The 288,358-nt window shown below is 38.2% G+C and overlaps 2 protein-coding genes across 8 annotated transcripts; both read right to left on the reverse strand.

Annotated features, from left to right (window-relative positions):
• Positions 1-6,860: 6,860 nt before the first annotated feature.
• PTGER3 (prostaglandin E receptor 3) lies at positions 6,861-184,304 on the reverse strand. 5 transcript variants are annotated; one of them, XM_027614793.2, is made up of 4 exons: positions 183,067-184,304; positions 153,123-153,302; positions 111,895-111,986; positions 6,861-7,096 (listed from the first exon to the last, which is right to left on the reverse strand). In XM_027614793.2, the coding sequence occupies exons 1-4, from the start codon at positions 183,958-183,960 to the stop codon at positions 7,069-7,071; spliced, it is 1,194 nt and encodes a 397-aa protein (XP_027470594.1). In that variant the 5' UTR covers positions 183,961-184,304; the 3' UTR covers positions 6,861-7,068. The 5 variants fall into 5 exon arrangements, with proteins under 5 accessions (XP_027470594.1, XP_027470613.1, XP_035583101.1 ...); XM_035727208.1 differs by lacking the exons at positions 6,861-7,096; positions 111,895-111,986 and adding exons at positions 106,084-107,142; positions 111,553-111,567 and having other exon boundaries at positions 183,067-183,981; XM_027614803.2 differs by lacking the exon at positions 6,861-7,096 and adding an exon at positions 107,047-109,656 and having other exon boundaries at positions 183,067-184,295.
• A 15,679-nt stretch (positions 184,305-199,983) lies between these two features.
• ZRANB2 (zinc finger RANBP2-type containing 2) lies at positions 199,984-218,057 on the reverse strand. 3 transcript variants are annotated; one of them, XM_027606648.2, is made up of 11 exons: positions 217,487-218,053; positions 214,945-214,997; positions 214,744-214,852; positions 213,598-213,680; positions 209,370-209,446; positions 208,962-209,096; positions 207,635-207,804; positions 205,808-205,894; positions 203,484-203,642; positions 202,336-202,409; positions 199,984-201,786 (listed from the first exon to the last, which is right to left on the reverse strand). In XM_027606648.2, the coding sequence occupies exons 1-10, from the start codon at positions 217,540-217,542 to the stop codon at positions 202,376-202,378; spliced, it is 963 nt and encodes a 320-aa protein (XP_027462449.1). In that variant the 5' UTR covers positions 217,543-218,053; the 3' UTR covers positions 199,984-201,786; positions 202,336-202,375. The 3 variants fall into 3 exon arrangements, 2 of the variants coding, with proteins under 2 accessions (XP_027462449.1, XP_027462438.1); XR_003522264.2 differs by having other exon boundaries at positions 201,730-201,786; positions 202,336-202,405; positions 217,487-218,054; XM_027606637.2 differs by lacking the exon at positions 202,336-202,409 and having other exon boundaries at positions 217,487-218,057.
• Between the last annotated feature and the right edge of the window lie 70,301 nt (positions 218,058-288,358).

Genomic DNA, 288,358 nt, shown 5'->3' on the forward strand with positions numbered 1-288,358 from the left:
GGGAGAAAAAGGTCAGGTGATAATTCCAACTCTCTTGACAGAAACTTACTATGATTTCTATACACTTTCTTTGCTTGTATTTATAACATGCTTCTCTTTATCATCTGTCTTATGGTTTGCAATACTCCAAATAACTCAACTATAAATTATTCTTCATTTTAAATTTGACTATAGAAATCCTCTGAGCATGATGTCATCTCTTGAGAGTTAAGATGGTGATGTACTTTCTTAAGATTGTATTAGATAATGCCTTTTTAACACTATGTAGAGCAGAAAATTCCAATAACAAAAAATAGATTCTTAGAAGGGATTTAATCAGTTGTGTCTCTTCACTTGAGTGAGGGGGGATAAGATTACTCCATTAGAACAGATGCCAACATCCTGCTCAGCCAAGCTCAAAATGACATGGGTAGCAATGTAGGACTATCCACTGATGAGGTTATGTCTGAATTTCATCATATTGCTTTTTTATTACAAAAATGATGAATATTATTTGAGTGTTAAGTTAAATATCAGCAGGCAAATTTTAAATAACCCAGCATGAGCACAAATAATCATCGTGATTACACAAAGTTCTTGGGCTATTGTTAATACTCTCCACATTTTCTTGACCTTCTGGATGCATAGTATCATTCAAACAACAAACAAAAAAAAGAATCCTAAACCAGTATGTTAGGTTGTCAGGTTCAGAAAGAAGAGAATAATGATAATGGGTTTTGCCTGAGGTTGGGTAATTCCTAGCCCTCTTGGGAACTTGCATTGTACATGAACCAATTATTTTCATGCATTCCATTATACATTTCATACTTTCTACACTTTAGGCTCTGGGGATATGAAAGTGAGTAAGTTCTGTACTCTGATTTAGTCTGAAATGCCTGTGTGCATTCATTCAAAAAAATTTATTGTGCCCTAACTGTAGATACTAAGAAACAGGTACTTGGGATACATTAGTTAAATAAAGATTTTAGCCTTTATGGAGTGTACATTTTAGTAGGGAAAGACAGAGTATGAATGATAAACATAATGAAAAGTAAATTTTATCGAGTGCTAGAAGATAATTGTATTTAAAAAAGGAAAGAAACATGGTAAGGAGAATCAATAGTGTGCTAATGAGGAAGCAGGGAGGAAAGACTTGTAAGGGTTGCAATTTTAAATGAAGTTGTTGAGATAAGCCACAATGAGAAGGAGACATTTGATCAAAGAATTGAAGGAGGTGTAAGAATCAGCTCTGTGCCTAACTGGGAGAATGTTCATGGAGAGGGAACAGCCAGATCTATTGCCTTAGGGCAGGAGAATATTTGTGTGTTTGGGCAACAATGAGAAGGGTTAATGTGGATGGAGTGACTCCATCCCCCATGTGAATATGTGAGTGTCTTCTAAAGTCCAACCCAGTTTCTGTGGGTGGATGAGTTGGATACAATTAGCCTACAACATGTTGAAAAAGGAACCAATAAATACTGAGCACCTAGTATTTGTACCTTATGTTTTCTTACCTTGTCTTCACATTAATCTATTGAGAGTGTTATTGTAATCCCCATTTCACAAATTGGGGTAAAATGCATAGATATGTTCTAAAACCAAGGCAACAAAGTGATCAAGTAATGGGGTTGAGATTTGATCCCTCAAATCCTGAATTCTTTTGACTACACCATCCAACCTCACTAGTAGTCATTACTTTGAGGTTCAATTTCTAAACAAAGCAGCCACAGATACCTAAGGTTGACTAAAACTCAACTCCAAGCCTAGCAAGTGGTGTCCTACTGGTTCATGGGGCCAGAAGTGACTGTGACTCCCACTTGTTTTCTGTCACTCACCTATTTCCCAGCACTCCTTTCCCTGTTTACAAGAAGAGAAGTTGTTGAAGCTGACCTAGGTAGACATCACAGACATCAAGAGATGCAGACAACTATTTCAAACAACCCACCAAAGAGAGCCGTATGACCAGTCTGTGTTCCAATTAGTGTCCCCTTTAGGTCACATTCCTGAGCAGTCATCTGATAACATCTGCTTCTTCTGCCCAGCATGTAACTGCTGGAGTGTTCTGGAGCAGTCAGCTGGCACCCCCAATAACAAAACCCGTCAGCAGCCAGATCCCTCCATTCCAAAGATTAGAATCTACCTAAAATATAATGTATTTTAACTACAAATGGAGTTCTTAGCATGAAATGTGAATGTTTATGCTGCAAAATTTCATTTCTTTTTTTTTTTTTCCTTCTCTGAGGCCATAAGTTGTCTGTTCTCTGATAGACGTTTTTATTACTTGCACTTGACCTTCTCTCTTATTACACTGAAAAATACTAAAAATTTTAAGACAATAGTTTACCACACACACACCTACACACATTTAATCAGTCATGCTCTATCTTACTTCAGGTAGAATATGCAAAATGTCTGTGTAAAACGTAATGCAACAAGATGAAAATTGAATCCACTGACTGCTATGTTGAAGTTTGGAAAGGAAAGCAGTAGCAAATAGATCGATGGGAAAGAATAGAGAGAATTAAAACCAGTTTTTCGGAGGGCATGTTATAGGTAAGATCCTGGGCCCACACACTTAATTTCCCCTATGAATTTGTGCTACTGTGGGAAGAAAGTAGAAAAGCCTATAACCTGGAGAACTCCTTGAGGTCAGTTTTAGCACAGTGTTACAAACAAAAGAAACACAAATCCAAGTCTGACTGGGCTTTCAAAAAATAATGAAATCTTGACTTGCACATTTTCCTGTGTGAGGGACCAGAAACACTGAGTGCCCCTCCCCCCTGCAGTGCAACGAGCTTGCAGCTGAAGTATTGCAAACATACCTTCTAAATGTATTCCTAAGATGACAGTAAGAAAACTCCCCAATGGCAAAAGAAAAGGAAGAAAGAGGAAAAAAAGGAGAAGAAAAAGAAAGGGGAAGAGGAAGAATGAGTTGAAACTCGAATAATGAACCCTGAATGGTAAGCAAATGGGTTACCTGGGATTACCTGGCAGCTGAAGGTGGGATGAAGAGACCCAGCCGCAGAAATAGAACTTGAGACTTTCATTGTAAGTCCAGGCCCTCAAAGTGGGCTGAAGTGATCACAGGTCATTACCAACCCTGCCCCCAGGTAGAAGATAAAAATCATCTTGGGAGTAAAGCATTCCCATTTTGGCACCTGAAGACTACCGCACAGCAAATCCCCGCCCCCCCCACCCCTGCCCCCGAAACTGGTTGACATCTGGAAAGCACTATTTAAAAACCTCTGGCTCTTAATGAGTCATGATTAGGACTAATAGGAGGATCCATCTTGCAGGGGAAGAACTGAAACCTATCTGTTGTTGTTCCAGAGACATACCTGAACTCTTTGGACCTTGCACATAATAGTGATCAAGATTTGATGTCCAAAAGGATGAGGAAAGCTAAGTGAGCAGAATCTTTGCTAAAATTCTGTCACAACAGAATTACATTATTAACCACAACAACAGTAATATAGCAATAATAGCAAATATTTAAGAAATGCTTATTTTGTTCCAGGCACTGTCCTAAGGAAAAATGTACTGAATTATTTTAACAAACTCTGAAAAACCACATGTTGTCTTTATTTTATAGATAAGGAAACTGCAGTGCAGGGAGGTTACATTCTTGTCCCAGTTCACATGGATGGTAAGCACCAGAGCCTGACAATGTGGAACCATGCTAACCCTAGCATATAGGGGGAACTAAGTAAATAGTTATTTCAATTTCTTTTTTGTTTGCTGATCTATTGAACAGCCTTGGCTGAGCTGGAAGGAAACAGAGATCACCTTATTTTCTTCTCAAAATCTTCTAGCTCCTAGGCCCTTCTAGACCCTGGACCTACCCCTGTCCGCTGCCTCCTACCTATTGGTGGGGACTAGCCTTTGTTCTTGGCATTGCTGTATGTCCTAGTGTACTGCAATGTCGCAGATCATTCTCATTCAGGGACTTTGGAGGAGGCACTATTCTTTATCATTAAGAGTCCATAGGATTTTCACAGGATAAGTGATAATGTGTGAAGCACCACAAATATAAAAACTGCCACCTTTCATAGTTCTAAATAGTATGGTAATGTAAGAGACAAAAATGGCATTTGTTATGAATTGTAATCACCTCTTTAATTCAGGCTTCTTTAAGAGATAAATTATTGGAATTGTTATTGGGGAATATTCTAGGATAAAAACAGATACTCTAATTTTTTTTTAATTTAAGAAAGAAAGAATTAAAAACTTGAGTCATAGGTAAATCATTGCCTAGCATATACAAACACTTAATACAAAGATTTATGAACTAGCTCGATAAATAAATCACATTAAGCTTGTGGCTGCTAAATTAATAGCAAATAAGAATAGATTAAATTTACTTGTAAATAAGCCTTTTGGAAGAAGTTATGAAACAAGAAGCTAACCTGTCCTTTCTTATATTGGACATTTTTGAGAATGGTTTCAATTATTTAGTAAATCAGAGTAAGATTTTGTAGAAGGTACAACCTGAAGTTAATATAAATATTACATTTATCATTAAAACAAACAAAAAACTTCGAGGCAGATGAGGTAAAAAACCACCAAGATAATTAATTTCTTTTGAGTGTGATATAGGCTTAAAATGCAAAAATAAAAATAATGAATTTTTTTCAAATAAAATTATTAACCTTTTGTATTGTGCATTGCACAAAACCCTAATATAAGAGCACTGACTTTTTTGAGCTAAATTAAGAATCAGTTTCCTAAGCAAACTCCCCCAAAGTGCAGGTGTAAACTAATGAACAGTGGAGAGTTTATGAGCCTTCATCCAAGATAATTTGTTCTATTAAAATAACTGGGAGGCCTGGAACTCTGAAGAATGTTTTCATTTTTTAAATGAAATCACTCCTATTTTTGAACAATTTCAACATTCCATGCTACTATTTTTGTCTCCAAATCTGACTCATCAGTTAGAACCTAAATATTATTTTGAGGTTATAATTCTGTTTAGATTAAAAAATTATATTGGATACAAACTTGGACTAGATATATTATCCCAGGCCAGCTATTTCTTCCAGTTATACTTATTATAATTCGAACCCTTACTATTCCTTTTCTAATGCATTTTCCCATTAATAATCATTATTCTAGGTGATGAAATACCTACTTACACTTGGATGTTATCATCCTCTTTGGTCTATTATTATCAAATGTTAAAATATTACTTCCCTTTCAAGAACTTCAGTAAGAAGACAACAAAATTGGGGGCTTTTTTCAAGAAACCAAACAGATGCCTATGTTTAAAAATGAAATTAAAAATAATGGAAAGTTTAAATTGGAATCCAAATAAATAACTCTAAATATTTGCCTGTGCCTTTATTTCTCTAGTCTGTGCTAAGAGAAAACCCGTAGAGAAAGATAGAAGAGCAAAACATAATAAAGAAACCTTTAGTCCATATATTTCACTTTAAGAAGTTACATTAACTAGCTGTCAGTATTCAAATTAACATTGTTTTAGACTCACAAACTTCTATAATCTTCCAGAGGAATTTATTCATTAATACCAGTTTTGTGTGTGGTGACAATGTGATAATATAATCTGGTATGTTCTAGGAACTTTCCTTTTTTTCCAAACTCATTTTGACATCTACCCATTTAGATATATTGACATTATCATCTCAACTTTTATTTTGCCATAACATCAAATTCTCATATCAATGTATGGCTTATGTTTATAAAAGAATTTGAATTTACTTTTCTTTTTCCTATCATCCATGTCCACACCCACTGCACACCTAACTTTTGAATAATGACTTGCAAAATCCTGATAAAGACAGGGAATATAGGAGAGGTCCCAAATAAGGAAAAGGGTAAGTGACATGTGGGAAAAAGGGAAAACACCAGTTGAACTTAAACTAATATACAGATTATGATTATAACTGACAAATAGATTGTCCATAAAGGCAGAACTCTTCTACTCTTGCTATCTGTTTACATGAGTTTCAATGCTTCAGAAAGAAACGATGTGCCAGGAAGAAATATAAATGGTGGTCATGAGTTTGAGAAAAATTTGGGAAAATGAAAAGATTGGTATGTGGCCTGTTTCCCAAGATGTTTTCATGGACAAAGTCTGGGTTGTAGGAAGAGAAGATTATTGAGCTAGAGACAATGGTAGAGGCAGAGGTAGAAATAGAGCGAGAGAGAAGATTTACAGAAGGCATTCAAAAAACCCATTGTATTTATTAAATACCAGAAAAGGATTTTTATCCAGAGCATCTTTTTAAGACCCTTGCAAATCATTAATAAATCGACAGGGGAAATTCCCAGGGGAAATTGTCAATTTTATAAACAGGCCAGACACAGAAGAAAACCAAATCATCAATAAGAAAAATTCTCAACTCCACATTTCAATCAGGAAAATGTAAAATAAATTAACAATGAGATACCATTTCACACCCATGAGAACGTAAAAACCTAAAACATCACAAATGTTGTGATGTTTTATGTTTATAGATACACACGGAGGAAACTCTTACACATGTGAATATAAGATACATATGCTGTCTGACCCAGCACTTCCACTCCCAGGTATTTATCTTAGAGAAACTCATGCTGATGTGCACAAGCTAACATGTACACTGGTGATTTTTTTCCTTTCTTTCTTTTTCTTTTTTTGCAGTGCTGCTTATTATAGTGAAATAAAATAACTTTCTCTTGTCAGGGGACTGACAAATTATGTTTTCTTCAAACTATGGAATACTCTACAGCAGTTAAAATTAATGATGTAGAGTTTCATGTTTCAATATGGATAAATCTCAAGAGATACAATTTTGAGTGAAGAAAACCAAGTAGCAAATCATACATATTAATATGAAAACATGTATGTAAATATTTTAACTCATAAAACAAGAGGATACAAATTTAATGGATGCATATATATGTAGTAAAAGTATAAAACATGCATGGGAACAGGACATACCAACTTCTGGATGGGGTTACCTTTGGAGGTGAGCATAGGGGAGAAAATGAAAGGGTATGGGTTAGGAGGTGCGATTTTTCTGTGATATTTTCTTTTCTTAACAAAAAGAAAGTTGAGGAACTTCCAGTGATGTGATCTTGGCAGCAAGGTCAATTTTTAATCTCCAAAAAATTCCTCCTGAAAAATAAACAAAAAAATTAGGATAGCAAATGAAAAATCTATCGATAACATCTAAATAAAACTAGAAAGAAAAATATTTCCATAAACTTCAGATTATGAACACGAATGATAAATCACCTACAGCAGCAGAATAAGAAACACGATCAAAGCTGGGTGGTAGGAATAGTGAGAAATGAATGGGGATAACCTGTGTACTCCACGAACCAGGGTTTTGAAATATGCCAACAAATATCCACCTCTAAGAGAAGAAGACCCTACATATTCTGGGTGGAAACATAGGAAGACAAATCTGAGAATGACTAGTGAAACTTGGGAAAGTCCCCGGAGTCTGTGAATTAAGAAAACTGCACACAGGCATGAAAAAAAAAATTAAAGATCTGAGCTAATTTTAATTTATAGTTAAATGACCACACAGTTGAGCCACCGGTTAACTTCTATTTACAAGTTAAATGACAGAACAAGGAAGTAAACAGAGAAATCCAGAATGTAAAGCATTCTATAGGACAACTAAACCAGTTTCTACAAGTCAGTGTCTGAGGGGGAAAGGAGGACGAGAAAGACTTCTCTGAATTAAGAGATATTTGTAAGATGTAATCAACTGAAAGTGGGGATCTTGTTTGGATTCTGATTCAAACAAACCAATGGAGACATTTTCCAGACCATTCATAATTTGATTTTGGACTAGGTATGAGATGATAGCAAAGAAATATTGCCAATTTTATTAGGTGATAATAATACTTTTTAAAGGAAAATGTCCACAATTTTTAGAGATTTATATTGAATCATATAGGGGTAAAATTTTGCTGCCTGATATTTGCTGTAAAATGCATAAAGAAGGAAAAATGGGAAGAGCATTTTTTTAAAATAGGTTAAGTTATACAAAGCTACATTGATTAAAACAATGTGGTACTGGCATAAAAACAGACATATAGACCAATGGCATAGAATAGAGAGCCCAGAAATAAATCCTTTTGCATATGGTCAAATGATCTGCAGCAAAAGTGCCAATGGAGGAAAAAGCAGTCTCTTCAACAAAGGAATTGGGAAAATTGGATATTCACATGCAAAAAATGAACTTGAATCCTTACCTTAGATCATATGCCAAAAATTAAGTCAAAATGGATTAAAGACCTAAGTGTAAGACATAAAGCCATGAAACTACTAGAAGAAAACATAGGGGGAAAAGCTTCATGACACTGAATTTGGCAAGGTTTTTTGTTATGACACCAAAAGTACAGAAGCAAAAATAGACAAGTGAGACTATTTCAGATTTCAAAACCTCTGCACATCAAAGAAAATAGTCAACAGACTGAAAGGCAACCTTCAGATGGGAGAAAATATTTGTAAATTATGTATCTGGAGTTATATTCAGAATACATGAAGGGCTCCTACATCTCAACAGCAACAGCAACAACAAAAACAGCCCAATTTAAAAACGGGCAAAAAACTTGAATGGACACTTCTGCAAAATAAATATACAAATGGCCAACAAGTTTTTGAAGAAATGCTCATCTAAAGAATCATTAGAGAAATGAAAATTGAAATCCCAAAGTGAGATCACGTCACACACATTAAGATGGCCACTAACACAAAAAACAGAAAATAACTAGTGTTGGTGAGAATGTGAAGATATTAGAATTGATGGGAACATAAAATGGTGCAGCCATTGTGGAAGAACAGTATAGAGGATCCTCAAAACATTAAGAATACAATTGCCATACGATCCAGTTGTCCCACTTCTGCATATGTATCCAAAAGAATTGAGAAGAGAATCTCAAAGAGATATTTGCGCACTTATGTTCATTGAAGCAGTATTCACAATGACCAAGAAGTGGAAGTAACCCAAATGTCTATCAACAAATGATTGTATAAAGAAAGTGTGGGAAATACATACATTGTAATATTATGTAGTGTGAAAAAAGAAGGAAATCCTGCCATGTACTACAACATGGATGAAACTTGAAGACATTATGCTAAGTGAAATAAATCAGTCATAAAAAGACGATTACTACATGGTTCCACTTTTCTGAGGTATCTATAATAGTTAAATTCATAGCAGAAAGTTGAACTGTGGTTCAACTGGGGGCTGGGGAAATGGAGGGATGAGAAGTTATTCAAAGGGCATAGAGTTTCAGTTTTGCAAGATGAAAAAATTATAGCGATCCATTCCATAACAATATGAATATAGTTAGCACTACTGAATTACACACTTAAAAATGGTTAGGATGGGGGGCGCCTGGCTGGCTTGGTTGGTGGAGCTTTTGACTCTTGATCTTGGGGTTGTGAGTTCAAGCCCCACGTTGGGTGTAGAGATTACTTAAAAATAAAATCTTTTAAAAAATGGTTAAGGTGGTAAATATTATGTTATGTGTCTTTACTACAATTAAAAAATAAATAAAAAATAGATTGAATGAATATGACAAAAATTTGACAATTGTTTTATCTTGGTGGTTGGTATATCTTATACTAGCCTCTAACTTTGAATTTATATCAAAATGTTCATGACTTTTTTCAGAAAAAAAGAAATTTGAAATACGTATTGCAGTGTATTAACATCTGTTTATTTAGGGCAGGAAGACACTGGATGTTTTTGTATGCTTGGAACATTTCATGATTCAGAAGAAGTAATGACTATGGAAACTTGACATCATTGAACCTTAAGTTTATTCAGTTTGAGTCCATGGGTCCCAATTCCAAATTATTATAAGAAAGGAAATCCTGCACTAATCAACAGTGACCAGTGGAGAAGATCACATAGTTCAGACAGGACTGTATGAAGATGATGATCCAGAAAAAGTGATCTGGGCTTTGAAGAAACTGAAAATGTTTACTATAGGTTGGAAGGGCAGGAAGGATTTTCACTGTAGATTAAAAAACCAAACACAAATGGGTAATAAGGCCTGGATGCATTTGGCTATCACAGTTTGATGCCATTATCCACTCATGCCACTAATAAATCCTGAAACTCCTATGCTATTTTTTTCACTTTCTTGAAAGACAAAACAAACAAATAGAGACGCCTGGGTGGCTCAGATGGTTAAGTGTCTGCCTTCGGCTCAGGTCATGATCCTGGGGTCCTGGGATCAAACCCCGCGTCGGGCTCCCTGCTAGAGGGGAGCCTGCTTCTCCCTCTCCTTCTACTGCTCTCCCTGCTTGTGCTCTTTTGCTCTCTCTGTCAAAATAAATAAATAAAATCTTTAAAAAAATGCTCACAGTCTTCCAAGGTATCTATTGCTATGCCCTGGTAGCTAAAGATGATAAATGATCTTTTCTTTAGGAAATGCTAAAAACTTGTCAGTTATATTAATGATCCAGGCAAGATGACTCATGAGCTAATAACACAGTGTTATTATTGACTACATTAAAAGAAGAAATTGAATGATATTATATTAGTGATGTAACAGGACAGATGGTAGCTATACTTGTGGTTAACATAGAATAATGTATAGGGCGCCTGGGTGGCTCAGTCGTTAAGCATCTGCCTTTGGCTCAGGTAAGGGTCCTGGTATAGAGCCCCGCATCAGGCTCCCTGCTCAGCGGGAAGCCTGCTTCTACCTCTCCCACTCCCTCTGCTTGTGTTCCCTCTCTCCCTATGTCTCTCTCTGTCAAATAAATGAATAAAATCTTAAACAAAAACATAGAATAATGTATAAACTTGTCAAATCACTAAATTGCACATCCAAAACTAATAAAACATTGTGTGTCAACTATACTCACATTTTTAAAAAAAAGCAAAAATTGATAATAACATCAACATCAAAACAAAATTGCATTCCCTGAATCAAATAAGTCATAAATGACTATCAAAGCCTGCCCCAACCAATTACTGGGGAAATCTGCCATATAATTTTACACCAACTCTTTATTGCTGCTCTTCATATTTTTGCATGGTTAGGAGAAGTTTCTGAATATGACCTATAAAGGTCTTTTAAAAAGTTTATTATTTACTGTGTATTTTGAAATAATTATAGATTTACAAAAAGTTTCTATAATGTAAAGTCCTTGGGTACCCTCATCTACTTTGTCCCAATGGTTACATCATGCATTAACTACAGCACAATGTCAAAGGCAGGGAATTTATACTGGTACCATGTTGCATATAGTTCTGTGTCATTTTATCATTTGTATAGATTCCTGTAACCAGCACTGCAATGAAGATACAGAATTCTTCCATCACCACAAAGATCTACTACTGTCAGAATCAAACGGAGAAGGCTTTTTCTTTTCTTTTTTTCCTTTTATTTGCCAGTTTCAAAATGCCAAGTTATACTCTTCCATCTTCCGATATCAAATGTAGAAATCTTACTTGCCTTTAAGTTTCTTTACTTTTTTCACTTATAATTGTCTTGAATACTTCCTCTACATACATTGAGGTCCACATCAGAAAAATATTGTATTTTCCACTGACGCTGCATGAAGGAAACTGTTTTCCTGCTGGCTGGTAGTGACAGTCCCCCCAGTGACCTCTGGTATCACTTCTGTGGAGATGGGAGGGTGCCTTCTTACTGCCAGGCGGAGACGGAGTCCAGGTTCCCAGGGGACTTCCACTGACACTGTCAAAAGAGGCTTGCTACTGCTGGATGATGATGAGAGTCCCATCTCCCAATCTGGCTTCTCTCTCACCACACCTGGCAAGGGTAGAAGTCAAGGATCCCCACCCAGCTTTTGCTGACAGTGATGGGACTAGAGCTGCAGTTTGTTCCACGGGGCACTTCTGCAGTTATTATCTAAAAACTTCATCTTGCTAAGCTGCCCCTTTCCTTGTCCTTTGCTAGAAAGAACTGGATTTTATGAGGGCCCTAATTTGTCAGTTTCCATTGGTTTTTCCAGGTATGGCTTCTCCAACACCCAGTCCAGGATATAGGAGTCCAAAAGGTAACCCACGGAATTGGCCATCATGATCTTTCTTGGGTTCTCAGGTCTACAGTTGGTCAGCCTTCTTCTCCTTACCTCTCAGCCTTCTTAGGTTTATGTATCACATCCAGGACTTTTGTGTGCACTTAGGGAAAGGAATAGGGAGAAGTGCATCTACTCCATTGTGGATCAGAACCAGACACCTAGTGAGATTTTAGAACTTCATGAACTTTAATTTGTCCAAGCATTTTTTAATTTGATTAAGCATTAAGCAGCTGTGAGTAAACATTTCTTTGTCATCTAATTGAAGACAATAAGAGACACGACTTATGGTGGAGGTACCACCTCACACCAACTCTAAAAGCTAAACTAATAAATTCAGCATGTAGTGGCTAAGATCAGCCACCTGACAAGTCATCTTCAAAGAACAATGTGATTTCCTTTGGAAACCAGTAGCAACCAGTAGCAAGCAACCAGGGCTTGATTGTGGTCTAGATATGTACTAAAATAACTAAAGGAAGAAGTATATGAACTGATTATTAATGTGAAACCTCAGAAGGGGGAGTGCTTCAAACCCAATTTTAATACTTTCCATTTCAACATCATGAAGTGAGAAAATGCCCTGAACAGAGGATTGGATTTCCCAATACTGTATTCTTAGACACTCTATCCTTAGGCAGAAAAATGTATGTACTGGGCTAACATAATTTGACCAACTCATCACTTTTGTTCTGATTCCACAAAGTGAAATAACTTTGCACTTATCTATTGGACTCCTTGACAAGTTCTTAGAGAAAATAAGATGAGAAGAAGATTCAAACATCTGATACCTGCAGCAACTCTATTTCTCAGTATAATTCTTTAAATTGGCATTCTCACCAGTATCTCATGAGTTTTGATTAGTGTGAGCCAGTCCCTCATTTCCAGACCTTCAAAGCCGAGAAGTAGATAATGACAAGAGGTACCCAGACTAACTTACTGCCTCCTTGTGAGACTCAGATGACCTTCCTAAACACTATCTCTAAACTCCTTAAATTATTCCAATTAAGTTATATATATATATACTTCAGAAACAAGTGAAACTACATTGCTTTAACATGACCACAAATATTAATTTAACTACAGTGAGCCAGGAAGTATAAAGAAAAAATACCCTTAAAGATTAATATTTAAAAGAGTATATGTTTCCCAAGGTAAACAAACTGATAGCAATCATTCTTCCATTCAACAAATATTCATAGAGTGCCTTGTTCTGTCCCAGGTCTTGGGATAGATCAGGAAAGGCAGCAGACAAAACTCCTGTCTGTGGAACTTGCATTCTAGAGAGTGGAGACAAGACAGAAATAAGACATGTAAGTCCTAAGGATGTTAGAAAGGAGCACGTGCCATGGAAAAGAAAAAGGAAAGCAGGGTGAAGGAGACCAGGAGTGTGGAGGTTGGGTGGGGAATGGGCAGGATGGTCCAATTGAGAAGGTGAGATTTTGCGCAGATTTAAAGGAGATGAGGGATATAACAAGGACATCTTGAAACATGGACATGTAACAAGGACATCTGAGGGTAAAGCACTGAAAGAGAAAGTGGTAGAAGAGATGATATCAGAGAGGTAATGAAGGTACACAAGACAATGTGGACACTTTTTGGCCATTTTTGAAACTGAGCCTTAAACTGACTGACACAAGAAGCCATTGAAGATATTCTTTAACCTTTTGTTTTGGTATAATTTCAAACACAGCAAAGTGAAAAGTACAAGGAATACTTTTATTTACATTAACCAATTGTTTACATTTTTCTCCCAATTGCTTTTGTCATTTGCATTCTCTTGATAGATAGATATAGATTTTTTTCCTGAACTATTTGACAGTGAACTGGAGATATTTGTGACCCTTTACCACTAAATAGTTCCGTGAATATTTTATAAAAACAAAGGCATTCTCTCTTTCTCTCTCTTGCTCTCTGTAAAAATAAATAAATAAATCTTTAAAAAAAAAGGGGGGGTGGCACCTGGGTGGCTCAGTCAGTTGAGCATCTGACTCTTGGTTTCCACTCAGGTCATGATCTCCTGGGTTGTGGGATCAAGCCCTGCATCTTGCTTCATGCTCCGCGAGGAGTCTGCTTAAAAGATTCTCTCCCTCTGCCCCTCCCCACACATGCATGTGCTCTCTCTCTCTCAAAATAAATAAATAAATCTTTAAAAAAATAACAACAAAGACATTCTCTCACATAACTACAGTACTATTAACAAAACCAGGAAAATTGATATTGATAAAACACTTATCAAATTTATAGCCTATATTCAAATTTTATCAATTTTCTCAGTAATATTCTTTTTGGCTATATTTTTCTCTCTGACATAACCCTGGAATAATTTTTTTCTTTAAGAAGTCTAGGTTCCTTGATAAATAGAAATCAAGATCTAGGTATTAGGTGTGTTCAATGCTTTTAGATAATCTCTGTGAACATATCTAGTACATGTACATGTACACACACAGATGGCTATATCTATAATCACTTCTAAATTTATTTATCTAGATAAGTAAATATTAAAAATCATGAGTTTATAGTGATATTTTCCATTTCAATTCAATACCAATGTTTCTTCTCTTCATATTTATAACTTTCCCTTAAAATACTACTCCCATTGCTTTTAACATGTTTACACATTTGTTTAAACAATTTTAATATTGCTAACCCATATCATTGCAAAAAGCCAACCTATTGACTGAAGTTCAGTATTTGTTTAAAGTTTTTGGTAAAATTACATGTGATGAAATGCATAACTCTTGAGTGTACAATTTGATAATTTTTGGCAAATGCTTACACCTGTGTAACCTGCAACCCCTCTACTTCTGCTAAGCATGGAACAAAACCAGCCAGGGAAAAGTCAAGAACATATGCAAGGAGGTGATTATAATGATTGGTCAGAGAGTTTTATTTGTTTATTTTTTTAAGATTTTATTTTTAAGTCATCTCTACACCTAACGTGGGATTCAAACTCACAATAGACTTAGAATAGACTTGCTGAGGTTGAAATTTTAAGAAATTACTAGATATCAAACATACATAGTCAGAGAAGCAGTCTTTGTATCATTCTCCATTGCTTTTTTTTTTTTTTTTTTGCTTTTCTTAAAATTTTTAATTAGTTTCAGAGGTGGAATTAAGTGATTCATCAGTTGCATATAACACCCAGTGCTCATCACAATAAGTGCCCTCCTTAACGCCCTTCACCCACTTACTGCATCCCCCCTACCCACCTCCCCTCCAGTAACCCTGTTTGTTTCCTAGAGTTCAGTGTCTTATGGTTTGCCTCCCTCTGAGTTTTCATCTTTTTATTTTTCCCTCCCTTCCCCTATGTTCATCTGTTTTGTTTCTTAAATTCCATGTATGAGTGAAATCATATGGTATTTGTCTTTCTCTGACTCATTTCCTGTAGCATAATACACTCTAGTTCTATCCATGTCATTGCAAATGGCAAGATTTCATTCTTTTGATGGGTGGGTAATATTCCATTGTATATATATATATATATATATATATATATATATATATATATATATACCACATCTTATTTTCTTTCTCACATGGCTGATAAACAGCACCACCAGAGTTGACCTGATGTAGAGCTGAGACCAGGAATTTTTGGCTGCCTCTCATTGTCCCTGGCCTGCCCTATGACACCCGCTGTGTGAGATTCCCTATTCTCATGTTGAATGAAGAGGATGCTCTTGCTCATTGCCTCCATAAGTTACTTCTTAGAAAAAGCAAAGAAGAAACATTAACTTTGAGCATTAAGGAAAATGAGTCATGATGTTAAAAAAATAACATCTTTTTAAGACTTTCTGCAGCATGGTCATAAATATGGTCACTTTTTGTGGTAAATATTAGAGGGATTTATCTATTTATTCCCATATTCCATTCTGTACCTTTAAGAATCCCAGTCTGCTATATTTTTATTAGCTTTCTCTTCTTCAATTTGTCAATGGCTTTACATGTGTGTTTAGAAATTATGTGATTTTATTTTCATCTATTTCATGAAACTTTGCCTCTGTTGCAAGATTTGCAATTGTACTTGGCGCTTTAATTACTTGGCATTATATTACCATTATATTATCAGATGTTCTCAATATCTGGCAATCAGCAAGAAACAGATAAGACAGTACATAATGGGAGAAAATAGAAGCTAGTGATTAAGTCATCAGTGAACATGTATGTGTTATTAAGACTTCTGCATCCCTATACAGACTACAGCTGCAGAGAGTCAAGATATACAGAAGATTACCTATAACCTATGAAACAAGCACTAGTATTATTATGCTCATTTCACCAGGAAGAAAGTGAGGCTTAGCCATGTTCAAGTTGCAATATTATAAAGTTTTGTAAGTGACAGAGTCAAGGATTGAACCTACATCTGACTCTGACCTCTAAGGACATCATAGTAAACTATAAAGAACTTCAATTTGATTATTTGTTTTTAAGGAAAAGCAGAGAAACAAGGTCAAGGTGAAGGTCAATAAAAACTGTTAATTAAATACACAATTGTGTGATCAAGACCATTAATTTTGCATGAATTTAGAAAAGGATATTGGTTTATAAAATGAAAGAAGATGGGGATTGTAGGGATAATTTAGTAATATGCAAGGCAGGTAAACTGATTGTCCCAAACCACATAACCTTAGTGATACAGCTGGGTTTTAAAACTACAACTCCTTGCTTTTTCTAAGATAAGCTTGTGACAAAATAAAAAAATTATATCTTATTTGTGAGATTCAAACTTTTTAATAATGTACATCATGAAGTTAGCCCAAACTGGATAACATGAACTTGATACTATAGTGATGCAGAAGAGGTGGAGAAAAAATTAGAATGATTCAGCGATTAAACCTGTCTAGATGGAAGCTTTAATGTATATCAGACACTATTGGGTCCTGTGGATGCAGAATTAATGAGTAGCTCACAGTGTTAGGGAACAGAGAAACATTTACCAACAAGGATAATGTAATAAGTGCAATTTGAAAGGCAAATCACGAAATGCTGTGGGCACTCAGAGTGGGGAGGAAATAATTCAGCCTAAAAGATTTCTATTGATCCTGTTGTGGTGTTTCACAGAAGAGATGAGATTTGAGTTTAACAGTCATCTAAGGGGCTGAAGGCTATGCCAATCAGAAAGAACAGCAAAGGTATAAGGTCTCATACAGCAAAGTATGTTAAGGGAATAGCAGGAAATTCAACAAAACTCTAAATTTATGCAAGAGCCTCAGAAATATATTTTGAAGAATTCTTAGCCTGTAAAAATTGAAAACCATTCTGTTCAGAAAAGTCTTGCTAATTTCAAATTTTGCTTAAGTAAAAAATATCCTTTAGAATACATTTTCACTCTTCCAGTATCAGCATTAGCAGCCTCACCATTGACACTTACATTTTAATAATTGTCACAAGCTGTAAGTGTTGATCACCTGTGACTAACCACAAACTCTCATCGCATTGGATATATTTTGCCTCTATGTCTTTGAAGAAATGTCTAGGCTTTGTCAGACTATTTACATTTCAGTTATGAAATTCAATAAAATAAGAGGGTAACAAGCTCAAATAGCACTGACTAATGTGAACTGATGCAGTGAGACTCTTTCCAGTTCGATGAGCAAAAAAATCTTCCCCGTATGGTATCTGCTGTTTGCAGTATGTTCTTCTCTCAGAATAGTTACCACTCATAAAGCTTATTTTTTTCATACATAAAGCAAAACTTTCTCATTCCTTAACATTTGTTTATGCCCCAGTGGAATTCTTTTCCTAGGTTCAAGTTTGAGTGAGCCTGGAGGGCATCTATATTATAATACCTTACATGTCTTACATGTCTTCCTCCCAGCCCTGAATAAATTGGATCTTGAGGGAAGGGATGAAATCTCACCCATATAGTATTTCCAGTATCTGGCACTTAGTAAGTATTTTATCAATGAGAAATAGATGAATAAGAATAGGTGAATGAAACTGGAGAAAGCCCCACTGATCTGAGTATTGTGAATCTAGAAGAAGTATAATTTAGATGTTTAAGAAAAGAGATTACCTGAAATGTTGGGATTTTATGGAGTCAAAAATAACCTTCTCCTTTTTACCTACTCCTGAGTTTGTAAAGTAAGACACATAAAACAGATGGATATTTCTTTTTTTTAAAGTAAGTTATATTACTGATAAACAGTTTAAAGATAATGATTTAAATTTACAGTAAAAATAATTTTCCAAAACTTTGTCTCAGGATTGCATAGACCTATCTCCCAAGTTATCAGCATAGCTGGACACTACAGAACCCTCCCATAGGAGTCTCCTTACTAGTTGGCAAAGAGAAAATTAGATGTTATTTGTTCATTCTAGAAATACTAATCATACACCTATTGTGTTCTAAGCAATAGAGCTATGATGTTGAATAATTTCTGAGCTCACAATGTTGGACTGAAGTGAATAGGTGATTTCAATATAGCATAATGTAGGGCACTAAGGGAGAACAGGAAGAGCTCAAAGCCTGGACTTTAACTTCAGGAATGTTTCCTATGGGTTATCCAAGATGTGGCTTGAAGGAAGAGTAATAGCTCTCTAGTAAAAAGGAGTGTTCCAGACCAAAACAAAATATAAAGTAATGAAGCATAAAGAACCCTTTTTTTAAGTGATTGGAGGGTAGAATATGAATGGACAGAGAGATGGAGGGAAGGAAGAAAGAAGAGAAAAAAAGAGTATGAAAACAAGGCATAAAAAGTTGGTAGAGGACAGTTCAGGAAGGCTTTGCAAGCAATTTTAGGTACTTTCCACTGGACTCTCTCCTAAATGCAGTAATAGTTAGCTGAGTGGTTTCCAGCTGGAGAATGACATGTTATTTTGTCCACTTTATGAAATATGTTAGGAAAGATGGCAGGAGGATCATTTGGGAAACTTGAACATCAGTAGAAGCAGGAAGATTGGAGAGAAGTAGACAGACTTGAGAAGCACATAGGATGCACTGTCAAGAGGAACTGGTGGCAGGTTAGCTGAAGAAGGAGGAGTCAAGCCCAATGCCATTGTTTTCTGGCCTAAGTGGAGAGTTGATGTGCCATTCTCTAATCAAAGTAAGATGGGGGGTCGAAGAGGGTGATTTAGGCTTATGGTAATGAATTAATTTTTAGATTGATCAGTTTGGGAAGTCTGGGGATCATTATTGGCAGTAGGATATACAGAAAAATAAAACACAAATATAATCTGGGCTGGAGATAAAGATTTGAAGAACATTAACAAGATAAGTTGATCCAGGTATTGACATTGCAAAACCTAAAATGGAAGAAATACTGAAAAACTAAAATACTCCACTGAAAGTTAACCCAAGATATAAAAATGATTTTGAAAACAGATCCTTTGGAGAGTAGTTTTTACAAAAGATTCAAGTATTCCGCATGGGCAGTTTAAAGCAATCTATCTGCAAAGGTACATTTAGTATGTAATATGGGCTAATTGCCATGGATTTATTTGCTAATGGTGGTTTTGGTTTGTTTGTTTTTCTCAGTTACAACTGGAAGAAAATTTCTCCCATGTTCATCTTTGCTCAGTATATGATTTGGAACAACTCACTACAATTAGCAACTTCAGTTCAGAACATTGTCAGGATTGAAAAAGCAAATTGGAACATGTCCTACAAATTAAAATGCATTGCCAAGTATCTCCAGGGTGCCTTAGCTCTGTATGATTAGCTTCCCCATTCATCATATGTTCATGCAGAATTTTACCATTCTGTCTCCAGAGAATACAGGTGCCCAATAATCAAGATGTAACTGAGTTAGAGGATTCTACTGCTGGAAGAAAACTTAGAATCTGCAAAAGCCAAACCTCAGTCAAGAATTATATATCTTGGAAAAATCTTTAAGGCTGTTTGGGGCAGTTTGCAACTGTGGGTAAAGATCCATTAGTGAACTGTGAAATCACTTTGGTAGGTTACTACTTGCTTGTTTAAAAAACTGAAATAGAATAAAAATAGAGTAAAATAGACTAGAATAGAAAATACCGAAGCATGTCACACATGGAACAGGTAAATAGTTTTGTGGAAAAATAAGCATGGATAGGAAGAGAGAAAAAAAGCATTTTGGTGACAATAACAACCTGAGTAAATGTGGGAAAGTAAGAAAAAATAAGGAATGTGTAGGGAATATCAAATGGTTCACGATAGTTATTGTTGAATATAAATGCAGATGACTTATGAGAGATAAAACTGGACCATTACTGGAGCCCATATTGCATTGGGTCATGAAAAATATTAAAGAATTAATATGTCATTCAGTAGGCAACACAGAATCATGGAAGGTTTCCAATCAGGGAATCAATATGATAGAAAGTTTAATCCTAGAGCTTTATGGAAGGTCATCCTGTACAGAGATCAGGTAGCATTTGTAGCAATAATTCAGACATAACGAACTTAAAATCTGTATGTACCAAATTTCTTCCTGACTCAGGGCTTTCTATGGGATGTTTCCTTTGTCCGGATGCTCTCCACCATAGCTGCTACCACCACCTTATGTTTAAGTTATTTTCTTCTAGTCTTTCATATATCAGTGAAATTTTCTCTCTCAGAGAAATTTCCTGACCTTCAACACTAGGTTAGGATATATATCACACTTACAGTCAAATAACTAATGTACGATTATTTAGTTTCTGTATCATCTGGTAGAATGTAAGGTCCATAGCAGAGGGAATTTGTCTTGTTCAAATCAATAATCTCAGCAATTAGAGTGGTGCCTTTTACACTGTTGATTATTAATATTTTTTTTGTTGAAGAAATGAAGGAGTGTTGATAGTGACTACAGAAGGAAAATTAAGTGCAGAGGACATTGTAAAGGAAGACTCAGCAGGACACAGGGATTTATTAGGTATTGGAGCAAGGAAAATGAAAGAGCCAAAGACTCTCATTCCTTCTTTCAACAAGCATTTGTCCCATATACTGTCTATGTCAGGCACTGTGCTGGACCCTGGGAAAATGGAGATGAATAAGATATAACTTCATAGTCAAAAGTTAGAGCAAATTCTTTTTTTTTTTTTAGATTTTTATTTATTTATTGAGAGAGAGAGAGAGAATGGTAGAGAGAGAGCATGAGAGGGAGGAAGGTCAGAGGGAGAAGCAGACTCCCTGCTGAGCAGGGAGACCGATGCAGGACTTGATCCTGGGACTCTAGGATCATGACCTGAGCTGAAGGCAGTCGCTTAACCAACTGAGCCACCCAGGTGCCCTAGAGCAAATTCTTATGTAACATTTACTATATGCCAAGTACTGTTCAAAGCACTTGATATACAGTAACCTGATAACTTCACAAGGAAGGTACTATCATCATCCCCATTTTCCAGATGAGGAAACTAAGACAAAGAGAGACAAATAACCTGCCCAAATTCACTCTAAGTGGCAGAGTAGGGATTCGGTTCCATTTTCTTAATTACCCTGCTTTACTGCTGCTCCAGCCTGAAGCAAGGAACACAGACAGGTAAACAGATTGTCACAAAATGACATACTAATATACACATACACATGGTCCAGAAGTAGCCCAGAGAATAAAGTGGTTATCTATTAGAAAGGGAGGGTCAGAGAAGGCTCAATAGGGGAAAGGGACATGGAACTGAGTTTGGGGGATAAATTAGAGTTTGCCATGTGGGAAACATGATGGGGAGAGCACTCTAAGTGATACCTCTTCAAGATCAGAAAGTATGAAATAACATGATATTTAGGGGGACCTACAATACGTTTGGAATTTCTGGAAAATTCCTGGAAGCAGAGGACAACAAATGAGGCTAGAGAGGTTAGTGGGAGAGGTTTGTCTGCTATCCTAAGGAGCTGAGACCTGATTCTGAAAGCTCTATGGAACATAGAAGCATTATAAGCAGGAGGCGTGGGTAGCATAAATACAAGATCAGACGTGCTTATTAGGAATACTGCGAAGCTGATAGACTGAGAGGGTGAGCTAGAAGTAGAAAGACAGATTAGGAGGCCACTGGCATCAGCCAGGCAAGAGATTATGGGACTAATTTAAGGCAGTAATAGTGGACACAGAAAAAAAAAAAAGGGATCTATGTATGCTGCAGAACTTGGAGAGGCACTGGATGTTGGGAGAGAAAAGGAGAAAGTAAGATTTTTTCAAGTTTCTTGACTTCTAACATCAGACAACTAAAGAGTGGATGGGACAACCAACCAAGGAGAGGAGGATTTCAGAGATTAATGATGGTGGATTCCATTTGCATCATGTGTCATTAAGGATAGACTGACTTTCTGTGTAAAAAGTGTTATACGCAAACAATGGATCATCGAACATTACATCAAAAACTAATGATGTAATGTATGGTGATTAACATAACATAATAAAAAAAAGTGATATACTCAGTAATGTGAGGGTCTCCACTAAGTAAAATGTTTGAAGTTCATCATGGAAGTCATGAGTGTGAGTAAAGTCACTGAGAAGGAACAAAGCAAAGATTTGAGGGCTGAGCATAGAACCTTGGGGCATTGATCATAGCAGGGGTGGGAAGAAGAAGGCGAGCCAGGGAAGTAAAGTAAATGTGACCAGAGAGGCAGGAAGACATTCAGCCAATGCATCACACATCACAGAGGCAACCTCCCCATGACTGCCATCTGGCAAATTCCTGCATGTTTGTTTTTCCATGCTCACTACTTTGGAAAGGTTTCCTTGATTGCCCTTTTCAATGTAAATGCTTTTTTTTCTTTTTCTTTTTTTAATTTAATTTAGTTTTATTGTGTTAGTCACCATACATTACATCATTAGTTTTTGATGTAGTGATCCACGATCCATTGTTTTCGTATAACACCCAGTGCTCCATGCAGCACGTGTCCTCCTTAATACCCATCACCGGGCTAACCCATCCCCCACCCCCCTCCCCTCTAGAACCCTCAGTTTGTTTCCCAGAGTCCATAGTCTCTCATGCTTCGTCTCTCCTTCCGATTCCCCCCCCATTTTTCCCTTCCTTCTCCTAATGTCCTCCATGTTATTCCTATGTTCCACAAATAAGTGAAACCATGTGATAATTGACTTTCTCTGCTTGACTTATTTCACTTAGCACAATCTCCTCCAGTCCCATCCATGTGGATGTGAAAGTTGGGTATTCATCCTTTCTGATGGCTGAGTAATATCACTGTAAATCCTTCTTGTCCTTTGTTACCAACTGCTACTTGTGTATAACTTGCATTTTATAGAAATTTTCCCCTCACATTTCTGTTTGAACATCTGTCTTAATGTTTGACTGTAAGCATCTTGAGGACTAGAATAATAATCATATTTCCAATAGAAGATGCTTAATAAATGTATGTTGACTGGAACACTTTGGGAAACACTAGGTACCATTTAGACTCCCTCAGAAAGGGCCAGTACAAAATACATCTAATTCTGTTCCCACTTGATGTTCCTAGAGTATGGTTACTTGCAGTTCTCAAAATAACTCATGTTGATCTCTGGTCCTGGAAAACTCATTTCCTATTAATTGCCTAGTAAAGTCCTACTAATCTTTAAGAGGCCAATTACATCTTCCAGGAGGCCTTTGTCACTGCCAACCCAGACATCAAGCCACCATCAAAGCCCCCAGATGCAAAAGTTAATCATCCCTCTTTTGCACAAACTTTGTCTTATGCATATTTCTGATTGCAAATTTTTTTTGCTCTGACCACACACTGTGGTTCTGATGTGTTTATCTCTGTGTCTCACATCCTAAACTGTGAGCTTCTTGAGTGAAAAACAAATGTCTTGAACATCTGTGGCTCCAGCAGCTATCACAGAAGCCAGCACATGGTGGGTTCTTGGGAAATGGGTGAGGAATTGGATGGTTCACATCTTGTGGCCATTACGTGGACTACCACTAGAGGGCACTAGCAGCTCAATCAGACTGGAAGTGCTTGAGGTGTTCCACAGGCTGAGACTTGGGGACAAGGCTGTTTGTGAAAGTACCAGAACTTGATCAAGCCTGGACTTCTGTATTTCACCAGGGCAGCAGGACAGAAAGTGGTTGCTCTTACTTCTGCCTCAGCTTCTCTGCACTGAATACCTTATTGGATTTCTAATTACCTTCTCTGCCTCCATGCTGACATACAATGTGTTCCCCTTACCACATCAGGTGGGTCTAAGGAACAGCTTTATTGAAGTCTTCTTAGCATATTGTACAAGACCCTGGGCACTTGCCCAACCTGCCTTTGCAATTGTATGTCTGCCCCTGGTCCTGATCTTCCCCGGTACTACAAAGGCTCAAGAAACGTTTGTTAAACTGTGAAGTCATGATTTTTCCACCAGGGGCCATTAGGTAACAGACCTGAGACTAGTGATTAGTTCCAAATGATCTGGGCAAGATAGAGGAGGGCAAAAATGAGGCGATCCTGAGGTCAAGCTAAGATTTCTGAGGTAAATGCACACTTGATTACCTAGTAGCTGGAGCCTTATCTGACCTTAAACTGGTTTTACTGTTTAATCCCTGTGTGGAGTCATTCAATTTTTAAGGTGCTACTTTAGTTTATCAAAAATTAAATATGTTCTCACCTCCCAAATTCCAGTGGAGAAGTATATCTGTCATATTAAGATACTTTTATCAAGTTCAATAGCCTTCTTGTCAAAAGTTTGTTGCAGTTAGTCACTCAGAATTATAAATATCTTTAGTCTCAGATGTGGTTGTGTTGGAGGAAGGGAGGGTGAAAAATGAGGAGGAGAAGAGTGGCAGTTGACTTTTGAAAAACTGCCATGTTAAGTGTTTTGAGTTGCTTCTATTGTTCTTCCTCAGGGTTTAAGGTTTATTGGAAATACTGGTTTCCAATAATGGGTATGGCCCCATGTTGGTAAAGTTTTGGGGGATGGTTGGTGTTTTTCTTGGCCCTGTGTTCATATTGTTTTTCCTGCAAGGGATGGTGTTTCTCTTGAAGAACTATTAATATCTTATCTTCATCTTTAAACAGTATGCGTAACTGATGGTGTTTCCCTCTTTGCAGTGGTTGTGTTTGTGAAATGGCTGAAAGTTTTGTGTCTCACTTCTAGTAGACTCATTTTTCAAACTGAAAAAAATAGCAACCATTATTGAATACTTAATATGTTCCAGACACTGAACCTATGTGCACGTAATCCTCACTACTTATGGTAATTTATGAATTAAGTTCTACTTTTATCTCCATCCTACGGTTGGAAAAAACTGAGAGAGGAGAAATTGAGTCAAATGCCCAAGGGTTACTCAGTGCTAGTTCTTTGTGAAGCCAAAGTTTGGGTGGCAGTTATGACATTCAGACCACAAATACAGATAAATATAAATTATCTCATTTATTTATTTATATTATTTTTTTAAAGATTTGATTTATTTATTTGACAGAGAGCAAAAGAGCACACAAGCAGGGGGAGCAGGAGAGGGAGAAGCAGGCTCCCTGCTGAGCAGGAAGCCTGATGTGGGGTTCCATCCCAGGACCCTGGGATCATGACCTGAGCCAAAGGCAGACACTTAATCGACTGAGCCACACAGGTGTCCTTATTTATTTATTTTAGAGAGAGAGTGAGAAAGTGCAGAGGGGGAAGGAGAACGAGGGGAAATGAATCTCAAGGAGGCTCTGCACTCAGTGCAGAGCCTGATCTGGGGCCAATCCCAGGACCCTGAGTCCTCTACCAGAGCGGTAACCAGGAGTCTGACGCTCAATGGGCTGAGCCACCCAAGCACTCTTCATTTATTTATTTTTATAGAATTAACCAAAATTGTTCTCTAAGTTTGTTTTGCCAGGGTGGTAGAAAATTCAATCTGAATCACTACTGGAACTCACCATACCATGGAGCTGTGCTATGGTCCTAGAGTTAGTTGTAGGTAGTACCACATCATCTGAGAGGCAGTCATTGGTCTCCTTACTGAGTACCAGTGAGTTTCTCACTATTCTAGACTATAATTTGATCCTTCTGACCTGGCCACCCTCTTGTTCCATCTCACATTTGAGTCTTCAAAGGGGATCTTTAGAGTTTAGAAGTTTGGAACTCCAGTGCCCAGGGTGCCACTCTCATGGCACATCAAGGAGACATTCCCATCATGTGCCACCTCCCTGGGAGGCTGTTTTTGCTACTGAACGATGCGTGGTCCCTGACTTTGACCCTCTTCCTGAGTTTCTCAAAATTCCTCTCTACTCTCATCCTCAGGGTAATAGTAGCATAGTAGCTTCAACAAGCTCTCACTTCACACCACAGAGTCCTTCCTTTAAGCGTCTTTGGTTTTCCACTCTGCAAAAATCCCAGAGGCTAAGAAATAACAAAGGTCTATCTGTGAGATAAGAAAGTACAGGAAAAATAAAGGTAAGCTAATATTCCCATAAATTGTTCTGGCACATGCCTTTTTTTTAAGGTTTATCAGATGGGTTAATCTGAACTGATATGAATTGGCTAATGAGATATAATGAGTTTTGATGACTGTGTCTTTCTCTGAAAATCCGTTTTATAGAACCCATTGCCAGGAATAGTAGTGTTTCTCTTAAACCTCTGGTTTATTTTTATGTTATGGATACCCTGAATCATATGGCAGACATTTCCCTTTCTGTAGGTCTTTTGGAGACATTTTGATCAGCTAAGTGTGTATTCTGATATTCCTATGAAATACTTTCTAGGCTGAAATTTTTGAAATAAAGAGAGATTTGCTTTAAAAATACTCACATTATCATATATGTCAGGACATGGTGGGGAGGGAAGTCTAATGAAAGTGGTCTCTGATTCAATCTTTTAAAAAAGATTTTTAACATTTCTCTTTTTAAATATCTAGATTTTAGATTTTTATGTTTAACTAAGAAATATGGTATTAATACTGAGTAACACTCGTTTAGACCTGATATCACAAATATATATATATACAACCCAAGAACATAATAGTGCCTTCATCTTTGTTTCTTAAGTATTTGCTTTTCCTCCATGGAGTTGGGGGAAGGGAAAGTCAGCCCAGAAGGCACAGAATTGTTGGGCCAACCAGCTGGAAGCAAAGCACAGTATGGATTTGCATGTACTTACACCTCCTCTGCCCCAAGGCAGCTCCACAGACTTGAACCTCTCCACCCTTCAGAATAGGAGAGAATTGAATTTATTTCCACTTAAGTTCCTGGAAGTTGCCATGTTCCCCGTGGGCACTCAGTATTGACTAAATTGAATGTTCCCTGTGTTATCTTCCTTTCTCTCTTTTTCCTTCCCTGGTCCTCTGGCTATTTCTTGGAGTCTTGACAATTTATATATATATATATATATATATATATATATATATATATATATATATATATATATATATTATCAGTGTGAGGCCTCTCTATTTTAATATCACTTCTTCATGTTTGTTTGTTCTGTGTCTGGGTCTGCTCTCAGTTTCTCTTGGAATCTGCCCCTGTCTGTTTTCTTTCTCTGAAATTCTCTCTCTGTTCTTCCACTCCTCCCCTCCATCTCTCTGTCTCTCTCTCTTTATCATACGCACATGCACATACCTTTCTTTGTTTTTGCTCCCCTCCTAGAGTTATCATCTGAAGGCGTTCAGAATAAGCCTCCCCAAAATGTGCTACTTTGGCATGTGGATTCTTTGGGCTCAAGTCAGTCAAGGCCCAAAAGACTCAGGAAGAGCTTTTTACCATCCTCTTAACTATGTACAAGAATTTAGATAGAGGGCCGAGTGTAGGAAGAGAGCAATCACCAGATATAACCACAAGGAATATGGAGCAGGGTGGTAAACTGGGCCGGGGGGGGGGGGGGAGGAAGTGCAGGAGGGCCTGAAGACCAACTTTCTGTGTCCCATTATCTCTGCTTTGCATGGCAAACATTTGTTTACCACCCATTTGCTCTTCCCATTTTCCCATGAATTGTCTTTCTCCCCTTTGAGGTCTCAGACTCCTACCCCCTTCTCCTTAGTTCAGGACGACATATAAGCCTTAGTTGCCTGACTGGTTGGGGGTCTCATATTGTTGTGGGACTCTCATATGTATGCAATTAAATTTGTTTTCCTCCTGTTAATTTTTCATATGTCAATTTAATTAGTAGACCAGCCAAAAGAACCTAGAAGTGTAGAGGAAAATTTTTCCCCTACACATCAAAAATCATTGCCTTTTTTTCAAGAAATTCGACACATTTGAAGATCTTTTTTATAAATGCTCAGAATAATTAATTTTACACTTTTTCCCCTTAAAAAGCATTTTCAGTCCCTAAATATGGGAATGCAGGAAAAGTGAATTCGTTTATATTAACCACAATATGTTCTAAGTCATGTAGAGTGATTGTGTCAGCTCTCTTCTGAATTTTCTGTTTGCACTCTGCCCAGACAGCACTGCATTCCTCTGCTCTTTCTGACACAAATACAGCGACATTTCACCAGGCGACTGTTAGCCTAGAGGGAATATTAACTTCCCCCTTCCCCTAGAGTTTATATCCCATTCCAGTAATTTGGCCCCAGATACTGGCACAGAAACACTGGTTACATAAAGTCCTTGGAGCCTGATACTTACTTTTTGTCTTCTGTGCCTCCAGTTTTAAAGACTGAAATGGGACACTGGTTTGCTACAACTTTCCTACAGCCACTTTCTGGTGAAGATTTAAAGGGTGTGATCAACTTCCTCTGGGGTTTCACACAAGTTACTATACTGCCTTGGGAATTAAAATAAATCCTCCAAACATCACTGGTGCCTGGAAAGGTAACAAACTAATTGCTATCTAAGAGGGTATATGGAGGATTGAACTTTAAAGTGTCCCTGGTATCGATAGACTATAAGCAAAACCTCTGCCCTTATGTTTTGGAGAAAAATCATATTTTCTTTTCCCTTTAAGCTCTCATTATTGAGAGCCTAACATGTGCCAAGCACTTTATGCAAAATATCTCATTTACTCTTTAGAGCAACCCTGCAAGTTAATATGATGACCACCCCCACCCTCACACCCCACCCCCGCCAATTTGGCAGATGAGAAACTGAGGCTAAGTTAAATGACTTGACAAAAATCATAGTAGAGTTGAAACTTGTTATGTATGAGTATTTTTATGTTATTGAAGTCAATTTTTATGCCTAGAAAAGAGATACTCAAGATTATTTTGGTGCACAATTAATATTTAACTTATTTGAAATCCTTATTTTTCTTAAGCTTGTATGTTAGTTTAAAAATTTAATTAAGAACTCATAAATCTAGCAAGTCTTATCATTATTTTGAAAGAATACTTTACAACTTAAATTATTTGAATATTTAGCCACAGTTATCAATGTGATATATTTTTATTTCCTTAAGTACATTGTGTGACTTAACAATCTTCCCAATAACTTAAGTAATTCTTATAAATCTAATAAATTAAATTTATAGATATGGTGAACTGCAGGCTCTCTTAAATGTTCCAAGTGAAATTTCAATCTGAAATTATAAGTCTAAAGCAATGAATCAATTACTCATTTTTAACTTGAAATTCTAAGGTTAGCCTGTTTTTCTAATAGGCCTAATTTTCTTGACCAGTACAAATAATTAAACTTCAAAAATAAGCAGATTCCTAAATGCAGATATTTTAGGGCGAACTTTTATATTTTGGTTTTCTTATACATAACACTAAATTTTGCTATCATTAAAAGATAAGGACACAATATCTCCCCAATAATTTTGATGTTACTTTCCTAAAGTAATTTTAGGGGCTGCCTTCTCAATTTTCTGGGGTTTCTTAAAAACATGACTGGACTCTTACCTGCTTTATCTGTAATGCTGTTGGGACACATTGAGCCTTATTTACATAGGTCAATTCTCTCTATGGTAGACAGCGTTCTAAGAGGACCCCAAAGATTTCTGCCCCTTGGTGTACACAACCTGTATAACCATCTCCCCTTGAGCATGGGTAGAACTTGTGAATATGAATTATCACTCCTGCAATTGTTATGTTACATGGCAAAAGGAGTTTCCCAGATGTAATGAATTTCCATATGTAATGAATTTGAGTTCATCAAAGGGGAAAAAATTTCCTGGGTGGGCCTGATTTAATCAGGTTCAGGTGAGCCTTAAAATAAATGAGAAGTAGTGACAGCACTTTCCTGCTGGCCTTGGAAAGGGACTTTCAAGCCTCAAATGAGATCATAGCCCTGGGTGACACCTTGGTTTCAGTCTGATGAAACCCTGAGCAGAAGATCCGGCTAACCCACACCCAGAGTCCACCATAGGAATTGTGAGATAATAAATTTGTTTTGCTTTAACCTACTAAGTTTGTGGTGATTTGTTAGAAATGGATAAAAAACTAATACACTCTCTAACTGGGGTGCTCTCACCATCTGTGTGCTTCAAGGTCAAATTTTACATACCTCTATCTTCTGTTTACTAACAGAGATCTGAACCCACTCCCACCACCACCACCACCCCTAGGCTGTTGTCCCTTGATAGAATTTTGCATCATTTGCTACCTGAGGTATTTAAATATCTTCCTACCTACAAGAACTCTGTCAAATTTCTAAGTTCCTATAGATAGTAACTTGAGGGAACTCCTCTGTGTTTGTTATATTCTTCTTGTATTTGGGCCATAACTCTTCTAGACAGTACAATGACATCCCATTAAATTCTGTATATCTTTCGTCATTTTGTCTAACTATTCCAATGTCAGTTTCTGGGAAACACTAGATTCCAAATCTATCTGATTCTAGAGTCAGACTCCTTCTACTCTTCCCTTTAGTAAACAAGGATAAGCTAGGTTTTGATGAACAGTCATGAGTGCTGAAATGATATTGAGATTCCTCCCTCACCATCCTGAGAGCATTCTAAAATTTCTCTGACTTGTGCTTCTTGGGTTTTCTCTGGTTTCTCTAACAAGATAGTAATTATATTCTAACATCATCACTTACTTAGTCCCTCAAAAATGTATAATAAGCCTTCATCAAGCAATCCTTAAGTCCACTCGTGCGTTTATTCATTAAGCTTTTCTCTTAACAGCACAATGATAGCTGATCCATAATGCACAATACTCTGAGACATACCAAGCATAAGAGATACAATTCCTATTCCATAAGACTTTATGACCTAGCTGGAAACAAGGTATAGATATAAAAAATTCATAGTTTTGCAAACAAAATAATTTATGTTAAGTGATACATGTTAAGTGATATCACTGGTAAAAATAATAAGTGGAGGTATAGATGAGGGTAAGTTTAAAAACTTCATGGAGGAAGTAGAGTTTAAGTTCATTTATTCATTCAACAAACATATATTTAGAATTGCTGACGTGTCAGTCACTGTGTTAGGCTCTGAGGGTCCAAGAATAAGGCACAGTCACCCTCTTCATCAAGCTCATGTTGTGGTCAAGAAAACAAAAACATAAGAAAAGTATGAGGACACACACTATGATAAACACCATTACAATGGTGTATACACTATGTAATGCAAAGCAAGTGGAGAGAGAGATTGGGCTGGAGATGAGAATGGGTGGAATCTGTGGTGAGGGACCACTTCAAGAGGTGATATGTTTGCTGAACCTGATAGCCTGAATAACACTTGCCTTTTGTTAGCCATTTCCTGCACAACAAGAACTGCCCCCAAGCTCTTTACACTAATGTACCTCATATAATCCTCACAACAGCTTCATTTGATCAGGGACATGATGGCAGTGGGGAGTAATTCCTGAAGAGGACGCTAAAAGTCATCCTGTCACATCTTGTCTTCTCCTCCACCGTTGCTCCGATCAAAGGTATTTTCATCTCTCTCAATCTTTGGCTGAAGCTGCTCTCAACTGCTGCCATTGCCTTACACCTGGTCTCTTTGTGACCTTTTAAAAACACCAATCAGATAGTGTCAGTGCTCTGAACAAACTTTCCAATAGCTTCCCATCTCACTTGCTTTAAAACCCAAGGTTCTTAGCATGGCTTTCAAGATCCTACATGATTTTCAAGATCCTATAAGGTCCTCAACTCCTATGACATCATTTCCTACCACTCTCTCCTGACTCCATCACTCTACAGCCCCCTTTCCCCCTCTTTGCTGCTCCTCAAATGTGCCAAGAATGCTCCTTACTGATCCTCCTGCCTGGAACACTGTCTCCCAGATATTGGCACACCTCACTCCCTCCTCCATTCAGGTCTCTGATCAAATGTCATCTTCTCAGAAAAGCCTTCCTGACTAGCCTGTGGAAAACACTACCCACTCTCCTTTCCAGTCCCACATCACTCTGAATCCTTACCCTGCTTTCATCATGACATTTGTTGGATATTTTCTTTTTTTTTTTTTTAAAGATTTTATTTATTTATTTGAGAGAGAGAGAATGAGAGATAGAGAGCACGAGAGGGAAGAGGGTCAGAGGGAGAAGCAGACTCCCTGCCGAGCAGGGAGCCCGATATGGGACTCGATCCCGGGACTCCAGGATCATGACCTGAGCCGAAGGCAGTCGCTTAACCAACTGAGCCACCCAGGCACCCTTGTTGGATATTTTCTGTCTTCCTCAATGAGAATACAGGCCTTGAACTTTATACAGTTCTCTACTCTATCCCCAATGTGCAGCACAAAGTCTAGCACTAGAAGCTCAGTAAATATTGTTGCATTTGTGCATTCATGAATGAATGAAATGACTTGTCAACGGTCACACTCTGGGTGTTTGGCAGAGCCGGCCTTTGGATCCAGTCTTGTCTAATTCCAGACTCCAAGTTCTTAAATACTTCTCACTCCTGAGGAAGAAGAGGAAGAATAAGTTGACACCGGGGAAAGCTGGAGCATAGAAGATGTGAGAAAGACTTCACTTTCCTGAAGGTGAAACTAGGAAGATGGTTTGGGACAGACCAGGAAGGATCTGGAAGTCTTGAAAAGAAGCTTACAATTTCCCCTGTGGACATGGAGAGAAGGCTTGCAGCATGGTGTTAAGAGCCCCTCTAAATGCTAATGGTAGGAGCTTGAGACCATCTGAACTGCAGAAAAGGCATTTATATACACTCTAATGACACTCGGATCTTTTTTTCATCTCCATTAGATTTCTACAGAACACTGCAATAAAAATATTATTTTATTATTATTTTTGTATGTGTGTATGGTGGGGTAGGCAAGGGGAGAGGTGAGTCTCAGGTTTCTGAATCCATACGTCCTGATATTTCTTATGGCCAGGGAAATAATGGAAGATGGCTTCTTTTCAGTTCAATTCTAGGTTCTTTATATGATGGATTTTGTTTATTGCTCTTGATACTTATTTTCCAATGAAGTCCCTAAGTAATTTCTCTCTGTTTTTAAATTTCCAAAGTTTTGTTATCCTCTCTGGTGCATTAGAGAATATGAATGTGAGCTGCCTGATTTATGTCAGCTATTATTTTCTAGCTGGGTGGCTATGCTAGGTTTCATAATATGCCAAAGCTCATATTCAAATACAAACTATAGACCAGCATGTAAACAAGAGCAGAGAAATATTTTCTTTCTTCCACTGAGTAACTCAAAATAAGGGTGGGAAAAGGCAGCTTCATATGGGTTTAATCTTGGCTGGAAAGCAATGAAGCAACAACACTGTCTCTTTCGTTTTGGTGGTAATCAAAGCATGCAAAGCTGTGGGTGTTGACTCTTTGAAAATCAGCAGGACTGTACTATGTATGCTGGCAAGCAGCACCCTGGCCTTTTTCTAAGCTAAGTAGAGAACAGCCCCAACCAGCCCCCTTACTGAGCAGGAAAAGCAGCAGCACCGTTGTGTTGCAGGAGACGCCTAAGAGGGATGAAGGGCACCAGGGAGAGAGCTTTTTATGCTCTCAGGCAGAATCAAAGCTTCTGAAAAGCCACCATTCAAAGAATCAATACTAAAGGCCCAGAGACAACCACAGATATAGGTAGGGAAGTTCAGGAGTCGCAAAATATATGTTGACTCTCATTTTCCAGTCCGCCTCCCAGGCTTTTAAAATCACTGGAGATGCTGGGAAAGGGGCATGTACTCTTCTATAGTAAAAAACTAGGCCTTGATTTGTGTATTTGGGATTTTTTTTTTCCTTGTGATGGAGGGACATGGGATATGGCAGTGCTGTTGTTTGCCCATGCATTTGTGCAAATGAGAAAAAGACCCTTCTTCCTTAGAGATCCTTCCCCCACCTGCCTGGCACCCTCGTGTTGTGAACATCATGCATGTAATTTGCAGCCATCTGAGACAGAGTGAGCCGTAGTACACTGCAAGAGTATGGGAGCTTTCTTAGGAAAACAAAATGCTTGAGAGCTCCTGAATTTGTCTGGTGTTTGAGGAAGTTTTTCCCCCTTTTTTATACCACCTTCACTTAGATTTACATGCGGCTGATCTACTACTGTATCTAAATCTATGCTAAATCACCCTTTTGCACCATGCAAATTAACCCCCCAAAATCTAAATCCAGTGCATCAGGAGAATTTCCACTTAAGGTTGTGCTCCTCCATCTTGTTGGTTTATATTTTATCTATGTTCTGTTAATAATAAATGTAATTATTTTATTTCTCTGTTGGACAAGTTTAGTTTGAAGGTGCAAAGGCAATTATTTTAATTTTTTAATTTATATATAAAGATTAACAAAGCTTGCTTTCAGAAAAAATTAAATTACTAAAATAATAAAATAAAACAAGAATCACAATACAAGCCCAATAATATGTCTAATTAAGTGTTCAGATCAGGTTCCTATTCTAGGTGAGTATATAATTATTTGTATGAAGTTTATGCCCTATAGTGTTTTTTCTTGCACTGATAATATATGAGATGATTCTTGATGTGATATCTTGATAAAACCTTGAGCCAAGAAGAAAAAAATGTCAGATTACTAACTTCCTCTTGAAAGCCCCAGGTGTCTGTGAAGACTCCTTCTTAGGCTCCTTCTCTCGGGTTAGTTTGCTTTCTTTACTGTTAGGAGTTACCTTCTATTTTACCTAATACCATAGCTCTTTTCCTGTTCTTCATCCCCAAATGTCACTCTTGACCTTTACTGTGTGACTACCTGAAGCTGTACACTAAGCATGCATGAATTCTTCTTCACTCTTTCAGAAACTTCATTTGGTACTTTAATGGTCTACCATTTCAATTCACCTCAATTCAACAACTATTTCTTGATAAACTATTATATACAGACCACTAGGCAAGGACTTTGAGGGACACAAAGTTGAAGGAAAGATAAACCTTGTACTCAGCATTCAACAGGCAATAGCAACAATGATAATAAAAACTGGCATTTAACTTTTATTCAACATAATGCTAGAAGTCCTAACCACAGCAATCAGACAAGAAAAAGAAATAAGAGGCAAAGAAATATTGTAAAGAAGTTAAACTGTCACTGTTTGTAAATGGCATGATACTATACATAGAAATTCTTAACAACTCCACCAAAAAACTACTAGAAGTAATAAATGAATTCAGTAAAGTAGCAGGATACAAAATTAATACCTAGGAATCAGTAGCATTCCTATACACTAACAAAAAAGTTACAGAAAGAGAAATTTAAAAACAACACCATTTAGAATTGCACCAAAAAGAATAAACTACTCAGAAATAAACTTAACCAGAGAGGTGAAACACCTGTACTCTGCAAACCATAAGACACTAATTAAAGAAATAAAGAGGGCACAAACAAATGGAAAGATATTCCATGCTGATGGATTAGAAGAATTAGTATTATCAAAATGTCCAAATGACCCAAAGCAATCTACAGATTCAATGCAATCCCTATCAAAATACCAACAGCATTTTCCACAAAACTAGAACAAATAATACAAAAGTTTGTATGGAACTACAGAAGACCCCAAATAGCCAAAGCAATCCTGAGAAAGAACAAAGCTGAATGCATCACAATTGAGATTTCAAGATATACTACAAAGCTGTAGTAATAATCAAAACAGTATGGTACTGGCACAAAAATAGACACATAGATCAATGGAACAGGATACAGACCCTAGAAATATATATATGGTCAATTAATCTTTGACAAAGGAGACAAGAATATACAATGGGGGAAAGACTGTCTTCAACAAATGGTGTTGGGAAGCCAACATCTACATGTAAAAAGAATGAAACTGGACCACTTTTAACACCACACACAAAAATAAACTCAAAATGGATTAAGACCTAAACATGAGACCTGAAACCATAAAAATCCTAGAAGAGAACACAGGCAGTAATTTCTCTGACAGCCATAGCAACATTTTTCTAGATGTGTCTCCTGAGGCAAGGGAAACAAAAGCAAAAATTAACTATTGCCACTACATCAAAATAAAAAGCCTTTGCATAGCAAAGGAAACCACCAACCAAACAAAAAGACAACCTACTGAATGGGAGAAGATATTTGCAAATGATGTATCTGGTAAGGGGTTAATATCCAAAATATATAAACAACTCAACACCAAAAAACAAGCAATGGATTAAAAAATGGGAAGAGGATGATTTTTTTTCCAAAGAAGATATCCAGATGGCCATCGGACACATGAAAGGATGCTCAGTATCACACATCATCAGGGAGATGTAAATCAAGACACAATGAGCTATTTTACCTCATACCTGTCAGAATGGCTAAATCAAAAATACAAGAAACAACAATTGTTGGTGAGGATGTGGAGAAAAAGGAACCTTCCTGCACAGTTGGTGGGAATGAAAACTTGTGCAGCCTCTGTGGAAAGCAGTACGAAGGTGCCTCAAAAAATTAAAAATAGAAATAACTATAGTATATTCTTATCATTAGTTTACCAATAAGAACTCTGAAGCTTGGAGAGGATAAGTGATATTCTTAAAATCAGAAAGCCAGTAAGAGGTAGATTGAACATAATAAGGAGCATGTGCCAAGAGCTGACCGGGACCAGACCCAGGCCTCATCTCAGCTGCATGCTCATGGACTGATGTGTGTATGTGTGTGTGTTTGTGTGTGTGTGTGTGTGTGTGTGTGTGTGTGTGTGTGTGTATGTGTCCACTGTCAGCTTTATTCAGTCATAAAACAAGTTTCACATAATTGTAAAGCAGGCTCTTCAGGATTCCAAATTCAATTTCATTATGCGTTTCACTTGGCTTCATACACGTCACACAAAGAAAGCACAAGACAAAGTCGCACAACGTACAAGATACAGCGAGGGGTAAGGAGTTAACAAACCAAATTCAAAGTCAGTTACTGTGTTCAAGCAGTGGAGGATCTCCATTATGTTCAGGGATTCACTGGGCAGAGCCTTTGGCAGCCATTGCCTTTTTGATGTGGTCAAATGTGAAAGGGTCAGCTTCTGCAGAATCTGACAGTTTGCTGCAAAAATCCTCCCTTTTTAAAAGAGTTGAATCAATCTGGGGCCTTTGCAGGCCTCGTCTGCTCTGCTGGTTATCAGTTTGGGTGTCATCAATCTGTGCTGGTTTCAGCGATATTGAGTCTAGCAAAGATGCCCTTGGTTGCTTACATCACTGCTTGATGTGCGTGACTCCATCTTGTGCCCTACATACATCCACAGGAGTTTTGTTTTATTTCTTTCCTACCTTAAACACTGAGAGCCCTCTTACTTTCTTCATATTTATTTGCATGCAATCTTCTCAGGAACCTGCATCTTTGCTACGGTGACTTCTCATCTTATAAAACTCACCTTTAGCTTCCACTGGCTGGGCTTCCCTGACACAGTCCCTACCAGATAAGACTAAGTGGCTTTTGTTTGGATTTCATGTGCAACCAACAAATCCACTCTCACAAAAACTAACCCCACTCCTTTGTCTCTTTCTGATCCTAGGCCAGGAGCTGCTAGCAGGCGGGGACTATCGTTCATCACACAGGCACCCGACTGTTGATGGTTTAACCAAGAATGAAGAAACAATAATCCAAAAATGATTTCTATTTGATTTTAGAATGCATTTCCTGTATTCCTGTCTGCTATAAACACAATCACCCATGACTGGAGATGTCACCCTCAGACTTAGAGCTTAAGAAGGAAACAAACAAGTAAAAAAAGCCTCTCCAGCTTTAAAATATGGGAACATGGAGTGATGTCTGCAACTGCTTGAGGGTGTGGAAACAGAGTCCGTGCCTTATACATCCATGGCTGGCCCCCCAGGGCCGGAACTGTGTTCTTGAGCCATGCTCTTTGCTTTACAGCTCGTGGACTTACACAGAATTCTTTTTCTCTAACAACAACAATCATAAAAATAGCATGGTCTTTTTTGCAACCTTACTCATAGCCTAAAGGGAAGATTACAAAATTATGCCAGTGTAAGATCATCAGCGGAGATCCCAAAAGGTCCTAACAATGCTTAGCAATGCTTAGCAAATACTTTATATAATTTGGAGAACCGAGTAAAAAGACATGGGCCATGAGTCTTAGAAAAAGACATTTGATGTTGCCCTTAAAAGTGGGAATGCAACAAATCAATACAATCTTTGTTCTGAAATCTCCCTCCACTGGGAAGAGCAAATCCAAAATAAGTCAGAGTCAGTTTCAAAAGGACTTCCTCTAGGCCAGAAATGAATAAGTATTACGGAACATCTATGAGATGACCTCTTGTGTGAAGTACCCAGAGGTGAGGTAGCAAAACGTGGAGTTTCAGGGGAAAAAAGACTGGAGGCCGACAGACCTGCATTTCAGTCCCTTATTAGCTGTTGCTCTGAGGCCTGTTCAGGAACCTCTCTAGACCTGTGCTTTCTTGTCTGTAACAGGCTGATAATAACCCTACCTCAGGTATGGTGTGACGTTTAAACAAGATCATGTATTCAGAGTACTCAGCAAAGTGCCTGGCGCAGAGTGAGGTTTGTTAAACGGCGGCTATCACCTGCTGACATGTGTTTAACGTGGCTGGTACCAAGCACAGTCAATCTCAAATGAGACGCATACAGAGAAAACCTGTTACAAGGGAAAGTACATCTCTAGTGTTCTTGTACTCATAAATTACACCAGGCACTCCAAGGATAAACACAGCCCTGCCCTCTGTCTTCCTCCTCCGCTAATTGTAACCTCCGTTACAGCAAGAACGTTTCTTCGTTTCCCTTGCTAGCTTTCTAGCAGATAACATAATACTATTCTCATAGCACATCTTGGAGTATATACTGAACAATATTTCATCCATACGCATTCTGCACTTAGGTGATTGGCTCCTGGAGAGCAGAAACAAGGTCGACTGTTTTTTGTTTACTTGTTTTTATGCTCAGTTACCACTGAGTACGAACTAGAGGGAAACTAAGCACAATGCAAAACAGCTTAGATTAGATCTAGTTTACTAGCTCCGAATCCAAAACTTACTAGATCATTGTCCTCCTCGTGTCGTCTGAGGGAAGGTACCATGTGGCTGGTACCTTATGTCACCAAACTTAATTTTCTTGATAATCCACAAGGTAGATCCTCGTTTCCCAGGGTACAGAGGAAGCTAACTAAGGCTCTGAACAGTGAAGACTTTTCTAAAGCCAGACAGATAAGTATGCAGCACCGTAATTTAAATCTAGAAGAGCTCAGTGCTTTCTCCCACAGCACACGGCCTTGTTTCGGCAGTGACAGTGGCATGAAGAATGATATTGGGCTGGGGCCCATGTGCTGCGAATTGTAGTGTAGGATCTTGGTTGTTCTGCTCAGCATGCATCTTTTCTTGTGGCACTGTAATTTCCTGATGAGGCGACTCACCAAGACTTTCCCCAACATCTGCCTTATCCTGTGAGGTGTCAAGATCATAGAGAGAAACCATTAGTTTCATTAAAATCCAGCTCCCTGAGTTCATATGTCAATGTTCAGGCAGGAATGTGAAATGCCTTTTACATGACTAAAAGCTCTTCCCTGAATAGTCAGGACTTTTCCATGAATGGATAGAATTTTATTATACAAGATGTTCAAATAAGTCAGGAAAGATTCCTTTGAAAACTACTGCCAAGATGAAATTCTCCAAATGTTCCAGTCCAAAGGATGTTTGCTGCTGGGAAGACAAGCAACAGAGAAAGTTCATTTGTTGGTAGCTTCCCTGATATTTTAATTATATTCTCCAAATTCTGTTTAACATTTTCTTTGATCCAATAATTACATTCTCAAAATAAAAATGTTTAATCCACATGCAATAGTAAAATTAATGTATATCTTTTGCCTTACACTGAAATGAAATTGCAAATGCCAAGAAACACATTTTGCTTCTAGTCAGAATTGAAAGTAACCTTTTGAAGGGCCCGATAAGTTTGATTTCTTATGTAGTTTTCTGATAATCATCAGTTTAACTCTGTTAAATACCAAATGGCATTTTGAGCCTGCAAGTCGGCCAGAAAACTACATTGAATTCCCAGTGTCTTAAGCGACCTTAAATAGCTTAGCACATTGCAGTATCCTTCTGGTTGTCTGATACATAGCATATTTGTTATTTTCTGCTCTTGTTGAAGGCAAACTCATCATGTCTTTCAAAAAATGTGTTATGTAATTCATTTAACCCATGGAGGAACAATAGCATTTTTAAAAATTCCATGAATTTTTAAGTTCCTGTGGCATTTGGATCAAGGCTCACCTTTAGGCAAAAGAACATTAAAGTTATTCCTTGCTTCTTGAAATCCCTCCCTTGAAAATCACTCCTATCCTCATCAGAGATACGCTAATCCTTATGACAGTCTTATGGAGTAGATGTTAGTAATTCTACTTTATAAATGATGAAAATGAGACTCGAGGAACGTAAATATTGTCCCAGAGACCATGCAACTATAAAGTGGCCCAGGCAGGGGACAAACCACTAGGTCTGACACCAAGTCTAATCTTTTTACCTACAGCATGACTTTCTTAGCATTCCCTTATTTTTCTCCCCGTAAAGTTTCTCTCTTGACATTTCAACTCTAAAGACTCCCACAGTACCATAGTGAGAGGTCAGAATTCTGACAAAGAAATGACAAATAGAAGAAATGACCAAATAATATATAAGTCATGATCTTTACCTATCCTTTTTTAAAATTTTCTCCAAACTACTTGATAGTTGATAGTTCACCCTCTGTGTATGTAGAGCTTTCTGGACAAGTCTATTGCTGGGCATGAATAGCAACGCTAACAATCAAGGTTAACATGGTTAGTATTCTAAAGGTTCAAGCAAGCTTGTCTCTATTCCTAAATAAGAAGAGTGCTTCCAGGATTCAAGTGGTGGCTTATGATCAATCATTGCCTTCGAACAGCAGTTACTCCTCATTCCATGCAACTACAAAATCCATGAAATTTCATGAAAAATCCACTGTAAGGGCTGACTGAATCAACATCACTTTAAAACCAGGCTGGGAGAGGCAAAGCTGAAATTTGGATACCAGATCCTGCAAAGATGTTTTAGAATGCTCTGTTTAGTCCCTGCAGTGAGATTTCACAAAAACCAATTTCTGTTTCACAGAAAAGGCTCACAGCATACTTGAGGAAGAAAATACAGAGAATAAGAAAGGAGCCAGGTCTCACGGAATGTCAGGCACAGTATTGTGACATCCAGTGGACACTGTATTCTCTTAACAGTCTGTTTTATTTGTATTGTCATCATATAAGAGAATGAGAGTTTCAAAACTCAGGCGAAGTTTACAGAGGGGCTTTCAGCTGTGGTCGAGCATTGTACTAGACCAAGGAAGGGGGCCAAAGAAACCCTTCCCACAGATCCTTATGGTCTGTAACAAGGTCCCCATAAACCCAGAGTAATATTAGGAAGTAAGGGCGATGCAGTCCTTGCTCTCATGTTCTTTAGTAAAAGGTTGAACCTGCTTTTGCTGGAAAAACTGCCCCTTTGCAGTGAGATGATAACATTCCTGAAAGTCTTGGTGTTAAAATGTCTTCTATTTGAAAAGATGAAGGTAACAGACTGTAGGGATTTTGTGTTTTTTTAATTCCTTAATTAAATTACAAGTTTGTCGTTGTTAGGGGTTGAATTTCATCCCCTAAAAGATGTTGAGGTTTTAATCCCCAGTACCAGTGAATGTGACCTTATTTAGAAACAATCTTTGCAGTTGATCAAGTTAAGATGAAAGCATTAGGGTGGGTCCTACTCCAATATGACTGTGTCCTCACACAAAGGGGAAATCCAGACCCAGAGACAGATGCATACAAAGGAAAGATGAAGTAAAGATGCTGGGAGAATGCCATCTACAAGCCAGGGAATGGCAAGAATGCCAGCAAGCCACCAGCAGTTAGGGGAGAGGCATGGAACAGATTTCCCTGCACAGCCCTCAGAAGGAACCAAATGTGGGCACACCTTGATCTCTGTTTCTAGCCTCCAGAACCTCAAGACAATACATTTCTGTGATTAAGCCTCCTACTTTGTGATGATTTGTTATGGCAGCCCTAAGAAATTAATGTAGCCATTCTAGGTCAATTATCTGTTTTTATTTTTATCTTATTTTGCTTTTTGAAATTTTATTTTGCTTTTTGAAATTTTATTTTGTTGTATTTTTTTTATTATCTTATGTTAGTCACCATACAGTACATTATTAGTTTTTGATGTAGTGTTCCATGATTCATTGTTTGCGTATAACACCCAGTACTCCATGCAGTACGTGCCCTCCTTCTTAATACCCATTACAGGGCTACTAGTTCTTGAAATCTCAAAGTCTTGGAACCCTTAAACTGGATTACCATAAAATCCCATCCAATCTTGAGATTTAATGATATCTTACACTGTGAGTTTTCTGATGAGTCATCAGGTACCTACAGGATTGGAGACTTCCAGATTCTCCTTAAGATAGCAGAGTATAAATAGGAGCAACATTTAGGTGTTTCAGGGCCAAACCTGAGAGAATATCTCACTGCATAGCTTGAAACATTAAACATGGATGTTTGATGGATTTCTTTCCCTGAGGTTTGGGTAGGAATAAAACTCTTAAGTGCTCCTGGTATAAAAAATAAGGATTACACACTCCCCTGTCCATGGATCTGATGAAGGTGCATGTTTCTCAGAAGGTTAGAGATACCTACCCCAAATATGTGGCATTCTCTATTTGGTTCATCAAACAGTCCTCATCTCGCATAGGTCATGGAAACTCTTTCTCTTTTCCTTTCTCCTCCCAGGCAAGCTACACAAGAGGGGATTAAGGACAATGAGGTATGTTTTACCAGATCATGCTTGAATGCACTGATGACTGCCACATTTCCTTTTCTCAGATGGGTCTGGAAAAAATCTACTGGGAATTTATTCACTCATTTATTCACTCATGCATTTATTCAATGAATAGTAAAAAAATAGAAAAAAAAGAGGAGACTCAGGAACACCAATCCCTGCTGTGTATCAGATTGTCACAATATTGAACTCTACATCTGAATCTAATGATGTACTACATGTTGGCTAATTTAATTTAAATTAAAAAAAAAAGAAAGAAAAGAAACATCCTTTCCTTCCAGGGATGGGTACCTTCCTTTATGTCTGCCCACAAAGATTAAAGAACAGTTACCCCCCCCAAAAAAAGAATGTCACAAAAATGACTCTATAATTATAATAGCTACTGTGTGTTAAAAACCTTTATCTTCATTTTTTAAAAGATTTTATTTATTTATTAGAGAGAGTGCATGCAGGCTCGTTTGAGTGGGCAGGGAAGGGCAGAGGCAGAGCAGAAGCAGACTCCCTGCTGAGCAGGGAGCCCAACGTGGGGATGGATCCCAGGACCCCGAGATCATGACCTGAGCCGAAGGCAGATGCTTAACCTACTGAGCCACCCAGGTGCCCCTACCTTCATTTTATAGATGAGCTCAATAATTGAACTTGTCCTTGGTCCCACGGCTGATAAATGCAGCAGCTTGGCCTCAGTTCTGTATGACTCCCATGTCTCCACTATATCATGCTGCCTGCCCTTAGAACCCACCAGACTGGAGTTTATACATCACTGTACCCTAAGACATGCCTTCATTCAGGAGCTGGCTTCTCCCAGTCTCTTTTGACCTCCAGCCAAAGTCCACCATGTCACAAAAACCTGGTTGAAAACCAACCTGCTCCAGGAAGACTTCCAGACTTGCTGGTCTCCATCTTTACTTGGCCAGCCTCTCAGCACTTAGATTTTTCATTGCTCAACTTCTGTTTGTTTGTTTGTTTCTTTTGCTTTTATTGAAATGCTGTGCTGTTTTTGGTATCAGTGTGTCTCTGTATTTAATATTATCTGCATGAAAGATCATCTGGTCTTCAAAGGAAAATACCATTATCTCCCAGTTTCTAGTCCTAACCCTGCTGCTAAGAAGATGGACAATCTTGGTTATATCACTAAATCTATTCGAACCTCCATTTCCTCACTGATACGGAAAGAGGGTAGTGGGAAGATGTGGTCAACCGGCATTTCTTACCCTGGTAAGTGTATGTGTAGTGTCTCCCAAGCATCCCTGTCCTTTGCTGGCTCTGGGAAGTGCCCAGTTGAGGCCTGTGGCTAGATTTGCTCATGTGAGGGCTACTCTGGTCTTATCAAAGCAGACTACTTTCACATCCCTCCTGGGCAACCTTGGCCAACACTACTGAGTGTAGACTCAGGCAGCCCACACTGCTGTCTCACCTGATCTTCCTGTTTCTCTCCTTCTCCCTTTCACTTGCCATCGGGCCATAAGTACTGCTTCAGACCAAGTGACAGATTCTTCTCCACATCCTCCTCATCTTTACAGACCACTCTGTCTTCCTAAAGTACATTTACACTTCCTGCCCCCTTGATCAGTCCCTTCTCCTAGAAGATGTGGTCATTTCTCACCTCCTTGGTGAAGCCTTCCCTGACTACCAGTCTGCCATCAGAATCTTTGCAACTGCTGCAGCTTTTAAAACTATTTGCCCCTCTGCGTTTTAGCTGCATCATGTAGAAAGAACGTACTATAGTACAGGTCATGAGCATGGTGTCTTAGTTTCTGACTGCTGCATTTATAATCACCACTGTGCCCCTCGTTAGCTATGTGCCTTGAACGCATTATTTTTCTGCACCTCAGTTTCCTCATCTGTCAAATGAGGATAATAATAGTACTTATCACCTGGAATATTTTTAAGGATTGATGAGTTAAAGCATGAAACCGCATAGAAGAGTGAACATATCATTGAATTAGCACTATACGCTAATACCATCCCATATTCCTTTTTCCCTCTAGGGTTCCAAATCAGAAAAGAACTAATTTGTTATAACATCAGAGTTATAAAATCTTAAGATCTCCCTTTCTTTCTGTCTTTTAATGTCTCTCCTTCCATCATCCACCTCACATCTCAGCCTCCTCTCTCTCCTTGAATTGTCTGATGGAATAACGTTCACTTGTACCTCTGCCTGATACTTAAAGAATGCACCAACAGTTGGACCATTCCTGTATAAAAGGACAGGGTAGGATTTGTTATTGGAAAGATTTCTTTTAGACCTAATATATGTGAAAATGCCCAAGGATGAATATGGCCCTGTGAAAGCATGTGGATTCATTCACAGAATGTTCATTAAACAGCTATTCTGTACCTAGCAGGTGCCACCAGATCCTGGGAATACAGTCCTTGCCTTCATGTTGTTTACTGTTTAGTGAGGGATACAGATAACTCTACCCACAGTTGGGATGTGACGTGATTTGTTGTGATGAAGGGAGGAAACCAGATGCTATGGTAACCCGCAGTGCATGTAATTCTCTTCCAGACTAGGTGAAGGTTTCCTGAAGAAATGGCACCCAGGCTGAGTCTCAAAGGTTAAATGGGAATCAATCAGCCTTGGAAGAGAAGTCTTCCAGACTAAAGGATAATCGTATGGGAGAAGACACAAAGTCCTAGAGCACTGCTGTGTTTTGAAACTACCACAAGAAATTCTGAGTGATTGAGAAATGGGAAGGGATAAGCATGGACCAGATTATACGGGCTTTTATGTGTCTGCCTGGATTTTACCCGGCAGGCAATGGAGAGCTCTTCAAGAGTTAGGCAAGGGATTAATAGTGCAAACAGGAGTTTGCAGGGTTATTGCAATAACCTCCGTGAAAAAAAGTATAAACTCAACTAAGGGATGAGGACGAAAAGACCAGAGAAGAGACACCTGGGTGGCTCAGTCGGTTAAGCTTCGGCCTTCAGCTCAAGTCATGATCCCAAGGTCCTGGAATGGAGCCCCGAGCTGGGAGCCTGCTTCTCCCTCTGACACATCCCATACCTGTGCGCTCTCTCTCTCTTAAAAAAAAAAAACAAAAAACAAAAAACAAACAAACAAAAAAAAAGACAAAGTAAAAATAAATAACCTCAGAGAGAAAATACATAAAGTTCACACCAATTGTTTTGGGGGTATAATTGTACACATCTTTCAGTGATTTGATGTTAGACTCTTCAACATTTCAACAGACTTTCTAGATGCATGACTGTAATGGTAGGAATTTTGAGTACATCCAAGATGATCTTTGAGCAGTAAGGACTGGAGGACACCTCACCCACATCTCAGTGTCAACAATCTTTCCCATGGAGGTGTACCCTTGGGTTGCAGAAATAACCCAAAGCTACCAATTTTATTCCTAATTTACTTTGGCATGTTTCTTTAGATACAGAGCCTGTTTAATTTTATTTATCTTACAGACCTCTGTCCCTATTTCTCTGCTGGATCACTGCCAAACCCCAAGCTCCTATCATGCACAGTAACTATTTCCTTCTCTGTGGGCAGGCAGGCTGCTAGAGTTGAGGGGAGAAGGAGATGTTCTCTGCTATATATATAACATGGCTGGACCTTGAAGTGTGGCTGCTTTGTATCCTCATGCTGACTGTTAGCCTCTTAGAGTGTGCAGGAACCAATGACCATGTGTCCACAGCTCTGAGCAAGGCTAAATGTAGATTGAACCACCAGAGACTAAAGTTTGCTTTTATATCCCTTCTGCTGACAATTTTATATTGTAATTGGGAATAAGTGATAGACTGAGGGAGGAAAGAGACTGTGAACACATTGCATTAAGCATTTCTTTTAAGATCCTATTTATTTTCCTGTCTGAGGGGAGACACAAAATGTTATGCATGCAATTTGGTGCATATGTTAATATAGGAATTGCCTTCCAGCCTATATCTCAATTTTAAGACAAGAGAGGAGGAGTGAGAGACACGAGCACAGCCTTCTATAGGGGACCACTGCCATATGGAACTTTGTGCACTCCACTAAGAATGGCAAGTCTATCCCAGGAGGTAATTGTAATGCATGAACCAATTTATCTTGGATAAGCCTCTCCTAACCCAAGTGACAAAATGGTGATGGTCTGGACTTGAGTGTTTTGATACTTGACCGTTTGTTGCAAGATATATGTTGGATCAGTGGGAGGAAACAGAGTGGCTTAGACAGGAATTATAGTTGAGTGAAGTTCGAATCAACTTTTTTTAAAAAAAAAACAGTGACATATGTGATGAGACTGATGCCCAAGATTCTAGGGAAGGACTTACAAATAAAACAGAGCAAAAAAGGCCTACAAGTTTCCTTGGCAATCCCCAGAGATCTCACCTTGAGCTTGGAGGTTTAAGTGCTAGAGCTGAAACTTGAAACACTGGCAGATGTTGATTTTTCAAGAAGATTGTTTTGGAGTGTATTAGCTTTCTATCTTGTTATTCAAATCCCCAGAGACCTAAGTGGAATTTAAATTCCCAAAGTAGGATTGGAGAGCTGTAAGAAAATGAGTAGTCATCAGCATTGCTATTGTGTGGAGGGGTGTCATGCAGAACAGGAATTGTGGAAGGCATTGGTTTTGACGAAGACTTTCATTCTAGATGTTCTGTTAGTAAAAGACAGATTATTTCAAGTAGACTACCACAAAGCTGAATGGGTAGGAAAAGATATCCGTTGTCTACTGAAGTTTTGCCAGCTCCCAAGACAGATAGTTTCATTCATTGATTTATGAAACTTTTTTTGACTATGTATTATGTGCCAGACACTGTTCTGACAATGTGACTATCGATGGGCAACAGTTTCTACCTGCAAAGGATTTATGGTCCAAAAAGCATGTGAGCATAACTATTCAATTTATGAGAATGTGAGAACTGTTCAAAAGGAAAATCTTTCAACAAATCATAAAGGCAAGCGTGTACACACAACAGGCAGCATTGGTAATATTCAGGAAACGGGACAACATTCAATCATCTGTTTACTTTTTCCTAAACCTAATTTTGAATTTTGAATCTAAGACTAAAAAGGGATTTAGTCATAAAAAGGATGAGAAAAAATAAATAGAAAAACAAATATATTGAACTTCAAAAAAATAAAACCTAAGTCAAAGTGCAGAGCCAAGATCTGAGCAGAATGGAGAATCACAGCTTCTATCTGCCTTCCCCTCCCTCATGCAAAGTGTTTACTGAAGTAAGATGATATAAGAAATATCATTTATCACCGATAGAAAAGCTACAGACTCCACCAAAGAAAAATACTTTTATAAAAGAAACCCTAGAATATATAAAAGTTAGTCACCACAAAATAAACTACCAAGTGAAAAAAGGAAGAAAAGGGACACATAAATCTACTTTTCTAAAGAATAATAATGATAATAATAATAAGCCAAATAGAGAGAATAAGAAATATGTAGTAATATAATTTGCACCATTGAAAGGGAAATAAGACGCTAGGGTCTTATTTCAGGGCCCCCACACAGTAGTAGACTGAGGACCATGAGAGAAGTGTTATCCATTATCCCCTGGTGTTCACCAGCTTTGGTGAGAACCTGCCATGTGCCTGATCATGGGCCTCATGCAGTGGGTAGTACAAAGAATGAGTCACCATCTGTATCCTGAAGACATAACAAAAACAAGTTCAATCTACTGGGAAAGCAAACAGGTGCTCAGCTCTACAGGTAAAGTTCAACCTATGGTAAATGCTAGAATCAAAGGTAGGAAGCCAAGAAACCTAGCAGATTTGGAAAGAAAAGAAGGAGCAGTCTTTTTTGATAATCAGTGAATTCTTCACAGAAGAAGACAATAGTGATGAGGTCTGGAAAGAAGGAAGATAAGCAACAAGGATGGCATACATAAAGGCACAGGCGTAGGAAAGTGTGGGAAATATTCAGGAAATGGCAGCAAGTTCCCTGAAGGTGTTTGGGGGGATGGGTGGGGGCTGACTTGGGAATGAAGATCTTATTTACCATATAAAAGATTGGGAATTTAAATTTATTGGCAATCAGCAGTTGATGAGTCAGAGAGTGGCATATTTAGTTTAAGAGAGATGCTTGTAATATCTGTAGTGGGTTGAATGGTGGCTCCTAAAAAGATATGTTCTGCTCCTAATTCTTGAAACCTATGAATGTTACCTTATTTGGAAAAAAAGTTCTTTGCAGATGTCATGCCGTTAAGGATTTTGAGATGAGAAGATCATGCTGAATTATCTGGAGGGGTCCTCGATCCAATGACAAATATTCTTATAAGAGAAAGTAGAGGGATATTTGAGACAGACACAGAGGAGAAGGTGATGGGAAGGCAGAGGCAGAGATTGGATGATATGGTGACAAACCAAAGAACACCAAGCAATGCCAACAGCCACTAATACCTGGAAGAAGATTCTCTCCTAAAGCCTTCAGAGGGGGGTTGCTCCTACTGACACCTTAATTTCAGACTTCTAGTCTCCTGAACTGGGAGAGAATAAATTTCTATAGTTTTAAGTCACAGGTAGTGATAATTGATTAGAGCAGCCCTGGGAAACTAATACAACACTTCAAAACTAATCATTACAAATGAAATAGTAGTGACTGGCATTCAGTGTAATGCCTTTCAATATACAAACCTCTTTTCCACATATTATCTTATTTTCATGATAAAACAGTGAGGTACTGCTATTGTTTTCCCCATTTTATTGTTGAACCTGAGCTTCAAAGAAATAAAATCCCATCCTTCAGGTGTCCAACGTGTACCCTCAACTCTGTTTTTACTACCAGCCTATGTTGCTTTAGTAATGTATCAGTTCTCACAGCCACCACTCTTCCTCATCCAAATGTAGCTGATAGCTTCAGATGGCATCTAAGTAGTTCTTAAAGTCCTGGGCTGCAGATTAGACCCGAGGAGGAGGGAAAGGGATGGAGGGGTCCGAAAGGGACCAAGATTAGGAGATTCTGAATAAGGATTAAAAACAGTAGGTTGTCCCTCTTCAAATTTTCTTGGGTTTCAGTTACTGACTCTGTAGTATTGAATAAGATTTTTAAACTCCTTGAGTCTCTGTTCCCCATTCCAGAAAAAAGGGCATACTAATTTCTGTCTGGGTTGGTTTAAGGAGTAAACAGTGTATTTAAAAAAACAACTTTGCAATCTGTAAGGACAGAGCATAAATGTTAGGTAATTATGAGAGTGAAAGCAGAATGGTGTAGTGCTCTGGTTCAGACCCAATTGCTCATTAGTGTCACTGAGGGAACTTTTAAAACTTGCTGATGTCTAGATTCTTCCCCAGAAGTACTAAATGAGAATTTCTTAATGTGGGCCTCGGGCATCGTTATTTTTAAAAATCATCTTAAATTATTCTTACACATGCTGCCAGTTTTGAGAACCCCTGCTAGGGTGGGAAAAGATGAGCTCTGGGGTCAAACTGATCCAAGCATAAATTCCATACAATAACTTTATAAATCGCTGCTTATAATTGTGTAATAAGTAAGTTACCTAACCTATCCAAATCTCTGTTTTTTCAACTTTGAAACAGGTATAAGAATACTTAACTCTTAACGCTGCTTTAAGAATTGAATTAAATGTATGTACAAACGGGATAGTTGGTTCAGGTTACTTTGATTTCCCCCATCCCTTTTACATCAATAAAGTGAATGGAAAGCTAAAAAGGAAGAGGGGAATGAGGGAGTTGCATTTAGCACATGATATGCATTTCCAAAAATTAACTCCAGGTTGCATTTTCTCAGTGTGAAGTGAAGTCATATGGAGATGTGGCTCTTGTGTTATGAATGCAGACATCAGTATATGCAAACATCACCCAGAACTGTTTCTTATAAAATTAATAGTTTCCCAGGGGTTATAATAATTCACATGAACTGTGAAACCAAGTGTTTCCTCATTAATCAATGCCCTAGGAAGGTGCCAGCCATTTCCTGTGCTTAGCAAGTCGATTAGATTAGAGTCACAAGACAGCACTTTTATTGTCAAGGGCATTTATGGTCATTGAATGTTAGGTCACCTGTAATAACCAAATGTCATTCTGCTCACCAATACTGGAGGTGTTCAAAAATTGGTAATAAGATGGGGTGGTGGTCACAGCTTTTGTTGTTATTTTTACTTTAGTTACTGAAAATCTCTGTACTGCAAGGCATTCTAGAATCCAAACTGGCATTTTTATCTTCCTTCTCTAGTCTGGAAGATGTTTCTTTTCTCTTAGAAATGTACAGTTTCTGCACACACCTAAAAAGCTCTAAAAAACTCTACATCAGGTACATCATTGGACATGCTGTAACAACATTGAGGATACATGCCTTTAATTTGTAATTATAGCTAAGAAGAGAATACTTCAGCATATTGTGAATTACATTAGAAACTCGTTTATTAAATAAACCATATTGTACTGGTTTACTAAGTCTAACCCCAGTAGTCATAGGCATATCTACAGCCCAGATTTTGGTTTCTAATTCTGTCTCCAATAAAAGAAACTAGGGGAAGAAGGGCTGATTCTAAGATTGTGGTAGGGAATACACGAGATAAGCTTAGAGTATCTTGGAGTGCCAAAACGTAAGGAAGTGCAAAGGATAAAACAACGCACACAATTGTGGAGATATGTCAAAGGGACACAAAACCAACTAAAAGAGCTCACAGTGGCCAAGGAAGAAACATTTTAAACAACAAAATAAAATCATACTGGATTATAATCCAAAGTATAAAATAAATAAATACCCATGAGTCCATACTGATATAAATAAATGATTGAATAAATTAATGGAGGAGAGCAGACAAATCTCCCATATAGAAGAATTCCAAATAATTTATGTAGATCCTTCATCCTCAAGGTGGTGGAGCACAACTCTGCATTCCTTCTTAAGTGTGAGCTGCACATAGTGATTTTCTCTCAAAGAGTGCAGTCTGAAAAGGTGGGGGAGAGGCGAGGAGGATATTAGTCAGGGTTTTCCAGAGAAACAGGGTAACCAATAGGAGATTAGATATATTCAGCTGTTGGCAAGCTGGATAACCAGAAAAGCTGGTGGTATAAATCAAAAGCTTGAGGCTGAAGAACCAGGGAAGTCAATGGTATAACTCCCAGTCTGAGGCCACAGGCCTGGGTACCAGGATTACAGGGGTGTCTGGGGTGGAGGGCTGCTGGTTCAAGAAGAGAGAGAATTTGCCCTTCCTCTGCCTTTTTGTTCTACTTGTGCTCTCAGTGCATTAGATAATGCCCACCCACACTGGTGAGGGCAGGTCTTCTTTAGTTGGTCTATTCATTCAAATGCTACCTTCCAGATACACCCTCACAGACACACCAGAAATACTGTGTTATTGACTATTTGGGCATCCCTTAGCCCACCTAAGTTGATACATAAAATTAACCATTTACAGTGGAGAAGTCTGAAAAAAGCTACCTCGCCGGCTAATCGAGGTTAATATCAACAGTGATAAATAATATTGATAGTATGTGCTGTTGATATTATGTGATAACAATAGCATTTTACTTCTGTGGTCTTTCTCCCAGAATCCCTGCCCCATCATGAGAAAAACATCAGGCAATTCACAATACAAGAGATTCTACAAAATCCTTGATGAGGAAGATCTCAGAAACTGTCATAGCAAAAAGGAGCTTAAGGAGACAACTAAATATAAAAAGGTATCCTGGTTGAGAGCCTAGGACGGAAAAGGGACATTAGAAAAAAACTAAAGAAATCTGAATAAAGTATGGACTTCAGTTCATTACAACATATCAATATTGGTTCATTAATTGTAACAAATGAATCATAGTATGATTTTGTGATGTATAAGAAATATATATTTGATCATTCAGATGACCAGAATATATTCCTCAGACATATTTGGTCTTTTTCCACAGTTCCTGGCTCATGGTTCCCAAAACCCTTGGGATTTCCTGAGCGATAAGAGTAATAGGAACATCTTTTGTTATAATATTTGGTCGCTTTTCCTCCTTTCTTGAAAATGGGCAAAGCATATAAAAGGGATTTCTCATAGTGAAAGACATACCAATGGTTTTCGTATGTGTGAAAATAGATGTAACTTCATGATGAAGAAATACATGCAAAACAATGAAGTGCCATTTTTAAAAACCTATCAGATTAGCAAAGTCCAAATATTTCATAATATACTGAGATGGGAAAGATGAAGCAAAACAACTATCTCACACTTCGTTGATGAGCATGTAAAATGAAATGCCTTCTTTGGAAGATATTTTAGTGACATTGTAGCAGAAGCTGATGGGGCCCTGTCTATATCCCTGCCCCCCTACATCTCAGTGTATATGGCCTGATTAACTAATGACATCAGCACCTACTACAATGGGTTGGGATGCAGGGCATGCACTGGTTTATGCAATATCTCTAGAATATGACAGAATAAGTGATAATGAGAATTATAAGGACAGTAGGGTTGGTTGGTTGCTGTTAGTGTCATAGGTATACTAAGAAAAAAATGATGGGCTAAGCTATCAATCAGGATACAATATGAAAGCCACAAGACTTCAGAGAACTGTTTACCATTCAAAAAGCAGCTTTTGGTTCTACTGGACCTAGTAGAAACTTTTCCTAATTATTAGACATCACCGGATTATTTGACTGGAGCTGCTCATCACAAGCCGGTTACTGTCAGATCCTCCGAGTCATTAGGTTGGGCAGGTACAGCAGGAACCCATCATACAGTGAATGGTACATTTGTGATCAGGCGTGAGCATGTCCAGAGGAACAGCTAAGTTATATGACCTGGTGGCCCAGCCCCCCATATCACCTAACTTGTTAAACCAGTGTATCTCCCTCAGGTCACACCCACGATTTCACAGAGTTCCCCCAGTTGTCAGAGGATGATAAAACCCAGGTCTGATTCACAGATGGGTTGGCTCAGTATATCCAGTGAGTTAAAAATAGACTGCTTAGGCAACATAACTCCACTCAGGGGTGGTCATAAAAGACAGCAGAGAGGGGAAATTCTCACTACTAAGGGCAGAAGTTGGGGTAATAAAATGTTCATGCACTTGTGTAGATGGTTTAAGTGAGGGAGGGTTCAACTCTAGCAGATGCTTTTGGTACTCTAACCATATTCTCTCTCCCTTGCCCTTCAGTTCATTCTGGCAGGACCTCCAACTAGCAGCATCTGTGTTTCTTTCCTTCTCTGGCTAATAAAACCCACTTTGTCTGCCTGTGAAGTAGGCCAGAAGCGTGGGGGAGTTAATTCCTCCTGGCAGTGGGATAGAGGGAAGCAAAGTGGGGAGTGCCTCTGAGGGGAGGAGTATTTTTTACCTAAGGTTATAGAGAATTTCCAGCACATCCTCATACATTTAGAATGACTTTTGGTCAATTTTATTACTCTTTTTAAATTATCTACAGACTATCCCATTCTAACTGAACCCAAGACAGAGCGGTGCTCTGTCCTCAGATGCCGCTGCTCCCAGGACCACACAATGGCCCTCAGACAATGACTGAGCTGACAGGACAAGAGCCGGTGTACCATTAGCCCAGCTCCTTCACCCTGTGAGTAGGGTGACTCTGAGACTTGTGCCAATACAGGCTCCTAGATTTTCCAAGGGTTTCAGAAGGACTGAGCTCCAAATATTCAAAGTAGTGAATGGCTTGTTGATACACTTATTACTGGCTCCTTTCCTTCCCTGTCTCGTTTTCCCACTCCCCTGTTGGGCTTTCCTTTACCACCTACATAAACTATTTGTATTTGAGTCCTCGTCTCAGGGTCTACTTCTAAAGGAACCCAATCAAGATGCGTTTTTATTAAACTTTTAAATACACATATCTTTTGCCCCAAGAATCCACTTGCAGGAATATGTCCTAAAGATAGACTCACACATGTGCCCAAAGACATATGATCTTTATAGTTATAGTAGTAAACACCATTGAGTGCTTACTATATGCTAGGCACTGAAGTTCTCTTCATAGAGTAATTCACTTGATCCTCAGGAGAACCCTCTGAAATTACTACTAAATCCTCACTTTACAGGCAAGGAAACTGGGGCACATGGAGGTTAAATACTTGATTAAAACTGTGAGAGCAGAGCCAAGGTTCAAACCCAGGAAATCTAACTTTAAGGCCCATCCTTACCCACTCTCTATCTCCATCCCAGGATACTTGCAGCAGCATTGTTTGTAATAGCTAGAAACAGCCAGAATGTCCCTCATGGGAAGCCAGTTAGGTAAGTTATGGTAGGCTATATTAAAATATTCAGAGCTATTAAAAATAATAAGGCTTATATGTTAATATAGAAAAAAGCCCAAGATATTGTTAAGTGAGGAAAGCAAGGTGCAGAACACTATGTTTGTTAGATAGGCTTCCAATCTTGCAAAATCCAAAGAGCTATGTGTACATATATGTTTCTTTGTATGTTAATTATCATGGGAATAACTATTGCCTTAGGTGAGGACTGTGTCAAGCATGAGCAGGAGACATACTTTACATTGTGAACCATTTTTTACTGTTTTAATTCTTTAACCTAAGTATATGTCATTCTTTCAAAAAGCTATACTAAAAATATGTGTAATTAAGATATATACAAATTGACGTGGGATCACAGAGGAAGGAGCAATTCTTTCTGCCTGGAAGAGTCTCAGAAAGGCCTATGAAAAGATCCTAACTTACGGATAATTGCAGAAGAAGGTCACTCCTGGCAGAAGCACACGTGATGTTCTAGAAATGTGAGAGCTTGCAGGATTACAGTTTGATGTGCAGAGTTTGCAGAAAATGAAGCTAGGAAGAAAGGGCCGTGTCAGATGGTCTGTAGATAAATTACTTCACAAGAGAAATGAAATACTCAGTCCTATCAATAGCTACTTGACAAAGATGTTTTTATTGTAGGCTTTTAAAAATATCTTTGAATGCCATGTGTGCCATATATGGTATTACAAGAAAGGGAAAGAAAAATATATCTAATTAAGGCTTCCTATAAGGAGTATTAGTTTTCTTCATTTTCTCTTATTGCAGAAGATTTGTCAAGGAAATATATACATTAAGAATCAGAGGACTGAATTGGAGTACCCGCTTCACCACTTACCAACTGTGAGTTCAATGTCTTCATCTGTAAACACAGATTATAATAGTACAAGCTTCATAGAATTAATAAGAGGGTAAATTGAGATAATTCATGTAAAAAGCAGTATATTGCCTGGAGTTTATCAGGCATCCAATAATTGTAGCCTATTATTATTGTCAGTAAGTGTTAATAAATAACAATTTCAACATGATCACAACCTTACTACCTTATTGAAAACAGTGAAAGAAAAGCACTTCCCTGGGAAAATGAAGGTCTGCCGTTTTAATTCAAAAGAATTTCCTGTGCTCAAAATTATCTCGTTTGCCTTTTCTGCTCCCAAAGTCTAAATGACACTTGTGTTCTGCCTAAAAGCACATGGCTGACTGACAGTGTCACAGCTGTGGGATCTGTCAGCAGATTCCTAAAACATGTGCCATGTTATCTGGTCCCATCAGTTATACCCAGGATGCTAAACAATGGTTGGAAATGTTTGACTATGACTCTAAATGAGTTCGTTAAACATCAGAACATGAGTGTCGCCCAGGGAAATACAAAGATCTAAAAGCCATTAGACCTAACTTCGTGTTTAAAAAATATTTTTAAAAAATATTGTAACCATCCTTTCTGCTGAGAATGCTTGCAAAATGGTGACATTTACAAAGTTGAAGAAACAAATCAACAAGCACTGGTTTAAAAAAATGGCACTAAACAATGTACTGGCAATCCTAATTAGGTATCACAAAAGCCACCAAAAAAAAAAAAAAAAGGATCAGAGGTGTCAAATTTATCACTCTAGATTGAAACCCTAATGTGCTTAACCTGAACAAAATATCAGACTGGTAGAACAATAGAGACACAACCAAGAAGCTAGATTAGAGACAGTTGTATCTAATATTTGAGTGACTCACCATACCTATTTTCTGACTTTTCTCTTACACTCAGTCAATGTGAAGGTCCCCCTCCATAATTACAATGACAATTCTTCTTTTTCAAGCCAAAAATTTGAGCACACGTTTTCATAACATCAAATATTCTTATGGGATCAAGGGAACAGGTTATCTTGAGACTTTTTTTCTCCCTAAATTCTAGAAATCAAGTAGTATCCATGTGACAGTATATTTTCTTCTCTTCAACCTGATCCTCTCTGCCTTAAAAATGGTACATATTAAGCTTTGAATTTAAAGTACCTGGAAAATGTGAATTCTGTGAAAAGAAAGGAAAAAATAAACTGGAAGAAGACAAAAAATGTAGGCTAGCAGAAACCGACTATACTATAAAGAGGAGGTCAAGATGGAGGTAGGACCCTATATAATGCAGTTTAGCCAATTTTAGCAAAAGTTTAGATGAGGTTAGATTTACTGAAACTCTGCAAAACTCAGAGGAGCAATAGTATTACAACTGAAATGGAAATGAAAAATGTGTTTGTTTTTTTATTCTACAATGAGTAAAAGGAACAAGATGAATAATGTTTATAGCTACTTTTCACTTTCAACACATTACGATTGTTTTTTATTAAGGAACCTTAAGGAAGAAAAGAGACTACTACTTTTTTTTTTTTTAGCGGAGCTATAAAATTTCTTAGTACTTTCATGAGCCTAAATATTCAGTCATGATCAGAAAAGGGAATCATTCCTCAGAAAATAGATAATGGTAACATCAAAAATTGCTCTAATATTTCATTGAGATCTAAACCCTTTTGCAGATTTGAAGTAATATTGATGGATCTGGTTGGCCATGGATCAAAGAACTCAAAGTTTTAGTGACTTAGAGCATTCTTGAGGAGATAACATAATTACAAGATGCTAGAAAATCATAGGCAATTTTCACATTTCAGCATCTATGCAGCTTTGAACTCTGAATATAGGAGCCAGGAGATCATTCCTTTGTTCCTCATTGTAGCACATAGCCCTTTCCATCTTGTGACAGAAAAAAGAAATAGAGAATGTTTCTGGTCTATGACCTTTAAAAACTGTGACATAACTAGGAACTTACTGGATTGGTTCAAGTGAAATTTAATATAATACATTTATATTTGGGGCATAGAGACTTCTAGACTCTTATTCCTTAGTAATGATATGAGTTTTAGCTGGGTACATGATAGCACAGTTAACAAACTATATCTTTTGGCCTCTTGGTATGATCAATCTTTTATTTTTAGCCACTATAGTGGGTGTGTAGTTAACTTTCACTTCCCTAATCACTAATGGTGTTGTGCATATTTCAGATGCTTATTTTCCATTCATAAAATTTCTTAGGTGAGGTGTTTATTCAAATCCATTGCTTATTGTTTATTACAATGTTAGTGTTATTATTGAGTTGTAAGAAGATTTTTGGATATTATAGACACAAATCTTTTGTCTCTACGGACACGTGTTTACGCATCTTTGCTCTTGTGCTTCGGCTTACCTTTTCACTTAACAGTATCTTTAGAAAAGCAACAAGTTTTACTTTCAATGAATTCCAAATTTTAATTTGTAAAATTTAATAGCATGTACTTTTCATTTCTGACTTTAAAAAACCTTTGCCAACCCCAAGGTGACCCAGATCTTATGCTATATTTTTTCCTAGAATTTTATAGTTTTAACTCTTACATATTTAATTCCATGATGCATTTTGAGTTAATTTTTTATATAGTATGAAGTAAAAGTAAAGTGTTTTCATTTATTTTTGTTTTATTTTGTTTTGTATATGGCTATTCAATTGTTCTAGCACTATTGTTGGAAAGATTATTCTTTAACCATTTAATTGCTTTGGCACCTTTGTCAAAAATAAATTGACCATAGATATGTAGAACTATTTCTGAATTCCTATTCTTTTCCATTGATCTATATTTTTATCTTTATGTCAATATCATACTATCTTGATTACTTTAGCTTTATAATAACTTTTGGAGTTGGGTGTATAAATCCTTTAATTTTACTCTTTTTTCAAAGTCACTTTGGCTATTATAGGGTTTTTGGCATTTTCTTACAAATTTTACTATCAGCTTATCATTTTATAGAAAACACTCATTGGATTTTGGTTGGAATGGCCTTAAATCTGTAGATAAATTTGGGGAGGGCTACCATCTTAATAATATTGAGTCTTCATTCTGTGAACATAATCTATCTCTCCATTTAGGTCTTCTTTAATTTCTCTCAGCAATGTTTGGTGCATATTTTATCAAATTTATCCCTATTTTATATTTTTGGTGCTATTATAAGTGGTATTGTCTTTTAATTATTTGTTGCTAGTATAAAGAACTTTATTTTTAAAATTTAATTTTGACTTATTTCTGGTATACAAAGGTGGTTCAATATTAACAAATCAATGTGATATATCACATCAACAAAAGAAATGATAAAAACCATGTGCTCATTTCAATAGATTCAGAAAAAGCATTCGACAAAGTTCAACATCTATTCATGATAAAAGCCCTCAGTGAAATAGGTTTAGAAGGAAAATGGCAACATAATAAAGGCCATATATGAAAAACCCACAGCTAACATCATACTCAATGGTGAAAAACTGAAACTTTTCCCTCCTAAGATCAGGAATAAGACAAGATGTCTACTCTCACCACTTTTATGCAATATAGTACTGGATTACTAGCCACAGCAATCAGACAAGAAAAAGAAATAAAAGACATCTAAATGTGTAAGGAAGAAGTAAAACTTCTACTATTTACAGATGACATGACACTATTTATAGAAAACCATAAAGACTCCACCAAAAAACTACTAGAACTAATAAATGGTTTCAGTATATATATATATATAAAATCAATATACAGAAATCTGGTGCATTTCTATACACTAATAATGAAGTAGCAAAAAGAGAAATTAAGAAAATAATCCCCTTTACAATGGCATCAAAAGTAATAAAATAAGGAGGAATAAGCCTAGCCAAGGAGGTGAAAGACCCATACTCTGAAAACTATAAAATATTGATGAAAGAAATTGAAAATGACACAAACAAATGGGAAGATATTCCTTGCTGATGGATTGGAAGAAAAATTTAATTAAAATGTCCATAACCCCAAGACAGTCTACAAATTTAATGCAATCCCAATCAAAATACCAACAGCATTTTTACAAAACTAGAACAAATACTCCTAAATTTTGTATGGAACCACAAAAGACCCCAAATAATCAAAGCAATAAAATAATTGTTTAGTAATAATAATAATAACTGGAGGTAGTAATAAAACTGGAGGTATCACAATCCCAAATTTCAAGATATAATACAAAGCTGTATTAATCAAAACTGTATGGTACTGGCACAAAATAGCACACAGATTAATGGAACAGGATAGAAACCCTAGAAATAAACCCACACATATATGGTCAATTTAATCTCTGACAAAGGAGGCAAGAATATGCAATAGGAAAAGTCTTTTCAACAAATGGTGTTGGGAAAGTTGTACAGCTACATGCAAAAGGATGAAACTGGACCACTTTCTTATATCATACACAAAAATGAACTCAAAATGGATTAAGGACCTAAATACGAGACCTGAAACCATAGAAATCCTAGAAGAGAACACAAACAGTAATTTCTCTGACATCAGCCATAGCAACATTTTTCTAGATATGTCTCCTAAGGCAAGGGAAACAAAAGAAAAATAAACTATTGGGAGTAAGTACATCAAAATGAAAACTTCTGCATAGAAAAGAAATAATCAACAAAACTAAAAGACAACCTACTGAATGGGAGGAGAGATTTGCAAATGACATACCTAATAAAGGGTTAGTATCCAAAATATATAAAGAACTTATGCAATTCAACACTAAAAACACCCAAATAATCCAATTAAAAAATGGGCAGAAGACATGAACAGACATTTCTCAAAAGAAGACATCTAGATGGCTAACAGATATGTTGAAAAGATGCTCAACATCACTCATCATCGGGGAAATGCAAGTCAAAACCACAATGAGATATCACCTCACATATATCAGAATGGCTAAGATCAAAAACACAAGAATCAACAAGTGGTGAGGATGTGGAGAAATATTGAACGCTTGTGCACCATTGGTGGGAATGCAAACTGGTGCAGCCACTGTGGAAAATATGAAGTTTCCTCAAAAATTAAAAATAGAATTACCATATGATCTAGTATTTCCACTACTGAGTATTTGAAAGAATATGAAAATACTAATTTGAAAATATATATGCACCCCTATGTTTACTGCAGCATTTTATTTACAGTAACCAAGATATAGAAGCAGCCTAAGCATCCCTTAATAGATGAATGGATAAAGAAGATGTGAGATATATATAGTTATATATATAGTGGAATATTACTCAGCCATAAAAAGAATGAAATCTTGCCATTTGCAACAACATGGATGGATCTAAAGGGTATAGTGCTAGGTGAAATAAGTCAGTCAGAGAAAGGCAAATACCATATGATTTCATTCATATGTGGAATTTATGAGACAAAACAAACAAGCAAAGAAAAGAAGAGACAACCCAAAAACCAGATCTTAACTATAGAAAACAAACTGGTGGTTGCCAGAGGAGAAGTGGGAGGGGGATGGGTGTAATAAATGAAGGGGATTAAGAGTACACTTATTGTGATGGACACTGATAATTGAATCACTGTATTGTACACCTAAAACTAATATAATACTGTATGTTAACTATACTGGAATTACAATAAAAATAAAATAGGATAAAATAAAATTTAACCTTGTACTCTACAACCTTGTTAAACTCACTGGTGGTTGCAATAGCTTTTTAAAAATTCTTTATAATTTTTTTACATAAACAATGAAGTCACCTGTGAATAAAGAAAGTTTTATATCCTTATTTCTGATTCAGATTCATTTTATTTCTTTTTCTTGCCTTTTTTCCCTAGCTGGGTCTCCAGTATAATATGGAACACAAAACAGATATCTTTGTCTCATTCTTTATCTTGGAAGGAAAGCACTCAGTTTTTAACCACTAAGGATGACACTAAGCTACAGAATTTCATTAATGTCATTTATCAGATGAAGGAAGTTCCCTTTAACCTCTAGTTTGCTGAGAGATTTTATCAGGAAAGAACCTTATATTTTTTCAAATGCTTTTTCTACATGTATTGAGATGATCATATGGTTGTTCTTTAGTCTTTTGACACGATTAATTAATTAATCAATTTTTGAATGTTAAACCACCTTGTTTTTCTAGGACTACTCCACTCAGTCATGATGTGTTATGCTTTTTGTATATCATTGGATTTGACTAAAACTTCTAAAATAAATTTTGTGTCTGTGTTCATGAGAAATATCGCTCTATAGTTTGTATTCTTTTAATGTCTCTTTCTGGTTTTGGTATCAGAATAATGTCAACTTCATAGAATGAGTTGGGAAGTATTCCATGGTTTTCAATATTTAGCTAAGTTGATTGTTCATTTGGCTTTTGTTATAGCTGACACACCTGTATTCTATCTAATTTCATGTCTGTATAGAATGGGAATAGATGGATGTGGCTGTGAGTAAAAGAGAGGGACAACAGCATATCCTTTTTAAAATAAATTGTACTTCTGAATATTTGGAGTTAATGGACCCCATCACCTGTAAACTGGAATTAATAATATTATCTATGTCATGGAATTATTAGGATTTGTTTGAAATAACATGCAAATGACTTGCCACATCACTGGAACATAGTTGAATCTCAATAAATGATAGCCTTTTTTTCTTATTATTATCAACCTCATTAGGGTCATCCTTGATATCATCACAACTATTATTTTTATAATGTCCATCGTTTAATGATGAAAAACATGGGCATCTCAGGAACAAATTTATGGCTGTTTGCCATTAGACAATGTCACATCTCTGGCTCCTCACTGTTCTCCTAAACTTGCCACAGGATTCTCAAGGCTGGCATTCCACAAGGGAGCAGAGTGATCATCTCTCTCATATGATCTGGTGGACCCCCTGATAAAAAATTACCTACTCAACAGAGGTACAATACCTAGAGAATCAATCATCTTCTATCTCAACTGAGACTGTTTTTAAGTTTGTTAATATATTAATTAATAGATTCATAAGCATTAATTAGTTGGAATGTTTTATCTCAAGTAGATGGGATTCAAGATAGATGAGAGTCCTTGCTCTGAAGAGCAAAGAGAGGTAATGCTCACAGCTGATATTGAAAATAGATGCAACCAAATAAATCCTGATATTGAAAATGGATGCAACAGAATAAATCCTGACTCGAGATTAGGACACCTCAGTTTAATGTATAGTTTTGATATTTGCTAGCTACGTTCAGCCTTTCAGTCAGATATTCATTGAGCTCCCAGTATATGTCAGGAATGTATGTGCAAGTCACAGTGGTGAACAAGACAGATATGATCTCTGAGATTTACTAACATTTTAATCTCTTTGGGACCTTTGTTCTACCTCGTGAGTTTATTTTTTATTTTTTTTAAAGATTTTATTTATTTATTTGCCAGAGAGAGAGAGAGAGAGAGAGCACAAGCAGGGGAGCGGCAGGCAGAGGGAGAAGCAGACTCCCCGCCGAGCAGGGAGCCCGATGCGGGACTTGATTCCTGGACTCCAGGATCATGACCTGAGCCGAAGGCAGTCGCCCAACCAACTGAGCCACCCAGGCGCCCTGTTCTACCTCGTGAGTTTAGTGTAAGGAACATTTACATGACAGCATGTTGTAATCTGCCATATTAGAGAAAATCACAGAACTGTGCAGATGATTCTTGAGAATATATGAACTTCAATCTCAGATATTTGAATTGTAATTTTTTGTTACAATCTATGTTCCCCTCACAAGGCTATGAACTCTCGGGAGAAAAATTGCTATATACATCTTTGCATCCTGGTATATGATAACTTCTATATGCTTGTTGAATAAATGAGTTGGTGAACAAATGCATGAATGGAGAGTTTGGAAAGAAGGTTTACTGATTAAGAATTCCAAACATCTTAGGGCACCTGGGTGGCTCAGAGGGTTGGGCGTCTGCCTTCACCTCAGGTTGTGGTCCCAGAGTTCTGGGATCGAGTCCCGCATCGGGCTCCCTGCTCCTTGGGAGCCTGCTATTCTCTCTGCCTCTCTCCATCTCTGTCTCTCATGAATAAATGAATGAAAATCTTAAAAAAAAAAAAAAAGAATTCCAAACATCTTAAAAGAATTATTATTTTAAAAAATAACTGAGAAGGAAAATATGTGGATACAAATGTAGCATACTGGTTAAGATCTTAGAATTTGGAATCAGGTTGTATCAGTTTAGTTTGGAGAGCCTGAATGTCTTCTGCCAACTTAGTAACAGTCTCTAAAAGAATAAACTTAATAGTTTTTGAGTGTTAGCAGTTATTAAGAGCCTTGAATATAATTGTTCATTTGGTCAATTTCTGCAAAAACTCAAAGCCAATCTAGTTTGGAAGCTGTTTACTTTGTTCCCAAACAAGAATTTACCTTTTCTGTCTAGCATCTTAAGTATTTTGATTATGCATTGATCATTCTGGACTTGAATTTTGGAACTAGGGATTCTGGGCCCTCTCTCTCCTCAAGAACAAGAAAACATTAGAATGGACTGTCCTAGGGCTTCTGACAGCACTATCATGCTGACTCTGTGGTTAGGTTTTGAACATGAACATAGGCTTCCAATTTGTAGTACCCTTCTTATTGTAGTTCTTGAAAAAGATGATGATAGCTGATATGTAGGTTGACTTCCTTAAATACCAGTTGCCTGGGACACAACTGCCCAAACAAAATGAAGCAGAGATAAAGGACGATTTTGTTACTACATTTAAGTTTAAAATATCTGTATCAATGAAAAAGGCATAGTTTCTTGGAAATTTATCCAGAAATAAAAACAGAGGCCCTGATTTTCAGTAAGAAGTTGAATCATAAATAACACAGCTTGGAACTGCTCCCTGGGCTCATTTGGAATAATACTACATTCTGTTCAAGGAGGCCATCTGTAAAGTATGGGTTCCACATCCCGATTCCCATTCCTCCACCTGCCAGGCCCACTGCAATTTATTTCTCTAATCATCTGAACCACAGCACAGCCTCAATTCTGTCCTGCAATTTAGGCTGCAGGGATCTAACCCAACCCAAAGCAATTTTGAATTCTGAAATGGTGACAAAGGAATAATTTTGCCAGTTCTTCCCTTTCTAAAAAAGGAAATTTCTCCAGTCTGTACATTCCAGTGATGGTCTTTTGGGTCATGCTATAAAGAATCTCGGCCTTCATTTTTCCTAATTCTCAGAACCTATCATGAAATACCTTTTCCTTCCAGTAACCCAAGAGGAGCTGAGAAATCCGGGAACACAGCTGGTCAGTAAACACAGAGAGTAGAAAACATATCTTACAGAACATATTTACCTAGGTAGAACACCATTTAGATTTTCAGCACCTGTCTGGTATGTTGACGTGTATGTATTTAAATGACTAGATATCATTTCAATTCAGACAGGAAATCATTCAGCTACTCTATCATTTACAGTAACTAAAATTCAGGCAGTTAAATCGGCATTTTTATTCTCTGTTTTTGTTGAAGAAAAATACTTATTTTTCACTTTGAGTTTTGCTATAGCTGATATGTTAAAGAAAATAAATATAGGATAAGGCTATTTCTTGCTGAGTCTACACTTAATATAAGCACAATTTTATATTCCATGCAGTAGAGAGAAAAATAAAAGCCAGAAAAGTTGCAAAAGAAGTTTCATTTAAAATGTCCAAGCTTTTTTTTTTTTTTGAAAAGTATTGTAGCAGATTAGGGTGGATATCCAGTTATCACAGCCACAAAGTAACCTTAAACATCTCATCAGAAATTTTGAGTTCCACCAGCCTAGGGTGAAAAGATGTATCTTTACGAATGACAAAGGAGGCCTACACCTTACTGAGGCAGGATTGGCTCATGGAGTCACCTCCTTGTCCTTTGCAGAGGCTCTGTTGATTGTGGCAACTCCTGGGGCTAAGAGTTGGGGGCCTGATTAATCCTAACATTTGTTTCAATTTCTCTCTTGTGTGTAGAAACTGCTGCAAGTTTTTCAAAAGAATACAAGTGAGGAGGCAAAGTGAATGTTCAGGAAACAGACTAAGAGTCTCTGGAGGAACTTTAGAGGTTGAGAATCCATTTCCTACTCCACACTAAGCTTGTCACCCAAACTTTTCCAACCTTTTGGTTGATTTTCTGTTTTTAATAACAACCCTCTCAATGCACTAGAGAATGGAGGACTGGCAGATTTCTACCCCTCCTGTAATACAGCTCATTAGGACTCCAAAGACTCAGGGTGACTGGGCAGGGTTCAAAATAATTTGGACCAAGATTTCACTTTCTCAGGGTTCTGCTTGCTAAAGGAAATCTCAGAAACCAAACTGAACCAAGATTTTAATGATTAATTATGGTTTACTTTGTTTTTCCCCCAGATTATGTTTGCATGTTGACATATAGTATCAATGTCCATAGCCCAAAGTACAAATACTATGGGAATTTTAGAGATAGATGCAAAGAAAGGATTGAGGGTTTGTTGTTGCTGTTGTTGTTGTTGAGAAACCTTTTTCAACAAGCCTAGTCAAGAGGGGAAAACACATATATGAACAATTATACAAAACAGGAAAAAAGCTGCCTCTGTTTCTCAATAGATGTGTGAATTTAGTTCCCTTATAGATGTAAAATTGGGATGATACCACCACTTCAGATAGTTATTTTAAGATTAAATGAAATAACTTGTGAAAGAACATATCCTACAAACAAAGTAAATGTTAGGTTCTGTTCTATGTTCTGAAGCAAGGATCCTGAATTCGGCATTTGTCATTCATATTTTATTACTGAGCATTAGTTGTGGTTAGATCGAGAAGGACAAGAAGCACTAAAGGAGAAATCAAGAATCCTGACAACTTTTGTGTATTGTTGACTCGACAGAAATTCTATACAAGGCTAACTCTTACCAGTATACTGGTGACAGATAAGACAATTAAGGAAGCTGGTAAAGTTTAGTTTTAGGCACTACCATTATTGTTAGCTCTTCATCTGTGTTCGCCTTCACTCACTCACTCACTCATTCACTTATTTATTTGAATTGCAAGTAAAGGATAGGTGCTCATTATTTTTTTCACAGATGAGTAAAAGAGAGATTTATGAAGAGTTTATTATGTTGTAGGTACTATTCTAAGTACAAGGAATTTTTTAAAAAATAGAAAAGTTTTGCCCTCAGTGGGCATACAATTTGGTGGCAGACATAGGGATATATCTAGAAAAACATGTGTTTGTTTCTGAATATACAAAGGGAGAAGTGTCACGAATATGTGTCTAACAGGCACTCAGTATGTACTCACCCCCAGGGCATTGTTTCTTTGCTACCAAATCTGGTCATCATTTTGTTTCATGTGGTTTCTTGCTCAAATATCTGTGCAGGCCTAAACACCAGGATCTGTGTAGTTGTCAAGTCCAAGTTATTGTCCAAGTAAATATATGGACAGAGAAGAATATCCCTGGAGGAAGCTTCTGGGTCTCTGACAAATACCTCTCTGCCTGTCAAAAAGGGCATTAATTAGATATAAGACCCAGCATAGCTTGTTTCCTGGTGTGGAGAAAGGAGGGGAGTTGCGAGGCTAGGAGTTCCAACATGACAAACTCATACCCAGCCTCCCTATAGTGCATATGTAATATGTAGATTCTCACTGGCAGAATATTTTCTACCTGGAACAAGGGCTGCTTTTGCCCATAAGATTTAGTTTGCTTTGGAGTGGCAGTAAAAAGTCTGGAGTTAAAAGTGCCTGCTACTTCCCATGTATATGAGAAATGCATGGCTAAATGCATCATGTATCTGCTGTTCTGCAAAACTGTGGTCAGCAAAACGGATACAAACATAGTGATTTGAAGGGGCACATGCACCCCAATGTTTATAGCAGCAATGTCCACAATAGTCAAACTATGGAAAGAGCCCAGATGTCCATTGACAGATAAATGCATAAAGAAGATATGGTATATATATATATAATGTAATATTACTCAGCCATCCAAAAGAATGAAATCTTGCTATTTGCAACAACATGGATGGAACTAGAGGGTATTACGCTAAGTGAAATAAGTCAGTCAGAGAAAGACAAATACCATATGATTTCACTCATATGTGGAATTTAGGAAATAAAACAGATGAACATAGGGAAGGGAAGGAAAAATAAAATAAGATGAAAACAGAGAGGGAGGCAGACCATAAAAGACTCTTAACTACAGAAAACAAACTGAGGGTTGCTGGAGAGGAGGTGGGTGGGGGGATGGGATCACTGGGTGATGCGCATTAAGGAGGGCATTTGATGTAATGAGCACTGGGTGTTATATGGAACTGATGAATCACTAACCTCTACCCCTGAAACTAATAATACAGTGTATGTTAAATAAATTGAATTTAAATAAAAAACTAAAAACAAACAACAGCTATGGTCAGCAGTGATTTCAGGACACGAGGGCACATGCATAAATAAGTTGTCCACACTTCAAAGCCTGTTGTATGTGTGGGCCGACCATGTTACTATGACCACTTCAATGCCTTTAGTGTCCTCCATTAGCTCTCTTGAGTGCTGCAGGTCCTCACAATTGGTAACAATGCCCTGTAAATCTACCCTCTTGTTTTATAGAGCTTCCCCGTGATGGCACCCTGAGAAAGCTTTGGAAGGGAAGACTTTAACCTCCCAATCTCTATCAGAGTCCTCTTGAACCATCTCAAATAAATTAAGAAGAAAGAATGTGTTTGCTATGTAAATGCATATTCAGAAAACAAATAGCCCCTCACCCCTACCGGTAGGATTATCTCACCTCATCTCCTACTGCATTGACATTCTGAAGCCACCACTGTTGTGACAGTTTGGAAATGTGGCTAAGAGCATAGTGTATGGAGTAAAAACAGTGCCTACCTCATAGGGTGACTGTGAAGATTAAATCAAGCATGTATTAATGTAGTTATCGGCACACATTAAGGGTTCTATAAACAAACATTATCCATTATTATTGTTATAAGAATAATTATCATTAGTATGATTCTTATTATCAACATCATAGTATTTGCCTAGTTAAAACATTTCTATGCTAACCATTAACCCAATAAAAGAACCCAAAACTCCCAAGTCCTTTATAATCTGTCTCCAACTTACGCTTCTTTCTGGCTTTATCTCCAGCTACATATGCTGCCCGCCCCACAACCTGTATTTGCTATAATGGCTGACTTACCATTTCCTATGGATCATGTGTTTTACCTCCTCTGTCTTTGTTCCTGCATTTCCGCTGCTTCAGGCAGTCTCTACCTGGAAAACCCCTAGGCATCTTTTTACATATTAGTTCAATGGCATCTCTTTTGTGAAGTTTTCCCTGAGTCCCAGTCTAGGGAAAAAGCAGTCACTATTGTGTTACTCTCTTTAATAGATATTTATATTTCCTCTTCAGGACTTCAAGATTTTCCAGATACTGACTTTATAATTCATCTTTTTTTCCCTTTGGTATCTACTACAGAACAAAGCATGTGCTAAGTGCTAACTAAATATTTGTTGAATGGGTAAAGTTTTTAAAAGTATAGAATGTTCTTACATAGATTATCTCATTTGATCCTTTCAAAACTCCTGGGAAGAAGCCAGGGCAAAGTAGAATAGCATAATGATTAAAAAAACAATTTCTAGAGAAGGATAAGTGACTTGTGACTTGAGTCCGTAGGACCTTGAGCAAGTTGTATAATCTCTCTGATCCTCATTTACTTCTGTAAAGTGAAGGTAACATTTATACCTATTATTAAATGAGATAATACACATAAAATGCATATCACTGTGCCTGACACATGCTAATAAACAATAGCTCTTTAAAGTTCTTGTACAGAGTATCAAAGAAATTGAATGACTTGTGCAAATTCACATGGCTGGCCAAAGCCTGAACTGAGTGAAATCTTGTTCTGATTCCTAGTCCAGTTATCTTTCTGTTCTAACATAACCTCCACCTCTTAGAACTATTAACAAAGAGAACCAAGTTAGAGACAGAAGAAAATTTTCTATTGCTTTTCTATGGTGCTAGTGCATCTAAGGTGAACATAAGGAGTAAATAGAGAATTGGCTTTCCTGATTAATTCCAAACTAAAACATGCATTTTGATATCCAGGCTTTAAAACACCATTGATTAAATACCATCATAAACACTAATACCTTGAATTTGTATAATGTTTTTCCTCCAGAGTATGCAGGATTTTCTTGTGATACTTCATCTATCTTTTCAGCTGTATGAAACACAATTCCTCTCATTTTACATTTGTTCATTCATTATACACACACACACACACATATATGTGTGTGTGTGTGTGTGTGTGTGTATGTATATTGCTTGCTACATGCTGCCACTGGACTAGATACTAGAGATACAACAATGAAAGAGACTACAACTCTGTTCTTGACTGTTAATCTAGTTGAATGAATCTGACATGGAATAAACCACAAGTACTAGTGAGTACTATCATGATGACATAAGCGGTGGAAGCTTACGGCAGCAAGAGCATATGAAGTTTGCTTAGGAATAATGGAAATGAAAGGGAATTTGGGGCTAAATCTGGGAGTGCTATTTAATTCTATAAACCAGTGGTCTCCAAATATTTTTGATTACCCACTCCTGTTTAGAAAAAAATAATGTGTTGGGCACTCATCCTTAATATATCTTTAATGCATTTAAAAATAAAGTATGTGTCTGTATAACTGGTAATATATTATGTAAATATTGAATCCCTCTATTGTACACCTGAAACTAATTTAACACTATATGTTAACTATACTGGAATTAAAATTTTAAAAAATATGTCTAACTGCAATTGCTAATGTAGTAGGATGTGTTTAAAAGATGTGGAAGGATTTTGGCAAGGGAAACAAAAACAAAATTAAACTATTGGGACTACAACAAATTAAAAAGCTTTTGTACAGCAAAGGAAACCATCAACAAAACAAAAAGACAACCCACTAAATGGGAGGAGATATTTGCAAATGGTATATCCAGTAAGGGGTTAATATCCAAAATATATGAAGAACTTATACAACTCCACACCAAAAAAGCAAATAATTCAATTAGAAATGGGCAGAAGACATCTTTCCAAAGAAGACATACAGATGGCCAACAGACCCATGAAAAGATGTTCAACATCACTCATCATTGTGGAAATGTAAATCAAAACCACAATAAGGTATTACCTCATACCTGTCAGAATGGCTAAAACAAAAAACATAAGAAACAACAATTGTTGTCAAGGATGTGGAGAAAGAGGAACCCTCTGCACTGTTGGGGGGAATGTATCCTGGTGCAGCCACTGTGGAAAACAGTATGGAGGTTCTTCAAAAAACTTAAAAATAGACTTACCATATGATCCAATAATTCCACTACTGGGTATTTACCCAAAGAAAATGAGAACACTAATTCGAAAAGATATATGTTTCCTTATATTTATTGCAGCATTATTTACAATAACCAAGATATGGAAGCAACCCACGTATCCATCAATAAATGAATTGATAAAGAAAATGTGGTATACATCTACAATGGAATATTACTCAGCCATAAAAAAGAATGAAATCTTGCCATTTGCAACAAAATGGATGGACCTAGAGGGTATAGCGCTAAGTGAAATAAGTCAGAGAAAGGCAAATACCATATGATTTCATTCATATGTGGAATTTAAGAAACAAAACAGGTGAACAAAGAAAAAAAGAGAGAGAGAGACCAACCAGAAAAGACTCTTAACTATAGAGAATAGATGATTCCTGCAGGGGATGTGGGTGGGGGATGGGTGAAATAGGTGAAGGGGATTAAGAGCACACTTATCCTGATGAGCACCAAGTAATGTATAGAATTGTTGAATCCCTCTATTGTACACCTGATTCTGTTTTGTTTTGTTTTGTTTTGTTTGTTTTGTTTCAAAAACACACATAGTAACAATGTGGGAACTAGGGAGTCCAATTCTAAGATTTGATTTAAGCAAAACTCCTTCTAATAGCTTTGAACTGAGAGAGTCCCCAGACCACAGGTTTTGTGGAGCTCTGTTCCTCAGGATAGCTGTAAATTAGAGCTTTGTAAACTGGCCTTGTATAGAATGCTCTGTTCTGTTCTAGAAAACATATAGCTCCTTTGGTATTTTTAATGATCAATCCGAAGTTATGAAATAAAGTAGTAATAAAGACTAATAGACATAGCTGTGCTTTGATTCAGCACTTTTCTTTCTTTCTTTCTTTCTTTTTAAAGATTTTATTTATTTGACAGAGAGAGACACAGCGAGAGAGGGAACACAAGCAGGGGGAGTGGGAGAGGGAGAAGCAGGCCCCCCGCCGAGCAGGGAGCCCGATGCGGGGCTCCATCCCAAGACCCTGGAATCATGACCTGAGCCGAAGGTAGACGCTTAACGACTGAGCCACCCAGGCGCCCGATTCGGCACTTTTCATGTGCAGTCCATTTTCAGAGGCCCCTTTTACTTTCAAAAGGTAAAAGCTGTGTAGTTCTTATCTATCATCCTGTTGTCACATCTTGCTGTGGTTTTATAAAAAGCAATTTGAAAGAAACAGTGAGGTTAAAAAAAAAAGTGATTCTTTTTCCTAAAGTCATCTTTTTTTTTCTTTTATTGCAAACACTCCTTATGAGAATGAGGCCAGGTACAGATTTCTGAGAAAATAAGATTTAATCTTTGGGTTAACTTTTGCAGTTGACCTTACATTTTAAGCACATTCATGTAAAACATCAGATGTGTAGATGGAGAGAATAGAAAATAGTAATTAAAAATAAAATGGGTAATAACTGAAAAACCTAGTAAAATATTGACCAAATAATTAACTTTGTCTTTGGCCACCCTGGTTAATCAAATACTTTGTGACACGCATCATTCTGTATGAAATGACATTGCTTTCACCCTAAACCAGTTTTTCTAAATGGTGTTTATGTCAAAGTGGTGAGCTGGGAAATAGGTGAAAAGGTAATTCTTTACCAAGTTCCCAGAAGTTTACAAGGAAGGGCACTTTTCTGTACTGCTTCTTATGTTTCTAGTAACTGGATGGAGAAATAAGCAATACTTTCAACTTGTAACTTTATCTCCCATAATTTATTGGATCTTCGAAAACTCCAGTAGAAAGGGAAAAATAAACAGTATTTGTCTTCTACCAGTTGGGGGGAGATTAGTGAATGAGTAAATGAAATATGGACAAATATGCTAATGTCCCAAGAACAAAGGAAGTTAGCTATTTTGAGCAACACAGGGTAGAGGAAACCATTCCTGAACTATTGCTCAAGAAATAGAAATCTCTTATCAGTTTAAAATATGCTTCCAGCTATATAGTCCTATTTTATGTCTCTGATTTTTGGACCTAAATTACATTTATATCCAAAGATGAAGCTAACAGTTCCAAACTAAATAAAGGGTTATTTTATGCTCCGAAAGTATGTCAAGAAATGCCAATAGACTTTGGCTTCAGGGCTTCTGAAACTGAGAGTGTATATATTCTCAACATAGCTGGCTGGGAGTGGGATGAGGGATATCGGAACTCTGGCAGCATTGAACCAGACTATAGTGCGATGACCCAGACACCCACAGCAGCTTCTAGCCACTGAGCTAACTGTAGCCATCTCAGGGACTCCCTGTTGGTTAGTACAAAGACTTACATGATCTGGTCCCTACCTGAATTTTTGTTCTTCTCTTTCATGTCTAGATCACAATTCACATGCTCATTCCCACTACAAGATCTCATTCCCCATCTCTTACTATACTCCACTCTTTTTTTTTCAAGGTTTTTCTTTTATTTTTTTATATTAATCATCATACATTACATCATTAGTTTTTGATGTAGTGTTCCACGATTCATTGTTTGCGTATAACACCCAGTGCTCCATGCAGTACGTGCCCTCCTTAATACCCGTCACCAGGCTAACCCATCCCCACCCCCCTCCCTGCTAGAACCCTCAGTTTGTTTCTCAGAGTCCATAGTCTCTCATGGTTCATCTCCCCTTCCGAATTCCCCCCCTTCATTTTTTCCTTCCTACTATCTTCTTTTTTTGTTTTAACATATAATGTATTATTTGTTTCAGGGGTACAGGTCTGTGGTTCAACAGTCTTACACAATTCACAGCACTCACCATAGCACATACCCTCCCCAATGTCAAGTTTTTATTTAAATTCCAATTAGTTAACATGCAATGTAATATTAGTTTCAAGTGTAGAATTTAGTGATTCAATATTTACATACAACACCTGGTGCTCATCACAAGTGCTGTCCTTAATGCTCATCACCTATTTCCCCCATCCCCCTGCCCCCCTCCCCTCTGGTAACCATCAGTTTGTTCTCTATAGTTAAGAGTCTGTTTCTTGGTTTTCCTCTCTTCTCTCCCCCACCATGTTCATTTGTTTTGTTTCTTAAATTTCACATATGAGTGAAACCATATGGTATTTGTCTTTCTCCAACAGACTTATTTTGCTTAGCATAATACTCTCTAGCTCCATCCATGTCATTGTAAATGAGAGGTTTCATTCTTTTTATGGTTGAGTAATATTCCATTAGATATACATATATACTACATCTTCTTTATCCATTCATCAGTCAGTGGACATCTGGGCTCTTTCCATAATTTGGCTATTGTAGATAATGCTGTCATAAACATCAAGGTACATGTATGCCTTTGAATTAGTATTTTTGTATCCTTTTGGTAAATAACTCATAGTGCAGTTGTTGGATTGTAGGGTAGTTTTATTTTTAACTTCTTGAGGAAACTCCAAATTGTTCTCCAGAGTGGCTGCACCAGTGTGCATTCTCACTAATAGTGTAAAAGGGTTTCTCTTTCTCTGCATCCTCGCCAACACCTGTTATATCCTGTGTTATTAATTTTAACTGTTCTGACTGGTGTGAGGTGATACCTCATTGTAGTTTTGATTTGTCTTTCCCTGTTGGTGAGTGATGTTGAGCATCTTTTCATGTGTCTGTTGGCCATCTGTAGGTCTTCTTTGAAAAACAGACACTTTCTTTGCAGTTTTCTAGGGAAATTTAGTTTCCTTCCTTCTTTACCTGAAAGACTCCTGTGTCCCCAGTCCCTGGGGCAGCTTGCTGAAGTCTTACCCTTCTCCAAGACTTAACTCAAATGTCTTCCTTATAAAGAGTTTCCAGGTCCCCCGTCTATACACACATACACATAGACATGCACACATAGACACCCACATGATTGTAGATTTAAAGTAGAATCAGGTCTCCCTCAGTAACAAGACTAGATTAAATTAGAATCTAATTAGGACATCATTAATACTTTAATATTATAAATCCACCAATTGTAATTATTTGCTTACATGTCTCTCTTTTGCATAGTTAGACCATGAGCTTCTGAAGGGCAAAACTGTATCTTCTCTCCAACTCTGATACTTATTATAGTGCCTAGGACTTACAAATGGTTTCATAAATGCTTGATGGATGAATGAATAAACTAATTCTCATCCTTCAAGAACCATAGCAGTTTCCTTTGCCTCAAGAAGGCTTGCAGGTTCACCTATGATAGGAATAAATTCTGTCTTCTCTGAGTTCTCATAACATTTTATTTATTCCTTGCTGTGGTTGTCATCACTAATTTTCCTAGATTTTAATTGAGTTTTCCCTATCATCTAGCTTATCAGGAAATGCCTTTGGTTATCTTTCCCCATATAGTACTGTGCTTTGAAAAATGTTCTTCTCAATGTTTGCTGAAATAAATTTATATATTTACAGTATTTTCCCAAATATATATCATTAAACAATGCAATGGTTTTTTGACAGGGCGGAGATGATCTCAGATTCATTTTTATTTGCCTGGGACCAGCACATAACAAATGCCAAGTAAACAGGTGTTATGAACATGAAAGGAGCGAATGACTGCTTAAGAAGCAAAGACTCTACTTTGTTCATCAATTGGCAAAAATCTGGTCCTTGAGCAAACACCGGGAGTAAGAAAAGTCACAACCACCCAGTTTTAATAGCAAGACTCATTGTATACTTTTTCTTTCAGTGCTTAGGTATTCTTGGAAATAATGACTTCAGAAGGGATAATGGCAGAGTGTTTTTTTTTTTTTTTAACTCAGAAGTTAAGGAAGTATTAACTTTTTGATTGGCTGCCATATCCTCCAAAATGGTACCAACGTGGGGCGCCTGGGTGGCTCAGTCGTTAAGCGTCTGCCTTTGGCTCAGGTCATGATCTCAGGGTCCTGGGATCGAGCCCCGCATCAGGCTCCCTGCTCCGCGGGGAGCCTGCTTCTCCCTCTCCCACTCCCCCTGCTTGTGTTCCCTCTCTCACTGTGTCTCTCTCTGTCAAATAAATAAATAAAATCTTTAAAACAACAACAACAACAACAAAAAACCAAAATGGTAACAATGCTGCAAGCAGTTGGCAATAGGTGGGGTAGTCTCTTTCATGGTAGCTGATTGAGAAGTTAAAGGATGCTCTAAGCACATAAATCAATAGGCACATAGAAGAATAGGATGGCCCCAGTTGCTGAGAATAAAATCTTCAAAGATTTCATCATTCTCACGGTGATAGGAATAGCTTCATTTATTGAAAACTTTTATACACCATCTTTGTGTTAACCTCTTCACGTATATTCTCATTTTATTCTCCTGACTTCCTCTAGACCAAGTTATCATTACCCTCTTTCTACAGAGGAGAAGAATGAGGCTTAGAAGTGTTCGTTGGTTTACCCAACATTATGTAGCTATCCTGCCTTCTCACAGGATTCAATTCAATTCTGATAGAAAATCAGGGTAGAAAAAAATCTTTATTGACTTTCTTTCAGGGGCTTATTGTGTCTACTAAGTGATCCAAACATGTCTCTATGACTTGAGAGCAGAATTTTATTATGTCAGCTCATCAGAAGCACAGGTAAAAATTAGAAAACTTAACTCTTCATTACCTGGGAAAGGGGACATCAGACCACACAGTAAACTATCCACAAGGCAAAACAATCTCAACCAAGACTTTTACCAAAGCTAACCAACAAAATGGGCCTATTGAATTCTACTCCTTTTCTTCTTTCACAGTCCTGTGTCTCTGAGCATACACATGAGTAAAATACATCATTGTGAAAATGTTGCGCCATAAATAAGACACATATCTCAAAGTGACTGGTTTCACTTCAGGAATTCAGCTTCTTCTGTTGAGGAAACTCAGTTTGGCAAAGCAGAGTTTCTTTTAATCTTCTACATCCTCTGACTCTGCAGCTTCACAATAACTCTGTTTGCTTTTGAGAAACTGAGTCTCTCCCAGCTTCTTTCCCACATCAGCAAAATTGGCCCGTCCATCACCAGCATAGGACTTTAAAATATTGAATGATAAAAATGCTCATGGACTGACTGTAGGGACAAGTAGGTGTCTCCATAAATATGGGAATACAGGCCATCCATGTAATATTATCCAGAGAATTTGCCTACATCAGTGTGAAGATGTAAATAAAGTTAATAGTTACATAAGATGATTTATCATTTGGATTATGAAAGGCACGCTTTCTAAAACACTCTCCAGACCTCCTGTCCTGACAGAAGCAGCCATAACAACAGAAAAAAAAACTTCCATAAGACACAGCTGGCCAAGCCCATTACAAGCCATAATGTCAGCTGTCACAATGATTGCTTCCTCAAATTGACCTCCTCTGACCTAGCAGCTTTCAACTTTCTCTTCTTGGCTCTTTAAGATACTTGTTGATCACCAGATGTGCTTTATATAAACATGTGGTTTATACTTTAAACCAGAGATAAAGGGAAAAGACTGTATCTATTATGACCCACCAAGGTGCCCTGATCCTAAAGTCAAGTGCAAGAAAGCATCTAGGAGATTTGGGAAAAAAGGAAAAACATTGGAAGGAGGCACGTTAAAGACAGGAATAGGTTACTGAGAGGCTCTGGGAGCTAATTTCAGAAATTTCTCACTGTAGTTGACATAAGAGATGCACTTTTGTTTGCACATATTTATAATACACAAGCAAATCTAAATATTTCTTTACTTCCTCCTCTAATTTTCACCTAGGTATTCTAATTTAGACTAAGTGAGGGCATTTCTCATTTCTTTTTGCCTAGTCTTTCTGCTCAGTTATTATTATAAGCAGAAACAACAAAAAATTATTTTTCCGGCATTTGGCATTTTAGCCTAAATTATTATTATTATTTTTTTAACCTCAGATGGCTTAATAGAGAGATTTAATTCACTCTATACAGGATTCTCTAATGAAAGTAGGCTGGTCACTAGCTGGGTGACCCGACTGACACCAAAACCAAGGACAGCTCAGGGACCAAAAAAAAAAAAAAAAAAAAGGAATGTACTATTGATAAAACTTTTATGCTAAATTGTCATGCACAATATTGAAAAATCAGTTGGATCAATTCAGACAGACCCTAATACCTATTAAGGCAAAATTCCAGGTTCTATTAATATGACAATTCAGTATAGAAGTTTTATCTTTAGCACATTTTTTTGTTGTTGTTTTGGCTCAGTTTTATTGCTTGTGTTTGCTTTTACAATATTTTATAAAGAATTGGGTACTTTTTCATAGATATTTTTAGAGAGATATTGGCTTGTACTAGGAATATCGATATAAATGTGACCTGCTTCTAGCCTTTAGGAGTTCAGAATATTCATACACAGACACTTTCAGTGGTATTGTTAAGTTCAGTGACCCATGGAAGCGAAGAGATGGTGTGGAAAGTGGTAACTACAGGGCGCCTGGGTGGCTCAGTTGGTTAAGCGACTGCCTTCGGCTCAGGTCATGATCCTGGAGTCCCGGGATCGAGTCCCACATCGGGCTCCCTGCTTGGCGGGGAACCTGCTTCTCCTTCTGGTCCTCCCCCCTCTCATGTGCGCTCTCTCTCTCTCTTTCTCATTCTCACTCTCTCAAAATAAATAAATAAATCTTTTAAAAAAAAAAGAAAGTGGTAACTACCAAAATATTCAAAGAAGACTACAGAAGAGGGGCGCCTGGGTGGCTCAGTTGGTTAAACGTCTGCCTTCGGCTCAGGTCATGGTCCTAGGGTCCTGGGGTCGAGCCCTGCATCGGGCTCCCTGCTCAGCGGGGAGTCTGCTTTTCCCTCTCCCACTCCCCCTGCATGTGTTCCCTCTGCCTGCCGCTCCCCCTGCTTGTTCACGCCTTCTCTCTCTGATAAATAAATAAAATCTTAAAAAAAAAAAAAGACTACAGAAGAGGAGATAATAGAACTAGGAATTAAAGTTTGCCAGTTTGAAAGGGATGGAAGATAAGCTAAGAAAAGCGATTAACACGAAGTCACAGAGATACATGGTCTTTTCAAGGAGAAGTGAGAAGCTTGGTTGGGGTTAGGATGCGAAAACATCAAGTTCTTTGAGAACAGACCAGTGTGTAATAAATCTGCAGAGGTGATGGGTATTAAGGAGGGCACGTGCTGTGATGAGCACTGGGTGTTATATGCACCTAATGAATCGTTGAACACTACATCAAAAACTAATGATGTACTCTATGTTGGCTAATGGAACATAATAAAAACCAAAATAAAAGGACTTAAAAATAGTAGAGATCAAAATCGATTCAAATCTTGTAGAGGTAGGTGTCATTTAAATCATGGAAAGTAGGATTAGAGAATGCAATTGGTCTTAGTGTAACATAGAGAAGAAGATTATGCTTAGAAATACATGAGTTTTGGGTAAGGAGGCATAGTAGGAGAAAATCACTTGTGGCAGCTGGAAATTCAGGGCTGCAGTTGGTGAAAGTTGATGTAGTTTGTATTTAGTGTCAGCAAAGATACCTGTTAATGCAGTGTTTTTGAGAGACCATGTAACATTTCTCTATAAACTGTATAATAAACATCACTTATTTGGTGTGAAATATATTCTAATGTCATAATTCTAACAAATTAAGTTAACACTTAAAATGCAACACATATCTTCTCTCAGCATACGAGATTTATGACACAAGAGAGCACAACAAATAAAGGTGCTGTGTGTAATGGCCAGACCCTGAGTCGTTTATGGGACTCGCATGGGTTTGGTCCCTTGTATCGCAGGCAACCTCAGACTAGGTCATCAGAGCATAGAAAGTGCAGGTCATACTTTATTCCTAGACACTTACGAATGCACAATGAAAGCCTGAAGAAAAACAACTCCTTCTGACGTGAGAGTCAGCTGCTAGGCATCATCGCACATTTTTCTATTCTTGGTCCTTAGGAGGACATTACTGCTATTTTCCCAGATGCTGGCACAGAAAAGAACCAGAAGACTTTCTTGCTTTTCCCTCCATTTTCTCATACTTCCATGGTCAGATTCTCCACTTGCTTACTCCTTCCAGCAACTTTCTAAAGTCACACTATTTGATACAAGGTAAAAAACTACATTTATTCCAGTTATTGTTTCAGGAAATTTCCTTATATGATTTATTCCTGGCAGTAATGAACAGATGTTATTATCTCTGTTTTTCCATCTGAAAAAAAAAAAAGAAATTTAGTAACCTGCCAAAGGTCACCTTCTAGTGAGTAGAAGAGGGATTTGGTGAAAGTGTAGGGTGCACAGATATAGCCTAGGAGCTGGTTTATAACCAAGGAAAAGCAAAGCAACTGTAAGTCGTCCACTGACCCTGAGACTAACTATCTCTCTTTCATCTTCAAAGCCTTCTTTATTCAGCATCAATAAGTCAACTTTGTGTATTAGGAACTAGAGCCAACCTAGGTCCTAGATTTGAAGGCAGTTTGCTGTTGATGCCCACCCACAACTCTGTTTAGAAACTCTTACCCTAAGCCCTTGGTTTCTTTGCTTCCTGTTGCTCCTAGATTCTGCTGGGCCCACTTTGGTGTCAGTTACAAACCAGTAAAGGAATCCTTGCTAGGATAGAATCATGTTTACAGCCAACGATCAAATGTATGCACCTGTCACTTCTATGTAAGGAACATCTAATTAGTTTCCATTTACTCGATCAGTGAATATTAACTAAGTGCCTACTGTATTTCAAGGCTGGTGCTAGACACTGGGGAGGCACTGGTTAAAAAAAAAAAAAAAAGAACAGTTCCTGCCCCCAATGAGGACGTTAAGGAGCTTGAAGTACATGAAAAGAGATAAATAAACTAATTATTGAAATATGATGTGAAGAGTAGGACGTTGGGGTAAGAACAGAGTGCTGATGGAATACATGGGAAGAATATAAAATCCAACCTTGGCTGGTCAGAAAAAGATTCACCAGGGAAATAAAATCAAGGCTAAGTCCTTAAAGAGAGTAGCAGATAAGGCAGTGGGTGGAGGCTTTGAGGTGGGGACAACACTCAACAAAGTCCAAAATGCTGTAAAGGGGCCTGGTACATTTAGGAACTAAATAAATAATAGAAGAGAGCTATAAGGGGCCCCAATTTTTAAGGATCATATATGTGGCGCTAGTAAGCTTGTACTTTTTTCTGGGAGAAATGAGAAATTCTTAAAACTTCTAATCAGAAAACTGCCAAAATTATTTCTATGCTTTGGAAATATCTCTCTGGCTGCAGCATGGGGAACTGATGTGAAGAAGAGGTGACTTTAGCTACACAGTGAATAGACTTGGTGAGTGAAGCTGAGGGTTGGTGAGCGTAACAAGGCTGGGGGTGGTGGGAGTAACAAGGCTGGGGGCAGCAAGAAAGATAAGAGCAAGCCATAACATAAGGGTGCTTGAACTAATGTAGCTGCAATGAGGAAAGAGACAAATGGACAGATTTGAGGACATTAAATAGAGGCAGAATTGGCTTATGTGACTATAATGACAGGAGGGGCAGGTCATCCAAAATGATTCCCAGGTTGGTGGCCAGGGCATGGGGAGCCCCAGGGAAGAAGCAGGCTTTGGGAAGCCAGTTATGGTGAAAGTTGACTGTGATGACCTGCCAGGCATTGGCTATGGAGGTGGGAAGTCCAAATAGCAGAGAGACTTGCAAGTCCTTAGCATGTGGATGTCAATTTAAGCCACATAATCCACAACCAGTATGTTATGCAAAAGGGATCAGTTAAATTTCTGGAGAACATCAAAAGGAATAATTAGGTGAAGATCTTGCAAACGTGGATGTACTCGAGATTGCCTTTTAGGTATCTTCAGTTCAATTTGAAGTTGGTCAACCCCCATCCCCCAAAAAGCCTATTTAAATAGTTTAGTGACTCTCTATGTCCACTAAAAAAATTCATGATGCTTCTTTATTATTTTCCATGGTTAATGAAATATAAAATATGCAAATGAAGGACACTTTTAAAGACATAAAAGTTAATCATTTTTAATTATACTTATGCATCATATAAAACAATTGGCTAGTTTTGATTTCAAGTACAATTTCACTTTTATATTATTCCAAAGAATAACAATTTAGTTCTATAATTTCATTCCTATCAAAATCGGCTAAGAGTTAGCCCTTATTCAAGGTATTGGCTTTTAACTTTGACGTGAAAGTTGACATTTTGGAGCCAAACTCAAATTCTATCATGAAAAGACTCTGCAGTCTGGATTACATATATCTATTGTGAAATCCTATATATATCCCTCCTCTTTTAAAAAGAATAGGGGAGGATCTGGATGCATTTTAGCAAAAGGCTTCTTTAAAACACTTTGTGGTATAGAAATAAAAATAGAAATCAGACCTCAGAAGGGAATAAAAAGGTAATACATCAAATATAAGAGTCAGTGCCCAAACATCACACTTGAGCTGGAGCACCAGATTAAGACAGGGCAAAAGTCAAATCACTGTAGAATTTCTCAGTGCACTTAAACTCAAGTATAATCTGTAAGTAAGCCTTACTAAAATGAGGGTGATGATTTAAAAAATTCACCCTGATGATCCTGACTGAAAGGAAATATTAGTATTTTGGGAAGTACTCAATGATGGTGCCATATTTTAAAAACATTTTACATTTTCGTTCCCTGAATTTAATAATATCATCTAAAGAAATTTCAAGCATTTTCTAACATCTGGTTATTATTTAGTTGTTTATTTTGGCATTTTTTAACAATCACCTAATAGGGTCTTTCATTGGGGTCTTTGGTTCATATTTCTCACTCAGGGGTCACATGATCATTTTAATCCACTAGTAATTACATTGAGACAATTCTTAAGTGAACAGGTTATATATATGAAAATATAAATATAAATGATTCAGGGTTTCCAGAAAGGAGCTGGTTATTTGCCAGGAAGGGTAAAATTAATCACCTCTAGTTTTATCAACAAATTTGATAGATACTTACAAGAACATAGGGTTATTAATTAAATGTGTACTTCATTGACTGTACCTATAATAATGGCAGTACTCATGTATGAAGACTTCTCAAGTTCGGAAAATTTCCCCTCTCATTTGTAATGATTTTCTGTTTTATGATGGTTCTCTTCTTATAGTATTTGAATCTGATATTTGGCAGGAACTTTTTGTTTTCTTTTTGCCATTACATACTTAATGAAATAGATAACCTACTGATTTCATAACTTGGCATTATTTAAACTCTTTTTCTTTTCTTTTTACCTAAAACCCTTTTTTGGTTTAAAGTGGAAGTTTGAAATCAACATTCTTATGTCATTACATAAATCTATGATTACTATGGATGACCCCATTCATATGTAATTTCAAGTACTGCCTATCATCACTGTCATAATATAAAATCTATTTTAAGCCTCATATTGTCTCCAACAACTCACTGGATACTGCCAGTTGGAGATCTCGCAGAAGTCTCAAACTCAGTATGTTTCAAACTGAGCCTTTCCCACACCCATTCCTGCTCATTTAATGTTACCAAGATCTCCTCATTCACCCAAGCCAGAAATCACGAGATACCTAGAATTTTCCTCCTCTTCTCTCATAAAAAATCAGTCAGGAGTCATGGTGAATCTATTTCTGAAATATTGTTGGAATCTGCCCCATCTTCTCCACCCCTACCAGCACTGCTTAATTCAGAACCACTTGCCGGAATTGCCAAAATAGCCTCCTTCATATTATATCTGCTTCTAATGTTACCCCACAAGTCCTTTCTTTATGGTGCTACCAGCATTACATTTTTAAATCGAAATTTAAAAACTTGAAAAAAGAAATATATAAATAAAAAATAAAGTGAAAATTTAGTCATGTCATTCCTGTTAAAACTCCCAAAGTCATTCCCTCTTTCTCAGTATAAAACCCAGATTCTTCTTCTTCTCCTTCTCCTTCTCCTTCTCCTTCTCCTTCTCCTTCTCCTTCTCCTTCTCCTTCTTCTTCTTCTTCTTCTTCTTCTTCTTCTTCTTCTTCTTCTTCTTCTTCTTCTTCTTCTTCTTCTTCTTCTTCTTCTTCTTCTCCTCCTCCTCCTCCTCCTCCTCCTCCTCCTCTTCCTCCTCCTCCTCCTCCTCCTCCTCCTCCTCCTCCTCCTCCTCCTCCTCCTTCTCCTTCTCCTTCTTCTTCTTCTTTTGGCTGGATATAGTATACTTCATTGATATACTTTATTGATGGTACATGACAAGGTAGGGCTCCCCAACCCCTTCCTTTCTTCAGAGGGTCTGGGATGGAAACTGTGGAGGTCAGGAGATTCTCAGTGTATTGGAGGATGAGTTGGGGCAAGAAATCTCCAGTAGCTGAGGGCCTCTCTCTTCCTCTTGCTTTCACTGGTGCTCGTGGTCTAGGGGGCTCTTACTCCTTGGAGGCCATGTGGACTGTAATATCCACCACCTGGTTGCTGTAGTCCTCTTCATTGTCATACCAGGAAATGAGCTTGACAAAGTGGTCATTGAGAGCAATGCCAGCCCCAGCATTGAAGGTGGAAGAGCAGGTGTCACTGTTAAAGTCACTGTTAGAGAAAATCTGGTCTTCAGTATAGCCCAGGATGCCTTTGAGGGGGCCCTCCAATGCCTGCTCACCACCTTCTTGATGTCATTGTATTTGACAACTTTCTCCAGGCGGCGGGTCAGATTCATGACTGACACATTGGGATTAGGATGGTGGAAGGCCATGCCAGTGAGCTTCCCATTCAGCTCAGAGATTACCTTGCCTACAGCTTTGGCAGTGCCAGTAGGGGGATGATGTTCTGGGCAGCCTCTGGGTCATCACACCACAGCTTCTCAGAGGAGCCATCCAAGGTCTTCTGGGTGGCAGTGATGGCATGACCTATGGCCATGAGTCCTTCCACAATGCCAAAGTTGTCATGGATGACCTTGACCAGAGGGGCCAGCAGTTGATGGTGCAGGAGGCGTTGCTGAAAATCTTGAAGGAGTTGTCATAGTTCTCATGATTCACACCCACTACAAAAATGGGGGCATCAGCAGAAGGGGCAGAGATGAGGACACTCCTGGCCCCACTCTTCAAGTGAGCCCCAGCCTTCTCTATGGTGGCAACAGCCCCAATAGACTCTATAACATTCTCAGCACCAGAATCACCCCATTTGATTTTGGTTGGATCTCACTCCTGGAAGATGGAGATGGGCTTTCTACTGATGACAAGTTTCCTGTTCTCACCCTTGACGGTGCCGTGGAATTTGGCATGAGTGGAATCATACTGGAACACGTAGACCATGTAGTTAAGGTCAATGAAGGAGTCACTGATGGCGACAATATCCACTTTACCAGAGTTAAAAAGCAGACCTGGTGACCAGGTGCCCAATAAAGCCAAATCTGTTTTCTCCAACATTTACCATCGGGTCTCCGGGATGCAGGTGGTACTGCACCAGAAGATGCGGTGTCTGTCAAATGGGGAGGAGCAGGGAGCCTAAACCCAGATTCTTTAGTATGATTTACAAGACTGATAGAGATCCTATGTACAGAATGTTTTCCATAATTGAATTATGTCCATGAAAGTCTTTTACTCACAACCTCCCTTATGATATCATAACTTCCATAACCCTGCAACCAGAAGAGGTCATATGACTAGTTCTCAGCAAAAGCACAAGTGAACTGTGCTACTTGCTGGTTCAGACCTTAAAGAGAAAATGCTGGACATAGCACCCCAGCTTGACACATAGTTTAGACCCTTAACATGAAAGGAATCTGGCCCCTGAGCCACTGTCTGAAAAAGAGCTCCTAGTGGATCTGTAACACCCAACCTGGACTGTTATTAGAGTGAGAAATAAACCTTTGTTGTGTTTGAATACAAAAATGTGTATTAGATTTTGAGGCATATTTGTTACCATAGTTTAACCCCACCCCCATGCAATATACCCCAATATAAAATACCTTTTATAATTCAATCCCTAATTACATGTACAACTTCATCTTTACCGATTTCCAACCTCTCATATGTATCCTAAGTTTTACCCTTACCAAACTACTTAAAATTCCATAGATAAGTCATGCTCACTCTTGCTTTTATACCTTTGTTTTTGCAGAGTTATACCCTTTCTTACCTTATCCTTTAAGATTGCAGCAGATACTGCTCTTCCAGAAAGTGTGTCATTCTCTCTGGTATAGACTAAAGTGTGTTCCCCCTCCCCTAAATTCATAAGTTGCAACCCTAATTCTCAGTACCTCAGAATGTGATTGTGTTTGGAGATAGGGAGTTTACGGAAATAATTAGGGTTAAATGAGATCTTTAGGGTAAACCCAATCGGACTGGTGTACTTACGAGAAGAGGAGATTTGGGCACACAGAGAGACAACAGATACACTCACACCAAGAAAAGACCATGTGAGGACACAGCAAGAAGGAGGCTGCTGGCAAGCCAAGGAGAGAGGCCACAGGAAAAAGCAAACTTGCCAACATGTTAATCTTGGAAGTCAAACCTCCAGAACTATGAAAAAGTAAATTTCTGTTGTTTAAATCAACCATTCCGTGGTATTTTGTTATGACAGCCCTAGTAAACTAGCAAACACTCCTTGAAGCAGGATGTTTTTTCCTCTGAAATTCGGGAACATTCTGAGATACCCCCTTTGAGCACTTATCATAGCTATTTTTCAATTGTTGGTTTACTTGTCTGTCTCCCTAACTCTTCTGTGAATCTTTGAGGAAAGCAGCTTTGCCTCACTTATCTGTTTCATTAACCGCTGATGATATGTTAGAATATTTGTGGGAAGTGAATAATCATTCTTTAGAATAGATTAACTTTTTCTCCGCAACTTGCAGCTTACCAGTAAGTAAGTAAATAAGTAGTTATTGGGGTTTTCTCTTGCTGTATATCCTCCCAACATATCCGGCCAGGCTGCCAAACATACAGCATTGATTTCAATACCGGATTTCCTTATTGGAGGCTCTGCCTAGCCATTTTTTTATATTGTTGTGTGATTATCACTTTGCATATTTGCTAAGGTCCAGAAGATGAAGATGAGTTTTAGAGAAAGAACAAGATCTTCTTTCAATAAAGTTGGTGGTGTTGTTGTAGTAGACTGCTTTTGGTGTTTTATCCACATTGCAATAGCTTCTTTTTTCCAAGAGCTACCCCTTTATGCAGAGGTTGGGCTTAATCCAGGCTGTGTACCACATTTGGTTGGACAAGAGTGGTCATCAGATCCAAGTCTGACAAATAAGATTGTATTTCATAAATTTTGAGGTTGAGAGTGAGATAAGGTATTTGGTCTTTTTTGAGTGGTTAAAACCAAGGAGATATAAATGCCAGAAGAGTTTATTTTGAGATGGTCATGTGCACCGAGAAACAGACATTTGACAAAGAATGAGACATATCCCAAATACAGAAGTTGTGCAGAGAAAAATAAAGACTAAAACATGGTTACAAATATAGATAGAGAGATAGATCAGTAGAGAAAGAGAGAGAGGGATATGGGGGAGGCCAGCTGTAATGCCAATTAATTTCGTTTCCTCACTTCAGTTCCTTGTGAGGTCCTGATACGTTCCTTGCTCTTGGATTCCATGAGGTTTTATAACAAATTCCATTTTGGTTTAAGCTAGTTTAAGATTGATTTCTGTTATTTGCAACAAAAGGGAACCTTGCTTGAATCAATTGGATAATATGATTAACATTTGTAATTTTTGATCTCCCAATTCATTCTTCTGAATTCTGGTAATAACACTTCAATCGTCCTATTTGGAGTAACTTCCCTTTCTTCAGGTCTGTAAGGTTCATTAGGGTCAACCCCAGGCCATAGTAATTAGTTCAAGAAGGGAAATATGATCCAAACACCGGGCGAATATCTCCATCGCCATATTTGCTAGAACTGTTAAGAAGCTGTGAGAAGTTGGGGCGCCTGGGTGGCTCAGATGGTTAAGTGTCTACCTTTGGCTCAGGTCATGATCCCAGGGTCCTGGGATCAAGTCCCGCATTGGGCTCCCTGCTAAGCGGGGAGCCTACTTCTCCCTCTGCCTCTCTCTCTCTCTCTCTCTCTCTCTCTGACGCTCATGAATAAATAAATAAAACTTACAAAAAAAAAGAAGCTGTAAGAAGTTGAAACTTTTTTTTTTCCTACTGGAGTTACCTAACTAGTAAAGATGGCAGCCTGGAGCTTTTACTGGTCATCTTGCCACCATGAAAAGAGAACACTCCAGTGAATAAAACCAATGCAGAAGAAGGCAAAGCAAAAAATCCAGAAAAACCCAGATTGTCCAAATGTCATCCGAGCACCAAGATCCCAGACTCTTCAGTTATTTCAGCAATAAATGTCCTTTTCTAAAACCAGTCTGAGGTGCTTTTTGTTGTTGTTATTTACAACCAAAACATCCAGATAAGTCTGGCTATAATTTCTCTACATATCTTTGAGTTGGTCAAGTTTTATTGTGTATTCCAAGTCTTATTATATAGACCAAATGCCTAGCACTGTATCTGAAATACAGCAGATGCTCAAAAAAGTATCTGCTGGTACTGAACGAGGAAGACAAATGCTACCTAGTGTGTCATTTTGGGATATGTCTTTTTACAGTCTACCTCTTCATTTGAATATTCTGCCAAGTTGGTGCTCTATCATCAGTGGATTTTAGTCAGAGAGATTAAATAAAAAGGCTTATCATTTAAATCCTTGTTATTTCTTGCCATCACAGCCAACATTTGTTCTCCAAATGCCAAATCCTAAGTGGTTTTTCCTTCTCCTCACTCCCACCACCTTCATGAGAACTCCCCATCTGAACCAGTCTAGTTAGCATCTTGATTCATCCCTGTGTCTCTAGGCTCTTTTTAAAAATTTATTTATTTATTTATTTGAGAGAGAGAGAGAAAGAGAGAGATAGCGAAAGAGAGCACAAGCAGGGGAGAGGGGCAGAGGGAGAGGGAGAAGCAGGCTTCCCGCCGAGCAGGGTACCTGACATGGGGCTCGATCCCAGGACCCTGGGATCATGACCTGAGCTGAAGGTGGTTGCTTAACGGACTGAGCCACCCAGGCGAACCTAGATTCTTTTTTCTCCAATCCACTTAACACAATGTAATGAGAAACATCTATTTAGTCATGGTTTCTGGCTGTGGTTGTTACACAAATTACAGATAATATATATAAGGGAACTAACACTGTGCATGGCATATCAATTAATATTAAAATCTCTACCACTATGAAGATAGTATTAGAATATTAACAAGTACTGATTGTTTTAGTACTAACTATATACTTGGTGCTTTATCTAATTTATCCTTTACATTAACTCTTTGAGGTACTTTTCCAGGTGAAAACCCCCAAACTCAGAGAGCTTAAATGACACGTAGTTAACTAGTGGCTGAGATTGTATTCAAACCCAGGAAGCCTGACTTCAAAGTCTTTGCTTAATTTCCCTGTTATCTCTTGTATCTCTCTATGACACAATTTTTATGTTTTCTGAGCTGCAAAACAAATCAAACATGGCCCCTTCTAACTTGGAGAAACTGATAACAATGAAACACAAAAGCTGATTTTCGAAAATGCACCCCGACACCCTGCTGCAGATCCTTCATTTAATGTTGTCCTTACAGCTTTGCAGTTTTGTGAAAAGCAGCACATGAGAGATTTTGCTCTTGGCGTGGGATGTGGCCTTTACTACAAAATGCCTGATCTCACATTCAGACGGCATCTCTGCCCACCAGGTGTGTGCCCGTGCATACGAAAACCAGAGAGAATGACTCTAATAGACGAAATTGGGATGCTTTCCAAGGACTCGGAGTCATGGGACAACAAATCTTATACAACCTAATCTGACTTGATTTGGCATAATAATGTTGTTTTTTTACAAAGCATTGACACTCTCATCTACTGATGAGACTGAGCAGATTTAGGTCTGTATTGTTACCTTTTGCTTCATGTTAAATTAAAAAGAGACATCGCAAAGCAGCTGTTCTTTCTTCACAGAAAGCTATCTTTATCTTTTAAAGTACTTGACTTATGTAAGTGCATGAAAAAAACCTGTAATGACCCTTGGAAGATCGCATGTCCTGTGTATGGGCTCGGGGCATTTGCAGAGATCTGTCCAGCACAGCCTGGGCACCTGGGTTTCTGCTTTCGTTTCCCTGTGTGACGGTCCTACTTCCACTAGGACTGAGGCCCAGACCTGAGTCCCAGCGCCCTTGGCTGGGGTCCTGACTATTTTTGCTCCAGGAATCAGGTGTGCGTGGTCATAGGTCTTATGTTTCAGGTCCTGCTACATTTTACTTTCATTCATTGATTTGCCCTCGTATGTCCTTGAGACGTTTTCATTCCAAGTGTAACGACATAAGAAGGGTTTCAGTGACCAGAAGTAGCATGATAAATTAGAAAAGGAATAAACTCCGGGGTCCCAGACCTGAGTTTGCTTCCTTGCCTCAGTAGTATGTTCTTGGGCAAGGCAGTTATCTGCTGTATGACTTAGTTTCCTCACTGGTAAAAATGGGGATAAGAATTGTGACTCTCAAGGCCATTGTTAGAATGAAACATGATATCATGTGGTGATATATCTAGCACTGTGTTTAAGCTAAAGTAGATGCTTGACAAATTTATTTTCTCTCACCTTCTGAAAATAAAGGGGAACATCATATGTTTAGAAAAATAACTCAAGTTGTGCATTAGACAATACACAGAGTCTCTCACATGGCTGGAGACAGGACTGTTGAGTTTCAGGCTGCATTTCTGAGACTCATTAAAGTGATGGGGTCGTGAATTGCTTTCATCAATGTTGAGTCCAGGCAACTAAAAGAAACAGCATGGTATCATTTAGAAATAGTTACACTCCACACACTTGTGTTTATTTATCTGTGTATACATGTTCTAAAAATTTATATTTATACATCCTATGGCTTGTTTTGTTTTGCTAGGATGGGTGATTGTTTGTGCTTGAGAATCCTAAGAAACAAAATGTTTTTTTAAAATATTTCATAGTCATCAAAACATACTGTAAGTGCCAGAGAACACAATCGTGGATTTCATCGGGGCTCTGGACATAGTGAGTGTAATGGAATAGTAGGCTTTTCCTGTAATGCCTGAGACAGAGCCTGGGGGGCCAGTAATGGCTGTTAGGCAAAACCAACACTCCCTGCAAAACTGAACATGGAGCTTTATATGTTACCATTAATTTGAAAATAGCTGTATACTAATTTACACTCAGTTTTGTGATATTTAAAGAAAGTGGAGGGACACGATCTAATCACCAAGAATGGAAACTGGTACAACTTCATATGCAATAGTTTAGCTAGTGTATCTGATCATTTTTTTACGTACTTCATTCCTGAACAGGATATTTTTTAATTATACAGAAACAGATGAGTATGTTTTACTGAAGCAGACCTTGCTTGAACTGAGGAAGAAAAATGATCAGAGGCATTTAATCTGAATTGTGAGTGATTTCTCAAGTCAGTCTAAATTCTTGGCTTAATTAAGATTATGAATTCTTGGTTCAAGTGTCTGAAAATTAAGATGAATATTCTGATCTTGGTCAAATTGGGATCTATTGAATGGGATTTGTGAAATCTTCATTATAGTTACTGCGTTTTCAGGATGATATTGCAACTATAAGTATATTAAGAATCTAAATTTTGTTTCTATTTTCTTATCAGTCTGAAACATGTGCATCAGAGTAAATTATCTAGTCTTGAGTAAACATGTCAGAAAAAGATCCTTGTACTTCTGTCATAAAGTGAAGACATTTCCTGCAGAAACTTTTGTCCTCGGTCTCTGTACCCCAAACATGGAGACAGGGAGATGATGAATAGACAGTGTAGGTGAGGTGTAAGCTCACGTTCGATATCAGTTCAAATGTTAGTACTAACATATTTTAGTACTAGGAGACATCTTCAGTGCAGGTACTCCAACTCTCTGGCATTCTTTGCTATAATTTGGCTTCGTCATTAAATGCTCTTAACCAGGTAAGAGTCAGGTGTCTATGCTGCTCCTGACAACCCTACTCTTGCTGTGGATGGTTCTCCTTCCCAAAGGTTTCCTCTAGCTAGAGATCACAAAATATAAGCAAGGACGTTTAGAGCATGGTTCTCAAAGGCTCTGCTAGTATTGAAATACTGTCTGAAAGTTAAATATTGGAATAGATTTAAATGTAGTTTGAATTTGCACCTTATCCTCAGAGCTCCTCCATTTTCTCTTCAGGTGTGGGGTATAGGGGTTAAGAGAAGTTTTTAGTGATGGGAGTGAGTTACACACACACACACACACACACACACATGCCTACAGATAAAGATACAAAATGTCTGTTTCTTACAAAACACTTGGAACAGTTTAAGTCCCTAGGGTTGAGACCTCTTCACTTAAAAAGCTTGGCATTTCATAATTTTCCATGTACAAAATACAGTTCCACATTCTCCTTATGCCCCAAATTGCTTTCTGATGTTGAATGATATGAATAGTCAAGCAACATTAAATTAGCCACACATTTCTAAATTGTCCAAAGGGATTGAGCACCTCCTTTTAAAGTGTTCCACAGCCCCAGAAAGTACTTGAGACATTGATGAGAAGGGAGGAATATTCCAGACAAGGAATGGCAAGTTTAAAATTGGAGTCAAGAAATGTAAAGTAGTTGAGAAGAATACAGTTCAAGGGAAAGGAATGAAGAAGTTAGACAAATGGTAAAGGTCATGATGGATTTTGTAAGCCTTGTGAAAGAGTCTGGAAAACAACGATATGCACCATTAACTGAAAAGAGAAAAATGTCAAGGACATTTGTACTAAGACTTAGCTTGAGTTGTGTGGTCATTGATGCATGCCAATCTGGGCTGCTCATTTGTTGATCAGGTAATCATCTGTCGAAAAAAAACTGGTGGGAAGTCTAGTGAAGATAGGGATACTCCAGAGCAGATTCAATAGAACCTTCTATACTATCAGGTAACCACTAGTCACGTATGGCTGCTGAGAAATTGAAATAAGGCTCATGCAATGAGGATGGTATTTGCCTTTAGGGAAGTGGGTAATGAAAGAAAAATAGGGATAAGTTTGTGGGGGATTAAATGCTGGGAAATGTGGGCAGAACTCCAAAATTTATTCTGCAAATCCAGAGCAATATTAAGAATTTGGCCAACTTCAGTGACCTCAGGACACACCAAATCTAAAGAGTAAATGTGTCAAAGTACAGAGGCATACTCCAGAACAATTTGGCAAGAGTTAAGGAGGAGGTCAGGATTGTAGGAGAGTCAGAAAAATTCTTCTGGACCTGATTCATTAAAGTAACATTGTTTCAGAAACACAAGGTGTGGTCTCCACTAGTTGATCTTTATTCTTCTTCTAAAAAAAAAAAAAAAAAAAAAAAAAAGACTGAAATAAACACCCTGTAGCCAATGGAGGGATTATTAACCAAGAAGAAATCAAAACGAAAGACTCCTTAAGGGTCTTTCTTCCTGTGCATCTAGAACTGTTGGCTGTCCACTGGTAAATATTTCCCATCCCCAAACAGACACCATTTATAAATGAGTATTAGTTCAAAACTGGGAAGGATTACTTTTAAATAAATACTGGTATCTTTGCCTGCAGACCTCGCCTCTAAATTTATTCAGGCAACTGATGAGGAAGAACGGAGGCAAGCTTGTGGGACTAATTTCTTCACCTCACTGAGTCATAAGTTCCTCATACGTAAACTCAGGGAGTGGGTTTGTCCATCTTCCGGGGGCAGGGGGAGGAGCATGCTCTACGAGCAATCTCCTACTTTCAGACAAAATGAGACTAAAAACACGTAAGAAAGTCAAACATGCAAGAGATGGATATTAGAGTGGAATTCTGTTCCACAGAGAGAGACTGATATAAATTTCATAATTATGCCTAACATTTTAGGCGTAATACTTGATAATAAATTCTAGCACTTCATGGTGTTCTTTAAATTTATTCTTTTCTTTTGTAAAGACATTATTAATCAATTTAATTTCAACATGTCCAAAACAACTAAATGTTAACCATCCATTATATGCTTAATTGTTTTCACCTTTGCCTTAACTGTATTCTCACCCTGACTTTTTCTTTCCCAGTTTATGCATATTTATTTTTTAATTTTCCACTCATTTTTTAAATAATAAGAGAAAATCACAATAAAATAGTCAAATAATTTTGCAACACCACTGCTCAAGACAAATTCAAAGATACTGCATAACCTATAGGAAGAGATAATAAGAAATTTATTTTGTTAGCTGATTACAAATCTCCAAATTTGGCACAGGAAAGGTCATGTGAGGATATCAGTACATAATCCGCAAAAGCACAGATTTAGAAGAGACAAATGTATCAAAGCCAAGAGTAACCTCTTCTGTTCCCTCTATTTCACTATTTTTTACCTTTTAGTTTAGATTCCTAGGATGTTTCTATGTGATAAGGAATCACATCAGTGTCCCTCAAGCAGGGAGATGTAAAGAAGAGGTGTAGATTGATTGGACAGCCCTGGTAAAGAAAAAGGACCGGATACTGATATTTACTGAGCCCCACCTAGGTGCTTAAAGATGCACTGAATTATCTCACTTCCTCTTCACAACAACCCCTTCGCTCATCACACCTTCACTCATTTCTTTGGCACCTGCAATGTGCCAGGCTCTGTGCTTGGTAAAGACAAGGATGGACAAGATCAAGCCAGTCTCTGCTCTTGTTCAAGTACAGAAAAGAAAGAAAGAAGTAAACAAAGAAGGGAAAACAATTATAAATTAGGGTAGGCACTATGAAGGAAACAAATGAGCTAAGGTAGCGAATAATAAGAGGAAACAACCAGAGATAGGAAGCTTAACAAAGACCGCTTTGAGAAAGTATTTAAGCCATTAACCAAAAGAAGAAACAGAGCAAAAATGCAAGAAATAGGGGAAAAAAGTGGGATAGCATGTGCAAAAGTCCTCGGGTGAGTAATATCCCTGTGTCTACTTCGTAATGAATGGGCTGGAAAAAGAAGAGGAAAAATCATTAGGAGGCTATCAGTGGTGGTCTAGCTGAGAGATGAGTTTTTGCATGAATTAGGAGTATTCGAGATGAAGGGTAGTGAACAGTATAGAGATATATTTTGGAGGTAGAGATATATTTTATGGTAGTACTTGCCACATGCACTTATTAATATCCCCCAAATTAACAGATAAGAAATAGCCTTAAAAATTAGGAAAGTAACTAAGGATCCTACAGGAAATAACTCCAGGATGGGGATATGAACCCTGCCTTCCTTAAAGACCTTTATATGCATTGCACTTCCTAGCTTTATTAATTCAAGGTCAATGTAGGTTTTACAGAATCCTAAAAGTAGAAGTTTTTACCAGTCTAATGATTTTGAATTAGAATGTGCTTTAATAGGGGAGCCTGGATGGCTCAGTTGGTCAAGCGTGGGACTCTTGGTTTTTCTTTGGGTCATGATCTCAGGATCATGAGCTCAAGCCCCATGCTGGGCTGGAGTCTGCTCAAGATTCTCCCTTTCCCTCCCTCTCTGACTCCCCTGCCCCAGCTCATGCTCTCTCTTTCTCTAAAACAGATAAATAAATAAAAATTTTAAAAAAGAATATGCTGGGCAGAACTAATAACCTGGACAGTGTACAGATGATCAGTTCACAAATCCATAGTCTGAAAAGGGCACCAAATTCTACAAGCCCTCCAGATACATCTGTTCTACACAAAACAATAAAACACTGTTGCATTTCTTCCAGAGATGTGCTGTGTTAACACCATGCATAAGAAAAATTTTCCACTTACTAAAGCAACAATGTCTAGTAATTGTGAACCATATGCTGTTAAATCTAAACTGGGTAATTTCCATGACCAACCTGTTTTTTTCAGCTTTGCTAAAAATATGCCTGTATCTCCTCATATTTAAAATGGTGCCAGTTGCTGAAAATCTCCCACCGTGCAAGTAAGTCAACACATGAAAAAGGCTTAAAATAAGCAGGGCTTGGAACCAAACAATGAGCTGAAAGGGACCTTGGTTTCTAAACTCAGTACTCCTGCAGTTAATTTCTTCATTTTTATTCTATCTTTTCTGTTGAGACGCTGGGCTATTTATTAGTGCTGTTCACTAGTACTCCCACTTCTCCTTTTTCTCGGCACATAGTAGGATTATCTTCCTCACTCTCTTCGATTGGCATAGTCTGCTACTTGCTCTAGAAGTATGTGGGTGCTGCTCTATGCTCTGCTGCTCTCCCTTCCACCACTGCGGGGTCCAGAGATGTTGGAAGCCTCGGTTAGCTTGAGTCTCTGATGAGGATGACCTGCAACCGAGTCTCCACACCCAACTCTCAACAGGCAAGCTAAGTGAAAGCAAAAGAAGTTTGGCTGTTTTAAGAAACTAAGATTTGGGGTTTTATTGTTGTTGAGGCTGCCACTACTGTATAACGTTGTTTTCTTGCCTTGTAAAGCTTCCTTCACATTCTTTAGGTGAAGGGAAATACAAATTTCCAAATTAGGGAAGTATGATAGACAGTATAGTTGACAGAAGGTCAGGAGGTCTGCATTGAATGGACCTGTTTTTCTGTTTTTCATCATTCTCTGCACTTTGCCTGCTCTCTGATCCCTCTTTTTCTCAGCTGTAAAAAGGAGACAATAGCATAAGTGTGCTCGACAATTTGCCAAGTGCCAAGCCGGACGCCAAACCATAGATGTTGTTCAATGACAATAGGCATTTTTGAGAAGGGTAATAACAAATAGACTAAAAATCTAGAAGAATATATCCATCTAGAAAGGACTGAATCTGAAGAACCTGCAGAAATGGGGGGATAAAACCTGCCATTTCTCCCCTCACTTCTCCTTGTCTCCCTGCAGACTGCCCCCTAGTCACGAGCACACTTCTCTGTCTCTTTCTGTGTGCCTGATGCTCTCTGCCCTCCTCCCACTCTGCTGTCACAAACTGCTTTCATTAAATCATTCATTAAAATAGCTGTGTTTTTGTAAGAATTAACTTATGTTAGAAGACAAAGCTCCAACGTGGTATTTTGAGCCTTAGGGTGGAGCGGGGCAAGGGGATACATTTCACCTGAACCCAGGATGACAGAGAGGATGCCTCTTAGCCTGTTAGGTCTGCTAAGCCAGACAGGTCTCCTGGTTAGTCTTTAGAGAGGACTCTGATGAAGCTGTCCAGAGTGTGCGGGGGTGGGGGGCGGTACCATGATAGTTCAGCAGGGTGTTCCCTGGGCTCAGGACCAGCGGTGCTAGAGTGGGGTGTCTGCGTGACTCTTAAAAATGTATAGGCACTTTCTGTCCGTCTTCATATCAAGCCTTACAGTGATCCTGCAAAAGGGCGTTAAGATCTTTGGTGCAGATGATGAACTGTAGCTTTAAGCTTTTAAGTCATTTACCAAGTTCACGTAGACAGGAGGTGGAAAAGCATGTATCCCAAACGAGCACTTCTGATTTCCAGGCTACCACCCTCTTTCCCTTCACCAACACAGGACCTTCTACCTCTGGGTAAGGAAATTCAATACTGTCTCTTGACTTTAACAGCATATGCTATCACAGAATGCAGATGAAATTATGTTTTCTGCATTTATAAAATATAAAAAGAATTATAAAATGTTATAAATAAAATTATAAAATAAAATTATACAATATAAAAAGAGAAGGAAAAAAGAACAAGCGTTTAAAAAAACTACAAATATATCATTGAAAATGAAATTGAGGTGAGGTATCCTGCACAACCCTGTGTTTTGGTAAAAAAATAGTCCCACAGCTTCAGAGCATTTTCACCTTCTCCTACATGAAGAGAGAAGGAGATGGGGAAGGGTGCTACATTTTTAAATCCCATCATTTCTTGAAGGAACTATGATTGCTTTCTTGTAGCTAACATAATTTCTAACATTTTGTCTATTTGCAGTCCATCTGGAAACATCTTGAAGGTTACAGTGAAAACACAAGATCTGTAGCCAAGCAAACTTGGGTTTGAATAGGAATTCCAGCATCTAAAGTTATAGACCTTGGGAAAGTGAGTTAATCAAGCCCTACTCTAGAGATGGGCCTCAAGTTTCTCACCTCTAAAATAAGAAGTTTGCAGTAATAATCTTGTGGGATGGTGGTGAGTGTTATATGGGATAGTGAATAAAGCACTTATATATTATAAATTTTAAAAATGTTACTTCTCCTTTCCTTTTGCATTATATAGATTCACATCATTCTCTAACTCCTATTCCCAAGTAACACACAATCAAGTGGATTTCAATAATTTAATAAGTATCTGAAGAAAGAAAGAAGGAAGGAAAGAGGAAGGAAGGAAGGGAGGGAGGAAGGGAAGGAAGGAAGGAAAGAAGGGAGGGAGGAAGAAGGGAGGAAGGAAGAGGAAGAAAAATCTTTATTAAGAACAATTCTAAGATGTGGTGGAAACATTTTCCTTCTCTGAATGATCTGATATTGTTCTATCAGCAGAGATTGGAAGCACTTGTAGTTACCCTGACCTTGTCCTCTTTCCCCAGAAGTGACAGAGAGATATAAAAACTTCTTGTAACACTTCTGATAATATCTTGAGAAATTGGGGTGCCTGGGTGGCTCAGTCGGTTAGGCATCTGCCTTAGGCTCAGGTCATGATCTCAGGGTCCTGGGATCAAGCCCCATGTAGGGCTCCCTGCTCAGCAGGAGCCTGCTTCTCCCTCTCCCTCTGCCCCTCCCCCCACTTGTGCTCGTGCTCTCTCTCTCTCTCTCTCTCTCAAATAAATAAAATCTTTAAAAAAATATCATGAGAAATTGGTCATTGGTTCACGAAGCAGAACCTCTTGCTTGAAAGACTTTTAGTTCTGTTTGATTTTTATCATCACTGAAATTGTTACAGAAATATATTTTAGGGCCACTGATCTCCTTTCTACACACAATTATACAATTATTTTTCAGACAAATAACCAGCTATCTAATGTAAACCCAAGAAACAGAGGAATTTCCCAATGCCCAGTCTAAGATTGGTCTTAACTAAACTTTTCCTGTTTATGGCTCCTCCAGTTTCTGTTTCCATCCTCGCCTAAGAGGAGAACATCAACAGGTTTGGACCACCATCTCCACCCTAAAGAAAGGCTCGTTTCTTTTATTGTTTCAGAGTCTGAAATGTGAAGTGTGAGATTATTAAGTACGTGGTGGGTGTCGTCAAATGGATCATATCAATGCAGTTCCTCTATTTCCTACCACCATTAGTGTATAGAGAAGTACCCTGGGTAATTATAAGCATTTATAATTAGGTTTTCATGGGGAACTGTTTCAAGAAAATGATTTATTCAGCTGTGAACCAGATTAGTAACAGCCGGTTGTTGGCAAGATCTCCCACTCTAACTGAAAACACAGCAAGAAGTTTTGATACAAAGAGAACTTTGGAACTATGCTGAAAGTTGCATTATTTTGCCAAAAGCAATTGCATCACTTCCTTGGAACACAAGTATGTGCCTTATGAACCACTATTTAGCTTTTTTAAAAGTACAGGGGGGTGGTATGTAAATATATAGGGATGAAATAAAAAAGAACAGCCAATGGAATTTTATTGGCACAACCTTTAAGTCAGGATCGGATTAATAATATGTGCATCAGAAACAAAGGCCAAACAATGTTCAGTGATCATGGATAGCCTTTAGAGGCCTCCAAAGTTCCACCATGAACTGGTGTCAACAGTTGGACCTTGACATTAAAAAGAGTAGGAGAAGCAGTTGACCCTTAACCCAAGATGAGACTTTAATTAACAGATAAAGGAGAGGTATAATTGCCTGTTATGCTCTTTTGAAGGCAAATCTACATACAAGCATAAAATTGTAATTAAAAATCTCCAAATAAGCTAATCTAGCTCAAGAAGGCATTAGCTAGACTGCTATTACCCTCAGTGTTCACTAATAACATCATATAACTATTTAAATGCCTCTTTCAAATGACTTTGTACATCCTTAATTATTCTCTTTTTTTATTTTTATTTTTTCTTCAGAGATTTTATTTATTTACTTATTTTGAGAGAGATTGCACATGCGAGCAGGGGGAAGGACAGAGGCAGAGAGACACTCTCAAGCAGACTCCACTCTGAGTGTGGAACCTGATACTGGGCCGATTTCATGACCTTGAGATCACGACATGAGCCAAAATCAAGAGTTGTACGCTCAACCAACTGAGCCACCCAGGCGCCCCTTAATTACCCTCTTTTAAGTGGGTAGCATCTAGCTTCCCTTAAAACTTCAACCTCTAGGTGAGTATATTGCTTTTATTTGGAAACTACCAGGGAAAAAATCTGACTGTTCAAAGCAATGAAATCAACTTGAGTTGATAACTTAAGTACAGTTAGTCCTACAACTTCCCACTCTTTCCAACATAAATAGAGCAAATTGACTTTAGTCTAATTTGATTGTTATAATCCGATACAAACAACACAAGTATCTTTCCTAACACTTGTTTATGAGTTTTGTATTGTTTATTTACTGGAAAAACTTCCAGATATTTCAGTGTCAGACATATGATCACTTTTGAATTATCTTTCCTAATCGGAGCCAGGGCTGGTATGCACATTGAGATTTTTATTCAATCCCTAAATCCATTAAATCCAGAAGCAACACCATTTTAGTTCTTACTATTTTGGAGTGTACATGTGGCTTCCTCCCTAAATCAACCAACACATCTGTTAGGGGTTGAATTGTCTCCTTCACCCTTAATCAAATTCCTATGTTGAAGTCCTAACCCCCAGTATGTCAAAATGGGACCTTATTTGAAAATAGGGCCACTGCAGACCCAATTAGTTAACATGAGGTCATACTGCAATGGACTGGTCCACTATGACTTGTGTTCTTATAAAAAGAAGAAAATAAGATGTAAGACACACACATAAAGGGAACACTATGTAAGGTGATATGTCTACAAGCCAGGGAATGCCAAAGATCGTTAGCAAATCACCAGAAACTAGGAGAGTAGCATGGAACAGATTCTCCCTGACAGCTCATGGAAGGAAGCAACCCTACCAATTCCTTGATGTCTAACTTCCAGTCTCCAAAACTACAAGAAATAAATGTCTGTTGTTTAAGCCCCCCAGTCAGTGGTTCTTTGATATGGAAGCCTAGCAAACTAATATACCTTCTTCACTACTGTGCCAGCAAATAGTCTCATTGGCTCATTAATTATTCTTTTTTTTACCCCTGCTCCTGTACATTAAATGGGAATATTTGCATGTTAGGTGTGATCCCAGGAGTTAGCCTTCAAAATGATTGCTATTTTTAAAATGGACAATATCTCTAAGCAGTGCACTGGCCTTCCAAAGGATGAAAAATAGTGAGACTTAGAAGGAGAGCAAGACAGTTCGTCTTCTTCTTATACTTTCCTTTAAAAAATATTGTAGCAGCTCAGTCTGTACATACTAATAGTGAAAAACATTTTGATAGAACTATGAACATCTATCATAAATAGAGTCAATTGGGCTTTCAAACAATGTCCTTAGATGGGAGCTAAGCAACAGAAGGATTTCAAGTAAGAAAATAAATAATGAAGTACCATTGTATCAGGAAGGAGAAGGGGACATGGCTTTCATCATTTGGGAAACCAAATGAGATCCACAAAATCAAACTACTGCTTAGAAAATAGAAAAAAAGGGTAGTAATATCAAGGGAAGATCAACAGTCAGCACCTGGATTGAAACCATGACTTTCCAAGTCCTAGAAAAATTTGGACTAGGCATAATTCCTACTACTACCACTACACTCCCAGCTTCCAGGTCTTTGTTACCACCTTTGATATATGTAGTTCTCAAACTTTCATGTGCATGAGAATCAGCTGGAGGGCTTCTAAAACACATTTCTGGGTTCCAACCAATTTCAATTCAGTAGATCTGAATGGGACCAAAGAATTTCTATTTCTAATAAATTCCCAGGTGATACTCCTGCTGCTGGTCTGGGGATAATACTTTGAGAACTGTTGGACTATGTCAATGTTGTCAAGACTGTCTGATGAAAAGACTCATCTGGAGGAGGTTATTTAAAAAAAAAATACAGAACCATAGGTCCCTTACCAGACTTTCTGACTCATAACTTCCAGAGGAGAGACCTGGAATTTCTATTTTAACAAACTTTGGATGATCAGTATAATTAGTTAAGTTTAGGAAATTCTACACCAAATCTCTGAGTTCACTTACAGCATCTATCATTTTCCCATGTGGTATCAATGGGGGGTTTTTGCAATATGGCGGTAATTGTATGATGAGTTAAGAGTAGCACAACTGGGTTCTGTAGCCCTAATCTATTTGCCCTGTAGACCAAACATAGAACCTCACTCCTTATTTTCATGAACAGATGGCCCCAGGAGACAGTCTTTCTTAATACCAACTGGCTCTGGTACCATGATGCAGTCCAGAGTCCAACCTGAAATAGGCCCAAATCGTGTAGCTTTTACTGGCAACTCTGCTACTTCTCTTCTGTTCCTTACTATCCCATAACCTACATCTTGCTCTGAATATTAATGGGGGCTCTAGCCTCAGGCTGTTTCCTCTTTAATGTCACAAGTACTTATGTGTGAGTTTTATTTCAAAACCACCTTCTCATTTTTTGCAGGAATATCCTTGCTGACACCTGCAGGGGACATCCCATTGGTTCAGCAGCTGGCTGATGGTAATTCAAGTTAACTCCTTAAAGGACAATTGGAGATTTGCAAAGAGCTTATAGCAAAATTGCCTGGGGCCCTATTATGCCTGTGTGCTGCTTTGGTGCACACATGATTCCTGTCTCTCTGATTCAAAGTCCAGCTGCTTACTCAAAATTGAGGTATCCTGTAAATGGCTTTCTTTGGGCCATCTTTTTACCTCTGGGGACTTACAGTGGTCTTAAGAATAATGGCCTCACATGTGTCATCTCTAATCTTTGCAGCAACTCTATAAGATGGGTGTTACTCTGTTTTACAGATAATGAAACTGAGGCTAAGGGAGATTAAATATAGAATCTTCAAGGTCACATAATTACCTAGTGTCTGTCAGGATTCAAACCCAGGACTATCCAACCTTAAAGACCGAGCTGCCTCTACAAGACTACACTATTCTGCCTTTGAAGAAATGCTGGATGAAGTTGGAAAGCAATATTTCAGTTTGTTTTTTCTCCTTGAGTTTCTAAGTTTGCATTTAAACTTTTGCCAAGTGAGATAAGATTGTGGGGCTCTTTCTCAGCTTTGTCTGTTACCTCCACAGAATCTCTGCCAAAGCCAAGTGTAAATATATAACTAGTTCTGTGACTGGAAAGCCAAGCATTGAATGGTTATTCAGAAAGTATGGCTAACTGCCTGCTTTAAGTAACATACAGATGGTTTGAATTATCCTGAATTACTGCTTTTGCTCAAACTCATAGCTCATTGTTGCACATATTCTTTGTGTTCTTTCTTTCACTAGCGAGGACTTGTTGAATGCCAAGTCTATGTCACACAACAGACACAGAGATGAGATACATATTCCCTGCCTTGTCCATGCAAAGAAGATGGGTAAATAAGCCAGTGAGTTACAGCACAGACAGAGGTTTTATCATGAGGACTTCCTGAAAGAACTGATGCTTGAGCTGAAACTCATGAGAGGTGAGTTAAGTTTAATCACATAGAGAAGAAAAGGGAGTATCCAGCATAGAAGGCACAGCCCGTGTGAAGCAGCACAAAGGTGTGGGATGGCAGTCTGGCATTGCTGGAAAACAAGGCAGACATGGAAGAGGACACCAGAAGCTCAGGGGAGACTAGACTGTAGAAAGTCCTACAGACTAAGTTGTTTTAACTTTATCCTGAAGGCCATAGGAAAAATGTTAAGGATGTTAGGAAGGAAAATAACATGAACAGATTTTCATTTTATTAACAAAATATCACAATGGCAGCAACTGTGGGAGATAATGGAAGGGTCCAAGACCAGAGGTAGGACAAAAGTTACTGGGGTAATTCAGATGGGACATGATGGAGGCACAGATGTAGACCATGGCAGTGAAGCTGGAGAGACAAAATTAAGAAATACTTGTAGATTTAACAGAACTTAAAGGATGGTTAGATATACAGAAAAGAGATAACCTCAATTGTTTGTTTTCCTTTGTTCCAAAGTCTTATTGAAAATATATTATTATCTTTTCCCCAATCCCTGCTTATTCTCTTAGTATGACATTCACTTAACTTTGCTTGACTATCTCTTATTCTTCCCCAGCAGCAACAGCATCACACACTACCACCATGGCAGCAATCAGCAAGAATTTATGGAGCACATATTACTGATCATACTTTGTCCAATCTTGTAACAAATTTACACCCCTCTGTTTTATTTCTGCATTTCTATGAGTAGTCTCTGTTTGGTTTAATCTTGTGTTTTTAATGGCATTGTGTTTTCTTGGTGTGTAATTTCTTTTTTTGAAAGATTTTATTTATTTATTTGACATACACAGAGAGAGTGCACGTGCACTAGCAGGGGGCATGGCAGGCAGAGGGAGAGGGAGAAGAAGGCTCCCAGCTGAGCAGAGACACCCCCCTCCAACGCGGGGCTCAGTCCCAGGACCCTGGGTTCATGACTTGAGCCAAAGGCAGCCGCTTAACCGACTGAGCCACCTAGGTGTTCTTCTTGGTGTGTAATTCCTTCTGCCCTTCCTGTGCTATAGCATTTCAGTGCTTAAGTTCTCATGTTTTCTGTATACACCTGCCATTTAAAAAATTATTTTCTCAAGGTAATGCCGCACAAATATTCCTTGTCCATTTTCAAAGCATTTAAAAGGATTCAACACTTAAGTTGTAAGTTAAATCAATAAACTGATGAAAACGATAATCAGCAATTACTAACTTTCATTAAGAAATCAAGTAAAGATGATTGTTCATTTACTAAGGCTCTGGTTTACTTGTTTCCAAAAAAGAGTACACTATAGTCTCCTCAAAGAATTCATAAGATGAAAATTTTCTACTGTCCTCATATGGGCAAATTGTGTTCATTTTACTTCACAGGCTATCCATTTTCAGCTATGCCTTAATTTATCTCTAGGTATAGAGTTAAAATCCAGCTCTATACTAAGGTAAGAAGAAATGACATAGCTAACTAAAAGACAAGTTATTTTATATGCAGACTTATATTTATCTCATTTATTCTTTTTCTAAAAGTAATCATCCCATACTCAACAAATATTTGCAGTTGTTTTCTTCAAGAAGTATAAAAAAGACTCCCTTGTGCCACTCAAATTTACAGAATAGACAAAATGACATAACACAGACTCTTAACTATAGAGAACAAACATGGTTAACAGAGGGAGAGGTGGGAGGAGGGATGGGTGAAATAGGTGATGGGGATTAAGAGCACACTTATCATGATGAGCACTGAGTAGTGTATAGCATTGCTGAATCACTATATTGTACACCTGAAACTCATATAACACTGTATGTTAACTATCCTCGAGTTAATTTTTTTAAATGGCATAATATCAAAGAGGAAGGGTAAATAGAGAAACAATTGTCCACCCTTACCCATAGTGCGCATACCTAGTTGTCTTAAGCATTACTCACATAGATTGCAGTCTGGCCACTTAGCCTCTCCATCAAGTTTTTATTGAGTAATTTCTATGAACTTAGTACTGTTCTAGGCTCTGTAGGTACAAGAGATACATAAAACATAAACATGGGTCCTGCCCACAAGGAGCTTACAATATGGTTGAGAACTTTGTTAAAGTATAAAAGCTCTTAAAAATACATTTTGTACAAATTATTTTTATATAAAAAGGCACTTCAGATAATAGAAAAAATAAAGCCCTAGAACCTGAATGAAAGGGAAAAACACTTTTACCCATGGATGAGCTTAGGGATATTTTTAATTAACAAAATATTCAGTAAAAGCCTGGATGAATGAAAAATATGAGCACAAATATTTTTAAGACAGCAATTAAACATTGAAATAGTCATCGTCATTAAAAGTATATCAAGCTAGGTATATCTTATACAGATCCTTAAGGTACCTGAATAATTATCTTAGCAATAAGTTTCTTTTGAGTGTGCTTCCAACTACTGAAGATGTTGAAAAAAATTTTTTCTCTTAATAGTTTATGTGGCTCCTTTATAACCTGGTCTTATTATTTAATTTTTTTTAAAGATTTTATTTATTTATTTCAGAGAGAGAGAGAATGAGAGATAGAAAGCACGAGAGGGAAGAGGGTCAGAGGGAGAAGCAGACTCCCTACTGAGCAGGGAGCCCGATGTGGGACTCGATCCCGGGACTCCAGGATCATGACCTGAGCCGAAGGCAGTCGCTTAACCAACTGAGCCACCCAGGCGCCCTTATTATTTAATTTTTAAAAGTCATTCTTGTAGACAGGAAAATGTGGAGTAATTCAACTCTGTCTGAATTTTCATATATTTCATGGACCAAAATCCACTTATAATTGTAAGACACATATACACATTTATATATAAAACATAACGACTCTAGTTTTCTCCTCCCTCCTTGGGAGAATTTGGATAAATGTAGCTTCTCACAGAAGCCTAATCCTCCAAACCTAATACAAAGCATATTAATATCATGGATTTGTTTTGCATACATATTCCACAGAGCTCTACAGTAGGTACGTGTAACTTTGGCAGAAATTCATTTTATTTTGAGGGCTAGTTCTATTCTCAGTGTAACCTCATTACATAATTATGAGAATCAATGTTTATGGAAGATAATTTAAAAAATGAAGAGGAAAGCACTTGTTAAAAATGAGTGTGTTGCTGAATCATGATCCCGAATATTTGAGAACATATGTTACAGAACTTATTATTTTGGGTGAATTTAATGAAATGGATACATTTCTGTGGATTAAAAATTAAAGCTTCAAAAGTATTTTATACATACATATACCATATTTCCATCAGATTTCAAACTAATTGGACAAAGATCATTCCTAATTGTGTGAGAAATATCTTTACCAAATAGTCATTATTTTTCTAACTTTTCTAATCATTTTATTACCTTATGACTTTCATCTATAGAGTTTTAATAAACATTATTATGTTAAACCACAAGTGACTATTCTGCCTGGATTAGCATTTTTATTTTTTCTTAAAGATTTTATTAATTTATTTGACAGAGAGAGAGAGACAGTGAGAGAGGTAGCACAAGCAGCGGGAGTGGGAGAGGGAGAAGCAGGCTTCCTGTGGAGGAGGGAGCCCGATGCGGATCTTGATGCGGGGCTCCATCCCAGGACCCTGGGATCATGACCTGAGCCAAAGGCAGCCGCTTACCAACTGAGCCACCCAGGTGGCCCTGGATTAGCATTTTTAAATCAGGAAAGTTTAACATAAAATTTCCCAAGTTAAATAGCAACATGGAAATGAAAGGCTTTCTATCACAGTCATTTAAATTTGCAACTGCTAATATTGTACATAAATGTTACTTTTGTTGAGAATTTACCAGATAAGGAGCATCTTTCTTGGTGTCAAATACTGCACTAGTGCTAAGAGACCTATGAAGAAAATATAAGAAAGGAGTCCTGTCCATCATGAAATAGAATTTTTGTTAAGGGAAAAGACATACATAACGAAAATATTTGAAGAATAATACAATAATCATCAAAATGAGCACTGTGTAACTTCAGAGTAGCATAGAGTTAAGAAGAGAAAAAAGATACTTTAATTGTTCAAGACCCAAGGACAAGGTCAAATTTGCACATGTGGGAGATGTGTAGGTTTTACATGGGGAAAAATAATCATGAGGTATTATAAGCAAGAACAGCATCAAGAGATTTGAAGTTGATTCTGTCCATGACATGTAAGCCTACACAATCAGGAAGCCAGTTTGTAGTTGAAATTGAGAACTCATATTATATTGCTGGAGATAAGTCTGGATAAAGAATTTATTGCAGTTAGTACTTACTGAGTATCTACTGTGTTAGACTCACTTTACATACATTATCACAATAACCCCAGAGGTAAGTATTATTATCTTTAATTTATAGATTAATTCATTGAGATTCAATGCAATTAATTAAATTTCTCAAGGTTATGGAGCTAGTGAGTGGCACAGCCAGATTTAAATCCAAGTTTCATTCCAAAACCCATGCTTCTATTACTACATCACATTGTCTTATGAATGGAATATTATTCAAACAGATCTCACATCCTCACTGTACTATAGAAAGAAAATAAACCTGGAATCAAAGAACTTACACTGGATCTAAATTCTTACTTATATTAGCCATGTGACATTGGGCAAGCCCTCTGTAGCCTTGGGCCTCTTTTGTAAAAATAAAATAAAATAATATATGACAACTAGACAACCACATAGATGGGTGATGGGCAGATAGCAGTAACAGAAGCATGGGCATTCTTATGATTGCTGGCAAATTCTACTTGCTCAATAAAATTCATTGAATTTAAACCTGAATAAAGGGATTGTGTACAGCATCATCTTCGTATGAGTTACATAAAGCCATTTAAAATACAAGTTTGAATGAAAATAATTGTCGTTTCCAGCTAACCTGCAACTGATTCAACTATTTAAAGGAATGGCTCACTCTTTTGGTTTAAATCTAGTTGACGGGGAGGACAGTGGAGTCACAGTATAGGCTCCTATGGCAAAACTACTGATAACATATTATCATGTCTTCCTAAGATGTCCTTGTAGGTGACAGCATGGCCCTTAGTACGGTGCCTAAAGAAGGACACTCAATAAATATGTGTTGAATTAAGTGAATGAGGAGAGGAAAAGGAAGGAGGAAGGTGCAGAGTTGCGGAAGAAAGGCAAGAGAAAGAAAGATTGGTTGAATTTACAAACAGGTAAGGACATTAGCTGAAAGACATCCAATGACTCAAAAGTATTTGTAAAAAGTTCTCTTAGAATTGCTCTTTTCAATTCAGATAAAATAGATTCCTTTATTTCTCAAAAAGTAACAAAATATGATATTGAATAACTATGTCACTTATTAACTTTACTTTTTTATGCCACATGGGAAGAAATTTTAAGAAATCCTGAACAGATAGTGGTAAGTCAGAGGGCTGTGCCTGGATTTGTTATTGCTCTAACACAACAGTTAATCATGTAGCCTCAGTATTGTTTCCTGTGACATTTCAGGAAAGCTCTCAGCTGCATCCACTACTTTCAGTCTTCAAAGACAAATAACACTTACATTGATTGCTGAGTTACACAGTGACACATAACCAGAATACAGACCTAAAGATGTTTAGTCCCAAGCTTAGCCCAGAGGGACACGGTATCTCCAATACATTCATCACATATCTGGCATAAATATCTTTTGTCACGATGCCCTCTTGCCTCCATCCGGCACCCTCTTCTATCCCATTAAAGTTTATGTCCTATTAATTGAATTCTTTCTCTCACAGTGTTGACTTTTCACTGTTGAAAGCGTATACTGATTTTTTCAGACTCATTATAAAATCAAAACTACCATAAAATGCAAAGATGTCCACACTGGTTGAGATTCAGGCAAAGGTTTGAAGTTGGGGGAAAACTCCTAGAAAATGGGTTTTTCTTTTTCTCACTTTTGCACCAATCATTATCTGTGCAATCACCCCCAGCTTCTTAAAAATGTCCTCAAAACCCAGTCCCAGAAGCCAATTTAACACTCAAAGGCACAAATTATGATCATAAACCTGGTTTCAGTGGGTATTACTGGCAAGAAAAAACATTAAATTTTTTAAAAAGATGAAAATGAAGAAACAATCCAAATCAAACATAAATTCTCCTTCTCAGATGGGAAGAAACACACAAACTCAGGGAAGCAGGAATTTCAATAAAAAGTCAGCTCCGTTCTTTCATTATCTGTTAGAATAGAGAGAGAAAGATGTAATAAGCACGGGTAGGGATACTTTTTTTGTATGGTATGAGGAGAAAGTGTAAGTGAGAAATACATATGTCTTAGCGAAACATTCTTGTTTGAAGTAATTACACGTATGTTTTGTAAATAAAAGCAGTTTTAATAACTCTGGGATTTTGGATCACTTAAGCTTCTGGATTATTTAATTATGCTAAGTATATTTTTTTATGAGCAATTTTTCTGGTTTCCAAATTTGTAGTCCGGTAGAATAATCAAATCATGATGCTGTATCAATTGTAGACACATTAAGCGGTCAAATAATCTTGCCATAAAAACAAGCCCCAAATCAGTGTATAACTATACCCTAGAAGGGATAAAAGGAAGAAAGCAAATTGAAATAACTATGAAATACAATTTTTCTCCTATCAAACCAATGGCGTGTGTGTGTGTGTGTGTGTGTGTGTGTGTGTGTGTGTTTTAAAATAATATACAGTGCTGGTTAGGATGAAGCAAAGCAGAAATTCTACAACATTGCTGATGAAATTTCAAATCTCTCTAGTTTCCTGAAAAGCAGTCACACTATATGCATCTTTAAAGAATATTAAAAATTTACATGCTATTTATTTCCTAAAGTAAACTTTTGATAAAAAACAATCACAAATATTTTTAAATTGCATTTCAGTCTTTAGGTAATGATATATTTCCATTTGTTGTGGTGCCAAATTTGAACACAGATTATGATTAGTAAACTACAATGTATTCTTTTAATAGACTCATGTAGCTATTAAAATTACTTTTTAAAGAATTTATAAATAGTCTGGGAAATGTTTCTTTTATGTTAAATTAGGTAAAAACAAGATACGATATGCACATATAATATTATCCTAAGTATGTAAAACAAAATCAAGGAAAGTGCAGGGGGAAAGGATGAAAAGGAATTTACTAAAATGATGGTGAGATTTTCTTGAGTAGTGGAAGTAAAGTTTAAGAAGCTGCTTTTCTTTCTAATTTTCCTTATTTTGCAAAGTTTCTATAGAGAGCCTGACTTATTTTCATAATGAAGGGAAAGGACAATAGAATTTACTTTAAAAATTAAAAATGAAATTAGAATGAGCCTGCCAATAAAGAAATGGGAACTGGGTATCTCCCTTCTTTTCCTTTCATTTGTTTTCCAAGGAAATCTGTGTTTACAGAAAAAAAAAAAAAAAAGTGCCCAGAATAGGTAGATTACATGCAGATATTTAAGAGAAGGATGTAGGACCATTAAGGTGAGTTGAGTAAAAATTTTATTGGCCCCGGGACTTGAGCTATGTTCCAGAATCACCCAGATTACTGGTATTCTTTAGGCATTGTTGCATGCTACATCTCTATTGAAAACCCCATTTTGATCTGCCCCTGAGAGACAGAAGTGATTATCTTTTAGTTACTTCAGTCATGGGAGAACAAATGGCCAAAGACATTGAGCTGCATAAATGTCCACATCCGTCTTAACAACTTACATGGAGTAGTGGAGTCATTGTACCCAGGCTCCCCCAGGGAATGAAGTAAAATGAACATGCTGATCTGTCCATTACAATGAAGAGTTCAACTTATTGAAAAGCCAAGTATGCTATCTTTGAAAAAAAATAATTAAAACTTTTCATCTTCTCTCATTAAACCAAAAAGATCACACAGTAGAGTAATACCCAGATGACCATTTAACCCTACAGTCAATAACAGAAATATTGAAATAAGGTGTTTGGGGGAGGAAGCTAATGTTTGAAATTTAATATGACCAACTATGCATCGTATTTGGCATCATGTTCTGCTTTCTAGAGTGTCCCTTCATTGAAGTACAAGTTTTCTACAAAGCAGGTCTAGTCAAAGGGCAAGCAAGAGTGTACTGACCATGTGGGAAGTACACTGAGCTCTGATGTCTAATCAAAACAGGGTAGCTTAGCCTTAAAATCCTCCTGGACACTGTTCTTTGTATGAAAAATCAGTGACATGCAGGATCTTTTACTACATGAGACTTGACCGGTCACAAGATCAGCCTGGAGCCAGTCTGAGAATCTTAGTTGGAGGAAATCTAAGTGAAGTTGTAAAAACAACTCCTCGAAGGAATCTAGTCCTCCTTAATCAGATGTGTGTGCTTAATTGGCACTCTGGTTCTTAGAGATATTCTGTCCCTGTCGCATGAAGGCAAATCAAAGCAAAGATGGGGAAAGGCTATGTTGTAAATCTAGACAGCTTCTAAATCTCACCTTTCCAACTGGTCACTCCACATCAAGGTTGAGGAGCACTGGTGGGGTAAGGAGGTGGAGCTGGAGGCATAGTTGTTTGTGTGGTGCCTGATCTGTGAACAGACAGAGGGTTTCAGTGGACAGAATTATTGATGATGACTCCTTTTGTCAGATGACTCTTCCTTCAACATTCTTAAAGAAAAGCAGAACTAAAACTCTATACACCAACTTGCATTGGCCATAGCCAACTAAATAAAGATATTTTAGATCTTATCTTCCCAAACTATCTCATTTCTGCCTCCAACCTTTGACACACCCTGTCTTTCCTCTTACAATCTCACACCAGATATTACACAAGGGTAGAGACCATGCCTAGCATGACTTCTAAATCCCTAGAGCAGTTATCACAGCACTTGTTAAATACTGAATAAAAACTCACTGGCTTCAAATGATTGGTGTAGGTAAATCCAATTCTACCACCTTCTAGCTTTCAGTGACTTTCTGTTGCTCTTAGGATAAAGACCAGAATTCTTAACAGGACCTCAAAGGTCTTATTTGATCTAGCCTCTGCTACAACTCCAGCTTTGTTTGCTCAGACTGCACTAGCCATCTATGAATATCATGAACAGTGTCATCCTTCTTCTTACTGCAGGGCCTTTGTACTTGAAGCTTCCGCTGTCTACAGTACCCCTCCAATTCCCTCACCAGCTGGCTGACTCCCACTTGTCCTTCAGACCTCAACTTGGGATATCACTTCTTCAGAGAATACCCTGTTGACTAGGACTGGTCCCCCACTATGTGATACCCACTATTTTCTTTTCAGGAGTTCATTGTAGTTTGGAAACAAAGTTATTTTTGTGATTATTTGTTTAGTATTTGTTGCTATCTCTAGACACAAGTTTCATGAACACAGGGGCCTTGCCTAGTTTTGCCCACCATTGTGTCTCCGGCACCTACCACAGTGCCTGGCACGTAGGTCATGGACAGTCAGTATTTGCGGCATGAATGAACAACGCTGTACTATTGGCTGAGGCCCATCCCTGAACAATATTCTCCAAATAATAGCTTAAATACATTGGATTCAATAAAAAATACTAAGAAAAAAAATTTCCTTGGTATACATTTTTCACTAATTCTCTTACAAGACGTAGCAGAATGAAATTAAATTCTCACAAAGAAGTGTTACAAGAAAAAGCAGAAAGAAATCAAATTCAATGTTTCCTTAGTCAGTCTTTTTTATTGGATTCCTAGAGTATTTTTTCCTTCAAAAGTTTAGTTACATCATTTTAAACAGCATGCCCATGCCCATTTCAAATAGCATAAATGATATAAGCGATCCAGACAGACATGTAGTTCTCCAATTCCTGATTGTGTTAAGCAAATAGATAATTTCTGTTTTGGGAAAGCAGTGTTATTTGAAAGACAATGAAATGACATGTCTTCTTTGCAACACAAATTACATTTTGGCCAATTTCTCTTTCAGCACAAACAGAGGAAGTTCAGTGACACTTTTAATAGAAATATTGAGCACTACATCTGATACTAATGATGAACTATATGTTAGCTAATTGAATTTAAATTAAAAAAAACGGAAATATTGTGGCTCTGCAAGAGTGGTCAGAGTTGAGGTCAGAGTAGGAAAAAAAAAAAAACCAAGGATTTTCTATTTATTCTCTGAGACTTTCGGAATCCGCTGTGTGTCCCTGTTAAAGAACAATCTAGTTAGATTGGGTAGCTGCCCTAGAGGACCACTAGGTTTTTCTCTTCCTGCTATTATGCTACTTAGATTATTGTTTGGAGGCCTGCTTTAACTTAGTACTTGGGGTTGCATTATTTGTTGGTTTAACCTGAAGAGCAGATACAACTGTAGGAATCTGGATATCAGATGTTTGTCCAATGTCAAGTAGCAGAAAGAGGGAACTGAAGGGGCACCTGGCTGGCTCAGCCTGTAGAGCATGTGACTCCTGATCTCAGGGCTGTAAATTTGAGCCTCATGTTGGGTGTAGAGATTATTTAAAAATAAAATCTTTGAAAAGAAGGAACGGAAAAAATGAGGCTCTGCAAGGTAACATGGGATAGAGCCGGGAATGGGAAGCATGGTACGGTTCCCTATTGCACTTTCTAAGCCACTCCTCCAGTGGGCCCTATTTCCCTGACAAACACCCTGTGATTCACTCCATCATTCTCAGAAAACTGTGTTTTACTGTCACACCTAACATTTTGCAGCTGACTCTGGCCCCACAGCCAGTGGATCGTTCCTTTCATGCCAATTTTCTCTCCTATGTGTCTCTTTTATTTTACCCCTTCCCTCCAGTCTTTGTGCCATTGTTCAGATTCTCACCCCCGTTCTTGGCTAGCAAATCAGTTTGAACTATATGAAATGGACATTTCTGTCGGATCAAAAATGGTTCAATATTGGAAATTATTTATGATATAACCTAGGAACAATGTTTAACTAATTAATGTTCTGACCCAAGTCTTTCTCCTCTTGAACACATCCTTCATATTCTTTTTTTTTTTTTTAATTGAGAGAGAGAGAGACTGCTCAAGCAGGGGAAGGGACAGAGGCAGAGAGAGAGAGAGAGAGAGAATCTCAAGCAGACTCCACGCTGAGTGGGAGCCTGACTCAAGGCTCGATCCCACAACCCTGAGATCATGACCTGAACCAAAGTCAAGAGTCCCACACTTAACCAACTGAGCCACCCAAACAGCCCTCATATTATTTCTAAGGCAAACCTTGGCAATCCTAAATATCTTTGAATGTTCCCCAATGCTACAAGACAAAGTTCTGGAGTGCCGAAGACCCACAGCTGAGTGGCTCCAACCTGTATTTCCAGATTAATCTCTAATCTCCTGCCTCTCGCCTTTATGGGAGCCTTGCTTTAGTCCCTAAACTATGCACTCTGAGACTTGCCAATGCTTTTTCACACCTGATTACTGCGGACTTTGCTCTTGCCTTTCTAAAGTTCTCTCTCTAGTTCTGTCCAAAATTCATTCTACTTATCCTCCAAGCCCCAGCCTTTCATTTTCTTGGAAAAGTGTTATTTCTTTTATTGTATTCCTATAGCATTGTACACATTAGTCAAATTATACTTAGTCTGTCAGTTTCTCAAACTCTAATTCACAGTAGGAGCCAAGTAAATGTTTGCGAATAAATCGATTTCTAAGTAACCGACTGGCTCTCCTCAATGGTCAACGGTATGAGACAAGGACTGATCGAATTTTTCAGCACCCACAAGAACCTACTCTATGTATGTCACTTTTTCAGGTGTGATAATATGTTCATATATTAAAAGTTTCCCTTGGCTTAGAAATGGGTAATTTCTATATCCCCCACATTTCCCTTAAGAGTATCTATTGTTATATTTTAATTAACTATATATATTGCTCTTCTTCCCAGGACTGGGAAGAAGACACTTAGGCACTCCGTGCACAGTTTTGAATGACTGACTGACTGAATGAATGAGTGAATGAAATGAGGACTGTCTTAGGCTGAATACTCCCAGAAGCAGAACCTAGGACAAGGATTTGTATGCAAGTGACTTATTAAGAATGTGCTCCAAGAAAAAAAAAAAGAAGACGAGTAAGGAAGTGGGAAAGTAGGACACAGAGGGAGAAGCCAAGCAGGAGTGAAATTTTAAGTGATTCCAGCCTCAGTCTGAACCTTTGGGAAACTCCAGAGTATAAATTACATGCAAAGTTTGTTTCACTTATAAACAAGGGGTGTAGGCTTCCCTACTCCCACATCCATCAGTCATTGTTGCTTTGGGGGCAACAGAACTCTTAGGCCCTTCTGGCTCTGCCCTTGTGTGAGCCTCTGAAGGTCACAGTGTGAGCAGTTAGCAAAACAAGCAGAAGCTGGGAATGGGTACATAGAAAGCTGTATGGTATCTGAGAGGTTCTGGGTAGGACTCCAGTTTTGTGGGATACACTACCAGCCACATATTCAGCAAGTTAAGTTTAGGTGGTGGTAGTGGAGGAGGCTGCTGCGTGCCTAGATTGGAGAACTCTGGAAACGTTGTCCTGTTGAAAATAATCTTCTCCACTCCTGCCACTGATGCCTAGGATCCCTTTAGCTAGGGACAAAACTTTTTAATCTATACCGAGAAGCGATATTTTAAAAAAGAATTCCCTTGGGTGGCAGAGAGAAAAGGTTAAAACCCTATGTAGAACCCAATATACCTCAGGCAATGCCAAACTTTTTTTAATGTTTTACCCCTTTAATACACTGGCTTTCATCCACACTCAAGTATGGGTCTTCCTGATTGTGTAGGATGTACAGGCCCTGATGTGCCTCTCTTAACTATTTTACCCCTTGTCACCGTGAAGATGGTGTCCTTTATGCTTCCCAAGATTTTCCTGCTCAAAATAAGTCCTCTACCTCCTGTTTCAGCTAAGCTCATAGCTCTGTGTGTTCTTCCCAAATTACCAAATATGTATGATACCCAATGTGCCAACAATGCCCTCTCTCTGGAGAGGAGAGCCCAAAGATTTCAGTTAGAGCAACTTTATTTTCTAAGCCATATTACACGATATTTTTAAGGATTCCAGTTAAGACAGAAAAGACTCCTCTTGGGCCACATTATGTTCCTGTGGAAATTGTGATAAAAACATTGATGTGGAAGTAGCCACCCCACAGACACCTGAACACAGCTAGTTGTTTTATCTCCTGCCATGGCTTGCTGGTGGCCCCTGGGCCGTCTGTGGTTTGGCCGCAGATGCCTGACACCTGTGTTCCCAGAGCCGCCCTGCCTCCATTGAACACTGCGGTGGTCTGTCTGTGAGGCTCCTTCCAGAATAACCCCGCTGTCCACCAGGGCTATAGTTCCTTTTTAGCATGTCATTAGAATGTCCTCGGATGAGACTCTCACCCCACAGTAGCTCACTAACTTCTCCCCATCCACTGCCTGTTTCTGAACAGCATGGAAGTCTGCACTGTTTTCTTCAGGATTTCAATGCCAGATCCATAACATACGGTAAAGATTGGCTGGCTGGCTTTCTGAGGAACCCAGATAACTATTCGGTAAGTGCTTACCTCCTATCACCTCTAACTACCTGTGTTCTTGTTACAGATCATCCCGCCCCCACAGCCATCCCTCCCTTCTTCCATCTTTCTGTTCACTGTCTTTGTTCCAGCCACCTTCAAATATTCAGACTTCCCTTAGCCTAAGAAATAAAAGACACAGAAACACCTGTGCTTGACTGCCTGACCTTTTCCTTTTCCTGTGCATGTGATCCATTTTCTCACTTCCCTATTTACCCCTAGCTTCTCTATGTGCTACATCTGCTACTCCCACTTCCTCTCCCTTCAACTCTCTCCTAAATAATAGTCCCAAATTATAAATTACTTTCCATTTTTTCAGGCACTGTTCTAAACATTTTATAAATATTAATGAATTGTATTCTTTGAAGTTGGCACTGTGATCATCTTTTCTTGACAAACGAGAAAACTGAGACACAGAGAGGTTAAGCAACTTGTTCAGGGTCACCCAGCAGCATGTGGCAGAGTTTGGATTCAAACGCGGGGAGTCAGGTTCCAGAATACATGCTACCTACAATCCATGTGGCCTCACTGTCTCCCACCTCCATGACAGTAAAACTAGTGTCTTGGAAACTTTGGGTATTTATTGTCATCTCCGGTCTAATATTTATAAGAAAGATCTAGTATTTATAAGATTGTTATACAAATATAATAAAACTTCATTAATCTAGAATGAATAAATTATTCTGATGGGGGCTGAACTAAATTTAATTTTTTCCAAATTTTCTATTTTTATGATATGTAAAAAGGGAGTCATTGGTCAAAGTAATAAGTAACACACATAAGTCAATAGGGACAGAATTTGACCTACTTGAGAGGGGAAAATAGAGATTATTTTAGATTGTTGAAATGCAAATCTAGGCTTCTGAGATCAAATGAGTTTCACCAGATTCAGACCGTAATATGTACTATGCACTTTTTAATTCCTACCTTGGTATAACATAGCAGGAAAACAATTGAAATAACAAGAAAAGAGAAAATGGCATATAACCACACTCCAGAGTATAACATGGTGACTCTTGCCATCATCTTATTTGTTGGAATTTGCAACGCATATCCTGAGACCGAGAGAGTTCTCAGTCACCATTGTGATCCCTGTAGGAATAAACAAAACTGCACATTTTAAAGCTAAAGAGATCATGCAATCTAACTCTCTCATTTACAGCTAAGGATATGAGTTAACATTATGTCTTATAGTCACAGAGCTTGTTTGCAGCAAAGTCCCATCTAAATTTCAGCTTCCTTATTTCTGTTCCATCACGAAGCCCGACAATCAATTTACAGATTTGATCGACTTATAAATACCCTTATTGTATATAATAGCTATTCAGCAAATAACTAAGAAAAGGAAGGAAGGAAGGAAGGGAGGGAGGGAGGGAGGGAGGGAGGGAGGGAGGGAGGGAGAAAGCCTGGCCCATTATACTAATCAATGAGCCCCACAAGGACTGAGATTTTTATCTGCTTCTGTTCAACTGATGCACTCGCAGTGACTAGACCAGAGGCTTCCACAATACAGCTTAATTACTGTTTGATGTTTAAATGAATGATTTACATAGAGTGTCTCTAAGCAGGTTGATATTATTTCCATTTCATAAGTGAAAAAAATTAAAGCTCAGTAAAGTGACTTTCTCAAGTGTAGATCTGGAACCAGGACTAGAAACTAGAACTTTGGCTCTTAATTCATTACCTGACTATAAAAATATTGCTTTCTGATTTAAAAAAAAACAATTAAGGAATTATTTTGTATGAGAAATAAAGATAAATATGTAACCTTCAGCAAAGTTCTTAGGAAATGCATACAGCTGGTGCATCATCTATGGTCATTATGCACATGCTGACCTTCACCATGTCTACACTGCGTCCTGCTATTGCACACTACCAACCCAACATGAAGAAACAGTTCTCCCTTCTTACTCTTCAAAACTGTCCTTCCTGTTCCTTTTTCTCAGAGGAACAAAAGAGATAGACCCAGGCCCTCCCCTCTAATGACTGTTCTCACGGTTCTCCATGAGAACCATGGAGATTTGTATTTGTATATATTCTCCTCAGTGGAACTTCATCTTTGGGGTTTTTACAGCCTCCCTGATCAACAGAAATTACAGTGTAACTAGGCCAGGTGACCTCTAATACTTTGATTTAAACCTGGTCTTTTGAAGGCATTCTATCTTTTCTCCTTTTTAAAACATTAAAATGCATTCTAAAGAGAATATACCTTAAATACAGTTAACACTGTTTTCCTCACCGTAAGACAAATGGTAAACACCCCAAGAATTCAAGAGAAGGGAAATAAAAGTGATTTAGGAGGGGTGTGAGTTTTCATCAAGAGGTATAGGGTGTGAAAAAGAAGAACTAAGATTGGGTAGAGCTGCATAGCAACGGGGGAAGCAGGATTGCTACCCACTCAAAGAAGTCTAACACATGGACACAAGTTTTAGAATTACAAACTGATAATTGGTAGCTGGGACCTAATGCAGGAGGAAGGAGTGTAGGTTAAAAATAGGCTTCTGAGAGCAGTGTCCCAGACCCCACAGACAGCAATAGGTGATTTAGCTTCTGGCTCTCGTGGAATATTGTTCACACCTCTGCCACATCTATTATAGCACCTGGCCCTCACGTTTGTCTCCCGGGGGGACTCTGAGGAGCTTGAATATCAATATTGAAGGTATAGCTCACCCAGAAGTTTTCTTTATTCCATGCTACAAAGTAAGAGGGGGCAAGTTTTCCCTTCAAAATTCTGACTAAATTAGAAAAACCAGAGTTTCTCAACAACCTAGTCTAACCAGCCTTTCGTGGGGGATATCTAGAGGCAGGGACATTTTCACGGTGTGATACTTCTCTGTAAGAAAGAATGTAACAGTTTCTTCCATAGCACTTGATAAAGTCTTTAGATACTGTACCTTCAAACAGTCAATTCATCATTTTTCCACTGCTAAGGAATTTTAAACGTATTCTCCAATTTGTTTTTTCGTTAGGAGGGCATGTATAATGTGTTTCATTTGAATATTTATTTCAAAACTCCTGTTCCACCTTAGCATCAAACCCAAGTGGCTCTTGTTTTCTTGTGCGTGTCTGAGAAATCCTCTCTTTCCTATCCATTCTGCATTTTTTATTTCCTCTTTTACTGTCCACCACTGCATCACTGCAACCCACTTTAGTCCCCTAAGTGATTTCTCTGTCTCTAGTCTCCGCTACAAACCAGCCCTCCTAATATCTCAGATAAAATCTCACATATGGTGTAGAATACAATGGACCTTGAAACTACTACGTGGCTAGAATCCAGGTTCCACTAGTTATTAGCTGTGTGATCCTGAGCAAGTAACCTGAACTTGCTGGGCATCAATTTCCGAATCTTCAGCTAAATGGGAACAATGTGAATTATATAGGATTGTGAATATATAGTAAGTGCTTAGAACAGAACCTGACACAGGGACAAAGAGGAAGCTTTCAGGAAGTATTAGCTAGTATTATTTCAGTTATACTGAGCATGCCATTCATTACGCCAGTCACACCTACAGACGCTCGTAAGGGAAATTCCTCTGCACAACCCCTGTTGATGGGGCAGCCATAGGCTGCCATATTTTGTATAAGGAGTCTATACATCCCAGGCATACCCAACTGGAAAATGTATACAAACCCAAGCCATAGGCTAGCCATTGATCTATGACTTTGCTAGTCAAGGAGCAGTGAACTGACAAGGCAGAAATTTCCTCTCGGAGAATCTGAATTTTAAAATGTTAAGAAAATGAGGACTGGAGCAGGACCAGAGCCCCGAGGAAGCAGATATTGTAAGGAAGCAAAAATTATGGAGTTAAGAACATATATTGACAGCAGAGAGACTTGGCAGTTGGTAATGGAAACACAGTCAAGGAGGTAGAAAATAGCTAGGTCCAATGTTGGTGGAAGACTAGTGTGAAAATCTGTTTATTCCACATGTTGAGTCTCTGGATCCTGATCTATCCTTCCACCCAAGACTATGTATGCCTGCCCATAATATTCAATACGATTTTATTACAATAAACCTCCCCTTGCTTGAGGTAACCTGAGAGGTATTACATTTCTTATATCCCAAAGAACCTAAATAACTAAACCATCGCCCTGTGGACACCCTAGATAATGAGTTGGGGAATCAGATTCCATCAATCAGTCAACTCAATGCCTCCCAGTTCACCCCATATACTATCCTTACAGTCCTCCTCACCTCAAATGAGCTCTCATTCCTTTTGGCATATACAAAACTTAATTTTCCTTCAAAAGCTAGTTCAGATCTGACTTTCTCCATGAATGCCTGGGTACTATATCAGATAGAAGTGGATCCAGATTTTGAGGAACGTGAAGAGTATACAATTTTCTTTAATAAAATGAATATGAGCCCAGGCTCCAAAAAGCCCATGCGAAGGATGCGCTTTGAAGCTTCAGTTTCATTGGCTTTACCCTATGTCTGCCTTTGATGTCAACTCAGGAGGAATCTTTCCTCCATAAGATTATCTTACCAGGTACTTTTACAGCAATGTGTATAATCACACAGACCTGTTAGATAAATTATCACAGTATTATTTTTTGCCTCCAACTTTGGGAACATCATTTGTGACTGGGCTGCAGTATTCCTTCTTCCTGGGGCTTTGGGAAGAAATTTTTGATGTCTAATAGATCTACATTTGTGTGGGAAAAAAATCAGTACATACTACTGTTCCTGTTCATTTAGCATCTAGCATATGCCACCTGATATCATTAGCTGAGCCATTCTCCACACAGATGCTGATAAAGAAAACCTTGTCATTATACACATACATTCACAATTATGCCCACACATGTGCTTCATAAAACTGCTTGTCATTTGCTTGTTATTTTCCTATGATCTTTAGTATAAAGGCCAAAATCAATTTTATGGCATACAAGGCTCTTGTCCACCTCTCAGACTTAATTCATCTCTCTCCTTCTCCATGCCTCATCAGTACCTGCCTTGCTATTCTTTGAATGTTGTGCCTCCTGGAACCTTGGGGATTCTGCACGTGCTCTTCCCTATATATGAAATGCTGTTCCCCATATGCCTGCTTCCCACTATCCAGCTACTTTTCCTCCAGAAGACTTATCCATCCTTCTGGTATTGGCCCCCCATAAGAAGGGGATGCCACATAACATGCCCTCACATCCTTCCTGGCCTCCCCTTACTTGTGCAGAACACAACAAACTGAAGACATTTCTGTGATACAAAGGTAGCAGTGGAATTTATCTTTGGGGGAATTCAGTTCTTTTAGTTTGGGAAAATACTTAGACAAGCCTTTTGGGTTTTGGAAAGGTGAAGCCCATAGCCACGAAGGGAAGGGTTAAGACAGAGGCACAGAGTTGCTCTGTAGACCGCTGTAAAGGGCTGCCTTTACAGAGTGGACAGAGTGGTGTTTCTGGGTGGTAAAACAATGTTTGGCTTCCCTTTTTTGTGAGGAGGGATTGCTTGAGAGCTAGAGCAGGTTTGGGGGGGGTTACAGTCCTGGGACTCTGAAAGAAAGTCTGAGTGTGACCCACACAAGAAGCATCCGCAGAGCTGAGATAGATGGCATCCATCTGTGAACAGCAATGCACATTAAGGAATAGTTATCTCTGGTTTTAAACTCTAGTTTGTTTGTTTGTTTTCTTCACTTCTTCCCTCTCCACTCACCCCTTCCTCAGATGAAGCTCTCAGTAGAGATTCTTATAAAGAAGAGCTTTACGTGCATGCGTGAGACCTCGGATAAAGAAGGGAGAGGCTCACAGACAATCTGGAGGTGAACACTGCAGGGAGCAGACATCTGCCTAGAGAAGCCAAACAGAGAAAAGCCGAAGGGAGCAGCAGGAATGCAGAGCGCCAGTCCAGAGTGAGACCTGCCAAAGTGAAGGTGGAACGTGAAGGATGCCTGGAGTCATCAGAGGGTTCAGGAGGGACCGCACCTGCGGAGGCTCCCCAGAATGTGCTTGAGTTCTTTTATTTGATAGGAAAGGAAAGGAACTCCATATGGCTAGAACTGGGGAAATTTGGTTACAGCCAGAGTCACTTACTGAATACAATATTACCTGATTTGAAGCTCCACGGAAGCAAGGTTCCTATCTATTTTGTTTCTGACTTACCCCCACAAATCACAGTGCCTGGCTCAAAGGAGGAACTCAATGAATACACATTTGCTGAGTGAATGAATGATCTTTCCAACAAGCCTCTAGCTTTAAAATCAGGGAATGTATTGTAAATACTCTCTAAATTCAAAGAGCCCAGCACGATGTCTGATGCAGAATGGCACAAGTTAGTATTTGTTGGCTGATTTACAATGCGCTATATATAGAGAAGGGAGATTTTTTTTTTTTTAATCTTAGTGATAACCATGCACACCTGGTCAAATTCACAGCTTGCCTTATCGCTTATGCTCTCCTTTTCTGTTTAAGGTAAACAATGCAAAAAGAAGAACAATTGATTGGTATCCACAAGACAGTACACTAGAGACTAACCCTGGCTACTCTCTGACTCACTGAATTTGGTTGGTTTGTTCCACATCGGAGTTTCCTCGCTCTCAGAAGCAGGAGGCTACAGCCCCATCCCGAGTAGACTTTAACCTGAGCCAAGTTTCTAAAAGATCCCACACTGCAGGGATTATCATCATGGAGAACTTGAGCTGGCCAGAAGCCTCTTAGTGCCCATAATTGTTGGGTTGAGTAATGAGAACTTGTCACTGGATATACAGCGGGTATGGCTTGGCTATTGTGGCTAGCTCTTATGCTGTTAATTGATTTAAATTATAACATTCTTTAGATGGATCAAAATGACAAAATTATTTTAACTATTCAAGATTACTAATAAAAGAATAATGGTAGTGTAGGAACACACATTACTACTTATCAACTGAGAGGAAAAAATATTTTTAAATGTATTTTTCCACAGATGGGAAAGAATGAAGTTGTGCAGTTCAGAAGAATAGGTAAAGCATTTTAGTAAAACAATGGCAATATCCTTTAAATATGTAAACACTTCTTAATTAGTTGTTGGGTTGCTAACAGTATTGTTTCGGCCTCCTCCCCACACCTATGGCAACCCAGCTCTCATTATAGCCCCAGGGAAATGGGCGAGTGAGTGCCAAAGAGAAGGAGGAAAAGCATGGAGGGATCTATGCAGGCAAAAGCCCATCTAGTGCTGGGACGAGGGGACAATGTCCTTACTGCTCCACAACTGTCTCAGCATCAAACTCCGGAAGCGGAAGGATGACAGAAAAAATAGAAACCCCAAATGGAAAGAAGGGATGGCTATGAGCTTTTGAGGACACAGCCTCGCAGGCTGGCTTGGCACATAAGCGTGGGCACTTTCAGAGAAGGGGAATGGCAAAGAGGCCATCATCGTTCTGAGTATCCCCAGGCTTTACATGGTGGAGGAGGCCCCCTGGGGTGCATAGAAGAGAAAGGAAAGCTGAATGCCTGAGGCACTGCTATGTTAGGGCCATGTTCGTTCCTAGGGGTTAGACAGCCGAAGCCAGTGTCCAGAGGAAGGAAGTGTCAGAGCCTTGAGGGTCTACTGTCCAGTAAGAAAATAATAGGGCCAAGCCAGCAAAATAGGACCCCAGGGCTCAAAATGTGCTGAGGAAACCGTTCACCAGATTCACTAACCCTGAGTCAACCGGGATGTCAACAGCTACTGCACAACCAGGAAGACCAAAGTCAACTCTGGGGAGAATGGTGAGACCCAACAGATAGGATCCAGGCTATGTGCAGACAAGTGGCTCTGCTCATCTGCCCCCACTATCATGAGAGGACATAAGCTTTCTCCCTCACATAGATGCTGTCTTGGGTAAGGGAAGGGGCAAGTGGGAGAAACCATTAAGCAAGAACACTTCCCTCCAAGGCACTGAGTTTACACAGACTGGGAAAATCAGATGGACAACACACCTTCGACTGTAAGCTGAAGAACACATCCTCTACTGTCCCACCTCCCAGCCCCTGCCTCAGCCCTCAGAGAATATGGATTCGTGATGAATTTTTGTTCTGTATGCAAAATTTGTAAAAAGAAATTTTAAAAATATCTAAGTTGCACCCTGTACAACTTTCACCCTAGCCATTACAAAAGTAGAGGCTCTTAATAGCCAAACAGATGCCTATAGCACTTAGTAAATGTGGTTACTACCTTCAGAAATCTGATTATGAGCTTTTTGTTTTTCAGTTCAATGCATTATAATGCATTTTTACATAAAGGTGACCAGGAAGGAAAATGAAACAGTGCCCAAGATGACTAATAAAAGAAGGCCATCCTAATTCCAAACAAGTTAAGCACATATGTCTAAAAACAAATTAAACCTTATGAAGGGTGTAAGTTTTGTTCTGTTGTATAACTTATAATCGGAGACAGTCAGTGGAGGGTCTTACTGCAATTTTATGTCTGTCCACGCTTCAAAAGGTTAATCACAGGACATACAGCTCAGATAAAAAGAAAATAATCGAATGCACTCCTATAGTATATTACCAAATCAATATTGAGTGAGATTAAAGACGATGGTAAATATGGTAATTGCGCTGAGTAATGGATTTCATAATAAATTAATCCTTATCCTCCAGGGCAGAGCTGATTTGACTGATCTCTATGCATTTCAGTACTCTGGAGGATTTCCTAGTCCCTGATGCTGCAGGTGTGATCACTGTCTAAGGCAAAACACTTCCTAGCCAGGAAAGGACATGATTCCCTGTGGTTCCATCTATCCTCAGCAATAACCCACAACCACCAAGTACAATCAGATTAAATCAGAGTCAGTGTAACACTAGTCATTAGACTAGTGATTGAATACTAGCAGAAGCTATCAAGTGTCTTTTATCTCTCAGGCAAATAGAATCAACTGAGTAGTGGAGGTCAATTCAATTTAGCATTCATTGATTATCTATCTTTTATGTGTAAGGCACTGTGTGAGGCATTAAAAGAAAAACTTGACTCATCACCAGTAAAAATGTTATAAACTGTGTATAATTAAATAGTATTCATTATGTTGTGTACATATCTAATTGTTATGATAAGCCAAAATCCTCAATGCATTCTCATTTCTCTAAGTGACAAGAACAAAGAAAAATGATGAAAGTCCCATTAGTCACAATATGGCCATCTGGAATCTAGATCTTCTAACAAAATAGTTTGACAGTCAAGTTACTTACATACAAAATAATTTAGCCAATCATTTATTATTCAGCTTCTCTTGTTCTTAGTAATATAATAGTAATATAGTATGTAATAACATAATATAATAACTATGATCCTTAGGCAAAAACTTAATAGATTTTCTGACATAAAATACAGAAAAGACATTTAAAATGTCATGGGATACAACTATGAGAAAGGACATCCTGCCATTTGTGACAACATAGATGGACCATGAAGACACAATGCTAAGTGAGATAAGTCAGACAGAGAAAGACAAATATGATATGATATTACTTATATGTAGAATCTGAAAAAGCCAAACTCATAGAAACAGAGAGTAGAATGGTGGCTTGGCTCTGGCCTCACACTTTAGAGCTGACAGTCCAAGGGAAAGTGTGGGAGAAGAGCAACCCGTGTGATGGATGCCAGACGTTCTGCTCCCTACTCCCTTCTTGAAGACCCACCACCCTGCAGCTCCCGTCAACAAGGCTGACTGGTGGGACATCCTCTCTCCTGCCCCCTCTCCAAACTCTCAGTCTTTCCTTATAAACTTGCTTGATTTCTCCCTCTTTTCACTGCTACCTTCAATATATTACCTAGCCAGAAAGTGAGGGAATGGAGAATGTGTTTGGAGTGAGAAGGGAGGAGAGAAATGACAGGGAGGGGCTCAAGGAGATCCTGGCACCGATCCTTTCTAGGGGATCTATGAAGACTCGTTCTGTGCCTCAGTCTCTGATGTAGGCACAGAAGAGAATTTTGAAAGTGGCCACTTTTGTTTCAGGCATGTTTTATCTTACCACTACCTTTCCTCCAGATTTTTCTCCCTTTCAGCTTTCCCCCTTTCCTTAGTTTCTATAAAGAAATCCTATCCCCAACTCCACTAAAGCTTAACTATTCTATGTCTCATTCTTATAAGGCCCTAGTGGGTAGAGCTAACGGAAATATTGTTTCTGGGATATTAGAGAGGGGCAGTGCTTTACTGTGCAATTTTTACCCAGAAAATGCCTTTACTTTCTAAGAGGAGCCTTCCATGTCCTTGCTTAAAAGAACACTAGTTCTAGGATTTTAGGTCTTACGGTGGGTACCATAGGATCAGGAGAGATTTTCATAATCTTTGAAAAAAGAATAATAATAGCTCAACACATTTTTTTTTTTACTAAACATCAAGCACTTTTCTAAATGTTTTACATATTTAACTCATTCAATGCTCTTAACAGTCTGAGAAGAAGGGTCTACTAATACCCTGACTAAAGATTAAGATACTGAGGTATAGAGAGGGTAGGTACTTTACCTACAGTCATACAGCTAGTGAGTAGTTGAACTATGATCTGAACCCAAGGACTGTGGCTCCAGAATCCCTGCTTCTAACCAACCATCTAGATGGCTGTCAGAAAAACCACCAAGGTTGAAATTAGCTTGGGAAGAAGGCATGAGTACTAGTCTGGGCTCTGTCTCTAAGAAATTGTGTGACCTTGGACAAGTCATTTCAACTCTGCGTCTCAGTTGAACTAAATTTGTGGTTTATATTCTTATAATTTTTGAATACTGTGATATTGTGATATAATAAAAATAGATATTTTGGTCTTCATCCCCAGCTCCTGAGATAGTTCTGAGTCATAAAGCTATTGTTATAATATTTGGTTTTTGTTCCCAGTTCCTGAAAAAGCTCCAGAAGGATAGAGGTGAAAGGAGCATCTTTTGTTTATTCACAAGAAGCCCCTTTCAACCTCATTTGAGTTATGTTAATGAGGTGACTTTCGGAAGCCCCTAAGATGGGGGGCTATTTGCCAAGGGAACTACCAATATGATTAGAGGATTAGAACTTTCAATCCCACCCTCTGACCTCTGGGGAGAAGAGAGGGACTGGAGATGAGTTAATTACTAATAGCCAGTGATATAATCAATCATGCCTATGTATTGAAGTTCCATAAAAAACTCTAATGTAGGGGGTTCAGAGGTTACCACACTGAGGTGCTGGGAAGGAGGTGTACCCAGAGAGGACACAGATGCTTTGTATCTCTTCTGCACACCTTGCCCTATGCATCTCTTCCATCTGGCTGGTCCTGAGTTGTATTTTTTTATAATAAACTGGTATCTAGTAAGTAAACTGTTTTCCTGAGTTCTGTGAGCCATTCATGCAAATTACTGAACCCAATATGAGGGTCCTGGGAACCTCTGATATATGGCCTGTTGGTCAGAAGTCCGGGAGGCCCGGACTTGTGATTGGCATCTGAAGCAGGGGCAGTCTTGCAGACTGAGCACTTAACCCGGGGATCTGCACTAACTCTGAATACTTAGCATCATATTTGAATTGTAGGACGCCCAGCTGTTGTTGAAGAATTGGTTGGTGTGGGGGAAAACCCTACATGTTTGGTGTCAGAAGTCTTGAGAGTAGGGTGTAGAAGAAACAGTGTTTTTCTTTTAAAAGCAGACCCATTGATACAATGGAATATTATGCAGCCATCAAAAGGAATGAAATCTTGCCATTTGCAATGACATGGATGGAACTGGAGGGTATTATGCTGAGAGAAATAAGTCAATCAGAGAAAGACATGTATTATATGATCTCACTGATATGAGGAGTTCTTAATCTCAGGAAACAAACGTAGGGTTGCTTGGAGTGGTGGGGGGTGGGAGGGATGGGGTGGCTGAGTGATAGACGTTGGGGAGGGTATGTGCTATGGTGAGCGCTGTGAATTGTGTAGGACTGTTGAATCACAGACCTATACCTCTGAAACAAATAATACATTATGTTAAAAAAAAAAAAGAAGAAGATAGCAGGAAGGGAAAAATGAAGGGGGGAAGTCGGAGGGGGAGACGAACCATGAGAGACTATGGACTCTGAGAAACAAACTGAGGGTGCTAGACGGGTTAGCCTGGTGATGGGTATTAAAGAGGGCACGTATTGAATGAAGCACTGGGTGTTATACGCAAACAATGAATCATGGAAAATACATCAAAAACTAATGATGTAATGTATGGTGATTAACATAACATAATAAAATTAAAAAAAAACAGAACAATTTCTTTAAATGAAATTCCAACTAGAAGCCTGATATACATGACAGATAAAAGGGAGATCTTGAGCTCAGGCTATACTAATACTGGCTTTGTACTGTTCAAAATCCAACCCATCACCCTTGTCCCTAAGTCCACTTTATACACACACACACACACACACACACACACACACACACACACATCAGTTTCTGCAGATAGGGCTCCGTTGACCCCAATTAAAATCCTCCTGACTCAATGGTCTCTACTGCCTCTTCCAGCAGTAGGATTCTATGTAATCAGTGTTTTAGACACACCCAGGGGTAAAATACCAAAATATGACCTCCTTTCTAATGTGCCCACAAATGCACAAAGAGCCTAGCTTAGAGTCAGAAAAGAGCAAGGAAACAAGTCATTCTTTCACTTGATTTCCTTTAGGACTCAAAAAAATAAGGAAATACTATTTGGAATCCTCACCCCTGCTATGAATCCCCCTCAAAGAAGCAAGAATAAGAAGCACAGCTTCTAAGCACTTAGCACAGTGACTGGCATCTTGAAGCATCTGGTGAATGATCACTGAGACTGAATTGAATATTATAGCAAAAACATGTCTGAGACTCACAACATAAATAACTACATTATTTGGGCAGAACTCTTTGAGACTAATTCCATTAAATAGTTGAAAATAAATTCCATTGACCTTATTTTTCCTCTGACTTCAATAAAAGTACATTGAGGCTCCTCACTGTTAAATTCCTCCCTCTTCTAACACTAAATGTGGATAGTAGAGCTGGATGTGCTTACTTTCTTCCCACATCTAGATAATCTCTTAAAAACCTCATCCTTCCTTTTCTGCACACTGGAACACATTCATCTTTAATTCATTTACTTTTCAGTATCCTGGTCGCACCTTGATATGTATTCCCCGTAAAACACGAGGTATAACAGATGATGTCCTTCTTAAAGGGTCTAGAGAACAAGAAAGATCCCCCAGTCTTTAGTTTGCTCTGTAACACACCTGTCAACACACGGGATACTGGTGAACACTCCCCTGTGACCGGGGGTGGGTGGGGGGGTGGGGGGAGCTCTTGATACCTGAGCTAGAGGACCCTAATGCTCTGCTTACTTTCTTAGGAATTCACTACATACTAAAAAGTGAACTGGTGTAGGCAGAAATCTATATTTTGTAACTTAGGCTAAAATATCCGACACGTTAGACTCTCCTCTTGCTGCATGCAGTGCATTAAACCCGGGGTGATGCTCAGAAGCTTTAGTGGAAGTATGATCTGCAGGATCTGAAGGGCTCAGAGAGGAGTCTTCCAGAATGACTTGGGGAGGCTGCTCAGGGGTGCTTTTGAGTTTTTCAGTCTTTGAAATGTGTTACAGTGCATGCTTTGCTCCTGGAGGGCACTTTGTATCCCTGTGTGGCCCAGCATAGTAAGGGCGGATAGAGCAGCCAAATACAAATGGGCTGAGTGAGTGAATGGAAGATTGAGTGAGTGATAACTAGAACAAATGGGGAAGCTGTGGTCCAGTGAGTGATAGGAGCACCTGACAGGAAGCGGGAAAGTGTTTTCAAGTGTTAACCTATCAAGGCCTGGGAGCTCTGTTGATAGTTCTCTGTTCAGCTTCCTTACACGTCAAAAGGAGGTGGTCAGAATTTGTTTCTTTTGAATGCTCTCAGTTCTTGGAAGGGAAGTGTTTTTTCCACTCTATCAGCCCCTGGCTCCACAGCGGTGTTGCTGAAAGAGCCAGGAACATGCTTGTGGGATCCCAAGCTCAAGTTATTCAGACCTTGTGGCCAAAGGCAGTTCTGCTCCTCAGACCATCCTGCTAACCATAGCTGCCTTCTCTTTGCCAGCCTGAAAGATCACCTCATGACTGCCCACCCCCTACCCAAGGCCATCCCACAGACATAGGAATCAACACAGACAAGATTTTCCCTTCACATTACCTTATAACCTTAAATGACTGTAAAAATTGTTGCATTCAATGAGACTAATTTAATACTTTTAAATTAATAATTTAATGCTCCATCCAGTTTAATACTTTGTCCAATGATGGCCCAAGGGACCTTCACTGGGAAGGGATAGGAGGCATTCTGAGTGACATGGATGTCAAAAGTTTGGACGCCGTCATCTCTAATGTCAGTCTAATTGTAGTTAACAACTCATTGCTAAAATACATACTGTATATCTAGCATTGTGATAAGTTCTGTAAGTCTTAATTTTTTCAACCAGAACCCCTCCTTGGACATCTCATATTTTTTATTCATATTATTTTTACTGCAGTCATTAAAATAAATGGAGAAGATATTTCTACATCTACTATGTGTCTATATTTCAGTCTTCCTGGCTTGGAGGCTGTGGGGAGGAGAGGAAATGGGAGGGTGTGGGGCACTAAGATTAAAAAGATGTGGTCTCTCATTCAAGGAGCTAAGAGCCTAGTCGGGGAGCTAGAAACATGTGCAGCTGACTCTCATACAAGTCAAACAGTGAGAAGTAATCACAGAGGCATAAATAAATTATCACGGATGCACAAGGGGGCAGTTGTTAATTCCAAACCAGGCTTTGGCAAAGGATTCTTAAGTAGGTCTAATTACAGTGGGCCTTAATGAATGAGTAGGATTTTCCCAATTAAGAAGAACATTCAAGCAAAGAAAACAGTAGGAACAGAATTATGGAAGTGCATAATTGTGTTTGAGGAAAGGACTCCCAGAGGTTGGGATCTTGTCTATAACACTGGAAAGGTAGGTTGGGACCAGCCTACTGAGAGCTTTGAATATGTGAAGAATTCAGACTTTGTGCAGTGGGCACTGGGAAAACACCAAAATTTTCTGAGGACACCACTATTATGTCCACTTTCCAAAGGAGAACACCGAGGCTCAGAAGGGGAAGAAACTCACTCCCAGTCCAGTAGAGAGCTGAACTTTAACCCCGAAGTCCAATCACTATGTCTAGTTTTTTTTTCTTTTTGAAATACAATTAGCATATACCATTATATTAGTTTCAGGTGTACAACATAATGATTTGATATTTGTATATACTGTGAAACGATCACGATGGTAAGTCCAGTTAACATCCACCACCATGCATAGTTACAAGTTTTTTTTTTCTTGCGATGAGAATTTTTGAGATCTACTGTCTAGCAACTTTCAGATACACAATACTATTAACTGTAGTCACCGTGCTGTCTTTTACATCCCCACGACTTACTTATTTTACAACTGGAAGTTGTACCCACCTAGTCTTAGTCTTAGTGCTTTATCATTAAAATTTGAATAATCACAATACTTCCTTCCCTACTTGAACAATTCAATCAAATAAAACCACAGATACCAAAATGCCTTAGAAATTATCAAAGAATTCTACAAATGTTGATTATTAGATACTAAGTTATAACATTTACAACTAATATTACCCCTGAAGGTGGTATTAATGTCTTTTTGCAAAGGCAAGTAAGGCTATTTAATGTTAATACTGGCTATAAATGATTGAGTTTCTACTGTACTTTGTACATTTATTATTTCCTTTCACTACCTTGAGATATAGGTATCATTATTTCCAATTTAAAAAAGAGTAAACAGAGTTAGAAAGAGATTTAAAAATTGCCCATTTACACAGGTAGTACATCAAGAACCCGGTTGCAAATCTATGTCTTCAAATCCCCAGACTCTTCCACAAGGCTACCCAAAGCTGCCTTCCCACTGATGATGTTAAAAACTCTCAGACTGCAGTGGCTCACGTTGTTCTTCAGAAAGCAATGAATGATGCCAATTTCAACACTTCCAGCAAGGACGTCAGTGTCTAATTCTGTGTTTCAAAAGAGAGGTAACTATTTCTAACCCTTTTAAGGATTATGTTTATAAATCAGTAGCATTATTTCCTTTAGGCTTAATTTAACTGGAAAACATGACTCATTTTGCCCCACCCAGTGAAATGAAAAAAAAAAAACTTTCTTGAAGAATAATTCCACTGTTGATTAAAAAAAAAAAAACAACAGAACAAAAACCCATACACAACCCCTCCCTATTTATGTAATGATATTTGTTCCTTAGAGTTATTTCAAATTTTAAAAGCCTCCTTAAACATTTACTGAAACATTTGTTTCTGTATTTTAAAGTATATTTCTTTTTTCCCTTGGTCATGAAACAAATGAAATAGAGTTGGTAATGTACAAAAACTTGATAAATATTATTCGTGCTGGGTTTATTCTCCTAAAATATGTGCTTTAACATGGTAAAACATGATCAGAATAGATAAAAAGCTGAGTTTGACCAAATTCATATTCCTGATGGCCTTTTATAGTCAGTGAGGACAGTCAGATACCCCAGCTAATAAAGTCATTGCTATGAAAGGCCACCAGATATTCTGATTTAATTGGAAAATAATTGCAGTAGCTCTTTTTGATAACATTTTTGCAGTTTTTCTGAGCAGAATTTTCCAAAAAAGTTATAAACTGATAAGATGAACATAGAGACCTTGAAGCCTGGCTTTCAGATTAGATCCAACAACAATTCAGTTAGTGTCACATGAGACAGAATATAAACCACATATAAAGGGGTTTAAAGCAGGGCACTAAGTTCAACAGCTAAATTCAGCCATCTCTTTACACCATCTCAAATACTGTAGCCAATTTACAACTGGTTTGATGCATAAAATCATAGAACTTTGAGTTGGAAGAAGACTTTCAAAAGATACTTGTAGGGGCCCCTGGGTGGCTCAGTCATTAAGCATCTGCCTTTGGCTCAGGTCATGATCCTAGGGACCCGGGATCGAGCCCCACATCGGGCTCCCTGCTCTGCGGAAAACCTGCTTCTCCCTCTCCCACTCCCCCTGCTTGTGTTCCCTCTCTTGTTGTGTCTCTCTCTGTCAAATAAAAAAAATCTTTTTAAAAAAAAAGGCAAAAAACAAACAAAAGATATTTGTAGTCTTTGCTTCTACAGCAAACTCCCTAGTGGGGTTCCCTAATATTTTTCTGAACATTTGCAGCCATAGGAAACTCATTACTTTCTAAGATAGGACTTTCCACCTTAAGCATCACTGATTTTGCTTCTTTTTACATTGGGTCAAAATCCTTCTTTCTGTAGCTACTTCCCATAAATCTTAGTCCAGCCTATAGGACATATCACTTCATATTTCATGTGGTACTCCTCCAAACATTTGAGAGAATCTCACCATAATTCTTAGATGAAGGTAGGGTTGAGGAGAAACTTATAAAGACAAATATTTGAAAGGATATTAATCAAAACATTTACAGTGGTTTACTTTGAGTGGTAGAGTATTAGGAATTTTCCTTTGGTCTTTGTGTTCTTCTGCACTGCCTGAGAAAAATATTAAAGTCCTAAATGTAATGAATGAAAATTGATACGTCACTTTGAAGAGTCAGAGAATCTTAAATCTGGAATCTGATAAACATCAGTCTCCCCAAGACCTAGACCCACATGGTAGGGTTTCATTAAAGATGCATCAATGACAAAATAAATCCAGCAAATTATTCATTTAATCAGTGATCAAAATCTATCAAAATCCAATACAAATAGTCCGATCCTCATTTCTTTCTTGGAGATATAGTCATCACCAGAAAAGTAATGGTACTAATGACCAAGTTGTTATTGTTCTCAATCCAAGTACTAAGAGGAAAGAGAACACCTCCATCCTAATTTAAACTGATTTAATGTCTTTTTTTTTATTGTGTGTTTTCCCTTATGCATCACAGTCCAAAAATTCTCTGGCAGTTCCTTTTTCTACTGACTTTATAGCTAGAGAAAAACAAATGACCTGAAGTTACCCAGAAATAAATTATTGTTCTGTCTGGACCTGGGGAAATTTATGAGGATTTTGTATATTAAATGATGATTATGATGATGGAACATGGCATGTATACTGTGAAAACTGATACTATAATGGAGTATCCACTCCATTATACTCCACACTATAATGGAGTAGGAAGGCCAGAAAGGGGAACTCTCATGCCATACCATTCAAGGTCAAGAATTGTCAATTACAGATGCCAACAGAAGAGAGGTCAATAGGAAAGAATCATCAGTCATAGGCCCCTACAGGAAAAGATGCGCATTGCATCTCCTACAAGAATTGACTACCCCAGCAACTCAGATAATGAGAAACTATCATCAATGAACTGTTGCCTTTCTCCAATGGAGTTTTGTTCAAAGAAACCCCTCCCAACTTCCTCCTTCTCCATAAAATAACATTCAATTCCTTTGATGGACTAGCCTATGGTTTTTGCCATAGTTTGCTTGCCCTGAATTGCAATTCTCTGCTATTCCCAAATAAATCCGTTTTTGCCAGTAAAATGACTGTTTTATTTTTAAAAGCAACAATACCAAGTGGTTTGCCTACAGCATCTCTTCTAATATTTACAGTTACCTTATAAACTAGAAATTATTACCCCCAAGGTCCTTAATAGATCAGGAAATTGAGGTGGCAGACATATGTTACACTAATCTACATTAAATAGTGGTAAGAAAGCATTCACTGATTTGACCAGATCCTATTTTTTGCTTTTTGGACAAGAACTACTGTGCGGAGATTCACTTTTCTGCTTGTATGCCTTATTATTTATTTTTCCTGGATTTCACTTGAAGGCATTATCATAGGGACTTTTCAAAATACCTCTTCTTCAAAAAATTAAAAATGGAACTACCATATGATCCAGCAATTCCACTTCTGGGTATATATCTGAAGGAAACAAGAAGAGATATCTTCCCCCCATGTTCATGGCAGCATTATTTACAATAGCCAAGACATGGAAACAATCTAAGTGTTCTTTCCATATATATAATGGGATGGAGTTTATTCGTCCATGAAAAGAAATAAATCTTGCCACTTGCAACAACATGGATGCACCTTGCAAACATTATGCTAAGTAAAATAAATACAGATGAAGACTCTATGATATCATGTATATGCAGAATCTGAAAATACCAAACTCATAAAACAGGTAATAGACTGGTAGTCGTAAGAGGTGGGGGGCAGGACTGTGTGTGGAGGAAATAGGTAAAAATGGTCAGAAGGTACAAACTTCTAGTTATAAGATAACTGAGTTCTGGGAATGTAATGTGCAGCATGATGACTATACTTAACAATATTGTGTTGTATATTTGAAAGTTGCTAAGGGAGTCAATCTTAAAAGTTCTTATTATAAGAAAAAAGTGTAAGTATGTGAGCTGATGGATATGAACTAGACTTGTAGAGATCAGTTTGCAATATATACATATATCAGGTCATTGTGTTATACAGCTTAAATGAATACAATGTTCTATGACCACTATATCTCAGTAACACTGGAGAATAAATAAATAAGTAAACCACAAAACCTCTTCTGTGCTACTGGAACCATTTCCTTATCTCACAAAGACATACACTAAGCCATAAAGAAAACTTAAATTTCTTTATTTTGCTGTTTCTTAAAAGTTCTTCCTCTTCCTATGAAGTTGACCCACATCCTTATTTTCTCATCCTAAGTCTTGAGAAGATTGGATAAAATTTGTATGCTTGTGAGGGCATTCAGCCTCAGTTAGAAACTGAGTCGACTTAAGTCTTCTGAGCTTCCTTTTAATATTAATGACAATAATTTATAATAACATAATAACATCTATTGAGTCTTATTAATGTGTCAGGCACTAGGTAAGCATTTGCATGAAACATTTCATTAAATATTTGCAAAAATGTGTTAACTTTAGATAAGATTATTATCTTCATTTATAGCTAAAGAACTAAGGTTTAGAAAGGTTAATTTTTTTTAGATGTATTTATTTATTTTAGAGAAGGAGAGAGAAAGAAAGGGGAGGGGCAGAGGGAGAGGGAGAGAGAATCCTCAAGCAGACTCCCTGCCAAGGGGAGTCTCCCCGCAGAGGCCGACTCAGGGCTCCATCCCACCTTGAGATCATGACCTGAGCCAAAACCAAGAGTCAGACATTTAACCGACTGAGACACCCAGGGACCTCAAAAGGTTAAGTTAATTTGATTAAGGTCAGTCTACTAACAAATTAACAGAACTAGGCCGTGCCACCAAACGTAGTCTTTTTTTGGTTCCCATCCTCTCAAACACAATATGCTCGGGTCTCCCAACATAATATTAAGGAATGAGTACAGGGATCAGGGTGTCTTTTGCCTCTTTACCAATGTTGTTTATAGATTCCGCAAGCAATTGACATTGCCACTGTGGCTACTATTATCACTACTAATAACAACACCAATAACAATACCCCCTACATATTTATTGTGCCCATCACTCTTCCGGAATATTTACATATTTAATCCTCATAAAACTACCCTATAAAGTAAGTGCAAAAATCCCAATTCTTCATATTCAAAGATCATAAAGAGTTTAAGGAATTACTTTCAAGTTCCACAAGTATTAAACCAAAGTTTGATCCCAGGTCTGACTCTGAAACACATACTTTCTTTCCTTTTTTTTTTTTCTTGAAGATTTTATTTATTTACTTGTCAGAGAGAGAGCACAAGCAGGGGGAGTGGCAGGCAGGGGGGGAAGCAAGTAGAGGAAGAAGTAGGCTCCCCGCTGAGCAAGGAGCCCCATGTGGGACTTGATTCCAGGGCCCTTGGATCATGACCTGAACCGAAAGCAGACACTTAACTGACTGAGCCAACCAGGCGCCCCCAAAACACATACTTTCATAATCTTACTGGTAATCTGACCACAATACTTATCTTCTTTTTTTAAGATTTATTTATTTACTTACTTATTTAGAGAGAGAGAGAAAGCACAAGAAAGTGCAAGTGGTGGGAAGGGCAGAGGGAGAGAATCCTCAAGCAGACTCCCTGCTGAATGTGGAGCCAAATGCCGGGTTCAATCTCATGACACATAAAATCATGACCTGAGCAGAAACCAAGAGTTGGATGCATAACGCACTGAGCCACCCAGGCACCCCACAGGATACTCATCTCCTGAAAGAAGATCTTACTTATCTAGCTGACATCTTAGTTGTCTCTTGCCTTTCTTCAAGAATATCCCTCTATCCCTTCCAAATAGTTGTCTTGGGCAATTGAGAAAGATCCCCTAAATTTGACAGGATCATTCTTCATCCAATGAAATGGAGAATAGTGTTCCCCATTAAGGAATTTCAAGTAATGTATGTAATTATTCATTTTTATTTTAATTTTTTCTAAATGTATTCTCATATTAAAACTTACTCTCATGAAATGAGGTCCATAAATTACTACATTATTTTTTAAATTATATTATTAATAACAAATCATATGAAAATCTGCAAGCTCCATTTCTCAAGCAAATTACATAAAAGATGGCAGACAAATGGGAATTTACCTTTCAAACATTTGCCCTAAGCATTGATTCATTTGATTTGGTTTAATTAACCCATTAGTTAAAAAAAAATATTAGGTAAAGATTTACATGTAATTGGGTTGAGCCTATTCTGAATAAATGTTAATTGATCCCTGAGATGCCTGAGAATTTTTGACTACTGTAATTATGTTGAAATAGTAGAGATAACATGCAAGATTAGACCAAAGATAAACTGCAAGATGTATCAATTTTTCAAATTATACAGCTACTGGTGGGTTGCCACTTGAATCCATTTCCTGATAACAGAATTCAAGTTTTGGAGATGCCAAGATTTTATTCCCTTGAGCAAAATATTATGCACCCTTTCTAATCAGTCTGACCAGCTCTGTGGAAATCAGGGCAGCTAGTTGAAGAGAATATTGGTGAATGAATAAAATGTCAGATATACCAAATAGCTTTTGCCTGCTAGCAACAAGGGAAGAAAGACTCAAAAACAGGGGGCAGTTTTTCTCGTTCTTAAAGACAAAATATTCTCCACTCTGGAACTGTACTATATTGTGCAGGAAGAAGTTTGAGCACACCTCAAAATTAAGCAGGGGAGATGAAAAACAGAAGGGTTTAACGCCTGACAAAGGCCTGTTCTCCCTCTCTTCCATCCTGAATTGTACATAGTCTTCCAGGAGGCCCCCTGTAGTTAGGAAGCTTCTCAGTAAGGCTGCTCCTGAGTTACCTTATAAGCAGGAGAGGAAGTATGGAAGGAAAAAACCACAACAAAAAAGAAACCAAAGACAATGGGGCTGAAAGAGATGTATACTTAGTAGCTTACATCATGATAAACTGGCATCCCCCAACACCCACAGGCCTGGAGGGAAGTGCAAAGGCAGCCTTTCTGTGCAGCCATCGACCAGGCAGCTGATACTCCCTCCACTGCAGGAGCAAATCCATCTCTAATAAGGAAGGGTCAGAATGTTTGCAGGCTTGTGCACATGCCCAGGTTGGGCATATGGACGTTCGGATTTTCGCTGAGAATCTCGTTAGCTGACTCTAATCAGTAGTGTTGGAGAAGCTGCCTCCCTACTTCTGCCCAAGATTGTGGCTGTTTGAAAATGCCCAGGCGGCACAATAGTCAAAACCTTTCTTTCATGGGGCTTTCGTGGAGCCCTCAAAGATAAACTTGAAGCTTTAGAAAATAATCACAGTAGTAATTCTTTGCTCAGGGATCATGGGTCAAATATATTCTAACCTGAAAGCAGGTGAGAGCCCCAGCTTCACTTCTCACTAGCTCGGTGGACTTGGTGGAGTGATTTATCCTCCTTGAGCCCCAGCCTTTTCACATGGAGATTGATGACAGTAACAACTGTCTTGTGGTATTGGCATGAGAACTTGATGACATATGTAAAGTATAGTTGCTCATAAAATGATTTTTACCACTATTGTTACTATCACCATTATTATTAGTGTTTATGTTTACTTAAGACCATTCTCTTTTCTAGGAGTTTGATTCTTTTTCTTTTCTATTAAAAAGCCCATTTTAAAGCAGGTGTGTTCAAAATCAGTGAATAATTCAAGAAATAATTCCAGACACAGGATCTAGAATATTTGGTATCTAATTTAAAAAAAAAAAAGAGGCAAAACAGTCAATGGCAAGAAACCCAGGATTCCAAAGCAGGTAAAGATGATCAGATAGACTTGGGCACTTGGAAAACTTTAAGGTTTAGTTTTGGGCCCAAAGAAAGCTAATAAGCAAGTTTAACTCGGTAAGTTCCTAACTCTAGAAAAAAGAAAAATGTGTCCCAGAAAGTAAACGTGATCGCAGTACTATGACTCAGCAGTGAGGGATATCTGCATTTAGAAAAAAGAAAAATGTGTCCCAGAAAGTAAATGTGATCGCAGTACTATGACTCAGCAGTGAGGGATATCTGCATTGTCAGAAAAATGCAAACACTGAATACGGATTTAATAAAAATTGTGTTATAACTGTAATGGGAAAATGGGTGAGGAGAGAGCTAAATCCAGCAAAATAAATCAACATACAATGTCTAAAATTGATGAAGCAAGAGACAGCAACACAAGTACGTTACTTAGAAATATGATCGTATATGCTAGAAGAAATGTTGAAAAAAAAAAAGAGGAAAGTAGAGTGCTAGGGGTTGGGATAGACTGAGAACAGAGTCTTTTTACACTATCTGACCTTTTAAAGGGATGCACATAATATTGTGATTAAAAAATAAAATGTATTTAAGAAAAGAAACACACATTTCAACACCCAAAACCCAAATAATCCAGTTGAAAAAATGGGCAGAAGACATGAACAGACATTTCTCCAAAGAAGACCTAAAGATGGCCGACAGACACATGAAAGGATGCTCAATGTCCCTCTTCATCAGAGAAAGACAAATCAAAACTACAGTGAGATACCACTTCACTCCTGTCAGAATAGCTAAAATCAACAACACAAAAAACAAGTGTTGGGGAGCATGTGCAAAAAAAGGAACCCTCGTGCACCATTAGTGGGGATGTAGACTGGTACAGTCACTATGGGAAACAGTATGGAGGTTCCTCAAAAAATTTAAAATAGAATTCCATATGATCCAGTAATTCCACTACTAGATATTTACCCAAGGAATACAAAACACGAATTCAGAAGGATATATGCACGGTTATGTTTATTGCAACATTGTTTACAATAGCTTAATTATGGAAGCAGCCCAAGTGTCCATAGACAGATGAATGGATAAAGAAGATGTGGTCTGTATATACAATGGGATACTACTCAGCCATAAAAAAGAATGAAATCTTGCCATTTGCAACAATATGAGTGGAGCTAGAGAGTATAATGCTAAGTAAAATAAGTCAGTCAGAGAAAGACAAACACCTTATTTATAAGGAAACAAAACAAATGAAAACAAAATGAAGGAAAAAAAAAAGAAGAGAGACAAATCAAGAAACAGACTCTTATCTATAGAGGACAAACTGATGGTTACCAGAGGGGAGGTTGTGGGGGGGTGGTTGAAACAGATGATGGGGATTAAAGAGTATACTGACATGAGCACTGAGTAATGTGTAGAAGTGTTGAATCACTGCATTGTACGCAGGAAACTAACACTATATGTTAACTACACTGGAATTAAAATTAAAAACAATAAAAAATTTTTAAAAAGGAATACACATTTGAGATATAACAGACATCACAGATACAGACACAAACACACAGACACACACACACCACTGATAAACCCAAGTGTATGAAAATCTACATGACCTAATCTTTGTGATATTTACTGAGCCAAAAATAAAGAAGTAAATAAGAAGACCCCAAAGAGCCAGAGGAATGTTGAAAAAGAAAAGCAAAGCTGGCGGCATCACAATTCCAGACTTCCAGCTCTATTACAAAGCTGTCATCATCAAGACAGTATGGTACTGGCACAAAAACAGACACATAGATCAATGGAACAGAATAGAGAGCCCAGAAATGGACCCTCAACTCTATGGTCAACTCATCTTTGACAAAGCAGGAAAGAATGTCCAATGGAAAAAAGACAGTCTCTTCAACAAATGGTGTTGGGGAAATTGGACAGCCACATGCAGAAGAATGAAACTGGACCATTTCCTTACACCACACACAAAAATAGACTCCAAATGGTTGAAAGACCTAAATGTGAGACAGGAGTCCATCAAAATCCTAAAGGAGAACACAGGCAGCAAACTCTTCGACCTCAGCCGCAGCAACTCCTTCCTAGAAACATCGCCAAAGACAAGGGAAGCAAGGGCAAAAATGAACTATTGGGATTTCATCAAGATAAAAAGCTTTTGCACAGCAAAAGAAACAGTCAACAAAACCAAAAGACAACCGACAGAATGGGAGAAGATATTTGCAAATGACATATCAGATAAAGGACTATTATCCAAAATCTATAAAGAACTTATCAAACTGAACACCCAAAGAACAAATGATCCAATCAAGAAATGGGCAGAAGACATGAACAGACATTTTTCCAAAGAAGACATCCAAAAGGCCAACAGATACATGAAAAAAGTGCTCAACATCACTCAGCATCAGGGAAATCCAAATCAAAACCTCAATGAGATACCACCTCACATGAGTCAGAATGGCTAAAATTAACAAGTCAGGAAACGACAGATGTTGACGGGGATGTGGAGAAAGGGGAACCCTCCTACACTGTTGGTGGGAATGCAAGCTGGTGCAGCCACTCTGGAAAACAGTATGGACCTTCCTCAAAAAGTTGAAAATAGAGCTACCATAAGACCCAGCAATTGCACTACTGGGTATTTACCCCAAAGATACAAATGTAGTGATCTGAAGGGGTACGTGCACCCCGATGTTTATAGAAGCAATGTTCACAATAGCCAAACTATGGAAAGAACCAAGATGTCCATCGACAGATGAATGGATAAAGAAGATGTGGTATATATATATACACTGGAATATTATGCAGCCATCAAAAGGAATGAAATCTTGCCATTTGCAACATGGTTGATGGAACTGGAGGGTATTATGCTGAGCGAAATAAGTCAATCAGAGAAAGACATGTATCATATGACCTCATTGATATGAGGAATTCTTAATCTCAGGAAACAAACTGAGGTTTGCTGGAGTGGTGGGGGTGGGAGGGATGGGGTGGCTGGGTTATGGACACTGGGGAGGGTATGTGCTACTGTTGAATCACAGACCTGTACCTCTGAAACAAATAATACATTATATATTAAGAAAAAAAGAAGAAGAAGATAGTAGGAAGGGAAAAATGAAGGGGGGAAATTGGAGGGGGAGATGAACCATGATAGACTATGAACTCTGAGAAACAAACTGAGGGTTCTAGAGGGGAGGGGTGTGGGGGGATGGGTTAGCCTAGTGATGGGTATTAAAGAGGGCATGTACTGCATGGAGCACTGGGTGTTACATGCAAACAATGAATCATGGAACACTACATCAAAAACTAATGATGTAATGTATGGTGATTAACATAACATAATTAAAAAAAAGAAAAAATACAAATAGCTTTTCTTCTAAAAATGGCTTTTCATGGATCTTCTAAGGGAGAAGACTCCAAACCACTGATCCATGATAATCGACTTGCAATTTTATGCACACCTCATATAGCTGTCCAATTCATGTACAAACACCCAGAATGTAGGATGGTTTGTTATCAAAGAGTTGTTTCCAATAGACAAATACTCCAGTGCTTTAAGATCTCATTTCCATCTTCCTCAATAAGGCTAGAAAAATGCAAAGATAGATGTCATTAATTGCTCTAGACTTTTCCCTGTAGAGAAACACAAACTATAAACATCAATACAGCATTTTACTAATAGCTTTAAGTTTTGGCGTAAAGCGTCATTAATTTTACATTTGTAGGAAGATCTGTAAGTGTATGCCTTGCATTCTCACTGTAAGGATCAATCAATAAGGTCATCCTTGCTGCCTTCCTTCTAAATTGCAATGCAAAGAACATGCAGAAGTGTAAATGTGTATGTATCCATATACACATGTAACATAACAGAGTTATTTAGCAGAAAGTAACAGAAAGTTAAATTCTAACCATTCAGATTTTTTGTGTTTAGGTAATTGTATTTTTCAGGCGGGGTGATTTTTTTTATTGACTTTTAAATAGCTTCATTTTAAATCTCTTGTTGGGTCAGCACAAGGGAAAACTGAAACAAGCTCTTTGTTATAAGACAAATGCATCACTGAATTACTTGTAGTTAAAAAAAAAGTACTTTCGCTTTCGACCTGTTTTTCGTGAGTAGCCTATGCGGCCCCTCTTCTGGTTGGGATTGTGTTATTTTCTTTTACCCGTGCGATGGCAAGTTTTTTTAAAAGATTGCAGCTCCTCTTTTAATAATTCTATCCCTGATTATGTTGCTTTACTATTACGGGCATATAATGAGATGTCAGGGAATTTTGGCATTCACAAGGAAGTAATTCTGTTGACTTAACTCCAGTTTTAGATTTTAGCTTTCTAACCAAACATGGAAAGCCGTGAAGTTCCTTGAATCATAAAGACTCTCTCACAGTGAGAATTCCTAACCTGTGTCCATAAATTTCCAAGGCGTCCACAGACAGAACTCAGGAGGGCGGTACAGTCTCTGACACTGTGTAAAAATTGTCTGTGCTTTTTGTGAGGAGGGGATCCATACCTTTCATCTGATTGCCAAAGGGGACCCTAATCCCAAAGTGATTAAAAGCCAGTGTTCTATCAGGTACGTTCTAGTTAAATCTTAATTTGAAAAGACCCCAATTGGTGGTAATTGTTTCAGAATTATGTTCTTCCCATGTTCTTGTCAAAGTGAAATTCAAACAACCTTATATATTATATTCAAAGCCTTCTTTTAAAAACTGCATAAGAATATTAGGCATAAACACTGATTATCCATAGACATTTCTTACTTGGCCTCAGAAATTTACAGTAGACCAATGAGTACTGTTCTAACTTTTTTGGGTCAGATTTGGGGTTTAAGTTTTTCAGCTTCCCATTCCATACAAACCACAGGTTTAAGTGTTAGTTACAGAGATCGTGAGTTGAACTTTGTCTTCAAAATGTGTGGTAATTGCTCTATACTTGAGGTACTGGCCCACTGGCATGAGCTCAGAAAAACACAGGCCAATAAAGAGACATTTGCCCAGAGTTGGAACAGCTCTTTGATAAAAATCATCTTTCAGATTAAAGCTGCTACAGCTCTGTGACACTGACCAAATATGCCAAAATCCCACAAAAGACAGAGTTTGGTAAACTAGTTCTCTCCTCCTAAGGCACGTGTCTGGAAATGTGAACTTAAGAGGAATTAAAACAGATTTTCAAACGTCCTGGGAGAAATGGACTCATTCCCTTTAGATTTCCCTTTGAGAGACATATAACTCCATGGCTTCTTATCAAGAACAAAATAGGGATTAGAAACATCAATAGAGAGGTGATACTTTCTAAGAAACTGTACCTCCTCATTTGTGGATAGGTTTATGTGATTACAGAAGTGGATCAGGGCCCGTGATGATCCGGGCGTTGTAGTAGTGGTAATGCCACATTTTTGTGCAGTAGACACAAACTGGCATTCTAGTGCCTGCCACTTCGGGAAATGCCAGAATGGTGCCTCTCAGATCCAAGATCCCATAGATGGCCTTTTCTGCAAACCCTCAGACACATACAGCACCTTCGCGATGGCCATGGCCCTTGCCCTAAGGCAGGGATTCTCAACTGGGAGAAGTTAGGTCCCCCATAGTATATTTGGCAATGGCTGGGAACATTTTTTTGATCGTCTCTGCTAGGGAAGTATGACTCTCATCTAGTGGGTAGGGGCCAGGGATACTGTTAAACAGCCTACAATGCACAGGACAGCCCCCATAACAAAGAATTATTTGGCCCAATATGCCAAGGGGCTGAGGAGAAATCCTGCCCCAAGGCCATGCCACTTTGGCCCAACCTGAGAGGCTATAGATATATGCTCTATTTAGACCTATACTTCTCACAGGGCCCCTAGAAGTTAGTTAGCTTGAATGCCTTGGAAATGATAATTTGGGACAGTATGAAGTGAAAAAGTATCCCAAAATGCCCTCCCCTTCCCAATTACCATCCATTCCTTTCTCCAAAATGCAGGTTAACTCTCATCTTCTACAGGAAATGGTTTCCTACTTTCGCTGTACGCTTACTCTAAAAGCAGTTCTTATCAAATTATTTCCTCTTCCCGACCAGATTATACATTCATTGAAAGCTGATTTTTTAGAAAAAAATCCTTGTGTCTTAACACCAACCAGAATGCTTGGCACATAATAGGTACAGCAAAAAATACATGTTGAAGGAAAGAACAAGCCCAGGGGACTGGCTTGGATTCTGCATACCCAACCTCCAAACTGGATTTGCTCAAAACTGGTATGGGTGAGCACAACAACCCCCCAAGAATATCTAAGGATGTCTGAACCTATGTCCTCCAAGGACCTGAAACTGAGCAGTGTCCTATTTTATGGCATATAGGTTCAACAACATCATAGTGGTATTTCTGGTCTACCAGAAGGTACCACCATGATGTTTACCTGATGCTACAGAGCACAGACTATAAGACCATAAAAGCTGGTTGGGAGGCTAGGACCCCAGGGGAGAAGGCATTGTCAGAACTCTCCCTAAATACCTTTTCTTAGGAGGAAGAAGGGCAAGCCTGATGTGCTACTTTTATTAAGCTTGTCTTAGCAGCCTATATTCTACAGAACATCTCCCTTCACTAAAGAAGGAAGAGGCAGATTGACCTGAATGAACACATAGAACAGGGTATTGGGGCAGCCCAAAATGTGTCTCTGCTAGTAATCATCTCATACCAATACCCAGGTACAAATCTATCAAAGGGTCTGACTATAAGCAAGGACAATTCCTTGGTTGGCTGTCTATAGATTACACTAGAACCCACAAAAGAGAGAATTAACTAAATTGAGAATAATTTATAAATGTACTTTTGTATTAAAAACAAAAAATCTGGGATTATAACATGAATAGATATCATGTTGAAAATGGGAAAAGAGCCCCTCAGATCTACAGCAAATCAGTGATAATTTGTACCGTACACAATCATGGAATGTAAAACAAAACGGTATAATCATCCAGCTAGCAAAATGCTGTTGCATATTACATTGTGCTGTTATTTGACAAAGCGTGTCAAGGAGAATTTCAGCAAAATATTTAACACATTTATAAATAAAATATTCCTGACATGAGTTGGCATCAGGAAAAAAAGACAGGAACATTTCAGAACATTCAACTTTATTTTCCATTGACAAACACAACGTGAAAAACATACATTTATTAAATACACAGACTAGCTATGACTTGAATGCCATCAAAATTTTGATGTAGTTTTCAAAGTCTCTTTTACTCTTTGCCTCCACAATCCTGAAGACCAACCTTTAAAATATACTGGAAGATGTGTTTAACTATGCTTAGGATAACTCCGAAAAAACTTTACACAGAGATGACAAAAGTATTCCTTCCCTTTTAACCAAGGGTGTAGGGATAGGAGGCTGAATAGGAAAGATGGAGAAACATACGCTTTCTATGCTGAGCTTTACATTATTGGTTAAAGTGCCAATGGTTTCAATTCTTACTTAAATATACCACATAAATAGTACTTACACTCATTTATTGTAAATGGATGAAGATAATCTGTGCCTATTTTTAACTTGTTTGAGTAAGAAATGTTCAACTTTACACTATTTGTACATAAATATTTGGTAAAAGAAGAGGGAGAAGTAAAATATTTCATACAAATTCCATATACATATATATATATATGGAAGGAAGAGAATTTAGTAGTCAGTGATGACTTGAGTGAATTTAACACCTGCTCTTAGAGAAAAGAGAAAACAAGGCTACTGCTTGTTTTGCCCTCCTGACACATGTATAAAGATAAATGTGGTCCCTTCCTCTCTTTGATTCTGTGGAATGGCCTAAAAGGATGAAGAATTTTAACAAGTTGGAAATGTACAAGGTGCCCTCCATGTCTTTCTTTATGTTCTCTACACCCAGGCCCCTCGCCTACTTCACATAGTACCTTTTCAAATGTTGAAAGAACACTGGAGCGTATCAGTAAGTCATATGCATTTTTCTCTGTTTGACATTACCGCTTTGACTTCTACACAAACAGAAAATATATAAAGAAACTATTTTCAAATGACTATTGAAATTTGGTGATTGGCTACCTTCTGTCTAGATATCTGGTTCACTTTAAGAGGCCAAAATACTCTGTTTTCTAAAGCAATTGACAAAAGAATGTAAGAGCTGAACTTTTGAAAATAACTTTAGAGGTGGAATCATCTCCAAAATGCTCAAAAAGCTTGAAAAGTCTGATTTTGTTCCTCATGATGATCTCTTTCCTTCCTATCTTTACTCCCATAATAAAACTGTTCCATCAAAACAGACTTACTGAAAAAACAGACTCAGTTCTGTTTCATATATTAAGGCATAAGCATGCTAGAAATACGAAGCTGTTCTCTAATCCCAGTTTCACCAACAGTAAATATTTCTGTTACTTTCTCTCTGTTGAGAAAATGAATAAACAGGTTGGAGGCAAGGGGCTTGGGGTCACAGTCTCGTTCCTAATGAAGAAATATGTAATCCAGTAAATATTTAGGTTGTTGATAATTAAACTGATTGATTTAAAACTTCTGAAAATGAAAGAATTCTGATTCTCAATAAAGAAAATGAGTGATATATAAATGAATATGGTATATATCTGAATGAATTGTTTTTCTAGAGAATCAAAATGTACTCAGTTTATGGTATCATCATGTAATGGTTTACAATTCAACTTGTATAAATTATAAATCTTTAAATAAAGTCCTCATTTTAGGAATTATAAAATAGAGAACATATAAAATAAAAATTCTTTGCTCTTTTGTTCTTTAAAAGAGTAGAGAACAGGGACAAGTGAGAAAGAAAATGTTAAGTAGCATGCTTTGAAGATATCTTTCCATCTGACTTTAACATGAATTGTCAATCTCCTCGTTAAAAAAAAATTCATTAATTCTAGAAGACTTGTTAAAGTCTTTCTGAGAGAGGCACAATCTTAGTTTTCCCTTTGTCACTTTAAGAACAAGGTCACTCTGCACTATCCTTTTTACTTCAGTTTTATTCAAGGTGGACTCAATCCAAAAAAGGCATTCAAGGAAGACATGTAAAAGATTTTCCTTGATAACTATAGATACAAATTTCTAATAAAATTGAAACCTTTTGGGTGGGAGTAAGTCAGCTGAATATGAACTTTCTTATGAAATCAGTATCTATATAAATGATGCCAATATAATGGAATTTTAATTTTAACATTTTCCCTAATTCTCTGTTTCATGCTTCATATGTAATCACCACCAGTTCATTGTCTCGGAATACTGAACTGATACAGCTCTTTAACAAATGTGCATGTGAATTTTAGGTTGATTTTCAAATTTTGTGAATGGGCTCTATCAAAACCTAGGTTAGGAAACATCACAGATGTATGCCACCTCTTATCAGAATTTTATTGCAACTCAGATAGCAGTCCTCTGGATGTAGCCACAGTATTAAATAGTCTTCACTTTTAAAATGATATAATTTCAATTATGTGCACAATTCTGCACATTTATTTAAACCTAAATTCTAGCAGATTTTGAGACATATGCAAGCACAGAACCAGTAATAAACAACATCTCTGAAGATTTGGCATGGGTGATGGTCTAACTTTCCACATGGGTAAATCATAGAAATTTTAATTTTTCTACATTAAGCTTTTAGTATGCTCATAGGAATAAATACCCTGCAGTCTTTCTGTGTTCCTCATCTTCCGTTATCCCGTTTATTTCGAGAGAAGCTTTTGGGGTTAAAGTATTAAAAAATAAGCAGAAATATATGTGCTTAAAATTTCAATCATAAAAATTTTTCTACTTTCTGTCTCTGATTTAATCCCAATACAAAAGAACCATTAAGTGATTGTTGACACGGGAAGATTGAAACTAGTCACAAATTAGTACTCAACACCAACAGATATATAAAAAGTATCAATGAATAAAAGGTCTAATTCACTTGAAAATCTATTATTAGAATATTGCCACAGACTGACCACCTTTGAAAAATACTGTTTTGTCTTCAGAGTTTCTAGTTGGTCCATTACCCAATGCCAGCCCCGGTCCCAGGGTCTCTTGCAGTTAACTTTTACACGAGCTTCCACAATTTTATTCTATAACACAGTCAAGAGATCTTTTCTATGATAAGAAGTGTTAAGTAGAAATAGATGTGCACTTTTTGATTCATAGTCATTTAAACCTGCCATGATTAAACACATCTAATAGATTTGTTAAATATCTTGGTATACAGCATTAGGCAAATTTTGGTAAAACTTAAGATAACATATTTTGTTTCTTCCATTTAAAATAGTTTTGAGATATCTGCTGCACTGATTTTATTTGAAAAGTAAAATATTCTTACCGGAGAGCACATCATCCTTCTCTTCTATGACACAGCTTAGCTGCATAAATTCATCATTTAGAAAATCAGCATTGCTATGTACAATCTACAATAGCTGATTGTACCTTAATTTCTACATTGTACTCACTCACTTCTTCCCATGTGGTTTCCTAGGCCTCTATTTTTTTAAACCAATACTGTCAGGTTAAGAATCGTCATAATTTATGTGCACATCTTCTTTTCCTGCTCAGACATATACGTAGATAAACAAAGTATATGAGAATGAATTTAAAAACCAATACACTTAAACTTGGATACACAGATTCTTCTGCAGTGACTTCAGTGTCCACTTCCTGACCACATCCAGGGCCTCTGCACAACATCTCTGAAATCTAACTTCAACTATCATCCAAATGCTGAAATCATTTGGGACTTATATTTCTTACCAGGTTTTCCCTGGATGAACCAATGGTTGCCTGGGTAAAAAAACACATGCTATTTACGTCATTTTTCCTTCTCCACTTCCCTTTCAACCTTGTTGAAAAACTGCCATGTATCCACTCCTGCCATGTATCCCTGGGCAGAAATTTATTTTGTACTTAAGGATAAGTTTTGGGCTGTTTTGTCTTTCTGTATTTCTGTGCTTGGATGAAAAGTGGTATTTCTTTGACAGTAATCTCCATTACCATTTGGAAGGATCAGTCTCTTAAATTATTAATACAAATAAAGCACTTTGTTGTACAGCAATATGTTACTACACATTTGAAGAGAAATTCATATTTCCATAATTAAATAAGCAGCAATCATTCACCTTATCAGTTTGATGGACTATAAGGGCAGGTAGCCCTTCAATCATATGGCAGGCACCTCACCGATGCACACTCGATTTTGGCAGCCATTCATTCATTCATTCATTCATTGAATAAATACTGAACTCTTCCTACTTTCAAGTGTTGTGCTAGGTCCTGGGAAGGATAACCCAATCACACTCATACCACTTAAATCCATACTGTGTGTGCGTCTATCTGATTATGACCTGGGACCAGAGGAACATTCAAGAGGTAAAGCCTCTTTGCTGTAAGGTCAGTACTTATTCTAAGTGCACTTTTTTCTTTTCTTCTGGAAAAAGGAGGTAGCTTTGTCTAATTCTTCATGAGGTGACCTGTGGGATAATCCAATTCTATAGCATAGAGAGATTTTGTATCGGGGTTTTAGTATTATGCTATATATCATTTTTTCTAAAATGTAGGCTGTGGAACCATCATGAATTACATAAGCACTCTTAGCAAACCTTGTTTATCCACTCAGTTTGACATGGTTATTCATAATAATAATAATAATAAACATTGATTATTCCTGACTGACCTAGGATGGCTTATATATTCATCTAATAGACAGATTGTACTTATTAAAATCAATTATTCCTCAAATGCCTACTAAACACAGGGGGAAAAAGTAGTCACTATAAAGAAATATAAAAGAAATCTCAAATTTTTTAAAACTAGGAATGCAAAAGGTAAGCTGTAAATTAAAATCTTCGTGAGAAATGTTACTGAGTTTGCAAAATGAATGCTCCAAAGGATACAAAGAGCATTTTGTGTAGGTCTCACTTAAAAGATTGCTATGTTTGTTGGGAGGTTTTCTTTTTTTTTAAGTGCAACTCTCAAAACTTAGTGTAATAATCTACTTGTGCCAAAAAGATACCAAGCTTAGCTATCAAGGTTTGTACACATGTAGAGTATAAGAAAAGCAAATTAATAATAAATATTTAGATATAGAGCTACTTTGAAGGGAGAACAGAGAAAGTGTTATGAGCGTTCAATACTATTAATTTTCTTATTCTATAATAGGCCAAACTATGCAAAGTCTTTATGGAACTTTCAAAATACTTATTGGTCTTGAAATCAGAGTTAACATTTAAATATCCAAAAGACTAGAGAATACTTTTGGTGGAACGATCAGGGAAGATAATTAACCACAGTACCTATATTTAGTTCTCAAATCAGTTCTTAAATAGTATTTTGAAAAATCACTCTACTGACTCTCAAGATCAGATTCATGAATCTTATCCGGCTTTTAGGAATTAAAAATGTATTCAAAAAGAATAACATATAGTAATTTGGATAGTCACGAATCCTGTCATATTTCAAATAAATGCATTTGGCTCTATTTAGATAATGAGTAAATCTAATTACAGACACAACGAAAACTTAAACTTTATAAGTTCAACAGATAATTTATGTATTGAGCAATATTTACATCAATACCACTGAACATTATGGATACATTATATTTTTTTATCCTAATGCAACTTTTTAAAAAATATAAGGGGAAAAGAGTGACATGGAGAGAAAGAAAGAAAGAGAATACAGAAGACCAAGGTCCTTGAACAAAAACAAATTTTTGTCTATCTCTGATGATCTATGGATTCAATCCCCCGTGTACTCGGTATACTGGAATATTAACTTTCCCCACTCCATCCCCACCACAGACCAAGATCATTTATAAAAAGTGTTTTCATCTCATAAATAATCACATATTCAGCTACAAATGGCAGAGACCCAAAAACACTAGACTGTTAATAATATATTTTCCTTTGTTTACTTTTGGCACACGGGGGATTATCTATGCCTCTGAGACCATTTAGCCTTATATCAAAATTCTCCTTCAATGCATAAACAGTGGCATGCCAGAGATGCCTAAATTCACAGTAAGGTTTATGGCTACTTGTTACCAAAAGCTGTGAACATGCAAGTTGATTAGGTGTTCTCTTTCATGCTCCTGTCTGTATTATTTCATTGGGTAATGAGATAGGCTGCCCTTTCTGTCCATCATTAGAGCAGCTGGAGACAGCATTTGCTACCTGACAAAACTTTCGAAGAAGGATCTTTCTTAGCAGCAGATAAACCCAGGGATCCAAGATCTGGTTCAGTGAAGCCAGGCGAACAGCTATTAAGAAGAAGTTGCATTCTTTCAGCTTTTCAGTGTGAGTCTTGCAGTGCTCAACTGATGTCTGATTGAAGATCATTTTCAACATCATGATCTAAGAAAGAAGGACAAATAATTGTTCCAAATATTAACAAGGTCACATGCATCTCCTCTATACAGTACTTTGCGCATGGTTTACAGTAAATTGGTTGTTAGATTGAAATGATTAATTCAGGCAAAATTTACATTCACAGGACACAGCCATGAATGAATACAAGGCATTCCTACAGATTTTCCCACATTTTTGGCATTTGACATGATGTAGCTTTTTAAAAAGTACACGTTCTCAGGCTCTTGGTTCTTGGGATTTAAGACTCTTGAAATCTCAAAAACACATCTCAAAATTAGCTAAGGTCATCTGTCGTGTCACAGAAAGTACCAATAGGCTGACACCCTGATGAAAGCCAACACCTCAACAAACCAAAACATATTTAAACTTCAGAAGTTCTGAGAAGAAATTACAGAGAAAAAGGAGAAGCAAAAAAGGGGGAAACGATACTTATTACTAGCATTTTCTGACTCCTTACAATTTGCCAGAGCTGTGTCAAGTTCTTCATATGCACTGAATGAACAATGAAGATAGTATTATTACCATCTCCTTTTTACAATTGCAGAAGCCAAGTTAAGCCTTGACGTAAAATGGCTGAGCCGGACTTAAACCGAGGTTTGCTAACAACACTTGACATATGCTGCTTCACTTTTTAAATTGTTTTTGTCTCTCCCTCTTCACCATATACACACACTAGAATATAAACTCCTGGAAGGCAAGATTTGGGACTATTTTTCCTCCCATGAGTATATTCCCAATACCTAGACCAATACTTAATAGATACCACTCAAAAAATATTTGTGAATAAATATATAATGTGACACATATATGAATATATGACATATATCTAAGTATATTTATATTTGAAAGAATAAATATTTGTGATTTCTATAGAAATCTATAGAAGAGGAAAAAATGAAGGTTCATATACTTCTGAAAAGGTCTTCCAGCTCATTAAGAATCAGAAAAATGCAAATTATGAGGAAATGAGAAACAATTTTACACCCACTAGCTTGACAAAATGAATAAATGAGACTTTTCCAAATGTTCATGTGGGGGAGGAGCAATAAGGACTCTTTTCACACCATAGCTGGCATGTATACTGGAGCAACCACCTTGGAGAATAAAGTGAGCATCATTTCACCTACTACCTGCCAGCCATCCTAAGCCTGGGAATATGCCATCCTCAAGGCCTGCGCCAGGAGTTCTATATATGACTGTTCATTACAGTGTTACTCACAACAGCAAAAAAAAAAAAAAAAAAAATCCCCGGAAACAAGCCAAACACAGGTTCACATTTACAAGCAAAGAAAGGTGCTGACTTTATAACTGGCTCCTAAATTCATCTTTCTAATTGTGCACGACCATGAAGCACTTGAAATGTGGCCAGAACAAACTGAGGTGTTGGAATATATAATGACTCTATAATGAAATGTTAAGATTTTAGATATATTGTATAAAATAAAATATACTATTAACATTGGCATTGTTTCCTTTTTTTTTACTTTTTAAAAAATGTCACTACTGGAAAATTTAAAATTTTAAATGGGGCTTGCATTTGTTGCTCACAGGACATTTTCATTGAACCCAAGGTCTCTCTTGAGGCCCACACTTATTTGGATGTTTGTCCTTAGGTCATATATCTCAAATCGAAGTCAACATCCCTGAACATCCAAAACACCCTGGACCACAAACCCATAATCCCAACAATGGCACTTGCTTCTTATATAGTCAATACCTGAACAAAATTATGGTTCTATAAACAAATAAGAAGAGGGGAATGTGTAGACAACCTGAAGATAGTCATATATTCTTACCCTATAAATTTCTTTCAAAGGAATTTTTTCCCTATTGAATAAAAGCAAAAACAGCTGTATAAATAAGTCAATGTTCAGTGAAGCATTATCTACATTAGTAAGAAACTGTAAACACATAAATCTCTAACATCAGCAGTAAAACTTAATAAAATATGGCCTATTTGGATAGAAGTATATCTAAGAATTGGGTGAAAACAGAATATAAGATAGTTCATATATATAAAGCTATATTGTTATATAATTAAATTATGTGAAATACATAGACTTGTGGAAGGCAATGGAATTATTACTATTAAACAATAACTTACCATTAAACAATCATTAAATTATTTTAAAAACTGTATATACATAAAAACATTTCAAACAATTAGTGAAAGTTTTATTTAAAAGAAGTTGATGATAATTGCCTTCATTAATAAATATGAATTATTATACACCAATTTTTAAAAATAAGTCAATCTCCATCAGTATCTTCTGATGCTGGCTCATAGTCCTGTGAACTAAACGCTACCTCTCCCTGTGTACACAGATGGCTGCCAAAGAGATCCACATCTCAGTTCCTAGAACCTGTGAATACGTTATCACATGTGACAAAAAGGACTTGGCAGATATGACTCAAGGTAAGAGTCTTGTGATGGGGAGATTTTCCTGGATTATCTGGGTGGGCTCCATGTAATCACATAAATCCTTAAAACCTGAGAATTTTATCCAGCCATGGTAAGAAAGAGGGAGTCAGAGAATACAATGTTGCCGGTTTTGAACACAAAGGAAGGGAGCCATGAATTGAGTTAAGGAATGGAGATGGCTTCTAGAAACTGAAAAAGGTAAGGAAATAAAAGTCTCCCATTCTCCTCCAGAGCCTCCAGAAAGGAATGCAGCCCCATGGACACCTTGATATTAACCCAGTGAGATTCATGTCAGACTTCTAACAGAATTGTAAGAGAAATTGGTCTTGTTTTAAGCCACTAAATTGATACTAATTTGTTAGAGAACTGCAGTAGAAAACTAACACACCTACAGACTGAGCTCTCAACAGATGTGGCAAGGGGATGGGGAGGAACTTGCTTGAAAATGATTTACCATCTCTCATAGATAGAACATCTCAGCAAGCTTGTTTACTTTGTTCACTTTCTTAGGAAACTTTTTTTTTTTAAACATAAAGTAAAAGTAAACTTCATCTTAAATCCTGTTTAAATAATCTCAATTTCTAAATTTGCAACATGTAAAAATGAACTCTTGTTACTCTAGCAGCATCAATTAAAGTTCAGTGTGTTTGATTAAAAGGTATAAAATCATATTTTCAATAGGTTTCCCTTAAGAAAAACATGTGTCTATTAATTCTTTTTTCTTCCTTTTATAAGCTATTGGAAAGGTTGTATTTTGCTCTTTTAACCCCTCACCTCATCCAACAGTTAAATATATTTGACTGCCTACCATCTTCCAGGAAGTGCTCTGGGCCTGGTCTAGAATGATCTAAAAACTCACTTAGGAGTATCTGAGTAGCTCAGTTGCTCAAGCGTCTGACTCTTGATTTCTCAGGGTCATGATCTCAGGGTCGTGAGATCGAGCCCTGCATCAGTCTCCACGCTCAGCATGGAATCTGCTTGAGATTCTCTCTCTCCCTCTGCCCCTCCTCCCACTCGCATGCTCTCACTCTCTCTCTCTCTCTCTCGAATAAATAAGTAAAATCTTAAAAAAAAACCCAACAAACTCACTTAACTAACATTTTCATTTTTTAAATAAAATAAAGTATGGAAATTCTCCAACTTTTTATAATCAGGAAAATTAACAAAATTGCTAATTAAAATGGGATTTCAGTCATTTTACACAGTTTTCCTTGATTATTTTAAAATTAGTTTTTATGAGCCTAATAATTTTAAATTATTATTAGGCTAATATAGGTTTCATATGCCTTACATTGATTAGTTTTCTGTAATTTCCTAAAATTTACTATGGACAGTGCTGTGATTATGAAATTATGAAACCCAGCTCTGTAACCAATAGCTGGCGCATGGGGAGAGACAGTCTAGCTTTTCCCGGAAATCATGAGACGCTAAATATGACAATAACTAGAATTAAAGGCAGTAAGCATGATATTGTCATTTCCAAGTGGCAGCAGGGATGGAAGTAGGACTCCCAAATCCATCTAATCTTGAACATAAATGCAAATTAACATCCATCTGTTGATTTACCAATACTTAAGGAGCTAAACAGTGATTACAATTTTTGCAAATATTTTTCAGACATTCGGACTTTTAGAGAAAACCTTTGACGTGAATATGTAGATTTCTAATAGAAATAATTTTTCCTGTTAGTCCAATTCAATTCCCTACACAAGGAAAAAAAGGACAAACAAAAAACAAGGTGCTTGGACAGCACAGAGGCTACTTTTTTAGCAAATGCATGAATACTCTTCATGATAGCTGCTTCTGACCAGCCTCGTATAGTGATCTGGTCAAGGGAATGGTAAGATTAATTCTGGTTGCCCTGAGATGCAGCTTTTCTGACAGCATCTTCCCCAGGCTCCACGTGACTCTCTGAGGCCTCTTGCCTCCTCCTGGTTATGAGCAGGAATAGAGAGCTCTTTTTGTACCTGTGATAACCAGGAACACAACTATACCAGTGTCCCCTAAATTCTCCATCCCTGTCTAGGGTCAAGGGCAACTGCTTTGTTCCACCTAAAGGAGAAAAAGCGATCTCTCTCTTTTCCAGAGATAATGATCTTTTAAATCCGCAAAGCACTAACCAAGGAGACAGTTCTCAATATTCTGCATTTGGATTTTGTTTTATTGCAGCAGGATTTATAACTACACATTTAAAAATCTTTGGTACTTGACTTCTTAATTAAAAAAATGCCTTGAGTTATAGGTCATAAATATCTATTGAAGATGATAAATGAATAAACCCAGAAAAATTAACTTGTGGGGGAGGGAATAAAATTGCTTACTTGTCCTTAGACTCCATTTTGTAACTTTTATGCATTTCCAGTTTATTCCTAATGTAAATGTGTAAGAGAACTTTCCTCATAGCCAATTTTTATCTATGATGTTTTATTTTTCATAATCCTCTGTTGTTAGGCTAAGGGAGAATAACCTGCCCTACTGGAAATTCCCTCTATCGTTTGATAAATGTACTACATTATAATACACTGAAACCAGTCTGGGCGCTTTAAATCACTTAATTACATAATTTGAAGGATTATCATGGGAAGAAGCTTCACTGTAGGTTTAAGAAATAATTGCAGTCTTTCCAGTCTAGTTACGGTGTTGTTCTCCAGTTGCCAAATCATCTCAGCATTCTATGCTCTACTGTTTCAGAAGTTTCTTCTGCCTTATCTAATCTGAAAGCTGAAAATAAACAGCTCATGAACACTAAACATGTTACTAGATATCGTGTTATTTCATCTTTACTATTACATAATTTTATAAAATTTTTCAAAACAGTGACTGCTGGCTCTGCCGTGATGTGTAATTTTAGGCAAGCAACTTACTCTCTATGCTTTAGTAAACTCACTAGCACAAAAAAGGGCGGGCCCAGAAGGCCTCTTACATATGTATATATGTACCTCTATGGTTAAGTTGTTTCTTAATAGTTCTGTGGCAAAGTTCTGTGGCAAAGCCGGAAAATGAATAAGGATTTAACTTGAAAAAGAAAAGAAACCAAAAGGTAAAAGGTATAAACAAAAGACAAAAATTCCTCTTCAGGAAAACCCCAAGTGTATCTTTTGGAAAACTGAGGAGAGAGGATAATTACAAAGTTAGAAAATGGGCAGATGAATAGTACTAGGGACTAGATTCATAAAGCTTTTTGGGAAGATTTTTTTAGAAGTAGCTGACTTTGGCAAACACCAAGAGTTAGAGACCCACCATAAATCTGACTCAGCTCTGCATCTAGGCTGGGGACTGATTACCTAACTTTGGATCTTAATTTCTCCCTTCTCTAAAACATGATTAATACATGCTTACCGAATATCTTTCCCATCTAGTAATGGAGTTGCAAAAATTAAAATGAGATGAGAATAATTAAGGTCTTCCATATACAAAGTATACCTGTTCCCAAGCCCCAGGCTATTGCACGATTGTATATGCTTCCAGAAGAGAATGCTCTGACGTTCAGGGTTAGACCAGTGGATGCTTGAGGAATACTAGGAAATGAATGTATTATCTATATGTCTGCTTTCCTTAAATTTCTACCTAATAGAGTATATTTTTTAAAGAAAAAATTTAAACTTTCAAGATGTTTGGTAATGCAGAACCATTAATCGATCACTGCATAAAGGACCTTCAAATCATAAAAGAAGCCTGCAGCCTACCACCACTGTATTTAGTACATAAGAATTACCATCTCCTTTCAAATAGTATGAATTGTAAATTCTGTGTAAGTTGGCTCAGTATAGCTCATTACGTATGTTATGCCTAGATAGATACCTTTCTATTAGAACAGTCAAAAAACGTCAGTAACTATGTAAGTATTCAAATTCTGGCTGAAAGGGGCAAGGCAAAACCGACTGTATAAAAGTATTTATTCCTTGGATTGTAGAAGATAAATTAGCTTTGTGATATACATGTCAGAAGGGCTATCTTTATTATATTTCACACCTTTATATCTCAGGAGTCAAGTGAAAGTCTAGAAAATATGCCTTTGTCAAGGTTTAAAGAACATTCATCCTTGCAAATATTTAGATTTAAGATAGTTTTCTTTTTCTGTCAAAATACAGTTTCATTTAAACCCAGAATGTTGAATCCTATCATCCACTCAGAGATCCACCGTGTCAGTGACAATTACAGTGTTGTATGCTGACAAATGGTAACTACACCTGTAGTGAACACAGCATATCCTATAAATTTGTCCAATCACTATGTTGTACACCTGAAACTAATGTAACATTGTGTGTCAACTATACTCAAAAAAACTTTTGTTAAAGAGTAGCTAAATGATTAAAGAAGGAATCAGAGATGTAGGCTAAGTTTTCTGTGCAGAGATATTCACCTCAAAAGAAAATTAGGAAAACTGAAAAGGCCAACAATAAGGCACAGGGCACAGTTTAAATTATGGGACATCCACTGATTTGCATAATATATATGTATTTCAATGGTGCCATTTAAAATGATGTTTTTGAAAAATATTTAATAACGTGAAGAAATATTCAGGATGTTAAAAGTAAAAACAAATGTTTACTACATAGTATAATCCAATTTAAAAACAATCTCCAGGTGGGGAATTAGGGCAATTTTTATTTTCTTCTCTATTTTTTCTTTGTTTTTCAGATTCTCCACAATAAACGTGTTATTTGCACACTTACAAAAGAAGCATTAAATGCAGAATAGTTGGAAGCTTCAATATAAACAATAACCTATTAAATAGTTTATTGGTAAAATGTTTAATGTCACAGTCCATCCTGGAATCATCACATGGTCATTTGTTTGAATTCTTAGGTAGTCGATGTGTGCATAATTTAACAACCAACAGGTAAACAGTCTGACACTCTATAATTGATCAAAACATTTAACTTAATCATCAATTCATTATGGCTTATTAAAGGGAATGTGATGTGTAGTGGTCAGTTACTGGCTTCTATGATTCATGGACAGTAGAGCCACCACATGCCAAAGAATCCCTCCCTGTGTCACATCCTGTATGCAGTGCAGGCTGATTGTGGTTCTACCCTGATTTGATAAATTTTTATTTAACCTGATCTCATGTCAAAATGACACTCTCTTCTGGAGCTATGCCATGGGGGGACTGGATCTCGTAGGGGGATCCACATAGACACATCTTGTACTTGGGATGAACACCAGGTGAATATGGGCAGATTGGGGTCTCTCTCCATTCATGGTCCCCAAACTTCCAACCTTGTCTCACTCCCTAGTCACATCTCTCTCTCTCTTTCATTCACCACAGTAGCTATCTCACACATTCTCCACTGTCCTTCACCTCAAAGAGGAAACAAGCTGTTTAGGGGTCTCTCACCTTCTCACCACCAAGTTCAGCATCTGTAGCTAACCATTCTTCCTTGCCTCTTGCTCAAACAGAAGAGGTGTCCCATCTCCTACCTAAGACTAATGCTCTATCTGCGCCCTGGATCTTATCCATCATAAATGTCAAAGGCCTTATTTTTTTCAATTATCTCCTTCTTTTATCTTTAACTTTTGGCCTTTTCCCAGTATCATAATAACATATCTAAATTTCTCCTATCTTGAGAAAATAAAACCTTCTGCAGAACTCTCACCTCCTTATATACACAAGTTACAGCTGAATTCTCAAAAGAGTTGTCTATCTTCCATATTTTCAAATTTATTCTCAAACTTACCACAGCCTGGCCTGAGTGCCCACAAATCCTCAAGAAGCACTGTTCCCAAGGCCACCAACAAGGTTTCAAAATCCGCTAGACACTTACAAGTCTTTCTTGAAACATTCTCTTCCCTAAGATTCAGGTTGCCAAAGGTACAGGTTGCCCCTTCCCAAATATTCCCAAATATTTAAGTTGCCATTTGATTTGAATTTCTCATTAATTTCCCTGCTACCCCTCTGGGTGATCCTTTACAGTCTCTTTTATGGCTCCTGTTTCTCTACGCGTCTTGAAAATGTCAGCATTTTGGGGTTCTATCTTAAATAATGGGAGGTTGCCTCCCCTTCTTGCTGTGGGTGACCTCTTCGTTATTATCCTCTTCAAAGCTGCTTCTCCACCAATCCTCCCTATTTCAGTGAACCCAGCTCTCTAAAACGGAAACCTAAGAGTTACCCTTGCTTCATCTTGATTCATTTCTCTCTGTCTCTTTCTTGTTTCTCTCCCCATTCCGCCTCATTATCCATATTCTTCACATCCAATCAATCACAAAGTCTCCCATTAACTTCCTAATATATTTTTTTAAATCTATCAATTCTTTTATATCCACTCCCATTGGCCCTAAACCCAGACCACCACCATCTCTTGTCTGAATTACCACAATAGTCTACTACATGATTTGTTACCCTCCATTCTGCCTACAAAGGATGCTCCTAAAATGGACATTTTACTGTGTCATTCCATTTTGAAAAGTTCTTCAATAGCTTCTCATTGCCCAGAGCCTTTAAATGAGCATTCAAGGCTCATCACCACTCAGCCCCTGCTGAGCTCACTAGCCTCACCACTCTTTACCTTCACATCTATTGATGTGAAGTTCACCTTGAACTTCTCTGAGTCCTTTATTTTTTTTAAAGATTTTATTTATTTGAGAGAGAGAATGAGAGAGAGAGCACATGAGAGGGGGGAGGGTCAGAGGGAGAAGCAGACTCCCCGCTGAGCAGGGAGCCCGATGCGGGACTCGATCCCGGGACTCCAGGATCATGACCTGAGCCGAAGGCAGTCGCTTAACCAACTGAGCCACCCAGGTGCCCCTTCTCTGAGTCCTTTAAAAGTTCATCTTGCTTCTGAGCTTTTACACATGTGGATCCCTAGGTCTTATAACTCTTATTTCCTTCTCTACTTGACTAATTCCAAGTTATTTTTTGCGTAGACTTGAAATGTCAATTTACCTGGTGTTTCCCTTGCCAAAAGCCTAGTGGATAAGTTTTAATATGGACTCCCCAAATTCTTTACTTCCTTTATCATCCCTAAACATTTTATATTGTTGCTTGCTTTTTTATTTTCAGTCTTTCTTAATAAACATTGTTACAAGAGTAGAGATTATTTGGGCCTTTTAGGTGTATCAGAGAAAGCACCTAACACAGAGTATATTACATTGTAGATTTATAAATATTTTTTAATTAACCAATGAATGAGTGGTGGAAAGCATACCCCTTCCCATTTGGGGGTACCAGATTCTAGAATTTCTATCTAATGTACAAATCCACCAATATTTATCCCTATTCAAGTCTTGTTGTTGTTGTTGTTGTTTCTGTTATTATGATAAGACAGGATAACAGCTTCAATTTAGGTACTAATGGGCTATAAGTACATTTTCTTATCACTCATGATTTTAAGTAGAATGTTATATTTACAGCAGTAACCTGGAATAAGCTGGAGAGCTGGGTTGTAGAATCAAGAGGAGAAGCAAATATTTAAAATAAAACATATTGACTCTATAAGAAGGGAAGAATTCTTGTTGTGTATTTAATAACAATTTTTCCAAAAATACACCTCAAGACAAAACCAAAATAAAACATGCATATCAACACAGTCTTTAATAAGGCTATTTTCTATCAGTTTATAATACATCGTAAGTTAAAAGTTCTTTTATTATTATAAAAATGTTACATAGAATTTTAGTGCTCCTTGCTTATAGAATTCTTGCCCACAAATATGAGAATGTATCTTATATGTATGTTATAATAAGTATTTAAAATACCCTTCAGAGTCTAACAGATAACACATCAATAATAGTTTAATTTACTTGTAAAATTCTCTGTCAATGTTAGGCTTCTAGTTAGTGTCAGCACAGGAACTTTCTAACATTATGTGTAATTCATTTTCCTTTTCCCCAATACAAAACACCTCCTCATAAAATTTACCAGCTTTCTTTATAGTTAACTCTTGTGGTGTTGACTGTAAACAGGGCCTAAGTAATTGTGCAGTGCCAGATCCACAACAGGAGGGGCTTAACGCGTCATGCATTGACATCGCTTTTTCTTTGACATTAAAAAGAACATGCTGCGATTTCCCAATCATGGCAGGTTGGTCAGTAGCCAATGCCTCAACATTTCTAAAGAGAACTGTGCTACTTTTACGGCTTGTGTGAAATAGCTGCCACCAAACATTTCTGCTGACCCTTTTCCCTTTTGGGTCTACCAAATAGCACCATTGAAGACATCGGCTCCTGCATCCCACTCAGCTCACTGCTCGGCTGTATCAACAGGGATGAAGGTATATACTAAATGGTAGAACACTCAGCTCTATTGACTTGTACTAAGTACTATGTAAATATTAGTTGTCATGTTTTTGTTATTCTTCTTCAGATTGAAGTATTGAAAGGAAGCATAAAAGATCCCCTCACTGCTGCCTCCTAAATACATGGACTCTGATCAAGAAGCATGTGGCTAGGACACCACAGAATGGTAACTTGCTATGTCCACAGAGACACAGCTCTTTTTTTACCCCTATTATTCCTTGAGATTCATGTAGCAGCCTTGTAATATGCCTTCACAATCACTCCTTCCTTTCATGCACCATGTATGTGGCTGGTGAGAACTCTCAAGTGCCGTGTGTTATTTGAATGATAAATGATAAACTTTATTTTTCAAAATGTTCTTCTGAAGAGACTGTGTTTTTTGTTTTCAGAAAATCAGACTTTACAGATCACTTAAAGTACAGTTAAGCACTTACAATTTTGTACCAAGTTTGAGGAAAGTTTAAAGAAGACTGAATTCACATTACACGGGATGTAAGAAAATGGAAACTTGTAACATGTTCATCTTCCATGTTTTGTCCCCTTGGGCTGCTTTTGTCTCCTCTGTTGGTTTAGTTGGATTCATACCATTTGGTCCAACAGCACAGTAACTAATAGGAACCAGAGGAAAGCAAACATGAGGAGGAAATCAATTTTTCCCACGACTCAGAAGCCAAACTCCTAGGAGGACTACACTTTCCTAAGAGAAGATAATAAAATCCCAACAACTGATCCCATCAGCTCCCTCTCTCCTTAACGTGTGAGTTCCACGAAGGCATTTTTACTGCACTATTTAGCTTCCGAAGGAAGATCTTAAGCAAGTAATTATAAAATTATTCCTCTTACTATCTGAGGGACTTTTATTGATTTCATGTTAAAATCTATATTTGATGTAACTATTTTCATAAATGTTTTTGCAGGAATTGGTGAATAGATGTTTATGGCATTTCCAGCTCCCTACCCCACTGGACCAGAGCGGTTCTGTTTTTGTCTGTTTCTCTAAAGAAACTTTTTGAAATAGTTTCTCCAGCTGAAACAATTGGAAAGTCAATGGCCTAATGCAGCTCTGTCCAAAAGAAATATAATTCAATGAGAGCCACACATATGCTTTTAAGGTTTATAGTAACTACATTTAAAAGAAGCAAAGAAACATGTAGAATTGATGTTAGTAATATATTTTAATTTACTAAATATAAGTGAAATACTATTTCAGTATGTAATCAATACAAAATTTATTGAGATATTTTACTTTTTTTGTACATAATGTTCAAAATCTGATGTGTATTTTACACTCTCGATTTGGAGTTACCGCATTTCAAGTGTCCAGTAACCCATATGGCTAGTGGTTACCACCATGGACAATGCAGGGCCACTGCTTTATACTTCTTTTTTTTTTTTTTTTTAGAGAGAGAGGGAGTGAGGGCACACGTTAGGCATGACCTGGGAGGGAGGGGCAGAGGAAGAATGAGAGAGAAAATCTTAAAATCTTAAGCAGGCTCTACACTCAGCATGGAGGCAATGCAGGGCTTGATCTCACAATCCTGAGATCATGACCTGAGTTGAAATCAAGAGTCCGACACTTAACCAACTGAGCCACCCAGGCACCCCTAGGGCTTTATACTTTTTGATGACCTTTCACATATATTTTTTCAATTAAACTGCATAGGTCTCATCACTGTAGTGTCTACTGTTGGCTGCCTGCCCAACATCCATTCTTCCATCTCTCCTTCTCATCAGTACATGTATTTTTATTGGAGTCTGGGTACTCCAGAGCTGACCTCATTGCTAAATACTAGAATGTGTCTGGATCCAGGAGGATGATGTGACCCCCTACTAGGCAATGAGGTCCAAGAGGAAGTTCCCTGAGGATATCTGGGGAAAAGTTTCTACATTTTTAGGAGTGAGCCATAAAAAAACACAGCTTCTTACTCCTGCTAGAAGTGAACTAGAAAGCATGTACACTAGTCTCCAATAATAAATAGGGGATACATTCCAAGACACCCAGTGAATACCTGAAGCCACAGATAGTACCAAACCCCATATATACTATGTTTTTCCCTATATATACATACCTATGATAAAGTTTAATTTATAAATTAGGCACAGTAAGGAATTAACAACAATAACTAATAATGAAATATAATAATTATAACATACTCTAATAAAAGTTATGTCAATGTGGTCTCTCTGTCTCACAGTATCTTATTGTACTGTACTCCCCCTTCATCTTGTGATGATGTGAGGTGATAAAATGCTTACATGATGAGATGAAGTGAGGTCAATGGTGTAAGCATTGTGACGTAGCATTAGGCTACTACTGACCTCCTGACAATACGTTAGAACGAGGATCATCCGATTCCGGACCACTGAAACCGTGGACAGTGAATCTGTGGATCGACGTGGGGTTAGGTTGCTATACTACCAACCATCCTAAAACCTGTGGGGAACAAGCCATCAATAGGATGAGGCCAACATGGCAGACTGCAAAAAACAGGACAAGCCTTGGTCCTTCATGACAATGCTAAACTTCTGGATTAACCAACTCTGAAGGCTGCCCTAACTCTGGATTTGCAGTTAGGTTTTATTATTCTGAAGCCAGCATATTATATCATCTCTCGTTACAACTGAGAGCAAAATAATTATACTGAAACTTTTGAGCATCTTTTGAAGGCTTATTTTTCCCTTTCTTTGTTATTTTTACTGTTTCCCTATTGTTGCTAAAATTCCTCATCGTTTCATTGTTTTCCCCAGGGCACCTTCCTAAACATCCTTTTTTGTTTTTTTCTACTTTGGACACCAGACATTAGAGTAACAGTTTCTAATGCTTCCACCCACTGCTTCTAATTAACGTCTCTCTCCCATTACAAAAACAATGTTGTGTCTCCCATTCTTGTCTAACCTGAAGGTAGTTTTTAATCTTTCTAAGGATTGTTATTACTAACAACAACATGGAAACAATAAAAGTAACACATAAAGGAAAAGGTATGTTTTCTAAAATGCTCACAAGTTGTTCTGCATAAATACTACCCAATATTCATTAGACACAGCTGTCTTGGTGGCTCTGGCATCCAGAATACTTGGGTTTGATTTGCTCAATACCATTTGCAAACTCTGGACCTTAAAGCAAGTTGCTTCCCCAACAAGTGAAAAAGTAGAGTAAAATAAAATAAAATAAAGAGATAGATAAAATCTACCTTGAAGGATTTATGTGAAGATTAAATCCATGTAATATATGTAAAACTCTGAGGACCAGGATTTACATGTCGATTTTCTGATTCCAAATCTAGTGTCTTTTTCACTTCATTACAACTTCATTTTTTTCATTTGTCCCATAATCATTTATTGAGTGGCTGCTATGGGCCAGGAAAATTGATAGACTAATAAGGCAAAGGCTCTGTTCTTAAGCACTTTACAGTGTACAGTGAATCAGACAAATAATTGAATATTAACAAGAGGGAGGCCATACAGTTTAGTCACTTATCACATAGGCTATAAAATCAGACAAATCTGGATTTGAAAGTCAGCTCTGCTTTTTTTAGCTCTATGATCTAGGAAAGTTACTTAACATCTCCAAACTGCTTTCCTCATCTGAAAAAGGAGATAGCAGTATCCTCCCAGAGTGTTGTTGACAGAATGAAATGAGATGATGTCTGTGAAATGCTTAGCACAGTGCCTCCTGTAAAGTAAGCATTTGTCTACTGTGGACAATTGTCTTCAGTGCCATAATAAATATTATGACAATTGTAAATACAACTGTGCATAATTAAGTGATCAGGGTATACACAGGCACTATGGAGTATGGAGTAAGGCATTTAAATCTGTCTCTAGGATCAGGAAAGCATTGCCCCCTAAAATAGCAGATACTTCTGGAGAGTTTTAAGAGACAGAGTTCCTACTGCTGAGTGGGAAATTGTGTAGATCATCCTAGGAACTGCAGATTGATCTTGATGACTGAAGGTAAGGATGCTGGGGGAGGGGGAGAAAGTGAGTAGTAAGTGTGGCCAAATTCAGGATCTCAAGGATTCAGCTAAGGAATCTGAAGCCTTTTAATCTGGGTGAGAGGGTGCTAAAGAGTAATATGCCTGAATTCCTCTAAGGGAGTCCCTGTGAGCTCACTGAAGTTCGTTTGCTAGGGCTCTTTCTCTTCTCCACAATTGTAAGAAAAAAAGACGATGAAAGCAGGTTTGCAAGACTCCCAATTGCACTATATCATGCTGCAAGTTTTAAAACTGTCAAAACAAATTTTCTAATTGTGACTGTAGTCAAACACTTTCCCACTAAGCAAAGAGAACTCAACAAACAGTTTTATTTGTTTTATAAATAGTTCAGTGAAAAGAATAATATTTGTGAATTTTACTAGCTGGAAAATGTTTGCCTAGTAAAACTTTATCACTGTATGTGAGTGTGCTAAGCCTGAAAAGACAGACCACTGGATGAAACTGATGTCGCACCTTTACAGAAAACACCTCCTACATTGTAGGTATTGTGTCGAATGGAAACTTTGAAGACTTTATTGTAGGACAAGTGAAAATTCTCATCTCTGTGGGATTTGCACAGTATTCTCTAGAAACCCAAGCTCCTCAGAAGGCCAGCCAATTAATGGGTCAATGAGATTCTGCAGGAAATCTTTAATCCCTGTGATTATCTGACCCAGCCGATTTGTGTGATTTTTTGACTGTTCTCATTCAACCTGTTCATCTTTTGTGCAATTTCAATGAATTAATAGGACAGTGTTTTAGTAAACCAATAAAAGCAGAAACAAAACATGATAGCACAAAAAAGCCTTGTGTCTACCAATTTCTAGGGGTATAGTTGGGGAAAGTTGTATAATCCTTGGACTCTTAGAATATGCAACCTAGAAACAGGGATGAAGAACACCACACTGATAAACTGTTGTGAAGATTAAATTAGATAATATCTTAAAGGGCTTAACACAGTAATTCTCAAGTACTCGCACGTAGCAGGCATTGAAGAAATATGTCTTTTTGTTTTGTGCATCTCTTTGGCTTCCTGTCCTTTGGTCTTCTTTCCACTCCAACTCAATAAGTGACAGGCACACACACACACACGCACATGCACCCACACCCATGCAGGCACACACAAGGCTTGAAAGATAGAGTGCTACTGTCACAATGTTTCTAAAAATGAATTCAGTGGCAACAATGAACCCCTGCCTGTTCTTATTATTAATACCTCAAGTATGAAGAACTTTTTCTGAGTATTCTAAGTGGGAGAGAAATCCCAGCACTTAACTTCCCACTCTCACCTCCTACCTCAAAAATAAGATGCTGCAAGTGCCTGATCCTTCTTCTGGTGACCTCTTGATATAGCCAGTGGGTAAAAACTCTAAACTATAGCAGTCAGGTTTACACCCAGCACTCTGAGTCTTGAGAGAGTGAGACAGGAAAGGGAGCTCTGAGATGGTGGATTCATCCCAGCGGCACGCAGCAAGCTGTCTTGCAGCATGATCTTGGCAGTGTGGTCTGATGCTCAGTATCCAGAATAGCCTGGGCCCTGCCTGTCTTCCAAACCTGGCCTGCCAGCTTCTTATGGACCCCATGAGCCCTTGATATCCTTTTCGTAATACGCCCCGTATGCTTGGAGTCAGAGTCTGTTGTTTGTGACCAAGAACCAAGTTTAGGGAGGGAGGAGACTAGAGTTCTGAAGTCAGAAGATATTCCCATGCTTCCTGAAACTGATCTATGGCATAATTTAATTAGAAATAGATGCTACAGAAAAAAAAATTCAAAATGTTCCCTAATGTCTTTTATGGAACAAAAGCTAATATTTAGAAATATACTTTTGGATCCAGGCAAATCCTCAGTCTATTCTTGGAGGAAATTACTACCATTAATAAATTCAAAATCTGCCACCCAGCATGTTGGACGTTAGCACATCTATTCATTTATAAAGAGAAAGTTGCCAGATTAACATCAAACCCAGACTACAACTCACTCTTTATGGCAACATCAAGAAAGAACTATTTTCTTCACTGGTCATCTCGCTACAGTGTTAATAGAGAGTGAGATTTCAGAGCCTCATATGGCCACCTCTGTTCCATTGTAAATCTCACATTGCCTTCTTTACTCACTTCTGGAAAATTTTCTGAGCCTAAATCTTTAACTGTGGCTTAACAAAATTTACATTAGTCTTTGAAGATGAAGCAGGGTCCTGAGACTTTATGTCATGTATAACTGTTTCTTGTATTTGCAAAACAACAAAAAATTATAATAAAAAAATGTTGAAACAGTGTTTTGAGATGACATAATCACTGAAATATTGTATTGCTATGAAAGCGAAATGAAAACCCCACATGCAGACTGTAAATATAAACCTATTAACCAGAAGCTTTAAAAAACAATAAAACAGCATAGGACTTTGCCAGTGAGCTGCAAAGCTATGCCTTAAATTTATTCCTTAGAAGAAGAGCCTGAATTGGGGATTCTGACACATGGCAAGAAATCAAAGATACAGAAAAGAGACAGTCCTGGCTTTAGTCTTCCAGAGGGCCACGTCTAACCTTGACACTCCTGCAATTTATGTGAATCAAGCAATCCCCTCCCTGTCCCTCTCTCTACTTTTAAGCTTAGCTTGGTCTGGATCTTCTTCTGGGGATCAGGATTCTTATGACATCCTATTATTTCATAAGCAAACTTGCTTACTTCTCTTTCTCTGCGTGACTACTCTGATTTACGTCTCAGGAAAAAAAAAATAGCACCCATTAGATAGAATTTAATCCTGATTCTGCCCATTATTAGCTGTGTAAGCCTGCAGTAGTCACTTCCTTGTTAAGGAGCCAAAGGGAAAGCTTTTTGCAGACAGAGAGCCACCTTACTACCGAGGCCCAGAGAAGAAGAGAGGACCCTATTTCTTGTCAGAGTCACAGGGCAGGGATTAGAGACATTTCAGAATGTCTTATAAACTCTGTCTTCAAATCCCTTTGTGTGAATACATCCGCTTCTCCAGCCCAACCACAGCTGTCATTGTCTCTCACCTGGACAACTTCAGCACCTTCTCTCTGGTCTCCCTGCACCTTACTCTTGCCTTTTTGCACTCCAGGACCTTTCAAAAACATAAATCCAATAATGCCACTCCCATGATTCAAACCTTCTAGCGTTCTCTTAAAATAACATCAAAACTTCTTAGTATGGTCCGATCCAGTCTGGCCCCCGGCACCATCTCTGATCTCAATTTATAGCACTGCACTCCCTCCTTCTCACTTCCCTTCAGCCACTCGAGCCTTCTCTCTCTCCTTCAAACACCACCACGTGAGGCCTTCGCTGTTCCCTCTGCCTAGAATGCCCTTCTTGTAGATCATCCATACCTGGTTCTTTCCTTCATTCAGGTCTCAGCTTAAATGCTACCTCTCAGAGGTATTGTTCCCTGACAATCTATAAAAGTTCCCTAGGCTTCCTCTGTCACATCACGCTGCTTTATTTTCTTAGCAGTGTTTATCACAATCTGACTTCTCATGTACTTGTGGATTGACTTTCTTCTTCTACTAGAATGCATGTTCCTTGAGAGCAGGAAACTAGCCTGTGTCATTACTATAGTTTCAGCATCTAGTACTGTGCCTGGTGCATAGTAGATACTCAACAATCACTGAAAGCATGAATGGATAAATGAATTCTAGATGGTCCTCAGCTTTGATCCAATGTTCAAAATTGACAATGGAAAATAATACTGCTTTTTTAGTCACAACCTCAAGTGTCTCTAGGGAATCATTCAGCAGACAACACATTCCTTGCATTCCTTGAGGAAAGGGCATGCCATCATTCTGTCGGGTTGTAACCCAGTACCTGGCACACAACTGATATTCAACAAAGTGTCACTTAAAATAATTGTTACATCATGGCTTCTGCCCCTGACATTGTCAAGATAATTTCATGCTGTTTTGCCATTCATAAATTTAGGAGAACTCCTTGATACCTAATACAGAAGTATCATATAACCAAAAAAAAAAAGGTCTAATTAAGTTTAATCTTGTTCCATAGAAGCCAAGGACTAGCGTTATCAACATTCCAACTCAACCAACATAAGGGAATTGAAATTTTTATAATAGAAAGAGCAACTCAAGATGAATTGAGCTATCTGAGCACCGTGGCTTGGAGAAAAGGGCTCATCCTTTGACTCCCAGCTTGGCCCCTTACTAGCTCTGTGATCTTAAATGAATCACTCAACCTCTTTCAGCTTTCGTTTTTTCATCGTCTATAAACTGGAGCCAGTATGCCTACCTCTTAGGGTAACTGTAAGAAACTGAAACAAACAAGTCTTCGTAAGATAGAGCCCAGCATAGTACTTGGCTATAAGAGAATTCTTTGTGCCCCATGGAAAGCAACTAAATTCCTGGATGTAAAGGTGTTCAAAGTTTAAACAATCTCACCAAGAATATTCTAGAAAGATATCAAACATTAGATGAGCTGTTTTACTAAATGACCTTCATAAGGCAAGAGATTTTATAATGTGAACCCTCTTATTTTACAAATATGGAATAGGAGTATGGAAAAGCAATACAACTTGCCCAAGATGAAATACAAATTCCTATTTCTAATCTTCAAGGCAATCTACAAATGCACTTCTCTCTCATCCTTCAATCCCTTTTGGCTCATAACATTTCTTAACATTCTCAAACATATTTCAACAAAAACAGATTTTCTTACCATTCCTAGCACACCTGGTTCAATTATTTTCCTCTGTGCATCTGCACAGACTACCTCCCCCCGCTCCCCCAACCAATTCTGTGCCAAACTATGTCCATCTCTTCTTTTCAAGCAACACTAAGGGGAAAGAAATTTTCTTTACTAATGACTCTACCTCTCCATCTGACCTTAGTACTGGTGGGCTCTGACGCCCTGCCTCTCTAATGCAGGAAGCAACAACAGAGCGATATTTCTTTTTTTTTTTTTTTTTAAGATTTTATTTATTTACTTGGCAAAGAGAGAGAGGCAGGGGGAGTGGGAGAGGGAGAAGCAGGCTTCCCGCCGAGCAGGGATCCCAATGCGGGGCTCGATCCCAGGACCCCTGGGATCATGACCTGAGCTGCAGGCAGTGGCTTAACCAACTGAGCCACCCAGGCGCCCCGCGACATTTCTTAATACATAAAGTATATCAACTCGCTCCCTCACACAAACCTCTTAGTCACTTTCCATCATACTTAAGATGAAAATATAAACACCCAAACAAAACCCACAGGGCTCCGCATAGTTGGCCCTGCCCACCTCCCTGGCCTCACCTTGAAGGCTCTCACTCCATTATGTCCACTGGCCTTCTGTCCATTCCTTTGATGCTTCCACTCCTTCCCACACTGATGACTTCCCACACTGCTCCTTTTTCCTCTAAGTATCATCCTTCAAGATTCATCATAAGTGACATTTTCTCAGCAGACCCTCCTTAACCACCCCACATGCCATCAAGGGTTGAAGAAGGCGTCCTCTTTGACACTCTCCAAAGCACCTTTTTTCTTGCCTTCATAACACGCTTATTGTTTTAGTAACATATGTAAGGGGATGCAGAAGCTACCCCCCATTTCTCTATTCAGGTGGACAGAGCAAGTCACGTTGGAGTAGACCTCACAGAATAAGAAGCAATTGCTTTGGTAAACGTAGAATGAACAGGTTTACGTAGTGGAAATTGGTGTAACAAGAAAATCCACAGAACACTCCTGGTACACACCACTGATTGCTTAGGAAGAGGTAAACCATCATGCTTTCTGGAAAGAAAGGGGGGGGGGGTTGGGGCTGAGAGACTCACCTCTTCTCCCAAGATTTGAAGCTAAGGAACCTGGGGTAAAGTGACTTTGGCTACATTCAGTGGTGGGAAAAGACATGGAAAGTCTTAAAAGGAAATTCATTGGAAAGGAAAAGCAAACTTGTCAGGAGGTGATCTGAAAACAACCCAGAGACTAAGGACCCAAGAAGCCTGGTTCCAGACGGTATGTGGCCTGAGGCCAGCCACCCTCTGGGTCCATAAACTGTAGCACAGTGGTTATCCTCTGGGTAATTACTGCTGAGCTTTGTGGTTGTAGCTAGGGGTGTGAATTAATGTGCTCTCTGACAATGGAGTCCAAGCACAGGCCTACTACAGCCTGGATGGGGACATGCTTCAGCAGGGCCTCAGAGCTGCAGATGACCAGTAGCACTGCCCTTCTGCCCAGGCAAGGCCCAACTGCAGCAGCAGCACCATGTGGCAGTGAGAGCAACCATGGTAATGAGCCATCAGCCTGGTGACATTTATTGGAATGATTTTTCTTCACTGTCTGCTACTTCAGGAGATTGAAAGCTTCACGAGAGAAAATTGTATAGCACAGATTGCACACTGTTTAAGAGTGTCATTCACCTAGAATGTAATGTGAACAGTGCCCCCTAGAGTTGCGTAACTGCTCAACGCGTACAATCATCTGAGTCAGCCTTGGTCACTACAGTACCACCCGGGTGAGCAGAATAGCAGGCACACAGCAAGCCCGCAAAAAATATTTATAGAATGACTCTATAAAAGAATGTGTGAAACACTTTGTTCACTTGCATACATTTCCTCTGCCTCTTCCGAGGAAGTCTTTGGGTGTTTTCTCTCACGCATCTAATACCGTATGTCCCAAGGGACAGTTTTATCTATTTCAAGCCACAGGAAGTCAGAGCTGAAAGGAAAGTTAGACTTAATAATAGTTTTCATTTTACTGATGAGGAAGGGAAAACCAGAAAGATAAAGTGACTTCTATCATGTGGTGGTAAAGCCTAGACCAGGATGCTGGTCTTTTGCTCCCTAGTGCCTTATTCTCTCTGTGGCCCTCACCTACTTCTCTAGTCATTTTCTTCTGTTCTAATGAAGCAGAGAGGAGTGCTCATGGGGGCATTTCATCACTAACTGCCACTCGGGCCTTAGGACTGTTGAGGCACAGGAATGCAGATGTGCATGTTCTACCAGACCCACGCAAGGTGGCTGGTAGCAGGACATTATCAGGGAAATTTCCTACATTGAGACCATGGTGAAAGCTCCACCCTACTGTCGGGTGAATTCCCCCACATGTTTTTTATGTTTTACATATGTTTTACACATGTTTTATGTTTTATGTTTTACAATCTCTCAGCATTTTCCATAATAACAATATATTTCTTTTTCCAAATTTTCCTGAGTCACACCAACAGAAGCATATTCTCAACCACAGAAAATGACACTTATAAAGTTCAGAAGGTAGAAAAAAAAGATCAAATCTACTTTCAGGAATCAAACATTTTTCAGAACTATCAAAAGATTAGTGAAAAGTATATCTTTTAAATTACACTTGATTTTTTGGAGGGTCAATAATTCTTAAAATAAGTAGGCTTGGGACGCGTGGGTGGCTCAGTCAAGCATCTGCCTTCAGCTCAGGCCATGATCTCAGGGTCCTGGGATCAAGCCCCGCATCGGGCTCCCTGCCCAGTGGGGAGCCTGTTTCTCTCTCCCTCTGCCACTCCCCCTGCTTGTACTCTCACTCTCTCTTTCTGTCAAATAAATAAATAAAATCTTTAAAAATTTTTTAAAAAGTAGGCTTCCAGCTCTAACTTGACCTTCTATTTTTGTATTTTCAAGATTGTAAAAAACAGTACAGCTATTTGTACTTCTATTATATAACTTTTGCCTAAATTAGCTAATTTCCTTCTTTCTAACAGAGTTAAAGTGTGAAAAATCAAGCCTCCTCTTCCATCTCTGCCACTATCTTTCATTTTTAGATTTATGGTTCTTCAAATGCCTATCATAAAAATCGGTACTGGTAAAGTAATATTATACATGTTTAATAAGTGCCAAAATCACTCAATGAAATTTCTTTCTTATGAATGTTGCCCAAGGGACCATCTAGGAGGGCCACTGGATGGGAAAATCATACTCTGTGCTATTTATAGACCACAAATAATATTAATGCCTGTCAGGACCTGGTCAAATTGTGAGACAATTTACAACTCTGTGATTCTCACGCTTGGGCCTCATTTAAGGATTGTGTAAACTCAGTCTTAGGCTGTGAGCCTAAATTCTGTGTAGCTTCAACATTAGTGATCACTTGTGAAAGAAAGGAGGACAACTGAGTCGCCAAATCTACCCTTAAGAAGTCTGCAGAACAAACTGACCAATGACAATAACAGAATGCACAATTAATTTGACTTAAACATTTATGTGAGGACAGGTAGGAGTATACAAAGGAGTCTCCAACTGGAAAAACAAGGGGGCACATTATGGACCTGTGGCAGAGGTCTTCAGAGGGCAAGGTAGTGGTTACACCTCCACATTTAGGGAAAGGGGAGATGGGACCCAGAATGTTTTAGATTTAGAGAGCTAATTAACTGGTAGCCATGAGGGGAAAAGGGTTCCAGAGCTGACACGATGGTGGCAGGGGTAGGGGAATTATAATACCTTGTAAAAATTTATGCACTTGAGATGGACCATTTTTCTTATTTTCTTTTTTTATGAAAAAAAAAAAAAAACTGCACTGCACATTTTCCTCCCCAGTGAACTATAACTAATCGAGCTGTAAAGACATCACTTGTCTTTTTTCTTTTTTTCTTTTTTTTTTAAGATTTTATTTATTTATTTATTTGAGAGAGAGAGAATGAGATAGAGAGAGAGCATGAGAGGGGAGAGGGTCAGAGGGAGAAGCAGACTCCCCGCTGCGCAGGGAGCCCGATGCGGGACTCGATCCCGGGACTCCAGGATCACGACCTGAGTCGAAGGCAGTCGCCCAACCAACTGAGCCACCCAGGCGCCCTCACTTGTCTTTTTTCTTCAGTTTCCTGGGGGAAAGGTTATCTGAACACAAGAAATCAACATTATTATCCAGTAAAACATCATAGTGGTGTTCATAATATTAAAGGGATATTCCTAATTATTCTCACATAGATTTACGTTGGTTTTCATTACAGTCCTGTGAAATGGGCTGGGTAGGTGTTTTTATTCCTACTTTGCCAAAGAAAAGCAAGTAGTTCACAAAGATAACAAGTAAATTGTCTAAAGTCACACAATTAATTGCTTATGTAACTGGGACCAGACAGTGTCTTCTGATTTGGGTGCTTAGATAGTCAAACAATAACCATATATTGGGCATACCTTGTATGGCATGCAGTTATGACCATTCCAGGGAAAAGAACAAGACAACAAGACAGATAATGTACCTGGCCTCAGGAGGTCAATTAACCAATATGTCCGATGAAGTGTGACTCAGACTATGACTGGGAAATACAAGGTAGGTGCTATGGAACCAAATGGCCAAAGCATCCGACCAAATCTAGAGAGGATGAAGGAAGTCTTTTCCAATAAAATGACTTCTAACTTGAGACCTTAGGCAATCCAGGAAGGGTGACTGCTCGGCAGCTATCAGTTGACTGCAGGGTGAAGTGGCCAATGAAAAAATGGAGAGACAAGGGTTCTGATTAAAGAACACAGAAAATTTCTTGCACTCCAAAAATGCCTCTTCTGTGTGTGTGTGTGTGTGTGGTGTTCCCCTTGCTAAAGAAGTCATTCATTGTCCAACTGTCATTTTTGCATATGAATGAATTACTGTAAAATATTGGCATATATTTAAGCTTCAAGATAGAAGGGGAACCCCAAGGAACATCAGGCTCCTTTGGTTATCTTCTTTAATCTATGGAAGTTGGAATTTTCTAGGGAATAAGGTGTACTTGAGAGGCCATCTAATAATCCTCAAGAAGAATGGTGGGCGTTGAAATACAAACTTTCTACTTAGCTCTATGATAAGGAATTGAGGGAAATGGGGGAGTCAAAATTTGACATGTTACAGTTTTAGACCTTCGAGACTCTGGCAGGATAAATGTGGAACAAATGTGGGACACCTGGGTGGCTCATTCAGTTAAGCGATTGACTTGGTTTCCTCACTTCATGATCTCAGGGTCCTGAGATGGAGCCCCGTGTTGGTGTCCATGCTCACCCGGAGTCTGCTTGAAACGCTCTCCCTCTGACCCTCCCCTGTTCTCTCTCTGTCACTCAAATCAATAATAAAATCTTTTAAAAAAAATATTACACAAATGTAATGAGTTTAAGGGAGGACTTCCCTCCCAAATTCCCTGCCTCGCAAGGCCAGAACTGAAAACTGAAACATGACCCGGAATCCTTCACTGCCACCCCACAGCACCATAGGAGGAATCACTCTCTGTTACAAATGTGTGCAACACATATTCCTGAAGGTTATTCTCAGAAAACTGAACCCATGGAAACTTTCATAATTGATTTCTTGACCTTTACACTTTCAAAAGAGAAAGGCCAATGAGTCACAATTATGTTACAACTCTAGACCATCTGAATTTCTTCAAATAGAACGGCTTAAGAGCTGTTTAATTCTTGGCTCTCTCTCTTATACTCAAAATAAAAAATCTGTGTTTTTTAAGGCCTGATTTAATCTTCAAGTTATATTGGTTTCTAGATATATCATTTAGATAATCCACCATCACCATATGTACTTTGTCTAAAACCCCAGTGACTCAGGAGCCTGTTCTTACAAAAAAACAATTGGCCATCCAGTCTCCTTTCCAAATTTCCCATTCCTGTTCATTGAACCATCATTCTTCCCAGTAAGAGAACTTGAGAATAACATAAATGGGAAAAATACCTTAAATGTCTATTGGTCCTACCTCCGTACTTTACAGATAAGAAGATATATAAGTTGCTCAGGGCCCACTATTAGAGCTAGAATTCCTGTCCTCTATCTAAGCAAAAACAAACAAATCAACAACAACAAGAATTGAAAATAAATGAAATCTAGTTCTAATATTCTTTATACTTGTGTTCTTTGAATGATGTAAAGAATAGTGGCAATCTTACAAGATGCAGTTAAATGGGATAATGGATGTGAAAATATTAACTGCAATGAAGAGGATAGATGCAGAAGAAATACTTGTCAATCAATCACTCCTTAAATCGACCATTTCTGATAACTTTAGGTCTCTATTACCTTTCCTTCTCTGACTCATCTCTTCCCACTGTCTCAACACTAAAGCCTTAACTGACTTGCAAAAGCACCTCATAACTGATCTCTCTTTCCCATTTTCCAGCCCAAATCTATCCACACACCACAGCCCTATCAATCTTTTAAAAAATCTTTCCCCTATTCAGAAACCCAAAATAGAAGTCCTATGGTTCCTGGCAAAAGAATGTTGTCCTCATCCCACGTTCATCCTAACAACCTCAGTCTGATCCATAAACCTTTTCAAAGCATTTTCCCATGGTTTCTAGTGGACAACGCTCTGCTCTGGCTCCTGGGCACACTCACTCTCAGCTGCAAGGTCAAGTTCTGCCATCCCTCCTCTTCCCCGAAGTCTACAACTGCTAAAGACAGATGGACATTCTTCCCAGAACCAAAGGCACTATTACATAAAATCTTGCAGTGTTCTCTAATTGTTTCACTCATGAATGTGGGGGTTCTGCTTCTCTGAACAGATTGTAGCTCTTTGACCAGTTTTCGATTAATTCTACTTAATATCTCTTCCACAGTGCCTAAAGTATATTTTAATAAACAAAAAAAACCAAAAGTATTCTGAATAATCCCAATTCTTATAAAAACCAGTTAGAGAAGATTTTTTCCTATAATGCCAATTCACGTGTGTAATCATTTTCCCTCAAGCAACATCCTAAATAAGGGAGAAATTTACAGGCAGAGAAAATTAACAATTCCATAGTACTTTTCTGTAGTATAAACAGGGTTACCTCTATAAATAGTCTATTGCAATATATTTATCACACATGGTATATTTAAAGCAAGTTTCATTTGTCACAATGTATCAGTGATTCCTTAAATTTAAAAGCAGTCACATCCACATTGTGAAATATCTTCTTGAATTGAAGCATCCCTCTTTGCATTTGTGGATACTGAGGAGAATTCACAGGCTCAAGATTAAAGGCAAAAGCTTCAACGGCTGCTTTTATCCAGTTCCAAAGTTGTAGAAGAGAAACTTTGTTCCTCAGGACCTCACTTTTCACAATGTTAGTTTTATATTTACTATTTTTTTAAAGACTTTATTTATTTATTTGAGGGAGAGAGTGAGTGCACACGAGAGAGAAGGAGCAGGGAGACGGGTAGATGAGGAGAGGGAGAAGCCAACTCCCTCCTGAGCAGGGAACCTGACCTGGAGCTCAAAGTGGGGACTCGATCCCAGGACTTCAGATCATGACTGAGCCAAAGGCAGACGCTTAACTGACTGAGCTACCCAGGGCGCCCCATATATTTACTATTTTTAAGAGAGTGACAGTGTTAGCCACATTCCACCCATTTTGGGGAGGGTCAGGTTTACACAAACACAAAGTGTGCTCATGGCTTTTGGTGAACAACACCCTGAGGTGATTCCTGTTTCTAGAAACTTGGCTATCATGTCTAATAACTGGACTAGTTGGTGAATTGGGTAAAAAAATAAAATAATAATAAAAAGTCAAATAGATTGCATTGCTGAGTCAACTGGCTGATTTCCAATAGGATTTGATGTCACATATAAACATAAAGCGACCATCATTAGTAGATCATCTATCACAGTGACATCATTTCCCACTGTATTTTCAATTTCACATCTCACATTGTATTTTGTGAAGTTTTGGGGAAAAAGAAAAAGTTAAAAAAGTTTTGTTACACCATGGATAAACCTCTATTTAAGTATTTATGTAACAGAAACTTGTTGCAAGTTAGACATTTTCTTATTACGGGATCTCTTCTCTCTAAGTTTTCCAGCATTAACATTGGAATATTATTATAGTTGTGATAGTTTTCAAAATAAGATATACTCAGGGTCCTTTTAAGTAAGGAGTGTGAATAATTAGATTAGTATCCTACATCCAACTCAACAAAAACTAATAGGGAATCTATATTTTTCTGTAGTTTAAAACAGACGTAAAAAAAGATCTTTCCCTTCAACATTAACACATTAAAAATTCAATTCACTAAGTTCTAGTGTTTTTATTCTTACAATTCCCTAGCCTATTAAGAAAGCAGTTTTCCCAGTTTCTTTTCTTTGCAATAACTTTTTACTGCAGATCTTTCTGAAGATAGTTTGAAGGTTTTATCTTCGACGGTGCACAAAACAGAAGACAGAACCATTTCCTTTGGTTTAAGAAATACCTACTTTGGAAACCATGAATGTCTCCTCTTTGATATGATTACATGTTGAATTTATTTCATTTTAAGTTTAATGTTTTTACAAGAGCTGAATCAATACAGTGTCTGCAAAAAAGTTGCAAACCAGTTAATATTTTTTGAATGCAGAAATTAAATAGGACTAGTTCCAAATATGTCTTTCTTAAGAGAGTGAGTTTTGCCACCCTAGCTTACAACTTTCAAAACTGATCTAAATTCTTAGGGCTACCAATCCCACGGCATTAGAATCAAACTTCTGAATAAAAATACACTACTTAGTTTCTCTTTGTCTGGTTAACTGTAGAGGGTAAGCATTTTATTCATATGATTTAATTGCATTTCTTTTTTGATATAAAGTGTGTGATAAGAGCAACTTAGCCTCAAATGATAGCTGTGAAAAATTCAGATACTCTGTTTGCCTTTAAAGTTATGTTATCACCATATTAATAAAGTGTTTATTTTTTAGAACTCTTTCCCCCTTCTGTTTGGCCACCTATATATCTCCAACCATAGAAGTAAATATGCCTAAAATTGGTGTTGGTCTTGATAAGTCATGGTGATGTCATCAGCCTGAATTTCAGCTCCTGGAATGCAGAACTGTGACCACACAGTGACTTGTGAGCAGCTCAGGTCCTGACATAACTCTCCCTTGTACACCACATGTCACTGATTGGAGCCCAGACTTGTACTCTAAATATACTACATCAGTTAAACACAGGTATTCTGGAATATCTGCTTTGTCAAATGCAAGGGAGAGTGGGAAGGAAAAAGGAACCTAAGGTTCTGTTTTTTAAATACAAGGAATTTAAATGTGGTGCACAGCAAGGTCAGATACTTAATACCATCTGATTTGCACACTTAAAAATGGTAAATTTCATGTTATATAATTAATCACCACAAAGAAAAACAATATGAGAGTGTTCTGAAAACCGTTTGTCCATGGGTTTCAGAAGTTTTTCACAACTGTCTAACTAACGTTCCAGGTCTAATCTATAATCGCCTATAACCTCTGCCACAATGACCAAGTCACTCTTCTGCCATACTTCCTTAGTAAGCCAGACTATTTAGAACCTAAACAAATATTCATTCATCATGTATTTCTAAACAACACTTGGCCACAGAAATCTCTAGCTAAAAGTACCACAGAAGAAAATCTGGAAAGTACCAGGTAAGATTGGGTGTTACACAAGAAGCAAGTGTAAGCATCACGTGCTCCCAGGCTGTGCCCCTCTGTGAGGAGCTAGGAAGTGCGAAACCCCTACCATCCTATCTCAGGACTGGCCTTGCCGCAGCGCTGCATGTTTCCGCACCAGGGCAAGCACAGCCTGTTTACAGAGTTCCCAGGCCTTGGGGTCCCTCTGACGGAATGTCGGTTCAAACACTTCCAAGAGGGTACAGCACCATTCCAAAGGGCTGATGCAGGCTGCAGCGGCAAAACGTCTCTTCACTCTCCCGCTTCCAGGCAAGAGTAAGCCTGCAAGAAAGGTGAGCCCAGCTCTGCTGGAGTAGCGCACACAACCTCATAATTTCTAGACGTCTGTGCCTGCCTGCTGTCGCAGGTAGGGTACTTCCGCAGACTGAAAATCGCTTCAGCTTGCAAGAGGTATTGAAACTAAGGAGAAAAACGCATAGCACCAGGCTACAGTTGTCTCAGCCATTCAGCTCCCACTGCACCCATTAGAAACCTGTATCCCTGCGCGAGCACTGAAATGACAGCTGGGCATCCTCCTACTCTCTCCGATTAGAAGTGAGCAGCCCTGTAGTCTCCGGTTGTGCATAAACAAAACCTAACACGATGCCTGGCACTTGAAAGGTGCTCAGCAAATAAATGAAGAGCTCAGCTCTGAAGCCACAATCAAGATGGGGGGGCAGAAGCCTCTCCAGTCCTCTGTGGTTGCAAACACACCCCTGCAGAAGCTGCCACATCCAGAGGTTTCGTTTGCCCGCCGCCACGCACGCCCACCCTGACCTCCGCACTCGCAGGAACTACGTACCAGCAACGGCGACCAGCAGACCGACAGCACGCACATGATCCCCATGAGTTGGATGGCCGTCTCGGTGGTGATCCGACCCCACTGGGCGCCGGACTGCGACGCCGTGGCCTTGGCCCGGCAGCGGGACACCAGGGCCTTAATGGTGGCCAGGTTACAGGCGAAGGTGACGGCCAGCGCCGAGAGCCCCAGGAAGGCAAAGGTGGAGGCGAAGAAGAGGTTGCCCCAGTTGTGCGAAGTGCTCGTCCCGTTGCCCCCTCCTCCGGTGCTAATGAAGCACCACGTCCCGGGCCACTGGATGGTGTACTGGCCTACGCCCAGCACCGGCAACAGGGCGAAGGCGAGCACCGCCAGCCACACGCCGAGCAGCACGGCGCGGGTGGCGCGCGTCTTCATGTGGCTCGCGTACCAGTGCGGCGCCCGGATGGCCAGCGCCCGCTCGACGGCCATGGCGCTGGCAATGAAGAGCGAGGAGAGCCCAAAGACAGTCATGGTCAGACCGAAGAAGGTGCACAGCCTCCCCGACGGGTCGAGGTGCTCCCAGCGCTGCTTGGACAGGTACACGACGATGACCACCGGGCTGGTGAGCAGTTGCCCGACCAGGTCTGTGAGCGCTAGCCAGCCGATGCACAGCAGGAACGACTTCTTGCGCTTGCTCTCCCGCCGCCGGTAGCTCCGAGACACGAGCAGCATGGCCAGCGCGTTGCCCACGAAGCCGGTGATCAACATGGTGATCGGGAAGGCTACCGACACCGAGCCGCAGTCCTCGAGGGGGTCCCGGGAACCGGTGAAGTTGCCCTGCGCCGCGGCGGAGCGCTCGGGCGCCCACATGCCCGGGTAGGAGTGGTTGAGGCGGGTGCAGAAAGGGGCGCTCCGGTCGCCCCGGGTCTCCTTCATGTTGGCTTCGAGGTGAGGAGAGGACGGCGCCCGGAGAGCAGCAGCGGGAGCTGGCGGACCGGGCGCGGGCGGCGGCGAAGGTCGGTGTCCACCCGGACTAGGGCTAGGGCTGGGCTGCCCTCCATGATGCGGGGCGTAGCCGCCGCCTCACTTCTTTCCTTTGGCCGTGGCGTCTGGGCTTTTAGGCAGCCGCGCCGTCCGCTCGGGGAAGCCCGTAGCTCCGAGGCGCGCGAGGTGCGGGCCCCTTCTATAAGGCGGCGGAGGGCGGGGCGCCCGGGGGTGTGGGCACAAGTGCGCTGGGAGGAGGATGGAGAAGCAAGAGCGCGCGACTCTTGGCTGCTGCGTAACAGCTGTCCTGGCGGCCTGGCCTGGAAACTCCCAGGAGGACTCCGTGCTCCGACTCCTGGCCGGAGGGGACGCCTAGTCAGTCCTCCCTTCGCTGCGCCGCGCCTCCTCCTCTTCTTTGCCAGAGGAGCGGCCGCGGGCGGCCGGGGGTAAAATGTCTTCCTGCACTTCCAGACCCCAGGCAAGTTGCCAAGGCCGACCTGAGCGCCCGCCCCTCTCCTTACCCACCCACCGACGCTAATGTACGGACCGGATCCTCCTCCCGAAGCTCTTTTGTAACCCTGGCAAGTGTAACTCACCTGTCCCTAAGCAATCCAGGTCGACCACACTCTGCATAGTTGAATGTGAACTTTTCCCCCTTTCTGTACTTGGGGACTCCAGAATGATCATGAGCCGACCAAGCTGCTCTGTTGCCAGGGGGCGCTCTGAAAATATAAAACTAATAGTGCCTTGCGACAAAGGGAATACGTAAAGAGAAGCAAAATCGGAGAGTGGATTCAAAGATGAAATCTCAGCTACCGCTCTCCACCTAAAATCTCCCCCCCCCCCCACCCCCCACCCCCCACCCCCCACCCCCCACCCCCCACCCCCGTTAAAAAATTAGCGAGGGCTAAAGTGGCTAGAGGCAGGTGTCAGCCACTTGCCTGTCTGAGATAATGAAATCAACTGCCGCCCGCCAGCCTATGGGAGCTGGAGGGACTGGGGTGCGGAGAGAAGCACGCTCTTCCAAAGCCTCCAACCACTCTCCAACCCTTGCCCATTCTCATACAGTTAGGACTAGAAACTGCAGTTAGATGTTAGGAAAGTCTTCACATTTAGTGAAAATGGGCCTAATTGTCTAGTAACATCTTTTACTAAACCAATATTTAGTGTGTTTTCACAAGCAGTTTTCCGTTTGATCAGAGATCTTCCAAGGTCCTGTTGCTATTATTACCTTCTTTGACGATGAGATACTGAGGCTCCATTAAGTTAAAGGCTATGCGCAAGGTCTTCCAGCAATTCTCCAGCCTCCATCTTTACAGCGTCGTTTGCGTGGATACCATAACCACTCTTAGCAGGTGAAGACCAATAGTAACATTGTTCCCACATTTTGGAAGGGTCTGGTTTTTCTGCCTCTTCACGTTGTCCAGGAGATGAAAAGATTTTAAAATATTTGTAAATTTCATTTTTTCCTCATATTTAAGAAATTAAACCGATCATATAGCTGTATGAATACCATTACTCAGACTTCCGATTGACTTCTGGAGCAAGCCCCCTTAGTTCCTTTGCCTGTCCTAGCTTAGTTGTTATCTTTTTTGGCTGTAAATGAATGATAGGTGATGAGAATGGAGTATATTCTCACATTCTTTCTGTGCTGTTGTATTGATTCTGTATGAGAGCTTGAAAAATATTATAGGATTTATATAGTTTTAATTTTTTAAATGTTTTATTTATTTTTGCGAGAGTGCAAGAGAGACAGAACACGAGCAGTGCGGGAAGGGGGTAGGAGCAGAGAGAGAAGCAGAAGCCGACTTCCCGCTGAGCAAGGATCCTGATGCTGGACTTGATTCTGGGACCTTGGGATCATGACCCAAGCTGAAGGCAGACGCTTAAGGGACTGAGCCAACCAGGCACCCGGATTTATATAGTTTTTATTTTTTTAAGATTTTTTTATTTATTCATTTGAGACACAGAGATACAGAGAGAGAGAGCATGAGGAGGGGGAGAGGCAGAGGGAGAGGGAGAAGCAGGCTCCCTGCTGAGCCAGGAGCCCGATGCCGGGCTGGATCCCAGGACCCCGGGATCATGACCTGAGCTGAAGGCAGATGCTTAACCATCTGAGCCACCCAGGAGCCCCGAATTTATATAGTTTTTAAAGGAGAAAAGCAAAAATGTAATTTAAACTTCATTTTAACAACATGCATTAATGACATTATTATTCATTTTGTGTTTTGATGTCATTTAAAAATGTTTACACTTTTGAATTTTCCTTAATTTTTTTAAACATTATTTATTTATTTATTTATTTGTCAGAGAGAGACAAAGTACACACAAGCAGCGGGAGAGGCAGGCTGAGGGAGAAGCAAGCTTCCTGCTGAGCAAGGACCATGCTGCTTGCTCCGCAGGACTCGATCCCAGGATTTTGGGATCATGACCAGAGCCAAAGGCAGATGCTTAACTGACTGAACCACCCAGGCGTCCCATGAATTTTCTCTTTTAAAATATTTCTAATGAGAACAGGAGCTAGGAAGGAATAGTAAAGTGGTTTATTTTTTAAATCTTCCCCAAACTTTTGTCTAATTCAAATTAATCTGAAACCCATAATTGTGAAAGTTTTTTCTAAAATGTCATTTTAAAAATAAAATCATAATTGATGTTATTATTAGATATATACTTTATCTAAAGCATTTGGATGAAAATACATATCAAATTTAATTTTTCAGCAGTGAGTCTCTAGTGTAATTATATATTTAAAGACTTAAGACATTTTCATGACTCATACAGCAAAGAAAGTGAAGTTGATGTTTCCCAGTTACATCAAAAATTATTCTCATCTTTATGAATATTTGACTTGAAATTTTACTTTCCCAATTGCAGTGCATGTTGTAGCTAACTGGACTTTGTAAGAGTAACAAGCATCTCATAGTATGGAAGAGTTAATGTTAGACTCTTTTTCAACTCCATACCAAAGCTCTAAATGTGTTGCATTTCAGATTTTTTTTTTTAAGATTTTATTTATTTATTCATGAGAGACACACAGAGAGAGAGAGAGAGAGGCAGAGGGAGAAGCAGGCTCCCAAGGAGCAGGGAGCCCGATGCGGGACCCCATCCCGGGACCCTGGGATCATGACCTGAGCCGAAGGCAGACACTCAACCATCTGAGCCACCCAGGCGCCCTCAGATCTTTTGTGTAACACTTCCCTCCTTTCAGCGATTTGCTTCATCTTAGAATTCTAAGTTGTCTGCTTTGTAGTTATTTACCTTATAAACTACTGAGACTCTGAGGAGTCACAGAATAGGATGCTGCCTGTTGGATTCTGGTTGGCACCTTTTGGTGTCAAAGCGGAGTCTGAATTGTGTTGGTCTGAAACACCAGCACCCCCTAGTGACCAACCTAATAACATCCTGTATGCCCTAACAAAGAGACTTTCTAAACGACGGTATTTGCTTTGCTTAAGGAACCTCTGATACCTTTCTTAGAGATTTACTCAATAATACATAATTATGGTCATTTTATTTTCCTTTGAGGGCACAAACTGTCATATCTTCTTAATCAATAGACCAGTGAAGTATTAAAGTTAGAGTCAGATCATTGAAAGACCACATATTCAAATATGTTTTTTAAAAATTTCAGTATATATTCACCCATTATCTAATTTTAAATTAAATCCTTCTCTAGAAATGATTCTAATCTACAGATTTATTGTTTCCCCCGTATCTTACATTTTTTTAAAATTCACAACATATATCAATATTTAGCTAGTATTGATTAATTTATTGGGCTGCTTCTACTGAACGTGTATTAAGAAATCTTAAAATAGACACGGTTACAAAAACAAGATTAATAAACGGGCCCTTGATTACCTTATCATGGATGGAAAATATCTGCAATTCTTATTCCATAGATCCAACTGCTAATTTCAGCATGTTTTTTAGTCATTCATTCATTCAAAAAATATTTATTGGGCACCTATTCCATGTCAGACACTGTACTAGTTGTTAGGGATATAAAAGAAATACATAGAAGTCTACATTTATGGAGTTTATATTTTAGGACAAAATTCTTGGTTTTTAAAATCTGAAATAACAGAAGAAAGGAGTGCTAATTTCAGTGGTTTTTGTGATTTGCCATGGAGGTAAGATCTTATATAAAATCCAATTTAAAAATTTATGTACAATTTTCATGAAAAACTGGAAAAATATGTACAGTTTTCATGATCAAATGAGATTTATCTCAGGAACCCAAGGTAGATTTAAACACTCAAACATCAATCAATATAGTTGTTATTTTAACAAAATAAAGGAAATCCTTGAAGTCTTTGCTAAATCAAACATCTGGTACACTGAGTCCCTTTGTATTGATTGCATTTTCTTCAAACTTCTCTTCCCTGTTTCTTTATATTCCTAGTAGTCTTAGTTGAAGACTGCACACTGTAGTTAATATACTGTAGAGACTGCAGATTCTGTTGTTTTCTTATGAGGATTATTGATTTGGTCTGGGGCAGGAGGTGCGGGGGGAGGGGTGTAGAGGAGGAGGGCAGATGGTGCAGTCATCCATCAGGTGGTTAACTTGCCTGAATTTAGATTGCCAACATTTCCTCTCTTGTGGTATAAAGTTGTTTCTATCTCTGCTCTGTTCTCACAGTTTCTCATGGCTGGTCTGTGGGATGATCTACCCTATACTACATAATTTGTTGGTCACATAATTTGTTGGTCAGTTAGTGATGGGGACCACCCTCTTTGTGTTTTTCCTGACTTACAGTGATTCTCCTCTAATTTCCAGCTTCTCTGCCAGGCTTGGGTTGTGCTCTGACACTTCAAGCTTGTAAAGCTTCAACTTTTTGCCACCTAAGGTGCATATGATGGGGAATAAACTCATTTAAGAAAAGCATCAAAGTCATGGACATAGCCTTGAGTAGTTTTCTCTCTCTTTTTTTAAATTTTTTAAAAGATTTTATTTATTTTGACAGAGAGAGAGAGAGACAGTGAGAAAGGGAACACAAGCAGGGGGAGTGGGAGATGGAGAAGCAGGCTTCCCGCCGAGCAGGGAGCCCAATGCGGGGCTCGATCCCAGGACCCTGGGATCATGACCTGAGCCAAAGGCAGACACTTAACAACTGGGCCACCCAGGCGCTCCTTGAGTAGTTTTCTCTTTTAAGACTAGATTCCACTCTGACCTCTGCTTGCTTTTTTACCAGGCTTCAGGAGGATTCTCTCTCATGCATAGTTTAGCTGTCAAACATATATATATATCATATATATATATATATATATATATATGATATATATATCATTCTTTTTATGGTTCTTATCATTTGGATTTCTTACTTAAATTTGAAGTGGTCTTTTCAGCCTTGAACTCCAATCTCTGGCACTTTTTTGCCAGTGAGACTGATTTTTCCACCACTGATATCCCACAGACATAGTCATGAGGGTTGGGCATCACCCTCAGTCCTAAACGCCAGTAACCCTTAATTCTTACCCCTTTTAGTTGCAGGGTTTTGTTGTTTTTGTTGTTTTGAGATTAAACTCTTCTCCAATTTCTGTAAGCTTTTGAATGCTTTCCAGTGAGTTTTAGTTGTTTTAAAATTTTTAACCAGATATTATAATTGTTATCTGTAAGGCAGTGTGATAATAACATAAAGATACATCTGTTCAATGAAACAGAATACTGTATCTACCTACCTATATCTATATATTTGTATTTATACAGGTAGATATATATGGCTGTGTGTGTGTGTAGACAGAGAGAGAGGTAAAAGAGAGGTTATACACACATCTGTCCACACATATAAATTCAATTAATTTTCAATAAAGGTGTTAATAAAGTCTTTTCAACAAATGTTACCAAAAAAAACTGGATACCTGTATGAAAATAAAAATGAACATAAACCTTATCTCACGCCACACAAAATGGACTGTAGATTAAATGTAATTATACTTAATCTTCTAGATTAAAACAGGAGAAAAATCCCCGTGACTTCTTTAGCCTCCAATCATTACTGGAAGTACTCTTGCAACTTGTTTTTTGTCTTTTGTTTTTAACATTTAACAACATCTGATTATCCCTTTTGATCAGTATTCATAGAAATTCTTCATTCTTCTTAAATACCACAAATAATCCACAAAATCCTTTGTGAATGTTTGGATTATTTACAATTTTTGCTATAAGAAACAATGGTCCAATAATATTCTTGTATATATTGGGGTGTGTACTTGTATGACTTATTTTTTACATGATAAGTCTTTAGAAATGAACTGCTAGGGCACCTGGTGGCTCATTCGGTTAAGCGTCTGCCTTCAGCTCAAGCCCCTGATGCGGGGCTTGATCCCAGGGTCCTGGGATCAAGCCCCGCATCAGGCTCCTTGCTCTGCAGGGAGCCTGCTTCTCCCTCTCCTCCCCACTTGTGCTCTCTCTCACTATCTGTCTCTCTCTCTCAAATAAATAAATAAAATCTAAAAAGAAAATTAAAAAAAAATGAATTGCTATACACTAATGACCCCCAAATTTATATCTGCTGTTTATATTTCTTTGAACTTCAGCTTCATATATCCAACTGACTGTCATTCCATTTGGATAGCCCATAGACCCCTCAGTGTGTTCAATTGGAACTTCAAATTTTCTTCCCCACTCCTGGTTCTATGAGTCTTCCCCATCTCAGAATACTACAGTACCATCCACTCGCTGAAGCCAGAAACCCAATGGCCATCCTTGAGTCTTCCTTTTCCATCAGCTCCGTCTTCCAATCTATCATCTGGTAATATTAATTCTAATTTAAAATACAGCTCATATACATTCACTTGTCTCTCTCTCCACATCTACCACCTGGTTCAGGTCACTACCATCTTTTAATCTACTGCAATAGTTTTTTTTTTTTTTTTTTAAGATTTTATTTATTTGGCAGAGAGAGACACAGCGAGAGAGGGAACACAAGCAAGGGCAGTGGGAGAGGGAGAAGCAAGCTTTCTGCTGAGCAGAGAGCCCAACGTGGGGCTCGATCCCTGGATCCTGGAATCATGACCTAAGCTGAAGGCAGACACTTAAAGACTGAGCCACCCAGGTGCCCCTAATCTACTGCAAGTTTTTTTAATTGCCTTGATTTTATCATTTTAAATTTTATTATAACAAATTAAGCTAAACAAAAAAGTTTAAATAGCATTTAGATATTTTAAAATGCTAATAATATCCTCTTCATCTCTCTTTTTCACTCCCAAAACCAATATTAACAGATTGAGATGTATTCTTTCCAATTTTTTTCTATGCTCGCGTGAAAATATTTCTCAAAATATTGTGATTTTCTGCTTGGTTTGCCAGCACTGAACTAGTATTGCTGTCTAAAATATTTACAATCTGGGCACCTGGGTGGCTCAGTTGTTAAGCGTCTGCCTTCGGCTCAGGTCATGATCCCAGGGTCCTGGGATGGAGTCCTGCACTGGGCTCCTTGCTCAGCGGGGAGTCTGGTTTTCCCTCTCCCTCTGCCCCTTGTGTTCCCTCTCTCGCTGTGTCTCTCTCTGTCGAATAAATAGATGGAATCTTTAAAAATAATATTTACAATCTGATGGGCGAAATGTATTTTAATTTGAATTTCCCTACTAGTGAATTTAAATCCAACTTCACTAGTGAAGTTAAATCTATTTCCATGTCTATTAACTTCTTTAATTGCCTTGTGCATTTTCCTATTGGATTGTCATATACTATTAATTTGTAGGAGCTCTTTGTACAGTTAGAGATATTGCCTGCTTCTCATTTTCCCACCTTGTCATTTGCCTTTTTTACTTTTTGTGTTGTGTCTATCATATGTAAAAAAAAAAAAAAAAAAAATTATTCAGAAAAAAATGCTCATTTTTCCCTTATGTTTTTGAGGATTCCTGCTTAAGAAAGTTAAGGTCTCAGGGGCACGTTGGTGGCTCAGTCAGTTAAGCCTCTGACTCTTGATTTCAGCTCAGGTCATGATCTCAGGGTCGTGGAATCGAGCCCTGCATCAGGCTGTGCACTGTGTGGAGTGTGGAGTCAGCTTGTCTCTCTCCCCCCACTTGCCTTTCTCTCAAATAAAAAGAAATATCAATCTCTTCTTGATGCCTAAACCCAAATTACATTCTGAAATATTTTTGCTTTAATATTCATATCTTTAACCCAATGGATTTACATTTTTACTTTGTAGCAAGTGGTAAAGAGGTGGAAGAGGTGGAAGTTTAACTTCCTTTTTGCAGGACTACTATGGAGGGAAATTATTAACAGATTGCCTTAATTTTGTTTCTATGCTTGGGGTTATGTGCTTCCTGCATTTGTGGAAGTTTATTTTCAGGCATGTGCTATTCATGACTTATCTGAAGACTAGGAGGACCTACCAGGGATCTCCACCTTTGCACTTTTCCTATTACCTGCCATATGAATGTTTGTGACTTTGTCCTTCCTGTCCTCCCCACTCCATCTCAGGGAGTCTCCACCCAGGAAACTCCTGTGATGTATCCCAGAAACCCAAAGGAGTAAGGTGGCAACATTCAATAGGTTTCACCTTGTTTCCCTTTACCAGGTTATCACTGTCTTCCATTCTTTTTGTTCAATGTACTGCAGAATCCTGTTCAATGTATTGTTCTGGGTGGAAGGGTAAACCTTGCCAGGAAGCAAGTTTTCTGCTTATTTTTTTCTTTCTACTTCGTGTTTGATCTATTTTTGACATGGAAACTTAGATACTGGCATACCTTTTTTCCTAATATATGCTTTCAAAGTTACACATTTCCCTCTAAGCCCTGCTTTAGATGAATCTCACTGATACCTTAAATTTCCATTGTCACTTGTTCTTTGAGATATAGGGATGTTAAATCTGAACTACTTTCTAGTTTTGCTGAGTTCTAGTTTAAGCCCACTGGCCAAATATGTTCTGTGCTGTAAATCCTTTGAGAATTGTTATATGGTTCAACAGTCTATGCATAAATATTACGTGCAGTTGCTCGAAGTAATGTTTTGCAATTATCAATTACACCAACTTGATCACGTTTATTCCACACGCTTAATGCTATTGTTACTTAGAAAGCTATCATGATTTCTAACTACACAGATCTATTCACCCTTTCACTCCTAACATTTTGAAGTTATTTGACTTTGATATGGAGTATTTATGAGAAGCCTGGGCTTAAACTCACTTCCAAGTTTTTGATGATCATCTTAAGTGTTAAATTGACCTTTTTATCGGGGTGCCAGGGTGACTCCGTTGATTAAGCAGCTGTGTTCGGCTCAGGTCACGATCCCAAGTGCTGGGATCAAGCCCCACATGGGGCTCTCTGCTCAGTGGGGAGTCTGCTTCTCCCTCTCTCCCTGCTTCTGCTCTCTCAAATAGAATCTTAAATATGCTGAGCAAAATAAGTCAATCAGAGAAAGACATGTATCATATGACCTCACTGATATGAGGAATTCTTAACCTCAGTAAACAAACGTAGGGTTGCTGGAGTGGTGGGGGTGGGAGGGATGGGGTGGGGCTGGGTGATAAGACACTGGGAAGGGTATGTGCTATGGTGAGCGCTGTGAATTGCATTAAGGCTGTTGAATCACAGACCTGTACCTCTGAACAAATAATACATTATGTTTAAAAAAGAAAAAGATGGCAGGAAGGGAAAAAATGAAGGGGGGGAAATTGGAGGGGGAGATGAACCATGAGAGACTATGGACTTCCGAGAAACAAACAGGGGTTCTAGAGGGGAGGGGGTGGGCGGATCGGTTAGCTGGTGACGGGTATTAAAGAGGGCTGAATGGAGCATTGGGGTGTTATGTGCAAACAATGAATCATGAACACTACATCAAAAACTAATGATGTAATGTATGGTGATTAACAATAAAAATATTAATATCAACATATTGGTTAGTATTTGCTTGGTATCTTTTTTCCATCTTATTTTCAACCTATGTTCTTATTCTGAATGCATCTTGTAAGATATAATGGGATTTTGGAAATTTTAATCCAGTGTGATAACCTATAATTGGGATGTATAATCCTTTTTAATTAGATATAGGTTTAGCCTGATGTATTTCATGATTTTAAGAAAATCTTTTTCAATTACCAAATTTTCATCTTCCTATTTTTCTTACAACTTTTGTTGTACCTTCTTTTGTGGTTACTGCAGAAACTGAAATATGCTTTCTTGACTATTAAAGTTTACCTTAATCAGTATGAAATTTTCATTTCTTGAGGAATGAAATCTTAAAGTGGTTTAAAATCACTTACCTCTTCCTTGTGTTATCTACTTCCAGGTTTAAGCCCAACACAGTCACATAACTCTAAATTTAGGACTGTTATTATTTTGGTCACATGAAGGGCTATAACTTTAATCTGCTTAGGCAAGCCTTCTCACTGTTCTTTTCCCATAAAGTAGGTCTTCTAATGTGTTCTCCAAGAAGCAGCCAAAGGTTATGTTAACGCTAACTAGGACTATTTCAAACCTTTCAATATTTCCCAACTGTTTAGAATCTAATTAAAATTCTTTTCTATGGCCTAGAGGCTTTGCATGATGGAGTCTCTACCTCTACTACATTTTGTGCTATTTTTTTTACTCATTAAACCTTACACCACCTTCACTGGCTATCATCTTAGAACAGACTTTGCAACTCTGGTACAGATCTTTCAGGAATATTCTCCCAAGGATAATTTGCCCGACCTTCAGGTCTTCTACCCACTACTCATTTCCTTCATGGTACTAATCAAAATTTGTTAACTATTGTTTTCCTAGTTTTGATAGAAGATTCATTAGAATACCTTGGTGTTTCCCCATCTAATCATTAACTAGTTTACTGCCAAGCATGCAGTAGCCTCAATCAACATTTGTAAATAATTGAATAAAACATAATGCTTCAGTATGTTCTAAATATTGACATTGGCAAATTACCCTCTAAAAGGCCTGTGCTAAATCATTCAATGATAAAAAAAATTAAGGATCTTAAGATGAAGAGGTCATATTGATTCAAAAACGCACCAGCAAATACAAAATGGCACTAATGACAAGTGTGAGGTGTTAAATGTTGTCTTTGTAATCCTTGAACAAGTCTTTTACATGTCAATTACTTATAAATCCTATTTCCTTTTCTTTCCTCCTTTGCTGACATAAGAAATCAAATGTAGAGGAAAGTTTGCTACATCCTAAATGGCTTACCAAACTCACAAGTCTAATGTTAGAGTTCCTGTCAGTCATTTGCTTCAAAACGTGGTTTATAATGGTCAGATACTTGATTTAGATCTTGATTATGAGATGCTTTATGAGAAGCCTCGATTTAAACCCATCATTAAACGGGGGGAAAATATAAAAACACAACTATTACAAGTAAAATGTCCCAATCTGTCTCAGCACTTTTCCATCCTAGGGTTTAGTACTGCAGACTCTGCAGCGCTGGTTACGTAGCCTGGGAAGCATTGATGTGGTCTTCCTGGTAGCTAATTGAACCACTTCTTGACCTTCCTTTTCTGATTCTAATGCAACAACAGCAGTTTTAAAAAGTATGACATAAGGCAATGCAATCTTGTAATGCTAATCACACCACTTACAAAGGTGCAAATAATTTCCTATTCTCTGATCACTAATATCACATTAAAATTCTTTAACCTACAATTTTTGATTACAAGAATGCTGATGATTTATTTCTCCTGCTCAGAATTCTAAGTATTCAGGCAACATTTTCAGGTTTGAAGCCAACAGGTAGATTAAAGAAGTATTAACTTAACCAAGAAGATTAATATAAAGACTTATTTATATCACTTTTTTTCTACCTATGATTTAACACTCCCATTTTATATTTATATTCATGTTTTCATTTCACTAGTGAGCAAATAACTCATAGATCACACTTTCCTCATAAAAGCCAGTGTTATGTAGAGTCCAAGAAAATGTTCAAATCATTTTTGCCAATAAAATGTACTTCAGGGATGTAACTATCAAGCAGTGATATGTTCTATGCTATTTCCACTAAAGTTTTTAAAGTACTTTAAAAAAAAGTATACTTACTAAGTTTGGTTATACATAGTGCATGATATGCCTACTGTTCTAAAGACCTACATTTATAATATTTTAATATACACAGAATCATTTTGAATTCTATTTAATCTGCTCTTACATCAGAATAAGGCAAACTACATTTTAATTCATTATTTTGCAAATGATGTACCCCATTACACTTAGTTCAATGATCATACACTGCAGGAACACAATTTACCAATTTATAGCAAAGTTGCTCAGGTTAATATTTTTGCTGAGACATGTTAGGAATAAATCAGTAGCTGACCAAAAGATCTTACTTCCAGCTTAGTATTTTTTTAGTGCTTCTGTCATTAAAAAAATCTTAAGATTTAAAATTGGTACCAGTAAGGCTGTTGTTCTCAATTTTATCTTGTTTGCAAAAAATACAAATTGCATCCTTTAAACACAACACTGAGGAAAACAGCTTATTTACATGAAATTTCTAGAGATTCTATACTCTCTAGAAAATGAAGCATAGCTGCATTGGTAACTTCAAAGCTTTCACAGCTTATGAAGAAATGGTCTTATTAAACTTAAGTAGAAAAAAAACCTGGTCTTGAGACTTAAGTTTGGGAATTTTCATGCTGGTTAATCTTGCAAAGATAGAACTTCAGAAAAACTCCAGTAATCAAAGAATTATTTTTGGTAAAGAACAAAAACTTATCCTACATTAATAGTGGAAAAAAGACAACTAATCAAAACATCTTAAGAAACGTTAACAGCTATTAACGGACTCCTTTGTCAAACAGTGAGTGCTTGCCAGGAGAGAATGTTGTTTAAAAGCTAGGAATACTGACTGGGTAAAGACAAGGCCTCACAGGAGAATCATGTAAGTGCTGTGGAAACTCAAGAGGAACCAGGAACAGCAACCTAGCATTCTTAATTGAGTCATGAAGGCCAAGTGAGAGAGTGATAATGGGGGGGGGTGGGGCGGAGGGGGGTGTACAGGGCATTCCATGCGTAGGAAACTTGTACAATGATGAAAATCCATCACAAGTGGTTCAGCATGGCTAAGGTGGCTAGTGCCTGAGATGCGGAGGAAAAAAGGTGTGAATACTGGAAAAAATAAATGACTTCTTAATGATACGTGAAAGGATTTTAGTTTAATTCTGAAAGCCAGGAGAAGGCACAAGTTTTAAGCAAAAGAAATGACAAACAGAATTGCTTGATTTGAGCATTAGTATATATGAAATAACATTAAGTAGGGGGAAAATAAAAACCAGTATTTGCAGGTTGGAGATACTCAGCCTTTGTGATGACCCTAACAGATTACAGCTGTTTCATCTTTGCAAAAAGCAAAATTCTTGCTGAGTACAACACTAAGATCTTTTTTTTTTTTAAGATTTTATTTATTCCTGAGAGGGAGAGAGAGAGAGAGAGAGAGAAGCAGGCTCCCAAGGAGCAGGGAGCCCGATGCGGGACTCGATCCCAGGACCCCAGGATCATGACCTGAGCCGAAGGCAGACGCTTAACCATCTGAGCCACCCAGACGCCCAACACTAAGATCTTAACTCATCATTTGTTTTCAGTGTTCAATGTGGTCCAGTCTAATTCTGACAGATTATGAGGTTCCTCCTTTCTCCAAGTTTTCCCATAGTTTTGGTACCCTTAAAAGCATAACCAAAACTTGAGCCTTTCCAAATTAGCTCACATTCATTATAAACTTCTCCTTCAAAACTATTTGGGTCAAGAGTTTTGCTTTCATTCAGGCAGAACTAATTCTTCCAATATTCATCACTTTATTTCTACCATTAAATATTTTACAGGTGCTCCCCCACTAAATTAAGATAATGGGAAAAGGCTGTCCTATGTATTTTTAGTTTCACACCCAGTCCTTTTTACATTCTTGAATACTATGTAACTTTTCTCATAATCTTAGGTATATTATTTAGGAATTTACCTGGTTGTATTTTTCTTATGCTAGTACCTTTTATTTTGCTAAATATGTACGTTTAGGAACTATTATTGTTTTTTTTATAAGTGTGTGCAATGCTATGTAAAGAAATTATATTGTTTATTGGTGACTCTCAGTGACTACAAAACTTGGTTCTAATGCTACCTGGATCCGTCCCTCCTGATAATTATAATTAATTGCCAAGGCTCCTTTTTAAGGTCAAAGTGCCCTGGCCCCTGCCCATCACCCCACCATGATGAATCTGATCCCATTCCTTCACCTATTTGATGATATCTCTCCAACAATTCTTCCCTCCCTCCTCCATCATCTACTTTTATGTTCTACTGAAGAATGGAGGTATGTCAAAAAAACCACAGGAGCCAAATCTCAAAGAACTTCCCCAAGGCCAAAGCTGGAACAATTTTTGAGCAATAAAATAACATAGCACTGGTATAAAGGAGATATGCATGAGTCCATACAGATACAACGGGAGAGCTTTTTTTTACAGAATTCCAAGTGAGTAGATCGCCCTTCCCCAACAGGAGTTTAATTCCCCGATCTTCACTCTGAAGGCGGACTATACTTAGTAACTTGCTTCCAAAAGATGGAGTAGGTTAAGGGGCAAATACTAACTACAATGATGAATTTGGGCAAATCCAGATATTATGTACCCCAGATATATGATGAAAAAAGGTACTTTTCCTCTAATATTCTTTCCAATTTCCCCTTCTCCCAGTCTAATCATCAGAAAAACCCACTAATTCAGAATGGGAGGTATTTTCCAAGATACCCCGTCAGTACTCCTTAAGGTTGTCAACGAACTAATGAAAAACTGTCAGACCAGAGGAGAACCGCAGAGATATGACAACTAACTGCACTGTGGTATCCTAGACTGGATCCTGGAACAGAGTAAAGGAAAAATGGAGAAATTCACATGAAATCTGGATTGTAATGAATAGTAATACATCAATGTTGGTTTCTTAGTTTCGTCAAAAGTACATGGTAATGTGTTAATGATGGTGAAAACAGGGTGGGGAGGGTATATTAGAACTGTGCAAATTTTGCAACTCTTCTGTAAATCTAAAGTTATTCCATATTAGTGTGTCTGTCTATCCACCTACCTACCTATAAATGACTGCAATTAATACCCTCTTACCAAACCACTAAGAAACACCTGACCATTCTGACTTAACATTTATCTTCTGAGACAAATTATCCGGTTATTAGAGGTGATACAGAAATTTCCCATCAGACTTGGGGGTAAATCCCCATTTAGCCATCTTGTGGCTCCCTTGGACAAGTTTTAAATTTCCTTAAGCTGTAACTTTGCTTTTTGTAGAACAGTATGTAAAGCTGACAGGGAGAATCTATCTGCCTGTGATTTATTACATACCTTAAACTTTTAATTAAAACTGCTCAATCTATTTTCCAGTTCAGGAAAGGTACAAAGTTATCTCACAACTATATCAAAAACAGAGGACAGAGTGGAGAAATTCCCTGCCTTCATACCAATACCTACACACTGGCTGTGGATGCCAGAATACAAAAGATAAGAGGGGAAGCAAAGACTTGTTTTACTTTTATAATTGTGCCTAAAGATGGTCTTGCGTTTAGAATTTGCCCTGAACTCAAACATTATTAGATACCATTCAAATACTGTTCAGATAAAAGGATTCTAAATGAGAACTTAAGAAAATTTAGCAGTTAAAAGGGACAGCTGTTCAGTGTTAAACAGTCACAGTATTTTAAAAGTTAATTCAAGCAGCACACTATGCAGTGCTATTTTACCACATGAAAGAAAGTGTGTGATGTTGTAGTAGGAAACATTCAACGAAATTTGGGTATTCTCCATTGAAAAGAAAGTCACAAAAATTTTGAGTATCCAAGGTTATATAGTTGATCATGACTCTGGTATGTTTTAAACCAAGCACTCCTATATAAACATAGGGTGATGTTATACAAAGGTAAAGGAATATGAAGAATTTAAAATGCACAATCAAAAGTAACAGGACGGTAGTTTAAAAATGAACATTAACTTGGAGCTTAAAAATTCTAATTTATTTCTCACAAATGCCACTTGATGCTTGACTCACAGCTTTATTTACATTTGTCTACAGCATCATTTCCTCATGAAATGAACTAGTACAGCTTAAACCAAATGAAATCATAATCATCTGAATTGTCTGTAAACTATTAGCTAAATTTATAACCTTGCATTTGCTTAGTACAGCCAAAGTTTCAAATACAGAAAGCACAAGAATAAACCAATGGTAACATGTAGACTCTAGAAGACCATCTGGGCAATTTAGAAGGTGGACTTTCAAGAAGTCTGAGGCACAATTACAAGAGAGTAAAGGTTCTTGTGCAACCTACAGTAAACGTAGCAAAGAAAATTAAGACATAAAAAAACAAGGGGAAGTTCTTTGTAAAAATATTATCAAAATACTTCTACATAAGGTATTTTGCTTTCATCTTTAGGTTAAGTTGAAGAGAAAAATCACTCATTTAAAAATAAACAAATAATTTTGTTTGGTCTACTGAACACCTTAAAACTTTTAAATTTTTAATTGCAGTAGACAATAACTTAAAATTAAGGAAAAAAAACCCAAGAAGTGGGTACTGACCCCCATGACAAAAAGTCCCCAGCACACTGTCGATTTCCCTTAATATACTTACCTTGCATTGTCACTGAAGATACTGCTAAGAGAAACCTTTCTGTTTTTAAGCCAGAGGACATAATGGAGCTCAGGTGACCAGATTTTAATTTTGAGAAATAAAACAAACTCTGAAAGTATTTTAAGCCATAAGTAATTTCAAGTGAATAGGAACAATAAGTATTTTCTGCGTGTCATGCAGAAATAAGCATTCATTTGTTACTCAAATTTTATGCAGTGTTTGAACATCTCAAGGCAAATAAATGTTCACTTAAATTCACATCTCTGTTGGTCTTTCAACCAGAGAAATATACTTCTGAAGCTTTCTTTGTTCCTCATTAACTATGATTTAACTTTGTCTGCACTACCATATGTGATAACTGGGTTTTTAAAGCATATCACATAAAGCTTCTTAAAAATATTAAGATAAACATCTCGAAATAGATGTTTTTCTCATCAGTAATACCAGTAAAGGAACTGGTTTTACATTTTTGCTCAAAATCATGTGTCAGGCAAGGAGAAATGAGTAACACCTCTTTCCTTCTGCAATTCACAAGATTTTTCTTCATTAAACGTGGTGGTACAGAAAGCAAAACTGAGTAAGAGAGAGAGACAAAGATTCTAAGGCACCCTCAGCATAGGGAATTTCAAAATAAAAGTTTCCAGTTGGCTTTTTCAACTAGTTTTACCTTTTCTGATTAAGAATCACTTTGACACAGATTAACATAAACAGGTGGACTCCTTTTCCCAGAATAACATAAACAGATTGTTTCCGACTACTTTACCACAGTCTTGCCTCCATGCCCAAAGTTCAGGCAAGCCTAGGTTATCCTGTCTTCAGTCAATAGACAGTTCATATTCGGAAATGAAAAAAAAACAAGAGTTCAAATTAGGAAACAAAGTACTTTGTCATAGCTGAAATGGTTTTAAGTGAAGCAAATGGTTGTAAATAATGAATGATAGAGCATATATTTTGGGACATTATGGCTTAAAATACTATTTACTTCTAATTTCACAAATAAACACAGCTGTATTGTTCTGAAAAGCAATGAAAGGCATGCACCTCTACTAGCAGATTTAGCACTTCTGACCAAGTAAGACACCAACTTCTTAAAAAATATGCTTCATGCACTGTACTGATTTTTTTTTAAGATGTAAATTTTAATACATTATTTCTTTTTTGAACTTGAACGGGAACCAGAATGGGATGATCCAGAAGATGACCTGTGGTGCCTGTAAGACATGAGGAGAAAGGAGATAATCTAGTAAGCTAGAGTTGGTTATCCAGCATTCATTCATAAGACTGTGAGAACATAAAAAAATAAAACCTCATTATGCTGGCAAAAATAATTAAAATATAAGATACAAATGTATACACATAATAACTAACTAGTGTTTAGATGTTGGATATGAGCCCAGTAATAGCATAACCTTAATTTAAAATTCTCTATAATTTACAAGTATCTTCTCTTTTCAAGATATAGCCACCTCTCAATTATTTAAGGTAATGAAGGAAAGCCTTGCAAAAATGTGTAAAATTACAGATAATATACAACAAAGGCATATAAACTTGGTAATGGAAGTGTGACTTAATCAATCCCTGTGATACACTGTAGTGTGGTAAGTCTATATGTAAAACAAATACAGCAAGGCTTCTGATTGTGTATGAAAGTATATATTCATAAATAATTACGTTTGGAAATCTAGGTCACACAAGATGATTGTACAATTAGTTATAGGGTTATATTCATGCAGCTAATATGAATAAGTCAATATATCAACCTGGGTAAAGTAGTGGTGTTCCGAGGGGTTGGCCCTGGGCTCAGGGTTGTTTAGTGTTTTCACCAATCACCTGGCTTATGGAATAGAGAACATGTTCATTAAGTTTAGATGACAACAAACTAGGGGGATTATATGTGGCTAAGATAAAAATTTGCAGAGTGGTAAGAAAGCAACAGAATGGATTTCATTCAAGTACGGAGTAATTTTTTTTACAAAGGAACAAATGCACAAAAACAACACTAGTCGTGTGTAAGCTTAATATCTAAACTTTAAAATGTGAAGCAAAATTAATCATTCTGTACAAGAAGGAATCATGAGGTAATCCTACCACTGAACCCAGCAATAATTAGATTCTACTTAATTCTTATTTTCACAAGCTGAAAGGATATGGAAAATTTGCAAAGACTACAAAGGAAATCATTAAAATGCCTATATAATTTGACATTGAGAATGTAGAGAAAGTTAATGAAACTGAGTAATTAATTAGCCTGTTGCAGAAAAGGCTGACAGATGACACCTGCACTCTCCAAATTTTAAAAATGTCAATACAAGTAAAGTGATCTAGTAAAGGTCTTTCTCTTAAAAAAAAAAGATTTGGACTGCAAGATGAAAAATGTATTAGCTACAAGAACAATTTCCTTATATCCTTATAGATGGGCATAAAACAATAATTTGCTGTGGAAAGGCATTTATACATATTTAAATGAGAAAAGATTTCCAATATCTAAAATAGTTAATTTTTTTTACTAGAGGCCCCAGAATTCTGATTTCTAATATTTAATGTAAAATCAATAACATAAATACATTTAAAAATCAACTTCGAAATTATTTCTACATACAGCCTCTGAATTACAATCTTAAAAGACAGAAATAACCGAGAGTTGGCTATAATAATCATATATGAAAATAAAAATTTAAACAATAAAATGACCAGATAGTGGAAGAGTGGTTTGATCTACAACTTTTCTAAGCAACCTGATCAAAGCACACAGGATAAACAAAGTAATTAATGGTTTTGAAATTCAAAGTTGAAAAGTGTAATTTAAAATTGGAACAAGGAGATAATGAAAATCTAATCCTTGACTAGGAAGTTTGATCTATTAAACACACTTAAGAACACCCATTCTTATTTCTACAGAAACCCAAACCTTTCGGGTGACCGTGATCTTGTTCGTCTTTTTTTGCGATCACCAGATGAAGAAGATCTAGAACGACTTCTCTTTCTGTTCCTCTCAGGAGATGATGATGAACTTGAATAAGATCTTTTTCGTGGGGAAGAAGAGCCCCTGTGGGACCTGGAGCTGGATCTTCATTGATTGAGAAACAAATCAAACATTTCATTAAAAGAAGAAATGAGGCAGATCATTTAGTTAACAGATAGCTCCAAAAATAAACAGGATATACAACTGAAAATTTTTTAAGAAGGAATACTTACTGCATACTCAACAGAAGACTTCTGGTTCAACCATGAAAACAATTCTACTTAAGTACAATTACTTTAATTTAATCTTTTTAACATTCTAAGTGTTCATCACTTATAATTAAAAACCAGCTTAATAAAGAAGAATTTTTTTTTTTTAACTTAAGGCTTTCATTTTAAAGTATACATAAATAACAAAACCAAAAGGTAAACACATTTGCATGACTCTATGTCTAGAAAACATATTCCCATTTGGGAAACAAACTTGTATGTTATATACAACTTCCTGAGGCAAATAAACATAACAATTCCTTGAGGAATTATGCAACTTATTAGTTAAGTTGCTATACAAAAGGCAGGGATAAGGGACAGCAATGAGAAAGAACTATTAAACTACCAAATAAAGAAAAATAAAATGAATTAACTTTAAAACTTTGATTTATATTAACAATCTTTATTTTTATGAAGGACTACTATTCATGAAGTATGAAGTGTTGACATTCACATGTTTCAGGTAGAAGTAAATGTGCAAATGTTTAAATGCAAATTTTTTTCTTCATTTACATATTTTGGTTGAAGGAATTTAGCTCAAACTTCCCAAAAAATTCACCTTTGGGCTTAAAATAAAATCAGAAAGCCCAAAAGGAGAATTCTTTGGAAAGTTATAAGCAATGAAAAAAATGTTTGGGAAGAACATGAAGGCTGTTCTGTAAATCTGAATTCTAGTACTTCCCAAAGGGAACTAGGACTTAAGGATCTTCACCTAAGCAGCACTTAAATAAAAGTACTAAAACATTGATAATAAATAACAACAATAAACTCACTTGCTCTCCATTTTGTATTGGCTTAATACAAGCTTGCGTATCCTTTCTTCCTTTAATGTTAAACTGCAATTGCCCTCTAGTACTAAAGATTTGGCTCTACTAAGCAATTATTTTTACCAAAAAACTATCATTAAACTTCAGTGTGAATTTCCACACAAGTGGAATTTTAGTCATTTTCAATTCTTGTTAGATGCTTTAAATAAATGATCAATAAATCAACTTAAAGGGCAGCGTATTCTGACCAAATTTAGGAAAAAAACTTCAAGTAAACACTAATGTTTCATTTGCTTCTTCACAAACTGTTTCCCTCTACAGGTTGGACTAAATGCAACCTGAAGTTAACAGCAATGCTTACTTAAGACCACACCCTACCTAGACTAACCAACCATACGTATTTTTTTTTTAACCAACCATACTTCTTGATTTAATTTGTAAAATTTAAGAGGAGTGCTTGTTCTATATATATTTATGCATAACATTTTATATTTATAATTCTATAATATTTTGTACAATATTACCAAAAAATGGAAACATTCCAGAAACTTTATCTGATATAAATGACAAAACAGTTTCTGTAAATACTGAAACAACTGCCCTACAAAACAAAATCTGTTTTTTTTTTTTTAAAGATTTTATTTATTTATTTGAGAGAGAGAGCACATGAGAAGGGGGAGGGTCAGAAGGAGAAGCAGACTCCCTGCAGAGCAGGGAGCCCGATGCGGGACTCGATCCAGGAACTCCAGGATCATGACCTGAGCCGAAGGCAGTTGCTTAACCAACTGAGCCACCCAGGCGCCCAACAAAATCTGTTTTGAGGCAAGGTTAATTTTCTTCCTTTTAAGAACATAGTAAACTTTTTCTTTTCTTTGCATATCTCTAACTTTATCTGAACTATTATTGCAAACATGATTTTTAATGGACTAGAGATCTGGTGATAGGACTTGGCTCCATCTTTCTATTTCATCACATTTTAGCTAACACAAAAATAACAAACCTTGCATTATGCAAAATAGCAACCTTAATTCAATCATGGGAATGTCTTGGCACACTGCTGGCAATGGAAACATCTCATGGTGAGAAAATTAAGCTGAGGCAAGTGCATTAGTTTTCTAATGCTAAAATAAAATTGACAAATAGAAGCAAAATAAGAGGAAAAAAGCAGCAACGCCTTCTGCAGCCTTTAAATATTTTTTCTCTCTGCTTTACAGAGAGATGCTACCTCATTCACCTTGATTTCGACCCACGAGATCTCGAACGTTCTCTGGAACTGGAACGAGATCTTGACTGCGAACTGGAAGAACTTCTTGAACGGGACCTGGAACAACATGGAAGGATTTTTTTTTCCAGGACCACTTAAATGAACTTTGTGAAATGAACACTGAAAGAAAAATATATGTTAGAGTTCATTTTCATATAAAAAGACAACTATTTGAGATATATATTTTCAAAACACAGTATTTTAAGGTAACTAAACAAAATGTTTAGTTTTAAACATTTTCTTTAAATATTTATGCCCGAAGTTAATTAAAAAAAATCAACTATCACTTTCCAAGTTTGACTAAATTACTCCAAAAATCAAATTGTACAAATAAAAACACTAAGCATTATCTCACTTCATTAATATTGAATACTTTCTGTTCACAAATAATTTTTAAAGCAACCCAGGACTTACACAACCAGGAATACTGAATGATGCTGTTTATAATTTAACTTCTCTGATAGATCTCTATCAATTTCCCTAATAAAATTCTTTCTGTTTCCTTAGTCTCTAGCTAGTATGACACTTTAAGTATGACATGTGTATGTTTGTTTAATTGCTATGTTTTTCTGTCTACTCAAAGGTTAGAGAGTTAAAGAGAAAATACACTAACAATCCTGTCATTGTCTTAGGTAATTATATTATTGAAAAATGATACAAGGGGAGATAGATATGGCCCACTTAAATTTTAACAATCACAAATGAAAAAAAAATTCATGGGGCGCCTGGGTGGCTCAGTTGTTAAGCGTCTGCCTTCAGCTCAGTTCATGGTCCCAGCTCAGTTCATTGAGCCCTGCATTGGGCTCCCTGCTCCGCAGGAAGCCTGCTTCTCCCTCTCCCACTCTCCCTGCTGTGTTCCCTCTCTCGCTGTGTCTCTGTCACATAAATAAAATCTTTAAAAAAAAAAAAAGAAATAAAATTCACTTATTAACCTAATATATACCATTAATTTATCCCTTAAAATACCTTGTAGAAAAAGATTACTATTACATTTACATCTTAAAATTACTGTATTATCACTCCTATAAGCTTTCAGGCTTTATAGTACTCAAACAAAAATTATCTGTTAGGTACTCAATTAGCTAATATTTTTATCCCTAAATACCATTAAAATTCATGGCCCATGGCTTCACTGCATTGTGAATAGAATTCTTCAAGGGAACATTGTCTATATAAGGTACTGCTTTTGCTCACCTAAAATTTTCATTGTTGACTATGCAATCAGGTAATATTTATTAAAATTTTACATTACCAGCAAAATAATACTCAAGTACAACACCAACTAAATGCTTTTTCCTGGATATCTCAACACCATGAGCATTAAGCCAACAAACTAATATGTCTGAATTTGCTCCTTTACTCAAAATACCTCTATCAAAGTAAATTATTAAAACACTACATTAAGCAATTAGTGTCTAGAAAATTTCTATATTAGCCTTTAACATGAGTGAAAATATAAATCTTCACACTTTAAAGTTCCTAAATGTATACTACCTATTTACATAATTAAGCATCACTGTATATAATGGTTTAAATGAATTTTTTTAAAGTCTATTTAATAAAAGGCATGGTGCTAAAAATGGACCAAGGAAGTTTCACATTAAAACTTTGCATTTCTGAAAATACTAGACAATAACTTCATGGCGCTAAGAAAAAATTATTTTGTAAATGTGGACTTGAATGAAATCTCTAAAATAAAAAGGAAAGCTTATTCAGTCAAGAAAAACAAAATTTATAAATAAAGAAGTTAGATACTGACATTTTGACTGGTGTTACCCTTGACCTGTACCCGTTTACCTGGACCTAGACCTTGAACTTGAGGGGGAGGATGAGCGTGATGAAGATCGTGAATGTGAAGATCGAGACTTTGAGCGACTTCGTCTATTAGATTTCTTTTTATTACTATCTTCTTCTTCACTGGCATCAAGATTATATTTTGAGAGATCAGCATCATCTTCATCCTCATCCTAATAAAAATTCAATTATGTAGACATTTGTATATTAATACTATCTACTAGGAATGATGAACAGTTCTGTGTACTGGACATCTCCATATGGATATACAGTATCATCAACAGATGTATGGTATCATCGACATCTCAGCAAATTCTCAATCCTAAAATCTGCCTACTATATTTCTCATCTCAGCTAAACAGACTATCTTAGACTTTATAGTGAAGTAAACCTAAAAGTCGTACCTATTTCTTTTTCTGTCACAATGTATCACCAAATAAGCTGTAAAGAATTTTCATTTTTATCCCTTAAAAGTCCTTGAATCCCCCTTTAGTCTAAGTTCACAACTTTGCTCTTTTCTCCCATATATTACCGTATAACCTCTCACGTAGTCTCCCTAACTCTAGTAATCCATTCTGCCTCCCTAGTATCTTAATATATTGACAGTCACCACTCTGAAACAGATCAGATTTGTTTGATCTCATTAAGAAACAAGCTTTAAAAATTGTTCCACATTTATTTGTTTAGTTGCATTTGAGGACTTCTTATGATTAGACCTCAAGTGTATCCTTAATCTGGATGTATACATCAGATCATAAAACTTTATACTCTGGACTTAGAATGAACACCCCCTGACCTGATGGTGGTGTTCATCCCTCTCACCACATTCTCCCCTCTGCTCTAACATTTATGCATGATTTTTTGATGTTGCTTGTTTCTTTCCTATTTAAACTTTTACTTGCTGTTCTCTGCCTGAACGTGCTCTGACCACAGCTCTTATGGCCAGCACCTAATATCATTCTATCATTCAAGGTCTCAGCTCAAATTTCACCCTCAGTAATCTCTCCATCCACTGAAACCAAAGTAGCTCTGCTCATGATCTGTTATCACATTTATCTTTACAATACCATTGCTATCTAAACTGTCTTGTTCATTTATGTCTTTCTCCTTGAGAATTGAAGTTCCATTAAAAGAAGGATGGCTCTGTCTCCATTATTATTGTATCTCCAGAGCCAGAAGAGTGCTTGGCAGAGTGAAGCCTGAAACCTTTTTGAGAACAAATGAATACATAAAACGTATCTTCACTATTGGACAAAGACCATTGGAAAGATTCATGTTATATCATAGCTCAATTAAGGCCAAAGGGAAATAAGACAAGGAAATCATTTACCTCATCTAATTTATATTTAGAAAGATCTTCATCCTCATCCTCTTCTTCTCCCTCAGATTCTTTATCTTCAACTTCCTTTAAAATAGATGCAGGACCAACTGCCTTCCCTCTGTATTTTTTCTTTTTACGTCCAAACTAGAGGAAAAGTTTCATATTTCTGTTAGCTGAAAATGTTTTAAAATTACTACTTTTTCTAAGAAATTACTTTTATATACTTAAGTCAATAAATATTTTCAAGTTAATTGTAACAATTATATATTTAAGTTAGGACTTCTTAAAAAATGGTAAGCTGCCTTAAAGAATACAAAGTATACTTATAAAAAATACATTTATTATCTCTTTGCATGTAAGATATTTTTTACATGTTTTCTAATTTGTGTTCAACCTGCACACTAATGTATAGCTTACCTCATCATATTCACCATCAGATTCTTCTCTTTCTATATATTCAACATTTTCTCTTTCATTAAAACCACCACCATAGCCTAAAAAGGGAAGGGGCATAAACTGTTACCCTATGACAATTCATTAAAATAACAAAAACATGTCAAAATCACCTCCAAGCAACAGAAAAAAAAAAAGAAAAATCTCATAAATGACATTTGCCTAGCTAGTAAATTACTAGTTTTAAAAAAGCATACTAAAAAGTATCACTACAGAGAACAGTGTCAAAGTTACATACTTTGGCTGAAAAAGTCCTGCTGCTACATTTCTAGCTCTTCTCAATTTTAAAATGTCCTGTATGACTTAGACTATGCATGCAATACATGGGTGGAAAACATCTCCTCAAATCTATGCTATAACCAAGTTCTGAAACAACTTTCTTCTGTACTTTATCGTAATTCTTCTGAGAGGAGTGGGCTCAGTAAGAACTAAGAATCAAATTTCACTGATTACCAGCTGCAGATAGACCGTAATCTTTTGATATGTTGAAATTTTGCTGGAATAAAATGTAGCCAATGTTCAGAATGTTCCTAATCATATAAATACAATGACATAATAAAGGTCACCCAAACTGGTTTTAATACAACTATTTTTAATATATTGTTCAAAGTAGGCACTAAACTTTTAAACTGAAAATAGTCTATTAAAAAGCAGTCAAGATCAGCAAACCACTATTCTTTGATATCACAACATCTATAATTGGATTGACCGTTTTTTGACACAAGCTTAAGAGAAACTGGAGTTAATTTTAGAGAAAGAGTGAGATTTTGAATAAATCTCCCACTGAAAAAATAATAAGACATTATGTCAGCAAGAGCAACATTATCTAACTACTACTGCACATACTGTAGAGCAGTATCAGCACATAAAGGCAGTGATTCCAAGATGTAAGGATGTCATAAACGAGCAAAACACTAAATATATTTATGAACAAAAAAGTATTTTTAAAGAACTTAGGGTATGTGTCTTTAAAATTATCAATCATGGGCTTAAAAAATGATCAATTACCCTATCATTTTATAAGAGACACAAATAGTAGAAGGAATAGAACTATCCCAACAAAATAATGTAATAAATTTAACTTTCTTAAAAAAAAATCACATTCATCTTATCTTCATTAGAGTTTGTACCAGTGAAAACTGCAATGTGTAGGTGCTTATCCCTGAAATACTTGCATGTGATCCCTTTCTTCCTTCCTCCTCCTACCTTATTTCAGAGACAATATGGATTTCAATTGTGTTATACATGAATTTCCTTTTGCTTCTGTGAGTGGATTAAATAGCAGTAACAACTTTTCCTTACTAAAATCTTGGCTCTAGCTTTTCAGAAATTAAATATAAAAAGAGAAAATCAAGTACAAACATGATGAACCTCAAGGAAACGGCTCATATTCAATGCTAATTTTAGATTACAAATACTGTAGAAAAGTTATTAATTCAATGTAGTTTGTTACCTCTAGATATGTTTAATGTTATATCAGTATGTCCTGGGATTAAGGTATGAGTAATGTAATAAACAACAAATTTTAAAAGATGACTAATAATAAAGAGCTAAGCTTCAAACTACGTAAAAGTAGGAGAAAAAACAAAATTTCACAGGATCTAGATGGAAAATAAGTCATTTTAAGAGATGATTAATAATAAAGAACTAAACTCTAAAAACTTAAAAGGAAAAAAAAACTAAAACAAAAACAAACCAAAAAAATCCACAGGATTTAGATGGGAATTAATTCACATATGGGGGGGAAAAAAAGGACAGTGAACAAATATAATGCAAAATCATGACTACCTTCAGGTCAGTAGTACAGAAAAATGCCTGATAAACTAGACTGTTATATGTGAAAATGTGTAAAAATATTAAAACAATCCTATTTAAATTCAATAGTTGGGCTTTTAGAGTTCTTTGTTCAGGTTTAAGTAACTTGCAGCTGAAAAATGACATAGCAAATAAATTAGGATTTAGAAAGTGAACTGTAATTCACAAGTAATTTTGCACAGCCATGTTAATAAAATTACTTTGTTTCAAAAAAGATTTTATTTGAGAATGAGAGAGAGAACACGAGCCTGGGGAGGGCAGAGGGAGAGGCAGACTCCCTGAGCAGGGAGCCCGATGTGGGACTTGAACCAGGACCCCAGGACCATGACCTGAGCCGAAAGCAGCCGCTTAACTGACAGAGCCACCCAGGCGCCCTGTCAATTTACTTTAAAATGAATATCATAGCAAATACAAAGCTAATCTCGTGTTCTCATATAGGCTACAGGAAAATGAACTTAATTTTTGACAAGAACATTACTGAAGTATTTTATTTGAAGGGATAATGCAGAAGTCAGCAATCTTTCAGTAGCACATCAAGTTTTCTTTTACGCACAGACTATCCCACGTTTAGGAAATGTTCCCCAGAACCTCGGACTTCCTTATTAAAAATAGTAGAGACACTGGAGAGCAATGCTCTAGGTTATTTCACACCTTCAACTGTGACAACTAGTTATAGCCAGAGAAGTGGGAAAGGGTCAAGACACCAGAATCACAGAAGAAAATACTGAGTAAAGGAAAAGTGAGAAGACCTCAAACTTTGAAGACTTCAGTTGCTCTTGCAATAGTGGAACTTTAAAGGAAGAGTCACAAATGAAGCTTTTACTTTGGAAAACAAAATAAAACAAAACATCTCTGGCTGCCAACGGGGCAGGGAGGCAGAATATGTACAGACACCAGCTAAGGGGCTAGTTCTCCAAGACAAGATATAGTGGTATTCCTATCTAGGGGAGTGGTGGAAAAGAATTTTGGAGGGAATAGAGGAGAAATGAAGGAGTTACTAAGCACATCTAGATTTCTGGTTTATGCAACAAGCATATGGTGGGTAGTACTAATCATGAGAAAGAGATCACTAGAAGAGGGCCAGGTCCTGGGAGAAAATCATGCGGTCAGTTTGGATATAGTAAGTTTGACATTTACATGATAATGCTGAATAGGCAGCTGAATATATGGCTCAAAGAAGTCTCAACTGAAGACATACATCTGAGTATTATGGTGTGCCGAAAATTACTTAAACTTAGGGCTTAGAAAAAAATGCCTAGAAAATAAAGGGCAAAGAATTAGAGACCGGACCCTGAAGATACTCAACAAACATTCTGTGGCCAGGCAGAAGACGATGACTCTAAAAAGGACACAAATAAACTACCAGAGGTGTGGGGAGAAAAAAAATAAAAATTAAAACATATACTTTAGAGGTGAAGAAAGGAAAAAAAAAAAAAGGGAGACTCTTATTAGAAGGCCCCAACCTACCCAATTAATATAAAGGCTAAGAATGAGAAGAGTGGGGTAAGATTTGAGGATTGAAGAAAAAATATCTAGGACACTGGACTATAATCTCACATGAGAGAATATTATTAAACAAACAAAAAACAAAACAAAAACACACCAAAAAATGGGGGGAATAAAAAAAAGAATTTCTGTTGCAGTTTTGAAGGGCTAGGTCCAGATGATTCTGGAAGGGCTAATGGGTCTCATAACCGCAGAAACCACACAGTGGAAGTGATCTGAAGTTCTCAAGGAAAAGAAAACAGGGAAGTAGTTTAGTAAGTCTAAGTCTGACAATGATAACTATATATAGAAGAAAGACTTTGATTATATGATGTATGAGTCGCTACATGATAAAATCAGATTTGATAATGTGGTTGAGCTAACTGCTGATAATGAAAAACTATATTCGATTAGGTAAATATTTTCATCTCACCACAGAGAACACACAAAGCCAATGGTAACCTATTACTTAGACCAATGGTTACCAAACACCATCCTAATCACCTACAGATTTTTGGGACACACACCCAAAGAGCATTCATAGGTCTGTTTTGAAGTCTGTTTTTAAAAAAGTTTCTCAAATGACACCAAGACACAGCCAAATTTGGGAATTCCTGCCTAATCGTTAAGACAATTATCTTAAAAGGTGCCTCTCTGCCCTTCCTAATGTCACTATTTGTTAGCATAGGACTCTGTAACACTGTACTTCGTAAACTGTGATACTATTAAACAAGATGACCTTTTTGGGTATGAAAAAATATCAAGATAAAAACCTAAGGGCAGAACAGACAGAATCCTCAACTACTATGCTCTTATAAGAGAAGGTGATAGAATTGTTAATTAATTTTTCTTTCTTTTAAAATCATTTAGTTAGAATGTGATTGTATTTTACCTGTTCTTTCTTCTAACTTAGCATACTTTGGAGTATTACACATGTTACACTCTGATCTTCTGGCCCAATTCACATTACTGCATCTTTAGAAGAGAAAAATACCAGATTAGTAGTCTATAATGCAATATAAGAAAAAAAGTAAATTTTTAGACATTCTAGAATTTTAATAAAAACTAGGATGAAATCACTACCATAAAGCAATGTTTATTAAGAATACTGCAAAGAAAATGTACCACTAGCGCACATTTTCTAAAGAGAAAATATGGATTCCGACGAAAGACTGAACTATTTAAGCAGAGAAGCAAAAGCTATACAGTTTGAAGAGTGCCTTTGTCATTTTTTCAAAAATGAGGCAAATTATACCTACAGAGATTTTGATGCTTTAGAGGGAAAATTCATTTTAAATTAAAGGTTTCACTAATTTTTCAGTCTCCAAATTCACCTCAAAGAACAGTAAAGTTATACCTTCCAAATAAAGTTAAATTTGTTTTTGAGGAGTAAGTGCAAGGACTGAATTTCACAGCATATCAAATCCAGTGATTTAATCTGTTGGAAAATTCTCCAATAGAAATTTAATATCTACAGGATCAGAAATTTATGAAAACCCTCTTCTGATTCAGTCCTTTTACATATATGTGATTCATCTGCACAACAGAAAAGATAGAAGTTGGAGAAAAATCTATACAGAACTTGAAAATCAAAGTATTATGGAAAAACTACCTAACGAGAGATAGTTATAGCAAAGTTACGATTCTAAAACTATTTTGTAAACAGGCAAAATGAATTTTGTAGTGTATTTTCGTATTAATGATAGAGGCTGAAAATTTTTGACATTTTTCAATAGAAACAAGTAGGTTTTGGTAGTTTTAAATAGCCTTTCTTTTTTTTGGGAATGCAAGCTTACCTTAAGCATTCATTAACTACTATACATAATCCATCACAGTAAAAACTAATACTATCATTAAAAAATGAGAATTTAAAAATTCTTTATACTTCTCTATCAGATACGGACTAAACAATCAACGTATCTTTGATTTAAAAGGTTTCCTTGGTTTGTCAATGTGACTAGTAAGAACTGAAAATATTAACAAGTAGTGGCTAGACATACTATTATGGAAGAAAAAGTGGATAATTTAAAACACATACGTTTTGCACTGCCAGTCATTAGCACTAAAAAGGCCTCGGCTCTTTTCTGCAAGTGTCTTCCCTATTTCAGTACCCCCAGCTTTCATCATCTTAGCCTCAGTTGTTTTCTCTGAAAATAGAGGAAAATAATGCATTATGAATCTGGGGAAATTAAAAAAATAATCTGTATATAGTCGTAATAGAGCTTCCTTAAATGCTTACCCCGACCACATCTATTACAGCTGGTTCTTCTGGCAAAGTTTACATTTCCACATCTGAAAATAAAGAAAAGAAATACAGAGATATTATTTAAATCTACAGAATTTTTTAAAAGTTCTATATGCACAACTTTTAATGTGTCCTTACTATACACCTATATCCAGAACTTCTAACGCCATCTCAAATTACAAACAAACAAAAACAAAAAACCAACCCCCACCCCATTCTCGCAATGTAGGTGGAAAAAATGTAAGATTTAAAATCACAAGGACAGGATAAAAAACTCCAATCTTTCACTAACTGGTTAGTCATTTAGGATCTCTGTGTTTCAGTGTTCTATTAGCACCTATCATTGATTATAACAAAATCCCCTTGGCAAAGGTGACGTAAGATAGGATTCCACTTCAACAATTTTTTACTGAGAGGCACTGAGAGTTAAAACAACTTCACAATAAATCCTAGTATAGAAAATAAGAAGATATATACAAAAATGTGTTAAGTAGTATAAAAAATACATAATCCTAAAGATGGACCAAGGGGTAAAATAAAGATAAATCAGAGACGGTTTCATGGATCTTGACAAAACAACAATCTTTTTACAAGCTGGAGATAACAATGTAAAGAAGATAGGTTATACTAACTAAAAATATAAATAGGTTCAATAATTACAAGGAAATGGAGTTTTCTGGGGGTATTTATCAAACCTCTGAAACCTAGTTGAAAGAAATAACCACAAGCAATAAATTCAACATGGTGCAACACAACACAGTATGACTTGTTTATATTCAGCAAACTTAATTAAAAACAAGAAAATTATCATGTGCACTAACAATGATAGTCTTAAAAATGCATCTGTATATTGGTAAAAGCATGTTAAAAGCTCTGAATAACATGCAAAGCTTAAGTTTTAAAAAGTTGATTTCTTTTAGGTGTTATAATAGCATGAAATAAACATGTGAATTATGGAATGGGTATAAAGTGAGCATTCCATATAATTTTTAGATTTTTTTCCCCATAAAAAATATGCCTTGTGACCCAAATAAGCATTGAAAATATATCAAATATATCCTAAACATACACACTGTAGAAATAATACTCTATTCACATAATTTTAAGGGAGTTGAATGTACTCTCTTAGACCTACTTCAAATACCTGCATATGCTGTCATAATGACACCATCAAAGGCACATCATTCTACAAGTAACCAACAACACAAAAATCACAAGTTGTTTATCTTTTTAATGTTTTCAATAGTCTGTATCACTTAGAGCAATGCTATTCATAGCATATGAATTTGTTCTATTCAATACTGTCAGGTTGACCTGATTCTTCAGTTCATCTCAATCTTTACCAAATGAGCCATCCATTTATTATGAAATAAACGCAACAATATTTCATTTAAACTACTTAAAGTGTGGATAGAAGTCAAATTTTGGGGAAATACGGATTTAATGTCCTTTAAGGACAGTAAGTGATTTAACTTTTCTAAAACTACTACTGATAGCTATCAATTAAGAGTATTCACATTTGGTATATTTTGTTGCTCTACACACTATCTATACTATCATGTATTCACTAAAAGGGAGCTATTCTATGCCAGTCTTTTAGTAAAGTTAAATAACCTACTTACGTGGTCTGTAAGCAATAGAACTGGAATTAAACCCACTTTTGTTTGCTTCAGAGTTTCTCCTCTTTACTACCATGAACTCTATACTTGTGGCTAGCTTAAGAAGAAATCAAAACATTTTTATTTGAATGTGAGTTGTGCATTCAGTTTTTTGGACAATTACTTTTCATGCTCAAATAGGTACATTTATTTGAACACCCTTCAAAAGAATCTGGCAATTTAATAGAGCACACTGGCTTCAGCAACAATGTCAAACAGCTCAGCCACTAAAACACGTGCTTCTCTGCTGCAGTAATCTCCAGGGCTGAACAGCCAAAAACACAGGCCTCTCGGCTCTAACGAGGCGATATTGTGGGGAAATTAAAGATCAATAAAGAGAAAAAAGTCAAAATTTCCTAAATCAAAGAAGGGCAGTGTTTGGACGGGGGGCAGATACAAACAGTAGGGAAGAAAGCTGAAATTAAAAACTAAAAAACCAAGGCAAATTATGAGAAGCAAAAAGACGAGTTCGAGAAAGCAGCTTCCCGCGAACGAGAGTAAAGTTCTGCAGGAAAAAGTCACGTGGGGCATATCCAATCGCAAGCTGGCCTCGACTCTGGAGATTTCCTTATCGCGGAAACCTGGCCGAGGCGGGGGTGGGGTGTGGGGGCAAAAGGTAGGCCATCTCGCTCTCGAAAAAGAGGGGCTGCCTTGGAGAGACAATGTCGAGGAAACGTGGAGACATACTCAACACAAAGGCTCCCGAAAAGAGCTCATCGAGAAGAGACCGGAGTCTCCTTCCCGCCTGGAAGCTGGCGGTTCGCCGCCTCAATCCGGCTTGAGGTACCGGAGACCTTAAGAACGGCAAACGCCGAGCGAACCTGGGAAAGCGTCTACCGATAAACCCTTCCCCAGTTCAGGACCCTTCATGAACTCACTTTTTGTCAGGGCAAATCCAGTCACCGTCACTGACTCGGAAATTCTTCGTCGACATCTTGGACGCCGCCACCACAACCACCCGCAGCTACGTCTTCGCAGGAGGAAGCGGGCTGGGGACTTTCGGCACTCTGGGGCTGTCCCCATGACGCCTGACTCCGACGCACCACTGCACCAGGGCTTGATAATGAGGACGCTCGGCCGAGACTGAGTGTGAACGTTGTAGTCCAGAGTAAGATGCCTGTGCGATTGTTTCCTGGCCGAGAGAGTTATGGTGCAAATGTATTCTTTGGAGCTAAAGTAACAGGCGCCGCAGGGTCAGCCCAGGCTGGAGGCCTTCGTGGCACTGGAAGCCTCAGAGAGCCCCCTACAGGCGGGAGGACCCGAAAGGAAAATACTTCCGCTCATATGGGCGGAGCTAGGGAGCCTAGGCGGAAGTGACTGTAATCAGGTTTGAGTTTGGGACCGCGGGTTGCTCAGGCTAGGTGTAGAGGGTGAGTACGGTGGGCTAGTCAAGTATTTGTAGAAGCTATTTTAATAAAGGATTCAGAACTCTGTTCTTTAATTATGCACACAGCGCACGGATACCATTTAGAAGTTTACTGTTTTTTGACACATACGTAGATAAAACAGATAAGCAATGTACACGTGGGAACCGACCAGTAGTTTTGAACTAGGATGTTGCCAATATTGTTGAAATTATCTGTGTCTTTTATCCCTTGCTTCCCTCCAGGGGTAACACTTTCCTCTATTTTGGGGTTATTCTTTTGCTTTTTAAAAATTTATGTTTATAAACTGTTGAGCTTTTACAAGGATAGTTGGTTGTTACGTAATTTACAGCCTTTTTTTGTCCCCCCACTCAACAGTGTATTTCCAAATTCGTTTTAGGTTGTTGCATATATTTCCATGTGCCTGTAGTTCCTTAATTTTACTGCTGTATAGTGATAATATTTCTTTCTGTGACAGCTTATCCCTTCTATTTACCAGGTTTGTCGTTACAAACAACGCTAGTATAAACATTCTAATGCATGGATTCCTGTACCAAAATGCAAGAATTTTTCTAGAGTACAACATATACCTAGAGAGAACATTTTAACTACTTCCTAGTTATAATAACTGCTCTAAAATCTGATAATTTTAACATCTTAGTCATTTAGGTGTTGGCAGCTGTTGATTTTATTTTTCCTTGAGAATTGGTTATATTTTCTCACTTCTTTATATGTTGATTAATTCTCTGTTGAGTAATTGTAATTTTTGTCTTGGACATTTCGAATATTATGTTGCATAGACTCCGGATCCTGTTAAAAGCCTTTGGGGAATACTGGTTATTTTGTTTTGTTTTAGGAGGCGGTCAATCTCAGTTTGGTTCAGTTGCACAAGTTCAGTCTCACTTTCTGTGTGTTCTGGTCCCTATCAGTTAAGTTTTCAAAAGGCTTTGTTATTCTGCTTTAAGTTTGTCCTATACGTACGACACTGGGGGAGTATTTTGGAACTTGGGCAGTACCTTAGTTCCCCCTTATTTGCAGTTTTGCTCTCCCTGGTGATCAACTATGAGAAGCAGATGATTCTTCTGACTTATCCTCAGGTCAATAGTAGCTTAACACTTTGTTACAAATGCCTATGTCATTCGCTTCACTTCATCTCCTCCTATAGGCATTTTATCATCTCACATAAAAAGAAAAGGGTGAGGGGTGCCTGGATGGCTCAGTCGGTTGAGTGTCCGACTCTTGGTGTTGGCTCAGGTCATGATCTCCAGGTCGTGAAATGGAGCCCCACACTAGGCTCGGGGCTCAGCATGGAGTCCGCTTGAGATTCTCTTTCTCCCTCTTCCTCTGCCTCTCTCCCCTGTTCGCACATGCTCAATAAATAAGTAAATAAGTAAATAAATAAAATCTTATAAAGGGTGAGTACAGTACAAAAATATATTTTAAAAGTGAGAGACCACATTAACATAACTTTCATTATAGTATATTATTGTAATTGTTCTATTTCATTATTAGTTATTATTACCTAATTTATAAATCAAGCTATAAATTATCATAGGAATGAATATATAGGAAAAAACAGAGTTTTATCTGCAGTTTCAGGCATCTGCTAGGGGTCTTGGAACATATGCCCTGTGGATAAGGGGAGATTACTGTAGTTTAAATTGTAGTTCAGTTCACATACCTTTTGCTATACAGCTTTGTGTCTTTCCTGCAGTTCAGGCATGAGAATAGAATTTATGTGAGTTTCTGCATAGAATTAGGGGGTCCCCTTCTACAGCTCTTTTTGATAGTCATCTCAGGCTCTTTGTTTTGCAGGGACCCCTCTCCCTGGCCCTCCTGCCAAAAATAAGAGGTTTTTCTTGGAGTTCTAGCTGCCTTCCATAGCTGCAACAGCTGACTAGGCCCCACACTGGGGCAAAGAGGTGAAAGAAAAAAATGTAGATTCCCTCCACACCCTTCATACCACAGAGGCCTCCTTTCCCAGTTCCCTTGTTTAGAAAGATAGGGTTTCTCTTGGTCTAAGCTTAGGCCCCAACTCTCAAGTCAAAGCCCAGAGGAAGAAAAGGAGGGGGGAAGAAAAGCCAGGTATTCCCCCTCTCAAACTTTGGCTCACAGAAACCTTTCTCCAACATGCTTCATTTTTGCTGCCTGTGCTGCCATTAGTTTTACTAGAGGCTAGGCCTCACATCAAAGCTGTGGGAGAAAATAGGAAAAACAAACAGGGTATTTCTCTAACTGTGATTCTCCCCAGTCTGCCCGTTTTTGTATACTTTTCAGAGTTCTCAGGTAGTTGCTTTTTGTATTTTGATCTGAACTTTTAGCTGTAATCAGCAGGAAAGAGTAGTGGTCTTACTTCATCTTGGCTCTGGCAGTGCCAGCCAAGGAAATACAAATTACTACTACATATTCATCAGAATGATTAAAATGAAAAATTCAGGAATGCCTGGGTGGCTCAGTCGGTTAAGCCTCTGCCTTCAGCTCAGGTCATGATCCCAGGATCCTGGGATTGAGTCAGCATCGGGGCTCCCTGCTCAGTAGGGAGTCTGCCTCTTCCTCTGCCTGCCGCTCCCCCTGCTTGTGTTCTCTCTCTGACAAATAAATAAAATCTTTAAAAAAAATTATTAAAAAATTAAAAATTAAAAACTCAGACAATTCCAAGCGTTGGAGAGGGTGTGGAACAATAAATTCTTATACATTCTTATACATAGTGGAAGTGTCAATTGATGTATCTCCTTTGAAGAACATTTGTCCAGAATCTATTAAATCTGAACATATATATACCTTATGACCCTGAAATTCCACTCCTAAGTATATTCCCCACAGAAATGCACATATGTTCATCAAAGATGTATATAATAATGTTTATTGCTACACATTCATAATAACCCCAAAGTAGAAATTCCCAGTTGCTTATTAATGAAAGCCTGAATAAATTGTCATATATTCACCCACTGGAATATCATATATAGCAATGAAAATAAATTGCAACTACATTGAACAGTGTGGCTGCCACTCAAAAGTATAATATTGAATTGAAAAAGCCAGAGACAAACTAGTACATTTACATGAAGTTCAAAGGCGGACAAAACTAATCTAAGATAATGATTACCTTAGGACATGGGGAGGAAATAGCAACTGGAAGGGTACATCGGGCCTTTTGGAATCCTGGCAATATTTGTCATGATCTGGGTTCTGGTCAGGTATCTTCATTTTATAAAAATCCATTGAGCTGCACACTTATGACTTGGGCATTTTTTAAGAGAAAAAGTTTAAAAAATACTTATATTTACCTATCTCACCTATCCCCTCATTCAGTAGATCTTGTTAAATATTATACTAACTTCAGGGACAGAGGGTGTGATCACACACCCACTTGTGACATGGTGAGTATCACTGGTAAGTGGGTACCTTCTGGCCCTAATAATGACTGAGCTCTCTTACAGTTGCAATATTGAGTCTACCATAATTTCTATTAAGGCATATTACAAGTCTATTAGGAAAAGATCTATTCTTGGTTCTAGAATTAACTGAGAGTTTAAGGTGGCAATGATCCAGTCTCTGAGATTTACATTTGTAGATTCAAGGAGAATTTTCTGGAAGTACAGATAAATCAAGCAGATCTTGTTTATGCATGTTCAGTCACATTCAGAAAAAAAATCCGCTACTCAAAAACAATGGAAAATAACTTTTTATAAAGTTCCAAATCACTAATTCACTACAAGAGTCATAATTGTGCTATATTAAAATAACATTTTTTAGTTGATCAGAATTTTTTCCTTAATTATGGTACATAATCCTTGTGTTATAAAGTATCTGGAATTGCAGCTTAACAAGCAACCATAAAAATGTTTGCTCTTGAAATAAATAGGTCTTACTCAAACAAAAGAACAAGGAATTTAAATAAATAAATAAAATAGTCAGTGAATTTAACTCTCATACCTAAGAAACTCCCTAATTTTAATCTGGGAACTTGTGGAAAGTAAAATTTACTTCTTAGGTCATGAGGACAGCAGTGACTTTAGGTGAAGTTGCGGACTATGTGAAGTTGTGGCTGGGTTTAGTGCAATCTGTGCAGATATTGCAGGATAGGGGAGGGTGGCTCTCACCTCCAGAGAGGGACTCAGAAATTTGGAAATGGAGTAATAAAATACCATCATTTAGAAGTGAGGTTGGAAGGATTAACATGCAATTAATGAAATCAACCTTCTGAAAATAGAATTATCTCACTCTAATATCTGATTTGTGTTTGTAATGTGAACAAAAATCTAAAGCCAATCCATATTCCTGAGGGAATTCTTTTACAGGTAATGATAGCTACTATTTATTAATCACTATATATTCAGTAGTGTGCTAAGAGCTTTACATTCATTATCACATTTAGAATCCTACCAATCTTTAGGAAAGATATTGTTAGCATTGTCTATTGATGAGAAATCAAGGTTTAGAACTGTAAGTACCTTGTGAAGGGCTGTAAAATGTAACATATGGTGACTCAAGTCCAATTTCTTGGTTTCCAATCCCAACTCTACTACATGTTAACTATGTGACCTTAGGCAAATTACTTGATCTATATTTTCTTTCTTCACAGAGGAAATAAAGATGATAATAGTACCTGTATTTTTATTTATTTATTTTTTAAGATTTTATTTGTGTATTTGAGAGAGAGAGGGTAACAAGAAGCAGGGAGGGGCAGAGGGAGAGGGAGAAGCAAACTCTCTGCTGAGCAGGGGGCCCGATGCAGGACTTGATCCTAGGGCCCTGGGATCATGACCTGAGCCAAAGGCAGACGCTTAACTGACTGAGCCACCCAGGCACCCACTAGTACTTGTATTTTAGAATTGCTGAAAGCATTAAGTGAGATAACTCACTTAAGGTGCTTGATAAATAGAACTCAATAAATAAAGGTAATTATTATTCTGTTAAAGGCTAGAGCTGGTGAATAACATCCAGTTAATACACCAAAAGTCAATCAAGTGTAGTTAGTAAAAATTTTCTGTGAGAATCACATGTCAACAGAAAGATGATTTACAATAAGTCTAAAACAACAATGAACGAAACATAAGAGTAGATCTGGTAATGACCAGAAGAGAAGACTATTTGTGTTCAAGGATTACAACTAACTTTTCAAAGACAAATATTCCTAGAATAGAAAAGGAATTTCAACTATCCCAACTTGAAAGGAAAATCCCTCACGCCTATCCATTCTCTTTCTTCTAATTATATGCTCACCAAACAACCCTCTGACTGATCATTTTCTCTCCTGAGTACATTTAAACTACCATGGCAAAATACCCAGAGTGAATTCTCCATACACATTATTCTTTTAGATTTAGCTGTCTTTATGGATTGATAGATTGACATTCTGAGACACATACCAGTTTCTTATAGGTCCTCTTAACGTGTTGATTCCCAAGAGTTTAACAATGGTGGAACTGAAAAAGGCGAGCTCCTGAACCTACAAAGCTAAGAATCTGGTTTCGGATCTATTGTACTATAGCTATTTATACTGGCAAGTAACAAAAATCACAATAAAATGGCTTCAACAACAAAAAAGGAGGGAGTTAAAGAGGAGGTGTTTGATGGAATAGCAGGGCAAGACTGCAACGTAGATTCAGGAGACTGAAAGAAGCACCCTAGCACTCTTCCAGTAGTCTCTTGTCACTGCCTCTTTGCTGACACATCGTTCTCTCCTTTCTGTAGACCAACTTTCCCCTGCTACTTCATTCACGGGACAGACAGAAGTAGTACGTACTGACTTTAGAAATGAGCAAGTGAGACTCGTAACAAATCCTGTCCTCCTGGGAGTCCCACCCATTGGAGCACCTTCTTCAGATATTCTAGGTCCCCTCTGGTGCTCTGGAGCCAGAACCTAGTCCTGTGCGGGTCTTGGCAATGAAAGTCCTCAAGTGTTCTGTTGTCGCTGGTGGTGGGGTTTGGCCTGGTCAGCAGGACCTTCTGGGCGGGATAATCTAACCCTGGGCCTGGACCTTATTGGCCTCAGTTCTTGTTTCTCCCTCGCAGAGTCCTCTCGACAATAACCCCCTCTCACTGTGACTGGAGTCCACCAAGTGCTGGACAAGCTCTGGGGCTCACACCTATGGGTGTAGGTCTCGGGCTGCATGGCCTTGCCTCTTCTTGGTAAGCCAAAGCTCCCCCTAGCCAGGGCAGGATTCCTTTCATGGGATTGGAACAAGTTTTAGCTGCCAGAATAGGGCTGATTCACTGACTTGGGGGTGATTTTCAGTAACATTGGACACAGGACAAGTTAAAGACCTTGGTTACCCACTGTCCTCCATGGGCTGCCTGTGTGAGGTGGTACATGGGTGCTTACCTATCTGTAAGCACTTCGTGCTCTTACCTGGCACATGGGTGCTTACCTTCAGACCTAGGAGCCTCCTGGTGAGGAGCAACTGTGAGAGGTATGAGTAGCCCACAGGTCTTTAATCCTGGGGTCCCCCACCCCTAACCCATTGTCAGTGCCCAGGGCAGTCACACCACCCTTTTGCAAGCTATGTGCTGTATGCCAGGTAATTCTGGTCATGGCCATTCTTGTCCCCTCCCAGAGCTTTCTGGACTATAGCACTGCAAAGGCAGTGGCCCCTTGTTATCAAAGTAGTTTCTTGCCTTTAATCAATGTGGTGACTTTCTGCTATCCTGGGTTGGTCTTAAGCCCTGTGGGACAAGAGATAGATATGGCTTACCTGAATGCAACTGCCCTTCTTGCTCTGTCCAGGGCCCCTCATCTAGCCTTACCACTGGTAACTGGTATGTGGAAGGCAGGGCTGTGATCAACATTAAAAAGGTCACATTCTAGCAGAGCAGTGATCAAGGCTTAGTTTAAGAGAAGACATGGTTGGAAGATGTGTTGTTCTATGTTAGTGTCCTAAATTCCATAAATAAATGCCATAAACTTCTAAATGATGATTTAACATGGCTATAGAACAGAATAATTGTTGACATTTTCCTGCATCTTCTGGCTAAGACTTGCATTTGTGGTCATCATCCACAAAGCACATTAACAACATTTGAGAGTCATTGGAAACCATTATTCAAGGGAGTACAATGGATGTTGCTTTGAGATGAGTGATGATGTGATCAGAATTCAACAAATGACATTGGGGAACTGCAGAGGCCAGGAGATCTAGATTGTTTCAATTTTAAAGGTTCCAAAGAGCCATAGCCTTGTGAATAATAATAGCGTTGCTACATTTTCCTTGCAGTGGGATATATGAAATTCGCCAGGAATGATATCTTTGACAATAAATAACACAAAGAAGTAGATCCTGGAAACTAGGAGAAGTTTTCATGTGCATTGATTGGATAATAAACATCTGTGTCAGTACCTTTTTCTTGCCCTAAATTTTTACCAGTAAATCACTACACCTCACATGGGCTCATGATTTTTGTAATTACTTTTATAATCAAATTGTTGCTATCGATGGGTCCCATCTGCACACCCCCAAGTATTTCCGCAGGGCCTTGTATACCCTAGAGGCTGTGCTGGACAGAAGACAGTGTTAACAAAGCTTACACCTTTATATCTCTTTTCCATTCAAGAGATTCCCAACTGGAATCTCTCGGTCCCAACTTCAAATTTCCAGACAAAGGCTCTGCTTTGCTAGCTTGGTCCCATCAGCTATGTCAGGTGGTCAAGGGCATGATGTGGTGTACAACCGAGACTTCTAGGAGGAAAAGGGAAAAAGGATAGCACCCAGAAAAAAGAAAAAGCAGTTGGTTCCTGTATTAGTTTTCTAGTGCTATGTAACAAATGACCACAAACTTAGCATCTTAAAACAACCTATTTTATTATCTCTCAGTATTTGTCAGTCAGAGGTTTGAGCCTAGGGTCTCTGCTTAGGGTCTCACCAGACAAGGATTAAGTTATCCACTGGGCGCACAATTCTGTCTGAGGCTCAGAGTCAATCTTCCAAGCTCATTCAGGCTGTTGACAGAATTCAGTGCCTTGTAGCTACAGAGTGTCATTTTCTTGCCGGATGTCAGCCAGGGCCAGCTCCTAGAGACTGCCCTTAGGTCCTAATCATATGACCCTCTTACAACATGGAGTTTATTTCTCCAAAGCCTGCAAGAGAATTTCCCACAGTCTATTCCTGCTGCTGCTGCTCCTACCACCAGTTCTTTTATTATTACTTGCTATGGCTACCGCTACCGCTACTGTAGTCTTATAGAATATAATATGATCACTGGAGAAATGAATCCATCACCTTTGCTATATAACATAACCAGATCAAAGGAGTGGCATCCCATCATATTCACAGGTCCTGCCTGCATTCATAGGGGGAGTATAATACATGTATGCCAGGAGGAAGAATCTTGGGAGCCATCTTGAAATTCTGCCCACCATGGCTCTTAAATAGGCAAATACTCCAAGAGAGGGCCAGTACCGTTGTCTCCATCTTAAAGCCCTGAGAAATCTTTAAACTGACTGTCCTCCTTCTTCTTCTCAATGTTCCTTAAAGAACAACATAGTTTATAATAGTGCTTTGGACGTGTGTGAATATTCATAGAACTTCAAGTCTCATGTACCCCAAAAATACATCTCTGGGAGTAATTTGTCACACAGATCTCTTTATCTACAATTCAATGATGAATTATTAAACATTGTTCACTTAGTACACTTACAGTTTGACATTCTTAGAAATTCAGTGGATTAAATGTGAGTATACACACACGCACGCATGCACACACGCACGCACGCCTGCACACTTCACAAATCCCCTATGACTTAAATTCTCCTTTTGTTTTGTGCAGACCATTAATAGGGAATTTTTGCCAGCTGGTGTTTCAAGTTCTTTATAAATTAATTATTGTATTTACTAGCCATGTGGTAGTGGAGAAGTCTAATTGGGTCAAGGAGGCTGGCCCTGCTGGAGACTGAAAGGCAAAGCGTGTATAAGGTGTCACTTGCAAATCTAGTGCAGTGCTTTTTTTGAACACATGTTTAAAAAAAAAAGTGAACAATACTGAAATTACATGCAAATTTATGGGAAGATCACATCATAGTTAGAATAAACATGTATTGAAATTTGCCATCAATCTCTGGCAAAGACAAAATATTTTAGCTGACATGGGACTTCACAGGTGTTCATGCCACAGGAGGAATGGGCTGCTTAATGTTAAGAGCACATTCATTCACTCATTCTCTCACTCACTCAAGGGGACAGGGCTAGATATTACAACAACAAAGAGGACAGTGTCACGGCCTGATGCTCACAGAGTGCTGGCCAATATGGATGTGTAAAGGATAGAACAAAGTGTCATAAGTGTAGTATAGGCATAATTAGAGAATACTCTGCGCATCCCTGGGTGGAACAACCCTCCCAGTTCACAAGTGGGGAAAGGAAACCCATCAGGGATAGTTCATTGCAAGTAAAGAAACCAAATCTGGTCAAACTTGACCTTTCAGTGCTAGGACAAGAAGGAGCAAAGCCAGGCACGTGGGGTGTGAAACTTAAAGAGGTAGTCTCACAGCTGCTGGGCCTGGAGGTGTCATCTGAGAGTGAGTGTCTCCTTAAGTTTTGGGGGTAGACAGCTGCTCACTGTCCTCTGGATCCTGATTTGTCCTTCAGTCTTACCAGCTTAGTCAAAACTTTTTTTTTTTTTTCCTGGTTTTCTGTCCAATGAAAAACATTTGAGAAACTCATTCACACTGATGTAAATAACTAAAATCAATTTAGAGTTCACATTCTTTTATCCTTTTTTAAGATTTTATTTATTTATTTATTTGAGAGGGAGAGAGCACACCAGCGGGGAGGAGAGGGAGTCTCAAGCAGGTTCTGCAAGCCTGGAGCCCTCCTGAGATCATGACTTGAGCTGAAATCGAGAGTCGGATGCTAAACTGACTGAGCCCTCCAGGCACCCCAAAGTACACATTCTTTTAAAAGAACTTTCAGCTTAGCAGAAATCATCAAGCCCTTAAACATGGCAGAAAACCTCAAATGTCGACAAGGCCAGACAGTAGCAGGAATGAACGATGCAGGCCTGTGTAAGACGTTGGGCAATGAGGGAGATTGTAATGGGCTTTTCAGAGACCTTCAAATTCAACCTAAAAATAGATACTGTTCTGGCCAAACAAAAAGTACCTCCTAGACTATTAGATCAGTAGAATAGTTGTTTGTATTCCCTGCCTTAAGTTAAAAAAATTCAGTTGCTATGTCAGAATTTCTGTAGGCAAATCGTGTAAGGACATGACGAGAATTGGATGGAGAATACCTACTTGGGGTATTCTTTCTCTAACTAAACTTTCCTTGTGAGACTTTATTAAACATTTCTTTGGCCTAGTTATTCTCACTTTCTGCTGTCACAGCTTATTGTCTTGCCTGTATTCCATGAATCACAAGACATAACTGGAAAGTTTTTCACAGCTAGAAACTAGAGAGAAATACATAATGTTTAGGAAAAAGAAAAGTTGCAGTGTCACTAGAACTCTTAAGAGTCTCTTGTCTAGACAGAGGTAGTATAGGAAACAAGAGTAGCCAAAGTTTATATATGTCCAGAGTACTTTCCTATTACCTCCTGGTGCTTCTGAGGGGACTGTCAATCATGGTGCTCCCCTTAACCCCAAGAACAGGTTGGGATTTTTGTCCCAAGCTGTCCAATTGGAATACCTAGGCTCTTGAAAGGGAGGAAGGACCAAAGCAACCAGCCTGTGATCCATTCACTTCCTTTATTAGAGGGACACCACTAGGGGAAAGGAAAGAAGTGAAATGGTCTAATCTTGTCAACTGGATGTGAGGCAAATAGAATAATGATTTTGGACAGAAGGAGGAGGCTTTGTCTACAGAATGCCCTTAGCAGGATCTCCCTTCGTAAAAATTGCTTTCAGTAAATAAACGTGGAATCTATTGATTTCTGGGACATGGCTTCCTGGGACCATGTCATATAAGCTACACAACTCTTGGAGGTATAACATGAAGATGGTTCATAAATAACATGCCCCCTATTCTGTGAGGTGATAATCTGCAAAACCTCACACAGAAACTCCATCTATTGTTCTGGGCTGGTGGATAGAAAGGACCTTGCAAAAATGTCCCAGAACTTTCTCTGCTTTGTCTCTTGATTTCCTGTACTCTTGAAATTTTTAGTAAAGCTTGATGCTAGGAACTATCTCTGATTTTTGTGAGTCTGATTTGATAATCCAGTCCTGTGTGTTAGCTCCACTGGCCTTGGTATTTGGTTGAAGAAGAGGAATATGTGAACCAGAAAAGACCAACCAGAACATTCCCTAGGATTCGTTTAGGAACATTGGGTGAGGAACGTTCTCTCTCCATTGGGGTTCCTAAACTGGCAAATGTGGATGTGAGACACATTGAGAGAGAGAGTCCACCCACAAAAAACAAGTCAAGCAAACACAATAAGAGCTGATGGATGGAGAGAATTGGGGCGGGGGGAGAAGTAAGGGAGGGGAAGAGAGAGTGAATTTTGAATATAGCGTTTGAATCCCAGAATTTTGTTCTGTCTGAAGCCATGTCTATCCCCTGGACTTCCTCCATAAGCCAAGTCAACACATTCTCTTTGTGCTTAAGCTAGATTGTGCTGGGTTTCTGCCACTTGCAACTAAGAATTCTGACTAATATCATAGCTAGAATTTGGTATGGTCCAGCTAGCAGGAAGACCTGAGCTCAGGAGCAGACAAGTCGTCCAGGAAAGAGTAGTTCTAGAGATACAAATCAGATGAGGAACAAAGAAAATCCATATCATAAAACTATTTAGAACTTCTGCCTCTGGGTTCACGCATAAACATTATTGAAAGATTAAATAAGATTACAACTATTATAGCAATATTTTTAACCATTTTATCCTAAACAGTGTGGAGGCATGCCTTTCTGTCTTCCTTTTCTTCCTTTTCTTGTGACCTCTTTTGGGGCCATGTGACCAAGTAAGATAGTGTTTTGCAGCTTTGGCTTTGGCTTAGGAGGCAGAGCTCCATTTTAGAAATTGTCCCTTTATGTTGTAATTACTTATTAGTTTTTTTTTCATCCCGATTCCTCATAGGTGGGGAAAAGTCTTATTTATTTCTTCCATCTCAGCACCTGGAGTGCAGTTAGTGTTCAATATTTGTAGAACAAGCAGAGAGAGGAGTTTTGTTTTTGCCATCATTGAAACTCTGCACAAGCCTGACCAATGGGAAATTTCACAGGCCTGATTCCTTCCTATTCCCTACCAAATGTGCATAATTGTATTACTCGGTATGCAACCAACTGTTAGACTGTGATGAATGCTATCCTAGTTAAGGCATGTCGCTAACATTTGCAGTGAGCGAGGAAGGACTGCTTTAAATTGTTCCACAGTTTAGAGTAGTGGTTAAAATCATGGGCTTTGGGAACTAGAATTCCTGCTCTACTGCAGCTTTGCTGTGTAACCTCAGTCAAAGTGCTACATCAAAATACATCGGACTGTTGTTGTCAATATTAAATAAGTGCTTGACAGTAAATGCATAATACAGAGCAAGTATTAATAGCTATTATTAGGATATAGTTAGATTAATTAAAAGTTACCATGTGTACCAAATCTGTATTACCCATTTAAAAAAACAAAATAATGATATAACTCATTTAACATTAAAGTGCACTCAAAGGCTCTTAAGTAGTGTAATGTTGGGTTAATGGTAGAGGCATTGAAACCAGTTCACCTGGGTTCAGATCTTAGCACTATGACATACTATTTGTGTGGTCTTGGCAAGTGACTTAACTTCTCTGAGTAATCTCTGATAAAATGAAAATAATGATAGTATCTGCTTGATAATGTAGTTCTGAGGATTAATTGAGGAAATGCCTCTATAGTAATAAACACAATGCCAGAAAAATAGCAAGCAGGCAATGAATATTAGCTCTTATTATTGCCCTGAGCCTCAATCATTTCCAATGGAAAAAATGAGGATAAAGATATTTACCTCACCAGGCTGGTATGTGGATAAAATGTTATAGTTCCAGTGAAAATGTCTAGTAAATAGTAGGTATTTCATAAATGCCAGTTTTCCATTTTTATGATTCAGGAGACAACTCAGAATTTTACAATGCCTTAAGGTTATCAGTATAAATATCAATTGGATTTCTACGTGTGTGGTTATAGGACAGAGAGGATTAGGTAAAATTTGATCAGTGACACATACTATATGTTGTTTATTGAATAAATATCAGACCATTCAGTTGGCTTGTTAGCTGTTCTTTCTTATTAAAGAAGATTGTGCCAGGAATACCCCATTTTTGTGTATTTGTTTGATTCAGGTCACAGATAAATGGCGATTTACTCTATTCAGAGAAAGAAAAGTAGGCTGGTATCTCAAATTTCTTGCAGTGAACATGGTGCACAATCTGCTAGAACTGAAGGAGAATGTTATTAATCAAAGGGTGCACAAGGAGGCAAAGGACTTCATTATGTTGTTTTGCTCCCACAACTTGCACCTGGAGCTTTTTAATGAATGTGCCCTTTGGAGACAGGTGGCACTCTGCAAAGTGTAAACCTCTCCAAACCTCTTCTTGTCTCAAACTGACACGTCTTCATGGCACTGTGAATAATCAATCTATGCCTTAAATGATGTGAAAGGCTTTGGTAGGAGTATAATTAGTTGAAACATTTTTTTTTCTTGGTCTTTAGGAGTACACATGGCTAGAACAGGGGAAAGAAAGAATGTTAAGAAGCAGCTGGAGAAGAGAAATCATGTATTCATTGAAAAAGGCAAGCCTATAAATGATGATATTGTGTACCGGGTGAACAAGCACAGTAGATGGCAGTTTAGTAACACCCAATACCATTTTGTCACGTTGAGAAGTCATCTTTTTAAGGAATATGTAGAAAATACGTATCTTATGTTTTATATATTTATTGTCATCTTTTTTGGGAAAAGTTCTTCGTGTGAGCTCTGTTGGCTTAGAGAGACAGAGATGTTATAAACTTGTCAAATAGCATGGAATATAAAAGGGACATTGGGGTGCTCTGGGATTTTTTACACTACATTTTATTAGCATCTCATTCATTTCAAAGCATATAAAGACTTTTTTTTAAAAAAATCTATATATTTGAAGCAATAAAGCACTTGGGAATTACTCTCAAATAAAATAACACCACAACCAACAACTGATCCCTAAGAAAAACTGGCTATACTGTTAGCATTTCATGGATGGTTCTTTGTTAGTTAAAGTATTTAGCAAACTAAGAGGTGTGGAAAGGGAGCAGGGACAGAGGACATTAAGAAGAGAAGGTAAAACTTCCAAGAATTTTTGGACGTGAAAATGAGAAGAAAAAAGAACCCAACTTTTCCTGAGTTACAAACTTAAGATTGCATCACTTGTCACATGGAGTTCACCAAAAGTCCAGGCATTAAAAAAATTCTGATTCCAGAACAGAAAGCTGACAGTTCTTCCTACAATGGAATCAGACCATTACACACACTCTATTGGTTTAATTGAGCATACATTATATCCTTCAGCAAGAAATCTTCTGCCATGGTACCCTATTTTCTTGGGCACCAGGGCTTGACAGATTTCTCACACAAGTAAGCAGTTGAAAGTGATACAATTTTGACATGAAATGTGCTTATACTTCGAAAGCCATTAAACAAGGCTTGTTTGCTTATAATTTTCTAATAAAATAAAGGGCCTTCTGTGGAAAGCAGTTTTAAAAACACATCATAACATTTTAAGTGTGTAGGTCTTGCAACGTTTGTTCTAATTTTCTAGTGACAGACACAGAGTAATAAGATTTCCCTAACAGATGCTTAGTGCTGGGTACTCACATGTCACTCAAACTGACAAGGTTTTAGGAAAAAAACGCTTTCATCACCATGTTACCAGTTTGAAAAATTAACTGCACATCATTCAATTTTGCTTAATTGAAAAGTATAAACTTCACAAAATATAATTTATTAAAGTTAATATGATAGAATTAATTGGAAATATACCCTAAACAACCCACTAGATCCTATTCTACAAATTTGTCGTCCCAGACAAGATTCTACTCCTACATGCCTGGAGAAAAGTATTAGGTTAGCTTACAACAGGATCATAGAATTTTGGAGTTGGGAGAGAGACTGTGAGATCATCTATTTCAAATTAATGCCTCCTTTTAAAGATTATACATATATTATATATATATATCTGAAAGATTTGAATTTAATTAATAATAAAATAAGATATAGCAAGCACCATTCAGGTTGTGAATGAAATGAACATAGTTTCTTCATTCATCCATCCATTCATTCATTCATTCATTCTCTCGACAGATATTCATTGAGCATCTCACATAACTGGTATATTCCAGAAATTATGCTAGAGACTGGTAAAGAGAGAATAAATATTTCACTCTTTCTGCCTCTGAGGAGGAACTCAGAGGACAGCTGGGAAGGTAGACAAATAAATTAATGACTGTATTATAGTGTGATAAAGGGTATGACAGGTTTGTATTCAGTCATGTGGGGAAAATGACAAGGGAGAAATCTATGTCACTTGGGAGTTTGTCAAAGACAACAGACAGGAAGTCGCATTTGAGCTGGAGCAGGAACTCTCAAAGGAGAAGTGGGGGCTGAGGATCCAGGAGAGAAACTAGATATGAAGGCAGAAGAAGTATGTTTGGAGAGTGAGTGTGTGAAATGTAAGGAATGGTGGGAAGTGATATAGAGTCAGACTTGGAAAGTTAATTCAAGGAAAGACTACAAATATCAGACTCTAAAGAGTTTGGCATTACTTTTGTAGGAAATAGGGCATAATTGAAAAAATGTGAAAGTGAAGACAAGGATATCATCTGATTTATATTTTTGAAAAGCTATCAACTAGGTTAATCATAGGTTGAAGTATTTTTTGGTGCAGTGGAAGGGACGATGGACAAAGGTGGACATTAAGATATGTTTTAGAAACTGACTGAACTCGGTGGTCAGTTGCTTGGGAGAGAAAGGTGCCAAGGGAAAGGGAAAAGTAGATGGCTGCAAGAGGTCTAGTTGGCATGATTAGTTTTGAGGGCTTGGACAGGCACTTATTTAATCCTCTTCACAAGCTTTTGAAGATTATAATAGAGGAGAAAAACCAAAGTTTTGAAAATTTAAGTAATTTGAGAAGGTTACCACATAGACAGTAACTTATGGAAACCAGGTTTGAGCACATTCTGTTTGACTAATTCCAGAATGCAAGCTCTTAATCACTGTGCTATTTCTTTCTGTACTGACTGAGTGGGCTGTGACACCATTTACTGGGCTGGGAATTACAAGAAAAAAAGTTATGGGGCAGCTGGAGTGGCTCAGTTGGTTAAGTGTCGGGCCCTTGATTTCAGCTCAGGTCATGATCTCAGGGTCGTGAGATCGAGCCCCACATCGGGCTCCACACTCAGCGGGAAGTCTGCTTGAGATTTTCCCTCTCCCTCTGCCCCCACCATGTAGGCTCTTGTGCATGCACACGCATGCTCTCCCTCTCTCAAAAATAAATAAATCTTTTTTAAAAAAGTTATGAATAGAAGATAGTAAGTTTGACCTTTAACATATTGAGTTTAAATGACCAAACAATGGAAATATTCCTAAGAGGATTGTAAATAACCGTCCTGAAGCTCATGAAAGATGTGGAGTCAGAAAGTTCAGATTTAGGGGATATCAGTGAATAAGTGATGGCTGAAGCCATAAGAGTGACTTGATGGCCCAAAGAGTAGGCATAGGGAAGAGGATTGAGCAGAAAGCTCACAGTGGCACTGGAACAAAGAGAGTCAGGGGAAGGAGACTGAGAAGGAACATTCAAATGGCTTAAAGGGAAACCAGCATAATAAAACTTCCACCCAAGTCTGTGAGGTAGAGACTTAGTTTTCTCCCTTGAGCATACATTGCATGTTGGTTGGAAGGAAGGAAAAAGGTTGGATCATCAACTTCTTAATTCTTCATTATTGCATTAAGAGCATTCTTACAACTGTGAAAAACTGTCACTCTTAGCCTCTTCTTTTCTGAAGTGCACAACCTCTTCCCACTCAGGGTCACCATTTTCTACTCCACACAAATTCCCATCATCAAACTAGACCATGAATCCACATCTTTGATGATGATAGATGTATCCACTCTCACTTCAGTTTCTAGACTGTGCTTGAGCTAACTTCACCTCCAAAATGTTTCCCTATTGTTCCAGGAACTGCTCTGCATGTGAAATATTTAACCATGAAATTCCAATGACTGAGCATAATGTCCTCCTCTCTTCTTCCCACTAACTCAATTCAGATTCAACTTAGTTCCCATCATTCAGTTATTGAGTATCTATCATATGTTGTGTGCTAAGATTTAGGAGATATAGATAGATAGATAGATATCTTTGAATATGTTTGTATTTACATATATATATATATGTTTCTATCCATCTCCATCTAATCTGTATCTGTATCTATAGATCTTAGCACTGAGACATTGTCCTTAATCTCAAGAATTTCGCTTAATAGGAAGGGAGCAAATAGATAAACATTTTTTGCAATCTCAGTGTAATACGTAAAATGCTAGAGGTATATTATAGGAACAGTAGTATGATATGATGGAAAGTTTGAGCAGTTGTACTTGAGCTGGAAATGGGAGATATATTATTTATCTCTAATTGCATAACTAAACCCCTAAACGTAAAGGCTTAAAATAGCAATGATTTATTATTTCTCACAATCCTGTGGGTTGACTGGGCTCCACCTACGTTCAACTAGTGGTTGGGATGGGTAGGAAGAGCCAAGAAGGTTTTACTCACATGTTTGGGTATAGGTGCCATATGCCAATGCTCCCTCCCTGTGGCCTTTCTTTCCACATGATATACTTTAGGCACAATAGCCTGAACTTCCTTACAGTATGGTAGTTGGTTACACTGGAACTGACACAGTGCCAATTCTGTAGCATTTTATTGGCCTGCCCAGAATCAAGGGCCTTTTGTGGAAGTAATGGCATGAGTGTTACAGGGAGGGGATAAAAATTCAGCAGCCATTTTTTTTTTTAATACAGGTAGATTACCACAGGAGATTTTAAAAAGGAAGAGATGCTTGAGATGAGTCTCAAAGGCTGAGAAATTTGGAAATTCGTCAGGTGAATGGGGATTTAGAAGAGGAGCTCTTCAGGAAAAACAGCAGTGACATGAAGGCAGGAAGCAACATAAGTCATTTGGTTACCAGGACATGTGGAATGCCTGTGGGCATTTGTGGGAAGGAATGAGAAGTGCACTTGCTAGGCAAGTAAGATTATGGAAAGCCTTGTTATAAGAAGTAAACTGAACTTCATCTGCCAGATAAAGGCTGCAGAATAGCCCTAAAGAGGTTTTATGTAGGGGAGAGGCTGCTCTTTCCTCTCGTTGATTCTTCTACTTTGCCAGCTTTGTATGTTCTTGATCAATAAGCCTTTGGCTTTCTTTCCTTATTCAAACCAACCTACAACTCATCGTATTCAGTTAAACCTCTCCCTCACCAGCCCAACACTCTCATGACCTTCTTTTCATTCCATTATCCTAAGCCTCAATTCTAGAATAACCTAACCATCTGTTTGTTCTGATCTTAACACCAGGCATTGAATAATACTGGAGCAAATCACACAGCCGTGTTGATTGCCTGCCTTATACATTCATGATTTCCAATCTTTGTTGGGGTCTTAATATCCTCTAGCAAACCTTTACATACTCTTGCCCATTCCCCATGCTGGTCATTTCTTACCGGTCTTTTTAAGTTTTGCACTTAATGCTGCACTATTTCCCCTTACCAGTTTACCTTGACTATTTCACAGAGGAAATAGCTGTTATAGCTGTGAAAAACTTGCTTCAGACCATCTCTTTGAAGTTCACTTATTCTTTCTCCTGGATCATCCCTTTCCTTTCCTCCCAAATTCCTGTCATTTGACTGGGACTTATTTTAATTCTTCTACACCTCTGAATTGGTTTACAGTTCTCACCCACTTTTATCTTCCTTCCTTCCACAGCCATGATTCCTCCTGTCCTTCACCTATGCTCATACCCCAAGCCTTCTACCTCTTGCCAGTTCTTGCTCTAACAATTATGTCCTTTCTCACTCGCCTTTTCAATCTATCTCTTCCCACAACTTTCTCCTCAGCCTAAAACATGGAAAAATTTTCTTCATCCTATCAACATTTTCTTCAGCCTTGCTGCTCCCACAATCAATAATCTCTCAGTGTACCCCCTGCTGAATATTTCTTATTTCATATTTACTCTTTAGCAGTCTGCAGTCTGACTTAAGTCTTGATCAAATGTCAAGCAATTTCTAACACATGATATGCATGCAATAAATATGTATTTGTGATCAATTTCTAACTGCCAATATTATGATCTCTTTTTAGCCCTCATTTTACTTATAGTGAGAGGTAAGGGACAGATTGCATTTTAAGGTCCTGCCCCTGGCACAGTGGAACTTGCGAACCACACATACAAGTGGACATAATGACTGAGATTCTGTACTCCACAGATTTCTTACAAAATTGATGTTATTCCTTTTGCATTTTGGTTTGTTGGAGCCTGTGTTGTGTGAATTGGTAAATGTATTGAATATTACCAGTACTGATACTTCATATATATATATAACATACAAAGATTACTTACTATACTATATTATATTATATAAAATTATTATTCTTTTTTTAAAGATTTTATTAATTTGACAGAGAGAGAGAGAAAGGGCACAAGCAGGGGGAGTGGCAGGCAGAGGGAGAAGCAAGCTCCCTGCTGAGCAGAGAGCCCCATGCGGGGCCTGATCCTAGGACCCTGAGATCATGACCTGAGACAAAAGCAGATGTTTAACAGACTAAGCCACCCAGGCGCCCCCAAATTATCATTCTTATTACATCTGTCTTGAAGTGCAGTGCCCATTTAACACATGATAATCACAGATTTTTAGAGCAACAAAATTTTCTCATATGCTAGACAGATTTAGGAAGACGGGAATCACGGTTTCCTAGCACATAATAGATAATCAATATGTTTTTGTGGAATGAATGGATGAATGTTTCTTATATGTAACCCAGCCAAAATGTTCTAAATGAACGTAGACTGTATTTCTGATATTTCGAATTAAAAATTCCATCCACTGTTAGGGCTCAGAGTGTTCACACATTCTAAAAGACTGTTATGCTATTGTTATTGAAAGACGAAAAAAAAAAACTCCACAATTTAGTACAGCAATTCACAGGTAAATGTTGTTTGTTTTCTCTGGAAATTTCATCTGTTAGAGTGTTGTTTTAGATGCAGTCTTTCCATAGAAACACACATAAACTCATGAGGAGTTTGAACATAAACTACTGCTCTAAAACTAGGTACTTACTGGCCTTCAATTCATCTGACTTTTATCTTATGGAATGTGAGCTCTTTTAATGACATCAAGCAAGAGAAACTAGAATAGCATCCCGTGAACTGCAAACCTTTGGGACCATCCTGTATAATGTTGACATTCAGTCTCAACCAGCCTGACAATAAAATGATCCATTTATCCAACACAAGCAAGCAAAGGAGGAGATACTGCATCTTTTCACTCTACCTCCCACTCCCAGAGCCAGTCCCATGCTTCCTTTGGGCTAAACACACACACATAAAGCACTTCATCAACAATGTTTCATGTTTTCTGTTAAATTGGATTTACTCTTCTTACATGAATTTTCCCCTAGATACTTTCTCCAAATAGAACAGAAAGTATTTGAAGTGAACTAAAACTTTTTAATAATAAACTTTGTGGTTATAAAACCCTAGGACTAGGAAACACTATAAACACATAAAAATGAACAGCTCTACCATTATATAGACAAGACTACTGAGGAGCTTAGGAGAACTCACTAGATGCTTGAAAAAGAAAGATGTATTAGCCTAAATCTTAAAAATCAAACTTTTTAAAGGGGCAGTATTGTCTAATTGGGAGCTTTTATAAATTTCTTGGGAATCTACTCCATAAAGTCATTGCTTTAAGCACCAAGAGTATCGAGTAAATTTTTTACTTCCTTAATTCCACCCCCTGATAGTTCTGTTTCTTTTCTTTCTTTCTTTTTTTTTTTTTTAAAGCACCAAAAGCAATCATCTTTTTACCTAGTCTATGACTATTATGGTTGCTTAATTAGATTTTTTTTCTTACTGAAAATAAATCATTCCTCCTTGGGCCCTGTTTTATTGCCAATGGAGAATTCTAGAATGACCAGGTAGATTTGACAGCCCCCCAATTTTTGCTGTTGCAAGTGACCTAAATCCAACTCAAACCAGCTTAAATCAAAATAAAAAATCTCCAACTCTTAACTGAAAACTCCACAGGTGAGCCTTGGCTTCACATGCAGCTTAATTTAGAGCTCAAATCATCAAGAACCCCCTCTGGGTTGCTTCTATTCTCAGGCTGACTTTCCTTGTGAGCATAATAGATAAGGCAATTCTAGTTTGTCACATCTCTACTAATTCCAGTTGAAAGTCAAAGCTTCTCTTCTCCAGGAGCATATGTACCAGTGAGTTATTGTAATGGTTGAAAACAGTAGTATTTGTTATGTTAGTTATTATTATTATTATCCCCTTAAGTTTGTGCTACTTGTCCATCTCTGTACCAAGCACTGTGGTCAAACAGGATATCTGGATAGTTTTAAGATCCTTAGAGTTTTAGGGGATGGTATTCAATCCCATACAAATCATATATTTGTGAATAAAGGTAAGTAAATTCTCTCAAGGATCAATAGAGTACTTTCTGCCAGAAATAAGGGTGAAGAGCCGGCAAGGCAATTGTGATGGTTCATTTTATGTGTCTGAGTGAGCCATGGCCTCAGATATTTGGTCAAACATTATTCTGGGTGTATCTGTGATGGTATTTTTGGATGAGATTAACGTTTCCATCAGTAGACTGAGTAAAGCAGATAGCTCTCCCTAATGGGGGTGAGTCTTATCCGATCAGTTGAAGGCCCATATGAAGGAAAAATGGATGACCCTCCACGAATAAGTGGGAACACCTCCTGCCTGACTACTGAGATGGGACATCAGTCTTTTCCTGACTTTGGACTTGAACTGAAACATTAGCTCTTTGAAGCAATAAATAGGATTCTAACAAAAAAGAAATATATGAGACCTGGACAGAAAGATTTTGGATGGGAAATGTGGCAGAAAGGCTGGCAGGAAAGCGTGCAATGCTCAATGAGAAACCCTGCTTAGCTACAGATGGTGTGAGGGCTGTGTCCTCTAGCAGTTAGCGATCTTTCAATTGCAACATTTAGAAAATCCAGCAGCAAATGTCTAAAACCAGAAGGGAATTTATTGGTTCTCATGGCTGGTACTTACAGCTTGTGTGCCATTTATCAGTTTCTTGCCTCGAGGCTCCAAATTCACCCTTCCATATATGTTCTATGGTAACAGACAATCCCTTTTAATGTTTCTCCTTTGAAGGGAAACTTTCATGTTAAGCATTCTTAGTAGAGGGTGCTGGATGGACCTCGGAGGAGGAAAGGGCTCTCCTGCCTTGTCTGGCTGCTGCTTGATGGGCCAGCAGTGTGGTTGTATGGACATCTGGTGAAGTTGTGCCCCAGAACGTGGTCCTTTGGCAACCTCGCAGGCTGACAGTTACCACTGTGCTGCACTCTGGACATAGATTAGCACTCCAGAGTCTTCCTCTCTGCACCAGTACCCCATTTCCCTTTTCAAGTCCCTGTGCAAATTGTCTGTGCCCTAGAGGGTCCCCACCAAGCCAGCTTCTGCTCCCTCTGAAAGCCATGCATGCTTTGCCAGTTGTCCAGAAGGTTTCTACCCTCTGCCGGTTGCTGACTGCCTGCTCACCACCCTGCACTCCACAGGGTTGCTTCCTGATTGCCTAGCAACTGCAGAACAGCTCAGATCTGGGAAACCAATTTAATTTCTGGGCTGTCCAATGGTGGAGCTAAACTACACCTTCTCCGAGGAGGTCTGAAACCAGCATTGATGAGGGGGTCTCCTTCCAAGTTTGTCCTTCTTAGGATATTCTTCCTCAGCCCTAGGGTACCATACAAAATTTCCTTATATTTTAGAGTCTCTCTTATCACAGTTTAATACTCCTTTATAGTATTATGTTTATGTTTCTACATAGTTTCTATCTCCTGATTGGACTCAGACTGATAGACTTTTTCTCAAGCTTCAAAAATTATTAGGAGCAATCTCTTGGCTATACTTCCCTTAGGCTGTTTCCATTTCAGCTGGGCTTTCTTTTTGTGGTTTCACATATTATATTTTTAAAGTATGAAATCTATTTGAAGTCTCAAAACTTCTCCCCAGAAGCCCCAGCTCTATCTCCGCACATGTCAATAACTTAGGTTAAGTTACATGCACATCCTTGATCCTATTGCTATGTCCATGAGGGATTCTCAGTTTCCCACTACGTACCTATCCAGAGATAATCACTTATTCATTCTAGGATTTGTCACTTCTAATACCCTACTTCTGATATCAGTTTCTACATCAGTTGTGAATTTTCTCTTATTGGGTCTTGAGCCTGCCAACTTTTGGGCTGGGACTAAACCATCAGCTCTCCTGGGTCTCCAGTTTGCCACCTCCAGATCTTGGGACTTGTTAGCATCCATAATCACATAAGCCAGTTTCTTATAATAAATTCCTACTCCCCCCTCCCCCCACATCTTGTTGGTTCTGGGTCAGTATTGACCTCTTAAAAGTAAGGGAACAGAGGAAGAAGATAGAGAATGGAAGGGTAGGGGAGTGGATGAAGACATGGGGATTGGGATGTAGGGAAAGGAACAATGTGACACCTTTCTTTCTCCCTAAAGGAAAGTACCTTGACTTCTAGCACATTGGATTAGTGCTGCCTAGTCTTGAAGTCTTTTTTTAAAAGATTTATTTATTTACTAATTTTGGAGAGAGAGAGAGAGAGAGAGAGAGAGAGAGGGAGAGAGAGAATGAATGCAGGGGGGAGGGCAGAGGGAGAGGGAGAATCTCAAGCAGACTCCCTGCTGAGCAGGGAGCCCAATGGTGCTCTATCTCACAGCTCCCAGATCACGATCAAGAGTCAAGACACTTAACAGACTGAGCCACCCAGGCGCCCCACTCCTTTCTGAATTTTATATGATGTCATTAGATAGCATAAATTATTTTGTGTCTAACTTCATTCAATATTGTTATGAAATTTGTACATGCTGTTGAATGTATGTATAGTTCATTCATTTTCATTGTTTTATAAGTACTCCAGTGTATGAATACACCACTGTCTACTTATCAAAGTGACTGTTTAAGTGGAATTTGGAGGTTATAGGATATCCATGTGGTTAACTCTGGCAGATTCTGAGAATCAACTTTCCAAAACAGTTCTGTCCATACACATCCACCAGCAGAATGTGAGTTCTTGTTGCTTCATAACCTCTCCAGTGCTTGGTATTTTCAGACTCCTAATCCTTAGCATAGGAGATTTAAGCTTAATTTTCTCTGCAGGGGTGAGCCACTGAAGGATTTTCAGCTGGAGAGTGGTGTGAGCAGGTGAGCTGCCCCGGTAGTGTTGCATGGATTAGAGCGAGAGAGACATGAGGAGGGAGGCCAGTTGGAACCCTGTTTTAGTGATTTCATAAAACAATATCAAAACAGACTACAGTATTAACAGAGGGGCTAAAAAGAAAGAGACAAGAGATACTGCTGTAGTGTGTGCCTGTAAATAATAAGATTTGACAATCAATAAATTGTGCATGTAGAGGCAGCAAGGGTGACTGAAGATGAGCACATGCTTGAGCTTAAGTGACTGATGAAACATTAGTAGAATCTTAACCAACTTAAGGAAGCTTGGGAGAAAATCATGGTTTGGGGGAAATAATTTTTACTCAAATTGTATCATTTACCTTATTTAACTTTTTATCAGATTCTTAGTTTAAAGCTGTGACAATTTTTTTTTCCAACTCTCATTTCTTATCATTGGAAAGTCACTTTCAGTAGAAGTTGGATCTGTCAGACAAGAAAGAACCAGGTCTATGATGGAATAGTTAAATTGCCTCCCTCTCTGTGAACTTAGTATCCGGAGGAAGCAACAGAAGGTTTTCTATTATTCAAAGCTGACAGCTTTGCTGTTAAGGAGTGATAGTAGCTAGGAGAGTGACAGGTCTGGGACCTCTGGGAAGCCTAAGTCCAAACAGCTTTTCAAGCAGGAGCTATTCTGTGCACTCACTTCCATCACTAATTCTTTCTTTCTCTCTGGACATTTGTTTCTACCACTGATGTAAGCAATTGCTTCTTCTATTTTTGCAATACATTCTTTGTCTAACTGGGTATTCACAGAGATATGGCAAGCATGTAGATGCTCGAGGACCAGCACTCCACTACCTTCACATGTACTGGTGTTGAGATAGTGACTTCAACTGGTTGTTTGCATTTTTGAGACAGTTTGCTCGCATAACTTATAGTCCCAACATTGCTGTGTTGGCCTATCTACATGCATTCCTCTTCAATGGATCTCATAGGCTGTGTGTCAGTTTTAGCACAACTTCTTTGGCAAAGGTTTTCCTTTTATACCTTTTGTAATATTTTACCTACCATTGTATCCAAAAGCTTAAAATGACTTGTTAAGCTTATTTATATTGTTTCCTCCAACAGATTCACTTGACAAGGATTTGTCTTAAATTTCTGCTTTCCAAGCCTGTTACTATATCTTAATAGTGTGGCACTAACAGGAAACAGAAATAATAGTACCTTGTATTTCTAGACCACTTTAAAATTTTCACGGCATGTTTACATTTATCCTATTTCTCTTTACTCTCCCCATCCTCTTCAGAGTGAGGTGTTATTATTTTCATTTTTTCAGATGAAAAAGACTAGGCTCAAGGTCATGCATAGTGTCACAGCCAGGACTTCAAATCATATCAGTGCCTGTGATGGTTAATTTTGTCTGGGCTGTTGTATGCCCAGCTATCTGGTTAAACATTGATCCTGGGTGTGTCTGGAATAGATTAGCATTTGAATTGGAGGCGGAGTAAAGCACGTTGCCATCCCTAATATGGGTGGGCATCATCCAATCTTGCCGAGGGCCTGAGTAGAACAAAAGAGGGCATGTACTGCATGGAGCACTGGGTGTTATATGCAAACAATGAATCATGGAACACTACATCAAGAACTAATGATGTAATGTATGGTGATTAACATAACATAATAAAAGAAAAGAAAAGAAAAGAAAAAATGATGGAAAAAGGGCGAATTTTCTCTCTGTTTAACTGAGCTAACACATCCATCCTCTCCCGCCCTTGGGCTGAGACTTACACCATCAGCACTCCTGGTTCTCAGGCCTTTAGACTCATGTTGAAACTTATACCACCGGTTGTCCTGGGTCTCCAGTTTGCAGACTGCAAATGGTGGGCCTTCTTAGCCTCCATAATCATGTGAGCCTATTCTTTATAATACATCTCAGTCTCCTCTTGATTTAGTTTCTCTGAAGAACCCTACTAATACAGTGTCCTTTGGCAGTGCTTCTGTCCTGATTACCTTTTTTTTTTTTAGTTTTTTATTGTTATGTTAATCACCATACATTACATCATTAGTTCTTGATGTAGTGTTCCATGATTCATTGTTTGTGCATAACACCCAGTGCTCCACGCAGAATGTGCCCTCTTTAATACCCATCACCAGGCTAACCCATCCCCCCACCCTCCTCCCCTCTAGAATCCTCAGTTTGTTTTTCAGAGTCCATCGTCTCTCATGGTTCGTCTCCCCTTCATTCTTCCCCTCCTGCTATCTTCTTTTTCTTTTTTCTTAACATATGTTGTATTATTTGTTTCTGTCCTGATTACCTTTTGCATCTAGCTATAGGTTTTCGGATTATCCTTCAACTATTAGTCAGGAACTATATTCTTGCCAGGTGAGGATTATCTGTATATTGAGTATGTATACTTTAGCATTAAAACATCAGCAATTCTCAAAATTATCAGGTAAAAATTTAGTACCTGGAATGGAGATAGGGAAACTGAAGGGTCCCCATCAAGGACTGCTTTTTTGCTGCCTCTGTTCTTGCTAGGACCCGCACCTCCCCCTTACACATGCCTTAATGTATTTCCTCTTTGTAAAGGTCAAGGAGTTAATGATTTCTTTGGAGTCTTCCAGCATAATAAATAATATCTAAGGAGTGACCAGGTGAGGTTGTCATGCATGTTTTCTAAGACCACTGACTGCAGACACCTTGATGCCAAGACCCTTGGCTCCAGGGCATAAATGACTTATGGAGAACACTTGAGCACTTGTCCTCATTTTGTCCAGTTCCTGGATGCCTGAGATTTATTGAGGATGTACCATCTTCAATAAAAACCCCAGACACCAAGCAAAGATGAGATTCACTCTACTCGCCTTTCCAAGCCTTCCACATGCTTTGTCTGTATCTGCAATCTCTACACCCTCAATAAACTCTGCTCCCACTTCCTCTCAGCTCGAGTTTGATTTTTATCCTGCGCAAAGCCAAGAACCCTCTTGGCTCATCCTGTAGGACCCCTCTGGGTCTTTGGACCAAGCCAGCCTGCATCAGAACCAATCTGCATTCAGGAGTTAATCTTATGGCATAAGAATTTACCTTTTATCTTTTTTTTTAAAATTTGCTTTAACCAGTATCACCCCACTGTGTGAATAGGGTTTAGGTGAATAGCCAGTGAACTTTTGTAACAGGCCTGTCTTACATTTGACTCCTTTGGGGCACCAATAAAAGCTGTCAACCACTGTCTGATTATATTGCCAAGAAAGTTGGTTTTCATAATCTAAGAACTGAGTCACTGCATATATAATATTTTTCTTTTTTTTATTATTATGTTCAGTTAGCTAACATATAGTACATCATCAGTTTTTGATATAGTGTTCAAGTATTCATTAGTTGCATATATAATATTTTTCTTGATAGAAATAAACTTATTTTCCTGGATATGTTACATAGATCATCAGTATGTGTGTATTTTTGAACAGATTGGTCATTGGTAAATGTATTAAAGAAAATAAATAATCCAAAACAAACCAAAGAGAGAAAAAGCAACCCTTGTATTAGCTTAACATTAAATATTAATCAGCACCCAGGTGAAAGACTAAAATGCAGGTGAGAACAGATATAATGTTTGTTAATTTATTAGCAGCATGCAACTCAATCACGCATTGGAGTCTACTGACTAAGATCAGTGTAATGGAAAACACAACTCTCTGGAGTGCTGTTCTTCTAGGCTCTTCTAGTGAAAAGATATTTTTAGGCAACATTATGAAATTCAGGGAACTGTGAAAGGTAATGAGGTATTCTTCACAGAGCAGTGTACCATGTCCATTCTATCACTGAAAGAATAATGACATGAGTCAGACAAGCTGAACCATATACATTTAAATTCCTGAAAAATGATGTGGGTGTGTAGTTATTTAATTATTTGGATATTTTGTCAATGTTACTTCCTGGCTAACCAGTGAGCATCCTTATATTCAGCTATGTAACAGATTTTTGAACACAGTTCAACTTCCCTGCTTCTATGGGAATCCAACCAACATGGACAAAGCTGGAGAAAGGGAGTTATTAATTAGGTTCCAGAATGATGAGAAGTAAGTAATTCTTATTCAAGACACGAGGATTCTGTGAGCCAAAGAAATTGGCAAATATGAACTTTAAATCTGTAGAGGTCAGAGGAAGGAGAGAACTTTAGATTTGCACAACCAAAAATTAGGCCAAAAATTGTTTGTTTGTTTGTTTGTTTGTTTGTTTGTTTATAGGCTCCATGCCCCATGTGGAGCCCAAGCTGGGCTTGAACTCATGACCCTCAGATCAAGATCTGAGCTGAGACCAAGAGTCAGACCCTTAACTGACTGAGCCACCCAGGAACCCCTCGGCCAGAAAAAAAAAAATTTTTTTTAAAGAATTTTTATTTATTCATTTGAGACAGAGAGATACAGAGAGAGAAAGAGAGAGAGAGAGAGAGAGAGTAAGAGCAGTGGGGAGTGGCAGAGGAAAAGGGAGAAGCAGACTCCCCACTGAGCAGGGAGCCCGATGTGGGGCTCTATCCCAGGACCTGGAGATCATGACCCAAGCTGAAGGCGGACGCCCAACCATCTGAGCCACCCAGGTGCCCCTAGGCCAAAAAATTTTTAACCACAAAATAAGATGGAAAAAAAGCAAAAGCCATTGGGAATGAACAGGTTATTCTTTGACAATTTCTTCATTTGACAATGCTAGGGTATAAGATGATTGAGGTTTTCCTTTAGAACAGTGGGCACATGATGAGTAGAAGAGGTCAGGATGGCTAAAGGGGCCAGGAGCTGAGCAGATGATTATTGATTACTCTTCCCTATGATAGACTTTACCTAGTATTTTTTTTTTTAAGATTTTATTTATTTATTTGAGAGAGAGAGACACAGCGAGAGAGGGAACACTAGCGGGGGGAGTGGGAGAGGGAGAAGCAGGCTTTCCGCGGAGCAGGGAGCCTGACGCGGGGCTCAATCCCAGGACTCTGGGATCATGACCTGAGCTGAAGGCAGCCGCTTAATGACTGAGCCACCCAGGTGCCCTTTACCTAGTATGCTGTCATTAGACACAATTTAAAATACATAGCATCAAAAAAGTTACAATTGTAGTCAATTATTTAGTTTTTCTAAGGAATCCTAAACAGTGTTTGACTGATTTTTAAAAACTGAGCTGGGTGATTTTGGAGTTCAGTTAGTAATACAGAGCCACAGACTCAGAATGGGAGAAAAATTTCAAGGTTATCCGATTGTTCTTGATAACAGGAATTCTTTCTATAATGTTCAGATTGAGTAATAATGTCGTATTTGGCTCTCTGTTGACATGTTACTTTAGGGGACATCCCATCCCATTGTTTACAGTCTTGTATTTGTAAATTTTTTTGGCTGCCTAAACAACTTTTCTGATTTCTAGCAGCATTTTGATTTATGTTTATGAGAAACCCTCTTCTCTATCAGATGCAGCCTAGTGGAACTACTTACTAATCATGGCCCTAACCGACCCCACCCTAAATGGTATACCAATATGACCCAAGATAGAGCTGACACCCTCTCCCTCAAATTTGAATCTTGAGCACAGTGACAAATGTTTGGCATTGTTTCATTTCTAGCACAGGTGCCCCTGACCGGAATATTTTTCCCCCTGAAACTGCGTGCAGTTTCCTGCCTTCTCATTCTCTGAATGAATCTACCCTGTTTTTTCTTGTTTCCAAAACTGAGTCTCCTGAGTCCTGTCAATTATATGTGTGACAATCAACTGGGGAGCCTATTAAAAATGAAGAATCCCAGACCTCACCCCCCACCAGTATGTAATTTAGTAACAAGGGGTGGGGGTACAGGAAGTTAAATTTATAACACATCCTCTGGGTGATAATGATGCAGTCAGATTATAGGTGGACTTTTGGGAACCACTACTTAGATGATATAACTCAAATGTAAATTTGCACTTCAATAAAAAACTTCCGAAACTGGAAAAGGCTTGCTGACCATCTCATTAAATGAATGAATCCCAGTTCTTTAATTTACTCAATAATTCAACAAACAGATATTGAACATCTATCCTGTGCCAGGCACCATGATGAGCCTTGGGATATATGATACCATTAAGATTATTTCAAACTTGCTATTGGTGGGCACTGAAGCACGGAAAAAAGAGCAAGGAGTACCTATCTGGATTTCCACATCCTATATTCAGTACACATTACCAATAATCTTCAAAGGAAATGAGCAAGCATTTACTTCTGTATTTCAATATGCTCTATACTCCTCAAAGATGTAACAATGTAGATTTTTAATCCTAGGTATGTTCTTTTATGTATGTAAAAAAAAAGTTGTTCTAGGTAAAACCAGAAATCTCAGCTCCAATTAATTAGTCTTTGACATGATAATAAAGTTCAACCATACCAATTTTTTTGCCAGGTTTAATAAAACAAGATTTTCTTCTTTTGTTGTGCTACAGACTTGCCTCACAGTTAGGCACATAATGTACAATAAAAACAGCTGTATAGTTGAACAGGATATGAAAATGTTCAGAGGCTCCTTCTTTCAGCTAATGACAAAAATAACTATGCAAAATACTTGCTGTTAAATTAGGTTCAGATATCATATTATTTTGGAGGGTATTTTAAGATTCTAAATTGAAGGTCTCAAGTCAATTTTGAAACATATCCCACCTCACAAATTTTTGTTGACCTCTAAAATTTCTCATCATAAGCTTAATTAGTTGTAAAATATACAGTTTACAGAAAATTGTGAACATTAACATAAAAATTTAGTCTTTGAAACGTATCCATTTGATTGCTGCCATAAGCCATATAAAAATACATGAACAAAACCATTTTAATAGTCAGAAATTCTTCATTTATTTTTCTTTCTGAACTCCTATTTCTATAGCACTTTTCCAATAAAACTTTATCCTAGTCTAAGATTTTTTTCTGCCTGAAATCTTTTAGTGATCACTTCTTCCTGCCATAAAACAAATACGTAGATTGAAAAGTAAATTTAAAAATTTGTGACTATCTGACTCCCAAGTGTTAAAATTTCTTCTGAATTGATTTTTTATTACACAAGTCAATACAAATTAACCTAAACAACATAAATAATTATACATTTAGATAAACATAAAGATAAAATTTATTAAAAATGTATCCATTATTCTAATGGTTGGGCTATTTTTTGTTCAGTAAATGTATATAACTGTGAATGCATATTAGTTATTGCTAGAATGAGACAAAGCTCAGCATTAATCTAGTCTATTTTTGTTTTTATGGATGTAAAATCTGAGAAAACATATTCCCATAAATAAGTAGATGAGAATGGAAAGAGTTTTGTTTTAGCAATGTCACTCAAATATTTGAATTCCTTCCAAGTTATATGCCAAAATCACATAGTTATCTATCATCAAAAATTATTTTTAATGATCTACCAGCTGTCATCTTAATTAGGTCTTCTTTCAGTTTTGTTAAAGGCAAAGAATCGAAACCGATTCCAGATTTTATGACTCAGTTATTAGTCATTTACTTTCTCAATACCAACACTGATATTTTGAATTGTCCTATTGTTTGCAACTCTGGAGATTTTTACATTCAGGGTCAATGTACCGTCATAAGATGGTAAAACGGATGATAGGCATGCCTCTCTTTTTTAAAAGAACAACTGGTATGAATATTCTCAGGCAATAAAATTTTGGAAAGAGTACATGTGAAACTTGGGATCTGAAAATTACTTCCTGAAAATTATTTCATCCCCCTCCCCCCACAAAGCATACATGTCCCAGGTAAAAATCTGCTGGGTGTAAGCATATCTCCTCTTGAAGATAGTTACTGGTTATTTGACATTATGTGAATGTAGATTTTTCTATATTGGAACAAAGGGACCTATGGTAGATTGTATATTCTTTTTTTTTTAACGATTTTATTTATTTATCTGATAGGGAGAGATACAGCAGGAGAGGGAACACAAGCAGGTGCAAAAAAAAAAATTCCCTTTCCCACATGCTCTTCTTACCATGTGACACTGACACTCCTCTGGTTGAGAAGTGGGGAACTATTTTCCTTTCCTTTGGATTTTGGGGGGATTGGGACTATTAAGGAAATAATGCTCTGTGATTTCTGAGGCTAGGTCATTAAAAATGATAAAGTTTCTGCCTGTCCACTGGGATGTTCATCCTTAAAAGCCAACTGCCATGCCGTGAGGAAGCCCGACTATCTGGGAAGACTATGAGTTGGTATCTTGGCTGACAGCCTCATTTGGGGTCCCAGCAACAGCCAGCATCAACAGCCACACATGTGTGTGAGGGAGCCTTTGAGATTACTCTAACTTCAGCCACCCTGGTCATCTGAATGTGACTCCATGAAAGACCTCAAGCAAGAACCCCCAAAACGAGAGGGATAATATCATTATTATCATTACTCTAAGCTGCTGTGTTTTGGGATGACTCATTATGTAGTAATAATAATCAGAACAGGACCTACCAGAATACTTTAGTATCCCAGATAGTTTGACAACCAGTCAATTCAAAATTTATGGAAGTATTACCTGATATTGTGTGAAATTTATTTTTGCATGTGTTGAAAATTGCAAAGTATATTAGTAGTGCATAAAGATGGCAAGGAATAAATTAAATGGTTAATGTTTAATTTCATTAAAGAAAATATAACTTGATTCTCATGTTTCAATTTATTGTTGTTTAGAGTACTGCATGCATATGACATCACCCAAACTCCTTATGTTTTAATTTTTAAAAATTCAATTCTATTCTCAAAGTAATACTTGTGCTTAAATTTAAAATCCAAACACTGCTACAAGCTTAAAGACAAACAAACAAGCAAACAAATAGAAGGGGACCCCTGTCATCTTCTCATTCTCTTCAAGCAAACTTTTATTTTCAATCATTTTTAGCTGTTTAATCTGGCATTTACATCCCAATTTCTAATACTATACTTTATTGATAGTTCTGTATTTTTGTTTTTAATTTTAGATATTATCTATTAGCTTCCTTCTCTGGAGGTTTGGGATTTTCTCTTTTACAATGCCTCCTCAGCCCTACTGTCACAATGCATACACCTATTTTTCCTCCTATTCTCCCATTATAGTTATACCATGCTTTTTCTTTTTAAGATTTTTTTTTTTATTTGTCAGAGAAAGAGAGAGCACACAAGCAAGGGGAGCAACAGAGAGAGGGAGGAGCAGGCTCCCCACCGAGCAACGAGCCTGATGTGGGACCGGATTCCAGGACCCTGGGATCATGACCTCAGCCGGGCGCGGACGCTAAACTGACTGAGCCACCCAGGCGCCCCTATATCATGCTTTTCTAATACATCAGTGTTTATAGCTTAAATTTGTATTATACTATGATTACATTTCTCCTCTTTTCACAAGTTTTTATTATGTCATTTGGTTTGTTATCTAGGTCCCTGTGGCTATTTTAGCCTCAAACTTCTTCACAGTACTATAAAACAGCTTTCAATAAAATTCATGCCTTTGAACACATAATGTCTAGGTTCCTTTCTCCCTTCCTTTCTTTCATCTTTCCTTCCTTCCATCCCTTCCTTCCTTTCCTTCCTTCCTTCCATCCCTTCCTTCCTTTCCTCCTTCCTTCCTTCCTTCCTTCCTTCCTTCTGTCCCTTCCTCCCTTTCTCTCTCTGTCTTTCCTGGAGCCCACTATTCTCCATGCCAGTCAGGATTCATTGCTTTCTAGGCCAAGGACCCTAACTGATATTCTTCGCAGTCATTGCTGGGAATTATTTTTCTTTTTTCTTTCCCCCTGAATTAAATTTCTTGTTTCTTAGATTTTGTCTTCCTCTTTCTTGGTCTATTTCTTTGTCTTGATGGAGCACATCTTCTAGGATTTTTTTTTTTTTTTTTAACAAATGCTGCATACAAGATAAAATTTTTGGAGATCTTACATGTTGAGAACATTTTAATTCTACCTTTACTTTTGATTAAAGTATAGTTGAAGGTAGAGTTTTTGGTTAGAAATAACTTTCCCTTAGAATTTAAAGTGTCATTTGCAAATATCTTCTCCCATTCTGTTGGTTGTCTTTTGGTTTTGTTGACTGTTTCCTTTGCTGTGCAAAAGCTTTTCATCTTGATGAAGTCCCAATAGTTCAATTTTGCCCTTGCTTCCCTTGCCTTTGGTGATGTTTCTAGGAAGAAGTTGCTGCAGCTGAGGTCGAAGAGGTTGTTGCCTGTGTTCTCCTTTAGGATTTTGATGGACTCCTGTCTCACATTTAGGTCTTTCAACCATTTGGAGTCTATTTTTGTGTGTGGTGTAAGGAAATGGTCCAGTTTCTTTCTTCTGCATATGGCTGTCCAATTTCCCCAACACCATTTGTTGAAGAGACTGTCTTTTTTCCATTGGACATTCTTTCCTGCTTTGTTGAAGATTAGTTGACCATAGAGTTGAGGGTCCATTTCTGGGCTCTCTATTCTGTTCCATTGATCTATGTGTCTGTTTTTGTGCCAGTACCTACTGTCTTGATGATTACAGCTTTGTAATAGGGCTTAAAGTCCAGAATTGTGATGCCACCAGCTTTGCTTTTCTTTTTCAACGTTCCGGCTATTCGAGGTCTTTTCTGGTTCCATACAAATTTTAGGATTATTTGTTCCATTTCTTTGAAAAAAGTGGATGGTATTTTGATAGGGATTGCATTAAATGTGTAGATTGCTCTAGGTAGCATTGACATCTTCAAATGACATATCAGATAAAGGGCTAGTATCCAAAATCTATAAAGAATTTATCAAACTCAACAGCCAAAGAACAAATGATCCAATCAAGAAATGGGCAGAAGACATGAACAGACATTTTTCCAAAGAAGACATCCAAAGGCCAACAGATACATGAAAAAGTGCTCAACATCACTCAGCATCAGGGAAATCCAAATCAAAACCTCAATGAGATACCACCTCATGCCAGTCAGAATGGCTAAAATTAACAAGTCAGGAAACAACAGATGTTGGCAGGTATGTGGAGAAAGGGGAACCCTCCTACACTGTTGGTGGGAATACAAGCTGGTGCAGCCACTCTGGAAAACAGTATGGAGCTTCCTCAAAAAGTTGAAAATAGAGCTGCCCTATGACCCAGCAATTGCACTACTGGGTATTTACCCCAAAGATACAAATGTAGTGATCCAAAAGGGTACGTGCACCCCGATGTTTATAGCAACAATGTCCGCAATAGCCAAACTATGGAAAGAGCCAAGATATCCATCAACAGATGAGTGGATAAAGAAGAGGGGTATACACACACACACACACACACACACACACACACACACACACACACACACACACAATGGAATATTATGCAGCCATCAAAAGGAATGAAATCTTGTCATTTGCAATGACATGGATGGAACTGGAGGGTATTATGCTGAGCGAAACAAGTCAATCGGAGAAATACGTGTATCATATGATCTCACTGATACTAGGAATTCTTAATCTGAGGAAACAAACCGAGGGATGCTGGAGTGGTGGGGGGTGGGAGGGATGGGGTGGCTGGGTGATAGACATTGGGGAGGGTATGTGCTATGATGAGGGCTGTGAATTGTGTAAGACTGTTGAATCACAGACCTGTACCTCTGAAACAAATAATACATTATATGTTTTAAAAAAAAGATAGTAGGAAGGGAAAAATGAAGGGGGGGAAATTGGAGGGGGAGATGAACCATGAGAGACTATGCACTCTGAGAAACAAACTGAGGGTTCTGGATGGGAGGGGGGTGGGGGGATGGGTTAGCCTGGTGATGGGTATTAAAGAGGGCACGTTCTGCGTGGAGCAGTGGGTGTTATACGCAAACAATGAATCATGGAACACTACCTCAAAAGCTAATGATGTAATATATGGTGATTAACATAACATAATAAAATAAAAAAAATAAAATAAAATAAAGAATTTAAAATGTTACTTTGTTGATTTCCGTTGATTTGTTATGATTTTTTAGTCTGAAGCTACTTGGATTTCTGATTTTTTAAATATATTTCTGAGACTTTTTGATGATTTGCTACTTGGATCTGTTTCGGCTTTGTGAGTGCTGCTAATCAGATTCCACTAGCCATGTCCTTTCCATCTTACGAAGTGGTGTTTTCATCTTTGTCTACTGTCCTTGCTGCCTCATTCCCTCTTCCTCCTTCTCTGTCTTTCTGGTCTCATACCTTTTGTTTTGGTGGGATTTCAGGGTTGCATGTATGTGTTTATCCTGTTCAACCTGAATTCTGTAACTTTCTAATGTTTTTCACATCAGGGATGTACTAATTCTGCAATTCTGCCCTCTTAAGTTTTTTGTAAATTGTATGATCTTTCAGCATTCATCCAATACATATATACCTATATGAAAAATTAACAAAAAGGCATCCTTATGTTTTCTTTTGATTCATTGGTATGAAGGGAGACAGAGGTGTATTGTTAAGTGTTCATTCAGGAGAACTAGGAAAACATAAAGACTTGGCTATGAAATTGTCAGCAAGACTGAAGGAATGAAGAGGGAAAGGTGAAGTTACCCACCTACCACCTGCCTGGCTGGAGAAGCAGCAGAAGAAATGGGGTTGCCCAGATCCCAGTGTCGCTGTGCTCAAGAGCCTGTTGAGTACTACTGCTGCTTGCTGCAGTTGCAACTACCCCACCCTTTGCAGGCAGCTGGGACACCACACCTCACATGTGCTGCAGGAACTCAGGGGCCCACCGTCTCCAGCTTCGGAGGCTGCAGCAGCTACTGCTACTGGAGCCAGAGCTCACGAACACCATGCTGCTGAGGCGAACGGAGCACCATCTCTGCCTTTGCTGAGCAATTGCACTGCCTGATGGGACTCCACAGCCTGCACTCGCCCTGCCCAGCTCCTTGATGCTTCCATGCACCATCAGACACAGAAAAAAAAAAAAAAAATCAAGCCCCTAACAGTGCCTCCCATTGGCAGAACCCACTAGAAAGCAGTTGGCAAGGAAGTCTGTGAGATGTTGTTTACAGGCTCCCAGCCATCCTGCCATACAGAGGAGATTCCAGAATGCTGAGAGCCAAATGACAAATAGCCAGCCCAGAGGGTTTAAAGGGAAAGTCAATACCTGACTTGTGAATATTATCATTTTTCTGGGTGGGCATATCTATTTGGCACATCCTCTGAGTGCAATGCATGGCTATAAATCTATTCTGTATACATATTTTTAATAGCCAAAGGCCTTTCAGAATAAAATCAGAGCCGCTTATGGCAAAGAGGTTTGGTAATTTTCCAACTGTGAAGAGAACTTTAATGATTATGATATTTCGTTGATTATTTTGGCATTTCCTGAGTTTATCTTAGATATTGCTGGTTTTGCTGACATTTTGCAGAATTTGGAGTGGGTGTACAAATTTAATAGGTTGTTAAGTGAGACTTTTCCCATTGTCTCAGATTTTCAGGTTAGGCCAAAAACTGAGCACAAGAGATGTTAAATTCCTTACAGTCCTAAAGATTGCTGTGAAGACAGAGCCAAAATTAGGCTGAGATTCCACCCCCAGGGCCAGTTAAGAAAGAGCCGGACTGGATCTATTGTCACCAACCCACCCCTGCTTCCCACTTTTCTTTCTCCTGTCCTGAATGCACCTGACTAGATTGAATGACTAGACATTTTTTTTTTTTGTCTTTTTTTAGCTTGTATATAAAGGTGAACATGGTCTTTCAGGGGAATCTGGCTATTTTTGTTGCTAAAATTGAAGAGGAAGAAATTCCTGTTTGACTGGTCAATATGTAATTACTGGAAATAAAAAGGTATCTGTCTATTGGCTTCTATGCTCCACCTATCAGAGAGACTGGGAGTTCAAATCTGCCCCCCCCCAACTAATTGCTCCTGTTTTGAAAACGTCAAAGAAATGACACATATATGACAGAATATGGTATTCCTATTTACTTGTTCTTATGCCTTCTAGGCAGAGCTATTCAAAATAAAGGAATGGGTGCTGTTAAGAATTAATGTCAGTATAGTATTTGGATGGCTTTTGGCCAGAGGATTCATAAATGTTCAAATTCTTTCCTGTCCTGGCCATCTTTTCCTGAGACATCCTCAAGGACAGTGTATGTGCGGGATAAACTGATCAATACAGCACAGTGACATCACACTGTAACAACTGCTGGGGCTGCACCCCCAAACTCCAAAGCAGGACAAGAGGGAACCAACCAGGACTCACAGAAAAACTCCCATACTGGGATGGTGTAAATGGTCTGAAAGCAAGAAAGCCAAAAGACTTGTTCACCAAGACCCCAGTATCCAATCCACATTTAGATCTCATCATTCTCATGTGGTGAAAATTCTACTTCCTAGTGCCAAGGTGTGAGACATAAGGACAGCTGGAGCTTTCATGTGCCCTCCCTGGACCTGCTTGGGCTGTCGGTAAGCCACCTTGTGGAAGACAGAGAGTAGATAAAGAGAGAAAGGGAGAGAAGGACCAAGCTTTCTAAGGGGAAATCAGGTTCTAAGCTTAACCTTACTTCACCACACTCCTGTAAATGAGAGAGTCCAGAAAGGCAAATATTGAGGGAGAGTTAGTCAGTCTTTTCCTTCCCTTACTACCATTACCACATCTTAGAAGACGTGAAGGGTAAGGTCACACAAGTGTGAAACTTTTACCTCTGCGAATGCTCCGTTGTGATCCAGTTCAAAGTACAAAGACTGACCATCCAAATCAGACCTAGGGTGAGGTAGGCTTGGGGGGACAGCAGGAGTGAATGAAATCTACAATTCCTCTGAGAGGTCACCAAGACCATTGTGCTGTCAGTCTTGTAAGTAATCACTATGGATACTTTAAAAATCTGAGTTTTCAGGTCTTCATGTTTTATACTTGCTGCGTAAAAATTATACTCATGGCCCTGGAACTGCTTTACCTTCTCATCTGCTGAGGCACTTTTTGTCTGTCTTGTTGATTTCATATTTCTAGACTTTAGGAAGTCTAGGGCCATGTTTGGCCCTGTGTCCTCAATTGGACAATGTGTTCCTGTGGACCAGGTGCCTTGTCATTTACCTCTTTGTATTTCCAGAATCCAACAGTGTTTGGCATTGAGTAGGCACTCAGTAAATGTTTGATGATGATGATGTTGCCTAGTGTATAAAGGATATTATTTAGATTCATTAGGGCTTTTACCAGAACACTTTTTTTTTTTAAATGAAAACTATCTTCAGATCTCTTTTCTGAAAGTTTTTGTCAGTATTTTTTCTTTCTTAAAAAATTGATTTAGCATTTCAATACAGCTTGATGGGCTAAATTTACTTTTTGCCTTTGCGCTTATTCTTTTAGAAGAACATATATTTGGAAAAAGATATATGTGAAGAACTGCAGAGACAGAGGCCGTGTCTTTTGAACTAAAGTGGTACCCAAGGGTAGAGTGATAGAAAACATTTGCTTTGGAGTGACCCAGCCCAGCTGGTTGAAATAAAAAGCTGCGATCAATTCTAGGACCATTTGAATTATTTTTCCATTGTCATTATGCCCCCTCTCCAGTGCTTTCTCAGAGCAAAATGACAATTATAATGAGAAATACAAATGGGAAAAAATAATGGGAAGGGATTATACTATTTTGCCAGTCAACGTGCTAAGTTATGTATATCAGCTCATTTAATCCACACAATTACTCTATATAAAACACAGTGTTATTATCTGCAATTAACAAACTAGAAAACAAGCTCAGAGGACTTGAACAATTTGCCTAAATCCCACCACTAGTCATGGCAGAACCGAAATGGGAACAGTCCCTACTCTGGCCTATGACCTTGACCACAACATTACATTGTCACCTGGAGACTAAGAAGTGTTCTTGATAATAAAAAAGGAGGGAATCTTGGAGACCAGGGATGGCTTACTCTTCAGACAACTTTTGGGATGTTATCCAAACCATCAGAAATCTGTGCTTAAAATTTTATGAAAGTGGCAATCAGGCCAATTGAGGGTTTACCTAGAGTTTTGGACTGACACCTTTACTGAGGTTTAGAGGTAACTGAGAGACACTTTCAGTTGAACTTTGAGATTGACATATTTTGCTTACTGTTCGGCGCAATAGTCATTCTCTGTTGAAAAGAATAACTCACTTATATAAAAGAATGACCTGGGATTGGCTTATTGTCAGAAACATAAAAAAAGTTATAATAAACCAAGACAGGTTATTTTGAAGGCAGCAAAAACCTGGGATCAGGTGAAGTATTAGCTTTTTTTTAATATGTATATAATTTCATTTATATTGTCTAAAGCATCCATTTTTGTGTTTTGCTTTTTTCTTGTTTTGGAATAATGAATGGAGTTATTTTAACTGAGTGCTAATGTGGTGAGTGCTAGGTGAAAAATTCAATTGAAATGCTGTCATGAGATTCTTTTGTTTTACCGACAGAGGTGTCATGTTCTCTTGATTCCTGATATATGGAGTGTGAACTGATAAATAGTTTGGAGATGAAATTGTCAGTCACCATTATCACACTCAAGCAATTATCTTTTCTGATGGCTTGCACTGCCATGAAATTCAAGTTTTGGAGCATGGAAGCAAAGAGAAAGAGAAAACAATATGGATGTGACCATAAATTGGAAAAGTGCTTAGGTTAGAAAATTAATATTCCTGAGGGGCTTGAATTAGGCAGGGAGGAATTGTTTGCTACTTCCAAGACTAAGAAAGAGAAAGAAGCCAGGAAGAAGGGGGCAGATAGGGTGTGGATCCACCTGACCCTAATGAAGCTCAAGGTTCAGGGTCCCTTACATGATAGAGATCATTCCAAGGCTTTGATAGGGACCCTAGTAATATGTTCACACAGCCATATACTTTTGTAAAATTTGTGCAAGATATTTAACTGCAATCAGTTATGTCTGCCGTCTTTTCCCACTCTGACTACTCTTCCATTAAATTCTTCCTTCTTTTGGGTGGTTTTGGAGAGACCCCAGACATTGTTTGAGATCTAACTAAGAAAATTTAAATGAAGAATACATTTTGTTTTGTTTAGTGAAATATATTTATGTGATTCCCATCGTTACTTCCCATATATTTAAGTTAGTACTTCCTCATTCTAGAATAGGAATAGCTTCCAGGAGTATTCCTATTGTCCATTCTGCCAACCTGGTTGATGTTATGACTCATAGGTATGTGGCTAAACCAATACGAATATGTCTTAAGGTGCCTAGCATCTAATGTATGTGTGTAGTGCAACAAAAACAAGGCTTGAAATACATGGAGACAGAAGCTAGTCTGTAGAATATTTTTCTAATCATCAGATGTTAAAACTATAATTGGAGGATTTTGTTTCTATCTATAATCTTGCCTGTCAGGAATATACTTAATAATACAACATGTAAGTTAATCACATTTTTGCTTTTTTGGGGGGAAATCGTGTGAAAGAGAATCTGTCAGAACTCTGTATTTGTAGGGCACGTGTGTAGTATTTCCACAAATGATGACTATAATAACCATATACAAAAGAAACTTTAGAGAGGGTATACCAGTTGTTCACTGGCACATATCAAACTTCCCTAAATTTATTGGCTTAAAACAAAAATCATTATTCTGTCGTTAGCTATTTGGCCTGGGCTCTTCTCTTCTCAGATGGCTTATTTTATTCTTCGGGGCATTTGCTGGGCATGCACTTAAGTCTGGGATCTCAGCTGTGGTGACTAGTGCTTTTTCTTCTCCCTGAGTGGCCCCCCACCCCCGACAGTATTGCATCCTCCACAAAGCAAAGGTTTATTTGCTTTCTGAGTGAAAGCAGAAGCAAGGTCTCTTGGGCCCTAGGCTCATAACTCACACAATGTCACTTCTATGAATCAAAGGAGTTCACAAAGCCAGCCCAGATTCAAGAAGTAGGGAGATAGTCATTTTACCTTGAGGTGGGAGTTGCTGCAAAGAACTTATGGTATGTTTTTGTACTTTACCATGTAAGATTTCCCAATTTGACAAAAGCTTTAAACATTAACATAATACTAAGTTGTGAATTTGAAAGATATCACTAAACTATCAATAATAATAAAAAATTAAGTCAACTGTGCTAGAGGCAAATCTGAATTACCATTCTGTTCTCTTTCTATAAAATAATCTTAGAAAAATTGTGGTTATATGAAGAGACAACCAAAGAGTATGGAGCCAAAAATATGGTAGGCATGGAGAGAAGGATCAACAAAATATGTCTTGAGATCCAGTTGAATTTGTATTTGGTTTATATAACCCAGATGTCAGCACCATGCTCAAGAGTTCATAATGCCTGTGTTTGGATGAGTTAACATCACTTAACAGGTGAGAGATTTGGGGTAAGTTACCTATTTCTTTGAGAATCAGTTTTTCATCTGCAAAAAGGAGTAATACTGATTTCTTCATGTTTTTGTGGCTATTAGTGTACTAAAAAATGTATTAAAGTGCTTAATACTCCCCTGGTACGTAGCAGGCAGACAGAGATGCGCTTTGAACATGCCTACCGTGTCCCAGGTTCTGTTCTTAGAACTGGGGTTATAGGGATGAACAAGACAAAATTCACAAAATTCTTACCCTCAAGAAGGTTCCATTCTAGTGAGGAACTTATGTCTAGTAAGACACCGACTTACTCTGGAGGAGTTTATATTCCAGGCTTCAACAAATCTTAGTTCTCCTTCTTAGCATAAAGACATGAATAAAATTACAAGGAAAAAAATACTTGGAGCAATAGTCTATGGAGATTTTATACATTTCCTACTTAAAAGTGTGCATTAATTGATCAAAAAGAGCTTACAGAGAGGAGATGCTGGGAGTTCACATGTAATGAACTTGCCCAAACCATAAATGGAGGCTAAATTATTTAGGATTACTCTAATCCGGTTAGCCAGGAAAATTGGATCTCTCTCTGTCACATTTAAAAGAAAGATTCTTATCGAAGGCAAGCTGTTCTCTTGTTTTCTTAGTATCCTGGAGAATTAAAAGAAAATCTAATTTAGGAAAGCTTTTCTGTCTTAAAAAAAAAAAAAAACACCAACTCAATATGTTGAAAAGGCAACATTAAAAATGCATTCCCTATCTGAATCACAATTATATTGAAAATATCAAATACTGAGTTTGTATGCATTTTCTTTTAGCATCTACATTTTCTATAGAAATAACATTACAATATGCATTAAGCCTATTAATTTATTTTTTTCCTAGAGATGAATACATTATCCTTATGTAGTTGCCTGGCTGGAGGAGGGAGGAAACCTCAATTTTTTATTGAAGTTACAATTTCAAGGGAGGACCTCATTTTAAACCTTGTCTATCTTTAAATTTGGGCGATTGGTTCTGTACTTGTGATTAAATAGTGTTTTTGAACACAGTAGGAATACTAGAAAAACAGATCAACCTCTCCTTTATTTTTAGTTTGTCTGTAAAGCCTACTAATATGTCCTATGGTTTTGGAAATTATATTTCCTTGGGTTTTACAACATGAATTAATAGCAATGAAGGACACAGTTACTTTGTCTACACATGTTTGGGGGGATGTGGAACGTTGGCTTATTGACTAATATGGAGTATTAAAAAATACAACATAGTTATAAAAACCCATTCTCAAAAGTTGTCTCTCTCTAACCGTAGTTAGGTATTTTTGCCTATTTTAACATATAATCTAAACTTGATTGTGTAAATTAAATTTGTGTTTTCATTTTAAAAACACCTCCTTTTCCGTTCTTCTTATCCAAAATATGGCTTAATGTTTCAGCTAAACCATTCTCCAACTTCCATTTTCTATTATTTTTCCTATCTTTTTCTTTACAAATAAGAATTCTTCTCCCTTTTAGTATTCTTATTTTTAAAACGATTTCATTTATTTGACAGAGAGCGAGAGCTCAAGGGGGGAGGAGGGGCATAGGGAGAGGGACAGAGAGTCCTAAGCAGACTCTGTGCTGAGTGTAGAGCTGGACATGGGGGCTGGATTTCAGGATCCTGACATCATGACCTGAGCTGAAACCAAGAGTCAGACCAACTGCGACTGCGCCATCCGTGCGCCCAGCCCTTTAGTATTCTTCATTCATTAAACGCTGATTCCCTATTGCTTTGGACTTTATTTTGAAGAAGGGTTTTACCAAAGATAAGGATGATTGGCTTCACTTCTCTAAACTGAGACTAGACTATCTTAAAATAGTAACTTCCTTTATAGAGTTGATCTTGTTCTTTCCCTTATACTTTACCAAATACTATTTCAGTCATGCACTATGAGCAAAGTTGTGCCACCTTGTTTGTATTTACACTAATTATTCTCCAGTTCATTTCAGCCAAGAAATAGATGGTTTAAATCTCTAGATTTGAATTGCTTTCAGTTAGACTGGTTGATGGTATCTCTTTAACCTCTCAGTTATTGTCAGCTCCTTTTTATGTAATGTGTTTTCTTCCATAAAGGGAATATTGCACAAATAGCACAGATGGTTAAAAAAGTGATAAATTGAACTTCATCAAATGAAAAACATTTGCTCATTGAAAGATATCATTAAGAAGCTGAAAAGACAAGTCACACATATCTGAGGAAGGAGTTGTATCCAAAATATATAAAGAGAACTTACATCTCAGCAATACAAACAATTCAATAAAAAAATGAGTAAAATATTTGATCAGATACTTTACCGAAACGATATACAAATGGTATATCGGTATCACTAGTCATTAGGATAATGCCAATTAAAATCACAATGAGATACTACTACATAAAATGAAAATGATCAATAATGCTAAGTGTTGGTGAGGAGGTGGGCAACTGAAGCTCACATACATTATTGCCGGAAATGCAAAATAGCACAGGCATTCTCGGAAACAGTTTAGTGATTTCTTTCTTTTTTCTTTTTTTAAAGATTTTATTTATTTATTTGACAGAGAAAGACACGAGAGACGGGAGAGAGGGAACACAAGCAGGGGGAGTGGGAGAGGGAGAAGCAGGCTTCCCGAGGAGCAGGGAGCCAGATTCGGGGCTTAATCCCAGGACCCTAGGATCATGACCTGAGCTGAAGGCAGATGCTTAATGACTGAGCCACCTAGGTGCTCTGGCAATTTCTTATAAAATTAAAAATATATACTTACCATAAAGATTAGAAATTCCACTCCTATTTACCCAAGAGAAAGAGAAATGTATACAAATGCTATTAGCCACTTACTCAAAATGTCAAAAAAAGGAAAGAAAAGGAAACAACCCATATGGTCATTAGCTGCTGAAAAGATAAATTTTGCTATATTTACACCATGAAATCCTACTCAGCAATAGAAAGGGAAAACTGCTGATACACGTAGAAATATGGCTCCACCTTAAAAACATCACTCCAGCTGAAAAAAAACACAAAAGACTTCATTTTCTATGATCTCATTTATTTTTTGTTTATTTTTTTAAAGATTTTATTTATTTGAGAGAGAGAGAAATTGAGAGTGAGCGAGTACAAGCGGGGTGAGGGACAGAGGGAGAAAGACTCCATGCTGAGCCGGGAGCCCAATGCGGGATTTGAACCCAGGACCCTGGGATCATGACCTGACCCGAAAGCAGTAGCTTAACTGACTGAGCCACTCAGGCGCCCTTGTATGATCTCACTTATATACAATTTTTAGAAAACGCAAAATTATGGTAACAGAAAGTAGACCAGAGAGATCAGACTGGGCAAGGGGATTTATTTTAAAACGGTATTAGAATGATCACAATGGTCAAACTATGGAAGGAGCCCAGATGTCTTTGACTGATGAATGGATAAAGAAGATATGGTAACACAATGGAATATTATGCAGCCATCAAAAATATGAAATCTTGTCATTTGCAACGACATGGGTGGAACTAGAGGGTATTATGCTAAGTGAAATAAGTCAATCAGAGAAAGACAATTATCATATGATCTCACTGATATGTGGAATTTAAGAAACAAGGCAGAAGATCATAGGGGAAGAGAGGAAAAAAATGAAACAAGACGAAACCAGAGAGGGAGACAAACCATAAGAGACTCTTAATCATAGGAAACAAATTGAGGGTTGTTGGAGGGGAGACGGGTGGAGGGATGGGGTAACTGGATGATGGACACTGGGGAGGGTATGTGTTGTAATGAGCACTGGGTATTATATAAGACTGATGAATCACAGACCTGTACTCCTGAAACAAATAATATATTAAAAAAAATAAAATAAATACATAATGGGGATATAACATATAGCACAAGGAATGCAGTCAGTAATATTGTGTTAACTTTGTAAGGTGACAGATAGTAACCAGACTTGCTGTGGTGACCATTCTGCAATATGTAAAAATGTCACATCACTATGTTGTACACCTGAAACTAATAATAATAGTGTATGTCCATTAAAAAAAGGGTATTAGGGAACTTTTGGGGAGATGGAAAATATTCTCTATCTTGAGTATGGTGGTAGTTACACAGCTTTATGCATTTGCCAAACTTCATTGAAATGTACTCTTAAAATGAGTTAATTTTATCTCCGTAAGTTATGCTTTAATAAAGCTGTTAAAAAAAGGAATGCTTATTTATCCTAAATAATTTGGAAAATACAAAATACTTTATAAAAATAAAAAATTCATTTCTCATCATGTATTATAATTACTATAAATATTTTTAGTGGAGCTTTATTTGAAGGACTGAATACTGCAGAAAATGCAAAATCGCAGTTGTACAACTCAATGAATTTTCACAAAGTGAATATACCCATATAACTATGAATGAGCTAATGAACCAGAACATTACTTAACACCCCAGAAGCATTTCTCCTGCCCCTTTCTAAACAGTAAGTCCTCCAGTCAGTAACACCAGAGCTTAGTTGTTTTACTTTTTAAAAATTTTTTTTTATAAAGTGATTTATTTTATTTTATTTTATTTATTTATTTGTCAGAGTGAGAGAGAGAGAGCACAAGCAGGAGGAGTTGCAGGCAGAGGGAGAAGCAGTTCCCCCGCTGAGCAAGGAGCCCGATGCGGGAATCTATCCCAGGACCCTGGGATCATGACCTGAGCCGAAGGCAGACGCTTAACCGACTAAGCCACCCAGCCACCCAAGCTCCCACCAGAGCTTAGTTTTGTCTGTTTTTGAAATTTGTATACGGAATTATTTTCTTTATGTCTAGTTCCTTTGGCTCAAAAATACCTTTCCAAGTTTCATCCATGTTGCATGTAGTTCTAGTTCATCCGCCTTTATTGTTTTATAGTTTCCCATTGTATAAATATGCCAAAACGTATTTACCCATTCTACTGTGTACAGTTATTGAGTTATTTCTAGCATTGGGTTATTAAACATAGGATTGCTATAAACATTGCTGTATATGTCTTTTGATGAACAGAATATATCTGTCAGGTACGCACCTAGGAATGGGATTGCATATGTGCAAATTGATAGAAATTTTGAAATAGTTTCCCTGTGTGACTGTACCAATTACACTCTCACCGGCACTGTATGAGCATTCCAGTTGATCCACATAGTAATGTTTTGACATATTGTTCACAGAATTATAGAGTAATATCTCCCAGTTTGTTTTTAAAATTTTACAATTTTTAATAAAATTTGTCTCATACGGTATTCAGAAATTTGAAAGTTGCTCTTTGAATTTCCTTCTACTTAACCTACAACAGTTATTAAATAGTTATTAAATATTAAATATATAAATATTAAAATATTAAATATTTTTCAGCAAGATTATTGTTAATGGCTGCATAATATTTTCTTGTAAGTTTATTATTATCTCCCACAACTATTGTCTGAACTTCAGTTTCTTCAACTATACGACAGTAATAGTCATATCCGTGTAGAGGGGTTTTTGTAAAGGCAAAAAGTAATAATCTAAGAATGCTCATATAATATATTTTTTTAAAAAATTTTATTTATTTATTTATTTAGAGAGAGCACGTGTGTGTGCAAGCGGCGGAGGGGAGGGGCAGAGGGAGAGGGAGAGAGAGAGAGAAAATCTCAAGCATGCTCCACACTGAGTGTGGAGCCTGATGCGGACCCAGTGTCACAACCCTGAGATCATGGCCTGAGCCGAAACAAGAGTCTGAAGCTTACCTGACTGAGCCACCCAGGCGCCCCACATAATATTTGGCATATGATAGATGTTCAACCGATTAGTTCCTTTCCTGTTCCAGCACTAGGTTCATCTTCCCTAATGAGGGGGATATATCAAATATAGTAAGTGTATCTTTTCTTTCATTAGAGCTTTAGAGTTTTCTGCATTTAGATTAGTTAGATTGATTCTTAAGTATATAATCTTGGGGGGGTGTTATTGTAAGTGTAATGTGTTTTTAATTTCAAATTCCAGTTGTTTTTTGTTGGTATGTAGGAAAGCAATTGATTTTTGTGTATTAATCTGTATGGTGCAACCTTGCTATAACCACCACTTATTAGTTGCAGGAGGCTTTTATTGCTGTTGATGATTCTTTGAGATTTTCTACATAAACAATTGTGTCATCTGTGACCAAGGACAATTTTATTTCTTTCTTCTCAATCTGTACACCACTTTATTCTCTTTTCTTTGGTTGTGTGCTGGGTCTTCAAGTATGATGGTGATAGGAATGGTGAGAAGGAACATGCTTGTCTTTGTTCCAGTCGTAGCAGGGAAAACATCCAGTTCCTCACCATCAAGTGTGATATTAGCTGTAGATTCTTTGCAGATGTTCTTTATCAAGTTGAGGAAGTTCTCTTTTATCCCTAGTGTGTTGAGAGTTTTATAATGAATGGGTGCTGGATTATGTCAAATGCTTTTTCTGCATCAATTGATATGATCATATAATTTTCTTCTGTAGGTTGTTTATGTGATAGGTTACATTAACTGATTTTCAGGTATTGAACCAAACTTTGCATACCTGGAAGAAATTCCTTGATTATGGTTTATAATTCTTTTCATTCATTGTTGGATTAGATTTGCTAAAATTTTGTTTTTGCGTCTGTGAGAGAGCTTGGTCTGTAATTTTCCTTTATTGTAATGTCTTTATTTGATTTTGGTATTAGGGAAAGCCTGGCTTCATAGAATAAGTGAGGAAGTGTTCCATCTGCTTATGTTTTTTGAAAGAGATTGTACAGAATTGATATCATTCCTTTATTAAATGTTTGGTAGATTCACCAGTGAAACCATCTGGTCTTGGTGCTTTCACTTTTGGAAGGATTATTATCGATTCAGTTTTTTTCGTAAGTATAGATAGCCCTATTCAGATTATCTATTTCTTCTCATCTGAGTTTTGGTAGTTTGTATCCTTCAAGGAATTAATCCATTTCATCTAAGTTATCAAATTTATAGGCATACAGTTGTTTAAGGTATCCCATTATTATCCTTTCAATGCCTTCGGGCTCTGTCATGATGATCCCCCTTTCATTTTTGATACTAGTAATTTGCATTCTCTCTTTTTATCTTAGTATGGCTAGAGGTTTATCTGTTATTGATCTTTTCAAAGAGCCATCTTTGGTTTTTGTTGATTTTCACTATTGTTTTAGATTTCCTTGCTTTCTGCTCTAATTTTTATTATTTCTTTTCTTTTGTTTGATATAGGATTAAATTGATCTCCTTTCTCTAGTTTTCTAAAATGGTAGTTTAGATTATTTATTTAGACATTTTACTAATATATGAATTTAACGCTATAAATTTCCCTTTAATCACTGCTTTTGCTGCATCCGTAAGTTTTTTTATTAGTTGTGTTTTCTATTTCATTTAGTTAAATTTAGTTATTTAAATTTCTTTTGAGATTTATTCTTTGATCCAGGTGCTATTTGGTAGGGTGTTGTTTAACCTTCAAATATTTTGCAATTCTCCAGCTATTTTTCTGTTATTAATTTGTAGTTTGTGGTCTGAGAACACACTTTGTATGACGTTTACTTTTTAAAATTTGTTAAGGTGGGGCGCCTGGCTGGCTCATTTGGTTCAGTGTCTGCCTCCGTCTCAGGTCATGATCCCAGGATCCTGGGATCAAGCCCCATGTCAGGCTCCCTGCTCAGCAGGGAGTCTACTTCTCCCTGTCTGTCTGTCACTCCCCCCTGCTTGTGCTCTCTCTCGCTCTCTGACAAATAAAATCCTTAAAAAAAAATAAAATAAAATTTGTTAAGATATATTTTATGGCCAAGAATGGTGAATGTTTCACGTAAGCTTGAAAAGAATGTGTATTCTATTGTTGTTGGATAAAGGATCGTATAAACCTTAATTAGATCTAATTAATGGTGCCATTCAGGTCAAGTGTATCGTAAAAGATTTTCTGCCCACAAAGGCAGATATTATGCTGGGACAACAGAAAGCACCTCTAAGACCTCTGGTCACCAAGAAGGTAGTTATCATGGAAGGAGGGCAAAACCAAAAAGCTACCGAAACCAGGTGCTATCGTGTGAAGGAGTTGTTTCATTTTGTAGGCTGTTATCATCAGTTCCCTCAAGAACTTTTACCAATATGGATGTGATAGTAACTAATTTAGGGACCTTGTCTTTGGTTTTGAATGCTGCAGGGTGGGAGAGCATGCTTGGATTGATCCAGGGCCCGCAGCTCACAGTTGAACAATCACAGATGACTATTCATAATTCAGACACACAGGAAGTTATTCCTGAGGGAATAGCTAGCCTGGTGAACTGGACAGAAGCCACTGTAAGGTCTGTTTACATTGAGGAGGGGGATGCCCAATTCCCCCTTAAATGCTAAGTGGAATGCTGTGGACGAAGTTTGATATGTTTCATATGCAAGCCATGTAAGACTGGCTTTATGTTAATTAGGATATTTACCTACTGAATGTGGCTGTTAACCAGGGTATGGTTAATGCACTGATTAAGGGGCTTCTTCTGCATGGGCACCCAATATAACTTTACTGCTGCAAAGTCAAGCAAGAGTCTTATATTATTTGCTTTTACAGTTTCCCTTTAAGGGTCTTAACAGATACTAATAAAAAACATGAGGTTAATTATCAAAAGAATGCAGGGAGGCAGAAGGGAGAGTCAAGGGACTCCTCCCAGGAAAGTGAACATTTTTACACTGTTATTAAGAAATGGGGTGACTCAAGCAAATGTTGATAGAGGGGAAACAAAGAGGAAAAACAAGAGTCACAGGACTTGTCCCAGTAGGCAGGTGGTTATTAAGAATGGGTTGCGTAAAATGCGCCTTGATGGTGTTAAAAGATAAACTGAGGCATATCAAAAATTTTGAGTTTATTGGAGCAAACACTGATTTGAGTCAAGCAGCCCCAAACCAGAAATGGTTAGGAGCACTCCACTGACAGGAGCTAAGGGAAAGACTTTATATTTTATTTTTTATTTCCTTAGCAGAAAGACTTTTATAGAGAAGGTGCAGAAGCAAAGCAAGGAAATTATTTGGCTACAGCTTAAGTCATAGCCTTATTTGGAAGGGCCTGGTGGGCTGTTGGTGATTGGTTGTCCTCAGATTTTATTTTATTTTATTTTATTATTTTTTTTTTCAGTTTTTCAAACAATTTATTCTGGGGGAGGGGGAGTCCTCAGATTTTAATTTCTTAACCATTGAGGCGTTACAGGCTTGGGTTTTGGTTTGCTTACTCCCAAGGCATTAAAGTCACCTCAGTCTAATGGCCTCTTTGCTAAATTAATTTTAAAATGGTACTAAAATAAAGGTCTAAATACAACATCCTTAAAGTTGGGTGGGCCAAAGGGGCCCCCAACTAGCCCCCCAATATTAAATGGTTCCAAACAAGTCCCTCAATTCACCACAATTTGGAGAAAGTTAAAAAGCCAGAAGGCAGTCATACAATGGAAAACTAGCCATATTAAAGGAATGCCCACGTGAGTCCCATCCTTATGCAAGTCACTATGGGACATGTGGATGGCCATCAGAACCCCTTTCCAGGTTCAGCTAGTGACTGGAATCACTAAGCACATAGTCCCACGTGCTTGCTCACGATGGCTACCTCGGTCCACGGAATGAGTGGACGTGAGAGTACGCAGCAATGCAAAAATGGCCGAAGCTAGACATCATCCTCTTACACCCTCGGGGGCACAAAATGCCAGTAAGAATTGTTTTGTCTGCCAGCAGAAGAGACAGAGACTGCAGATGGCTCTGTGGCAGATTCCCTGTAGGAAGGCCCTGAACATTCCTGGCGAGTCAGACTGATGTTAGTAGTCCTGGGGGCTGCAAGAATAGACACTGGCTGCGGATTGGGCTTTGCCTACCGGGTGGTACATGCAAATGCCCGGAGTGCTATAAAAAAATGGGAACAGAAGATACTGTACCAATTTGGACCTCTGAGTCATATTTCTTCAGACCAAGGAACACACTCTACAGCTTAAAATTTCCAACAATTGGCAGAGAGATATTTTCTTCAGAGTAATAGTTGAGAGAATTGGAACGGGCGATTCAGACATCAGTTGTCGATCTAGGCATGAAGCCTACACGAGTGTGCTCACAATCAAGAGGAGAGCTCACCATCAATAGAAGCGGGTCTGTAGGAGTGTTCCCACTGGATAGAGTCCTCCGTTTTTCTGGTGGATCTGGGGAAGAGTGAGTGGAGGAGGATGCTGGTATGAACATGCGATTCGTGCCAAACGGGGAGGATGCCGGTATAACGTATTTTTCTTTCTTCTCCACATCATCTCAGTTTTGTTTTTCTTTTCTTTAATGCAGTAGTCGCAGGACCAAGGCTTCAATTAGAAATGTTGGAAGCAGGGGTGATTCCTAAGCAAGAATCTATATTTTTAAACCTGTACGTCAGAATTCCTAAAAGCCTGAGGGGGTGGGTTGTGCCTTCACCCCATCTGGCAAAATTAAGGTTAAGGATGAGTGTGGCTATATTGCCTGCTGGTAAAAATAGCCCACTAGGGGCGCCTGGGTGGCTCCGTGGGTTAAGCATCTGCCTTCCCCTTGGGTCATGATCCCAGGGTCCTGGGATGTCCTCAGCAGGGAATCTGCTTCTCCCTCTCCCTCTGCCTCTCCCCTTCACTCGTGTGCTCTCTGTCTTTCTCTCAAATAAATAAAATCTTAAAAAAAAAAAATAGCCCACTAGTTCTGCACCGATATCTAGTTCTGTAAACTTATCCGTATGGGTAAGAGTAGACTGAGGGAGAGGTACTTGCTAGGCTAAGGTTGCTGCCTGCAATCCGACTAGCACAGTGGCTGAACCTAGTGCTCCTCCCCCCAAAATTTGAGTATAAATGAAGAGAAGGAGGTCTAGTAGCTGAAGAGAAAGAAATGAATAAATGGGTTATTGAAAGAGGGAAATCAAATATATTAACACTTTAGAAGAGGCCCAGAGCAAGAGATGATATAAGGGTGAACTCATATATTGCAGAGACAACACCCGCTTTTGGAACCTGACAAGATTGACTAGAAGCCTGAAAACCTGAGAGGCCTTGCCCTGGGAGACATTTTCATACAATATGGTGATGGACTGGTCTAGTTATTAATGACTGAGTGGAATTGTAGTAATGAGACATTATCTTTTGACTTTTATGATCTTTTTGCTATAAGGGGTTTATGACCAGTGATCAGGGGATTAGACTATGACATAATAACGAATCTATATTTGGTCTTTGTCCCTGTTCTTGACACAGACCTTCTAAGACCCGTGGGGTCTCTGGAGTGATAAGGGTTGTTTTTTTTTTTGTTTTTTGTTTTTTGTTTTAAGAGTTGTTTATTTGTTTTAGAGAGAAACAGAGAGAGGGGAGGAGGGGCAAAGAGAGAGGGAAAGAGAAACCCAAGCAGGCCCAACTGAGTGGGGAGCCTGATGAGGGGGCTTGATCTCATGAGCCTGAGATCATGACCCGAGCTGAAACCAAGTTGGAGACTCAACCGACTTTGCCACCCAGGGTGGAACCCAAGGGTGTCTTTTTGTTTATTAATGACTGGAAGCAGGAGGCCCCTAGACAGCCTCAGGATGGGGGCTGGCGGCCAGAAAGACCCAGGTTTGGTTAGAGGGTTAGAACTTTCAGTTCCATCCCCATCCTCCAGGGAAGGGAGAGGGGCTAGAGATTGAGTTAATAATCTATCAAACCTATGTGATAAAACTTTCATAAAAAACTCCTAACTGAAGTGGTTTGGAGAGCTACCAGATTAGTGAACACATAGTAAGCTGGAAGGATGGCATACTTCAACTCCAAGGGGACAGAAGCTTCTGCACGCAGGACTTCTTCAACCTTTTTCTATGTACTCTTTATCTGGCTGTTTGTATCCTTTATCATATCCTTAATTATATAATAAACTGGCAAATGTAGGTAAGTGTATTCCTGAATTCGATGAGCCATTCTAGCAAATACTGAACCCCAGGAGGGGTCATGGGACCTCTTGATTTATTGCCAGTTGGTCAGAAGTATGGGAGGCCTAGTTTTATGATTAGCATCTGAAGCGGGATCCCTCTTGTGGAACTGAGCCCTTAACTTAAGAGACCTAATGCTAATTTCAGGTAGACAGAAATGAATTATAGGACACCCCGCTGGTGCTAGGGAACTGCTCACTGTAGGAAAAAACCCACAGAGCTGCGATTCCCTTCTATTCAACTGTCTCCAGATTTTCCAGTGGTGGTTTGCCCTGAGACCTCAATTCTTTAACAAGAAAATCCAAGAAAATTTGTTGATTTTCAATTTGTTCAGCTTTTTTCTTCCTGTAAGGATGGGAGTGACTTTCAAGCTCTTTACATGTCAGAGCTGAAACTGAAGTCCACACAAGGTAATTTCCTCTCTTGTGCCTCCAAAGTTTTATACCAGGGCACGTGGGTAAGTGTAGGGTCACCTGGGGTTCTGGTTATACCAGCTGTAAATAAGTTAAAGCCTGTAACTTATTTTAGCACCTCTTTTCAATCTCACATGTTTATTGGTTTGGATGGAAATCATGTAATCCCCCCTTGGCGGGGGGGATTACGACACCCTTGGGAATAATTAAAGACTTCCCCGACAAAGGCAGTTGTATTCGGCTCCTGCACCAATTCAGTTTCGTTATTGAAACACCATACACTACTTTTTCCTTTCTCAGTATCTCTCCTCTTTCAGCATTTGTGTTTATTTTTGTTGTTTTTCTCAGAGACTCCTATTAAGGTGACTAGAATATTCTATTGTGAAAATTAAGTTCTGCGTGGCCATATAACTTAACTATCAGAATCAAGATTTGAGAATACCTCTCTTAACATAACCACCTTAGTCTCTTTGGGTTTCTATAACAGGATTCCATAGTCTGGGTGGTTTACAAACAAAGGGATTCATTTATCAGATTTTCTGGAGGCTGGGAAGTTCAAGATCAGATGCTGGCAGATTTGTCTGGGAAGAGCTTCCTTCCTGGTGCATAGACAGACTTCTTTTCACTCTATCCTCACACGGTGGAAGGGGCTAGGGAGCTCTCTGGTATCTCTTTTATATGGTCTTTCTTCATGAAAGGGCACTAATCCCATTCATGATGACTCTGCTCTCATGACCTAATCACCTCCCAGAGGCCCTGTCTCCAAATACCACCAAATTGGGGATTAGGTTTCAACATATAAAATTTTGGGGAACACAAATACTCAGTCTCTAGCATTCTGTCCCTGTCACCTCCCCCCATTCCTGTCCTTCTCACATGCAGAATACATGTAGGGGCCAAAAGGTCCCACTTTGGCATATTGATTATGTTTTTTTAAAGTTACTTAAGAAACAACCAGTGCAATGCCACTCAGACCCTCCCTCTGTCCCCCTAAAAGCAGGAAACGAATATCCTATGTGAAAAATACCCTCTCTATAATAAGAAGTAAAAAGATAATTTTTATCACCAGATAATGACTTTAAAATAAAAAAAAATTTGCAGAAGTAAACCTTGTTACTTTTTACTAATCTACTACCTCAGCCCAAATTCTGCTTAGAATTCCTTACTAATTAAAGCTCCCAAAACCTGTTTTCCTTATCCTGTAAATTCCTCCCAAATTTATTGTCTTTTTGGCTAAAATATATAACTGCTTGCCTCGGTCATTTCTTTAGGTCTCAATTTTATTATTGGGCCTCTATGTGCATGTAATAAGACTTTGTTTTTTTCCTCTTGTTAGTCTGTCTCATATAAATTTAATTCTTAGTCCAGCTGGAAGACCTTGAGGAGAGAGAAGAATTTTTCCTTCCCTTCATACACTTAACTATGTCCCAGTAGCCCCCGAAAGCCTTAACTTGTTCCAGCACAGTTTTAAAATCTCGAATCCAAAGTCTCTTCCAAATATCATCTAAGTTAGATATGGATGAGACTCAAGGTACAATTCATCCTGAGGGAAATGCCTCTCTAGCTCTCAACTTGTTATGTACTTTCCAAAATACAGCAGTGAGACAGGCATAGGACAAATGTTTCCATTCCAAAAGAGAGAAATATGAAAGAAAGGGGTAGCAGGCCCCAAGTAGTCCAAATTTCAAGGCAAAATTCATGAGATTTTAGGGTTCAAGAATAATCTTCTTTTGCTCAGTGTTCAGCCCTCCTGGCCTCCAGGTCCTGTCTTCTAAACTCATTGAGGCAGGGGTCCCACCTATGGTGGGGAGTTCTGCCCCTGCAGCTTTGCCAGGCGGGCGTTGGACCCCAAGACTTCGGGTGGCCCTACCCCTACAGCTTTGGGCAGAGGTTATCTGTCCTGTTAAAAGCAAGGTGATGGTCTTCCCTTTTGAACCCAAGGAGGCAGCCCTGGTCGCCTTCCTGGTCTTTACTAGTGTGTGTTCACAGCAGAATAGTTCTACTATCCTATCCTATAAAATCCAAGCCCATCACCTTCCTTCATTCCGTCCTGTCTGTTTCCCCTTCAATTCAAACTGGCAGTTTTCCTGCCAGGGTGGCTGATTAAGTTTGTGGTTCACAGCTATCCTAATCTCCTATTAAATGTTCATGGTCACTTGGCCACATCCTTAGTGTTCTCTTTCTAACACACTTTCTTATTTTCTGCAAAATGCATAGGCTAAGAATTTTCCAACTCTTTAATTTCTAGTTTCTTCTGGTTAATAATTCCATCTTCAAGTCTTTTCTCTCTTCTCACCTCTTACCATAAGCAGTCAGAAGGAGCCAGGCTGCACCTTTGCTTAGGAATTTCCTCAGCTAAATATCCAATTTCATTGCTCATAAGTTGTACCTTCCCCAATACACTAGAACGTGAACACAATTCAGCCAGGTTCTTTGTTCACTTCATAACAAGGATCTCCATTGTCTGAGACCATGTTCATCACTTCTGTCTGAGACCTCAGAATGGCCTTTACTTGTCCCTAATTCTACCAAGATTCTGTTCACAGTGATTTAGTTACTCCCTAGGATGGAGGGTTTCTCTATAGCTCTCCTCTTTTCTTCCTACGCCTACCTCAGGATCACCATTAATGACCCATTTATGACAATGTAAGCTTTTTCTAGCATGTACCTCAAACTCTTCCAGCCTCTGGCCATTACCCAGTTCCAAAGCCACCTCCACATTTGTAGGTTTTGTTTTGTTTTGTTTTACAGGACCATCTCCCCTTCTTAGTATCAATTTCTGTGACAAGTAAGACCCTCTCTAGCTGCAAAGCTTAACTATCAGGACCAAGATTTGAGAATGCCCATCTTAACATGACTTACCTATTTGTTCCAGAAAATGCTTAGGAGGATGTGGTTTGTAAACTAGTAAGTAACTTCACTGCTTCAGGAAATTCCTGACCGGTCCAGGAAAATTGATGTCTTACCTGGGCAAAGAGCTTGCTTGTGTAACAAGAGCTTACTCACGAAGACTTGCTTTAGAACTCTTGTCGCACTATGTCTGTCCATCGTGGACTACTATTAATTAATTTGCCCCATCCTAATCAGTTCCTCACCTTGAAAGCCTTGCTGATTTGAACCTAGACCTCAAAATCACATACATCTACATCTTCTATATCTGTATCTATATTTGTATTGTCCTCTGACCTCCCACTTCTGAGAACCACTAAGACTCTTAAAGTTATTTTGTTCCTCATCGCAGTACATTTCATCAACTCGACTTCCCTTGATTTACAAGTTATTCTGATGGCCTTGGACCCCTTGTGGTATTAGAGTTCCCAAGGCAAGTATATTAATTAGACTCCATTGTAATTCTTAAAATACTGGATTCTCCTGAAAGATGAAATCAGATAGAAAAGACTTTTTTGGGGGGAGGGGGGTGTTTCCTTGCCTGCTTTTACCTGGCCAGATCCTTATTTTACCAATTCCCATCATAACAAACCATTAATTCTGACACATTCCTATGAATTAGGAATACTCTTATCTCAACTCTACAGGTGGGGAACTTGCCAGAGAGGCTAATTGACTTGCTCAAGATCACTATGTGAACCAATAGCCTGGCTGAGATACAGCCTGAGCCGCCTGACTCCTAGGCCCATGATCTGTGCACCAGATGTGCTTTGCCATCATTCTGCTCTGCTATCAATAAGCTACTGACCTCGTTTCGTTCTTAGTTGGCAGAAGTCTACCTTATGCACCAATATCATTTCTCTAGTTCATACCTGAATTGCTTTTCTGCCTGGCCAAACTTTGCAGTGTTACAATATTTTCAGAGTATGGCCAACGTACCATAAAATAATATATTTTTTTAAAAAATGACATAAGATATGGAGGTAGGAGAATTCTTAAAATATGCTGAGTCTTACAATGTATAGCTTTGCAGTAATAGAAAAAACTCAAATAGGTTTCAGAATTGAGCTTTTCTTATAAGTAAGTTCTATGTAGCCAACCACATATTGTACACTTTGAGAGGAAAATGGGAAAACTAATGTTGTTTTGTAGCACCTCAAATAGCTAACAAATCATAAGTTATACTGTAAATACAGTGTTCTTGTGGAAACTCACTTGATTTGGGCAGAACATCCTTGACTTACAACTTTGTATCCATCTCCATCTTGGCAATGTGTCTTCCAAAATGTCATGAATTGAAATGGCTTGTCTTGCAATGGATTCCACTTTCTTTTGTTTTATGTCCCCTTTTTTCATTCATTAGCATTGTATCTACTATGAAGCTACAAGCATGATTCGTTTCTTTGCAGGCCAAACCTGCTCAAATACACTTGTTATTAAGGTGTATCAAGGGCTTGATTGTTCCCACTCAACTTGGGAAACATGAACAGGTAATAAAGCTCATTATAAAGAAATTTCTGAGGCTTTGTGAGGAGTGATTAGAAAGAGCTTTTTCAGGGAGCCAGCAGTGAGTCTACTCACCTAAAAAAAGAAGCTCCTAGGAATCTTGAGTAACTACTCCCAGCTTTCACAAACGCATGGTGCCCTCTTTACACAGAATTTTTTCTTTTTAAAGATTTTATTTATTTATTTGACAGAGAGAGACACAGCGAGAGAGGGAACACAAGCAGGGGGAGTGGGAGAGGGAGAAGCAGGCTTCCCGCTGAGCGGGGAGCCCGATGCGGGGCTCGATCCCAGGACCCTGGGATCATGACCTGAGCCGAAGGCAGACGCTTAACGACTGAGCCACCCAGGCGCCCCTCTTTACCCAGAACTTAATGAGGACACGAGCTTATACCTTGTTGCAGAATTCCTGGAATTTCAAAAGCCTGACCCCTAATATTTTAAAGGGAAACACCACTTTTCCCCCAGTCTCTGGTTCAGCATTGCCTGAAAAAGTTTTGTTTTGAGAAGTTCTTACTGTTTACTTAAGGAAGATAGATAAAATTCTTGTACCGTATATATGTGAATCAGAGATAATCTCTGGATGAAGAGATTTAGATGACAGCTGTAGGAATAAGGGATAGGTAAGAATTGCTCTTGAAAATAAACCCATAGGAGCGGTGGCAATATTAGGCACCAAGTGAGAAAGTAAACAAAGTGTCTGTGTTGAGCTAGGCACTTACGTGCCTTATAGAATATAAAGATGATAAAGAAACAGTTCCTGCCTTGAATCCAGGTGGATGGGGAAAACATTTATGTAAACAGACCACCATAAGAACAGCTAAATGTAGAAACAGGATTCAACTAAACTAAGGAGGACTTCCTGGAGGAAATAATGTCTGAGCATGTTTTTAAATAACTCATCTCTGATATTTAAAATGTGTATTATTTTGCTTGGGCTGCCATAACAAAATACAACAGACTGGGTGGCTTAAACAATAGAAACGAATTTTTGCACAGTTTGGAAAACTAGAAGCCCAAGATCAAGATGTCTGGCAGGTTTGGGTTTCTTCTGAAGCCTTTTTCCTTGACTTTTAGCTGGTTGCCCACTTGCCATGTCCTCAGATGGTTTTTATTCACTCCTGTCCCTAACCTCTCTCTGTGTGTCTAATTTCCTCTTATAAGGACACTAGTCAGATTGGATTAGGGCTGACCCATAGGACCCCATTTAACCTTAATTATGTTTTTAAAGACCCTATCTCCAAATATAGTCATGCTCTGAATACTGGGGGTTAGGGCATCAACATGAATTTTAAGGGAATGCAATTCAGTCTAAAACAAAATGTTACAGATCTCCAAAAGGCAGCATAGGTTTTTCCGTTCCATCTTTTTTTTTTTCCTCCATCTTAAGTGAGAGACAATGTAGCATAACTAAGGGCATGGGCACTGGAACCGGCCCACTCGGATCCACTCTTTGAGGTGCCGCTTTACTGTGAGTGTAACTGAAGGCGAATTGCTGGACTTCTCTGTATCTCTGTATCGTGGCTTCCTTGCATGTGAAATGAAGATGTTCATAACTACCCCATTGGGTTGCTGTGAAGTTTAAATGGATGAATAATATAACATACTCAATAGTGCCTGGCACATAATAAACACTCAATAAGTGTAAAGTATAAAGGATAGCAATAATTTCTGGGTATAAAACTGTACAATATGATACATATATCAGGGCTCATAAATAAAAAAAAAATTGGATTCTTTGGCGCTGGATCTCATTTTTCATCAAATGCCATAATGAGACAGAAAGATGTATAGGCTTAACGTGACTATCCCAGCTACAGTTTGTGTCATTTACTACTCACATATTCACATGCAGCGTACATCTGCTTGATCATCTGTGTTTCTAAAATAATTCTAGTGAGATTTCAGACACCTAATATTGTTATTAATAAAAACTCCATGTGTCTTTTTCATTCGTGTGGGTGATACTTTCATACTTTAGTTTGCTGTGCTAAATTCACCCTTAATCTAGTCTTTGGTATATTTTTGGTGCATGTGTTAGCCCTTGTATTTGTTCTTTATAAATACATTGCCATTATTTTCTCTCTCGTATTTACAAACTCTAAATAATAGCCAGTAGGAAAAAAAAGTTTTAAATGATACTTACTATGTGTTGTGCTTTCATAAACAGTACCTGTCACCAATAACAATGACCAGTGAACTGTTTTCAGGCACCAACCGACTTACACAAAGGGATGTCTCTGCAGCCAGCACTTTGTTCTTTTTATTAACTCATATACAGGATTTGTTCTCTGTCCGGCTCTGCTCTAAGCACTTTACATATCTTAAATCATTTAGGCTTCATAACAGCTCTATAAAGTGGATGCTATCATGCCCAATTTATAGGGGAGGAGACTGAGGTCCAAAGTGAGTAGTCAGGCCGAGGTCGTCTTGGTCGGATTTTCATTCTGGGCACTCTTTTCTCTTTGGGCTTAGACCACACTAATCATTTTCCATCTCCCTGCCTACTCCTTCCTAATATCCTTTATTTGAGCTTCCTCTTTAGATGGGATGGTTCTTGAATATTGGAGTTTCCCGGGGTTCTGTTCTTGAAATGCTTGTTTTCTCCCTTTAAACTCTCTCTCCCTTATTTCTAGGGCTCACTTACAATCTAAATAGAAATGACTCTTACATTCTGTATCTCCAGAGCCACCTTTCCCCTGAGTTGAAGACATATTTCCAAGCACTTACCAGGCACCTCCAACTTGGATGCTGAGCACATACAACATTGAACTCCCCATCTGCCTCACTCTCCCCAAGTCTCTCCAGTTCCAATCTATAAGCCCAGTGGTAGATTCTCCAGGCTCCTTTTTCTCCTGTGTCTGATCTGACACCCAGTTCTCCTGACTCTGTCCTCAGGTGGCTCTACTCTTGCCCCTGAGGTCTAATCTCACTATTATTGCTTTAGTTTAGCATCTATAGCTAGTGCTCATTTTCTATTGTCTTAACATCCATTAATGATTTTCACTTGCTAAAAGTTACTGTTTGAATGCGGGTGCTGGTAGCTCATACCAGAATTCTCTGCAGTTTGAAATCTTTCAATCGTTTCATTACTGTTAAAACACCAATGTCCAGGCCTGAGCTGGGGTTTTGTTTCTTGAACTAGCTTTTTGCCTTCTATTTGCTAGGAAAGAATCCAGTTCCTATTTTATCTCAGTAATATTCTTCTGCAAGAACAGGATGCTTTCAGAATTGAGCCTTTTTTTCAGTTTTAAAAAATAGAGGAGGGTTTTTTTTTTTTTTTGTCTGTTTGTTTTTTCCCTTAGCAATTACCATTGCACAAAGAGCATGCAAAGAGATAAAGATCTTTTAAGAAAAACCCAGTATATTTTTCTCTTGGCTAGTTCCCTGATCTATAAAATCTCTTTGGGGAGGATATTAATTACATTGTACATTATCTTTCACCTGGACTTTGGAAACTTAAAACTGTCTCTCTCTCTCCACTCTAGGTTATTATGGAAAAACAAATATATTGGCCACCGGATTAGATGAAAATTGTTTCAGAATGGCTTGCAGGGCTTTCAACAAGTTGGCTGAAAATGACCTTTCCACCTCATCTTCCTCCCCTCTCGGCAATTTCTGGCCTCCGTCCTTCTGCACACACTTGTCGCTCCTTCCTCAACGTCATTTCCTCCTTCCATATCTAAAAACCCACACATTCCGTCAAGACCTGACCCTGACATGACTCCTGGGCACTCTTACCCAGTGTCTTTAACCGCCAACCATCACGTCTCCCAGGACGACCCCGCCCCACCATGATTAAAGGCCGGGACTCTTGTGCCTAATTTTCATCTGGCTCCTGGCCATGGACACTTTTCCTGTTTAACGCCCAACCTTTTGTTTCTAAAAGTCAGTTTAGATTCTATGACTTGGTTTTTATCGCTACTTTTTCGATAGGGTTTCATGTCTGGCTTTGTCCCTAAGCTTGCCAGACAACCACCTGACAGGATGAAACTTTAACCCCAGATTCAGTCAGCTTTCCAGAAACTCCTATAAATCTGATGTCCCTCAAGAGAGGGATCACACAGTCTGTTAAAAATCTTCCTATTTTTCTCAGAATTGGTCACCATCTCCTTGGGGCTGCTGTGGTCATTCTGTATTCGCACCTCTGTTATCGTTATTTCTGTATTGCATTTTAACTACTGTAGTACTTCAGGCCACAGTTTCGGGTGTGAGGAGCGTAACCTGGCGCTTCCATTACTGCACTTCCATTGGGCCTTCTGTTGGACACTGTCCGTGTTGCTCCCAGAGCCCCTCATGTCCCTTTTACGACTTTTGTGTATTCTTCCATGGATGTCAGTGTGCCTTCACTTCCCTCAGCCTGCATCTGTAATTCTTCTTCGGAGGACTGCCTTCAGACTCTGTTCTGCTTCTCCCAGAAGCCTGGAGAGCTGGGGATGCTGGGGAACGATGTCTCTCAAGGGCGGCTCTTGGCCAAAAATAGAAGGGATAGGAGCACTCTCCACCCTGAGAGGTAGGCTGAAGCCCTTTCTGTGGGACTTTGCCTGAACTCTTACTCGACTTTTTTTCTCCTCCATGCTCTGCTTGCCCTTCTCCCTTACTGGTTTCTCTCAGGAACACTTCCCCAGTAATTCACTTGTACAGGATTCCTCGCCTCAGAATCGACTTCTGTGGATCTTGGCCTAAGACATCACTTACTCTCCCTTTCAAGTCTGTTTTGTTTGATAACAAAAACATTTATCTAATTGAATTCTGAGTAAACTTTGAAACTACAGATTGAATCTCAACCAATTCAGAATTTTCGCCATCGGAGCTCATCTCTCTCCTCTCTACAAGTTCTGGTCGAGTAGTCCTGGTGGTGGTGATGTGTTCGCAGTGTCGTGAAGGATTGTGCCCATCTCGTCCCGGTTGTCAGAATCTGTTAGGGTGACATATTATCTTACTACCCAGTTATCTGTTTTCATGTTTGTGCTCATTACGATGATTAAAGCTTAACAACGTCTCGGTTCCTATCTTTTTGTTTTTTTCGTTTTCAGCACTTAGACACTAACTGTTGAGTGAAAAAAAAAAACAACTATCCAGCACCTTTGTAAGCTAGGCCTTCTCATCTTCACTTTACGGAGGACGTAAATGGGGTTAGAGATAATACATAATTGAGGCAACGGAAGAGAACTGATAGCAGGTCTTCTGACTTGATAGAAATTTTCCTGTACCACCCATTCTTGCCTTCTTCCACGTCCCTCTAGGGATCTCATGGCTGTGTCAATATGCCTGGTGCTCAAGGGAAGGTCCTATTTATGCTGATCTTAGCGGTCAGGAAAACAAGTCAGAAACCTCTTCCTGTAGGCCTGTCAGAGAAGAGTCATTCTAAAGCCTTTGCCATTCCTAGAAATGGAAACCAGAATGTTCCTGACTGGACTTGAATATGAACATTGATTAACACCTTTCTTTCCTGTTTAGAGAAACTCTCCCCATCTTGGAGATTTCTTTGGAAACTCACCTGTAATAAGATCAAGCATCAATTTTGATATCCTTTTTATCTGCTTGATAAGCCTCCTATGGGGGCGGGGGAGAAGTCCTGCCCTGCTGGAGAGGAAGTTTTGGGTCTTTAAGGAAGGTGTATGTTTGTAGCTTAAATCAGAAAGAAGACCAAGTAATGGTGGAAATTGCCCATGAAGGCAATGAAAGAAATACACTCCTGGAAAATCTGCTGTAAGGACCATTCTCTTAAATGATTGACAGACAGTGAACAAGAAGTCTGGGTACTGCTCTGTTTCTCCATCACATCAATTCTCACTCTTAGGAGTTCAAAACCTTAGATCACATTGTATCTTGTAGGATTTATAAGACATCTCTGATATCTTCAGAGGAGCAAAAGTGGCATGGCCTTTGGCCCCTGTGCACGTGTGTGTGTGTGCGTGCGTGTGTGCGTGCATGTGTGCAGGGCTCTGGCCCTCCTGCCGTAGCATTGTACCTGTGCTGAGCTGAGTGAGTTCAGGGGCTACTTGGATGGAACCAGGCTGCTCATATCAGCTGCCTAGCAGGAGGGAGGAACCATGCAGTTTGAAAGACATGATTTAGTTAATATGCTACACTCTGCCTCTCAGGCATCTGGGGGCACGTCTTTTGTTATTCTGTTTATTTCTCCCGACAAGGGTATGATTTGGCAGTTTGTTAGGGAACAACATTACCATTTAGTGGAAGAGCACTTTCCATTTTAAAACTTTTAACTTGAATTAATGTCATGTAGAGTATATTTGTTTTAACCTATTGACTCTTAGCACTTACACACCTTAGGCAAGATCCATCTATATGTACAGAACCTGAAATCATTCGCAATTTGGTAATGTGTCTCACTGTAGCATTTTTGAATGTGATTATGAATTAAAAACAGTAGTATCGTCTTATATTCCATTTTGGGATCTTAAAGTTGACATTTACTTTTGCAAATAAATTCCATGCAAAAACTGGCATAGTACTCTCTCCAGCTTGCACATTTATGGTATTTTAATCTTTTCATTTAAAACCCTGAATAGTAATTTGGGGACTTTTTAAAAAAATTTCTTGAGATATATTGGGCATGAAGAGATGCCTATACTAGGAGGTAGATTAAAAAGCTAAATAATAATCGGCTCATTTAGGAGTGCCTCCAAATAAAATTTCAAACTTAATGAAATTTGACCTTGGCTAAAGCTTCTTACTGTGTGTCTCTCTATTGTGCGCTGTCCTCAAGATGGCCTTTTGCCTTTCCTGTCTTGCAGATGTCTTCTATGCCTCTAGGGGTATGGAGCTCTTCGGCATCATCAAAAGCCATGATGACTCTTCCTTCTGAAATGGGTGAGGACTCCTTGCTGGAGCCAAGGAGGGGCTGAGAGCAGGGATGTCCCTGAGTCATCTAATTCTAGCTCAGCCTTGTCACTCATGAGAACTTCAGACTATTGGTGAACCCTCCAAAAAAACATTAATTTTACTTCGAAGCAATGTAGTTTAAGCTCATATTGAAGGAAAAATTGTTGCCTTATCATCATGTCTCTGGCCTTGTCTTTTTAGAAACAATAGATATCCATAATTTTCCTGAAGGCCAATAATTGTTTTCTTGCTCGATAACCTGATAGTAAACTCCACTTTAGTTTTTATAGGTTCTTCTCTTTGTTGCTTGGGAACTGATGGGAACCAGATTCAGAATTCTAGATTCAGAGACCAATCTTGATCCATGTGACAGGAATTCTTCGAGGCACAGGGGAGACAATGATGAACAAGGCAGACAAAGTTCGGACTCTTGTGAAGTGTATATTCTGATGGGGATGGGGAGACAAGCAAAAACTTTGTAAGTAAAGAAGAAAAATATCAGGTTAAGTGTTATGCACAGTGTTAAAATGGAGTGGTGTGATAGGGAGTGATTGGAGCTACTTTAGATGATCAAGAAGTCTTCTCCAAAGAGGCAATATTTAAATGCTAGCTGAATAACAAACAGCAGTGAGCAATGTGTAGTTGAGGGGGACAAGATTTCTGGCAAGCTAAAGTCCCCAAAGGGCTAGAACAAATCCGTATTGTTAGACTAAGGGATCTAAAATAACCAGGATAGCTGAAGAGTTCTGGGCAAGAGGAAGAATGGAAAAATCTGATAGGAGAGAGGTAGGCAGAAGTCACATCATCTAAAGCTTTGTAAGGTATGTTAAAGAGCTTGGATTTTATTGTAAATCTATGGGAAGTCATCAGAGATTTTTTGCAAAGTAGTGTTATCTTAAAACGGTTACATTGGCTGCTATACGGAAGGTCAAAAGATGCTAAAAACTCACTAGAAGGAGACGAGGAAGCAGGCTGGCTAATGAGCAGATGCTTTCACTTGGAGGTCTTCCTTTTCCTCTTCTTGGGAGTTCTCAGGCTTTCTTGACTTTTTGTACCCTCTCATGCTTCTTGAAGCTTTACTTGAAATCTTGCTTTAAAGATATTGCTCGGTTCCCAGCATCAATAGATTTAACAAATACCTAAATATCATATCCTTTATATCAACAAAGGGAACCATGAGGGCAAAACATTTTAAGATGGGGGAATACTGGATCTAGCCAGGTGAGCATATTTACTAAGATTCAAGAGGTTGGAGCTGGTGTGGGGTTGTGACATTGCTCAATCCTGGAAGAAAATAGGTCATAAGTTTTAACTGGAGCAATTTGGATGCCAAAATTTTGTGGCTAAAGTAAGAAATTCTAAATAACTCCCCTACTGGCCATCTGATTAAAGTTACTCACAAGGTTGGTGATGAGGTTTAGAAAACTCTATTTTGTGATGCTTCAAGTTCACATTTCAATTTAAATTTCCTTTTTTTTTTTAGTTCTTCCTCTGCATCAGCTACTATCCTAGACTGAGATACTGCTGAGAATGAGGTAATCAGGATCCCCGGCCTTATGCAACTTGTGGTCTAGAAGGAAAGAGCATTTAGACACTTCATTGACTGTGAGTATGAGGAGTACTTATCATGTCCAACATCAGTTCTAAATATTTCCCTACATGTGAAAAATTACTGGTACCTTAGGCCTTAAAGCCAACTAGACTCTCTAGGTAAGGCCACAAGCATAGTATTTTTTAAAAACTCTCCAGATGGTTCTATTGTGCATGGAGGACTAAGAATCATGGTCCCATATCAGGGATTCTCAGTCTCTGCTCTACTGACATTCTGCAGTATTGGCATCTGGGATAGTTTGTTATAGGGGTGCTGTCCTGTCTGTTGTAGGATATTTAGCAGTATCCCATGCCTCTAGATGCTAATAGCACTTCCTGTAAAATGTCTCCATACACTGCCAAATGTCCTGAGCGGGGGACAGAGTCCCTATTTCCCCTTTGTTGAGAATCACTGTTCATAAGAAGCAGGTCCCGGCTACCTCTTTGATCTACTCTCTGATTACTCTCTGCCTTGCTGATTTTGCTTCAGCAAAGCCAGTTCCTGAATGTCCCTCAAACCCTGTACTCCTACTGCAGGCCTTTTATGGCTTTCTCCAAATAACCACTTGAATTCCCTCACTGTTTTTCAAGTCTGCTCAGTGCCACCTCCTCAGGAAGACCTTCCCTTATCTAAATCCTATCTAAATTAGACGTTTCCCTATCTTTCTTTATACTCTTACCCTGCTTTATTTTTCTTCACAAAACGGATTTCTACTTGACATTTTATTCGATAACTTTTTTAATCTACCCCTCCCTATAACACATAAATATCACAAGGGCTGTTTAAGTGTCTGATACATAATAAGTGTGCAATATTTATTGAACTAGTGAATGCATATGTGTTATAAGAGGAGAAATGCAAGGTATTAAGAATTGTTGTCTTTGGGAAGCAACCAAAATTCTTTGTTTCATCACCCTCTACAATGATTAATTTTGTTTTTGAACTCTTACATGGACAAAGGGTTGCTTTTAATTAAAGGCCATATGTGCACACATACTCACGTATATGCACACGCACATAGGTGTTTGACCACTGACAAGCAAATTAATGTGTTAAAATTTTGCTCATTAAGAGGAAGCGATTACATTGCAAAACCTTAGCACTTTCTTTTTGAAGTTATTTCTATTTGCAATCGTTGCATTTCTTATCTTACTGATTTATTTTTACCAGTACAAAATGTTCATTTATCTCCAGATTCTGTAACTGAACAAAGTTGTATGCTCAAAGCCCAAGTTTTGGTCAACGTATTTGATTATATACCCACGGTGACTATTTGTAACACAATGTAGCCAACACTGGTAGGGAAAAGTCTACCATTTTAAAAGGATAGGAAAGATCTTCCATGGAATAAGGAAGGTGTTGCTCTGTAAACTTTATTTTAAAGGGAGAATGGTGATTTCACACTTAAGACTATGATCTAAAGATATTATAGAAAGCTATGTAAAAACAGGAGGGGATTGATATAGCGTGGTGCCTTTTTTATATGCCCGCTTTCCCACCTACCAGTGGTAAAGCCAGACCTTGCTTCCAGCGTGGGTTAGGATCTGGCTAACCTTCGAATGAACCCGTTATTCCTGCCATTGCTATGAACAGAGAATTCCCAAGATAATCAAATGCAGTAAATTCCTTTGGAAGGGAGGGGTATGAAGTCAGAAATGGGAGCATGGACTTGTCTGGAGCCAAGATACAGCATCAGTGCATACTAGGAAATCAGGAATACACTTGCTTGGATCCAGGAGCCAGAAACTACTGACAGAGTAAAGTAGGAAGGAAGTTAACTAATATTATTATGATAAATTTGTTGTTATTACCCAAGGACTTTACATGCATTATGGCTATTTAATCTTTACAATTGTTGTTAACCCTATTTTGCAGGAAAAAAAAATCGCTCAGAGAGATAAAATAACTTGCTAATGTTTAAAAATTTATACATCATGAAGGTAGGATTTGAACTCTGTTCTAAAAGGGCTCAAAATTCATGCTTTTACTGCTATACCATATTGCCTAGGAGAGAAAAAGTTGATACAAATTTTGATAACCTCACAATTTTGTGCTGTTCATGCTTGCCCAACACTATATACTATTATTAGGCTGAGTAAAAGGAGTAATAATAGAATATAATGTAAAACAGGATGCATTTTTTATCTGACAAGAACAGCCCCACCTTCAGAATTTGGGACATCACTGGGGTAGGAGTGTGGCAATGTTCATGAGAGCCTAAGGTACTTTTGGGGAGAAAAAACATTCCAAAACCCCAAACCAGTTTTTAGCACCAGATTCAAGTGGACGTGCAAGAGTATTTATTACACGGATAAAATAAATCTCTGGTGTTTATAAACCACCTGGTCTATTGTATGCTATTTTAGCAGCCCAAACAGACTATGGCAGAGTTCAAGAGAAGATATGGATGGAAATGCAAGGTAGTTCCCTACATTTAGGCCACAGAATTTTAAATGATAAATTTAACAATCAGAAAATGAATTATTAGTCACATTTTCCTCAATACTCTGGATAAGATCTGCATTTGGGGCTATTATCAATGAGACATGGCAACTACCTCTGAAACAGCCATCGGAAGCCAATATTCACGGGTGGCACAATGAATGATTATGCTATTATATAAATAATGA

This window comes from Zalophus californianus, chromosome 4 (assembly GCF_009762305.2).
Source record: "Zalophus californianus isolate mZalCal1 chromosome 4, mZalCal1.pri.v2, whole genome shotgun sequence".
NCBI lineage: Eukaryota > Metazoa > Chordata > Mammalia > Carnivora > Otariidae > Zalophus > Zalophus californianus.

What these genes read in the sequence shown, in the direction of transcription:
- PTGER3 (XM_035727208.1), bottom strand. Translation starts at nt 183,960, where the DNA reads ATGAAGGAGACCCGGGGCGACCGGAGCGCCCCTTTCTGCACCCGCCTC. An exon ending in TCTGCTGGTCGCCGTTGCTG is followed by an intron (nt 153,303 to 183,066) that starts GTACGTAGTTCC and finishes CTTCTTTCTTAG; the next exon opens with ATCATGATGTTGAAAATGAT.
- ZRANB2 (XM_027606637.2), bottom strand. Translation starts at nt 217,542, where the DNA reads ATGTCGACGAAGAATTTCCGAGTCAGTGACGGTGACTGGATTTGCCCT. An exon ending in CTGTAATAGATGTGGTCGGG is followed by an intron (nt 214,853 to 214,944) that starts GTAAGCATTTAA and finishes CTCTATTTTCAG; the next exon opens with AGAAAACAACTGAGGCTAAG. An exon ending in CTAAATATAAATTAGATGAG is followed by an intron (nt 207,805 to 208,961) that starts GTAAATGATTTC and finishes AATTTTTATTAG; the next exon opens with GATGAGGATGAAGATGATGC.